The sequence below is a fragment of the Callorhinchus milii genome, unplaced genomic scaffold (assembly GCF_018977255.1).
Source record: "Callorhinchus milii isolate IMCB2004 unplaced genomic scaffold, IMCB_Cmil_1.0 Scaffold17, whole genome shotgun sequence".
In the NCBI taxonomy this organism is placed as follows: Eukaryota; Metazoa; Chordata; class Chondrichthyes; order Chimaeriformes; family Callorhinchidae; genus Callorhinchus; species Callorhinchus milii.
Window position 1 is genome coordinate 2,878,855 of NW_024704758.1, and position 204,685 is coordinate 3,083,539.

Genomic DNA, 204,685 nt, shown 5'->3' on the forward strand with positions numbered 1-204,685 from the left:
AATCCTGTAGCTTAGTGGTTAGAGCTCTTGCCTCACAAGCGAGAGCACCTGGGTTCGATTCCTGGGCAGGGCGAAAAGTTGGGCAAGTTTCCTTTCTCCACACGCCTCTGTTTACCCAGCAGTAAATAGGAACCTGGTTGTTAGTCGATTGGCGAATTGCTTTTCTGGGGGTAATATCCCTTTTTTTAAAAAAAATCCAAGACTTTGTGGAGCACTGCTGTGCGCAATTGGCTTTCGAGTTTCACCCACAAAATATACAATCAATTCACTTTACGGTATACTCTGTAAAGCACTTTGACACATCTCAAAGGCCTGATAAGGCACTATTATCAACCGAACACGATAGAGCTCAGCTTGATTATTATAGAGCTGTTCCCACTGGCAGAAGTCACTCGGTTGTGCACGTGTAATCAGTTATACAACCACTCAATGGTGAGAAAACATCAACATCCAGAGAAAGACTGGCCGTACAAACCTCATTCAGCTGCAGGATAAATCTGACCTGTAACAAGTGGAAGCCAATACTGGATTTTATATGATCGGATTAACCCGGTTCAAGTGGATCTTTGTTATGTATTTTAAAAACTTGTAATCTGAGCTGGTTTGCAGCAATCAGTGGAAAGAGCGGGGGGAGGAATTACATCCACTGGTCAATTGACGTTTGATCCAGTGGCAATATTCGGTGAGAGAATGCAGTTTCCCCCCGTATCCTGGCCACAGTTCCGCTGATAAAATTGGTCATTCACTTTGTGGCTGTCTGTGGGACATTGGTATGTGCAAAGCTGCTGCTGTGTTTCGCCCACGCAATGCACAGAGAACCCTGTGACGTGCACTTGAGATATCCTCCTGATGTGAAAGACACTAAAATCAAATGCAAGGATTATTATTGGCTTGCACTTACACACACTAAAAGCCCGGCTAGCCGGACTATTGGGGGTGGTGGCGGGGAATGGGGAGGTAGATCTGGTCTGGTGAGCCAGAACTTCTGGCTAAGTGTAACTGCATTGTCGGTACCGGATTGTAATGCTTTGAATCCCGAGAGCAGAAGATAGAGAATAGGCTGTCTTCTGTTTGCAGAATTCAAACCGAGTGACAGTCAATATTCCTGGCCAATAATTGGCTAGCAAGCAGAGTGAGGGGGCCGCGGAGTGATAGGAGACCCAGGAAAGAGTCAGCGCATTGGAAATGGAAGGGAAAATCCAGGGGAAGGAACCTGCAGCAACACACAGCGCATAAAACACGATTGGAAATCTTGAACAAAGCATATCTGTGTGTAATGGGAGGGAGTGTCTCGTGCTCTCAGGGCACCTTGACCTGCTGCACTAGTGAATGGTGGTGATACAGACAGTTACAGCGTTCTTTGCTCATGTTGTCATTCGAGGCACAGACAATGGGGTGAAACAAGCCCATGGGAGACATGACTGCTTGGAAAAGCTCATAATTTACACAGTGCCTCACCACGTCGCCTCAAACCACTTTGCCAGCAATTGCTGCCAAGCGTAGTGACTCAATCACTGACGGTTACAAGTTTTTGGGTTCGAGGAGAATGAATTTCCTCCCTGCTCGGCAGATCAACCTCAGGAAAGCAAGTTCACGTTCAAAAATATTTTTTTTAACAAAAAAAAGGAACCTAGCTGCCGATTTAAGATAGAAGCGTAGAATTTTTATAACGCAGAATAAGACCATTCAGCCCATTGTGCCCGTGTCAGCTCTCTGAAAGAGCCATCGATTTTGCACCACTCCTCTTCCCTTAACCCAAATGTTTGTCTTAAGTCCCTTGCAGGGGGAGAGTGAAATTATCGTTTTGATTAAAGTATTAAAAAGGGGATGGAGTAATGGAACTATTTATGAAGCGCTGTAGAAACCATTCCCCTCCCAACAACAACATTTTAAAGGAAACCCAACCCCCCACCCCAGCAAATGGATTCTCCTCTAGGTTGTGATCGAAAGTCAAACACAACAGTCACAGGGGCGTGTGTGTAAACAGAGTGCGTTACACAATCAGTCCTGTCAGCGCACCAGCTCTGTAAAATGCATACCAGCCAGCAACTGTTATTGTGAAAACCCATCTCAAATTTTATTGAAACAGGTGGGTTACGATTTCCGTCTCAGAGACAGCAGTTTGTCCTCTCACTTGTGTGATAACTCCCATCACACGAGTTTACCCCATCAAGCCAGGTTCCACTGACTCGCTGTCGCCGAACAGATCGATTTCAAGATCTTCTCACTTGGTTTCAAATCCCTTCATGCCCTGGCACCTCCCTACCTCTCCGATCATCTTACCCCACAACCCGCTGCCTCTGCTCGAAAGTCCCCGGTGCCCTCCGTTCCACCATTGGGAGGCCGCGCTTTCAGCCACCACGCCCCGAAACTCTGGAACACTCTTCCTCTATACCTCCACCTTTCCCCTTCCTTCCCCATCTTCAGGTCCCTCTTGAAGACCTTCCTGTTCGACCTTGCCTATGGTCACCTCCCTCTCCCCCCCCCCCCCCCCCCCTCCCAGCCATCGTCAAGCACTCTGGGATGCTACCAAGCCCAGAAGGGCGCAAGTTGTTGTTTGTGTCCAGCGTGCAGTCAGCTTGCAAACACAGCCCCTTTGCACTTGACACAGCGCCAAACACACCAAAGTGTCTCAAAAGTAATTTACGGGCTTAGGCCAAGTGCGGCGACTGTACACAAATACAGCTAATTTGCACTCAAAAACATTGTCCCACAAACAAACAACCACTCATGACCAGTTCATCCAGGAGAGTTATTGGCCCAGTCACCAGGGACGACTCTCTTCTTGTTTCGTCATTAGATCTTTTAATATCCACCTGCACAAAGAACATCAGCAGCACATGCAGAGCACTGCCCACAACCCTAATAATAAGCTTCCTGTGTGGGTTCAACTCCAAGACACTCATCAATAAACCTGCTTGCTTCAGGGCTCTGACATTTTATCAGCGATTCCTAGTGCAGAGTAGATGGAGAGAAACTTTTCACTGGCAGGTGGGTTGGTGACCAGGGGACATAGATTTAAGGTGATTGGCAAAAGAACCAGAGGGGAGATGAGGAGAAATTCTTTTTTTTTACACACACAGCATTGTTACTATCTGGAATGCAGTCCCATTTTACCACTTTTCCCCCCAACCCCCTGGAAAGATCCAGTAACCTTCGCAATACAAATTTACAAGTGCTTTTCACGTCATGAGACTGTCAAAAGGAAACAGAAACTACGGAACACAAAAGTCAATTTGCAATTCTGGTTTATTTTTGCATATAATTAAAATACTTTATAACGTTAGACATCTTTATACAACCAGGCAAATGTAACGAGTCAACCTGCTAATGTAAAAAGGTAAATTGGAATGTACATGTCATTGTTGGGTGAGGTTTCTTTCCTGTTTAAAAAACAGTATCAAACTGAATTCAGATAACAGCTTCAAATAGTGTATCTTGCCGTTTTAGCCAGCTATCTACTCTCTCCAATGATGAAATTCTGAAACAAAAAGATTGTGTATTGTAAGTCTCCGAACATTCATCTCTTTTAAAAAAAAATCGCTTTTGCATTTGTTCTTTATTTAAAATTAAAAAAAAGTTTACAAAATAAAACAGTCGCTGTACAATAAATGTTTTTTTTAAAAAAAACGTCAACGCAGGTGAAATCTGCTACAAGCCGATGTCATTGCAATACGCAGTATTCTCCGGAATGACTTAAGTGTAGTGCAAGCTGTGAGCATCCGCGATGCACAGATAGAACAGAAAAGGACAGACACGTCATGGAATAAGATAGTAAAATTCCACCCGTCTCGGCCGACATAGCATTTCAGAGCAAAATTTGATAAAATCTTAAAATAGCATTCTCAAAACTGTTTTTTCCCCCCCCCACTGTACGTTTCTTTCGAGGTGGATGTTAAAGATCCCGTGGCGCTATTTGGAAAAGAGAGGTGTTTTTCTCTCTCTCCCCCCGGTGTCCTGGCTGACAATCCCCACACCACCCCATTCCCCCCCAAGCCCCCGGTGAAAATTGAGTCATTCACATCATGGCTGTTTGTGGGACACTACTCCGTGCAAATTGGCTGCCGTGTTCTGCCAACAAAATATACAGTCAATTCGCTCCACAGTATATTCTGTGAAGCGCTTTGGGACATCTCAACGACATGATAAAGCGCTATGTATCAAACGCAAGGATTATTTTTATATAATATCCTGTGAAGATCTTTGGGACGTCCCCATGATGTGAAAGGAGTTACACCAAATGCAAAAGGTTTATCACTATAATTATTAGAATTATTAATAAGAACCCCCAAAATAATGGCTTAAGCCGAAACGGAAAAAAAATCAACAGATTCGCCCCAGTGCTGATGCTACGAAAACGGAGTAAGTCAGGTGGAATTTTAACCTCAGAACAGTCCCTTCTCCAGGAGATCAGCTGGGTGCCCTCGTTTCCTGGGACAGACCACTAACCCTGGCACAGAGAACACCTTCCTTCAAACAATAAAAGCCTCGCAAGATAAGACCTTCCTAACAGGGGTTTCAGTGAAGTTTCCAGGTCCAGCAGGAGGTTGAGGAAAAGGAACCAAGACAAAGCGAGTGTAAAACGCTGGGTGGCAAAGCCATGTTCAACACAGAAATCTGGGCTCTTGTAGGAATCTCACAGCGCGGAAACCATTCAGCCCATTGAGTCTGCACCCATTCACTTTTACAGCATTGCTGTGGTGCGATTTTATTTTAACGTCTACTTATAAAAGAAACACTTCAGCAAGAACTCATTCCTGAGCGACACGGAGGGGAAACGCACCTCTGTCCTTTACATAGAATCCCGGATTTCCGAGAGTAAATCCTAAAGGCAAGTCTGGGAAAGCTTCCTTCGACACCAGCATTTGGGGGAGGGGGTGGGGGGGTGGGAGAGAGAGAAAAAAAAATTGAGAAAATGTTCAGCGACACTTGTCGGGGAGGGCCTGGGGAGATGGAGAACAAAATCGGATTTATTCTGTGTTATTGTAGGGATCGCAGTCCCACGTGAGGAAATTGTGGCACAAGGAAAACTAACCTGGAAAAATGTTAATTGAGTTAACATTTTGCATTGACTGAAGCCCCTTGTGATAGCTTTCTAGTACAAACCTATTATTACATACATACATATTGACTACAGTATATAGAGACAGAGAGAGAGAGAGAGCGTCACGGGGAGGGAGGAAGAGAGAGAGAGAGAATGAATGAATGAAAGAAAGCGCAAGAGAGAGAGAAAGAGAAAGAGAGAAAGCCCAGAAATAAAAGTTCATGTGTTCAAAACGCTGGCGAGTTCACAGTTTAAAGAGAGCTTCGCATCAGGCATCACCGTTCCGAGTGCCAGGACAGGCCAGCGGTCACGGCGAGGCTGGTGTCAGCGTGAGATCAAACAAACACACCTCCCGGGGTCAGGCTGGACACCAGCGGATTCTGCAGGTTGCGTGGGTTACCCAGGAACTGTTTTGTTGTCGGTCGTGGAGGTGAGTCAGGGTCAGAGATGTGAATATCTACGGAGGAACAGGACAGGGACACACATACATACACATACACAACACGTACACAGACACACACACACACACACACACAGACAGACATAGGCACGCAAACACACATGCACAGTCAAACAGACGCAGGCAAACACACATACACACACACATACAAACACACACACAGACAGACACATACACACACAAACACACATACAAACACACAGACAGACAGACAGACACATACACACACAAACACACATACAACACACACACACAGACAGGCACATACACACAAACACCCAAAAACAAAACAAAAAATTGTTGAGGTTTATACAACATCATTTACAGTTATACACAGCGCCTTTCATGTCGGGAGGAAGTCACAAGGCGCTTTACACAGTTGGCCGGGCGCCCGAGCTGGGGAGGGTTAGGGAGTGTGGGGAGGGGTGGGGGACGTGGCCACCGAGGTTGCGGGCAGCGCCAGGCGCTCTCTCACCTCCGTTCCTGTGACTGGGTGGCAGCTGGTGTGCGAAGTTGCTTAATTGCTCCTCGTCCTCGGGTTTCCATTGGAACACTGCCGCTGAGGTCCCAGTCTGCTGGATAAACTGTTGTAAGTTACACTGTCTCAGCTCTTTGTTTAACTCTTCCAGCTCTTGCGTTCTGCCCTGAAAACACGAGCCTCATTCAGAAGTCGAGAACAGAACAGACACGCCAGCATCTTTAACAGTATATAAAACACTCCCAACAAATAATAGAATCCAACAACAGTAATTAATAATAATCCTTGCATTTGACATAGCGCCTTATCACGTCTCCGAGACGTCTCGAAGCACTTCATAGAATACACCGTAAAGTGAATTGACTGTGTGTTTTGTGGGCGAAACACGGCAGCCAATCGCGCACGGCAGTGTCCCCACAAACGGCAGTGGATTGAGTGATCAAATTATTTTGGATTTATAAAACCCCATTGGAAACAAACATAAGTTAAGCATTACAGAGGCTTAAGGGGCCTGAAATCCCACCTAGTTTTAGGAGAGTGGGATTAGACTGGCGGTGGTGGGAGGGGTGAAGATAGCAGCCACTTAATGGACCGCCCCAGAGCTGCAACGCTCAAGCTTTCTACAGGTGTTCTCAAAGCCCTGTTACCCACTTTATTACAAAGAATTTTTTTTTTTTCTGATGCAGATGAGACGAGTGTAACAATGTCCGATCCCAGTAACTTCCTCCTCACTGACTCCATTCATATTGCAGAAGATGTCGTCCCCAAATGTGGCATCAGATCATTATCTGCCATGAAAACGGATGACGCTCACACACACCCCAATCACACACACACCCTCACACACACACACTCACCCTCACGCACAATTTAACACCTGTACTGAACACAATGAAGTACTTCTAAATACAATTATCATCACTCTTCCACACGTTTCAGTTGTTGGTCAGGCGCTGTGTAAAAAAAATACGCATGACGGTAACAGGTACCAGTGATGAGCTGCTGTCAACAATAACAGGGAAGAAAAAAGAGAGAGGATTGCAATTAATGTGAAAGAGCGAGCTGTGCTACTTTTGACAGACAGGTGCCAGTCACATTGAATGATGAGTCTGACTCAAATGGTTTTATTCTGGAGCCAACGTTAATGGGTTTCCCCCCCCTCCCCACCCCCACGCTTTCACTGTGATTAATTTGATGGTTGCTCAGCAGGAATTTGGTTGTAATCGTTTACAGCAGCAAATGATGAATAAACAGAGGGATTGAGAAATCGTTCCTCAAGCTAACGCCCACCAGAGGCGGGCTGGGATGGGTTTGCTTCCACAGACCCCCAGACTCCCCGAGCTCAACACAGGCTCATCATCAAGCTCCACGGCATCATGTACGATACATTTCAGCGTCGCATCTCAATATGAATTGAGGGGAAATAATCAGTACAAACACTGGTCATTAAAAATCATCATCATCCTTGGATTTGATACAGTGCCTTATTGAGTCATTGAGCTGTTTCAAAGGGTTTCATGGAATGTTACTGTCAAGTGCAGTGACTGTGTATTTTGTAGGCAAATGTGGCAGCCAATATGCACACAGCAACGCCCCATAAATGGTCATGAAGTGAGGGACCGATTTTTATCCAGGGGTCATTGTCATCCAGGAGCAACTCCTTTTTCTTGTCGGGTGGGATTTTTAAGGTCTACCCGAACATGCCTTGGCCAACAATTCTCCTGAGTAAAATTGGTCCATTCGCTTCACGCCCGTCGGGTTTGTCACTACACTTTACCACAACGGTAAAAAAAAATCTGCAAAGCGCTTTGACGTTTCAACGGTGTGAAAGATCCTGAATCAGATGCAAGTATTATTATTATTAATAATATTATTACTTCTTTCCCCATTTGCATTTGTCTTTCCTTGTTATCAATTGTATAATTATCAATCATAATAATCATTGCAGTACAAGGAAAGACAATATAAGTGGGGAAAAGAAGTTTCATTTAATTGTGCAATGAGCAGCTTTACCCACGGGGTGGTGCTCGAGTCCACTCGCCACATTGACCAAAACCTGCTTTATTTTATTAATAAACAGGAGTCAAACAAAAGGGCGATTTATCAGCTGCGCACAAAGCGATCTAACATTTCGTAACAGTTTGGTGACAGCCTAGCGAAACCGTGCCACAAGCTCAGACGTCTAAAGCGTTCCCAGGAGACCCCAAATTCCACATCGCCTTAGGCTGCGATCCATTTTCGCCTTTTAAATTGTGAGTTTTTTTTCAAATCCAACCTGAAGTGAATTGAGGTTCTGCACTCCTGCGACATCATCGACATTTTTGGCAGAACTTCAGGACTTTAGATTATATCCCGTGAAGCGGGAGGAGATGTCCTTCTGTTATGTATCAAATGCAAGATGTATTTTATTGTGCATTAGTCATATAAAATCCGACTTGCGCAACTTCCCAGAAGTCATATGATAAAACTTATGCAAGTTTTTGTGTCATACTTTGTACAAGTCGTTTCAATTGTTCTGGTTCCAACTGATACGACTTACATGAGTTTTACTGTAGTAGTAAAAATCCTTACGTTTCATATAGCACATTATAACGTCTTTGAGACGCCTCAAAGCACTGCAGAGAATACACTGTAGAGTGAATTAACTCTGTATTTTGTGGGTGAAACGCGGCAGCCAATTGAGCACAAAACAGTGCAATACGATTCCACAGGACTCTGGTGTAGCGCTGGATATATAAGTAAATTTTAAAAGCCAACCTACACACTAAAGGAACCACTTTTTTGCCGTTTTTAAACAAGAAGTACAAGGGTGGATAGGACTCACCTGTGAGCTCATGACTGCTTGCTCCAGGGCCCTTTCTACCTCAATGATTGAAGCCTGTATTTGTAAGGTTTCCTGCTCCTTGGCCTCAATCTCCGCCCTTATTCTGGCTGAGGCCTCTTTTGTCCCAGTCAGACTGAGTCTGTGAGCAGCCTTGAGCCGTCTCACCGTGTCTCTCTCCTGCGTTAGCTCCCTGTCCAGGTCCTGACTCCGGCTGCTCACCTCCTGCAGCCTCTGCACGCTCTCCTTGAGGTTCTTCCTGAGTTCCCCCAAGCTTTCCTGCAGCTTGTGCTCCCGGCTCCTCTCCATCTCCAGCTCGTTCTCCCAAAACTCCCCTTCCCGGATTTCCCCCTCGTTCCCCCTCACCAGTCGTTCCAGTCGCACCAGTTCGCTCTCGAAGTCCGAGACAGTGGCTTGCTCCTGGGACGTTATCTCCCGGTCCACGGACTCGTGCTGGGCAGCGACCGAGTGCAGCATCTCCTTCTGCTGAAGAATCATCTTAAATAGTTCCTCCTTGTTCGACGCTCCCCTCGTCCTCTCCTGCGTCCCGTTCTGCTTGCGTTCCCGCCACTTGTCCCTGCCGGTGAGCTGCGTGATACCCAATGCCGTCCCTCCAGTGAACGTCAAGGATTTTTTGGGCTCCCTACGCTTCGGGGCTTGGGTCCCCCCCGGGAGGGTGGGGGTGAGGGCCACGGGGAGGTCGGGTCTCCCGAACGTCCGATCCGGACCCCTGGCCGAGCCCTCGTCTGAGGCGGGCCTCTCGGAGCGGCTGGCGCCCGTGCGGCGCAGGATGAACTGCACATCGTTGGCGTACTGCCCGCACTTGGTCAACAGCTGGAGAGGGCTCTCCCCAGCCAACAGCTGCCGCTCGGTGTCCCGCAGCCTCTGGATCAGCACATAGCGGCCGGTCTGACCTGAAAACAGAGCGAGAGTCAAACACAAGAGACCGAGAGGCATCACAACTGGGACGGGGATGTGTGAAGGGGGTTGTGGGGTGGGGGAGGGGGGTCTTTCCTTCCTCCAGCAGTCAGTCAAACTCGTCCTCGCTCTCAAAGCCTTCCACGGCCTTCAGCCTCTCTGCCCCTCGCCCTTCGGAACTCCCTCCCAGTCCGTTCACCTCGCTTTTGTCTCCTTCAAGACCCGGCTCAAGTCCTTCTTTGACCGCGCCTTCGGTCCATACTCCTACCCCCTCCCCCCCACACCCCTCCTCCTGATCCCCACCCCCAGCTCGGTTGCAAACCCTCGACTGTCCAGAGCCTTGGGACGTCCTCCCAACGTGAAAGTCGCTGCGTAAATGTGCAAGAATGAATCTGGATGCGAGCGACGTTATTATTACTACTAATAATTAATGATAATTAATAGTAATTAATACGGAGGCCTAAGGACAAGGGTTTCCACGGAACAGCTGCGTGTCTCAGGACGAAGAACAGCCGAAGCAGGGAGCACAAGGAAACGTCCGACATAAAATAATAATTAATCAGCTGTTTAGAAACACAAGAGATTGCTGCCCTCCCCGAAGATCAACTAACTCAGCACAGGCTGTGGGGGAGTGCTCTCTCTTTCTCCCTCAACCCCCACTCCTACCTCTCACCACTTCAGTCCAGTCCCATCCCAGCTGATGACAGGTAACGGCCACTCACCTATGGCCTGCGCTAACGCGATCACGACTTCCTGACAGGTGGTCTCCTCGGTGACTCCGCACACCACACGCTGGACCCCGTCCACCCACACCTTCAGCTCCATCGCAGCGGCCCCCGACCCTCAGTGGCATCGAGCGACCATCTCAGCTCAGCGGGGGAGACAACGGCCCTGAAACACAGCAACGGCACAAACCAGACTCGTGAGACACTCCCCGAGATACCAGCCCAAACCCCGTGGGGCACCGGTGTCCCACTCCTGCCCGCCCGACCACCGCGGGTCCGAGGCGAACACCTTCGACCCGCGGAGGAGGTCTCCAGGAGGTTCCACGGGCAGGAATCAGAAGCGAGACCAAAGCGGGAATTGAGACATGAGAGCACGTGCGAGACAAGCTCCCAGGCTCCGTCTCCTAAACTCTCTGACCTGTCGAATTCAGTCAAATGCAAGTTAGAACGATTTCTTTTAGAAAACAAACATTTTGGGATACAGAACACGAGTGATTTGAAACATGACATACAGTAAAGCATCGTGTGGCTCGGAAGAACCAGGCAACTTTGGGGTCTAAGCTTCCCAAAACTTTCCACTGTGTTGTAGACTAATCTATGCAGAATTAATTGCTATCAACATCTCCGTTATTGTAACATGTGACTGCCAGGACAGTAGAAGGTGAACTAGATGGACCTTGGTATTTTTTCATCCACCAATTCCTATGTACCTCACTCGAAGGGACGTAGGAACGTAGAATTTAGGCGCTCCAAAGTACCGTCCATCGTGAAGAGTGCTATAAAAATGCAAGTTGTTGTTGTTGTTATTGTTACAAATAATGCTTATAAATATTGTCAAGGTAAACCGTATCAGAGAAAAATCTAAGAGAGAAAATAGGAGCCATTTCGAGGCCGTAATCTTATCTGAGAGCTCAGCTGATGCTTATATTACTCATGACTTTGATTAGATTACACCGTGTGATCACTACCAGGGATTCCAGAGACACAGACAGGCAGACGGTGTAAATTTAGACAGGTAGACAGACATTCTGTGTCAACCAGCGACACAGGCAGGTCAGTTACACGCTGTGTAACCTGTAGACAGACAGGTAGAGAAACTGTGTAAACCAGAGACACACACAGACAGGGAGATGGTGTAAACCGGAGACAGATAGAGACATTGTGTAAACCAGACTCTGGAGTACAGTCAGAGTTACCCAACGGTGAGACCTGCCTCAGTATTTTAGGAAAAGGGCCCCAGTCTGCCCATGAGATGAGATATCAGCCTGAGCTCCCAGTGTAACACATATTAAACAACACGGTGGGTTTGTTGACTAAGACCAGGGCATTTCTCTCCTGGTCGTGGTCAACAATCCACCCTCACCCAGATAAAAGCGGTCGTTGACTACACTGTTGGTGGTGGATCTCACTGTATGATTGCCCACAAAACACAATCACTACACTTTACAGGATATTCTGTGAAGCGCTTTGAGACGTCTCGACGACGTGACAGGACCCTCCATCAAATGCAAGGATTATTATTACAACAACAATAACTTGGATTTACATAGTGCTCTCCACGCCGGACGGCGTCTCAGAGCGCATCACAGTAACAGATCCCGTGGCTGAGCCAGGGGGAGCGGGAGGAGCCGGGGGGAGGGGGAGGAAGGTGACCAAAGGCGCGGTCAAAAAGAAAGGTCTTCAGCCGAGACCTGAAAATAGGAAGAGAGGGGGCGAGACGAAGGGAGTGGGGAAGGGAGTTCCAGAGCCTCGGGGCGTAGTGGCTGAAGGCACAGCCGCCGATGGTGGAGCAGAGGATTCGGGGGACGAGGAGGAGGCCAGACCCGGTGGAGCGAAGGGAATGGGCACTGTTGTGAGGAGAGATATTATTGGTGCGTTTGCCTACAAACGGTCGTCACATTGTAAAATGCTTCGAAGACATTTCAGGCACAAGATCAAATCCAGGGATTATTATTATTATCACTAATTATTATTATTATTACGGCATTAACATTCTAGATCTTGTGCCAGACTGGCTGTGTGTTCACTGAGGCATAGCCTGAGCAACTCTGGAACTCCGGCATTATCGAGGTCTTGTGAAGTGAGTGCCCTTTACCAAACCGCTCAGGACGTTTGTGCGCGAGGAATTCTCTCTGCACTGGAATGCGGTTAAGCTGACGCCTTGCCAAGCCGCAGTCTGCAATGTGCGTCGGCCTGGCTCAGCGATAGCGCTCTCGCCTCCGAGTCAGAAGGATGAGGGGTTCAAGCCCCACTTCGGGACTTGGAATCGCATTGTCTGAGCTGACACTGCAATGCAGTGCGGTGGGGGGTGGTAATACATTGTCGGAGGTGCCGTCATTCGGATGAGATTTTAATCCTCTGCCTGTTCAGGTGGACATTAAAGATCCCCTGGTACTATTCGGGAAAAAAAAGGGAGTTTCTCTCTCTCCACCCCCCCGGTGTCCAGGCCAACAATCCCCCAAATAAAATTGGCCACTCGCTTCACTTGTTGTCGTTTCTGGGACATTGCCGTGCGCAAATTGTCCTGCCGAGTTTCGCCCACAAAATGCACAGTCGTTTGCACTTTACAGAAAGTTCTGAAGCGCTTTGAAATGTTGCGACGCGATAACGCGCCGTGCAAAATACAAGGCTTAGTTTTATTAGTTATCATTATCGTCGTTGACGATAAGCTCCGTTTATACACAATGCAAAATGACATTTGTAAAGCGGTGCTGGAAGTATTCGACTCACGTGAGATGAAGGTGAAAACTGCTTGAGCGCGCAGGTGCTGAGTTTGCTGTTACCGAGATCCCATACATTAAAGGGACTTTGAGTATCAAATCAATAGCTGCCAGCGCTGCACCTAACGATTTTTCACCAGCAATTCCCTGACTAATGCAATACTCCTTTTCAAACCAAACTACTTTAGAGAGAGTTACGAGACAGTTGTGGAACGCAGCAATACAATTTCAGATGATACGAGCTTCCTTCCCCACTGGAGATACAGAGTTACCCTTGCAGTTTCCTTCCAGTGCCAAAGCCAACGAATGTATAAACAGCGAGCTGCAGATTTTCAAGGACACGGGACACGGGCGCAGAGATTTGCGGGTTCAAGCCTCGTGTCCGGTTGTGTGCCTCATGGCACTTTGCTGGCAAAACAAAGCTCCTGCATACTCCCTCCCCCCCACCACCACACCCCCCACACAGCTCGGAGAGCTTCGAAAGGGCTCAACTTTGTTAACAACGCGTTGGTTACTGGACGACCGGACAGAGGAGAACTCAAGGCAAAGATTATCGTTAATATTCAAAGGAACAGTAGCAAACTGTACCTTAGAGCAGCGGCTGCTGTTAATGATCTATCGGACTCTGTCCGGTCACACACTTCTCTTTGCTACAATTCTACAAAACAAGGGAGTGAAATATGGACACGGGCTGAGCTGAGAGGTGATGTTCTGCGCTTGAACGGATCTCGTGAGAGATGCCTGCTCCAGTGCTCTATTATAATCATAACAACCCTTGAATTTTGGTCTCGCGCCTTATCCCGCCTCAAAGATTTACTGTGGAATGGAGTGACTGTGTGCTTGTAGGCAAAAGCGGCAGCACAATTTCACACAGCAACGTCCCCGCAAACAGCCACCCAGCAAATAAAAGTCGGTTGCTCACTCCATGGCGGGGTCGTCGCTACGCGCAAACAGGCTGCCGCGTTTCACCCACAAAATATACGGTCACCGCACTTTACAGTGTGTCCTGTGAAGCGCTTTGAGATGTTCTCCCGGCGTGAAAGGCACTGTATGAAATGCCAGATCATTATTTAATTATCGTTATCCTGCGATGTGACAGTGACTACACTCGGATGCAACTCACTGCGTTACAAGGTTGCATTACTCTCTTGGCGATTACCCTCTCCCCATCCCACCCCCCCCCCCCCCACACACACACACACACACGCACGCTTGCTTGGTTTCCCTCGCCAGAGGCAATAACCATTTTGCCTTGTTACTCATTGTTTAAAAAAAGAAATAGATTCATTTAAACACTGGTTTGAAGCTTCGTACTTTTCGCTGAACATTCCTGTTCTGCCAGTTCGTAAATTCCTCTGTTCGGAAAGCCAGCTCAGGGGGTGCAACAGTGGAATGCAGCCTAACAAGCTCTCTGCCCGTTAAGAGTGAACTACGCTGTGTTAAAGAGCAGGACTGGGCACAAGGCTGAGCTGCAGTTCATCCAAACTTCTACTGGGCTCTCTCCCCTGTCCTCTCTTTTGTGTTTGTTACTGGTTAACCTCAGCTACTCCAGAGAATCATTAACTTCCACCAGGTTTCCACACCTCTGCCAGACACGTGGGTGATTAATAATAATAATAATAATAATAATCCTTGCATTTGATATTTGGCTCTATTGTGTCTCCGAGGTGTCTCAACGCGCTTCGCAGGATATACTGCAAAGTGTATTGACTGTGTGCGTTTTCGGGCGAAACGGAGCAGTCAATTGCGCACAGCATGTGCTCACTCCACTCCCAAGTGGGGCTCAGTGTCTTAAGGAGGAAAAGATAAGGGACAAAAGGGGGTGGGGGTGGGGGTGGGAGGGATAAGAAAAAAGGGGAAATTTGCACACATTGTAATTTTTTTAAATGATCAAAATCAGAATCGCCAAGAAGACTCTCACGGGATTTTACCGTAATGTGGATTTTTGTAGGTGAAAGGGGCAGGCAACATCCCGCATAACAGCCGTGAAATACATGACCAATTTTAATCGGGGGGGGGGGGGGAATTGTTGGCCAGGTCAATGGGAGAAAGCTGCGTTTAAACTGCTCCATAAAATTGCTCTATATATTGCTATATACAGGAGACTCTTAGGCTCCTATGACCCTGGTCTAACTTGTCACTCTCACTTAAGTCATCACGCTATTAATATCCCGGCCACATTTATATATGTATTTATACACACGCCTAACCGGCCACGCCAGATAACTCGTCACTGAGCCCTTTTTCCCTCGGAGCGACGAGTTATCAGGAGTTTAATAACAACTTGTGTTTATATGGCGCCCGTCACACAGGGTAACGTCCTGGAGTGCTTTACTGTATACGTAATTGCTTTTATATATAATATAAAACAATTGGAAGCTTCACACTTTCCGTTGAACATTCCTGTTCTGCCAGTTCTTAATTCCTTCCATAAAGTCCAGCTCAGCTGGCGCGACACTGGAATGCTGCCTAGCTTGTATAAATATTATAATAATAATAATATAACTGCTATCGCTGTCACACAGCGATGGCACAGCGATGGCCCCAGGGTTGGCTGGAGAGGCTGGTTAGTGTCTGAGCGCAGCCTGGCTGACCTGCACAGCACTGAAAGCTAATCCTATCAATGTGCGGGCGACAGAGAGAGAAATAAATCCCGCCTGTTACTGCCCAGACCATAAAGTGAGAGCCAGAGGCTGACTGCGACATCCCCATCACTCACACAGCTCACACATCCCACGTGGCTTGTTACTACAAGCTTTCCCAGAGCTGGTGAGGCACTCCTGCTGTGAATTCCATTCACAGAGCACTGTTATCTGATTCACACCCAAACTAGTGGAATACCAGGCTCCAATGTACAGTGTTTCTTAAAGGCGCTTCCTTAATAATGAATCGATAATTAATAATAATAATAATAGTGGCATTTGCTACATCATCTAGAATGTGAAATCCACCATAATGGATGGTCACGCGATTGTATTTAAAAGCGTGAGTTCACACGGCACAGGTTCACAGAAAAGGGCTGTTTGGTCGAACCAACTCATGTCTGTATTTATACACCACACTAGGCCCCCAACTCCTCCTATTCTCATCTCCTATACACCTCTCTATTCCCTTCTTAATGTCCGCAACAAGGTTTCTCGGAAATACATCAATAACATCTCAAAACCGCTTTGCAAGTGCAATGTCTTGATTTTGTAGGCGAACGCGGCAGCCAATTTTCCTTTCGCACCACCAATTTTAAACGGGGTGGTTGGGGGGGGGGTGGGTGGGGGGTGGGGAGGGGGGAATTGTCGGACAGGAAACTAGGGAGAAACTCCCTTCTCTTTTGAAGTAACCACATGGGGATCTTGAACATCCACCTGACATGGGATCTCAGCAGCTCCAACAAAGTGGAATTTGAAAAAAAAGTTTTTCAAAAAAGTCTCCTCTCTTCCCCCCTCCCCCCCCCACCCCTTCCCCCCCAAAAAAATACACATTGCTAAGTGAAGAGTTTAACCAGCATGATTTGCCTTTGAAGCGATGACGAAGGTTAGTGGGGGAGAAAGAGAAAGAGACAGACAGCAGGTGAGGTTTTGTGTAAACACTGCCTCTGAGATCATCCACTGCCTGGCTGGTTCAATGAGATGCTTTGGATTCCAGAGCACAGGCAGGTCAAAGGGTCTCACACATTCAGCGAGGTCAGCACCCTGCTCCGCAGGGTTCCCTTTACAGCTCTCAGACCTCAGCTCCAGATCAGCACCACATCTCATGCACAACTCACAGCAACTACAGTAAACCTCTCACAAGTCTGATCTGTATAAATGGTGCAATGGTCTTAAGTCGTACCTCTCTCTGCCCAAGTCCCGTTCGAGAGTTATTGAGTTCAAGAGTCAATAGTTACCAATATTCTATGCCAGTTTGACATAACTCCTACTTTGCATAAGTCATATTGAATGTATGGTCCCAACTGGTATGACTTATGTGAGGTTTACTGGAGTAAACACAAAGATGCACTTCCCTCCAATAACTTTTCTTTTCTCAAACCTTGACTGCAATGCCATGGGCCCACCCCACACACACAGACAAAAAACATACACACACACAGACAAACTCAGACACACGCACACATACACAAAAACACACACGCAGAAACATACACAAACACACCCACAGACAAACACACACACACACACACACACACAGACACTTCTATTAAAGTTAGCAATTCAACCCTGAAGGGAATTCTTTAAAGTCCAGTTGAACAGGCGGATGGGACCTCGGTTTAGTGCCTTATCCGAAAGATAGCATTTTCGGCAATCAGCCCCCCCACCTCCCCCGAGCAGTGGACCTCTGACAATATGGTGTCTCTTTCCCCGCCCCAACCCCACTGCACTCTCTGACAATGCAATGCTAAGCCCAGCAATGCGATACACCTCTGACAATACAGGGCTTCTAACACTGCATTAAGCGCTTCCGAGATGCCACCCAGCACGAGGGGCGCTATATAAATGCAAATGTTGTTGTTGTTGTTGTTAGGGTGCACATTCTCGGGACATTGCAGTAAAACTGAACGCTGGCGGTATATAAATTCAACGCTACAAAAGGCTTGTTGTTTGAAATTTTTTGCAGCTTTGGGTGTTTTGATCGGGTTTGAGGGTTTGGCCGAGTCACCGAGGAGTTTAATCTTTAACTAGTGACTAACCCCCGATGATGCTCGGTGCGTCACAGAACACACCTCTATCTCCAAGCAACAAAACCTTTGGATGGTCACACAATTGTATTTAAAAGCGCGAGTTGACACGGGACAGGTTCATTCAAAAAGAAACACACCGGACCAGGAACACGCCCCTCGCTGTATATATATATGCACACACACATACACAAGGCTTTGCTCTGCTCTTGATGTCACAAAAAGGCAGCTTATGTTTCAGGTGCATGGTGTAGACTCGGGCTAAGAACCTTCAATGTCATGAGGACACCTCAAAGGATTCACCGTAAAGTACAGCGACTGTTTTCTTTGTAGAAGACCGCAGTAGCACACAGCAATGTCTCAAAGCACTTGATTTTTACTGTCACGTGTAGTGACTCTGTATTTTGTAAACGAACGCAGCGGCTAATTTGTAAACACAGCAATGTCCCACAAACAGCCATGAAAGCGAATGGTCAGTATTTATCGGGCCGGAGAGTTGGCCAGAACACAGGGAGAAGTTCCCTTCTATTTTCAAGTAACGCAGTGCTTTTTATTTTTAAAAATTGCCATTTTAATTGCCGAGAGATGGCAACTCCGGCAATGCAATGCTCCCCCAAGCACCTCACTTGAGTCAGCCCGGACTGCGAACTCAAAGTCCCCGGCTTCAGGTACACAACAACAACAACTTGGATTTATATAGCGCCCTCCCCGCCGGACGGCGTCTCAGAGCCCTTTACAGTAACGGATCCTGAGCCAGGGGGGAGGGGGAGGCAATCAGGCAAATAACGTGCCATCTCGTAGCACAGTGGTTAACCCGCTCGCTTGTTAGTCGATTGGCAGATCGCTTTCCAGTGGGGTAATAACCCCTCAAAAAAATTCATCACTCAATCCACGACTGTTTGTGGGACACTGCTGTGGGTAATTGGCTGCGGTATTTCGCCCACAAAATACATACAGTCAATCCACTTTGCAGTGTATTCTACAAAGCTCTTTGAGTCGTCTCAACGACATGATCAGGCGCTATATCAAATGTAAGGATTATTATAAATGACGGAGCCAGGGATCAGGCCGGTAATCCAAATCTGAAAGCTGTATCCTTTTCAAACAAAACAACATACCCCACCATGAACACACAAGAGTTAATAGCAACAAAGAGAGAGGAGATGGGATTTGACTGAAGCTACAGGTGTTTTAATGCCTGAATGACACTCTCAGGCTTTAAGATGAAAACCTGATAAGGTTTTATCCCTGGGAGAGATGTTGCTTTGAAGCAGCTTGTAACGAGGGGCCTCAGGGCGTTTCAGCACAGGCCAGAAGTTCCCATATCCCAGGCAGAAGCTTTATTGCCACCTGACACCAACCTTTTTTTTCAAGGGAGGGGGGGGGGTGCGGAAGTGGGGGTGGGGGGGGCAGGAGGGAAAGGGAACAAGCCACCTCACCGTGACTGCCGGCTATAGGCTATTAGTAATGAGAAGCCGCAGTGCGCAGTGCTTCCTGGCACAAGCTTTGGGTGGGGAGAAAAATAAACATTAAGTGTGAGGTTTCAGAGACAAGCGAACGAAACAACTATCAGGACCCTCACATTTGACACGGTGCCTTTCATGTCGGGAGGAAGTCTCAAAACGCTTCACAAGATTTAGTGCAGAGTGCAGTGACTGTGCATTTTTTGTAGGCGAAGGTCAAAACTGCAGGGAGAAAGAAAGAAGAGAAAGAAAGAGAACGAAGCAGATAATGCATTGAACTGAAGCTCGTTGAAAATCTGCCAACATTAAAAAGGAAAAGATCAAAGGGACAAAGTGCCTTAAGAAACAGCGTGTTTGTGGCAAATGGATGTCGACCCATTTGCCTATAGACAGGCACTGCACTTTACAGTGAAATCCCACAAAGCGCTTTGAGACAATGTGATACAACACTGACTTGCATTTAAATTTAATTTTCCCGCCCACAAAATACACAGCAAAAACACTTCACAGAATATTCTGTGAAGCGCTTTGAGATGACATGATAAGGCGCTATATCAAGGCCAAGGATTATTTATAATTAGATAGCGTCCTTCACGTTCGATAACCCCTCAGAGCTTTTTACAAAGGTAAGACAAGATAGGAAAAGCAATGATTATTACTTATCATTATTATAATAAATTATGATTTGGACACAGAGAATGCCAGGCCTGACCAGGGTTTAACATCCACCTGAGAGGTCATCAGAATAGCAGGTTCTCTTTACAAACACAGCCCTGCACCCAAGACATGCTTTCACCACCTGCCCTCTAGGCAGGAGATTCACTGAAACAGTGGATCAATTGTGGAGCAAAAGGAGAACTTTTACAGCGCAATTATAGGTTATCCAACAGCACGAGCGGTTTTCACACTCAAAACAGCGCAGCCAAGAATTAAAGTCTACCACAAACGTTCTACAGGGAGTCGGGAGGATATCGATAAACAGAGCACAGCAGAGACAGAAACTGGGCAACTGATCTCAGCCCAGCGCCCATCTGAGTCTCCCGCAGCGGGTCACTTTCCAAGCAGGTTCCCACCACGCCAGTGATCGTTCCTTTATCGGGTGATAAAGAATTTTTTCCCATTGCAAACAGGTGTGTGTCAGCCTGGCACAGTGGCAGGACTCACGCCTCTGAGTCAGAAGATTGTGAGCTCAAATCCCACGACGGGACTTGGAATCGCTAGTCCATCCCTCTGACATGATAATGCAAGGATTATTATTACTATTATTATTATTAGGTAACAGAGATCGCCAGCAGCTGTCAGTGTGAGGTACACCCACACTGAGGCAGGCACAGGAGCAACAACAACAACAACACACATGCATATAGCACCCCTTACGCACGGTAGCGTCCCAGAGTGCTTGACCAGTGGGGAGAAATTCCATCTACCTCGGTCTAGACTTATTCCCTTGGCATTTCAGAGCGTGCAGAACTTGGCAAATTCCCAGTCTTCCCTTTTAGAATGCATTAGAATATACAGCACAGAAACAGGCCACTCGGCCCAACTGGTCTATACCGGTGTTTATGCTCCACATGAACCTCCTCCTGCCCTTCCTCAACTAAGCCTTCAACCATAACCTACTATTCCTTTCTCCCTCATGTATCTCTCTAGCTTTCCCTTAAATACATCTATGCTATTTGCCTCAACAACTCCTTGTGGTAGCATGTTCCACATTCCCACTACTCTCTGCGTTAAGAAATTTCTTCTAACTTCCCTGCTTGATGTATTTGCGACTATTTTATATTGATGGGCCCCTGGTTTTGCTCTCCCCCACAAATGGAAAAGCCGTTTTGAGGCCTGTTTCGATGATCAAGTTTCTTTTTTCGAGTTGCGGTTTCAAGTTTCGTAAATTTGTCAAAAACTTTGGATGCTCTGAAAAGCTGAGAAAACGGGAGTAAATCTGGAGCCTGGATCCGTTGTTTTTTTTGGGCTTTTTTTTCGGTCAGCCGGGTATCTGACGCATGCAGAAACCCATCACCGTGCTTAAAAATATCCAAACCAAGCTAAGAATTCCGTGCGTTCCTCCTACACATAGAAATCCCAGAGATAATATTGTTGGAATGGAATGCACACTCTCTCTCTCTCTCTCTCTCCCTCGAGGCACACATCCCCTGCTTACCTAATTCCAGAAAGTATTAGTTGCAGTTTGACAAGGGCCAAGGCTTGGGGACCCCAGAGTGTGCGTTGGGGGTAACTACTGGAATCTAACCGCATGGCTTGCCATCGACATTGCTGTCCGGCAAAGCTAAATTGCTGCCCATAGTTTGGGTCAGTGAGACAATGGTTAACCTGAGGGCATCGAACAAGGTGAGCATTTATGTAATTCCTCACACGGAGTTACTGTGACTGAAACGAACCCATTGAAAACAGGACAGAGAGAGAAGAATAAAAAAATGGTGATTACCAACAAAGGAAATGGTAATCACCATTCCCTTTACTAACATGTTTGGCAAAGAGAAGGGCAGTGCTCGCAGATATGTATGAGCACTGCTCAGTGAGGTACTGTGTACGCAGGCCAGGAGCGAGACAGACTCAGAGACTCGAGGCTGTGTGTGGAGTGAGTGGGTTTCTCTATGGAGCCTTTGAGCAGATGCTACAAATGGTTGTAGTGCTTCTGGATTAGTGAAGGGTGGAGGAGTTGGGATGGGGGAGGGGGGGGTGGCGGGGAAATCTGGCATCTTTTCTTCTTTTCACTGTGATCAAATGCCCCGCTCTCCTGCACCTGAAAGTGCACACGAGTGGCCGTCAACGAGCCACAATACTAGCCCCAACTGTGACATGTGCATGCCCTACGCTGCCTTGACCCACCCACAGGTAGTCAATCTCAGGGCAAGCGTGAAGTGTGACCTCTTAGGCAGTCCCCCAGAGCAAGAGCCATTGCCTTCAAAAAAGAGAGAGAGGGGAAACGAGAGAGAGAGAGAAAAAGAGAGTAGGAAGAAGAGTATGAGAGAGTAGAACATTGTCAAGTGTTTTGGTGTTAATATAAAATAAAAGTGAATATCCAGACAGGCTATTGAACTCTGCCCGACTTAAAAGAAGCCTTAAAATAAATAAAAGCAGCTTCACCTCCCGGTCACTTCCACAAAGTCCATTATATTGAAATTGCGTGAGCCAAGACAATTCACTTCCCCTCTGAGAAATCTGAGAGCAGTTAAACCAGAGCAGAACTCACTGGACAGCATGTGGCAAAGATCCAAACCAGACAAACATCAGAGAGCAGAGAGCACAGAGGGAGCCCACGGATGCAGTGACACACCCTGACTTCTTTATATGTAAAACAGCACGCTTCTATAAAACAGAATCCCTTGCTCATTCCTATTTTGCTTAATTTGTGACTAATTTAAAGTGACGAGTGATGATGCTGTGGGGAACTGGATGTTCTATGATGTTTGGCAAGTTTAGCGTCCGTCCAACAACAAGAAATAATAATCCTTGCATTTCATAAAGTGCCTTATCACATCAGTGAGACATCTCAAAGCGCTTCACAAAATATATTGTAACGTGGGGGGACTGCATATTTTGTGGGTGAAACCCAGCAGCCAATTGCGCACAGCAGTGTCACACAAACAGAAGTGGATTGAGTAATTATTTTTTTCAAGGGATTATTATCCCTGGAAAGCAATGCTTCAATCGACTAACAATCGGGTTCTTACTTACCGCTAGGTAAACAGGGGCGTGTGGAGGAAGGAAACTTGCCTGAGGTTTCGCCCTGCCTGGGAATCAAATTCGGGACCTCTCGCTTGCAAGGCGAGCATGTTAACCACTACCTATAGGACTTCAGTCAATAATAATGACGACTTACATTTATACAGCACCTTCCACATCAGGAGGTCAACACACACACAACACACAACTTGGATTGATACAGTGCTCTTCACATAGGGTAATGTCTAATTCCTGTACTATAGTGGACACAGCATAAGAGAGAAGGGACTGGGTGGTGACCATAGGTTCGGTCGAAAGAGCTAGGTTTTCAGGTGGGCAATTTCAGGTGGGCAATTGTGGTGTCATTGCCCCCATCCCTTCAACATCATGTACACGACGACCCTCATCTTGTACGCACACCATCATATCGTGTGTGTTATGTGATCGTATCATTCATGCAATCTCCATCCCCCACCCACCCCACTCTGAAATAAATCCATCCATCTCTCCTGATGAGCTCACCCACATTGTTCAACCAAAACTATTCAATACCCGAGTACAATACTGTAGTCAGGACAACTCTAAACAAAAGTCCCGTTAAACAATGATTCCATTAGGAGAATTTAAATAAAGGGAACAACCAGGGACATGGGGTAAATGCCCTGCCCCACAGAGTCCTCAGCTATACAGATCACCTCTCTCTCACCTCAATATTCAGCCATAACCAGCCCCCCAACTCCCACCTACCCACACACCCACTCACTCACCCCAGCCCTCGTCTTCCTCTCACAACAAAGTGCGTGTGTGTCTTTCCATCTGTCTTGACATCTCATAGAGGTGCATAATATTTAACATTTGATTGGAGAAGTGAAGCCAGAGCAATACTTTAGGATACACCGAGATAGGAGAACAAGCCCACATGGGTTTCAAGTTGCAAAGGGGCAATTTCTGGAAGGGTTTCTTTGCTGAGAGGGAGATGAATGATTGAACAGGGTTACTAGGAAGAGTGATTGAGGGCAGGATATTGGGACTCGTTTCAGGTATCATGGAAGGATGGGCTGAAGGGCATTCTTCGTGCAAACTAATCTTGTGGTCTACATCAGGAAAAGACAGGGTTAAGTCTCGGATGGGACGCCAAATGCTCTTTCTGCCAACACTGGCACATGAAGAATAGGCAATTGGGGGACAGTATGGAGGGTGATCTTTGATCAGCAGTCTGGGATATGTACCCAGCACCAGTCCAACCTCAAGAAAGTTAAGGGTGACAAACAAAAATAAAGGTTAGCCCACACCATCATCACAAGAAGCAGACATGAATGCAGTTTCTCTTCAATCTCATCGATACCAAACACTGATACTAAACAGATCACAGATGCTATCTCAAACGACAGAAGGATCAGAATCACACAAGGCGAATCATCATTGAACAAGATACTTGTATCTCCTCGCTCATGCGTTAACTGGCACGTCGGTTTCCAAATATTCTGTGAAGGACTGGAATTGCTTTTGAAGTGGAGATAAAGGAAGCCTTCAGGACATGCGGTCTCCTTCCTCTAGCTGGGTGAACAGCTTCACCAGCAACGCATTCAGAATTCAGGCTAAACCAGCTATGTTTGGACACTGTGTTGAACAGAGCCAGAGTGGAAATGGTAAGTCATTTAATTGTTCAAATGGACAATTTATTGGGAGGTCAGTGACAGACAGACTAAAGTCACTTAGAAAGTTCAACAACCCATGCACTTATTACAGCGCCTTATCACGTCGTCTGCACATCTCAAAGCGCTTTATAGAAATTTACTGTCAAGTGCTGCGACTGTGTGTTTTGTGTGCAAAGACAGCAGCCAATTTGCACACAGCAACATCGCACAAACTGCCATGATGCGAGCGACCGATTTTATTTGAGGGATTGTCGGCCAGGACGCTGGGAGAAACGAAAACTCCCTTCTTATTTTCGAATAGTAAAACGCACACAGTCACCATGCTTTCCCGCGAAGCGCTTGGAGACGTCCTCCCGACGTGAAAGACGCTGTGTCAAAATGCAAGGGATCATTTCACAACCTGCTGGAAGCCAGCGATGGAATAGAGTTACAAAGAACCAGGAGCATAAAATTCTCCACCACAAACACACAAAATTCTCCACGACACCCAGATTAAATACAAGCAGCCCTGTGGATGGCAAACTGCGCCACATGGAAATGAACCGTGCAGAGCAGACTAGACCTCCCCAGGCTTCATTCCCTGTCAGAGCTGGGTTAGCTGATCTCAAATGAGAGTCCTGATAAACTACAACACCTCCCAGATTATTTATGTGTGTGTGTGGAGGGGTGGGGGGGGTGGAGAGAAAGAGGGGTTGAAGTAAGATTCTTCCCTAATGATGGACATGGGGAAGGCGGTCATGCATTCATTCTAATCTCCTGGACTGGACACCCAAAAAGAACATTTTACAGCCTATAATTCTCTGCCCACCTCCCCTCCCCTCCCCCGCCACAGCTTCCCTAGGGGAGAGCCTTCAGAGGAATTCAGCCACGACCGGAACCCTTCACTGAAGCCGCCCTCCAATCCAAGGAGCTCGCATTTACCCCAGATTGTCTGCCGTTGCCCCCAACCTTCATTTAAAAAAGAGGCCCCCACCCCCCCACACGCATACACACCACAAACTTCAAGCCAGGTCTGTACCAAAGTCACGAACAACTCAGCCACTGAAAGGCTAGCAATGCAACTCGCTGCTTCCCTTTGAAGAGGCTTTTAAAAGGACACTTGAGACTGATCGGCCATTAGTGTCTTGTCTGGTGTCCATCACAAATCACTCTGGACAAAGCGGGGGTGGGGGGGAACAGATAAAGGCAACTGACTTGGTTGCGGAGCAGGTTGGGATGGGGGTGGAGGGGGGGGGAAAAGAGTAGGTGGGGAAAGAGAAGCAATTTATCCCTTACAATGTCCTCACTTAAGTACAGAACATCCCGAACCCAACCCAGCACAAACCTCGCACAAGCGTGGCTGTGTTTTGTGAAAATAAAAAAAAACACAACACAGCGTAGGCGAACTGGAACAACAACAAATTACATTGGTATATCGCCTTCCTTTCACGTCGGGAAGACGTCCCAAGGTGCTGGATTTGGACCGGATCAACTCGCTTACATATTCTTTTGACGTTATGACAAGAGTCAGAAGTTAAGGTTAAGGTGGGGGGAAAGAGAAAGAGAGAGAGAGAGAGAGGGGGAGTTGTTAACAGATGAAATATTCTCCCACCACGACTAACAGCTGTTAATGTTATCAGCTGGACACCTCTAAAGTGTCTGCTAAAGTTACTGTTAACTTTTTTTTCACTGCTTGCTTCACTGATATATATATATATGCACATACACACACACATAAAAATACCCACGTTCCCTTTCATAGAGAGGTTCACAACAGTAAAGGCTTGTGATCAAACAGTAAGGCTGATACTCACCAGTACAAACACACCTTTGAACGTCAACTCTGTGTGTGTCTTTCTCTCTGTTGTTCTTTCCTGGCTGTTCCCAGGTTAACAATCCACTGAAATGCAAAAAACCTGGGCTTGTGTTCAACCCCCACCCAACACACACACAACACCAGTCAAAGTAAGTTCTGAATTATAATCCACTCTGTGTGTGAGAGACAGAGAGAGGAGCAAATCCCTTTTGCTGTTGCACTGCAAACTCCTTATACATGAGAAATATATATATTATATGATCAATCAGTTAAAAAGAAACACACATGCAGGAAAGCCAAGCCAGCAAGCAAGTCTGATCTCGATACTCCCTGCAGTCAGACCTCTGCTGGAATGCCCTGTGAAGTAGGTTTCACTACGTTACTCAAACGCAACTCACAGCCAACCAGTAGTTTGGCATCACCTCTTCGCTAACAGGTGAAGGCAGAGGCAGGAGGAGGAGGAGGAGGAGTGATGCAATTGACTTTGCAAAGCAAAACCTCACCTGCAGCATCTGCTCTGACCCCCCTTTAACCACCCACCCAATTTCCTAACTTCCATCAGATGAACCTGAAACTCAAAAGTTGCTCATTTTTTTTTTTTTGCATCGTTAAAATTTGAGAAACGTCTGAGTGAGAAGTGGATGTGTTTGGTGCATCGACCATTCACTTCCTGATTAAGTCATCGAGTTAGTGGATGGTGGTGTACACTGCAGTCCAGTGTGTGAAATAGACCAGAAACACTTTGAACCGCTCAAGCGGTGCACATGTACATATAACCGCCTCTCTCCCTCCTTGAGAGAGCATTGCAACTTTCCCGAGTTTGCTTACCCTCAACTATAAATATAATACACCTTCCATTTGGGGTAGTTCTTTTCCTGCCCTGCCGCGAATGGAACCCAGGTCTCTCGCTTGCGAGGCGAGTACTTTCACCACTGAGCTACAGGACTAATCCTTGTGACATTTTTTTGGGAGGGAGTATTACCCCCCTCGGAAAGCCATCCGCCAATCGACCTAACAACCAGGTTCTGACTCACTACTTGGTAAAGAGGCGCGTGGAGTAAGGAAACCTGGTCAACGTTTTGCCCTGCCCGGGAATCGAAATTGGATCCTCCTGCTTGCGAGAAAAGTGTTCTAACCAATATGCTGCTAACCCTGGTGACAGTGAACTTGATTTTCAGTCTCCTATCTAGCAATGATCTGCCCCTCCCAGATGATTATATATTCGACAGGCTCGTGAGCAACCGTCGTAAAGTTCAACCCCCAAGAAGTTTGCGAAGCGTAAGATAGGCGCCCAATGCAAAGCGAGAGATGTTTTCCAACACGATTGAATCAATGCAGTAAAATCGTCTCAAAACTGTGAGCTTCTGCACACTAGCTCCCCTCATGGGCTGATTCGATTCACGGCAGCGTTTTAGGGGCTGTGCTGGCAACGAATATGTAATGTTAAAGCAGGAAATACAGGTTATTTGCAGGCCAGGCAGATTGCACAACAGCAAATTATATTGATGTAGCACCTTTCACGTCAGGAGAATGTCCCAAGATGCTGACGCATACAACAATGTATACTTCACGTTGAAAAATAAATCCAATTATATAAGTAAGGAAATGGCTGACTATTATTTGAATGGATTAGAGCAATTGGCTTTCAATGTTAATTTGCCTGGCAATCCGGATGAGGTGTGTGGAGAATACCACACCACACCCACCCACCCGCTTCCGCCAAGCAACGGCAAACAGTTTGAGAACTGGTTCCATTTGGGGAGGATAGATTTGCAGGGCTATGGGGAGAGAGCGTTGGAGTGGGATTAATTTGGACAGCTCTTTCAAAGAGCCAGTACGTACACGATGGGCCGAATGGCCTCCTTCTGTGCTGTATAATTCTACGATACTATGATTTGACAACTAGCTGTAGTTTAGAAACTAAATGCAAGGTAACTCAAGACTCTTCCCGTACAGCGAAACTTGGCACTGCAACACGATCCGAGCTTCGAACAATGAATCTAGAATAAATATTTAAACTTTTCCATCCAGCCGCCGGTCTCTTTCTTGCCTCTCGGGAGTTTCTGCATTTGGAACATTTACTGATCAGATTGAGGTTGGATTAACCCATCCGAGCAACTCAGTGGGTTAAAAAGTCACTTCCACGCAGTCCGTAATCTCACGCAGTGGGACCCCTGGTCTAGCCTGAGGTTGCGGATCTCAACAGGTCAGCAGTAAAGGAATTAGAGTCGGCCTCAGTGCCCCAAGGCTAGAGAGGGGCAAGATATCAATCAGGGTCCTGATCTCTCCCCAGTTTCCCACCACCGCCTCCCTCCCCTCCCAGTCAAATAGCCCACCAACACTCAATGGCTGCAAGATCAAGAGATATGAATAAATAATCTTCCCGCAATCCCTAAGGCCAATATGATCTTCCTAACAACAAGCTTTAAAAGCAGGTAGCAGAGGTACAATGGCTGTCTCTGCGCTGGAAATTTCCACCGGATACAAATATGGCGGCCTCCCTTAAATGAGTTGAGGAACGCTTTAAGGAATACCACAAATTTTGCCCATTTCTGGGATTCTTCGAGAGTGAGGTTGATAGATTTTTGGTAGGTCAGGGTATCAAGGGACATGGGGAAAAAGCGCAAAATTGGAATTGACAGGATGAGTTGACGTACAGATCAGCCATGATCTAATTGAATAGCGGAACAGGCTCGAAGGGCTGAATGGCCTCCTTCTGTTCCTATGCTCCTCGGTAACAGGGCAGTATCGAGGCACTAATCAGCATGACGGGCGCTGTTGTTGCATTACCAATAAAGTCACCTCTCTAAAGCTGTTCGTGAAGTGTGCAGCGTTCTTTTGACTTTGAAAGTTACCAGCGTGAGCCGCTTTACACTACAGTGGCTACAAACACCGTTGTAGTGGGCTAGAATGACCTAATAGCAGGTAGTATTTATATTAAAGGCAAGCAGGCTGTTTACAGTAGATTAGCTGAGCTGGCAGATTGTGGCGACAGCTATTTCGTGCTGAGCGACCCAATAAAAACAACACAGTGTTAAACCAGAATGAAGTCATCGCGCTTTGGCTAAGGTTAACCCCGCGAAAGCCGAAATAACCTTCCTAACCTTTCCGGTCGGTGTAAGACATGGTCAAGGCAACGTCAGTGATGGTGGTGGGAGGCGCTATGTTAAATGCGAGAGGTATTATTATTGTTATTTCTCTCGGCAGCGCGGGATATCTTTGCAATCCTCGGAAGAGTTAATGCCCTGTTGGGATTTTGACTCGACAATTAAGAGGTGAATTTTCTCCCACTGCCTTGTACAGCCGAGAGCGGCGACTGTTGGCATGGAAACCTGTCGCTACGATTGTCTGGCGGGTTCCTTCATCCCTCTTGTTTTTGGTGGGGAAAGAAAATAATAAGGCTTTTGTGATTACAGAGAAACTAATTTAGCGGCTACCGAGGGGGGGTGGGTGGGTGGGTGCGAGGGAGCGAGGTTTAATCTGTTTGAATTCTAGCAGCTTATCAGCGCGGTCAAAAATCTTGCATTTTAGCAAAAAAACAGGTCGCTGACCTCACTAAGAAAAGAAATGCTATTTAAAGGCAGAGGCACCGCAGGTTGCGGAGACAGCTACGGGTGCATTTGCCTCTTCCTCCGGTCTGACTGGAGTGGTTTTCCTTTAATACAGATTACGGGGAATTACTGGGCATTTGCATGCAGTCCATTCAGCAGTTCATCAGGCATCTGAGGTCAGGTTTTGAGCAGCAGACGCAAGAGCTGGGCCCACTTACGACTGTACCAAACAATCGCTATGGAAACCCAATCTGACAGCAGGGGATCAAGGACTTGCAGACACTCAGTAATATTAACAATGGTACTATTCCTTGTATTTGATACAGCGCCTTATCGCGTCGTCGAGAGGTCCCAAAGCGCTTCACGGAATATACCGTAAGGTGGAGTGGCTGCGTATTTTATAGGCAATTTGCCCACGAACAACGTCCCACAAACAGACAATTTTCTTTTTATTTGGGGGTTGTCGGCCAGGAGACCGGGAGAAACTCTCTTCTCCTTTCGAGTAGTGCTGTGGGATCTTTAACGTCCACCTGAACAGGCACAGACTGCGTCCTCGGTTTAACGTCTCATTCGAAAAACCGGACGGATTCCCGATATCATTCCGCAACAACAAATTGAAGACAACAAAAAAAACAAACCAAAACAAAAACCACAGGCTGGAGCCCATTATCTACCCAGAAACGTGGCGTGAATCTCTGCGCAGAGTATAACCTCCAGAGGTTAACGACACTCCCTGGGCAGAGATAATGTCACCAGCTCCTTTCAGATCTAAAGTGAAGTGATCCAGATTTCACTCTGTTTGAGTCTCAAACAATGGTGGAGAGAGAGAGAGAGAGAGAGAGAGGCAAAACAAAAATGACAAAAGAAATCAGATTGCCCTCTGAATAGTATTCAGTGAACACTGCTACCATGCAAGCATTACTGGCACAACCTCAAAGCTTCTGCTTTGGCACCTGAGGCTTTAGGGCTTCTGCCTCAACAATGTGCATTTGGACTCAACGAGAGAACATCTTGTGTTGCATTGTTCAGGTCCATTGATTGCAACAGAAACCGTTAGCACAAGGGATACAGTAAATCAACAGGTTGCATTGTGTGGAGAGCTGGTTTGGTTGTGCTTGGGAGGGGGGGGGGTGAGCAGTTAAAGAATGCAATGGTTGTACAACACTGCCACACTCCAGACCAGTCTCCTCGTCTCAGCAGAACATTCAAAACCGCACAGTAAACTACAACAACTTGCATTTATATAGCGTCCTTCACGCGGGGCACTGTCTCGGAGCTGGCACTGAGCTGGGGGGGGAGGGAGGGGTTGTGGGGGAGGGGGTGACCATAAGCATGGTCGAAGAGGACGGTCTTCAGTTGTGATCTAAAAGAGGGGAAGGGAGGGTGCGGGCAAGGCGGAAGGATTGAGGGAGAGAGTTCCAAAGCTTCGGGGGATGGGAAAAGGGTAGGTAAATGGGATTGAAACGATCGCTCTACAGGGAACGAGCACAGACACTATGGGCCGAACGGCCTTCTTCTATGCTGTAAGTTTGCACTGTGACAGGACTTGAGCTCACAGACCAAGACCAGGCCAATGCTGGTAACTGTATTTAGAGCAGAGAGAAAACAAGTCAAATGCCTCCAGGGTGAAACGTGTTGGCAACCGATTGCAGAGGGCGGTCAGTGTGTGGAACCCACTGCCAAAAGCCATGGTTAGCGCAAAAAAAGCATCAACCTACTTAAGGGAAAACATGACGTTTACGTAAGGCAGAAAGTGTTGATCTTGTGTGAAGTATAAACACCGGCACAGACCAGTTCGGCTAAATGGCCCGCTTCCATGCTCTTAACTTTCTATGTCATTGACTGACCGAGCAGTGCTAAAATACTCTACGGGGCTGTATCAATCGTGATCATTATCGCGTCTTCACTCCCAATTAAACAATGAGTCATCAAGCTCTTCGTGGACCCATTCACAAAAGGTGTGAGTCAAGCGGAAGTCCGCTTTATAAGCTGACCGGCACCCAGGACTGAATGGATGGTGATCCACGGCTGAGGAATGCAAATACTTAGCTCGTCAGCTAACCACAAGACTTTCTGAACCCACTTCGCTGCCTTTGAGCATGTTTGCCACAACCTTACTGTCAAGTTGCACAAAACAGCACATTTCTCTTTTCCGTGCTCGGGTTAACTCTTTGCCCACAAAATACAATTCACTTTACCAGTATGTTCTGTGAAGCGCTTGGAATGTCTCGAAGACGTGACAAGGCGCTATATCAAATGCAAAGATTATTATTATTATTAACCTTTGAGAGTTGCCAAGCTCTCTAAACCAAGCGAGTTGGTTCACGAGAGCGTTCGGATCAGTCGATGTGTGCTGTTCCTGTGACCCTGTATCAACTTAAACGTTCATTGATGGCAGACCACAAACTCAATGTAAAATGAGAGAGAGAGAGAGAGAGAGAGAAAAAGAGAAAAAAATGCACACGCAGAAAACCAACTAACGACACGTTAAAGAGTATCCAAACCAGGTTAGTGAGAGTTCCACCTCAGGGTCTGAATTGGAGTGTGCACACATACTCTCTCTCTCTCTCCATTCTCTTTTCTTCATTTATAGAGACCTACAGCCCACTTTACTGTGATCATTTCAAAACGAAAACACAAGAACTAGATAATTATTTGGGGAGGACAAGTTTGCAGGGCTATAGGGAGAGAGCGGGGGAGTGGGATTGATTTGCATGGCTCTTTTCAAAGAGCTGGCACAGACACAATGCCATCCTTCTGTACTGTATAATTCTATGATTCTATGAAATAATAATAATACTTGAAAATAGGCATGGAATGCATTAGCTTCCCACAAAATACATGACTGACTTGGTCCGTTCCTTTGCTCCAGTGCAGTTATAAATGAAACAAGAGACACACTCAGTCTGCCTGAGGCTCCTTAGTGCTGCGTTGAATCTAAATAACAGGTCGTATTCAGGAACAGGGGAAAGAAAGTTCCTCCCATGCTGATAGGGTTACGTTCCTGGCGTGCTGAAAGGGTTAATGGGGGGCACACTGCCCTTCACTCGCTGGAACATTGGGCGAAAGGCGGCAGCCAGTTTGCGCACAGCAGTAGCCCACAAACAGCCATGGAGTGAGTGACCCATTTTATTTGGGGGAATCGTTGGCCAGGACACTGGGGAGAGAGAAAATTCCCTTGTGTTTTCGAAGAAAGGGTGCTGCAAGGGTTAATGAGGCCCTACTCACCACTGAAACCGGTAATAAATGGCGATTCTTATATATAAAACACACACACACACACACACGAGAACAAGGTTACAAGCAGCAGAGCAACAGGTGCTGGTCTGTTCACAAGCATTCAGCACACAGCAGGTTAACTGCTTTTGAGACACAATTACAAATGGGGGGGAGGGGGTTAGAGGGGGAGACACAGGACCTTTTCTTTGTGTGTGTGTGTGTGGTGGGCGGAGGGGGGGGGGCGGGGAGGAGAAGGAGGGGGGCACCGCAATAACATTTTCATCCCAAACCCAAGCTCCGCCAGACGTATCTGCAACTTGACCCAAATCTGCTCAGGCTCCAAAGAGCAATTCTTTCTCTCTTCACCCCCACAACAACAACACCCAGCAGCAACAACATCAACAACAACACCCAGCAGCAACAACATCAACAACAACAACACCCAGCAGCAACAACATCAACAACAACAGCACCCAGCAGCAACAACATCAACAACAACAGCACCCAGCAGCAACAACATCAACAACAACAGCACCCAGCAGCAGCAACATCAACAACAACAACACCCAGCAGTAGCAACAACCACCCAGCACCAACAAATTACATTTGTACAGCGCCTTTCATGTCAAGAGGACATCCCAAGCAACAGGCTGATGCTAATGCTCCTTTCCAGCCCCCAACCCCGTGCCCCCCCGCCCCGATTGCCCTGATCCCACGGCCCAGTGTGTGCAGTCAGTCCCCTGGGTTGAGCTCCGCACAGGCCAGGCACATTGTCACGTTCTCAAAGCCGTTTAAGGACAACTCCCTTTGGTGCTGTAACGCGTCGACACCAAGAGCCGTGGAGGGGGTGAGGGTGGCGGGGGGATGGGGGTTTGGTAACGGCCGGCCCTCGAAGGCCTGGTCTGCATCCCGTTGCCATGATTACACCCTCCCTGCTGTCACACAGCGAGGGGTTGGGCCTGGCGGTGAACACACTCACTCACGGCCGTTCACGTGACACCAGTGAATCCCAGGCAACACCCAGAGATGGGGCCAGAGGTAACCTGCACTGATTGAGCTGCGGCGTTACATGGAGCCCGACCTCCTGTGGGATTCGCTTTCAATTGTGTCGTCTGTCCCTTCAGCAGCTCTTTCTTTCATTCAAGAGCTCCCGGGGCCTGAAATTCCTCTTGTCACAAGCCTTGGGCTTTTTTGTGGACCACTGCGCTACCACGGGCACTACACATGACAGCAATTTGATAGATAGGACGCCACGTGAATGTATGGTGGCGCACACAGGTGTGTGCGTGTGTTTGTGGGTTGGCATGTATGTGTGAATGTGTGTGTGTGTGTGTCTGTGTTTCACCCGCAAAACACTTACTGGTATATCCTGTGAAGCGCTTTGAAACGTCTCAACAACGAGATAAGGCGCTATATCAAATACAAGGGTTATTATTCTTATTTGTTTGTATCGGTGTATGCGCGTGTGTGTTTCTGTTGTGCGTGGGTATGCGTGTGTGTCCGCATTGTATTTGTATGAGGTGGTGGGGAGGGGGTGTCTATGTTTGTGGCTTTGCCATTGCTCGGGTGAGTAGAAGTAAGTTACTTTCGGTTCCCTTGTTTCTTTCTGCATTGGTTGCGTTCAGCTTACCGTAACATCCTGCTCATTTTGTCCTCAAAGTGTTCATTCACAAAAACAAAAGGTCCCGATACAAGAATGAAACAGTGACAGAGGCAGGATGATAGCAGGAGGCCAGCAGCTACAAAGCAGCAGTTGCGCACAGTAAAAAGAGGACTTCTCAAAGGATTATACTGCAACAGCAATAACAACCTGCATTTATGCAGCGCTCGTCCCACAGGGTAGCATCCCAGAGTGCTCGAAATACGCTGTAACGCACAATGACGGAGTATTTTGTGGGCGAAAGCGGCAGTCAATTTTGGCTCCACAACGACCCGCAAACACGCACGAAAAGACGCATTTTATTGCGGACGCGGGGAGTGGGAGGTGGGGGAGAGGGGGAGCAGGGGAGAGGAGGAATTGCTGGCCGAGGCAGCAGGAGAAACTCTTTTGCGAATGAAATTTGTGAAACTAAAGTTTTGTTGCTCTCGGTGCAGAGCCGCAGCTCGGTCAGAAAGGGATTGATGCTGCCACAGACTGTTAAGAGCAAAGTCGCTGCTTTCACCCTTTCAATCGTGTGACAGGCCACAAAAGAATTGTTTGCATTATTTAACCTTTAAAAACGCCTTTGAATGCAGGCGGTTCCAGCATTGTCTTGGCATAACTGATGGATCCTCCTACCTCCCTCCCTCCCTCCCTCGCTCCTTCCTTCAGAAATAGAGCACATACGATGATAGAAAATTTTGGATCTAGGTTCATTTGCAAATGTATTGTTTGGGTTAAAAGAACAATCTCTGCCTCCTGCTGAACTGTGGCAGTAAACCTGTAATACAATCCCATCCCTCAGAGATCAAAGAATATAGTATCAGGAAAGGTAACTGAGATTGGGTGGGGGGGGGGGGGGGGGGGGCTGCGGAGAGGGGGGGGTGGTAGGGCATGTGTTAAAATACCACCCTTCATCTCTGAAATTAAATTTTTGAGCACACACAGTCCAGGCTGATGCTCCAGTGCGGTGCTGGGGATGTGCTCTATCATTTCAGATGACGTCTTTCGGAGATGCCCATTTGCAATTGCAAACCTATATCCTCTTGTTCCACTGTCTTGGGTGTATCCTGAAGTATGTTTCCGTCAGCTCGTTCACTTTTGCTTCCCTATTTCAAGGGGCAAGGAAGACGAGTACAGAAGTCTCCACAGTGGAGAAGAGTGAACTTGGAACAGACCTACAACCTTCTGGCCTGAACGGCTGGATCAGTGCAGTTGTTAACCTCACACACTGGGCGAGCTCTTCCTGGTCGCACTGATCAGCTGTATGAATGAACAAAGAGTTAACTGCGCTGGCGGTTTGGATGACACGGGAGGTAATGACAGAATCACACCTCACTGGGTCAGCACGAGCCCGAACCTGCTTAATGGTGGAAGTTAACGGTTGGAAGTGTAAATAGTGAACATACCAAGAGAGTTATAGCCGGGCATGCTGATGCGGTGGAGCAATCCGATCCCGGGTGGGGCAATTCAGGAAAAACTCTGTTCCTCCCAAGTTCACAAAGGATTTCATGGAAACTATCAAAATAATTCAATTTGCTTGCTGAACGAGGTAGACACGATAACAAGAATATAATAGTCCTTGCATTTTATATAGCGCCTTGTCACATGGAGCACATTATAACTTCTTCGAGATGTCTCAAAGCACTTCACAGCGTATACTGTAAAGTGAATTGACTGTATATTTTGTGGGCGAAACGCGGCAGCCAATTGCACGCAGCAGAGTCCTACATACAGTATATTCTGTGAAGTGCTTTTGAGACGTCTCGAAGATGTCTTCGAAGAAGATCGAAGGCACTATATCATATGCAAGAAATATTATTATTATTAATAATGCTGGGGGTGGGTGCTGAATTATGGAGGTGCCTTCTCTTCGGATGAGATGTTTAACCCATGTCCCACCCGTCTGCCTGTTCAGGTGGAGGCTAAAGATCTCTGTGGCACTATTCAAACAAGCAAGAAGGCAGTTTCTCCTGGTGTCCTGGCTAACGATCTTCCAGGCAAAACTTCAAGGCTGTTTGTGGGAGATTGTTGTGAGCAAATTGGCTGCCGCGTTTGCCTGCAAAATTGGCAGTGACTTCACTCTGCAATAAACTCTGTCAAGTGCTTTGAGGCATTTTGACAGCATGGTAAGGCACTACACCAAGTGTAAGGAATATTATTAACGCACAGTGATGCATTCCTATAAACATAAGAGAGGTTTGGATCAAGAAAACTTTTCAGCCCCTTTGATCTCATCCTCTTGACTGCACACTCTTACATGTCCTGGCCTCTACCACCCTTTCCTTGTAATCTATTCTAACTGTTACTACCCAGTGTCTGTCCTAAAATTGCCGTTCACAACCCCAGATCCACAACCTCTCGTCCTGTTGCATTGGCATATCCGAAGGTATTCTTCTGCATTTAATTTCCCCATCACACCATTGTCTTTCATACCTCTATAAAGGTCCCCTCCACGACATCTCTTTCCAAGAGTGAAAAGCCCTGTCTTCTCTATAATATTAATAATAATCCGTGCACTTGATATAGCGCTTTTCACGTCTTCTAGTAGTCCCAAAGCGCTTCACAGAATATACTGTAAAGTGAATTGACTGTATATTTGTGGGAGAACGCGGCAGCCAATTGTGCACAGCAATGTCCCACAAACAGTCATGGATTGAAAATGACCAATTTATTAATGTTTTGTTTTTTTGGAGGGATTATTATTCTCTCTGTCTTCTCCAGTAGCTGTTGGTAGTTCAGGATTCTAACATGGGGTTAGGGGAATGAGCCAACACTCGGGGCTCCAGAGAAGAAGAGATTTGATAGAATTACAGAGAGTGGCAACGGAGCAAAATAGCAAGTTCTCTACCTATACTTATTGAACAAACCCATTGATGTGTGTGGGATGGGGAGGGGAAGGGGAGAGGTAAAGAGCTGTAAACTAGAATAGGGTGGTATGTAAGTCTGTATACACAGTGATAGATACATTATATAGATTCACCACAAAAATAATACATTAGATTTTCCAGATCATTTTGAAGAATGTGCTCAATCACACAAATAAACTGATAATAATCTGGGGGTTACATAATAATGAGGGATTCTCGTGTCTCGCTGCAGCAACGATCTTGTAAATGCTCACTGGCACAGTCGTGTGATTTATAAACGCTCTCTTTGGTACATCAACGAATCCCAGGAAACTTAGCACCAGGGATCTTTCAGCAAGGTGGGAGGAGGGAGTGAGGGAGGGAGAGGGTGAGGGAGACCTCATAGAGGTATGATGTTGTTGGTGGGATAATAATAATAATAATCATTGCATTTGATATAGTGCCTTGTCACATCGTTGAGATCCTACGTAGAACAGAGTGCAAGGAATTGAAGAAGAATCTTGAGAGTAAACATAGCCCTAAGTAATCGATTCCTGTCACGATAACACAAACCCTTCAATTAGCTCAGCGTCTTCTTGTTGTTGCATGTGCTGTGGACGGGGTGAATTTTCTGAATTGTGCCCAATGATTGGGTGGTTGGGTGGGAGGGTGAGAGGGTGGGGGCAGGTAAACGGTTGCGATTTCTGGCACAGGGAAAGGTTACAAGGAGGGAACAGGCCAGCCATGGCACGCAAAAGGGAACACTCACCGTAACACCAACTAAACATCCCTGTGTGTACATACAAGAGAGCGGTCTTGCCCAACATTTAGTCACAGGACCGCAGCTTTCCTGATACTGAGTGCGTGATGTTGTAATCTTGCCAGGGCGAAGCCATAGGCAACTTTCCTTACACCTCTGGTTACCTAGCGGTAATTAGGAACCCGGTTGTTATTCGATTGGCAGATCGCTTTTTGGGGGTAATCATTCCTTCAAATTTTTTTAAAACACTCACTGTAATCACTCAATCCACGACTGTTTGTGGGACGCTGCTGTACGCAATTGGCTCCTGCGTTTCGCCCACAAAATACACAGTCAATTCACTTTACAGTATATTCTGTGAAGTGCTTTGAGATGTCTCGAAGACGTGATAAGGCGCTATATCAAATGTAAGGATTATTATAGGATTATTATTTTTATCTTGTTACCTGTCCGTCCATCCGCCCGCCCCAGATATAATGCCGCTCTGAACAGTTTCCAAGAAGGAAAGGTTCTGCAAATCATCTCAATAAAACTTTGTAGCGGCAAAGGATCCCTCTATCTCATTCTTCCCCCTTATCAATGTCCGACTGCTGTTATGCAGGACAATAATAATAATCCTTGCATTTGATACAGCGCCTTATCACGTCGTTGAGACGTCTCAAAGCGCTTCACAGAAGATACTGTAAAGTGGAGTGACTGTGTATTTTGTGAGCGAAAAAAGTATTTTGTGGGTGAAACGTGGCATCCAACAGCAATGTCCTACCAACAGTTGTGGATTGAGTGATCAAATTCTTTCGTTGTTTTTTGGGGGGATTATTTCCTCTGGAAAGTGATCCGCCAATCGACTAGTAACCAGGTTCCTGCTTACTGCTCGGTAAACAAAGGTGTGTGACATGCCTAAGGTTTCACCCTGCACGGGAATCAAACCCAGGTCCTCTCGTTTGCGAGGCGCTTGCGCTAACCGCTACACTACAGGACTCCTACAAATGAAAACACAGGCACCAACATTCAGGCTCAGAAATCTGTGCTAAGTTCTGGTGCATAGAGTTTTGCTCCGCTGGAAATGATCACGAAACACCAATTTGACAACATCTCATCTCTTGCTTCTCCTCCCACTTTGTAAGCCTGACTGAGCTTGGCTCGGCTGTACTTTACGATCAGATTCTTCCCCTCTTCCTCCCTCTCTCCCAACCCCCATCGCTCCCCCCCCCCCCCCCCCCCCCCTCCAATCGCTGCAGTAATGCACCACAATCTGGCTCTGCAGTGCTATGCTGTAGTGAGAGAGGTCTGTATAAATTAATGGGCACCGTGTTAAATATCGTCTGTGTACGTAACACAGACGTAGATGACTTGATCAGTGCAATAACTTGCTCATCGGCAGCTCAACAAAAGCAGGGATGCTTCCTACTCATTAACCCTGCAAGCAGCGGGAAAGCTCGCCAGACAGTGCTCTCAAAGGCAAGCCACACGGTTCTGCTGATACAGCGCCTTATCACGTCGTCGAGATGTCTCAGAGCCCTTCCCGGGATGTACTGTGAAGTGGAGCGACTGGGTAAAACTGCTTATTCTGTTCAACAATGACCTCCGTTTCGTGTCCGAGTGCATCTGACTGTGTTGGGCAAACAACTCGCGTCAGTTCAACTGCAAACCTCCCCAGCACCGCTGTTAAAACATGTTCTTTTTGCTCCCGTGTTGGTGAGAACCGGCCAAAGCTGTTGGATTTAAAAAGCTGTGGATTTGATTTTTAACCCTAAAATCCTCCGGTCAACTTTATAACCATTCGGACTGACTGAGGTGCTTCTGGTTTGCTAACTCTGGCCAACTTTTCGCTCTGTTCGTGCAGAGGCAAATCCCGCAGTGTGGATTATGGTTATTAATGATAATAATCCTTGCATTTGACACCAGAAGCCAGTCACTACACTTGACAGTAAAATCCTGAGAAGCACTTTGAAACACCTCATCCACGTAGCAAGGTCGCTATGCCAACCACAAGGAATACTATAAAGAATATGAACTCTTCGTTAATACGAGGAACCGAGTCGGTAACAATAACTGAATGACAGACAGTTGAACACAAAGTCATGGGGTTTAGCCCCACACGATCATTGAGTTGATTAAAGGTCGCCAGGGTTCACATCGTATCGGGCGTTAATGCACAATTGTTCTACTTCTGTCCGCAATCTCAATCTGCACTGCATCTTGATGATCCTATTCAGTATCAATCACCCTATATACGTCAGATCCCTCTGTATATCAACCAGCATAGTTATAGTGTCAAACTATACAGTGTTCAGTGTCAATCCATACAGCACCAATCAGACCTACATGGCACCCATCAGTCCCCCACGGTATCAAACACTCTCTATGATGTTAGTCATCTATACAGTGCCAATCGCTTGTTGATGACAATAGCAGTATTGCCAACAGTCCTGGAGTCAGCATTTGCAGATCAATTTGCCAGACTCACCTGAATGTGTAATGTAAACGCTGCGTTCAGTCTGAAATCAACCACACATTTCAGCGTCTCTGGGAAGACTGATTGCCTTCCTCGCCCCGTACTGACCGAGATGCCTCTTGTTACAGTGCTTAAAACCTGTCAAAAACCTGTCACTTGTGCTGCTGCTTTGCTCCATTATAATTCTGAGTGGCCAATGGCAAAAGGGTTCCTATCACACTGTTCCTTTCACTCCAGGAGAGAGAGAAAAAAAATCCTGCCCAGCATTATGCAACTTTACTGGGTCCTCAGTCTCCTTTCTCCTCAAGGTCACAGCGTCACAAGAATGGTTCAGGAGGAAGAAAAAAACCATTCCCACCCATTTGATCTCACCCTCCCAGAATACCCACCCACACATCCCTCCCATGTCTATTAAATTAAAGTAATCCCAGTGTACAGACCTTGACTGTCTTTCCTGGTAATCCATTCCTGCTACCGACCAACCTCTGTGCAAAAGAAATACTTCCTGGTGTTTAACCTAAAATTGGCCTTCAGAACGAACCCCTGTCCTCACAGAAAGGCTGTGGAGGGCTTTGAAAGCGAGGATGAGGATTTTGAACTCTATCCACTGGGGGATGAGGAGTCTGTGGAGCCGGGAGAGGTTGGGGGCTAATAGATTCAGTTTGAACACTACAAGTGAATTAGTTTGGCGAATGCTTCCGCTCCCCATTGGTGGTCAGTGAATCTTCCCCTCCCCAGTCAAACACTGGCAAACATTCACTGTCTGAAGCCAGAAAAACATGATGACTTGGACTATTTAAGAGCAGAACTGAAGGGTGACTGACTGGCAGCTGTGGAATTTATCCCAGTCCAGGTCAGCAGTTTTCAGGAAAGAAAATTCGGAAGAGGAAAAGGACCCAGTGTTTTATTTTGTTCAATTACTGCTGTTTTGTGTTTGGACGAAAAACAACTTGAAGCACCTTCGCTCAATTGAAGATCTAAAGATTCAGAGATCACAGGATTGTACAACTACAGCAGAATTATTGGTCTTGATAGGATCTCACATGCCTTCTATGCCCTGCCCTGCACAAAACAGCATGTTTAATGTGGGGGGGGGGGGGCATTGCTAACCTTGTGTGCAAATGCATTTAGGGCTCTGTTAAATCTTAGTTCAAAGCCTGGATTCTTTAAAGAAGCGTCTGGGAGCTGGTGTGAAATGGAATCAGACTCCTCTTGATTTACAGAAGCGGGATTCGAGGAACTTTGGGGAACAAAGTCTTTTAGAGTCACAGAGAGAAAGACTTTTAATGACTCACACACACTCACTCACATTTCGAGGATTTCAGTAACTTTCTCCCTCTCACACACACACACACACACACACACTAAAACACATTCTTCCTCTCTCTCTCACACATACTCTCCCTCTCTCTCAAACTGACTCACTCATTTGATATATAATAATTTCAGTAACTCTTTCACTCAAGCAGTCTCACTCACACTCCCTCTCTCTCCCACGCAGTCTTCCTCACTTGCACACACAGACTCTCTCACACACGAGGTAAACAATCCCTCTAGTAATTTATCATTTTGAAATTTTCGAGTACAAAAACCAAAGCCGATGCCGCAGCATTTACCCTATAAAGCGGCTCATTCTGCACTCTTTACTGTATCTACAGCACAACTCATTCTCACATTGCGAATCCCATGGAACTGATTTAAACAAGATCTGGTTAGAGTGTGTTAGCCTAACAGCCCTTGCTCACTCTATAGGAGACCAGGAACAAATCGAAAGGCAAAAATAGCAGCTTCTCTACCCCCCGCCCCCCAAAAAAAGAGTTGGATGGTGTCTGCAGACATCTGAAATCTCTCTGAAATCTCTCACAAACGCATATACACATTCTCTCTCTCATTATAATAAATAGAGTGCAATCGCCAAGCACTGAGATAACAAGTTTCTCCTTTGGGGACAAGCCAATAAATAACATTCAGTCTACAGGTGGATGGATGCAAAGCACATACAATAACAAACAAAATCCCTGCCTTAATGTTTCACCCACAAAATCTACAGTCAATTCACTTTACAGTGTATCCTGTGAAGCGCTTTGAGACGTTTCGATGATGTGATAAGGCACTACATCAAATGCAAGGATTATTATTATACTTAAACATTGTTAATAATAATAATAACAATATTATTATATTAACGTGTTGTACTGAGCCACACACACAGCTCAGAATTGTACTGGGCATTGCAATCCAGTCAAAGGCACAGCTCTCCTGCACAGATAGAAAGAGAGAGACAGACCGCAACTGCTTAAACCTGGGAAACTTGAACTAACAAGCGCTTTCTTTTTTCCCCCAAAAGGGATGAAAACCGCATCTTTTTTGCGGTGGTACTCGGTTTCTGACAACTGAAGAGAATTGTGTGTGGCAAAGTTTAAATAGCCAGATAACGAGCGAGAGAGAGAGAGAGAGAGCGAGACTCACCTTGTGAATCCTTCCAACCAGCCTCACTCAGCAGACAGGCTGTAAAGCTTCTCGGCTTCCCATGCGTTGAGTGGCTGTGTGTGGAGTAGCTGCAGTGCCTTGTGCTGAACAGAACAGAGGAGAGATGCAATAATCCTTACTTAAAGGCGGCTTACCACTTACTTACAGCCGACAAAAAAAACTTCCCCTTCCCCACCCCCCCTTCCTTTTGTTCTTGCCTCACTCCCTCCCTCCCTCACACGCACCTTTCGTGAGCCGTACTGATTTGCTGTAGTTTTTTGTGTGCGGGTGTCTGACCCCCCCAAGCAAACCCATCAGCCTCTGAACCAAACCGCTTTGTGGAGTGTTCCACATACTATGTGTGTGTGTATGTTGGTGTCAGATTGCCTGGTAGGGAGTGCACACTCTCCCACCCCAACCCCTGTTGCTTTAGGGAGCTTCTCTCTTGTGTTGTCCTGACCAACAACAACCCCCCCTCCACCCCCCCCCCAATAAAATTGGTCGCGCACTCTGTCTCCATTTGTGTGACGTTCATGTGTGCAAATTGGCTGCCGCGTTTCACCCACAAAATCCACTTTACAGTGTACCCTATGAAGTGCTTTGAGACGTCTCGGTGAAGTGATAATGCACTATGTCAAATGCAAGGATTTTTTATTGTTACCTAATCCTGGGACGTCCTCCTGACGTGAAAGGCGCTTTATAAATGGAATCTTGTTGTTGTTGTTGTTGTTGTTGTTGGAGAGTTTAGGTGCAGTTTACCTATAAAGGCTATAATAGCAATCCTTGCATTTGATACAAAGCAAAAAAGAAAGCAAAAACGACACCTTTTTCACACCATAAAGCATTTCCAGAACTCCCTGGTTAATCGCTTGGTTCTTATCCAGAGGATATTATAAAGTAATGATAATAATAATAATCCTTGCATTGGATACAGAGCTTTTCACATCCTCTAGACGTCTCAAAGCGCTTCACAGAATATGCCGTAAAGTGAATTGCCTGTATTTTTGTGGGCAGCCAATTGCGCAGAGCAGTGTCCCACAAACAGTCGTGGTTTGAGCGACTAAATTATTATTGGTGTTTCTTTTCTTGAGGGATTGTTATCAGGCGAGTGGAGTAAGGAAACTTGCCCAGGGTTTTGCCGTGCCGGGAATCAAACCCGGGTCTCTCGCTTGCGAGGCGAGTGCTCTAACCGCTGAGCTACAGGAACTCCACATACTTGTTGTGTTGAGAGGCACTCCCAGTATCCCCTAGACAACAGACAACAGAAAGCAACCAACGCAGCCAGGCAGGCTTGAAAGCAGACACATTTGCATTGAAAAGTACTGAGGGCAGCGATCACCAACTTGCCCTGTGACACAACGATTCACATTAAGTGGGGGAAAAAGCAGAGGTACGTGACCCCAACGCTTTCGTGCAAACGCCCCCCCAAATGTTGCCTTTCGCGTCCAAAAAGTCGTTGATGTTTTATCCCTCACCCCCGCCTTGCCCCCTCCTTCCCCTCTTTTAGATCACAACTCAAATCCTTCCTCTTCGATCGTGCTTTCGGTCACATCCTCCCTCCGCCTGACTCGACATCAGGCTCCGCCACGGTTAAGCGCTCCGAGACACTGCCCCTCGTGAACGACGCTATATAAATGTAAGTTGTTGTTCTTGACGAGAGAGGGAAGCGAAGAGAGAAATAGAGAGGGAGAGAGCGAGAGAGCGAGGCAGCAAAGTTCTTGACACCTTTGCAAAATCTCAAGGTTTTGCAACTATAACAAAAAGGCACTTTGTTTTTTTTCCCTAAAAAAATATAATACAAGGGGTTGGTTTATTCAGCGATAACGCTGGAATCTGCCCTCTCCTTCCTCCCACCCCAGCATTCGGAAAGGAATGAAAGAACACTCTATACTTTCTGTGCTGCTGATATTAAAAAAAAGTTATTCTAACTTGCTTACAATGGATGTTACTTGTGTCGCTTTGTATTGTTGTGCGTGTTATGTGTGTGTGTGTGTTGGTGTGCGTGCTATGTGTGTGTTGTTGTGTGTGGGTGTGCGTGCTGTGTCTGTGTGTGGTGTGTGTTATGTGTGGGTGTGGTGTGCGTGTTGTGTGTTGGTGTGGGTGTTATGCGCGTGTTATGTGTGGTGTGCGTGTTGGTTGTGTGTTAGTGTGCATGTTATGTGTGTGTGTGGTGTACGCGTTATGTGTGTGTGGTGTGCGTGTTATGTGTGTGTGTGGTGTGCGTGTTATGTGTGTGTGTTGTGCGTGTTATGTGTGTATGTGGTGTGCGTGTTACGTGTGTGTGTGGTGTGCATGCTATATGTGGTGTGCATGTTATGTGTGTGGTGTGCGTGTTATGTGCGTGGTGCATGTGTTATGTGTGTGTGATGGAGGGAGAGTATTGTTCTCCAGTAAGAATGCTAAAATGCTGATTTATTCATCTTACGAAATGAAATAAAATTGCTCATTCACTTCAGGGCTGTTTGTAGGACATTTGTTGGGTGCAATTTGGCTGCAGCATTAACCCTCAAAATACACAGTCACTACCTTTTAAAGTATAATCCTGCAAAGGGCTTTGAGATGTCTACACAGGTATATCCAAATGGCTTCCATGTTTCGCCCACAAAATACACAGTCAATCCCCTTTACAGTACGTCCTGTGAAGCGCTTTGAGACGTCACAATTACATGGTTAAGCGCTATATCAAATGCAAGGATTGCTGTTATATCTTTGAGATGTTTCAATGCTATAGGCATCTTATCAATTGCGAGGATCATCACTAATATTAACATAAATTAGGGAAAAAATGCCTATTTCTGGCTCGATGAATAAATGCAATGCTCAGTGCTGCAGCAAGCCGGGATTTGCAGTGAGCTGAGATCCAGTCAGTGTTAGGGGGTGAGAACGACAATTAGCATTCCAGATCAGACGCGCAGACAGAAACCAATCCAAAGATCAGCCTGGGATAAAGCTTCTGATTTATGAACAGCCGAGGACAGCGACGGGCTCTGTGCAGATGCCCTCCCTGGTCAAAGAGCCTGCCCGGAAACTCAGCGTTCAAACTGACACAGAAAGGAAGGGTTACATATGGTCCCAGCATTGATACCTCCCAAAGCAACCACACAAACCACTGCCAAAACCAACTCATTACAGACCACGAAAGGTCAATCACTTAAACTGCAAAGTAATCTTCTGTAATTATATACAACACAAAATTACACTTGTATAGCGCCTTTCACGTCAGGATATCACTGTGTACACAATTACATCCACACACACACACAGTGAAACACATGTACACACGTCCTGACAGACGCATACACACCAACACACACACACTCACACAGACGCACATTAACACAGACGCACAATCACTCACACTCACATGTGGAATCAGTTAAAGGCAAAGATCTCAATGCCACATCATTAGTATGAGGAAGCTGTGAAGAGAGTACCAATCACTTTTCTCTTAATGCTGTGGGCTATGTTTTCTGCTCAACATTGGTGACAAAAAAAATGTCTCCCTGTGCGTGAAATAGCACTTAATCCTCGGTATTGCTTACAGCATCGTGGAACAATGTTACAACCCCCGCCCCGCCATCACCAGTCTAACAATCAGCACAGAATAAATGGAATATCATTCCAGGTAATGGCTTGATCTGGCTGTTGTTTTATTCACTAGGAAGATCTAAATATAGTTTGCTTGTCCTTGCACGTATCCTGTCATTAATTACCCCACATATATTACAATATACACAGTAGGAAAGGAGTTGTTTGTGTTGCTTTTGATTAAATAATTCAAGGGAAAGAATAAAAAAAGAAAACAGGGAGAAAAGGGCAGGCTATAGGGTCTGGAGGTTTGACATTCATGTCAATGACTCACCTCATCATTCATGCCTCTCCTCTCCCTTTGCTCTGTAAAGCGCCCCGGAGAACACTTTACAGGGAGTGAGGAGGTGACCGTAAGCCCAGTCGAAGAGGAAGGTCCTCAAGCGTGGCCTGAAAATGGGGAAGGAGGGGGCAAGGCAGAGAAGGGATAGAGGTCGCTGAGGGAGGAGTGGGTCCAGGACGGAGGGGGTTGTGAGGGGAGAGGGAGAGAAAGGAAGGTGGATAGGTGTGGTCTCTAACCTGCAGCACTGTTGATAGCAATCACACAATAACATATAATAAGACAAAGCACTTAGGGCTAAGGCAGAAGACAAGAGAGTTCTGCCCTGTATCTCTCTCACCTTCTAGTGATATCTCAGCATTCTTCAGCTGTCGATGTTACTTCGGGGCCAGATTAAGTGGGACAAAATATGTGATTGACCCTTCCCTTTTAAGGTGGGGGGTAGGTGGTGGTGGTGAAGGGTGGTTATGGGGGGGAGGAGAGGAAGCGGAGCTGGGAAGAAAAACAAAACCGTTCGAAAAACACCGGATTGATTCACAGGGATTTTAATTTTTAAAAAAATAAAATTTTAAATAAAAAAAATAGTCAATCCACTTTACAGTACATTTCTGCGAAGCGCTTTGAGACGTCTCACCACGTGACAAGGCGCTGTATCAAATGCAAAGATTATTATGTGTTATACTATTTGCGCATCCCTTTGCCCCTGATAACACTGAGCCCATCTCCAAGTCGAGGCAGATCAAAGGCTTTAAAAGCGGTCTCAGAGGGCAGTCAGTGCAACAGGTTGTATAGCTCTTCTGCTAATCACAGAGACAACGTCTTATCCACACCTGCAATGCAATCTGTAAATTACCTCTGCGACGGGAAAAAAATTCCCCTGGCTCTTTTTTCCAAGCTTTTTGTTTGATACAGAAAAAATAAAAGCAAAGAGGCTTTGCACTGGAAAAGCACTCGGGCCACTGATACTTATATAGCCTGTGAAGCCTCTCCACATCAGCCTACCCCCCCCCCAAACGCACACACACACACGCACACATACACACCAACCCCTCAGCTCAGCATCCAGAATCCCAGATTTAAGAAGCTCCAGTGTCAACAGTTAGAATGATAATCCGCACATTTGATACATCAAGTCATTGAAAAGTCTCAAAGTGCTTCACAGAATACGCTGTAAAGTGGATTGACACCAAGCGGCAATGCGCATCGTAACATCTCTTAGGAATCACTGCGATTGCCAAGAATGTGGCTGAGTTGCACCTCTGCGGCAACAACAAGATTACATTTGTATAGCGCCTTTCACGTCGGGAGGACATCCCAAGGCGCTGGACACACAGAGTTACGGACCCGAGCTGAGGGTCGGGGTGGGGGAGGGTGGAGGGCAGGGGGGGAAGCGGGGAGATTGAAAGCACAGTGGAAGAGGAGGGTCTTGAGGTGGGTCTTGAAGGTGGCGAGGGAGGGGGCGAGACGGAGGGACTGCGGGATGGAGTTCCAGAGAGTGGGTGCAGAGTGGCGGAAGGCCCGCCTGCCGATAGTGGGGCAAGCGAGGCGGGGGACGTGAAGCAGGCCAGAGCCCGCTGAGCGGATGGAGCGGACAGGGTGGCATTCTTTGATTGATGCAGGTGGAAGCCTTGCTTGTGTAAGGTGATTGTGTGGATGGTCTGTGCTGTTCCCTGGTGGGGGGAGGAGAGGATAAATTTAAAGCAACCGTGGCCCACAATGATTCAAATTAGGATTATGTAAATGGTATGAATCAAAGTCCTGTTGTTGACCTCCCCACTCGCCAGCTCACTAGCTCAGTCCCTCAAGAAAGTTTGATTCCTCTTTTGATGATGGGGACTTGTTGCAAGATCCAACACTGAGTTCACATAACAGAAACTGGAGATGAAACAAGACCACCTTCCTCACCTTCCCACCACCTCCCCACCCCCATTCCCGATACTATACTTACAGGTGGTGACAATGTAAAAAAAAGGTTTAAGGTTTTACCAGCATTAGTCAGTGGATAATGAGTCATTTGTTTCTCATTTGTTTCCTTGACAAGTCCTTAAGCACAGGACTTGTGAAGGAAACAAATGAGAAGAGTTACTGTGTGCTGATAGAGAGGGATTGGTGATTATCCTGTTTGTACAACGGATCTATCAGTGCAAAGCCGTAATGTGTGTCAATGTGTCTCTTCCTCTCCACCCCTCCTGAAGTTGTTGATTGGCCTGCACTAGGATATAATAAATAATCCTTACACTCGATATATAAATGTATATTATATTTGTATTGATGTATTGTTTGCCTGGCACGTCGGGATGTATGCCTGAAAGCATTTAACAGGATAGACTGTAATGTGGAATCAGTGGCTGTACGTGTTTGTAGGGGAACGCAGATCCAATTTGGGCACAGCAATGTTCCGCAAATGGCCAATTTTATCTGGGGGGAGGGATTGTCAGGCGGGACACAGGGAGAGAGATTAAGGACATGGAATTTTCTCTCCCAATGTTGACAGGGTGGGACAGTTGGTTTAACGTCTCACCCGATGATCAGGTTTTGGGACAGGCGATTGTTCCTGAAAATATCTTCTTGGTTTGATCTGCAGTTTGCCAGATGCAACACCCAGAGGATCAAGCCAGAGCTGAGAGAGAGACGTATGGAGATGCTCTCCAGCTTTACCTGACAAACAGCAACAAATTTCAAACTGCAGGAACTGCAGACAACATTAATCTCCTCGCCTCGGAATACCAAGCCAGGTGAGATCAATACTCTTTTCAGGCGTTTCACATATAAAATAGATTCCCAGGAGCGTCAGGAATAGCCTGCTCTCAAGAAACATTCTAAGAATAATAATGATCCTTGCATTTGATATAGCGCCGTATCACGTCTTCGAGGTGTCTCAAAGCGCTTCACAGAATATACTGTGAAGTGAATCGACCGTATGTTTTGTGGGCAAAATGTTGCCTGATGCCCGGCTATGTTGGTCTATTTGCAATTCCAGGATCTCCTCACTGAACAATGACATCCAGCAGAAGGGAGCAGAGATCCACACACTACAATCACTCCTGTCTCAGAAAGACTTTGAGCTCTTGTGTGCACTTCGCTCCGCGGCCAAACCCTCCATCCAGTTGTCCTTCACGAGGCGAGAGGTGGAGGAAGCCAAGAGCAGCTTGAAGGAGCTGCAAATCCGGTGAGTCCCATTATGTCCTACTGTTTTCTTGGGCTGAGACATCAGGTGGTTTAACAGCGAGCATAGAGCCAGTGGGAAATTAACAAGCGTTGATCTCCGATAGGCATGATCTCAGTGAATGCCTGAAGCAGAAAAATTGTGCCAGGAAATTTAGCGATATCTCATAGCCTGGTACGATAACCAAATTCCAATCAGACCTTTATATTTGGTCAACGGGATGTCTGACACATGCGGAAACCCATCAGCACTGCACTTAAGGATGGTGATGAGTTTCTGCGTGTGTCAAGACACCAGGCTGACTGAAAAGAATAAGCCTCATGCCTTCTCCTTACTCCCTCACACACCCTTTTATTCCCTCATGTGTATAACGCGGCGTCCTCTTAAATCATCTATACTGCTTCGACCATTGTTTCCAGCAGTGAGTTTGAAACCTAATGAGTCAAGTAAGCAGCTCGTGCCTCAGACAAACGTTCGACACCCCTGAGCTCTGTGGAGTTGGGAGCAATTACTCCGCATACAGCATTGTCCTTGTTCACTATCAGATCCATTAAGAATGATTCACAGATGTTAGGCTTGCCGGGGGCTGAACTAGCAGCGAATGATAACAGGTCGGCTGATGCAAAGGACACAAATATTTGGGTAATGTAATGCAAATTCAAGATGGATCTGGATAAGGGACCCACGCAGGTTGTCATTAAACATGTCCGACTGTGACTGAGGTCAGATCCCAGAGCAGATAACGCTCGCGAATTCTCTACAACAGGGTGAGAACAGAGGCATTTCACGTTGGTTTCATTGTTACATAGAGCTTGTGGGACGCTGTGGTGCACGATTGGCTGCTGCGTTTCGCCCACAAAATATACCGTCAATCCATTTTACAACATATTCTGTAAAGCGCTTTGAGAAGTATCAATGACGTGATAAGGTTCTGTATCAAATTATTATTGTTATATATTATATGTTCACCCCAATTCCAGCTCTATCTGAACGCACGCTACATTCCCAGTCACACTAAGACACAGGCTCACAGCCACAGTAATAAATAACAAGAAGCCTTACATGTGGTACAGCACCTTTCACGTCAGAAGGACGTCTCAAAGCGCTTTGCAGGATACACTGTAAAGCGCAGGGACCTTGTGAGTGAAGGCGCAAACAATTTTCACACAGCGATGTTCAGTAAACAACCTCAAAGTGAGTGATTGGGTTTAAATACTCAGAACTGCTTTCTTTATCTGCATTTCAAGCAGGTGCTTTGCCTGAAGGCAATAGCCTCTGATGTGGTCTCCAAGACATAAAAAATATAATTACCCGCCATAAAATAACATGTTCTCAATAAAACTACTGTCGAAAGTAATTTTGTCCTCTCGTTCCTCCCAGTGCCCTGCCCTCCTCCTCCGAAGGTTGAAAATGCTCTCGATTTCCGCAGATTTTTTTTGCCGCCCTCCGTACATCACAATGCCTTGCGAAATCCTAAGCCACAAGTTTCGATGCACTACTTTATCTGGAGGACTGCAGGTGAAGCTCCCTTCTCTTTTCAAAGAGTGCCCTGCAATCTCCAACATCCGCTATTCGAAAAGAGAAAGAAATTTCTCTCTCCTGGTGTCCCGACCGACAATCCCCACAGAAAAAATTGGTCATTCACTCCGTAGCTGTTTTTGGAACATTGCTGTGCGCACACTGGCTGCCACATTTCGCCCATAAAAAATACACAGTCGATCCACTTCAAGGTATATCCTGTGAAGCGCTTTGAGACATCTCGACGACGTGATGAGGTGCTATGTCAAATGCAAGAATTAATATCGTTATTATCATTACGTGGCCAGGTACACATCCGGTTGTGTTATGATAAAAATAATCCTTGGCTAAATATAGCCCCTTATCACGTCTCAAAAGTAATAATAATAATCCTTGCATTTGATATAGCACTTTTCACGTCGGGAGGACGTCCCAAAGCGCTTCACAGAATAGACTGTAAAGTGAATTGACTGTATATTTGTGGGCGAACGCAGCAGCCAATTGCGCACAGCAGGTTCAGAACAAAAGAACAATAATATAATAATAATCCTTGCATTTGATATAGCGCCTTATTGCGTCTTCGAGACGTCTCAAAGCGCTTTGCAGAAGATACGGCAAAGTGAATTGACTGTATAGTTTGTGGGCGAAAAGCAATGAAATGAAAGTGAGTATCAGTCACTGATTGCCCTTCCTTTTGGATCTGCTGTTGAAGTTTGCCAATGTGGAACCGTAATCACTTATGTTTCTGTGCCCTTCCGGGACCTTTGCTCTTGGGGGAAAGGTGTCAAGAAGTCGAGGCTCAGAAACTCGACCTCTGTCAGGAAATCCGGAAGCTAAACCGTCAGCTCGAGACACAGAGCAAACTGCACATCCAGGTAAAGCCACCACTGCATTCAATTCAATTCAAATTCCAGGTCCTTGCCCTCCCGTTTAAATATACCCCTTCACCCCACACCAGCCTCACCCCCATCCCTGATCCTCCTGCAACCCTATTGCTCCAGCGAACATCAGCCCCTTCGCCTAACTACGTCCCCTTCGCGTACCTCACCATCAGTGGACAAGCGACCAGCCATTCTGCCCCCACTCTCTGGAACTCCCGCCACCAACCATTAAACCTTTAAACCTTTCTTTTCAACAACGTTTTTGGTTACCTTTCCTTCCCCTCCTCTCCTCACATACTGCACCCACCCCCAACTTGGGCTCCAGTCATCTCTGTGAAGCATTTTGAAGAGTTACGGATTTAAGGGTTCGAACCTGGGGCTTTCCAGCTGTGAATGGCTCAGCTGCTCGCTCACTGGGCCAGAACTCCAACAACTAAGATTCAAGAGGTTTCATGGCGGTTTATGGGACACAATAAATCCTGTGAAGCGCTCAGAGATGTCTCAACAACGCGATATCGCTCCGCACCTACAAATCCGCCTAAAGACCTTTTTTTTGATTGTGCTTACGGTCACCTCCCCACCTCCCTCTGGCTCGTTGTCAGACTCCGCCACTGTGAAGCGCTCCGGGACTCTATCCCTTGTGAAGGGCGCTGTATAAATGCAAGTTGTTGTTGTTGTTGTATCAAATGCAAGGCTTATTGTGATTTTTTAAAAAAATACAATCCGTAACTTTGGCACATTCCCCAATGTTAAGTTTCTTTTATTCTTTGTCTTCTCTTCAGACTCTACAGACCAGCAGCGACCACATTGGAAGACTAGAGGGGGCAATCGTACAGCTGGAGGCAGAGACGATAAGGACAGGCTTCGGGGAAGCTGCTCTGAAGGAGATAGTGGAGGATGTGAGGGTGATCACTGAGTTAGAACTCAGACGATTTCAGGAGAACCTGGTCCAGATCCAGGAACAAAAGGCAAGTCCAAAAGTTTTCTGATTTTCCAAAGCAACTCTGTTTTCCTCTTAAACATCACAACCAAGTTCTTACCATGAAACAGCGGAATCGAGACGGATAAAAGCACTTTCTATCACTAACCTGACTATGATCAGCCAAGCTCAGTCGATAGCGCTCTTGCTCTGAGTCACAAGGTTATAGGTTCAAGCCCCACGTCATGAATTTGAACTTGGAGTCTAGCCTGGGTGGATGTTACAGACCCCATAGCGCTCTTTGAAAAGAGAAGGAAATTTCTCCCGCTGTCCTGGCCAACAACCCTCTCACCCCAATAAAATTGGTTGCTCACTTCATGTTGGTTTATGGGACACTATGTGCCCAAATTGCACAGTGAATCCTGTGAACCCTTTGGGTTGTCTCAACCACGCGATATGGCAAGGATTATTAGAAGAGACCTGAAGATGGGGAAGAACAGGGCAAGGCGGAGGGATTGAGGAAGATTGTTCCAAAGCTTTGGGGCGTAGTGGCTGAAAGTACAGCCGCCGATGGTGGAACGGATAAGCAGGAAGCCGGAGCCAGTTGAGCGGGGGCAATGGGTAGTGGGTTGGTAGGTCGGAGAGGTAGGGAAGTGCCAGGGCATGAAGGGATAGCCTAGCAGGTAGGATTTGCTTCAACACAATGTATCTAAACATTCACATCTGATGCTGACCTGTGTGTGTTGTTCCACTAACAGTGTAGGAGGCTTAGATATTGAGTGAGTGTGAGTGATGGGAGAGGGAGAAAGACAGAGGTGCGATCAGACACAGAGTTCTGCTCCAATAGACTGAAATTTATTCACTGAGCTGAATAATAACAGGCCCTGAGCCAGGCTTTCAGTAAGTGATGTAGTGACAAATCTCTATCTTAATCAGCTGGTGGCTTTGAAGGCACAGATGAGCAGTGATCGAATCCTTTGGGAACGTGAGCAGACTGAGAACTTCCACCTTCAGCAGCACATAGAGAGTCTGATGAGCCAGGACACCTCAATGCGAAGCAAGGTCCGTGTCAACGAAGTTAAGCATCTTTCGAAGCCTGTGTCTCAGTCGGACTGTGACCGACCAGTTTGCTCACTGGGCTTCAGGTCCTGTTACATAAGGACAATAATTAATTGCAGCCTGAATCAGTATTAATGAGGGCCGTGGAGTTACACAGAGGATTGAGCCACTGAGGAGAGCTTGGGGAACTTGCCAGCAAAGCACTTTTCATTCCAACTCTTTTCTCATTCCGATTCAGTACAATGCGACACCACATTTCAAGCTTTTCTCTCTATTTTCCTATCTCTCAACAACAGCACTGTGCAGGTCATGGACTAAGTCAGACAATGCAGGGTCTGAATACAAGGCAAATTAGAAGAATAAGGTCGCAAGTTCACAAGAGAGGTTTAGATGAAGAAAGCCTTTTGCCCATTTGATCTCATCCTTCCGGAATATTCCAATGACAGCACCAAATTGCTTCCCAAACGATTCCAATGTTCACTTACAAAATACAGTCACTACACTTTACACTAAACCCTTGAAGTGCTTTGAAATTTCCTCACGGCATGAAAAGCACTTTATCAAATGTGAGGATTATTATTCGATGTAATATTTTAAATCCTTTTGGAAAAATTCTTATGGAATAACAGCCATTGTTTATTATACTTTAGAAATGTAATATGCCTTTTGTACTTTGACTTGTAAAAGAATTACAGTCTACAATAACCTGCTCCAATCGCATTCTGGAGATGTCCTGATTGTCAAATGATATTTTTTATTTCATCAACAACAACAACATAATTACATTTGTAAAGCTTCTTTCATGTTGGGAGGACGTCCTAAAAGTAGCTTCGCAGAAGGTTTCTGTAGGAGATGGATTGGTGGAGTGTGGGGGGTTGGGTTGGGGTCCAAAAATGTCCACTCTTCGCAAAGTCCACACCCATTAAATCCCACCTTCTAAACCCTACCCCTTGACTCTCTGACTCTCTGCATCAAGTCGAGTCAGATAACATTAAACATCGTTCCCCCTCCACCCACCCACCCCCTCCACCCCACCACACACACACACACACACAAGACATAATGGAACGATCAACGGCAATATTGTTTATACAAAAACGGGTTAATTCTAAAGTAGACATTGTGAAAGTACCAACTACCTGCAATTTTCAGTGAATTTCAGACAAGCATTTAGGTCCTCCTAACCTATGATATTACTGTCTTGCAATTCACCGTAAGAAGAGAAAGGGAGAGACAAACAGAGACAGAGACAGAGCGAGAGAGAGGTGCAGAGCTAGGAGCCAGCCAATAAGTTATTCAACCTCACATTGGTGTCAAACTAACAAAAGGGGTTTTGTTTAGGAAACTGACAAGCCTGACTTTGCCAACATTCCCAGGTTTCATGCTTTCAGACACCTTTGAAACCGAAGACGTTCCCCTTTCTAGTCACCTCTCCTGGAAGCCACAACCCTTGCAGGCACTTGGGCGTGATATCAACAGAGATGAAATGACATTGTTGGAAACAATTTACGGTTGTTAACATTTTTTTCTGAGAAACAGTCTGCCGGCAGAAAATAATCATCCCAGGTATTCAACCCAGCAGTAAGAACATTGCTGACACTTGGCGCAGTCACTCACCTTGAGTTATTCAGCTGAGAGCAAAAATTAGCATCAACAAGTTGCGATCTGTGGTATGGTTTACTTAGCTGTGAATTTCTCCTGTAGAGCACGAACCAAAGCACTTGTGTGATGATTGGCACCATAAAGGCAACACTGGAATCAGGTTCACATGACTTCTGGGTGGGGAACATCAGAGATAGTAACAGTGTACAAATCCACCAATTGTGAGCATGAGCAGGGGAGCAAATACTGTGCATGGCAAATGATCAAATGCAAACTATTCATTATCACGTGTGATTGACGTTTGGTCAACCGGTGTCTGACACATGCGGAAACCCATCATCATTGTAAGATTGATGAGTTTCTGTATGTGTCAGACACCTGACTGACCAACAAAAAGCCCCTGAGATAATAACAACATCAACAGCAACAATAAATTACATTTATTTAGCGCCTTCTATGTTGGGAGGACATCCCAAGGTGCTGGATAATGAGGAGTTTACATCCGAGCTGCACGTTGAGATGAGAGAGGGGTGAAGGGAGAAGATGACCGAAGGCACGGTCAAAAAGGAAGATACATTTATATAGTGTTCTTCGAGTAGGACAACATCTGGAGGCACTTTACAATGATGGGAGTCAGATGCCAAGCAGGGGAGAGGAGAGAGGAAAAGGTGGAGGTGATCATAGCTGTGATCGAAGAGGTACATTTTAAGACAGGATGGAATGAGAGGGGAGAGACGAAGAGTAGAGGGTAGAGGCGTGGCAGTTGAAAGCTTGGCCGCCGATGGTATGGAGAAAGCAAAGACACGTAGCAAATATGAACTGGCTGAGCAGGAAAGCAGAGAGTCGAGTGGGGGAGGTAGGAGACGAGAAACAAGTGAGGGTGAGAACTTTGAAATCAATCCGCTGGGAGACAGGGGGTCAGTGGACCCTGGCGAGGACTGGGGTGACGGGCATGACAATAACACATATCGCCTTTCCCCCACTATTTTGTACCGCTTTAAAACTGTTAACACTATTCCAAGGGAGAAGGGACTTTTGGGTTGGTGTCTCATCAACAGTCCTCCAGATAAACCGTGCCATTTGCTGTGGGAATTTGCTATGCATCAATCGCCTACTGTGTTTGCCTGTTTAATACACATTCGCTGCACTTGACAGCAATTCCCTGTGAAGTGCTTTGAGGAGAGGTTTCCACATTATAGTCTCTGTGTATGATAATGAGAGACTTGCTTTATTCTAAACTGTTGGGAAACATTCATTGCTATAAAGAATTAAGCGGCCATTTAAAGTTCCCATTTATTTTTGGAGACAGACGCTGAACAATATCACTGAGGCACTGTGTATGCAATGTAACCTGATTTGCCTTTCAATAACTTGTGGCAAGCACGCAAGCTAAATAACCTTACCTTTATTTGCTTAAAACAGGCCTGGACCAACCTGTCAGACAGGCTTCTCTGCTTCCAACAGGAAGACACGAGTTTCAAATAATCCAGCATTATCTGCAAAGTGTGCGACGAGCGTGTGAAAATCAGGTTGGAGACGAAGCTGCCAATTAGAAAGCTTATTCAGACCGAGAAATATCTTGGTGGATAAAAAGGGAGAGGAAATTGCAGTATAAATTCAAAGAGCGTTTCTTGAAAGTTGTTAAATTGCAGACAAAACCAGGTTTAACCCAAACCCATTCTTATTAGGCTCGGCGTCAGGCACTGTCAAGTGCTCCGAGCTGCGGCCCTGCAAGTAAAGCTCTATATAAATGCATGTTGTTGTTGTTATTACTCAGAAACACATTTGGGCACCAACGTAAACTAGCACTTAAGGGGAACGGAACTGGGTCAAGATTTACTCCGCATTTGGAGCATTCAGAGTTTATCAAATTGTTCAATTCAGTCCTCAACTCTGAAGCTGTTTTTTTCCCCCCAGAAGTTCCTAAGGTGCTTACATGAAGGCAGCTTCAAAATTAAGACCGGATTTAAGAATTTGCTGAAATTCTGGACACCCTGAAAAATGCCACATTTAAGATAAACGGAGTAAATCTGGACCCTGGTGGAATTTCTGCACCTGAATCATTTATTATTATTTTCCTGTTTTAGCTCAGGTCAGAGGAGCAACTCCGTGAGATGTTAATGGAAACCTTTTATCAGGAACACCAGGACAATGAACGTGGCTTAAAGGCATTGGACGAACAATTCCAGGTAGGTCTTGGCAGCTCAGAGGCTGAAATGACCCTGAAGGTTCTTTTTTCCCTTCTCTTTCGGGTTCCTAAATGCAACCGTTCTGACTATCGATTCCTGGCCTTTTTTGACGGAAAAAGAAACAGCCCAAGATTTGCTATTTGCCGGCCGTGAATTTCACGAGGTGATATTATACCAACAGGAAAACAAACAGCTTCCAGGCGAAGACTGAATTCTCCCTCTATTCTGGGCCGCCTTAGCTTTTAAGACAAAGCGTTCCTTATCCGGGGCTGAGAACGGGTGGAATCTGGGGTCCTCCAAATTTTAAGGATGTCAATGTCAGATCAATGGTGGACAAGGCAGTGCGTGTCTGCGCTCACTCTCTGGAACTACATCCTGGAGCCCCTTCGCCTCACCCCCTCCCTCGCCTCCTTCAAGCCCCTTCCACTTCGACTGTGCCTTTGGTCATCTTCCTAACACACACCCCCTACCCCCCCAGCCTTTGCCCTCCACCCCTCTCGACTCCAGCCTGCAGCTCGGGTGCAAACCCTTGACTGTCCAGCGCCTTGGGACATCCTCCCGACGTGAAAGACGCTGTATAAATACAACTTGTTGTTGTTAGATGGCTGTTATCCCTGTGCTTAGACCCTGCAGGTGGAGGTACTTGAGAAAATGCAGGAAACCGAAGCGTTGAGCTCAGTGCTACCTTCCCTGAAGGAGAAGATGGATGCATTGAAAGTGCAGCTGGACAACGCGGAGACCAGGTAATCAATAGATAATAGTCCTCGCCTACGAACATTGAAACGTCTCGCAGAGCTTTGCAGGGAATTGCCGTTAAGTATAGTCACTGTGTTATGCGCTTTGTTGACTAAAGTGGGAGACAAACTGCGCACAGCAACGTCCAACATAAGCAGCCTTAAAGCCCGACTCAAGACCTCCCTCTTCGACCGTGCCTTCGGTCACCCTCCTACCCCTTACCCTCCCTACAGTCCACCCCCTCCTGTGTCCTCCCGACGTGAAAGGCGCTATACAAATGTAATTTCTCACTGAGTCACTGCGCCTCACAGTAAAGAATCAAACTCTTTGGAGACACGATAAGGTGCAATTTCAAACGCAAATGCAAGATTATGTACTCTGGTGAAATTGCATTTCCTGCATCAGCGAGTCACTGAAATGGCATCGCTTCGAGCCATTGTGTGTTGGCCACCTGAAAAGTAGGTCACGCAAGCTATTTATTTAGCAATTAATTGGAAGACCTACAACTACATTTAGCAGCTTGCTCATGTAGGAAGTGAGGGTTTCAGTTCAGTAGAGAGAGGGAAAGAGAGAGAGAGGAGAGAGAGAGAGAGAGAGGAGAGAGAGAGAGAAGAAACAGAAATGGAATTTCCCCCTCAATTATATCACAATGAGACTTTGCGCTGTGACAGGAATGAGTCATTAACGCACGGTGAATTCACGAACTGCTTAATGAAGAGACAAAGGGGCTGTCGGATACTGTTAAGCGAGGGATACGATTCTGCGCTATTAACGGCTTGTAAAAAAAAAATCTCCTTTTGTAAACGCTTTGCCATCCTGTTTACGTGAATCAAGGTTACGTAAGGAGTGGACTGCCTCGGGCTGGAGGAGCTCGGTGAAGGAGCCACCTCGGCTATGGGGACCCCCAAACCCGAGCGCAAACCACCCTGCTCGCGCGGCACGGGAGGAGGGCGAGGAGGAGGTCGGCGTGGGTAAGGTCGCCGAGCAGCTTGACATTCGATCGGTCGGACCTGTGGTCTCAGCAGCTGTCGGGGTGACCTCTGAGCGAGATGGGAAAATTGTCCAGGGTAAAGACCAGAAAAATGGGATTAACACGCCTCCCTCCCCAACCTTCTGGAGCTCCATCCAGGAATCCCTCCACCTTGTCCCCCTCCCTTGCCTCCTTCAAGGCCCATCTCAAGACTTTTCCCTTTGAACGTGCTTTGGGCCACCCTCTCACCTCCGCCTACCCTCTACCTCTCTTGTTTCCTACCACCCCCCCACCCCGCCCCCAGCTCGGGAGCAAACCCTTAAACCGTCGAACGCCTTGTGATGTCCTTCCCAAATAAAATTGGTCATTCTTTTCATGGTTGTTGTGGAATAATGCTGTCCACAAATTGGCTGCTGTCCTCCAACCCCCCCCCCCCCCCCCCCACAAGCGCTGTGGGACACCTTCCTGACGTGAAAGACATTAATACCAAATGTAAGGATTTTTTTTACTGTAACTTCATATTCATTAGCAAATGGGCTTTGTGGCCTAAATTCTGTTGTGCGCAATTGGCTGCCGCGTTTCGCCTACAAAATGTACAGTCAATTCGCTTTAGAGTATAATCTGTGAAGCACTTTGAGTCGTCTCGAAGATGTGATAAGGCGCTGTATCAAATGCAATGATTGTTATTATTATTATTCCCAGCTAAGAAGGGAGACCTTTTCAACCAGTCAGTCAGGGTTGGATTCAGCATGCCACCTGGATCCCATGAATGAGATTCATTCCCTGAAGTGTTAATACAACATCGATTAAGTCTTAGTCATTTGATGTTAAACTTTTGGCTGTTTAACCAGATCCCCCAATGTCTTTGGCTGAAGGCTCGGCCTCCGGGAGGACTTCAAGTGAAGAAACATCCGACAAACCAGGGGAGCAAACCTTCCCGACAAGAGGCTATCGAGTGTGTAGCTTTGTCCAACCTGAGACTGAGAGCGAAGCCTCGATCGGGTAGGAACCAGGGCCACAAGAGCTCGAGAACTCGAGAAAGAGAAAGAGTGAGAGAGAGAGAGTCCAACAGGGAGGAATTCCACCTGGGTCTAGATTTACTCAACTTAACATTCTGATTTGGGGCAAGGAGGCGGCATCGAGGCAGGGAATCTGATCACTCGATCCAGACTTTTTATGGGACGCTACTGTGCTCGATTGGCTGCTGCGTTTCGCCCATAAAAGACACGTTCAATTCCACTTTACAGTATATCCTGTGAAGCGCTTTGAGATGTTCCGATGACATGATAAGGTGCTGTGTCTAATGCAAGGATTATTATTATTCTCGTTGCTGAAGGGGATCGATGTTGTCAGGGAAGCTTAAGGGGAGCGCAGCAGGCCTGTGCTAGCCGAGAGACGGAGGTGGGGGGGAGTGGGGGGGAAAATAGGATACAGCTGGTCAGAGAGGTAGGGAAGTGCTAGGGAGTGAAGGGATTTGTATGTGAGCGTAATGACCTTGAAAGTCGGCCCGAGACAGGTAGGCAAAGCGATGTGAAGCGGTTCTGGTGGAGAGTTCAAGTGGAGAAGGGGGCGTGGGAGGGAGGGAGGGGGATTTCGTGTCTCAAAGCACGGCTACTGATGGGGGGAGTGAAGGGAGCGAAGAGCGAGCATTAGATGATTCCAGAGGAGCCGAGAGAAAGGGCATCGATACGATCACCTCCGATCCTGTCCCCCAACCAAAAACGCACCCAGACATTTGCCCTCTGAAGGAGTTAATCGACACAACAACCGAGTTGCTTTGCCTGGAAAACGCAGCAAATAAATGATGGATTCCCTGAGCTTGCGATTTCGCGTCTTGTCTCAATTTACCGAGCCCGGCACAAATGCAGGCGGCTGCAACTGCTCTTCAGATTACAGACGGTTTATGCTGTTTGTGTGCGTAACCGTGGAGACGGGGCACTTGTCATTCCTGTTCAAAATACTGCGGTACTCGTAACAACACTTGCAGCGATTCAAGATTTTTTTATAAGTGTTCGAGAGATAAGCAGAAGCTTCAAGTGGTCATGGTGGGGGGGGGTGGTCTCGAGAGCAAGTTGGGCTAATATAATAATAAATAATGATCCTTGCATTTGATATAGCGCCTCATCACGTCTTCGAGACGTCTCAAAACGCTGTTAGCTCTTACCCGACACGCATTTTAGCCTCCATTCAGCAGCAGTGGATCCTGCAAGATTATCAAAGATTATTAAAGACAGGATAAGGATTTTACACTCTCCAAGGATTAAAACTGCCTTCTTCTCCGACCGTGCTTACGGTCACCTCCCTCCCTCCTCCTGGCTCGGTGTCGTGCTCTGAGACGCTGCCCCACCTGAGGGGCGCTACATAAATGCAAGTTGTTGCTGTTGCTGACCAAAATTTAGCCGGGGAGGGATGGAGAAGTGGGGTATACCAGCAGGTCAGAGAGGGAGGGAGGTACGAGGGAGTGAAAGCGTCTGTATGTGAGGGTGAAGGCCTTGAAAGTCGGTCCCATATAAAAAAAAAGGCTCATTACATGCACTTTTCTTCTGTCTCTCGCCTCAGCCCTGTCACCAGCGTCCAGATAGTGGAGGTCAACACCATGGGCCATTTTGTCCGTCTCTTCAACACCTCTCACGATAAGGAGGTGATCCTCAGCGGCCACTTTATACAGCAGAGTGTCAACAGCCACCCCATCGCTCTGTATCGTTTCCCAACTCCCACATTGCTGCCAGCACAACAGTACCTTACGGTAAATCTGAGCCCAGCACAACAGTACATTGTGGTATGTTTAATAGGACACCATTGGTTTAATCCCTTGGATGAGACGTTAATCCGAGGTCCTGTCTGCCTGTTCTGGTGGGAGTTAAAAGATTCCCCACGGCGCTTTTCGAAAACAGAAGGGAGTTTCTCTCCCCAGTGTCCTGGCCGACAAATCCTCCCAATAAAATCGGTCACTCGCTCTGGCTGTTTGTGGGACATTGCTGTGCGCAAATTGTGCTGCAGCATTTTGCCCACAAAATACGTAGTCAAACCACGTATTGCGGTGGATTTGGACATCCTGATCGGCAATCCTGTAGCACTGGTTATGATTTAATTGGGTGACCTTCTCCCTCACCCCACCCCAACCGGAGTTAAGTGCTCCGAGACACTGTCCCGGGTGAAAGGCGCTATATAAATGCAAGTTGTTGTTGTTATCACAGACTCACTGTTTGCAGAGATGACTGTTCTGCCTCGTGTCAGCACTCATTGCCTTCAGCAAACAATGAGTGGCCGCTGATTCCCGCTCAGGATCCTCCTGCCTTGTGACGCTCCCAATTCTCGCCAACGCTAAGTATTAATGTTACTTTTTCTTTCCTTTCTGTGTGTGTGGAAATCAAACCAGGTCTGGGCAGCAGCAGCTAAAGTTTCACACAGTCCACCTTCGGACTTCTTGTGGAGAGAACTGGAGAAGTTCAGAACAGGCCCAGACTGTACCACAACTCTTTGTAAACCAAATGGACAGGTAAATGAAAATAATAATAATAATCCTTGCATTTGATATAGCGTCTTGTCGTGTCTTCTAGACGTCCCAAAGCGCTCAAAATGGAATGGGATGGCGAGTGGGATAGCTGACTGAATGCCAGCTGGACTGGACTGGACTACTGGACTGCAAGCCTAACCAGGGAAATGTCATACACTGGATACAATGCAATTTATAATAATACTAATCCCGTCTGTCCAAGGACAAGGTGTTAACATTGTGGGCAATTGGTTGCCGTGTTTCACCCACAAAAATACAGTCAGTTCACTTTAAGGTATATTCTGTGAAGTGCTTTGAGATGTCTAGAAGATGTGATAGGGCGCTGTAGCAAATCCAAGTATTATTATTATGAGACATAAGGCATCCAGTTCAAACTGAGCTGTATCTGAGGTGCAGGTGCCAATGGGGATTGCTTTAGAGAGCCCTCTGTTGGACTCTTATTGAATAGGTCTGGGAGGTGGTGACTGACTGGCAAGTTACATACAGGTTCTGTTCCTGCTGAATTGAACACTCACGAACCAACACATCTCTTAGTCCTGCACGTGTACAAGCAACAGCGGGTTACCTACTGCAACCTTACCATCCCATCCGCTCCGTGCGCTCAGAAAACACCCCGCCCTACTATTGACGGGCAAGCCATTATGCCCCCTGCCCTTCAGTACTCCATCCCAGACTCCCTCCCGCCCCCTCTCCTCCCTGTCTACAAAACCTGCTTTAAGACCCGATTCCTCAACTGTGCTTTTGCCCACCCCTGTTAGCTGTGCGAAGGGCTCCGAGACATCTTACTGACACAAAACACGCTCGTATAAATGTGAGTTGCCATTGCCTGCCTATTCTCTTGACTTGGCAGCAATGCCTGGCAGAGAACTAACTCAACATTTACAAAACACCCAGGCTGGGGTGTGTGTGTGTGTGAGTTTGTGTGAAACCCTTGCCCAGCAGTTTATCTCTTTGTGCGATAAATTCCCATCAGGTCGCTGTCTGGCACACACCCCGCCACACATTCTCCGCCGCTGCCAACTCCTTTGACGACAGGGATGATGCTTCAGAGGAGGAGTGGGTCGGTCTGCCCCTGGCCGACCAACAGATACCTCGAGAGCGTTACTCCCGGAGCCAGGAGGTGAACAAAAGCGGTTTGACTCCCGCTCTGGAGAACACAGGCTCAGCTGCAACTTCAATCAACCTTAAGCTGGGCAAAGCCCTCTTACTGAAAAGGTACGGGTCAAGGCTTTGCTTACGGGGCGGTGGGCCACTCTGGTATTTTTCATTTAACAGTGGCCTTATATGTGAAAGCATCACACAATTCAACGGGTAACTTGGCAGGTTTATAAACCGTGGGGTTTTACGAATCTTTTTGCTAATATAGTTTGCGGAACACACACCGTGCGGTCAAATCTTTTTTTAAATAAACTTTTTAAACAAACGATATTCAACTTTGGTTTCTTGATCGTGCATTGTGTGAATATTCTTGGAATGGGTGTGTGCATAGTTGGAGTTTCCCTGGCTCATGTGTGTCGTAGTCAATTGGTAGGTGGGGTGGGGGGGAAAGAGAGAGAGAGAGGAAGAAATGGGGGATCTTCCACTCACGGTTCTTTAAAAGTTTATTGTATGTGGCTGTTGGGCAGGGGAACGAGTTGGGTGTTTAGTGGCCGGTGGCATAATGCAACTTAGTTCAACCCTGAGGCAGTTCAGTGATGATCAGCAAAACACTGCAAGAAAAGCCAACGCATTTGTTATTTCTAATTCTTTAGGGGGAAAAGTGCACCTACTTTGCTTTCATCAAAAGGTAAACGTCTTCAGACCAAAGCTTCCAATTGGACTGAACGCAGCACCTTGCGATGTCACAGCGCGGCAGTGATGGACTGTGGCTCCCTTCTTTATTCCAGCCTCAGGTCTGTGACATCTGATTCTCTCCCAGGTAAGGTGTTCTTTACAAAATACTTGCAGTCTCGAGAGACACGTGGGCCAAATATGTTTGCTGAGGTTGGCTGCGTTGGGTGGAATGGAGAGGAGACTGTGATTAGATTAGGCAGCTCTTATGGAGGAAGACAGCAGCAACAACAACAAACTACATTTGTGCAGGGCCTTTCACGTCAAGAGGACATCCCAAGGCGTCTGGACAGTCAGGGATCCACACCCGAGCAACACAGAGTTGATAGTTTAGATGGGCTGTTTTTATGCTGTAACATGCTATAGGGCCCAAATTTAGGTATTTCTTAATAATAGTAATCCTTGCATTTAATATAGCGCCCTTTCACGTAGTTGTGACGTCTCAAAGTGCTTCACAGCATATATGAGCGCTCTAAAACATGACCATGCGTGGAAGGGGCTACATAAGTGCAAGTTATTGTTGTAAAGTGAATTGATTGTATATTTTGTGGGCAAAAATTAATTAATTAAAATTTGAGAATTCCTAATAGGATTCCTTAATGTGGAATATGAGATGCGCAAATGAAGGGCTCCTTCAAGAGCTGAGATCCCTGCTATAGGCCGTCGGGAATTCTAAAGGGATGATGCTGAGTGGCTCTGAGTCTTCCAGATTAAGATGAGACTTTTAAAGGGAGTATTTCCTGTGGATGCAGTTATTAAATCTCACATTTGCTGCTTAGGTTTGAAGAGTTCGGATGTTTACTCTCCGCACTCCACAATTCAGACTTTAAGCCGATTCAGCACTTTGGAGGGACCGACTAGAAACGTAAGGCGCTAAAAACACAAACCAGCGTTTTTCAGTCCTTTACCCCCTTCCGGACTAGTGGAGGCAAAAACAGCAAATCCGTTTTCACTGATCGTATCAACGCAAGATCAGAAAAAGATGTTCGCCTGAAAAAAGGCTCTTTGGCCCATTTGATCTGAGCCTTGCAGATAACCCTTCCTGCCATCTTCCAAACACAGCATCAAACTGCGTCTTCTAAAGTCCCTGCACCCTGCGTAGCTCTGCACACACTTACTTGATCTGTGCAACAACAACAAATTGCATTTGTACAGCGTCTTTCAAGTCAGGAGGACGTCCAAAGGCGCTGGACACTCAGGGATCCGCACCCGAGCTGGTGTTTGGGATCAGGAGGGTTGGAGGGCGGGGATGGAAGGGGTAGGAGGGTGATCGAAGACACCGTCGAAGAGGAGGGTCTTCAGAAGGAGGCAAGGGAAGGAGCGAGGTGGAGGGACTGTGGGATGGAGTTCCAGTGCGCACACTTACTTGATCTGTGCACACATTTACGTAGCCTGGGCACACATAAACTTAATCTGTATATATGCTCACTGTCTGAGCATATGTACACACACTGACTAGTGATCTGTACACATCTTTCAGGCCAGGTTGGAGGCAGATTGTTCACGGACTGCGAGGAGCGCGCAGACAAAGCACCGATTCCGCCCGGCCAGTGACGTGCCCGCCTCCACTTGCGTTCGCATTGCCTGGCGATGAGGAAGCCGCTGCAGGATACCTCGTGGGGCACAGACACTGACCCATTGCTTCCATTACCTTGTTTTACTTCTTAGTTCTCTCCCTTGACGATTCTCTCCAGTGTGAAGTGATGACATGCTCTGTGTTGCTGATCACTCTGCCCTCTGAGACCCTACCCTTGTGTGAAGGGCGCTAGATAAATGCAAGCTGTTGTTGACCACTGTGTTCCGATGGTCTGGGAGTATAACCTATTAATATTTCAGCACAGCTTCCGAGGATCTTATTCTGGAACCCAAACTGTGCACAGTTGATCAAACTGAGTGTTATCCTAGACTTCTGAACAGCATCAGAGGAACACAGTAATCAAAACTGTGATGTGCCGAGTTAAATGTTAATTTGGACTTGACATGGGCTGATCCATATCTGTGGGACTTTTTAATGGTGTTATTTCTCGACTCATTTAGTTTGGTCAGTTAGTTGACACTGTTGAGCGTACATTTAGATTTTCCTTACTATCGTAGTGCTCTCCTGTTAATATTAGTACTGGATTNAAAAAAATATAGAAGATGAATGAGCAATAACCCAAGCAGTTCAATGACATCAGAAACCAAAGTTTAAATGTCTGTAATAGACACCAAACTTCAGCAATAAATTCTAGCCTTCAAATCGCAACCTTCTAAGACTCGCCTTTTTCAACCCAAGTTGTTTAGGAATTATGTTGGGGAATTATTTGGGGTTTTCTCTCGTACACTATCAATAGTTATTTTCCCTCTGCTTTTGATATCGTTGGTCGTCAACCCATTCATCAGCAGCGAAATCGAGAGTAGCCCTGTGGTCGCACCACTCCCAAGCTGTTGAATGATTCAATGCTGCCAATCTCCTCCATCGGTCAGTGTTGCATTGACCCAGTGCTGACGCTTCAGCCAATGCTGGCAACCTGCTGGCTACTGTGACAGAATGTCGCATGTCCCACTGTTTCGGATCACCATTCTCTGCTCCGGCAAGAATCAAACCAAGCAGCAGATTCCACGATTCCCGTACCACACTGACAGAATAAGGGAGTGCAGCAAAATACAAGGTTTCCAACAAAAAACACACTCTTTTGTATCGTGACATTAACCTGGTTACAGTGTATAGCCTGAGATACTGTGGGAATCCGAAGGACATTTCAACAATCCAAACAATGTACACTGGACGTCAAGGAGAGAGTACTCAAATATTGGCCACGAAGAAATTCTATCGAATGTTCTGGTTCTTTTTAGGAAACCAGGGCTAGGAACACTTAAAATATTTAATAAAAGCAACTAACACCCCTCATTTCAAATCCAATGTTGTTTGGAGCAAAAACTAACTAAAGGTAATCGTCGATTGAATTAACTATCCTTTGACCTGTAGCTCATGCACAAGAGGAAAAACAAAGGAAATACTTTTAATATAATTTTTTTTATACAATCACGTTCATCTCCACTGCAATTAAATAATCCCCTTAATAGCAAACAGGCCTCTTAAATTCTATAAAATAATAAATCCACAGCAGATGGTACTTTAAAATGGTATTTTAATTATCGACAATCAAAGAATGCATAGTAGAAAATAAATACACAATTTATAATACATTTTCTACATTCAAACCTTTTATGGATGTGCTGTACAGCAAAACCAAGCAACAAGTTACCAATATATACACCGCGATCATCAAATATACACATCCTTTTATTTACAGTAAGATTCGCAAGCCTTAAATATTTAGAAGGATAAAGAATGCATTCGAACCCTTATCCAATGTAAATTTTTAATTATAGATTAAATTAACAGATTAAATCAGGTACAATTCAATAGTGAGATGTGAACAGGAAGCAAATCCAGTGGACTCGGGACTATCCATCGGATAAATTTCAGACAAGAAATTTAGTTCAAACATTTTCTTATCACCAAGTTCCGTTTCCCGCTCCCTCACAAAGACGTTCAGTTCACTGTCTAGAGGGTATGGTTCCCTGAGTGTCAATGGGTCTCTCGTATCTATGTGGCCAGTATCTGTGCGTGAGCCTCGAGTGCTGCTAACAATGTGGGGTAGCAGCCCGTATGCACACATATTCAACTGTCGGGGAAGGGGGGGCACAACCTAGCCCAATCCTGCCCAATTGCACACTCTCTCCAGTGGGAATAGTTACTCAGTGATCAGTAGCAGAAATCCTGGCTAATTACGTGTCCTGTGGAACCCAGACACTAGGGTCAGTTTGCTCCTAATGCTTGTCTGCCTGAGAGCAGCTACGTCAACACACACCAGGGATTTGCTGCAGTCTACAGCTACTTGCCCAAACATTTTTTTGTGTGTTAGCTACTGAACCCTTATTCTGTCTCCTAATCACTTAGCTCCAAAATTGGATGTAATATTTTATTATTAGTTAATCCCTGTAAACAATTGGGGACACCTCACGTTAAAACGCATGTAAAATAATCAGCGGAAAGCAGGTGTCGGAGTCAAGCAAACTTTTAGGAGAAATAATTCTGCTGAATGTCAACAGGAAAAAATGCAAGGGCTAAAACGTCCTCTACGAGTAGTGCAGTTGGGTTTTTTTTAAATTCGTAAAAAACATTCTTTTCTGTCCTATTGAGGAGTAACATGGCTGAAGAAGGAACTTTGAGACACGTTTTACACATACAAATTAGATCTTGCAACTAATCTATATCAGCGATATTGCCCAATATTTGATATTTGTGGGTGCCCAAATGACCATCATTTGCACTTTAACATTGAAATCAACCTTAAGAGTGTTAAGGTTGTAAGGAAGTTGTGGGTGTGAATGTGTGTGTGCGTACGTGTGTGCGCCAAAATGTGTGTGGGAGGAGGCGATTCAAAAGGTCTATTCCGTGCAGTGACACACTAAAAGCACTACATTTTTTAAGTGGTCATGAGACCATTCAGTAGGACATGAGCAATCAAGTAGTTCTTGTGCTTGTATTAAAAGCTTGACTTGCACGCACTCTAGTTATTTGACTCTCCAATTTGGTGCAGTAATTAGTGAAACATGGTTACTCGAAAATGTCAGCGTTCCTGGTGCTGTTCAACCAGCCATTAAATATTCCTGGGAAAATAAATTCAGTGTTAGGGCAGTGTGCAGCAGGTTTGGTGATGTGAGGCCACAGATCCTGACAAACAGCCTACTCTGACGCTTGGTCCCATCAGCTCGTTGTCTTGCTCCCTCTGCTGGGCAGAAGCAAAGGTCTATTTGGCAATCGTTGCAGTGCAGGCTTTGTGGTCAGAGGATGGAGAGGGCTCAGTGGCAGAGGCTTCTCAGATGTTTTTGAGGAAGATCGGATGACTGGCTGATGATTATCAATAAGCTTTTGAGGACTCTCGTCATCTGTGGATCTGCCAATAAAAATATCAATAGTAAGAAAGTTTGAATTTGATACAGTGCCCCATCACAATGATTTGCTCTGAAAAACATTGGCTGTTGCTATTTAAGACAAGCAGCAGCTAATCTGCACCAGCAATGTCTCACAAACGACGAGATGAATGATTTTTCCTTTCTGGTGAATTTAGATTAAGGAGGAATTTGACCAGGATATCAACAAATCTCTCGACCCTTCTTTATGTCTGAGCGCCTTGCGACATCCTCCCAACGTGAAAGTTGTCGCATGAATGTAAATTTGTGTTGTTGTAATTTGTTCTGTCATTGGGTCTTTAAGATCCAGGAAGATGGGGATTTAATATCTTCCCCAAATCTAATTTAAGATCATCTATTTTTCGAATGGAATAACAATTGGAAATGGCGTTAACAAAACAGTGACATTTTAAAATCGATTAAAAAAATATAAATACTACAAATAATAATCCTTGCATTTGATATAGCGCCTTATCACGTCTTCGAGACGTCTCAAAGCGCTTCACAGATTATGCTGTAAAGTGAATTGACTGTATATTTTGTGGCGTGTGGATTAAGAAAATTTGCCCAACATTTCGCCCTGGCTGGAAATTGAACGCAGGTCCTCTCGTGTGCGAGACAAGTGCTCGAAACACTAAACTACAGGGCTCCACAATATCATTTATGTATCATGAGTACCTGGTGCTTCTTCGTCCTAAGACTGGTCTCAGATACTGAGTGTATGAGTGCGTGTTTTTCCGTTCTTCCACTCTAGTTTTTGGATCAAGTCCATCAGAGGGTGTAACTGGCCCCTCTTCACCCAGGACAGCAAACTCTTCATCAGTCCGTACAACGCTGGGCTCTGTTCTCGCAATGCTGTACGGCTGCACTTGTTCTAGCTGCACAGGCCTTCTCAAACGTCTGACCCTGAAATCAAGCACTTTCTGTGATCTTGTAGGCAAATCGTGAAGGGATGGAGGGCTAGGAGACGGTGGTTGACTTAAGGCTGTAGTCAGCAAATTGTCTGCGGTAGAAGACAAATCTGAAACGAGAACACATTTACTGTTTAAACCTGACTGCACAACCAGTCAGCCGTAAACAGTGGTTTGACTGAAAGCCAGCAGAAATCTGGTTCGAAAGTTTGAAGTAATGTCCACAAAAAGACGAGAAGAAGCTACAGAAGCAAACTTGTGTTCAGCAGCGTCTTATCCCATTGAACCATTTCAAAGCATTTCACAGGTATTTACTATCAAGTGGAGCGACTGAGCTTATAGGCAAGCATGACAGTTGTTTGCCCCAAACAAAGCACCACAAATAGTCATGGGACAAACAACCAATTTAACAGTAGGACTGTTAGCCAGGACGCCAGTTTAAACTGCCAACTGTTTTCCATTGAAGCATTTTGTGGGAAAATGAATAAAAATCACTCCAACTCACTTGGGGGAGGCGAAGGGTATAAAAATGAAGGACACAGAAGTTCTGGGGAAAGCCTCTCATTCGTCTCAGGGCAGAATTTCACTGCCTCCTCCCCCAAGCAGCCATCACTCAACTCCTCCTCATCACTGTGGTCAATCGTCAATATTTGTGGTTCACGATCCTTCCAAATCGCTTCAAGACGCCTTTAGAACAATATGTTAACATAGATCTTAACATGTAAATGGTCACACCTTTGGTATAAACAGTTTTACTAGGTCTGCAGGAGGCAAGACAATTTTAGGGCCAAAGTCCTGTAGACTTGGAGATGTGTTAAGACATTTGTTATTCAGATGCACGTACACACACATGAGCTCCCGTGCGCACACACACACATACACCCACACACACAGTGTCCGCCTTCATGACACTTGTCCTCTCCCTCCTCCACTGAGAAGTTGACCTTGCAAGCCAGGAAACGGGAATCCAAAGAATCCGTAAATATGGGATATCCTTTGCAACGTAAATATGGGATATCCTTTGCAACGTCTCCCAGGACCAACAGCGCAGGCCCTCCCATGAAACTATCCTTATAATCTCCTTACCCCTGACGTGCATATTATTCAAGCCTTTTGTCTTAAATTCACTCTTAGTTCAGAAGCCGGTTCTTTTTAATAAATGTGAAAAATCGGCATCAATTTAAGACTTTTGCACAATTGCTCCCCGGCTTAAATTTCAACAACAACCAACAACTTAAATTTGTACAGCGCCTTTCACGTCGGGAAGACGTTCCAAGGTGCTGAACAATCACGGATTTGGACCCGAGCTGGGGCTTGGGATCAGGAGGGGTGGAGCGGAGGGAGGATGGGAGTAGGAGAGTGATCAACGGCGTGCTAGAACAGGAGGGTCTTGAGATGTGCTTTCGAGGAGGCAAGAGAGGGAGCAGGGTGGAGGGACTGAGGGACTGAGTTCCAAAGGGTGGGAGCAGAGAAGCTGAAGGCCTGACCGCTGGTGGTAGGGCTGGTTGGATGAGGGAATGGACAGGTCGAGGCCAAAATAATCTTACAGCCTAAGACTGGGTGGAAATTCAGGCCTCCAGTTTGTAAAGTCTGTTGTGCTTCCACTCTGTTTGCTTCGCTAACCTGGCAGCACTTACTTGCCGTGGTCATTCCTCCAGGCCTTGAGTTCGGAGAAAATATCTTCACGGCTTTTGCTGTCCTTTTCTAACAAGTCAAAGGTGGATTCAGGACCGTGGAAATATTGGCGGACAAAGCTCCCTGCTGTTGCATACGTTGCCTAACAATAAAATTACCCAAAAAGATATCTAAATTTAAGCATTTGAAAGATATTTTTCAAGCACCAAATTGTATTCAATGGCTTTCTTTTGGTGTCCGTTCTGTATTACAGGCATACTGCAAAACATTACTGTACTTAATCTTTGTCCAAATTCACTGCACCTTTAAACTCCAACAGATATAGAATCGATAGATGTTGAAAGCAATTATGTGGTGAATCATTTATAAGAATTTTTTTAGTACGCAGTACGTTCACGAAGGGTCCCACTCCATTATTTAGTGAATAGTGTGAAAGCAAGCCCTTATCCACCTGCATGTGTGTGTGTTTGATGAGAGAGTGTGAGACAGATTGTCAGCAAGTGAACATTTCTAATGCACACTGATAAATTGGTGTAACTTTAATAATTGTGGTTTGAAGCGTCAGGCTATTGTGAAAAAAGGTGAATTTTGTATTCCAGCATTAATAATATTAATCCTAGGATTTGGTAAAGCGCCTTTTACGTCGGGAGCACATCCCAAAGCACTCCATATCTCCCGCTCGACCCACCCTACCATTGGTGACTGGGCTTTCAGCCTCTCTGCCCTCACCCTCTGGAACTCCCTTTGCCTCACTTCCTCCCTTACCTCCTTCAAGGCCGGTCTCAAGACCCTTCTCTTCGATTGTGCCTTTGGTTGCCCTCCTACCTCTCTGCCTTCCCTCACCCCTACACAAGCCCTACCCCATGCTCGGGTCCCAACCCCTGACTGTTCAGCGTATTGGGACGTCCTCCCGTCGTGAAAGGTGCTCTATAAATATAATTTTGTTGTTGTTGTTCATAGGTTTTACTATGAAGTGGAGTGACTGTGTATTGGTAGGCGAATGCGGCAGCCACAATTGCGCACAGCGATGTCCCACAAACAGCCATGAAACGTATGGGAAATTTTAATTTCAAAACAGCAGCCTCTGTCCATCCCTTTCCCAATCTCTTCCACTGCACATTTCTCTCCTCAACGATCACTAAAAATAGCAATCTGTTCTGCGAAATCTTTATAACAGGAAATCCCATCGGAAAGGTTTAGAGAAAAAGATCACTATTTTTAGTCATCAGCATATGCTTCCCTTTGGTCTCTCTGCTCCTGTTTTCCTTGTCTGTAGTTTTGTATGAATCCCCAATTCTTTTCTTTATCTTTCAGGTCTCTTCTTGCTACATTGCTATAGGAGTCTGTGTTGCCATTTCCTAACCTCCTTATTCATTCCTGCTCGAGTATTTTTCCCCTTCCTGCCTGTCCGCCCTTCACATCCAACACATGGTAAAGGAAGAAGTCTAAAATAAACAGGTCAAACAGCAGCACGAAGGACACGGAAAATAGTATCAATTAACACCGCAGAAGAGAGCGGGAGGGGAGAAATGAGCAGAGTTAAGAGACGTTACAAAATGTAAGACAAGATGAAACAATAAAACCAGCAAACTAACTGGAGAAATTATGTTTTTGAATTATTCCAGCGCATTTTTTAAAAATAGCTCTTGTACATTTTCTAGGTTCCCCTGAATGCCATCCATTCCTCAGCTCAATATTTAGGCTGGACACAAACTTACTCCCAGATCTTTGTTGCTTTAGCATACACCACAGCTAACATTATATTTGGGCTATTTGCCTGATTTGATGTGGGGGCCGGCCGAGAGGGGATTGGGGCGAACAATGACCGATTGCACAGTCAAAGAGGAACATTTTGAGACGTGCCTTGAACGAGGGCAGAGCGGGAGGCGAGCGAGAGGTACAACTTACGTCTAGTTTCTTCCTCCGTGCCTGAAGAGCTTTAACAGGATTTCCACAAATAATGCTGCCCACACCTTGGATGAAACGGAGAAATGATTGAGGTGATGGGCTGGAAATTATAGACATACTTGGATATTTCATTTGAAAGTGTAAATGCAACAGTTAATCTACAAAGAAGAATCTTAAAAGGTACTATAAAAATGCCACTTGTTAAGAAATTGACATAGAATATATCACATAATACTCCAACTACTAATAATCCTTGCATTTGGTATAGCGCCACTCACACTGGGAGGACATCCCAAAGTGCTTCACAGGATTTACCGCAAAGTGGAGTGACTGTGTATTTGTGGATGAATGTGGCAGCCAATTTACACACAGCAAAGCCCCATAAATAGCCATGAAGTGAATGAGCAATTTTATTTGGGGGATTTGTTGCCCAGGACACTGGGAGAAACTCTCTTTTCTTTTTGAATAGTGCCAAGGGTTATTTAATGTCCACCTGAATAGGCAGACGGTGCCTTGTGTTTCAACACCTCATCCGAAGAACAGCACCTCCGACAATGCAATGGAGTGATCTTAGCTTAAGCAAGTTCACGTTCCCGATGTGTATTGAAAGCTGTGAAAGAAATCCAGCAAGGTATTTCAGACGGGTTAGGGGTGCAGAGAACAGGGTCTTGTGTTTACCATGAGTTAAGTCACTTGCATCATCTTGAACAAGAAAATCACTGGATCCTGAGTAGCAGGCCTCAGCAGACCCTGGACAGGCAGTCATGTGTCTCCTTGCGCTGTGAGGTCTCTGGGGAGTCGAAGGCCTTTGCATTAAATATCTTCTAGATCCATGAATGTGGTGACCAGAGCTAGGCCTACCCTGGGATGAAACATGATAATGACCTAAAGGTTTAAAACCAAAACAAGATTATTTTTTCTATGTCAACAACAACAACTCGCATTTATATAGCGCCCTTCGTGTGGGGTAACGTCCCGGAGAGCTTGTCGTGTCTCCATGCTTGACAAACATTGCTTAGCGTTCAGAGCGTTCAAAACAAACACTAAATCATTTTGAAAAGCAGGTAAATTCCCTTCTGGGACAGAACTCTGCACAGAACATTATGTTCACACAAGATCACAAGGGAGATGATGGAAGCCCTTTAAGCTCACGTGTCCTTTATAAAGACACTCAGAAGTAGAGAAACTCTGTTAGATGCAGTATATGATTGCACACAAATTTATTTTTGCTTGGAAAGCATCCATTGTAGAATAATACAATCGCAACGTGTTCACCTGCTAGNTTTTTTCATTGTGCACAACTAGAAGCGAGTTGATGGGCACAACCCCAGAACTTTTATATTCCCTCTCCGTCTTAGAAGTGCGTGTTAGAGTGTTGGAAAGGTGATTTTTAATAATCAGTTGGAAGTGAGTTCACAGACCTAGGTTTTCAAGATCTCTGAGATCATCAGCTGTGATGCAATCTTTAATGGCCTCCTTCACAATTAGCCAATCCTGACCGACTGGACTGTTGGCTTGAATGCAGGTCTCGTTTGCAGGAAAATCGTCCAAGTACTTTAAGTGCGGGATTAGGCATTTAACTACCTCCCTATAGTTGTAATTTGAATCCTGAAACAAACAAAGTTGACAACAGCATTCGACATGATTAAGGGTGCACTGGCTAGGTACTTAATCTTAAAAGTTTGATCTCACCCAAAAAAAATTTAAATGCAATGCAAAATGTCAGTTAGCTTGTGGTCAAAACTCACGACTAGTTTAAATAGTAAAATTTGAGGCATAATAAAATAATAATAATCCTTACATTTGATACAGTGCCTTATCATGTCTTCGAGACGTCTCAAAGTGTGTCACAGAATTCAATGTAAAGTGAATTGACCGTATACTTTGCAGGCGAAATGCAGCAGTCAATCGCACGCAGCAGTGTCCCACAAACAGTCATGGACTGAGTGACCAATTTATTATTATATTATTTTGAAAGGATTATTACCCCCGGAAAAGCGATCCGCTAACCGACTAACAACAACAACTGGATGAAGGCCACTGAGTCACCGAGTCTAAACTGGTCCTCCCTCCTCCATAAGAGCCTTAATACTCCTACAATCTCTCAAACCCTTTTATACTATTCCTCTACAAACGCTTCTCAGGTTCTCTTTTAAATATTGTTATGGTCTTAGCTTCAATGGTCAATTGCAGCGAAACATTCCATGTTCTAATAACGATTTCACAAATACTAATTGGGGATAGAGCACCTGTCCTTTAAAGTTTATACACTGAACGCTATTATCTCTGAAAGAAAGGAATTTCAGCTCTAGTTCCAAAAATCGGATTCCCAACTATCTGAATTGATTTTAGTGCACTGCATTTCAAACACTCCTTTGAATCTTCACTGAATTCAATACACAAACTGCCAATAAAAATAAGCCTCCTCTCTGGTCTAGTTCGCGAATAAACTGGAATTTACTTTTTCACAGCTGCTCTGCTCCACTCTAGGGTCACATTCACCATGCGCCAGATTGTGAGCAAGATATCAAACCCTTTTATCTAAAATGTACTGTGAAGTCCCATTGAGAACATCGCAACATTTATTGTGAATCTGTTGTTAATCATCTTTACCAACACTAAACATGCCATACATACAACAAGCTCTAACTAATTATTACTCTAATAACAGAAACGTGAATGAGTTCATATGTAGGATAGTCAGTGCTTGGTGGTGAACAGTTGCAAGAAAACCTACACAATTGTTCTTAAAATTAGTTTAAATTTGTTCACAGCACTCATGTTAAAATCTGCGTTAGTCTGTTACACAAGTGGTAGAACACTTGCTTCCTGACCAGATGGTGGCAGGTTTGAGATATTGAGCTGCTGGTTGCTTGGATTTGTCTACTTTAGTTAAGATTTCTATTCAAATGGTTTCTAGACTGCTATGGGAAACTTTTAAAAAAATTAAGAAACCTCAGCAAAGGACAAAGGGCCACAATACAGGGCTGAAAAGAGCAGGGGAGAAAATAAATTACTTATTGTAGTGCTTGACTCTAAACTGATTCAGGACTCCATAACTATTCCAAAGTCTGCCAAATCTCTATCATTCGTGTTGACTGCAGTGGAGAGGAACCAATGTCTTTTTGGAACCATTTTCCCAAGGTCATCCGTGCAGCCAGACTCCAGTCTGAATCGTTTTACAATCAAAATTGTACTCCGATTTTCATGAGGCTAATGCTATGGTTTAAAACTGAAAAACAATCTGCTCCCAGACTGATGACCATATATGTCAAAATATATCTATAAAGGATGAGTAATTGTGGTGAAGAAAGATCAAAATCACTCTATTGCAGGTTTCAGTAATTTTATTCTGCGAAAAGCTTCGAGGAAGCAACATCCATCAAATAAATGCTGGAGATTGCTACAATTTGTACTAGATTGTATTATTTTTTTTCCCCAAAGAGCTCTGCCAGGAATTTCACTTACCTCGGTGAAACAATGTTTAAGTATAACAATAAGACATGCATTTGATATAGTGCCTTATCATGTCATCGAGATGTCTCAAAGCGCTTCACAGAATATACTGTAAAGTGAATTGACTGTATATTTTGTGGGCGAAACACGGCAGCCAATTGTGCACAGCTGTGTCCCACAAACAGTCGTGGACTGAGTGACCAAATTACTTATTTTTTTTGGAGAGATTATCCCGGTAAAAAATTCCACCAATCGTTAACAAGCAGGTTCCTACATACTGCTAGGTAAACAGGAGTGTGGAGTAAGGAAACCTGCCCAACGTTTCGCCCTGCCCGGGAATCGAACCCAGGTCCTCTCGCTTGCATGTTGAGTGCTCTAACCAATAAGCTACAGGCCTCCACAAAAAGGGACTTAACAGTGTTAAAAAATACGTTAAATTGGCTACCCATTGTTATTTAGTGTGGCAACCAAGGAGTTGGTCTTGGTAGTTCTCTGCATCAGGGCATTTCCAGTAATCAGGACATGAGAGACTGAAATGAGAACTGCAGTGTGTCTGAAAGAAATTGCAAAGCGTCACGAAAAGCCACTGGAACCCTCAAGCAAAAAACATTTTAACTAAGAAAAACTTTCCCCTCAAAATCCTCAACGACAAACTCCTTACACAGCTACCCAACAGCAGCGTTGGGTAGATGTGCAAATACTGATCGAGTGGTTGAAAGCTTCTCAGAGTTGATGCAAGGTGTTGGCTTGGTAGCCACATTAATTATTCCATCAAGATGTAACCAGAGAGTACTGAGCACCAGGACACGCTGCAATATAACTGTTGCCACTGGCAGAAAAACAACCTGAGTTTCTTTATCAGGACATTTCCAGTAATCAAGGCCATGAGAAACTGAAATGAGAACTGCAGTGGGTCCGAAAGAAATTGCAAAGCATCAGGAAAAGCCACGGAAACCCTCAAGCAAATTTTTTTTAATTAAGAGAAACTTTCCCCCCAAAATCCTCAATGACAAACTCCTTGCACATCGACCCAACCACAGTGGTCATCCACCCTAGAAAATGTTTTTATTTTTGCAGTTGTTGGTATGCTAGTTGTCACTGGAAATATACATTGATCACTTCTGGTCTATTCTTTACAGCAGCTGGTGTGGAATGTCCACAGGATATTGCTTGTTATGGAGTATTTCCTCTGGCAGCCCCATCGGGAAGAAATATCCTGCATCCTTTTTGGGGTGTGACAAAGGTTTTATTCAAGTATCTTAAACGCAGCAATTCAAATAAATGCTGAAGTCACAGACTTGAAGCACTGCATCTTCCCTGTGGACCGCAGTAAGCAGGCGAAATGGGATCAATAAAATGTTGCTTCCAGCAATTGCTCGTAAATCAAAGAACCAACCTCAACCTCTCGGTCTATTTTCCCTTTTAATTTACAATGTTCCCATGTTCTATGGTGATGAGTGATCCCAAACAAACAAGAGACACCCCAAACATTTGAACATTGAAGGAAATCTAGTTTCCATTTATCCAGGAATCCTGATTGGAATATCATAACAATCCATTGCGTTGTGGCAATTCGGAATGGCAGAATTCTGATAGAGTGGTTGAAAGCTTCTCAGGGTTGATGGATTGGAGTTCAAAGATGTATTAGATACTTAAAACAGCCATTTAGCTTCTTTGCAAAGGCCATCAGTAATTTCAGTGTGATAATGATTAACCAAAGACTGATTAAATATATGTCAGCGACTCAATGATATATAGTAGTTGTATGAATGGACACAATTGAATAACAAAGTCCATCTATTATAACACTGGGTTCATATTACAAAACATCACATCCAATTGCCACAGCAATGTACAATAAATTACACAAGGACTTTAAAAGTATGATGCCTCTCTTTCGAGTGGCAGGTGACAGCTGCTTGTGGGATGTTATTTGTGTGAATCAGTTACCATTTTCCTTTGTTTCCTGCACAACACATGCATTTAATTTCTGATCAATGTCATTTGTGAATTACAATGAGAAGTATCTTTTATGTGAAAAGTATTAAAGAAGCATGGGTTATTGCCAACAAGCCCAGGAAGGGTGAAGCCAAAGAATTGCTGGTCTGATGAGCAACCAGCAATATTGGTGAACATATCCTAAAACCAAAATAAGGATGTCCCAAAGCACTTCACGTGATAATAATTCTTGCATTTGATATAGCTCCTTATGTCTTCGAAACGGGTATACTGTAAAGTGCAGTGACTATTGTGTTTTGTGGGTGAACATCAGGAAAAAAGATCTGTCTTGAAGATTGTTATTGACAGTTTCTGACAGCTGCAATCTGAAGAGTATTCTTCCCCTTTGGATGCCAAAGGATCAAACAAAATGCATGCCCACAAGGTAAACCTGGCCCTGCTTCACAATCAGGAATTAAAGAAGGTTAAAGGTAGGAAGAGATGCACATTGTATAAGGATACAAATGGCTTTCCCTTTAGACTGTCAGGAAATGGATTTATGTCTTTGTCGTTTCACCAACAAAATATACAACCAATTCACTTTACAGTATATTTTGTGAAGTGCTTTGAGATGTCTCGAAGACGTGATAAGGCGCTATATCAAATGCAAGGATTATTATTATTATTATTACACTGGAAGGTAACCAAGATTTTTAATATAACATAGCCCGAATGGACAAATGTGCCTCTGGTTCTCAGCACATGGACATTTTAAAAGGACATGTCGCTCTAAATTAGGGCACTCAGCAAATTAACCTGAACTGGTTTTGTTTTGATCTGTGATTGAGTTTTGCCATTTGGCCTGTGAAACAATGTGGCAAGAGGGCTTGTTTTTTCCTGAATCTTTGCTTTGACTATATCACTAATGGTAGCTTCTGTAGGTTCACAAGTCGCTCAGTAGCAATAACTTGAGCAATTAACGCTGCCCTGCAAACAGGAAATCTAATCCAGAATCCAGGCATGAAATCTGCATTTAAACTTAGTGGCAGTCACCAGTCAGCTGGACATAATAAAATGAATATGAAGACTATTTTATTTGTGTTTAAACAATTGACCAAGAATAACAACAACAAATTACATTTGTATAGCGCCTTTCACATCGGGAGGCATGCCAAGGTGCAGGACCTTCAAGGATTTGGGATCAGGAGGGGTGGAGGGCAGAGAGGGTGGGGGTAGGAGGGTGACCGAAGGAGCGGTCGAAGAGGACGGGCCTTGAAGGAAGCAAAGGAAGGGGTGAGGTGTTCTCCCTATTATTTGCTAAATGGATTTTAAGCACCCTGAATGTTAAGTAATGTAGAGAAATTTGCTTTTGAAAGTACCTGTCGGTTTTTACATTATCCATTTTTGGTAGCTCTGATTTCTTTATCAATGTTTCACTAACAAGCACACCCACTGTTAGCAACTATGAAACCCATATCAGTAGCAGAGAATATAGATTTCCATAGACCATTCTGGTTTGCAGCTATCCTGGAACCAACAAGGAAACCACTCACTCAGTGTTATCGTATTTGGGATTATAATGAGACGGGTTTCACTTTAACCCCTTGCCCTCAGCCGTCTCCACTGTGCAGTCAATCACCCCAAGCTAATTGCCTTTCCTTTTCTATACAACAAAAACTCGACAGAATGGATTCATTGCTTTTGAAGCCTTCTTTAAAAAGCATCCAGCGATTGCTAAGCAACAGCTTGACATTGTGTGTTAATGTCTAATAAAAATAGAATGCCTGCATCAAGTTATTCTGTCTGTAATAGCCGTGCAAGTTGCGATACAATAGTTGTAGAATGTATACCAAGCTTTCAGTGCATATAATTCTGCTTTCAAAGTGCAATATACAACAATGAACTTACGTAGTAGCACCTTTCATGTAAACACTGTCATGAAGCGCGTTAAATGGATTGTGTGGGACAAAGAACAAGGTGGAAAGAAAGAATGGGGTGGAGGGGGGAAACTGACAGAATAAGTAGGTTTTTATAAAGGTTTTTAAAGCCCTGTTGTGAGTGGGGGCAGAGGGATTTAGGGAGGGAGCTCCAGAGACCAGAGGTAAAGTGGCTGAAACCAATTCCCTTGTTATACGCTTCTGTGATTCATGTGACAATATTGTGCAGTGAGATCATCACATTGGCCTCTCACTCATAATGTGATTTTAGCTGTACTTTTAACAGTCATTAGTATGGTTTCATTTTATTGAGACCATAGTATAGATTACAAAAATTATACGTGACAGATGGAGCATCAAGGGTGTAATGTAATCTTGCGCTTCGCTCTCCTGGCTCACAGTGTCATTTGAATCATCAGAGCAGCAGGCTATAACTATAACTCACTCACCATCTATAATTCTACAGGTAATCAGTTTAGGAGCTGCTACCATAGGCATAGCTTTATACTGTTTACGAGTGCTTCTCTCAGCACTAACAATGTTCACAATTATTGGAACTATTGTGATTTCACTACTGAATTAGGTTTTAAACTTGTGAATGAAAAAATGTTGAAATGTGTAATTAGAAACACTCGTACACACATTCCTGGAAGTCTTTGGAGTTTGAATTTCAGTCGAGATTCCGATTTGGGATTCTCCAGAGAGCCATTAGGCCAAATCTCAGCAAGGTTGGGGAGCACAAAGGCGAAAGCTTCCTGCACTACTCAGGAAGACCTAATGCAGGAACTCCCTCAGCAAGGCATTGATGGCATTGAAGACGACATCTCCAGACTGGAGTGTCCGGGTCTCCTAAATAGATTGGATTGGGTTAGATGAAGAACATCTTGCAAATATACAATCAATTCACTTTACAGTATATTCTGTGAAGCTCTTTGAGACGTCTAGAAGACATGATATGGCGCTATATCAAATGCATGGTAGTGTCTCAGAGAGCTTAACATTAATAAATCTGGTGAAAAAAATAAAATAACACTGGTCGCAAATTAATACAAAGGTAGAACTTGAATTTGCTAATTTGGTTAAAATATATTCTTTTATCAATTTGTCAGTTATTGTTTCTATATCTTCTAAAAAAAGTGACTGTACTAGTAAATACCTAGTTGCTGAAACCCAGATACTCAGAGACACTATTCAAAATGCATTTACCATAGACTTGCTCTGCTGACGATTAAAACAGATGGAAATTGTTCCCTTGCCAACTGCAACAGCTTGGGAACATGACATCAGCAGCATCGCTACAATCACATTTATTTCCATACAACAAGAATCACTGCAACTGTCCAAGCATGGTTGATAGACTATTAGCACAATTTGTTACTGAAATTGAAGTACGTTTGACATCTAGGCAGATCCAGCACTCAGCAGTTACAAAGAGACATCTGGAAGTGCAGTGATGTTGTAATCTGCATATGAACCATGCTTTTTGCATGATTTNAAAAAAAGCCTCTCAACAAATCTGTGCTTTTCCCCATTAGCTAGGTGTGCACTCAATACCAGTGTTGCTAACTCAAATATTTTTTATTACTTTGACACCTACACAGTAATTTCTGATTTGATCCTTTTTTGCCATGGCAAAAAAGTGACAGTACTCCAGTTATCAGAACAATGGTTCATCATGATGCATAACATCTAAAGGGAGAAGTAATTGATAGCCATCCCCTTGTGAACAATAAAACCCTTTCTCCTCTTGTTATACCTGGTAACAAAAGCTAAGGATCTCAACATATTGGTCAGCTGAGTGACCCAGAAAAGATGATCCAGGAAAGGTACTCTCAATGCTCACTTAAATAAATCAGCATTTTATAATAATAATCCTTGCATTTGATATAGTGCCTTATCATGGCTTCGAGACGTCTCAAAGTGCTTCAAATATACACTGAGCACCTCAAGCCTTGTGCATAATTCCAAATAACTTCTAGTTAAATCAGGATAAAATGAAGAATTACTCCCAACAGAGTTATCTCTCATGAAGAACTGTAACTGGTCCTCTCTTTTTAAAAAAAAACTATGATGGACAATGCATTGCTCTGTTAGAGGCTGACATTCAATCAGCTATATGCTAAGCACTGTTGAACTAAGTGACTTCATAGCTAAGTACTATATGAGGTCACACAATCTGCAGGAAGTGTAAGTACAGTCATAAAGAGATTAAATTGTAAGATCATGCACCCACATACATTACAATAATGGGATCCCTTTGAAGGAAGTTTACCAGAGCTCTAATTGTTGTTAGAAATCAAATTTTACTAGCATTGCTTCATAGTGGAAAAATGCCACAAAAAAAAGCTAAAACATTTAAACTGGATTTAATTCTATTCATTTCCATTCTTAATTCTATGTTGAAAAATGGATAAACTCATAATAATTTAAAACAATAATTTAATCGGAGGCCAGATTGCCAGATGTTAAACATACAAAAGGCACTGCTAACAGAGTCTGTGAGTCTATAAAGCTTATATAGCTCATTTTTTAACTCTTCTATAAAGATGGCTCCTATGAAGACAAGTGCGTATATACGATAGAACAAAAATAATTATCCTTTCCAGAAACAAAATTGAAAGGAAAAAGATGGAGCAGGATTGCAGCTTGTTTCAAGAGAAGACATAACAGTGCACAATGCAGGTGCAGCAACACATTAATTATGTGTGGATGTGTGGAATATGTTAATAAAATCAGTGAGGCCTCTTCAATGGGTTTGAATTGAGTATTACACTGCCTGTTTGGAGAAGGCCTTTCATGGTTGCAGCTGAATTCTATTCTGGAGTTACCGTCTTTCAATGAGCTGCATTGTCCACTTTGTTTTCGTCACCGCAATGAAGAGGTGCACCTCCTGCCTCAAACCACGCCAGCCCTGGTGCACGTTCAAAACAATCTCCGGTGCAAGAGCATTACATTAGCTTTTACATTCTAGAGTCTGCAAACTTAGTACTATTTAAGGAGTATTTAAATTCAGCAATTTGAAATATTTTGGATAAATAATAATGATGATGCAAAAAAAAAAAACACACCCTAAAATACATTTGATTTAGATAACTGCCCATTTTCTTGGCTGGGGATGGAACAACTGAAGTGCTTTAATTTTTTTTATGTTTATCAAATAAAGTTAGATTAAATCAGATAGTGTGTTGACAGCATGGAAAATGAAGCCAGAATTATTAGGTGTTTTTTTTAATTTACCTCTGGTGCCTCTGCGCTTGGTTTCAAGCAAATGGGATTACCCTCCAACGTAATTGTGTTCAGTTGGCTGCATAGAGCCAGGTAATGGATCTGCATGATGTCATCAATATTGTTTCCTTCCAAATCCAGCACTTCCAAGTGGTCCAGCATGCTCACATGGCTGATGTCTGTAATGTTGTTATACGCCAAGTACAATTCCTACAAAACATGGGAACAAATGACAATCAGGGAACAAAACACTTAATACGATAGTATTCTTTAAAAGAACAAAAGAAAAGAAAAATAAGCACGCCTATGGCATGTTCAAGTGTCCAACTTGTAATCCCCAGCATCACAATACATTGCTAATGCACTGACCAAATTACCCTGCCCAACTATGGTATTTCTCTGTGACACTGCAACAAAAATATAAGAAGTTTCCAACTAGACTGATTTAACACTAGACGAACATTTAACAATGGTTAGTTAATTCCACTGATGGAGTAGCACATGTTTGTTTATTCAACTTTTAAACCCGTCAATCATGAACTCAGAATTTCATAAGCTACTGATGCTATTGGATAATTGCAAATAGTGACCTTCAAAGAGGAGAATGAAGGAATCCCGTCCAGGTCTGGAAGTCCACATTGAGCCATCCAGAGCACCTGAAGTTTAGTTAACGATGTTCCAATGTCTCTAAACATTTATTGAAGAAACAAAGAATTAATTAGTTGACTGAAATAATCCTTGCATTTGATATTTGCCTTTCATATTGGGAGGACGTCTCAAAGCACATCACAGGATTGACTGTAAAGTACAGTAACTGTATTTTGAGGGAAAACATGGCTGCCAATTTTGCGCAGGGTCCCACAAATGGCTCTTCAAGTGAGACAATGTCAAATCAGTTTTGAACCCAGAGAACAAGGAAGTTTAACATTGTCGACGAGATTTGGGGGTCATCAGAAATAGAGATAAGACATGTTGAAAGAACTTTGTGGGAAACTGGACAGGTAGTCTCTTCTTGTCTGAAAATGTTACTGTGCTACAATTGTATAGTTTGTTTTTGAGGCGAAATATTCCAACTTCTGAGTGTCTGGAAAATCTAGTTCCTAGAATAGATTTCCCTAGTGTCAAACTCTCTGAGACTGGCTTTATTTCAGAGAAGCTTGCTGCACTGTTTTACTCATGAACATCCAACACAACTGTCAATCTACCATTTCTTAAATAAAGTACAGTATAAAAATCCTAGATGACAAGAGATGTTCAGATAAAGAAGACTCTTCAGGCCTTTTGATTGAATGGAAGAGCAATTCAGGTAAGTTTAACGGGAACAGTTGTTTGAACTAGGATGGGTGTCACGAAAATGTAATTATGGTTGAAAATTAAGATGAATAAGAGTAGGTTTCTCCTGGTTATTAACAACAGTATTTAACTAATTCTAACATTCCAGCAAGAAAAAAAGAATAAAGGGAGTTCCAAGCCCCAAATATTTTCTTAAAATAAAAAACATGTAATGTTGTCTGTAATTGCAATTGGAAAATATTTTATATTTTGCTATAAATTATACCTGCAAAAGCATGGCTTCCACATAGATTATCTCAATGCTCCTGGGAGATTTCTAATAAGGATTTGAAAAAGCAAACATAAAAGGGGTTGCTTCAAAAGTGCACATCATCTACTTGTGGAAAGGTCTTGTGTAATAAAACCACATGAAAGGGTGCTGCAATCTGCAGGAACCTGCTGACTTCAATTAATTATGCATGACATTACATGAACATGAACAATAACAACAACTTGCACTTATATAGTGTCCTCCACTCAGGGTAGCAACTCAGGGCCTTAACAGTAGCGGAGCCTGACTCCGAGCCGGGGGGTGACCGTAAGCACGGTCGAAAAGGGTTTTCAGGCGGGATTTGAAAAAGGGAAGAGGGGGTAAGATGGAGGGATTGAGGCAGAGTGTTCCAGAGCTTCGGGGCGTAGTGGCTGAAAACACGACCCTCAATGGCAGAGCAGATTGTGCAAGGGACAAGCTAGAGGCCGGTGCCAGTCGAGCGGAGGCGCCGGGTGGTGGATTGGGGAGTGAGGAGGTCGGAGAGGTCGGGAGGTGCCAGGGAGTGAATGGATTTAAACACGAGAGTGAGGATCTTGAAGTCGATCCGTTCGGTGATGGGGAGCCAGTGGAGCCTGGGCCAGAACTGGTGAGACGGGTGTACGGAGTCAAGTCTGGGTAAGTCTGCGGGTAGCAGAGTTCTGAATGAGCTGAATCTTTTTCAATAGTGGAGCAGGTTTAAGTCCCAAGAGCTATATCTCACTCAGTCTGGTTTACCCCAGTCAAGCACGGTTTGCAGATTCTCAGCAATTCCCCACTAGGTGGAGCAATGCTGTATTTGATTGTAAGGAAGTTCCATCTCCACTACAGGGGCGGGGAGCTGGAAGCAAATGGATATGACACAACTCCCCACTTGAACGTAAACAAAGCCCAGATTATTCCCCCTCCCAGCTGCAGAACGTACACTGGCCACTTTCTGCCAAGTCTGAAACCGGACAGGGGTGCGTACTCCAGGACCAGGGGGTGGGATTATGGCTTGGGAATTGAGATCTGCTTTCCTAATGATTAACCCTGGCCAAAAACTCCCTTGATGGCCTCATGCATTGAGGCAGTACCCAGTGCACACCAGACTATACTAGGGAATTATCCATTCTGTGCTGAGTTAGCTATTTAGCAAGTAAGGAGGCACTAAGGGTGCTAGAAAATAGCCTCAATGCCTTAAATTAACAAACATGTGTGTATGTGTGCCTGTGAGTGTGTGGGAGGAGTGGGGTGAGCCCTTGCTCAAAGGTGTTGTCATTGTGTGCGCGGACGTATATGCGTGTGGATGTTAGGATTCAGCTATGATGAAGTGTACCAACACGCACTAACATTGTTCACACATAGTAATGGCTATTTGAGCAATGGTACCTGTGGAACCACACCTGAGTGGAAGAGAAAAAAAATTGGAAGAGAAAACCTTGAAAGAATAAAAAAATTCACATCATATGACACAGAAATACTTGAAGAGATTTATTTTTAACAGACTATTGTGTCAGTATGGTAGAACCCCACCCTGCCCAGCATCAAACAGAGCAGAAAAATATCTAGCGATGCTTGAATGGTTTGTCAAGAAGTATAATTTAAGAAACAACAATTTTTCTTTGACCCCTTCTCTCTTTGAAACCACAATTATACAAACTGGATAAAGCATTGTTCCATTCATAATTACTCAACTGATGGTTCAAAAGTCCAAGGAAGCCAGTTGGAAAGAATTTCTACAAAATTAATTAGTCAAACCAAAGAAAAACGGTTTTAGCAGAAATTATTTAGTCACCAGATGGATAACTTCTAGACATCAAGGTCTTCCCGTTCAGGCAACTGGGCCTCAGAGAGGTAACAGTCTGGGCCACATGTGAAGCAAAGCGTTTCAAATGTGACACAGAACTACTGTAGACAAAGAGCAGATTGAGGCAACAATGTACAAGTCACAATGATTAAATCTTTTCGTATTATTCCTTCCCTCCCCCGAATACTATGCTATATCATTTGAATTGATCACAATGAATCATCCGAGAAGTGGCATGACAGTATTGATGGCGAAATCTGCAACTCTGGCATCTGAGCACAGTACAGATATCATATCAGGCACTGGGAAAATTCCATTCTATATAGATCAGCTTTTATTTATGAGTTTCAGCCCAAAAAAATCTTTGTTGGTTGGTTGGAGAACTATTGTTGCACTGATTATAGGGCTAGTAACGACTAAGCTTCAAAATAAATGTACCAAATATATAGCATATGTAGCCTGTACACAATAAAAGGACACTCCTTAGGCTGAAGATTATAACTACCCTGATAGTGTTGTATCTCTAATTTACATAGAATGCAATTGGAATGGCAACGTGTGAGTTAGGCAAATGTAAAGATGGAATGCATATGCTGTGTTTTACGTTAATAGGAATATCAAGCCAAATAAACTGGCAGAAAAAACAGTAGAGTAAAACCTTCAGCAATCAGGATAAAAGTGCCCTGTGGCTTAGTTCAGATGGCACAATGGAGGAGGAAGGCTAAGGTAAATACAGCTTAATTTTAATTTTGCACAAAGTAGATACCTACCTTACAGATACAATAAAGCTGTTGTTCAGTTTTAGCTCAATCAAATTTGGCAAATAAATACCTATAAGTGAAAAAGATTTTCACATTTACTCATTTGGTTGTTATAAACAATGAGGAAAGTATCTTCAGAAACAATCACAAGCTTAAAATGGCAGAGACCCATGGCATTCTTTGAATGCCAGCAAAACTTGGTCACGACTTAATACACTAAACTACTTCTAATATCTTCTGAAGTTCATTAAATCAGTCACAGTTTCATATGTGCAAGCCACAGAATAGTAACACAAACAATGCATTCAAAAGAGCTTGGGATCAATTTCCTTATGAATGCTGATCTCATAACTCAATACTCCAAACTATGCAATTGCTGGCAAGTTTTCACACGCTACTTGTCAAGGTATTGCAGAGTAAAATGCAGTTCAAACAAAAAGACATAAAGGACTTATTTCTGCACAAAACTGCCCTCAAGTTACATCTTTGCTGAAACCACATATCCTCCCCAAAAATCCCTAAAAAGATCAGAAATAATGTTAAAGTTACTGCCACTTCAATCACAATAGCTGCAGGGACCAAACAGAATGGATCTCTGCTTTAATTATCGGGAAATTAACAAGGTATTACTTTAATAAAAAACTTTAGTATCATTATTCTCTTGGTGAACTTGCCTCCACTTGTAACTATTTTGCCCCAACCATTTTAGGTATGTTATGACTGTACTTATTAAAATCAAGCAAGCCTTATTTTAATCTTAGATTTCCCCTTGATTTTACAATCCATCTCCCATTCAGAAATCAAAACCATTTTGGACAGACTTCTGGTCACCCATGAGTTCCAAGAGCTGAGCCAGGAATTGGTGGGAATAAATTATAAATTTCTTCTCAATATCATTCGGTTATTGCTTTTGCATTTAGATGTACAATATAGAAAGCTGCTTTTGCTACAATTTAATGGACAGTAATTCTTTTTTTTGCGCTCAGGCATTTCAATGTGATAATGAGCTGATTTAAATGTAATTGAAGAGGGATTTATATTGCTATTTAGAGAATTCAATTGAGGTGTAAAGGATAGACCAGTATAGTTTTTAACTAAAAAAAACTTTACAGCAATAATCTCTTCCAGCCCTGTACATTCTTTTGGTTCCTGCCAGCTCTCTGGTGCCTCACTCAAATGTCCATTTTTCAGCTTAGACAATATGTTGGCCAGTTATTCAGATGTGAGGCTGTCACAGCTGAGCCACACCCAACACCCATACAGAAAAGCAGATTTGAAAGCCCCAGCTGTTCACCTCCTGAACAATGGCGATGCTGTGGCCAATTTGAATACTTCACCATTGCCCTGGCTGTGACCTGCTAACTCTATACAGGGCAGGCACCAAACCTAAACTGTTTAATGCGACGACTACAACAACAACTTATATTTATCTAGCTCCTTTCACGTTGGGAGGACGTTCCAAGGCGCTGCACAGTGAAGGGTTTGCACCTTAGCTGGGAGTTGGAGCCACGAGGGGTGGAGGGTAAGGATTGAACAAGACATCATGGTTCCATACGGCTCAGTGGGATGGACAACGTATCCATGGACATGTTGACAATGCCTGAGGTGAGGAGGAGGGCTTCGGTCTTGTCGACATTCAACTGGAGTTGCAAGTAGCATACTTGAGATTACAGATATATCCTCCACAATTAGGATTCAATATTCTAAGCATATAAATGAACCCTCATGATAAATATACATATAGATTAAGATTGCCAATTAATTTGGAGCTGTATTAAGATACTTTGTTTTCCCTAATTTGGAGATTTGGACAATCTTGGTAGGGCCAACATTTACTGCCCATCGTCTGTTGTTCAGAGGTAATGGTGGACTCTCTCTCAGCCTTTGAACACTTTTCTGACCTTTTTTTTGCCTTCCCCTAACCTCATTTTAAATTAATAAAATTATGCTTTCAAAACATCAGCTTCACTGGATATTCAAATATGTATTACTTTACTGCAGTGATATACGATTTTTTAAAAAAGCCACAGCATTGGGAGGTGTAAAGAAAGGTGACCGATTTCTGACCTTATGGGTTTTACATAAGCCAACTTTAAGCAACTGTCAAAATGATAAACAGATCGAGTTTGAAAATGGCAGCACTGTACTACCTCAGATGAACACAAGCTATAAAAAAAGAGTTTTTTTAGCCTGCAATGTTTAGGAAGACCAAATATTTATAATTATTAAACCGTTTTGGCATCGTTAAATATACCCTTCAATGCCAAAAATATATATAATTTGCATTCAGCACATGTTAATATTACATTGAAAACTAATACGTAACCCTACAATTTTCTTTGTAGCTTTTGAATTACATAGATTTTCTTTTTCAAAGTGACTGTCCAATGTCCAATTGCAAAAGAAACTTTGAGAATGGTCCTTCTGTAGTATTTTTGGAAAACACTTGCAAAAATTATTTCTCTCCCTGTCCCTTGCCCCAGTTTGCTGCAACTTACACACCAGATCCCAGCCTCCCCAATAATAATTCTTGCATTTGATATAACAGTGCCTTATCACATTGTTGAGCAATCCGCAGAATATACTGTGACTATATATTGCGTGGGCGAAAAGCATACCTACGTAGCTGAGATGATGGCTTCCAGACAAGGCTCACTGCTGTCAGCCCATGTCCTTCCACTACTTCTCACAGTATCTGTACTCTGAATCTCAAATGCTGAAAGCTGTGTGCTACCTTTCTCCTTCCTTCAAAAAACTCTCCTTTTTTTAACCTGTGACCTGTACTGTGACCTTGTGCCAATGTATCATTAAAGATATATCAAAAGGAACAAATAAGAACATAAAAATGTAAAGAACCAGAGAAATGGGCCTTGAACCCACAACCTTCTGACTCAGAGGTGAAAGTAAAACCAATTAAGCAGTTAAAATAGACCAATGAGCAAAAAGATTATATAAATTGAAATGTTCTACTGATAAAGCGTAACATGAAATAGATTTAAATAGCACCATATGATGAAGAGGTTTCTCACCAAAGTTTCCCAGGCTGCTATCCTGTGTATCCACACGCATCTCCAGAACCTTCACCTCTTGGAGATCATCTGTCTCTGTCAGTGCTTGCTGTGAAGAGAAAGATTGATAATGCCAAGTTGCCAGATGGAACACAATGCAGCAATGGCGCTGTCCAAAAAAACATTATTTGCAAACTAAATCCCCAATTAACCTAGTTACCGGAGGACAAAATTGTTAGGCATTATAAGCACAAAATAAGCACCCCAAATCATCACATGTAATTTGAATTCATCTGCAAATTATGCTTTGTCAACACAAAAATGTTAATTCAATCAAATCCAATTACATTTGCCTTAGTGAGTTACACGTGGATGAAAATTTGAGCTAATATTCCAATCTGTAAACTAAGGTTAGGAATCTTGAAAATAAATATAAACAAGAAATGTAGGAAAATGCACAGCAAGTCTAAAAGCATCTCCAAGGGCGGGACAGGTCAATGTTGTTGATGCCTCTCAACAGAATGGTGGAAGTAGGTCTAGTTAAGGACCCACTGGCATTTCCAATTTTTATTTCATCCTTCCAGAATTTTGTTTCATCTTCATTAATTACATTTTCTAGTACAATTGTCTGTAGGTGTTGTAGTGTGCACACACAACTGATGTCACTTGACTTTATAGGGTAACAAAACCTTATTGCGACAAGATCAGATAGCACTGAGGAATCCACTTTGAAATGTCATATGTTGAGATCCCATTAATCCTGGTAATTTGTCAAATCAAAGTCTATGAAACTGGACGATAACATTAGTGCCCAGATTTCATTTCAGTTAGAACAATCATTAAGAGAACTGTTTGTACGGGTGATCAAAAAGTTGTGATAGCTACCCTGTTATCTTAAAAAAACATAATTTCTTTAAGACTTATTAGACATTGTAATGGTATTATGACTTTTTGGTCACCCTGTATATGCATTAATGGTTTTGATTTTAACACCCTAAAGGTGACATGTGACCAAACTAAATAAAAATTAATTTATTTTAACGGAATGGTCACTTGTAGTATTTTCAGGTTTACTCCTTGTTCTCCACCGGCTTGATCAATCTTGAGTTGGGCTGCAGTGAATTGTTAGGCTAGACCCTTTTGGGTAAGAGTGGGAAAAAATTTACCTGGATTTCCAATTCCTGATCACTGGTTATGACTCCTCTGTTTTTAGTGCACTTATGAAGAAAAGATCAGCTCACTCTACAATTAAATAGCTCACTTATGTTCACCATTCTGGCACAGACTTGAGGAAAGAGTATGTGAAAGTCCAACACATTTCATAGAAACAGAACTTGTGTAAAATTTAGAATACAATTTACATTTATATAGTGCCTTTCACATAAGCAGGACATCTTTTAAATTTACTTCAAAAGAAGGATAGCACATTTAATTAAAAAGTCTAATTTCAAACTGAACATATTCTCTGTGGAAGATTTGAAATGATCAATGGAACAGCAATGATATTATTCTATAAAAACAGAAGGTTGAACCTATTCTGTGCCTTCCTTACAACCGCTCTACTCCTTTGGGAATTTAATGGTCTCACACTGTAAATGTCTAGCTACAAATATGTTGACATTTGTGAATTGAAGCAAATTAATGCCAACTTGCTTTGCTCCACTTCATACTATTTGGATACAAGCTCCCAGTCCAGAATGACATAACATATAGGAGCAGGAGTAGGCCATTCGGCCCTTCGAGCCTGCCCCGCCATTCAATCATGGCTGATCTTCTAATCTAACTCCAGCTAATAACCTGACCCTGCCTTATCCCCATATCCCTTAATCCCTTTTGCAATAAGAAATCTATCTATCTCAGTCTTGAATATGTTCAAGGACTGACCTGCTGTAGATATACAGGAAAGACATTGTGCCTCACTGACTAGCTGCCCAGAATATGCTGGTCACAAGGACCTGTTGGGAATTTTGTAACAGAAAGTATGGATTCACTCCATCACTCAGTTTGCATTCAAGTTGCTATCAAATCACATGAATTTAATGCGTTTTGATTTGCAACGAAATGCAGATTATGGCCAGTGGTCATCAAACACAGCTTTACTCTTGAGTGCTTTGGATATATCCCAGTGCAGAAACGTTTTCATACAAGTTTATGTTCTGCAGAAGTGAACATGATTTTAAAGAAAATAATTAGGGCCAGTGTTCTCATCTATTCTTATTACCAGAACTTGGCAGTGAGAGGAAAGGCCAAAATTATATTATTATTAATAAAATAAAACACACTCCAGCTGCTCGCCTGCTTCGCTATGCCTTGCTCAAACTGCACAGCATCAATCAGGCTTCAGTATGATCAAAACACAAATCGCCCTGGAACCCTGCTGCTGGATAATAATAATAATGGGTGCTTTTGATATAGCGTCTTATCATGTATTCAAGACGTCTCAAAGCGCTTCACAGAATATACTGTAAAGTGAATTGACTCTATATTTTGTGGGTGAAACATGGCAGCCAATTGCACACAGCAGTATGCCACAAACAGTCATGGATTGAGTGACCAATTTATTATTTTTTTAAGCATTTATTACTGCTGGAAAAGTGATCTGCCAATTGACTAACAACCAGGTTCCTACTTACTGCTGGGTAAACAGAGGCATATGGAGTAAGGAAACTTGCCCAACATTTTCCCCTGCCGAGAATCGAACCCAGGCCTCTCGCTTGCGAGGAAAATGTTCTAACCACTGAAAACAGGACTCTGAAGCCTTGAGACCACCTTGAGGTGGTGCTTTCAGTAACGCATCAATTGACAACGCTGCATTAATAAACAGCGGGTGTGAATCAATTGAGCTCCACTCCAAAATAGTCCCTTAGTTGTTCTTGCATGAAATAAGGGACCATTTAAAATATATATATATTTTGGAGCTGGTTGTAAATTCAGTTTTCTCAATAACATTATAATATAGCACTTGATATATTTCTATTCCAATGTTTAAAAACACTATACTACTGTCTCTCATACACTTGAATCAATTTCCTGGCCAAATAATTATCCAATCCCCTTTTGAATTTGTTGTCACAATCTGGCTCCACCACCTCCCTGGGCTGTCCATTCATCACTCTGTGTAAATCTGAACTCTGTTCATATCCACTTTTCTGAGTTCGAGTCTATGATCTCTTTCTGTGGACTTTGTGACCATGGTTAGGGTTAGTGTTACTGTAGACCTGTTCAGAACTCATTCCACTCTAAAATATCAATTTTAAGGTTATTTAATAACGATTTCAAACCTTCTTTTATGTAACATTTTTACAAAATGCTACTTAAGATTAACATATTGGGTTTTTCTGGCACTTACAGCTGTCTGTGGGCAGGACTACACAAACACCATTTCCGAAGGCTGAAAGTCCCTAAAGAACATTTTAAAACTGATTCTGCCTTGCCAAACTGAAGAATGTGCAGACTTGCAGTTTTTTATTATTACTAACGGTTGTGCATTGGTGTAAAGTGACAAATTGTTCTTTCGGTTGTGCAAGTAGGAAAAAAAACTACATCAAACAATGGAAGGATATCCTCAAATACCTACACAGAAATACTGACAAGTGTCAAAATGGTGCTTCTGCTCATGCGCCAAATAGAAAATTGAGATGCGTTTTAAGAAAAATGTTTCAGAGCAAAAGTGTGAGGTGAAAAGTTAAGTGGCCAATTTTCACTGAAAATAAAAGCAATTGGTTTCCTTTAAGTTTCTAGGTAGGAAAGGATTTTTAAAAAAACCTTTTCAGTCTTCCCAAATCAAACAACTAGCCCCAACTTGAAACGGCCACAAATTCCTCAAGGCTGAAACAGATCATTGGATAAGGTGCGAGATAGCATGGGAAAGTGGCTTTCTACTGTAGATCAGCATAAGGTTAACATATTTGCCACAGGTTGAGCAATTGCTCACAACAATTATTAGTTTGCATCACTGTTTCTCTTAGAAGATCTCCTTTTAAATGTTACAGATGAATAAATTGTGATAGTACTGACTGCATCAAAGAGAACTCAAATTTGTACTTGGTAAAAGATCTTCCTGCATCATCCCTTCACCAAGAATGTACTTGTACATGATTTGCACGCTATATTGTCTAACATGAGATGAGCAAGTCACATCTGACATCATACTGTGCCTTTCAGACAAATTACAATTCTAGACATCCCAATTGCAAACACTCCAAAAGACTGACAACGCATGCGTGTGTCTGTTGTGGGACAGGGAATAAATACATTGTTCCTGATCTAAAATTGTAGATTTTCTAACAAAGGAAATGTGCGGCTACTTTTATAAATAAATAGTCTCACCAATCTCGATGGAGAAAGGTATTCTTCAACAAGCATATCTTTTTCTTTTTCCTCTTTAACAACTGGACTGGGGTTTAGCAAAGCGGATTCCCCAAAATCCAACACCCTGACTGTGCCTGGGCGCATAATGTAGGCTGGGTCTTGATGAAGCTCCATTGGTACCCTGAAAACAGTGAACAATCATTGAAAATTTAGATTATAAAAACAGACTACCACTATAATTTTAGTACAGGTTCTCACGTCAATGGTCAACTTTTGCATTCCAAATAATAATAGTCCTTGCATTGATACAGCACCTTATCACATCTTCAAGACTCTCAAAGCGCTTCACAGAATATACTGTAAAGTGAAAATTTTGTGGACGAAACATAACAGCCAATTAATTGCACACAGCAGTGTCTCATAAACAGTGGTGAATTGAGTGACCAAATTATTATTATTATATTTTGAAGGGATTATTACGCCCAGAAAGCGATCCGCCAATCAACTAACTGACTAACAATCAACTAAATGACAAATGACAGGTGAGAGAAGTTACTTTGTAGCTGGAAGTGAAAAGCAAAAATAACTCACATTTGCAAATGACATGCCCATTTTTATCTTGATGGATAAAATTTCTAACATTTTATCATTACTTTTCTCTTATATCTTATTTTTTTCTGGCTTCTGGCAGCTTTCTGATCCCACAGAATAGTCCCAAAGTGAATTTCCTGGATTAAATTCTTCTGGGTTAAATTTAAATAACAACACAATTTTGCAATTAACCCTACTAACCAGGGTTGAGGAATTCAAAAATAATAACCTTTATGTTGAATATAGCACCTTCTCACATCGTCAAAACATTTCACAGGATTTGCTGTAAAGAGCAGTGTGCATATTTATAGGCGAACACCCACACATTTCAGTGAATATCCAGTACACTAGGTAAGATGGCAAACCATGCCAGATGACCTGGAAGCTTATAATGAGATACTCCACCCAGATGCCCATGTTATAATAGTGTTGTCCTGTATTGGAACTCTCAGAAGTTGGTCTGAACAAATTTTAGCCATGGTGATTGGCATCAAGATACCCAGCTGACAAAAAACAATTTGCTCCTGCATTCTGGAAAAGGAGCTAATGTAGTACATAATGTATTTTTATGAAGCCAATGCACTTATAGTCCTTCAAAACAACATGAATAATACAGATTTGTGTGCCAGCACAACTGAAGGACAGCAGATGATAACCGTAAATCTGAACCTGCTGAAGTTTGCTTTTTCAATGATACAAAGCTCAAGAGTAAACGCAGGTCAATTCCCATGAACAGCTGTATATATAAAGCATAATCAGAACTGTTATCAGGCATTCAAAACAAAAGCCAAATTAGACTAAAATGTTGGCTTAGCCACTCTATAACATACATTTTTCTGTAATGTCTCATCAGCATAATGTACAGTACAATGAAATAAATACGTTTTATTGCATGAATGCCTTGGCTTTTTGGTGGCTTAATACATTCCTTTTTGTTTCAATTTAGTGTGTAAAGTTTGTGCTCAATAACGTTTTGGCACTCGCTCAATACTGCAGAAATAAAGAATTTAGAATATCAGAAAATATGATAAATAATCCTTGCATTACGCCTTTTCACGTCATCAAAATGTTTCAAAGCTTGTCACACAATTTTATTATAAAATGTAGTGATTGTGTATTTGTATGTAAATATTACGTTCTTCAACCCAGTTAAGTTTCCACATGCTTTAGAGAAACCTGACACCTAAAACTCTTAATCATTCTTAAAACATAGTACTGTATTTGGTCCCTTGCTCCACTTTTGCTTATTGTAACCGGAATTCATCTGATTAATAACTCTCCTCACAAAGAGAGGAAGCTTAGGTCTATGAGTTTCCTACTTATTGCTTTTAAACAGATGCATTAATTTCCACTGAACGTTCAGTGTTGATGAAGAGTGTCTTTCCCGGAATTTTAGAAAGAACCTCCATTAGCCAAATGATACCATCACTTGACCAGTGAGGCAATATAAATATGACTACAAACTTTGTTTTAAATTGGAATCTGATCTCATTCCAGATTCCATTTGTAAGACCCTGCGGTGGCGAGTTTTAGTTGCACAGACTGTCTGGAGTCTGTACAGCAATGAGAAATAATTAAATCTGTGTGGACTGCAACAACTATTCTTATCCGCCATGACTCAAATCTCCCTTACCTCCCCACACCCTCCTTCCTCATCACACGCCAGCAAATGAACAGGTATCATAGTTTTATCATTTTAAATGTACGAAGTGAAATGAAGGACGCAAACAATTGGATAGCATGACCAGTTGCTGACACAAAATAAATTATTGCAGTCACACCAACAATAGATTGATTTACCAATACAACAGAACCTGATAATATAAATCATAAAAGGCAGTGATGCAAGTTGCTGACGTTTATGAAAAGCCTGCGAGTACAAAGTTCAGAGGCGTTTGCAAAAAGTCTATACTGACAATGGCATTTACTTTTTCCACACACGAGTGTTACTTCCATGGTCTCTGTCATTGTATTAGTCATCAAATTTACCAAACTAGAGGACAACCTTGGCATCCAGTTCAATCCTCAGCTTTCCTTCCTCCCTCACATTTGGTCCCTGCTTTTCTTCTCCTCTGCGACATTGCCTGTCTCTGACCCCATTTTGCACCAATGGTGCAAAACCCTTATTCACACCTTCCACCGAAACTTTTCTAATGCACTCTTCACTGGTCTCCCTCGCTCTAACATCCATAAGCTCCAGATAATCAAAACCTCTTCTCCCCACATCCTCACCTGCACCAAATTCCACACCTATCATTTCAGTCCTTGCCAGCTGGGTCCGTCACCCCCACCTATAAATGTCACCTTTACCAAGCACCCCCATTTCTATGATCTTCTTCTACACCACTCCTCTGCATCTTCTGCTCAGCTAACTCAGGCTTGCTGCATGTCCCTCACACCCTCCAGGCCACAACTGATAGCCAAGCCTTCAGCTATTATGCCCCTAATCTCTGGAAGTCCCTCCTTCTCCCCCTATCTTTAACTCCCACCATAAAACCTGCCTCTTCATCTGGGCCTATGACCAATTCGCCTTTTTTTAAAAAGTATTTTTTCAATGTATTTTCCAAATATAACACTGAAACACAAAAAGAGGTTCGAAAAATATGCAGTTCTCACTAGAATGAATATTTTGGGATGGTTTTATTCAGTTTGGGGACTGCTTTTAATGTCACTATCACTACAATAAAATTAATGTGCAAAAATGAATGTAGATTTAACTTAAAGGATTTACAATCATGGGAGTTATTACTTAATACTTGAATTTTATTTTAAAGGCATTCTTTGGGAATTTTCCAGACAGTGTATATTATTATACCAAAAACTACTGATAAATAATATAAAGGTTTAATTTTATCTGTACACTAGATAGGGAAATCCACATGGCCACATCCACTGAATATATAAAATAGTGGTATGTGTTTGCAAAACGCTGAAATGAGACATTTATCAATACCTCAGGCCTTTGTCACCACTTGGGAACGCTGCTCACCATAAATAGGTCAGAAACTATTAACCAGATTTCATGTCAGCAGTTACCATAGTTCATTTCTGTTATTAATAAGAAGTCTTGCATTTGATGGATATGGGGAGAAATGGAGATAGAAAGGAAATAAGGAACCCCATAATAATATCTGCATTTGATATAGCACCTTGTCACGTCTTCGAGAACTCTCAAAGCACTTCACGGAATATACTGTAAAGAAGTAATTGTACATTTTGTAGGCAAAACACGGCAGCCAATTGCACACCGCTGTGTCCCACAAACAGTTGTGGACTGAGTGACCAAATTATTATTATTTTTTTGAAGGATTACACCCAGAAAAGCAGTCCATCAATCGACTGACAACCAGATTCCTACTTACTGCTAGGTAAACAGAGGCGTGTGGAGAAAGGAAACTTGTCCAACATTTCGCCCTGCCCGGGAATCGAACCCAGGTCCTCTCGTTCGCGAGGCGAGCGCTCTAACCACTTAAGCTACCGGACTACCGCGTTAAAGGGGAATGAGGCGCGCACGTAACATAGCTCAGCAACAGAGCTTTCCCGATTGATTTTCTTTTTTTAAAAAAAAATCATTTTCTCGCTCACCAGGAAAAAAAAAGTTTTAGCTTTTCCGCTCCTGTGCAAAAAAACCCCCCCCACACAAGCAGCGACTTGCTTCATTCACCTTTTTTAAAAGCTGAACTGTTGGCGTTTTAACTCACAAAAAAAATAAGGACAAAGAGAAGAAGAGAACACTGACAAATGCTTGTACCAGGGGCCCAGGCCAAACAGCCACCTGTGCATTTCGCTGCCCAAAACTTGCCCCTGACAACGGGGACGCCGGCGGCAGACGGGCCTCGTAAACCCACCTCGATTAACAATACACCGCGTCCCGCTTCGGCTCGGGCGTATCTCTGGGGAGAGGGTACGTGGGCTGGTGTGAGCGACGGTCATTTGACCTCGCAGACCGGCCGAGGCCTCACGGCTGCCCTCACGGCATCTCCCTCGTTAGCAACGGCGCGCGAGAGCCAGAGGGTTGGGCGTGTGGGGGAGGGGTGTGTGGGAGAAGGACGTCTGCGGCTGCGCGCGCGCGCCTTGCACCTTGGGACTTGTAGTTCCCTCCCGTGTATTCCGCCCGCCGCGAGGAAAGGCTCGCACTACAAACTCCCGGCGGGCAGTGCGAGCGCCCGCCACGCCCGTTTCAAAATAAGGCGAATGCGCATGCGCCATCCAACCAACCAGCCACCCTTCCCCTCCCTCCCTCTCCTGACTGAGCTGCTAAAAAAAGCGCACACACACACACACACACCACATAGGTGCTCGGCTTGAATGACTTCTCATTAAAACTACACAAAAGGAAGAATCTCAACGTTACACATATTGATCCTTGCCCGCGATCAGGTGGGTTCGTACTCGTAGTCGTTCGTGTATTTTTTTTAAAATTAGCTAACCGTTTCTCCCGCCGCCTCCTCCTCCCCCCCCCGCGTGCGCGCGCGCTCGCTCGCCCGCTCCCCCCCCCCCCCCCCATCCCTCTACCGGCACATTCAAGAGAGGGAGCGCTTGCTTGTTGATGGACAGATCGGCCGACCCAATGGGAGGGGAGGGGGCGGCCCTTGGCAAGGAGTGGGCGGGTCTCGCCCCGCGGATTGTCCAATGAGCGGAGGGGCGGCAAGCCGGTCAGGTCGATGCTCCAGTCGGTGCTGTTGGGGGGGGCGGTCCGCAGCGGCTTTGTACATTGTCCTCGCGCGTCGTCGTCGAGCGGCAGCAGCAGCGGCGGCAGAAGGAGAGTCCGCGAGCGCCTGAATGCCGACGCTTCGGGTTTCGCGTGAAGTTTTAAAGGACTGTTGTGCGGCGGCGGCGGCGGCGGGAAAGGAGGTCTCTCTGAGGGAAAAAGAGATCGCCGTTGACTTTTTTTTGTGTGATATATATATGTAGATGTATATAATATCATACATAACAACATAATTTGCCACACGCAGACAGAACGGTGAAGAGCACACGGAAGGAAACGGATTTGGACGTCGACCTCTCGAGGAGTCGTCGATTTTTTTTTACCTCATTCGATCATTTTTTTTTGGAGGAGGAGGAGGAGGAGAGGGGTGGGAGCTGCTGCTGGTGGTGCTGGTGGTGGGGAGGGGTTTCCCAAAACCGTCGCTATGTTTTATTTCGCGATTTGCGACTGATTTGACTGACTGCCCGACCACCTCCTTAACTGCTGCTGCGGCTTTTTTTTTCTCTCTCCACCACCGCCATCTCCCTCCTCCTCCTCCTCCCTCCCCTCTCCCCTCCCCTCCCCGTTTCTTCTTATTACACAGTTTGTGGTAAGTGAAGAGAGAGAAAGAAAAAGAGAGAAAGAGAGAGAAGCGTTGGTTGGGTAACGCCCCGGCAGCTGAAAATAAAACCATTTTACTTTTTGTGTGTGTGTGTGTGTGTGTATGTTTGGTCGCGGAAGTAGCATTCGTTTACTAGAAAAAAGCAGATCTATTATATATATATATATGTATGTGTGTGTGTGTGTATATATATGTATTATATCTCAAAAACGTGTTCTTGTTTAAAATTCCAGGACAACTTTTTTGATCAGCAGTTTGGGATCCTGTGTGAATTAATATATATATATATATAGACACACACACATACATTTATATATATATATATTTATATTTAATAGATCTGCTTTTTTTCTAGTCAAGGAATGCTACTTCCGCGACCGAACACACACATACACACACACACACACAAAAGTAAAATGTTTTTGTTTGTGATGTATGTGATTGTTAACTGAAGGGTTTGTGCCTTGAGAGGTTGGGGGGGGGGAATGTCCTTCTGCAATTTGTTTTTTTTTAAAAAAGATGTGATCAAACGTGTGTATACTAAGGGTTGGGGGTTAGGGTTAGGGGTGGGGGGGGGGAGGAATTGTTGGCAGTGTTTAGCAAATGGGTCAATTTTGTTGGGAGAAAATGTAATAAGCACACTGATTTGAAGGAGAGAGTGCGAGGGGTGAAATCGGTTTAATATAACATTGTTTTTTTAAAAAAAATTCATTTAATTTCATTTCATTTAAAAAAAACCCGGTGACATAATTGAACGGGTCCTTACCGGAGCTGAGGAAGGAGTGAGAGACTGTAGATGACGAATTGTCATCAAACAGCGAGTGACATCTTTTGCGGAGCTCTGTGTGTGAGTGTGTGTGTGTGTGTGTGTTGGGGAGGGGGACGCTCCCACTCCTGCACTTGCTCGTCCACCAGAAAATCGCAGGAAGAGTTTGCATGGACTTATTATCACTGTTGTGGTTGTCGTCGTTTATTCTCTTGTAATCCTTTTTAATGACACGCTGCCGTTGCTTCGGTGGTGCGTTGACTTGTTTGGGTGGAGGATCCACTTTGGTTTTGAACCTAGATTGTTTTTTTTTGAACCAAGATTGATTGTTAAGGTTGTTTTTTTTTAAAAAACACTGTTTTTTTTAAAAAAAACTGTTTTTTTTTGTTGTTTGATTGAAGTACAAACGGATCACCTGCAATTGACCCGTTCGGCTAGATATCGGGGGCGTTGCTCAACTGAATTTATTACCATCACGATCACTGTTTTAATTCATCTGCAGCAAAGACTTGGAAATAAGATTTGGTTTCAATCGAGTTGTAACGGGCAGAGGAACCAAGTCAGTCAGTGAATGGTGTGTGGATTTCCAAGCGATATATTTCATTTCAGTGCATTTTCGACCCTTGCAATTAGAAAGAAAGCAAAGAGTCATCGGATTGTTGACCTTTGGTATAGTTTGCAAATGTGTTCAAACAAAACATTTTTTAAAAAATTAAAACAATTCGAGCCAACACTGGATTAAAACGCGGATCTCTCTCTCTTATTTGTTTCGCCATTGTCGCCGAGGCTTTTATTTTTAATGCTGGAGAAATGGGGGTGGGAAAAACTCAAACAAGAAATGCTTGGAACCTTCGAAGTGTTCACCAGATCCAATGTTGGTAAAGCTGTGAGTTAGATTTATTAACCTAACCAGCACCAAAGATGGATCAAACTTGGGAGAGGAGCTCACAACAATTCTTTTGTACATACTGGGAGGGAGGGGTGAGGAGTGGACAATGAATGGTTCAGTGATGGGCAGCTGTCAGTTTTAGGGTGGGATCAGGCTCAGCCGATGGATGCACAGTAGTGGTGTGTGATTGGTTATTGTCAGATGGGTGTGGCAGGTGGGAGTGAGACAGAGTAACAGAGGGCAACAACAACTTCCATTTTTATAGCGCCCCCATGAAGCACTTATCTTGTGGTGGATGGGGGGGAAGGGGAGAGAGGCTTTGCCCAGTGGGATGGGTGGTAAGCTACTGGTGCATGCATCCCCTGGAGCATCAGTCACACTGCAGAGATTCACTCTGGCTTAATAGCGTTTTGCTCCACTTTCTTTGCAAGCTCAATGGATCACATTCTACATACTGTATATTTTCTCAACTTTGAAGATTTTGGTGGAGATTATTGGGTGTTTTGCAAGGATGTGATCAGGCTCTGTATCAAATGCAATGATTATTATTAGTATTCCATGCATTTAGTGTAATTTAATGACTGTGGGGCACTGTGTGCAATTGGCTGCTGCATTTTGCTCACAAATATACAATCAATTCACTTTACAGTATAGTCTGAAGCGCTTTGAGAGATCTAGAAGGAGTAAAAAGCGCTATATCAAATGCAAGGATTATTATATTATAATGCCTTTCGCATCAGAAGGATGCCCCTTTAAAATTTCTTGGGATTACTGTAAAATGTAGTGACTGTATTTTATAGATAAAGACAACAGTCGGTTTGCATGCCACAATGCCCTCCAGGTGGCTCTTTGGTTGCTCCAGAGAAATGACCCAAATTGAAGACTGAAATGATTCAAGGACTATAAATAAATATCTATGCACAAGTTATGTGGGTTTATATGGACGGACAATATCAAAATAATATTCCCTGTGGTGCTCCAAGGCATCCTCCATGAAGGGCTCAAAATAAATCCACGGTTGATAACATCAAAGAATTTCCAACTAGAACTTCACCTCATAACAAACATCTAGATCGACCGATATCATAAAATCAATGAAGAAATTTGCCTTTGGTAAAGATGTAGTTATGCAGTCTCAGGAAGTTGCATCACTTTATGTGACAATGCAGTTTCTTTTGGGTATTTTACACACAAGTCTTTCTTCTATAGCGTTGCTTAATGGTCAACTTGCCATGCCTCGTTTTAAATGGGGCTCAAGAAGCTCTTTTCATTCATGGAGCAGCCATCAAGAAGCAGACTTCTGTCACCAGATTCTGAAAAATTTGACCAGAAATGCTATTGGATGTTTACAGCGTGTGTATAACTCTTAAAGGCTGAGCACTAAACTGTTCTGATTGTGTTAATAATACTTGCATTTGATATAGCGCCTTATCACATTGAGACGTTTCCAAGCGCTTCACATAATATACTGTAAAGTGAGTGACTGCCTTTTGTGAGCGAAAACCCTTGCCTTTGGGAGTTTCTTATATAATAATTATTATATATTATTTCTTGTCTTAATATATCAATCAGCTGCTGAAATGACCAAACTGACCTTTGCTGAAATTTGTTGCAAAGGTCAAAATTGCTCTCCTCCCTTTATTGATCAGATTTATCCTAGTTCATGATGAGAATGGCATTATTGACTTCACGTAAATGGGGCCACAGTGATCTGGAGTGAAATCCATGTGTCTCGGAAATGTGCTTGGCATGTAATCCAGCAGAATAAAGGCACTTGAAGTGTTAGATACAGAAGAACCATATAGAGTAGGTTGGAGGTGTGTGTGTAATGGTACATAAGGGTAATTTTAACCATTGAGCTTGATGCAGTGTGATAGGCAGAATGAAAGTGTGAATGTGAGGTTACCAGAATGGCAGGACTGTTCGATTGTTGCCTGTGGTTGGCCATCGCTGGCCTTTTTAAAAAAAAACTAAAAATGTATTTGTGTACCATAAATGCACATGTTGCTTATTTTCTGAAGACCACATGTAGGAATCTTCTTGGTTGTGGGTACACACTGAGTGTGTTGGTGTTAGGATGCAGTGAGAGGGGCTCATTGGTTTGGGACGTCCTGCCAATGTGAAAGGCACTATACGGATGTAATTTGTTGTTGTTGGTTCTTAGCTGAACATATGAGTTCTCAGCCCAGAAGATCAATATTAGATACGAGTTCTGCTAGACGTAGGGACCTCAGTTATCTAGCTGGTTTATGGGGAAACAGAATTTGGCTGGCTGGTTCAAAGTTCAGATGGTTATAGATTTGCCTATTTACTGTTTAAATACTTGTATGCTAATCACAATTTGGAGTGCTGAGGGCTTCATGGATATTTGCTTGTTATCTGCAGGGTTGATGACTATCATGACACTAAGAGTATGGATGTCGGCAAAGTCAAATGTGCCCACAGTTTGTCATGTTTGCAGCCCTTTGAGGATTAGCTAACACTGGAGTATTACAGGAGAGTACAATTACTTGGTACTTACCAGCTCCAACCTACTATCCCCCTACCTACCTGCCCGTACCCTCCGTTCCTCTGGCTCCGGTCTGCTCCACGTCCCCCGCCCCAACCGCCCTACCATCGGTGGTCGGGCCTTCAGCCTCTCAGCCCCAGGCTCTGGAACTCCATCCCCCAGTGCCTTCGCCACCTCCTCCCTTTCCTCCTTCAAGGCCGGTCTCAAAACCTTTCTCTTTGACCGAGCCTTCAGCTCCCCTCTCGACTCTCTTTCCCCCTCCTCGCTCCCTCCCCTCACCCTGACCATTTCCCCCCTCCTCGCTCCCTCCCTTCCCTCCCTCACCCTGACCATTTCCCCCCTCCTCGCTCCCTCCCTTCCCTCCCCTCACCCTGACCATTTCCCCCCTGCTCGGGTCATGACCCAACTGTGCAGCGCCTTGGGACGTCCTCCTGACGTGAAAGGCGCTTTATAAATGGAATCTTGTTGTTGTTGTTGTTGTTGTCCAGGACACTGGGAGAAACTCACTTCTCCTTTGGACAAGTGTAATGAACAGACAGGCAAAGCCTCGTTAAGTGTCACCTGAAGGAAGGGCACTACTGACACGGAAGTGATGTCAGCTGTAATGATAGTGAGCTATGAGGTGGTCATTTTTTAGTTTGGGAAGTTGTCCAGTTTGTATCAGAAGCTAGAAGTGTACTGCATTTGCAACCATAGGCCACATTATAGACACTTGCACTGTAGTCAAGCTCTTTATAATGGGTACTCTCAGTATTACAACTACAGCAACTTGCATTTTTATAGCGCCCTCTACGCTAGATAGTCTTGGAGTGCTTGGATCTATAAATTGTAATCTCAATAAAGTGTACTCTACAAAAGTATTGCTTTTATAAGATCAACAACTCAACATAATGTACAACATTTTAAATACTGTATTCCTTTAAAGCCTATCTGAACACCCGTGGTGCTTGGCATTTTGAAAGTTAAGCCAAGTCCATAATCCCTACAGAATTAGTGTATTCCATCTTCAGACTTCCTAAATGAAGGGCTTTTTACACATGAATGTTGTATGTGGATTTGTTTCTTTCTCATACGGATAGTGCTACAGGTTTTCAGCTGTCAGCTTTGAGACGATGACAGCCCAAAGACAGCAGCACTCTCCATGTTGCCAGCAATCATTACTGTATTAGTAGTAACCTTTAATTGATGTGTGTCAGGGCAATTAGCTACATGGATCTAGACATCATTTACAGACCTCCAGATAGTAATGATGTAGTGAGGGATGTATAAATACAGAGATCAGGGAAGCATGCGGCAAAAGTAATATGGTTATAATGGGAGATTTTAATTTTCACATAGACTGGGGGAAGCATAATACCTCAAGTATGGCAAGGCAATGGATTTCTAGAACGTATTCAGGACAGTTTTCTGAAACAACCTTTATTTAAAGAGGGAGGGAGAAATCAAGAAACTACAGACCTGTAATCGTAACTTCAGTTGTGGAGAAGTTACTGGAATCTCATCATGGACAGAGTGACTGAGCACTTGGTCAAATGTGAGTTAATATGCATGGATTTGTAAAGGGTAGGTCATGTCTGATGAATCTGCTAGAATTTTTTGAGGAGGTCACTAACATGCTGGATAAGAGAGTGTCTATGGACTTCCAGAAGGCATTTGATAAGGTTCCACACGAGGTTATTAGCAACAATAAAAGCACATGAAATCTGATGTGGCTTGGTAATAGGTTGGGAAGCAGAAACAGTGTAGGGATAGGGGGAAATGTTCTCTGATTGGCAGTAACATGTGGTGTTCCCTAGTGATCTGTACTGGGGCATCAGCTTTTCACCATTATATTTATATATTAAATGACTTGGATGAAGGAATACAGTTTTATATCCAAATTTGCAGATGACACAAAGTTAGGAGGCACAGTAAATTGTATAGATGAGAGTGGGAAATTGCAAAGGGACTTAGACAGATTAAGTGAATGGGCAAAACTATGGCAGTTGGAATTCAATGTGGGAAAGTGTGAGGTCATCCACTATGGATCTAAAATAGCAAAACAGAATATTTTATAATTGGTGAGAAACTAAATCGCGAAGGATCAAAGGGATTTGGGTGTCCACGTACACAAATCACTAAAAATAAGCTCACAGATACAAAAAATTATCAAAAAGACTAATGGGATATTGGCGTTGATCTCAAGTGGGCTGGAATATAAAGAGGAAATAATGCTTCAACTATATGTAGCCTTGGACAGACCCCATCTGGAGTGCTGCATTTAGTTTTGGGAACCGCACCTCAGGAAGGATACATTGGTTCAGGGGTTTCAGCGCAGATTCACCAGAATGATATCAAGTGTTAAATTATGAGGACAGTTTGCATAAACTTGGTCTCTATCCCTTGAATTTAGATGGTTGAGGGGTGATCTGATGAAGGTTTTTATAATAATAAAGGTGTTTGATAGGGTAGATACAGNAAAACTACTTCCTCTAATAATAATCCTTGCATTTGACATAGCGCCTTATCTCCGCCTTGGGACGTCCTCCTGACGTGAAAGGCGCTTTATAAATGGAATCTTGTTGTTGTTGTTATCACATCTCCAAGACGTATCAAAACTCTTCACAGAATATACTGTAAAGTGAATGAACAGTGTTTTGTGGGCATAATCTTAAAATCAGAGCTAGCCATTTAAGAGTGAAATCAGGAAGCAGTTTTTCCACCCAAAGGGTAGTCCAAATACTCAAAAAGTTTGGATGCTGGATCCATTCAGATTTTTAAGACTGAGGTGGATAGATATTTGTTAGGTAAGGGTATCAAGGGTTATGGGGTAAGGGCGGGTAATTGGAGTTGAGGTACAGATCATCCATGATCTTATAGAATGGCTCAAGGGGCTGAATTGCCTACTCCCATTTCTGTGCTCTTCCCTGAGAAGTCCTTAAAAGTACCAACCTCCTGCTGCTTTTGTCAGCACAATGCAACCGGTCAGCTGGTTCTCACATAGAGTGGTTGAAACCGAATCCATTTGGGCTCTTAATATGAAATTAAGACTAATATTGAAAAGGAAACTGTATGGGGGGAGGGGAATGGACAGGGGAGCGAGACTAAATGGAAAGCTCTTTCAGAGAACTGCCACAGGCATGATAGGCAGAATGGCCTCCTTCTGTGCTGTAAAATTCTGTGATTCTAATCATGCATGTGGCAGGACTGTCCAAAGCATTAGTGAGATTCCAGATCCTTATCCTGTGGGACCGCCTTCCCTTATGAGAACATTGATTTGTTCTGGGACGAACCAGATGAGCTACCAGCAATGCCTCCCTCATAATTGTGTGGTCCTGCCTGCCCTTGCCTGCTCAGGGACAGTGATACCCATAGTCTCTAACCTTCCCCTCCCAAATCAGGTGCTCACTCACAGAGATGCACACAACTCTAGCACCATGGAAACCACCATCCAAAATAGATTTTATGATCAACCTCGATTCTTACAATAACCCAGTGACAAAGCTTCTATAATGGATCTCCCCCTCTTTAATGTGACAGACTTCCAAAAACAAACAAAAAAAAAAGGTTTCAAAGACCTGGAGCAAAGCTTTCACAGAAAGAGGAGCTCTCCAATAACAGAAAGCATAGGCAAGCTATGATTCACATGTTCCAATACTACTCAAACGCACAAGTCCTACAATGCCTGCAAATAAATCCTGCACTGAATATGAAGCAACAAGGAGGGGTGTTTAAATGGCAATTGGGTTGGGACTTATGCACACTGCTTGATAATATTTTTGCCTACAAAATCAGTCACTTCACTTGACAATAATTAACTTTTAGATTCTTTGGCCACAATGAGGTGCTATAAAATTGCAGGTCCTTTGGAGGGAGTATTTGTGCCAGCTTTGATGAACAATGTGTTTTGGATTCTGTTGACAGTAAATACCATGGTCTTGAGATGGGAATAGCTAGACTATTTGGGTTTAGAAAAAGAATTCCAAATCAAATTTATCTTGCTCAATATACAAGGGGCTGCAAATGGTATTATATGATTGGATTGTCCACCGTTGAGATTCAGAGGCCAGCCTTTGATTGTCAGGACTAAGCAATGCTCTCTTGCTGAGAAATCTCCTAAATACCAATCCTTAATTTTACAACAGAGTGGAACAATGATGGTGCAACATCCTCGCTGACCTATCTACTTACTGTGGATGGGGCCAGTGTGCAGGAGCCTGTCTTAGCTTTATTTTAGCATTGAGAACCTAATGGGAGCCAAATGTGGGCACGGCTGTGATGCGAGCTGGAAAATTAGTGAAATTCATCAATCTGAGCTCTTGGTAACAACAGTGGAAGGTAATTGCTCTGGCAGATAGATCTTACTCAATACAACTGGAGCAGTGCCAGATCCAATAAAATTTGTTTAGCAGACAGAGGCACTTCATCTTTACCATGGGAAGTCCAGAACCACGATGGTAGCTCACGGCCCCTTAAATTTGCAGCAAATCTCGAGATATTTGTGACAAAACCTGCAGTGATTTTTTTTCCATTGTGGGGAAAGGTACTGAAAGATTTGTCTTGTCCCTTCTTCAACCTTACTAACATCTGGCCAAGAAAGATTTATAATAATACTTATATTTGATATTTTATATCAAAAGGATATGTCGAAATGGTTCACAGAAGTCACCATAAATTGCTAAGATTGTGCATTTCGTAGGCGATCGTTGCAGCTAATTCATATAGAATTATGTCCCACAATCAGCAGGTTGCCAGAAAGGGTGGTTGAGGCTATTATAGTGGGACTTTTTAAAAAAAAAACTTTATGGGATGGTGGGGATTTTGGAAGGATGAGAGCAAATGGGCCGAAGAGCCTTCTTCATCCGAATCGATCTTCTGGGTATCCTGCAATATCATTTAATCATTAACAGAAAACAAGCTGCATCACAGAACCCAGCCTCGTCTCTTTGTACCTTTGATCTCTTTTTGGCTTGGTCCACTTACAGCCCCCCCGCCCAGTTCCACCTGTGGGGTGGATGTTTGAAAAAGTTGGAATTGCTTCCTTGATTGCCATATCTGTTGAGCTGCAACCTCGTACAATCAGATCAGCTTGTTTCCAGAGATTGTAAACTCTCGACTTCTATCGATAGCTGTGAAGTGTATAATTGAGTTAATTCAGAAACCGGGCACTCTTGCCACCCACACAACCAGCCTAATCCACTCATTGATCCCTTATGTGCTTGAGCTTCGCCGATGCACATCTCCTCAGAATCCAGAGGCGTGGAATTCTCACTGTCTTGGCCTCAACTGTTACAATTTTAAGATCATGCAGAAATTTTAGAAAAACATTAAATGCCTCGTTAATGCAGGAGTCCTGAAATTTTTTTTAAAAAATTCAAATTTAAAGTTTTACGCAAATTCTGACATTACATTTTAATGCCAAATTTGTACAGTTCAATGTCAGCAAGACTGAGGCCCTCTTGATTGGCTCGTGTCAGCACCTCCGTACCTCAGGCACTATCAGCATCCACGGATGCACACCCCACCTCACCCAGGGCTCTTGTTCGACCCTCAACTGTCCTTTCTCCACATACGTGCCATGACCCATTCTTCCTGCCCCGCCTGCACAACATTGCTCGACTTTGCCGCTGCCTCACCCCTCAGGCCACTGAAACCCTCATACATGCCTTCATTACATCTAGGCTCGACTATGCCAACTCCATGCTCGTCATCCTTCCCAAGTCTTCCCTCTTCAGAATCTGCAGATCATCCAGAACCCTGCATCTTGTGTCCTCTCCCACACTCGCCTGGCTCCACTGGCTTCCCATCCCTCAGAGGATTGAGTTCAAAATCCTCGACCTCACCTTCAAGGCCCTCCATGGCCTTGCCCCCTCCATGTTGCTCCATGTCCCCCACCTGGCCCACACCACCGTCAGTGATTGGGCCTTCAGCCTCTCTGCCCCCACCCTCTGGAACTCTATCCCACATTCCCTTCGCCTCACTCCCTCCCTGGCCACCTTCAAGGCACGCCTCAAGACCCTCCTCTTCGACTGTGCCTTCGGCCATCCTCTCTGCCTTCCACTCTCCATTATCCCACCCCACGCTCACCCCCAGGGTCCTAATCTCTGACAGTTCAGTGCCTTGGGATGTCCTGACATGAAAGGTGCTTTACAAATGTAATATTGTATTGTAATATGCATTGAAATTCCTCCAGAGGCTAATATACATATATTTAATAAGAGGATGTTGTAAATCTGAAATGAAATTTGGAAATTGCAAGGCAGATTAAATCGACATCAGAGAGAGAATCGGAAAACAAGTTTCAGACTTGATCCTTCATGAGAACTTATGAAAATGGGCTTATTGTCCTCATTAATGGGTGCAATTTTTGAGTTTAATTTGTTAATGTCAACCATAATGGTTACTGAAGGATGTGGAGTTGAGAGTGGATACTCCCAGTGGGGGAGCATACAATCCTAATACAATTGCTGTGAGGCTGCCTCTCTCTGTCAATGTGTTATATTTAATATATTTGGCTACGGTTCATTAATACTGCTGCTTTCCTGACTGGATCTGAAAGTCTTTGATGAGACTGGAGAATTTGGGGTTGAGTTTTTTTTAAAAACTTGGGTATATTTTGGCTATTGAACTGTAGAGCTGGAGTATTTGTGTCCTGTTAATTTGTTTCTTTTATTATCCAGCAATTTTTTGAGCATAGGGCTGGGTGGGGCAAACCTTTTGAATTGGGCTGAGCAATGGGATGACCTAGAAAAAGGTAGGGATTGATCTCATGAAGGGGTGAAATTTGCAGAATTGTGTAACTCAAATCTTTGTGATAATCAGCGATTCCTCTTGATTTAGCTTTTTTTAAAAAAAAATCCTATTTTTCACTCTTTCTTTATCTGTTAATGTTTTTATCTTATGACGTTATCCCTTTGACTTAATTTTTAAATGGGGGTGGGGGGGTGAGAGAAGAGGAAGGGGCTTTTTTTTAAACCTACCTGGTCATTTATTTAGCTCATTGTCCCTTCTCACGAGAATGTCTTGCCAACCATTAGAAATATTGCCAGCTTTCTGTTAAAATCTCCCATCAGAAGGCAAGCTTTCAGCCATTCTGTCCCCTGCTCTCTGAAACTCCATCATCCCGCCTACTGACTCGTTCCCTCCTTTCCCTCATTCATGGTCTGTCTCAAAACATACCTCTTTCAGTCATCTTTCCCACTGCCAACCCCAGCTCGGGTGACCAGCCAGCATTGTCAAATGCTTTGAGAAGTCCTCCAGACGTAAAAGGTGCTATATAAATACAATGTAAATTGTATTGATTCCAAATAATTTTGCAGAGAAGAATAGAACAAAGATTGTATTGGAGGGAATTTTTTTTTACAAACCCCAGATGAACTGTAGAAACGCCATTAAAAGCGAGTAGTGAAGCTCTGATTTACACTCTGCCATGGTGTAAGGTGATGGTCCTTTTGAACTGGTCGGAAAACGAGACGGGGCAGAGAATTGCTGAAGAGCATTGGTTCCCAAGAGCAATACCTTGCATGTGTGTGCTGGGGGGGAGAAGAGTGCGTTAGGCTCGAAAGATGTCTTGCCAGTGTTTCTTGTCTTTTGAGGTTAACCAGAGCAATGGAGCAGATGGTGTCCGTTCGTTTTTTTTTCCGCTGATTTGCCCTCGTGCTTTGTGCAGTTGCTGAGAGAGGCCCTGGCCAGCGTGCTGGCTGTTAGCAGATGTTGTCGTGGCTCTGGGGAGAATGTAGCTCACTCTGACAGGAACTGTCACATACTGGCAAGCTATGAAAGAACGCAGCCGTGTGCCTGCTTTTCCTGGAAGTCCAAATCATTGCTCGAGTTAAACAAAAAGCTCTTCCCAACATTGTGTTCTTCTTTCAAAGAGATTTGACAATGTTCTGTGAACTCACATAACCATTGAGTATCATTTTTTAGATTTGGGTTGGTGGGGGAGTGGGGTAAGATTTAATAATATGCTCACAGCAATATCTCACAACGGCCATGAAGTGAATGACCAATTTTTATATTGTGGATTGGTGGCCAGTACACCAGTACATCATCCAAAGGATGGCACCTCTAACAATGCAGAGCAACTTCATAATAATCCTTGCATTTGATATAACGCCCTATCACGTCTTCGAGACATCTCAAAGCGCTTCAGCATTGGAATGTCAGCCAAGACTACATGAGTTCAAAGTCCTGAAGTGGGACTTGAACCAATGACCTTCTGACTGAGGCGAGAATGCTATTAACTGAGCCAGGCTGACATCCGAGAACTTTGCATAAGGGCATGACTCTTGTGTAATAATCGTCTCTATTTCGTTTCTTCAAGAGGTGACAGACTGAAGGGATCCTGAGGATGACCGAGTACAAGCTGGTGGTGGTCGGGGCTGGAGGCGTAGGAAAGAGCGCTCTAACTATTCAGCTGATTCAGAACCACTTTGTGGACGAATACGATCCTACAATAGAAGTAAGTGCACCGAGAGGAAAAGAGGCCAAAAGTGCAATGCCACTGGATTTGGGGGCGAGTCATGAAAGGAATCTTCCCTTACATATAGATGTAAGACCTGAGTAAGACCGGGTTAATAATTATGTTTTTCAAGGCCATTTACATTTTATGGCCCTGCTCGGACTTTCCTTTTATCTTGTAAAGTCTTTCCATTACTTTCTGCTCAACCTGTACCCCCTTTCAAATTGGATAAAGCTTGGCAATTTTAAATCAACGTATTTCTCAAACTTAATTTAAATCCTTTTTTATTCTGATCTCCAGAGAAGATCTAAAGCAAGCACATTTTTGGAACCANTTTTTTTTAAACTTTACTGAGACTTCACGAGAAAGTGTTTGGCCTTCATCCATTATCAAACATTGATGCCTTTGGTAAGAACATTCTGTCCCACTTGTATCCATGTTGGATTAGTGCCTGACCCACAACATAGTAAATGTTTAATTCCCAGATGGAAATTGGTCAACGGATCACAGTGTGAAGTTCAGATTCTGAAGTCTGGTTTTGTAATGAAAAATGTGTTTGCGGGATGAAAAGGAAATCTGTGGATGTTGAAAATGACAAGATGACAAGTGATGTTCTGGGAAAGGGGGGGGGGGAAATTGCCCGGAATGAAGAATCTCCCATCAAGATGTATTTTTTTGCCAACTAGGATGATGAAAAGGTACAAAGCAAAGGTCTTCTGTGGGGAAAAATGGAATTGAAAGATGTGATGAAGTGGCGGAGAGAGTGTGATGGGCTGAATGAATGGTCTTCTCCTGTTACTATGTAATAGTATAATTTTTTTATTAGTTTGACGTGCTTCTTTTATCCCTTTCTTGCCCCACCCCTACCCTTCGACACAGGCTTCAAAATCTGCCAGCTTCGTATATTTTAAGCACAGTACTAATGTGTACAAGAGATGCCAGTTTACAAGCAGCTTGTTGTGTTGTATCATACAAAGCTAGAACCAATCTTGTGAGAGACCTACTGTATTACCTTATAGAGAAAAGCACAGCATAGGATTGTGTGTGTGTGCATGTACTGTTCTGCCAATTTTTCTAAAAGCTATATATTTGTAAAGCTAACTCTTAATCTACCGGCAACAGCTTTTGTTTAAATAAAATTGGTCATTCTCCTCAAAAATTGCTTTGGGACCTCACTGTAGCCAAAATTGGCATTTTCCTATATATTTTTGAAAAAGTCACTACACTTGGCAGTAATTGGAGAAAACATTTCTCTTGACATATTCTCATATCAAGGTTCTCAAGATTATGAGTGGCAGTAAAAATAAAAATGATTTTGTTCAGTTATTTTAAGGAAAAAAGAAAATCGGGGATAACAGAAAGGTAAAGACTAAAAAGACATGACATTGCTCGTAAGCCAAAAACAAAAGCCACACCGCTGGCAGCTGGGAATAGGTTAATGAACGAAGCAAGATTGGGGATCAGGAACCTCACAGATCGCCACTTCTGATTGTTCTCATTTGTCTTCTTTATTAATTGCAGGATTCCTATAGAAAGCAGGTAGTTATTGACGGAGAGACGTGTTTGTTAGACATTCTGGATACAGCGGGTCAAGAGGAGTACAGTGCGATGAGAGACCAGTACATGAGGACTGGCGAGGGCTTTCTGTGTGTCTTTGCAATTAACAATACAAAATCCTTTGAAGATATTCATCAGTACAGGTTGGTATTGGTGCAGGGTTCGTTAAATTGAGGAGAGAATGCAGCATTATGGAGGATCAGTAAAAGTGACTTATTTCTCCCTCCACTAAGTCATTAGAAAAATTAGCCTTGGTGTTAGTAACTGCCCCGCGCTCACTGAATCACTCTGAGTGAGGTGGGGGCAGGGTATGATTCAGCCTTTGGTCAATTCTCAGGCTGGTAGTGGAAATAGTTGTCTTCTCTTGTAAATATCATCTCACCGCTATTCCCTGAGGTCCAGTCTTTCACGATCTCTTATAGTGTGTCTGTGTGTCTCTGTGTGTGTGTGGTGCGCGCGCGCGCGCGGCGTGTGTCTGTGCGTGGGTGGGTGGGGGCTGGAGGAAGGGCAAATTGATAAGATTTGTGGAGTCCTGTAGCTCAGTGGTTAGAGCACTCGCTTTGCAAGCCAGACACCTGGGTTCAATTCCAGGCAGGGCGAAACCTTGGGCAAGTTTCCTTACTCCACACAGAGCCTAATAATAATCCCTCCAAAACCAAAAACAATAATAAATTGGTCATTTTCAATCTACGACTGTTTGTGGGACATTGCTGTGCGCAATTGGCTGCCGCGTTCGCCCACAAATATACAGTCAATTCACTTTACAGTATATTCTGTGAAGCGCTTTGGGACGTCCTCCCGACGTGAAAAGCGCTATATCAAATGCAAGGATTATTAAGATATTTGCGCATGACCACGGAAATTCGATGTGATCTAAATTGCGGCAAGACTGAACCATTGCTTAGAGAGAGAGTAGAGGCAGCTCAAGGGCATGATAAAGAGCAGAGAGCAGTAGAAAACCGGAAGCCGTTTAAGAGCGAGGCTGAGTTTGACAATTTGACTGTATCTGCACTTGAAACGTGAAAAGGATCCTCTTCCCACCTCCACAGGAATTATTTTCTTAAAATCTTGTATTTTTTTGCACACAAAATATACAATCAACAATCAATTCACTTTACAGTCAATTCACTTTACCGTGAAGCGCTTTGAGACGTCTCGAAGACCTGATAAGGTGCTATATCAAATGCAAGGATTATTATTATATTTGATGGGAATGGAAGACTCCTAAAATGCTACTCAGATTTGTTGGCAAGGAAGCTGAATCTGGATTGCGCTCATCTTGGAGTGAATCAGTCCCCCCACCCCCACATCTACTAAAATTTTACCCTAAACTAAGCTAAATCAACTGATTAGAATCCGACAGGAGAAAGACGTTTAATAATAAACCTTGCATTTGATGATATTTCAAAGCGCCTCACAGGACCGTTCAACCCAGATCCAGTCTGTTCCTCTTCAGTGGTCGTTAAAAGATCCCAGCCGGCAATTCCCCCAGATAAAAATTGTTCATTCACTTCATGGCTGTGTTTGTGGGACATCGCTGTACACACATGTGCTGCCAATTTAGCTTACAAATACACAATCACTACACTTGTAAATCCTGTGAAGCTCTTTAAGACATCACTGACCGATAATGTGCTGTATCAATTGCAAGGATTAATATGTACTGTAAATTGGAGTGACTGTCTTTTGTGGGTGAAATTTGTTTACCCCCTTGGATTCCTAAACAAAACTCGAGTCTGCTTTGAAGGTGTTGACCGTGTCCATGACTTAAATCAGACACTTGAAGGCATCCTTAGAAAGGTACCGTGTGCTTTGTTGTATAATCCCACCCGGGATGCTACACAGTTTGGACAAACATAGACAAGGGAAAGCGAGCATAATTTTAGCAAGATGTGATTGAAAACTAATGCAGATTTCATCTGTTCTTTGAACGTTTCCACTTTGTTGCTACTGTGGGAACATAAATTTAAGGGGACATCATCGACAGTGGCTAATGGTGTTAAATATCGGCTGCCTTTGGTGCTAATCAATAACTGAAGCTTACTTGCGGCTCCCTGTGTCTTTGCAGAGAACAGATAAAAAGGGTAAAGGATTCAGATGACGTCCCTATGGTGTTGGTGGGAAACAAATGTGACCTCCCAGCACGCACCGTGGAGGCACGACAGGCACAGGACCTGGCCCGGAGCTACGGGATTCCTTACATTGAAACCTCAGCCAAAACGAGACAGGTACGGTCACCAGAAGAACACTGAATGAAGTTCAATTGTGCTCTGGGACGCTACCCTGCCTGAGGGGCACTATATAAATGCAGGTTGTTGTTGTTGTATGTGTGCACACGTTTCCTTATCCCCCTTTCCATTTTTCACTCTCAGGCGTCTAGCCCAAATATTACACCCAGGGCATTCTTGTGAGGCTGTTCTCATTTGGACTTTAAGGTCAGCTCCCTGCCCTATAGCTCAGTGAGTTTATGTCCATGTAACTGAGCCATACACGGGGAAGGTTAGCAACAAATTGTCCCTCTGCCATTTCATTCATCGATGCTTCGTGTTGTGAGGATACAGCAGACATTCTGTGCTCTATAGAATCACTGACAGAATAGCAGGATATACAGAGTTTAGCCAAATGTTCTGTTCCAACCCCGCCTGCCTTCATCTTGGAGAAAACAGCAGTGCTCACGGTTCATGATCCCCAGTTTTGCTTAATTTGCCACCTGGGAGGTCAGGATTTCATTTTTTTGAACAGGAAACAATCCCATATGCAGCTGGCAAGTGGATTGCTTCCATCCCAGGACCAGCCCTATTGGAGGCGGCTTGGAAATTATCCAAGACCCACCCTGCAGCTGGTGGGAGGGAGGGAGGGAGCGGGGATATGTCTCCGAGTCTGCGACTGTTCCACATGTTCCAATGTCCCATACATTCTGAACTGCAAAACCAGGCACTGCTGTGTAACACAGTAAAGTTGGATAATATTCGACCAACTTCCCAGAATTAGGATAAGAATTAAAATAAGCTATGCATTTTTATGTCCACCCTTTCACGTCGGGAGGATGTGTTCCTTAATGTTTCACCGTATATACTATAATGTGTAGTGACTGTGTGTTTTGTAGGCCCTGTGAGCTGTTCCTGGCTCAGTCAGTAACATTTGCCTCTGTATCAGAAGGTGTCATTCGTGAGTCAGCCATTAGGTGGTGTGAGAGGCACTGCGGTCTGTCGCTCCACGACTGTTTGCGGCTGCTGTGTTTCACCCACAAAATATACAGTCACTACACTGTACAGTATATTCTGTGAAGTGCTTTTAGACGTCTCGAAGACGTGATAAGGCGCTGTATCAAATGTAAGGATTATTATTAAGCGGGTTTGTGTTGCAGGGAGTGGAGGATGCCTTTTATACCTTGGTTCGTGAGATCAGCCAACACAAAGTGAGGAAGTCGAACCCTCCCGACGACAGCGGCCGAGACTGTAGCAACTGCAAGTGTGTAATATTGTGACCTGCGTAAGTGAGTCTTCATTTACCTTTGGGTGTGCGGGAGGGAGGGACACTGTCCTGTACGGCCAGGTGCTCAGAAAGGGAAACCGTACACCCCACACTTCGCGGCTGGTATGGAGTTGATAACCAGGTGGATTTCCGCACAATTGTTAGGAAGATGAGCTATTAGGAAGCGATGGAGAAACTGAGTGTGAAATGCATCCCCCTCTCCTTCTCCCCTCCCTATGTCTCAATGAATCTAGCCCTTCAGTCGCTGAGCTATGCAGACTGGGAATGTCCCAGGGCAGAATTGGCCTTGCTTTCAGCTTCATAATCAGCTCCAGCAAGGACTAGAGCATCTTCCCTTACATTTTCCTCCTCTTTAGCTCCACATTTCACCGCTTTTGGTCAATTTAACATAGTGGCCACTAGGTGGCGCTTGGCACCTGAAGTTAACTTGGTTGTCTAAGGGCATCTGTGCGTGTGAGGAAACTGTTTATAGAAGTTTTTAACACTGGTCCAATGAAAAGCGTCTGCTATTTTTAAATTCTATTTTAAAAAAATAGTTGCTGCGTTCATATAGGAAGGGGAGCTGACTCCTTTCAGGAGAAGTGAGAAAAAATGGCATGTGCAAGCACACTCACACACACTCACACACAATACAGTAGTAATAATTCTTGCATTTGGTGTTGTCGTGCCTATAATCATAATATCTCGAAACGACTCGCAGTAATCACTGCTAAGTGTAGTGACAGTGTATTTGTAGGCAAGCGTGGTAGTCAGTTTGATCTCACAATACTGAATTGGCGAGGCTCCAGCCTTCTGTAGCTGAACTGCAAACCTAAGAGCTCTGCATGGCACCAGTGTGCTTACATTGGCCCTGCTCATCACTTGCTCTGAGAACTTTCTCTGAGGGGAAGTCTAACTCCGCAGAAGGCCATCGTCCACTTAAAATTAATTAATTTGGTCTTTCACCTCAGGGCTGTTTGTGAGATCTTGTGCATGGTTTGCATGTGTCAACAGATGCCCAGTCATCACTATTGACAGCAGAAACTTGCAAAGCACTGCTGACATGTTAACACGTTTTGATGTTAATACAATACAACGCAATTTACATGTACACACAGCCTTTCACGTTCACAATGCCTGATGGGCAATTGAGCTGTGAGTGGGAGCTGAGAGATGTGGGGGAATGGGAAAAGAGGAGAGAACAAGCAGGTCGGAGAGAATCTGGGCTGGAGTTCTAGAGAGTAGGACAACAAACTAATAGGTGCCAAACCAAATGTTAATATCGCCCGACTCCGCCACTCCCTCAGCCCTCAGGTCACTGAAACTCTTGTTCATGCCTTCATCACCTCCAGGCTTGACTATGCAAACTTCCTGCTTGTCAGCCTTCCCAACTCCTCCCTCCACAGGCTGCAGATAATCCAGAACTCTGCAGCCCGTGTCCTCTCCCGCACCAAACTCTGTGACCCCATCACCCCCACTCTCGCCCGACTCCATTGGCTTCTTATCCTTCAGAGGATCCAGTTCAAGATCCTGGTCTTCGACTACAAAGCCCTCGATGACCTCGCCCCACCCTGCCTCTGAGGCCTCCTAACTCCCTCCGCTCAGCTGGCTCCTGCCGGCTCCACGTCCCCGATCCACCCGCCCCATCATTAGTAGGAGAGCCTTCAGCCACTTTACCCCCAGCCTCTGACATTCCATCCCTCAATCACTCCGCTTCGCTCCCTCCTTAGCCTCCTTCAAGTGCTGCTTCAAAACCCTCCTCTTCAACCGTGCCATCGGTCAGCCCCCTTCCCCTCCCCTCCCTTCTCCCTCCCTGACTCCAGCTCGGGTCTGAAATGCTGTACACTGTCCAGCACCTTGGGACGTCCTCCCGATGTGACAAGCGCGATACAAATGTAATCTTGTTGTTGTTAATTCTGAAATGCATGATTAGTACATTTAATGTATCTTCTTCTTTTCAGCTGCTACTGCGACCCATGATTTTTGTCAGCACGAGGGCGTCTGCGGGAAGTCACAGGTCTCTTTGAAGATTGATACACCGTGCTGGTGCAAGAAGACTGGGGGAATGGGTGGGCATGGGAGGGGGAGAAAAAACAGCCCGCAAGAGAAAAGGATGGAAAGCCTTGGGGGGGTGGGTGGTGGGGGGAGGGGGGGAGGAGGTAAAAGAGAGAAAGATGCATAAGGAAAAAAAATTCTATAGAAATATATCCACTCTCTGCAAAAAAACGCTCTTACCCGGGAGCCTTTCATGTGGCTGCTTTCTCGCACCCAACAGTTCAATTGTACAGAGCCGTAGCCTTATTTTAAATCGCACTAAATTATTATCCTTCCCTCGTGATCGTGTTTAATTGCTCTTCACCCCAGTTTGTCGCGACCTCTTTTGTTTTATACTTCGAAAGGGCTGTTGGGGAACCATGTTTCTCTCTTTCTCTCTCTCTCTCTCTCTCTCTCTCGCGTGTGCGTGCAGCCCTTTATTGTTGTACATAGATCATTGACTGTAAAGTGACTGGATCTTGGATTTTTGTTTTATACTTTGAGCCAGTGCAATTAATTTTTTTTACACACACAAAAAAAACACAATGTTGCAGGGCTTTTTTTTTCAGTACTGGAATTCCTCACTCTGGAAAAGAAATGTAAACTGTTTTTCCTCTGTCCTAATGAGAAATGTGAAAAAAATATATATGAGTTTCCTTTTTGTACATAGACTGAAGTAGTTAGGTCTAAATTGTGTAATTTTTCCTTTTTTTTAAACTCAATTTTTTTTCTTCCGACGCAGGAAATTTATACTGTGTGTGTGTGTTTACGCGCGTGTGTGCACGCACGTGAGGTGTGTGCGCACTCGTATGTTTTTGTGAGAGGAGTGCAGGAAAAAGGGTTTTACTGGTAACAAATTGAGTATTAGCATGATTTTTTTTCCCCAAAAAAATCAAGGATGTGCTAACCTAAATGTGAATGGAGTGCAACACGTATCTCTAATCCTGGGATCAGCCAGCATTGGTCTGAGCTGTATATTTCCTGGATTGCACAGAGTGTCAGGAGCAGTGTTTGAGGCAGAATCCAGATAATCTTTAAAATGGAACTAGATCGACGTCTTTGAAAAGGAGGAAACTACTGTACAGGCGAATGGGGAAAAGGCAGCCAACTTCTGCACACCAATATGGAGGAGCATACCATTATATCACAACAGAACTCCTACAGTACTATAATTGTTAACCCAAAACCCAAGCGCTTGAATTTGATGTAGCTCACAGAATTTTGATGTAAAACGTAGTGACTGATCTTTGTAGACAAAAATAGTAGCCAATTTGCACACAGCAATGTCCCACAAACAGCCATCAAGCTAATGATAACTTTTATCTTAATCTGGAGAAATTGTTGGCTCAGACATCAGGGGAAACTCCCTTTTCAAATGGTGCCACGGGATCTATATTGTCCCCCGCTGGAGTGTCAGCCTAGAGACGATTTGGGCTGCTCCAACACTGTCGCAGAAGTCTCCCATTGCAGACCAGACACAGAGCCTGTGGAGGTAACAGATAATTAAAGAGATTGCCATGAGGCAACCTCCATTCTGTGCATCAGTGAAATGTATGAAGCCCACAGATAATGCATTACTGTACGTGTGATCGGGAAATAAAGATGAGAGTAGAGGGAGAAAAAGTAGCAGTTGCCAGGGTGGTGGTGTGGGCAGTGTGTGTTTAGGGTGGGGTTAAATTTAGAAGATGAAATGTAGGGGTAAGGTCAGGATGACTTCAGCTAATTATGGATTACACGTGACTGAAGGAGAATGTCCCAGAGTGTTTCATGGGATTTACTGTGAAATGGAGTGATTGAGTAATTATAAGTGAATGTGGCAGCCCAATTGCGCACAGCAATGTCCCGCAAACGGCCATGAAACAAATGAACGATTTTATTTGGTGGATTGTTAGCTAGGACATTGGAAGAAATTCCCTTCTCTTTTCGAACAATGTGTAACGTCCACCCAAACAGGCAGATGGGACCTTGTTTTTTTTAAAAGTGAAAGCATGAAAAGCTCCAAACCACAGCTGTTTGCAGATTTCAGGTGCAATTAAATGTATGGCCCAAAGAATTATGCCTCCTTCCTAATCCTGCCCAGCATTGTCATCTTAGATTGAGTCAACTTGTTTGACTGCCTTTTAACCAGTCATATTACTGCACTTTACTCATTATTTTCTGAATTTGTGCTGCAATGTTCAGTCCAGATCTTCACCGTAATCTCATTAGCTCAGTAAATAATAAGACGTAGGAGTAGGCCATTTGGCCCCTTGAACCTCCCCGCCATTTAATAAGATTATGGCTGATCTTCTAACCTAATTCCATTTACCCGCCCTATTCCCATATCCCTTAATCCCTCTATCCTTTAGAAATCTATCAACCTCAGTCTTGAATATGTTCAAGGACTGAGCATCCACAGCCTTCTGGGGTAGATCATTTCACAAATTCACTACCCTTTGAGTGAAGAAATGTTTCCTCAACTCAGTTCGAAAAGACTGACCCTTAATCTTGACACTATGACCCTAATTTTAGATTCTCCAACCAGGGGAAACAGTCTCACGGCATCTACCCTGTCAAGACCCTTAAGAATCTTATAGGTTTCTATAACATCACCTCTTATTTCTTCTATATTCTAGAGAATATAAACCTAGTTTACACAACCTATCCTCATAGGTGAACCCTCTCATCCCAGGCATCTTGTTGAATGCCTTCTGGAAATCCAAATACACCACATCTATTGGATTCCCCCCATCTAACCTGTTAGTTACATCCTCAAAAAACTCTCTTAAGATTTGTTAAAAATTATTTCCCTTTTGTAAAGCCATGTTGACTCTGCCTAATCATGTTATGATTTTCTAAGTAATATAATCAGAAGCATTGGCGCGCAGCCAGGTCTGAGCAGGACTCAACATTAGGGGCTCAGCCACATGGGACAATTATCCCTTAGTTGTTTGAGATCTCAGGTGAAATTTAATTTACGACAATTATGCTCCCTTACGGTGCCACGCTAACCAGCTCTGCAGTGCGGGTCTGAAGTTCGCCGCAATGGAGAAGCCATCCCTGATATCGATAGTTAATTAAACATCAGTGGAGAGGACTGTGCGACAGCCCTTTTGCAAAGAGTCCCACAAAAAGCCATGAGGTGAATGACCAATTTTACCTGGAGGCCATGACACAGAGGATAGGATTCTCACAGCAATAGCATCACGAGAAGAACAGAGGGACGGGACCTCGGGTTTAGATGTCTCATCCCAAGTTCGACACCTCAAAACAATGTAGTTCCCCCAGTGTTGTGGCCTAGTCTAACAACAAAAACAAAATTACATTAGGCTAACGTGCAGTATTAATCTCCACCGCAACTCGTCTCCCACTCCCGCACTCAATTCCATTTAAAGCGAACGTTTGCTTTAGTGTAGCTCAGTGTCCTATCTTTAGATCGATGATACAATAGTGACTGGAGGCCTCTGTGGTCACTTCATGTAGGTCACATTCGTGACTTTCCTGCCATTGAAATAATGCAGCCAATGACACAGTCGAGTGGACATATAATCTGCTCGTCTGTTACTTTGTGGCCAGAGCATCAATTTATGTCTCTGCAAATGTCTAGCCTTAAACAAAAAACAATGCATTTTTAGAGTGTAGCAGAGAAGCAGCTAAATATCTGCCATGTTTCTGTGACCCATTTTGAGTTGCTGAATATGGGCCAGGATTCCAGGAGGAACTCCCTTTTCAGATCATGCCAAATATCCACCTGGACAGACAGATCGCGTGACATCAGTTTAACGTCTCATGCAAAGGATGGCACACCCAACAAAACAATGTTCTCCCTGCACTGCACTGCCAGGCAAAACTCTGAGCTCTACAGATCTCCAAACCGGAGTCCCTCTGACTGGCCTCCCACACTGAAAGGTGTATAAATACTGTTTGTATTGTAAAATACACACAAACTTCTGACTCGGAGGCCACGGTGCAAGCAATCGAGCCAGGCTGACGGGGAGGGAGGGATGTTAACCTTAAGGAACTAAACAAGGTCAGACCACAGGAGAAAAGAGGAATCTTGTGAAAGGCTCTAAATAATTGGGAGTTTGTAATGTTTCTTTTGATCGATTCTCAAAAGCCACGTCAGATACTCCACTGCTCGTGCCCCTCTATAAAAAAAATCCATCCCACCAAAAAGAATCAAAATCACACAAAGAATGATAAACTCCTCTGTTTATAGCTACGGAGCTTGAGTTAATGGGATCCCATAGCGTAGCAGTTAAAGCACTCGCTTATGAGCGAGAGGACCTGGGTTCGATTCCCAGCTAGGGCTAACCTTTAGGCAAGTTTCTTTATTCCACACACCTTTGTTTACCCAGCAATAAGGAATCAGATTGGCAGAACATTTTTCAGGGATAATCCCACACAAAAAAAATTGGTGACTCAAATCCACGACTGTGGGACTCTGCTATGTGTAATTGGCTGCTGCGTTTTGCCAACAAAATGTACATTTAATCCACTTTATAATATATCCTGTGAAGCGCTTTGAGACATCTCAATGATATGATAAGGCGCAAGAGCAAATGCAAGGATTATTACTACTATTAATCCTGCTTCAGTCTAGATCAGAGAGTTAGTTGTTAGTCGATTGGCAAATTGCTTCCCAGGTGTAATATTCCTTCCCAAAAAAATGTGGTCACTCAATCCAGGACTGTGGAATATGCTGTGCGCAATTGGCTGCTGCGTTTTGCCTACAAAATACACAGTCAACCACTTTACAATACATTCTGTGAAGGCTTTGAGGCATCTCGATGACATGATAAGGCGCTATATTAAATGCAAGGATTATTCTTATCAGAAGCATGGTTTCCACATGTGTTAGACACCCGGCTGACCAAAAGAAACAGCACACATCGCAATTAGGGTTAACCCAATTAGGTTCTGAGTTACAGAGAGCCTTGATAACCAATAAACCATGTTGCTTCGACACAGAATTGAATCCAGTGACTGTGAACATGAGATGAACCACGGCATGTGTTGCATGCAGAATGCATGACTCGGACCATTTGCGTGCAATAAAAAAAGTTATGAAGATAGGAAATCAGCTGGTGCACATCACTGACATGCTCCGCGTGTCCACGTCCTAAAGATAACGGCAAGTTCACTTGTATTTTGGGCCAACCTTTTTGGTTGGCCAACCAAATAAATGTTCTTTATTTAATATTTCTTGATTTATGGCTCTCCGGTGGGCATTGTCGCTGGGTAGTTGAAATGCTCCGGGACGCTACCCCGAGTGAATGCAAGTTGTTATTGGAAACAAGACGTTGATTGCCTGGACCGATGCAAATGTTTTTTTGGCCATTTCTTGACGCACCCACCCACCCCTCCCACCCACATGCCAATTTTGGCCCATGGGTCATTGGGTTGGACACCACTAATCCAGGGGTTGCAATCCCACTGCTCTTTCTGAATCCTGGGATTTTAATGCCCTCTAGGCCTCAGATCCAATTAGGGTTAAATCTTGCATCGGAAATACAAAAAGGAACTTCCAAGATTGTAGGCTATGCACAGTTATCTCTCCAAGAAATAGTTGCCGACTCACCTCCCTCCCTGCCTATCTCAGCAACACTGTCTGTCTACAAGGGACTGACAGAGTCAGTGAGCGAGGGCGTCAGCGGTTAGCAGATTAATTGACAAGGAGAGGAAGTGGCACATACAGAAAGACTGAAATAAGCCAATAGATACTGAGAGAGAGAAAAAGAGAGATAAAAGGGGACTGAAAGAGTTGGTGGATAAACAGAGGGGGAGAGAGGTACAGACAGAAACAGCAGCCAATTGCGCACAGCAGTGTCCCACAAACAGTCGTGGATTGAGTGACCAAATTACTATTTTTAAAAACAAATTTTGTTGGAAGGTATTATTACCCCAAGGAAAGCGATCTGCCAATCAGCTAACAACCGGGTTCCTACTCACTGCGAGGTAAACAGAGGCATGTGGAGGAAGGAAACTTTCCCAACTTTTCACCTTGGCCGGGAATCAAACACAAGTTGAGTTTACCAGGTGAGTGCTGTAACCATTAAACCACAGGCATGTCTGGGGCCCGCAACTTAATGTCTCACTTGAAGGCATAAATACCAGTAGTTTAAACCAGAAAGATCCTGATTTAAACCAAGGATTGCACAACAATAGAACTTGCAGGCAGAATACCATCAATCACCGGAGTGTTGAGAAACTGACCCCCGCTGTAGGGAAATTGAGCTGGGTCAGATGTTAACAAAAAAAATTAAAAATTGATATAAACAGATAGCTGCATTGAAATGCATACACAAGCAAAGAAATATAGCTGGAAAAATAAGGCTGTGCAAGCACACAATAATAATAATGATAATAATAATAATCCTTGTGTTTGAATTGTTGAGACCCCTCAAAGCGCTCAGTACGGGATTTTACTGTAAAGTGGTGTGACCGTTTGTGTTTTGAATCTAGGATCAGTTTTTTTGGGGTCAGGCATGTGTATATAAATGCAAGCTGTTGTTGAGAATTCCATGCATCCCACATACACACGGACATTTGAGAGATAGCTTGTTGGAATGGAATGTGCACACTCTCCCTGGAGGGACGCTTCCGGCCGACCTAATTCTGGAAAGTAGGATAATAAAATAATAATCCTTGCATTTGATAGAGCACCGTGTCGTGTAATCAAGGCGTCTCAAATCGCTTCACAGGATATACAACAACTTGGATTTACAGAGCGCCCTCCACGCCGGACGGAGTCTCAGAACGCTTATACTGTACCGTATATACTGTAAAGTGAGTTAACTGAATACTTTGTGGGAGAAAAGCGGCAGCCAATTTCACACAGCAGTGTCCCACACACAGTCGTGGATTGAGTGACCACTTTTTTTTCTTTTTGAAGGGATTATTACAGGGGGGAGAGGGGGTGCGTGAGGTGAGGGAGGAGACGGGACAGCACTTTCTCCACCACACTCCCCAAGTATCAGGCGCAGATCGGCAAGAGCCAAGGCTTGGGGACCCCAGACTGTGTGTTGGGGGTAACTGCTGGAGTCTAACCAGCTAAAATCGCAATAGCTTATCATTGATGAGATCAATTTGCATTGGGAGGGGAACACAGACCAGGATAACCCTGAGAAAAGACCCCCAAGTTTCTATTATGTGTCACCCAGCAAAGCCCTGCAGTCAGCACCTAAAACTCTTGTCCTGTCTTGTCACCAGAGAGAAATGTTGCCCACAAGCAGAAATGCTTAAAATGTTTCTCTGCTGTATAATGGCTGGGAAGCTTTACTGTTAGGCGCTGTTAATGGACGCACTTACTCTCTAATTGCAGCTGAGGACATATTGGTTCAGTTAAGGTGGGGGTGGGGGAAGGGTGAATCGATCGCTTTTTTTATGTGTGTGTTTTGTTTTTCTTGCTGGTTTTCCACTTCTCAATACATTTCCGCATTGTGGGCAGTGCTGAATAACGACTCTGGTATTCAGTGGCTGGCCAGTTATTGGGTAATGTCTGAGACTCAGGCAGAATAATATTTCCTTCCTTCCCTCCCACTCCTTTACGTTTCATCCGATTTAAATCAAGTGAGACAGAGAGAGTGTTCAGTGCAAAGTAACGCCAGCAGCCCAGCATCCCCACCTTTTTATAACTTTTTATTTTGATCCCAGTAGATTTCGAACCTCATAGGAAACGAGTATTTCAAGTTTTTTTTAAAAAAAGGTGTGTGTGTATATATATATATAAGCAACCCACTATCGCTGCTTTGCACATATATATATGTACACACACAAAATATAAAGTACTCTGAGTGACTGTGCACAGTTTCTTTTGTGTATAAAGACAGACGACAACCATTTCAGGAAGTACTGTACTGCGACAGCTAAGGACCACGCCTGTTTATTTGAAGGTATTATTTCTGTGTTATTTTGTTTGCAGATGTGCCTTTCAATGCCTTTCCCACCCCCACCCCCCCACCCCCGTTCAGATCATACTCGGTACTGCCTGACTAACTGACTTGTTGATGATGTCCGTATATTTTTCATTAAAAAAAAACGGTTCCGGTTATGAAACAGTTTGACTGACTGATGGTGTTCACTGTGGGGAATCATTGCAGCTGGGGTTAGGAACTAAGAAAACATTTTGGAGTTTGCCTGAGTTAAACTTGCCTAAACTCGTCCGATCATATCATTTCCTTCAGAAAAGTCAGGGATCCAGAGAGGAGGGTGACCATGCCCGCTGTGCCCAATTCGCTGCTGTGTTTTGCCCACGAAATATACAGTCAATTCACTTTACACTATATCCTGTGAAGAGATTGGAGACATCTTAACGACATCTCCAGGGGAAAAAAATATATTTTTAAAATATATATATATATATTGAATAATTATCAAAATATTTGAATTTTCACCCCCTAAACGCCTCTTCTCTCCCTCTCACCACCCATTAGCCATTTACTATCAGAGGTGAAATAGATAATACTGTAATAATAATCCTTACATTTGATACAACGTGTTTTTTCACATTGGGAGGACACCTCAAAGAGCTTCACGGGACTCATTGTAAAATATAAGGCCTGTCAATTTACTAGGCAAATGTGGCAGCCAATTTACTCTCAGCACAAGTCCCACAACCAGCTGGGAAGTGGCTGTTTGTGAAACATGAACATCAATTTTACTTTGAAGGGACTTTTGGCCTGAACATTGGGAGAAACTCCCTCATCTTTTCAAACAGCAATATGGGGATCTTTGATGTCCGCTTGACGGAATAGGGATAGACGGAACACAGTCGTTTTTTTAACGTCATCCAAAGTTCACCTAGTTGGAGAGTGGTCATATTACAAGGAGAAATGTAAGCCCCGTTTGGCAGACAGTGGTTTAGGGAAGTTACTCATGTGATTTAATTCCATCATATGTGCCAGGGGGAATGATACTGTAACTCTGAGCGGTTGATTTTAGGCCTTATCCCTTTGTGACGTTGGATGCATGAGATGGTTGGCAAGTCACAGAGGTCTGCAATAACACTGCTACTAATAATAACCCTGAAAGTAACCCCTCTCTGCCCCCATCCTCTGGAATTCCATCCCACAGTCCCTCCACCTCACCCCCTCACTTGCCTCCTTCAAGACCCTCCTCTTGAATCGTGCATTCAGTCACCCTCCTAACACTCCCCTCCCTGCCCTCCACCCCTCCTGATCCCAACCACCAGCTCAGGTATAGATCCCTGACTGTCCAGCACCTTGGGAAGTCCTTGTGACATGGAAGGCGCTGTACAGATGTAATTTGTTTTTATTACAGTAGATATAGCTCCTTAATCATGTCTTGTTGTAAACTTGGCGACAGAGTTCATGTTCATGGCGAAACCGGGGTGCGTTTAATGCCAACTGTTTGGTACGTTTGCAAAGGGGAAAACTGGACAAATATTATTTTCCTGAGGAGTTTTGAAATATTTGTGATTGAATTTTAGTCTTTGTATGTTTTTAATAATGTTCCATTAACCCTTTAACTTCTGGTCAGTTTCAGGACAAGTAATTTTAGTTCAAGTTACGTTACCGGTTACACAGTGTGATATCACATGGATTATAGGCCAGTCAGCCCAACTAGTTGGTGCCAGTGTTTATACTCCGCACCCCCCACCGTCCTCCCCAATGTAAAAGAATGAGCACACTCTCAGCTTACCTAATTCCAGAAAGTATTAGGTGCAGGCTGGCAAGACCCAAGGTTTAGGGACCCCAGAGTGTGCATTGGGATAACCGCTGGAGTCTAACTGGCTAAAACCACGTAGCTTGCCATTGCTATCGCTGTCTGGCAAGCTTTCCCGCTGCTTGTCCAGCTAGGACCACCCTACCCAATAGGACGTTGGCTTGCAAGGTTTACAGGAGCTCAGTGGGATGACTCCCTGCCCCCAGTGACTGGTTGGCCCTTCCAGGTCCTGTTGATGAGCCAGGCTGGGCTGTGCTGTCATCAGCAGTGCTCTTGAATATTGCAGACCTGTCTGGCTCAGGAACCGGACTACTGAGACCGCCACAGAGGGCTGGCTGGATTCCGGTATTCCGTTGCCAAACATGTCACCTTGGAGCCAGTTCAACTCCAAGGAGAACCCACTAAATAACAAGAAATGGCTTGCAGGGTTAATAGAAGCTGAGTGGGAGGATTCCCTCCCCTCAGTTATCTGGTTATCTGAATGTCTCCTGGTGACAAAGATAGGGTCAGCTGTTTTTGGTCTCTGACCTTTGGGGCCCCTAGGGTTGACTCCCATACAAACATATCATCCCGTTTACACACCACTGTCTCGCTCTCTGTCTGGCTGCCGAACAAATAAAAAAAGCAGCAGTATGTTCTTAAAATAGCCGAGCTACTGGGGAATAAATACAAGCTCCATTCTCGGGCTGCCACACTCACAATCAAGGTCTATCCATCCAAGCTTGGCTGCCTTTTGGGGTGAGCGCATTTTGACGATGGCTTTCCCAACGCCTCCAGGTAAGGGCACCCCAAGGTTGCTCTCTTTCTGGGGCGGAAAAAGATACATGTCTTTGGTTAGAATCATGATTTGTACTTTGAGTTCTCACGATTACGACCTTCTGGGGGAATTCTTTTCATTGGAAGGAAGAGAGTTGACTCAAGAGCGCAGGAAGGCAGAGACAGGTTCGAAGACTGGATCAATGTTATCATTGCCTGGCTATAAGTCAGAGAGAAACTTTCTCCTTCCTCCTATCCTCAAACACACTCTCTCTGCCCTTCCTCTCTTCCTCACACTCTCTATCTCTCCTTCCACCCCTCTTCTTTCCCCCCTCTCTCTCACTCTCTCTCTCTCGCCTTCCTCCCCTCCTCTCTCTTTTCTTTTCCTCTCTCTCTGCTTCCTCCCCTCCGGTCTCTTCTGTCCTCTCCTTCATCCCCTCCTCACACTCCCGTTCCTCCCATCTCTCTCCTTCCTCCTCTACTCTCTCTTTCCTTTTCTCTCTCCTCCCCTCATCCCATCTCTTTCCCCCCTTTCCCTGCCGCAAATGACCTTCTCTGGGATAACCTGCTCACTGTCACCGTTCCGGTTGTTGTGTTGTGTTGTTTCCTCTGGAGCTGTGAGCTGTTTATTTGACTTGGAGAGACTTTGCATTTAACACACGCTGTTTTATTATTAAAACAGCCAGGGAGGAGTGGGGTGGGTGTGGGGGGATAGAGAAGCTCACCTGGAGAGGTAAGGGAGGGGATTTAAAGGGTTTGGGGAGAGTAGCAAAGATAAGTTGGTGAAATTGATGCGGGAACATCCTTAAGTTAAAACAAGACTTAAATAACAGCTTAATTTGTGACATTGAAGAGCTTGGGAGGATATTCTTTTCCCCAGAGGGATTTTGGACAGTTAGTTTTCGGTCCATCATTTGAGTCGTTTTTTTTAAAAAAAAAGGTTGTCTTTTAAACAACATTTTTAAAAAAAAAAAAAATTTTTTAAAAAAGTTTTGCATTTCAACTGAAACCCAACAAAACCAGCCAGACGCAGGCTTGTGCCAACAAGGTTTAGGCGAGGCGACCTGCATTTCTGTTTTCTGTGTGTTGATGAGAGTCTCTGTCTTTGGGTATATGGGGTTTGTGTGTGGGTGGGGGTGAGGGGTTTGTGTGTGTGTGTGCGTGTGTGTGTGTGTGGGGTGGGGGTGAGGGGATTGTGTGGGTGGGTGGGTGGGGGGGGGATAGATTTGTTCCTCTGCTGTTGTGGTCTGTGTCCCCTTTCACCTCTGGGCACACTTGGCAGTGTGCTTTGCGCAATGCAGGAGAGAGGGCGTTTCCAATCTGATCTGAATATTCCTGTGAGCTAAAGTGTTCAGATCTGAACAGGCAAGACAGGGAATAGCCATCACCCTCCACCCCCCCACCCCCACCAACACACACACACACATCCACTTCCTCGTGTGTGGATTTCACTGAAATCAATCAAACCACAACTTTGGAGCAAAAGAACGTATGATCACATTGAGAAATTTGTATTTCATGTTTCTGTGCAAACTCCTCTCTTTCTCTCTCTCTTCTCCCCCCCTCCCCACCCTCCCCACCACCACCTTCCTCAATTTACTTTCTGAAAGTAAGATTAATAAAACAAAACTTAGAGGGATTAAGTGGATAAATCGCTCTCAATTTACTTGCTGAAAGTGATCTGTGCAGATCGATAACTCGCCCAGACCCTGCACTTGTATGGGAATCTTTCTTTTCTCTCTCTCTCTCTCTGTCTCTGTTTATCTGTTTATAGCAGCACAGCCTTGGCACGCACATTGGATTGCAACCCAGTGGCAGAACTTGCTTCAAGAACAATACCTTTAGAATAGACAATTTACTGCTGAAGTTTATTTAAAATGGAATAATCCCATCCACTGGTTTCTGACACACCCACACTACACCCCAAAACTTTGGAACTCTCCCTCAATCACTCCACCTTGCCCCCTCCTTCCCCATTTTCAGATCATACCTGAAGAAGACCTTCCTCTTCGACCGTGCTTATGGTCTCCTCCTCCAGGTTCGGCGACAGGCTCCGCCAATGTTAAGCGATCCGAGACGCTACCCCGCATGAAGAGAGCTGTGTAAATCCAAGTTGTTGTTGTTGATGATGGGAGCACAGTTGATTCCAAGTGACAAATTCTCTCTCTTGTTTTCCTAGCTGAGATGCACAGACAATTCCCAAAGCTCACGCTGACCGAGATAGATGAGCAAGTCCGGGTGATTGCGGAGAAGGTCTTTGCCTCCGCGATGCAGGAGGAGGACATCAAGGATGCCGTGTCCTTGTTCGACGTGCCCGATGACTGTCCGATCAGCAAGAAGGAGGCCAAGGAGAGGGAGCTGCAGAAGGGGATCACAGAGCAGCAGTCTGAGGCCACCGCAAAGAGGTCTGTGCTGGAGATGTACAGAGGAGAGAATGTCAGTCAGATTCTTGTAACCCGCTGAACCAGCCCCTGTCCTCGTCCTCGCTTTGCGACCCTTCAGGTGTTGGATGGTAAAGTCATTGGTCACATTCCCCTGTTAGAGAGTTTCTTTCACATGCCCTCTGGCCAGAGTGACAGAGGTCACAGAGTGGGTGTGAATCCAGAAACTGTGGTCCACAGGATCCGGACTTCCGAAGAAATCCTTCAGGCCATGTGCGAGCATAGTCCATGAACACCATTGGAGCAGTTGGGAGGGGCGGAAGCATGGGGGAGGAGGGAGCTTGGGAGAGGAGGGAGATTGGGAGAGGAGGGAGCTTGGGAGGGGAGGGAGCTTGCGAGGGGCGGGAACTCGTGAGGGGCAGGTTCTTGGGAGGGGAGATCCTTATTTTAACGTAGGAGTTGTCCCAAGGGTCTGATTGTGTTCCTGTGTTTTTTTTTGCTCTAAGGAAGAGGAGTATGAGGATGATCCGATCCCAATCTTTGTTCTTGCAAATCCCAGCAGCGGATGGAACACTCCCAGTCGTTACCCCGGTCTCATCTCCGCAGTTACCCAATGCTGCATCCTCTCTGTTAGTTGACATACAACTGCCCTACGATGTGCCTGAATTTCAGAGAGTGACTATCACAGGAGACTACTGCTCGGGGGTAAATAAGCTGACGATTATCTTCGCACTTGATACAGCGCCCACAATGTTGAAATTTTCAAAGTGCATTGCAGTTATTAATAATAATCCTTGCATTTGATACAGCGCCTCATCACGTCATTGAGACGTCTCAAAGCGCTTCGCAGAATATATTGTAAAATAGATTGACTGTGTATTTTGTAGGTGAAACGCGGCAGCCATTTGCACACAGCAGTGTCCGACAAACAGTCACGGATTGAGTGACCAAAGTTGTTTTTTTTTGGGTTGGATTATTAGCCCCAGAAAGACTAACAGTAGGTCCCTACGCTCGGTCCAAAAGAGGCATGTGGAGTAAGCCTGCCTTAGGCTTCGACCAACCTGGGTCCTCTCACTTGCGAGGCGAGTACTCCAACCACTTGCTGGGGAACTCCACAAAGTGTAGACAAAATGCAATTGCCAATTTGCACACAGCAAGTCTACAAACATCCTACAACCTTTCCTTTATCCATCTTTAAAATCCCACCTGAAAACCTGCCTCTGTTGTCCCATGGTCATCTTCCCTCTCCCCCCTGCTCCATTGCTCGGGGTCCAACCCCGAGAGGTTATCCTATGTGAAGGTCACTTTATAAATTCAAGTTGTTGCTGTTGAAGCTCTTTGAGGCGTCCTCCCGACGGGAAAAGCGCTTTGTTGAAAACTGCTGTGTGCAATCGGCTGCCGCGTTTTGCCCACAAAATATACGTTGTAAAGTCAATCCGCTTCATGATATATTCTGTGAAGCTCTCTGAGATGTCTAAAGACAATGGTGAGGCACTATACCAAATGCAAGAATTATTATTGATTGTAACAATAATTACATTGAAGTGTTATTACATTCACGGCCCCTCCTATCTTGCCTAATTCAAGGCCCATCTCGAGACGCCTAATAGTAATCTCTCCAAAAAAACAAAATAATAATAAATTGATCATTTTCAATCTACAACTGTTTGTGGGACGCTGCTGTGCGCAATTGGCTGCCGCTTTCGCCCACAAACATACAGTCAATTCACTTTACAGTATATTCTGTGAAGCGCTTTGGGACGTCTAGAAGACGTGAAAAGCGCTATATCAAATGCAAGGATTATTATTATTATAAGATCTTCCTCTTTGACCGCGCCTCAGGTCACACTCCTATCTCCACCCTCCCTGCTTTCTGCCCAACCTGATCCCAACCGCCTGCTCGGGTTCACAACCTTCGCAGTCCAGCACTGTGTGATGTCCTTCTGCCCTCTTGCTCGGGTCCCGACCCCTGACTGTCCAGCACCTTGGGACCTCCTCCCAATGTGAAAGGTGCTCTATAAATGTCATTTGTTGTTGTTGTTGTTGTAATTATTTGTTGTTGTTCTGAACTCGTTTCAATCTCCGCTTTGTCCCAGATCACAGTGGAGGATTATGAACATTCGGCCAAGGGGCTCATCAAAGCCCTGTTTATCCGGGAGAAGTACATGCGCCTCGCCTACCAAAGCTTCCCCAGGACCACAGCCCAGTTCCTGCGCATACTTGAGAACGAAAAATGGACAGATGAAAATGAGGTGCTGCCAGGTAAACTGGCTCAGGAGTTTCCAGCTGGCGAATGGGTTGGAGGAGCGGAGTCTACCATTCAGGCCACAACATGGAGGGTCAAGCTCTCCGTGCTGGGCTAGCTCATCTCAGCCAGCGAATTAGATGGCGGAGGGGGGGGGCAAGACGGTTCTCCTCGCACACACTAGGCCAAGGAGGGTGACACGCAGAGGGTTTTAGCGGGCTCTGTCGTGTTGTGGACATCTGCTCCGTTCAGGCAGACGTTAAAAATCCCACAACACAATTCGAGGGAAAGGGAATTCCTCTCTCAGGTGTCCTGGCCAACATTCCTCTCCCAGATAAAAATGGTTGCTCTCTTCATGGCTGTTTACGGGAGGCGCATTGCCCTGCGCAAGTTGGCTTCCGCTTTGGCCTACAAAACACAGTCACTCCACTTTGCAGTAAATCCTGTGAAGCGCTTTGAGCCAGGCTCGTGGCATGAAAGGATTATTTTTGAAGAAAAGATATCATTAGCTGTTCAAACTTTTGCTTGCAGGGTTAACAGGAGCCGAGTGAGGGGAATCCCGAACCCCCAATAGACCTTGTGATGCTTAAGCGCTTTGGGACGTCCTCCCGACGTGAAAAGAGCTATATCAAATGCAAGGATTATTATTATTATTATATTATAGAGTGGGTTTGAGAAAAGTGCATTCCCTTATGTACTGAGGACGTGTTCTGAATGTCACTTCCTTTGGCCTGCTGGTGGTAGATTTCACAGTAAAGTGGATGTGGTCTTAATATTTGCACACAGCAAGGCTACGCTCTCCTTTATCTTTCACAAATGCGATGCACGTACTGTGGCTGAAATACTGGGCGGAATAGATAAACTGCACCCGTAGCATCGCAGCTTCATAAAGTCCACTGAGTAATGCCACATCTCAGTCGCACCACTTTACAGTAAAATCCTGTGACGCGCTTTATAATATAATATTATATTTATAATATAATAATAATCCTTGCATTCAATATAGCGCTTTAACATGCCATTGGGAGGTCTCAAAGCGCTTCACAGGATTTAAAGTGAATTGACTGTGTATTTTGTGGGCTTTGAAACATCTCGACCGCGTGATAAGGTGCTGTATCAAATATAAGGTTTATCATTACCGTAGTTAAATGGCACGAGGAATTCAATTCATTACGTTTTGCCATCATGGTATGCTGTGCCAACTATGAAGAGGAAAGTTCCTTTATCTGTTGCACCTAACTTTTTTTTTTCTTCTGTGTTTTCTGTGCGTGTGTGTGTGTGTGTTTAATGCTGAGCAGATATCTGCCCACCTCCTAGAAATGGAGAGGATCCTTACAGCTTCAGTGACATTCCAGAGAACACAGAATGGGTGGCCAAGTTGAAGGACGGAGTCATCTTCGTCTACGACAACAAGGAGAAGCTGGAGAAGGACATACCGAAGAGCCTTCCCTACCCCGACCTGGAGACCTTCACCCTGGACTTCAGTCACATCCTTGCCCTCATCGCTGATGGTCCCACGTATGTGGTGATGATGGGGCGCTGAGGAACCATGGGTCACTGAGAATGCGCTGTGAATCATGGAGTCACAGTTTGGGAGCGCCGTGTTCGGAGTGCGGTGTTCCAATCCCGATGCTAAGTGTACAATTTGCCAAAGGCCTAACGGGTAACATGGTCTTAGCGGCAGTGCTCCCATTGGCAAGCTGTGCAGTTCGGGTTTTAGCTGGTTAAACTCCAGAAGATCACCCCCACCCCACCCCCACCTAAAGCTCAAGTGTTGGCTCTAACCAACCTATCTGCATCTGCCACCGCAGGCCAGGATATTGGGAAAGCTCCCTCTTTTCACGGAGAGTCACGGGGATCTTTGACATCCACTTGACCAGGCAAGACGGGACCTCGGTTCAACAACATTTCCGTTGTGAAGGACGTCACGTAGCGCTTCTAAGTCACGTTCTAAGTCTCAGCAAAGGGGAGGGGCGGTGCGGGGAGGGAAGAGGGGAGGAGAGGTAGAGAAAGAAAGGAAATGTACTTGATGAGCAGATGTTCTTGACTTACCAACCTCGGTGACCACATTGCCACCTTGCTCCCCAGGAAGACATACTGCCACCGGAGACTGAACTTTCTGACGTCTAAGTTCACCCTGCACGAAATGCTGAACGAGATGGCAGAGCTGAAGGAGCTGAAGAGTGTGCGGCACCGAGACTTCTATAACGTTAGAAAAGTAAGTGATGAGAAGGAGTGGGGGCTGGGCATGTGGGTGGGTGGGGGGGTGGGGGTGGCGTGGGGCGGGTGGTTGGGGAGTGTCAGCATTTTTTTCAGCCCCCCCTGGAAAGTATATTCCGATGCTTTGCATGTTCTGGGGTGTTGCTTACCCCCACTCCTCTCTCCCCCCCCCCGCCTCCCCCTCCCTCACTCCCACCTGGGCCTTGGCTCTTGCCAACATGCAGCTAATACTCTTCGGAAATAGATAAGGAGGATGCTTCCCTCAAGGGGGAGAGAGTACGCATTCCAATTCCAAACACAAGGAGATCGCCATGCGTAGGTGGCCTACGTATATGGAATTCCCACGGGGATAATAATCCTTGCATTTGATCACGTTGTTGATCATCGCGTATTTTGTGGGTGAAACGCGGCAGCCAATTGCGCAGAGCGGCGTCCCCACCAACAGTCGTGGATTGAGTGACAACAATTTTACTATTTTTTTTAAGTCATTATCGCCCCCAGAAAAGCGCTTCTGTAAAGCGAACTGACTATTATATTGCGAGCGAACGTACATACACGATGCGTTTCTGAACGTGTCAGACCAAAGACCGCAGGAACGAAAGCTCCAGCGCTTTCAGCCGTAAGATCGCGGTGTTGGAATCGTGGCTCGGTGCGGTTGAGGTCCCCGGTGTTCGTCACTAGCCACGTGTTCCTCGGCGGCCGAGAACTCTCTAAAGGCCTCTGTTTAAGTGCAGGTGGACACCCACATTCACGCCGCCGCCTGCATGAGTCAGAAGCACTTGCTGCGGTTTATTAAGCAAACCAGCAAAGATGAACCTGACCGCATTGTCCATGAGAAAAGAGGCGAGAAGATAACACTGAGAGAACTGTTCGCCAATCTCAAAATGGATCCTTACGACCTAACCGTGGACTCGCTGGATGTGCATGCGGTGAGATGATTTCCTGTTGGTTGATAATGTCACGCTTGTAAATAATAATAATAGAATAATAATAATGATCCTTGGCATTTGCTATGGTGATTTATCACGTCTTCGAGACGGCTCAATGCGCTTCACAGAATATACTGTAAAGTGAACTGACCGTGTATTTTGTGGGTGAAATGCGGCAGCCAATTGCGCACAGCAGCGTCCCACAAACAGCCGTGGGTTGAGTGACAACAATTTTACTTTTTTTTTAAGTGACTAAGCAATTCGCCAATTGACTTAACAACCGGGTTCCTACTTACTGCTGGGTAAACAGAGCTGTGTAGAGTAAAGAAACTTGCTCAACGTTTCGCCCTGTCGGGAATCGAACCCAGATCCTCTCGCTTGGGAGGCGAGTCTTCTAACCATTAAGCTACAGGACTCCGCAAATCACTTTTTATATTAACTTAAACTTGTTTTTTTTTAAAAAAAGTTATTTCAGATTCACCCGAGGGCTCCTCACAACTAGTGTGAAGTTCATCTCGAAGAGGCCGCTCTGAGATTCAGAGAGAGTCTGCAGGGCTCAGACTCTATGAATCCTTTTCGAATGTCTCAAACTAGTCCTCTGTCTTCCCTCGACAAAGACGCCACAAATCGCGTTACACAGCTTATTCTAATGTATGATAATAATAATAAATTATAAAAATAATAATCATATTGATCTACAAATTGAATGTGGACACATGTGCCAGTACAACACAAACATAATTCCTATAGTCATTGGTACAAGTGGGACTGTTAATAAGACTATTCAGAAACGGGTTGACAAAATACACGGTGAACAAACTATCAACGTCCTGTAAACAGCAGCTATTTTAGGAAGTTACATTCTAAGAAAAGTAACATCCACTCATGTGTAACATGGCAGTGTTATTGGTCTGGCTGATCATCACTGAAAACCACTTTGAATTCAATCTACGGTGATTTAAACTGTAATAACATAATGATAATCCTCGCGTTTGATGCACCTCCTTTCACGTCACGTGTATATTTTACAGGCGAATGGAGCAGCTGATTTGCGCACAGCAATGTCCCACAAACAGCCATGATGTGAATGACCAATTCTATCTGGGGGATTCTTCTCCAGGACACCGAGAGGGAGAAACTCCCTTCTCTTTACCAGGAGTCACGCAGATGGGCTTATAAAATATATAAAGATATATGTTTTATATATGTTTATATGTGACAGGGTCGCTGATCGAGCAGCACTAACGCGGGTTTTATTATTATTATTATTAATTCATTAAATATTTACACCTTTCCTTTCCAGGGTCGTCAGACATTCCACCGATTTGATAAATTCAACTCTAAATACAATCCGGTCGGGGCGAGTGAACTGAGGGACCTTTACTTGAAAACTGATAATTACATGAATGGGGAGTACTTTGCTCGTATCATCAAGGTAAGATGTGTTGAAAAGTGTATCCGACCACAGAGCAGTTATTGCAGTGGATCAATATTCACCGAACAATTTGCACAACAACTTGCATTTATATAGCACCCCTTATGCAGGATGGAGCCCTACATTGCTTGAGAACCAACCATAAAACATACAAACTGCACCATCACCATCTGGTGGAGTCCTGTAGCTCAGGGGTTAGAGCACTCGCCACGCAAGAGAGAGACCTGGGCTCGATTCCTGGGCAGGGCGAAATGTTGGGCAAGTTTCCTTACTCCACACACCTCTGTTTAACCAGCAGTAAGTAGGAACCCTGCTGTTAGTCCATTGTTGGATCGCTTTTCCGGGGATAATAATCCCCCCGAAAAAAAAATTGGGTTCCATGATGTGAATGACCAATTTGAAAGGTTGGGCTGTAATGGCTTAATGATGCTTTGGCTATAAAGTCAATGGGTTGCCTATACTTGGGTACAGTGACCATTGTACCAGCTACTCCCTGTACACAACTGGGTGCGTTTAGCTCTTCATTCACTACCGTGTGCTCAAGGCTTCTTCTTACAGCATGTTTCTGCTTTTTGTGAACAGGAGGTTGCTCACGAACTGGAAGAAAGCAAGTACCAGCATGCAGAACCCCGCTTGTCCATCTACGGAAGGTCACCCAACGAATGGACCAATTTGGCCAAGTGGTTTATTGACCAGAAGGTGTACTCGCCAAACCTTCGCTGGATCATTCAGGTTCCTCGGATTTAGTAAGTTCTGGGGCTTTGCGTAAGATCAGTGAAGTAACTAGCACTTAACCAGCTCACTTGATTAGTGGACCAACAACAACAACTTGCATTTATGGAGAACCTTTGCACCTTTCACCGAGAATAATGTCTCAGAACACTTTACAGTGGTGGGGACAGGTGCCAAGCCGAGGCGGGGGGAGAGGGGGGTGGGGAGGAGAGGAAGAGAGAGGAAGGAAGGAAGGAAGGGAGGAAGGGGAAGTGTCAACTGGGCTCAGTTCGTAGCACTCTCGCCTCAGAGGCAGAAGGTAATGGGTTCAGTTTAGGCTGACACTGCAATGCCTTGCTGGGGGAAGCAATGCATTATCAGAGGTGTAGACCTTCCATTGAGATGTTAAACCAAGGTCCCATCTGCCCGTTCAGGAGGACGTTAAAGATGTCATTTAGAAATACCGTAAATTAGACCCCCTCATAACATATATGTATTTATATATTTTTTTAAACGTCTGCAAGTAGACTATGAAATTAAAGGAACATCAAACATGTAAAATAGACACTTGGTTGGCAGAAGTGGAACATGTGCAGAATTGTACCGTGCGATCCATCTCACCTGACATTTGGTTGATTCCAGCGATATATTTCGATCGAAAAATATCCTACCCAACTTTGGCAAAATGCTGGAGAATATCTTCATGCCTCTGTTCGAAGCGACCATTAACCCCAAGAAAAACAAGGAGCTTCACCTTTTCCTGAAATATGTACGTACTCCCAAGTTATCCATCCTCTCATTTTGTTGTTGTTGATATTGTTTAGTATTCTCAAGCCTAATATATATCCCAAAAATACTGCTTTATTATGAATTGCCCTGACATTAGGTGGCTCCGTGTTTTATATTCTTATTAGCTTTAAAGCACTTATTTCAGTTGGTAAAGAAAGTATTTCACAATGGCCAGGGATGCCACAGGAGAAGGGAGCAATCAGTTGTCCAAAGACGGTATATTTGTCTCCTCGGACCCCAGCGTGGTATTTGGGTGAATTGGGGGGCTGTTAGTAACAGTGTCACGTTGGCTTTTTCAGGTCACTGGCTTCGACAGCGTTGATGACGAATCCAAGCACACCCCTCACATGTTCTCATTAAAGAGCCCGAGACCTGGAATGTGGACAAATGAGCAGAATCCCCCTTACAGCTGTTACTTGTACTACATGTACTCAAATATCATGGTGCTCAACAACTTGAGAAAGTAAGTATTCCCTGAAATCTTAGAGCTTTAATCAGCCCACAAAATACCCTAGTTGCGCCTTTCATTGGGGCGATTCTAAGGATCCCTGCTGATTTGGAAAGAGTTGAGAATGACAGGGACATCCGTAGGGTCAATTGCAGGGGAGAAATATTGTCGCTCCCATTGTCGCTTGCGTTGCAAACACTCAAGTGTTTGATAGCGGTAAAAATATTTTATTGTCCGATTCTCTTTCAGGGAGCGAGGTTTGAGCACTTTCGTATTCCGCCCTCATTGTGGGGAGGCTGGATCCATCACACACTTGGTCTCAGCGTTTCTCACGGCTGACAACATTTCACATGGACTCAATCTGAAAAAGGTACCTGCCCACCCGTTAACAGCACAGAGCCAGGGCGGGCCCCAGCACTGTGAGAAACACAGCGTGATTCATTAAGACTCCAGTGTGGCCCTCTCCACACATTCAACACATCATAAATTTCTTCCTGTCCTTAGCATGAAGACCGTTGTCTTCAAATTTCACACTTGGTGGAATTTTGGGAAACGGACTTCAATTCAGTCTCGATTGGAACCCGATTGGCTGGCGTGTCAATAACAATACAGGTGTTCAGGACTGTCAATTTGATGGGTCAGACAGGGATCGAGTTGGGGGTAAATAGGAAATGTGTAAATAAAAGCAACACTGTTATAAGGTGCACTGTATGAGCATGAGTTCCCTTATTGCATTGGGTTTACTGTGCTGGTCACACTCAGAGAAAACATTTCTGAACTATATCACTCCCATTGTTTGCAGAGTCCGGTGCTTCAGTACCTCTACTACCTTGTTCAGCTCCCCATCGCCATGTCTCCACTCAGCAACAACAGTCTTTTCTTAGAGTACTCCAAGAGCCCACTGCCAGAGTTCCTGCACAAAGGCCTCAAAGTCTCTCTTTCTACAGATGATCCCATGCAGTTCCATTATACAAAGGTAAGTGCCTTCCATAATAATAATACTTACATTTAACAGAGAGCCTCATCTTGTCGTTGATAGCACTTCACAGAATGTACTGTAAAGTAAATTAACTGTATATTTTGTGGGCAAAACGCAGCAGTCAATTGCACACAGCTTAAACAGACCCATAAACAATCATGGATTGAGTGACCAAATTATTATTATGTTCTTTTGGAGGGATTATTACCCTCGGAAAACGATTCGCCAATTGACCAATAACTGGGTTCCTACTTACTGCTGGGCAAACAGGCATGTAGAGTAAGGTAACTTGCCAAAGGTTGTGCCCTGCCCAGGAATCAATGCCGAGTCCTGTCACTTGCAAGGCGAATGCTCTAACCGCTAAGCTGCAGGACTCCTCGACTTCTCATTTTCCTCTAAACATGCTGTTATTGAAAGTTGCTCTTAAAACTCCTTTTTCTGCTTCGCAGACTTAAAATGCGAGCAGGTGAGTACACATATGCAATCAGAGGCCTGTCGGTTGATTTTACCTTTGAAGTTAAGAGTAGGCTTGAAATACTGTTCCCATATCTTGGGAAACTCTTCCATCTGACCAATCCCAGAGTTGCAAAAGAATAACAATCTTTCAATAACACCAACAAATTGGATTGATAGTTCATGGCATATGGATAATGGGGTAATGTATTGCTTTTATTTTGGGATTCAGGAAGCATTGATGGAAGAGTACGCGATTGCTGCTCAAGTCTGGAAATTCAGCACCTGTGACCTATGTGAGATAGCGCGAAACAGCGTGCTGCAGAGTGGGCTGTCCCATATGGTAAGGACACATGAAGAAAACATTAGAGTGTGTTACTGTGACAGATACAGCACAGACATATCCTGCACGCCACAAACGAAACTCTAGCTGTACTTAGTCATTCCCTAGCTAGGTTTGCTAGTTCCTAATGCTACAACAACAAAATTACATTTGTAGAGCGCCTTTCACGCAGGGTAGCGTCCCGGAGCGCTTCACGGTTGCATTCTGACAATCAGCCAGGGGGAGAGGGAGGGGGGAGGTGACCGTAAGCACGATCAAAAAGGTCTTTAGGTGGATTTGAAGTTGGGGAGGGAGGGGGGGTAATAAAGGGATTGAGGGAGAGTTCCAGAGCATAATATCCAAGTCTAAGTGTAGTATCCTTGAGCTGTCTTTCCTCCAGTGCAAATGTTCCAGTTTCTGCAGCTTCTTCTCACAGCTCATGATTTGCTTTCAATTTGCCTTCAAAGGAAAAGCAGCACTTCCTGGGAACGAATTACTTAAAGGAAGGGCCTGAGGGGAATGATATCCGAAGGACAAATGTGGCACAAATCCGGATGGCCTATCGGTATGAGACGCTGTGCACTGAGCTTTCCTTGTTAATTGATGCAATGAAATCAACTGAGATCTGCGCGGCACAAGATTAAAATCGATTACTGATCAAAGGAGTGACAGGAGTATGGAATGGATTAGATTTTGGCAGTCTAACCCAAGTGATCTCTCAATAATGCTATTGATAGTGCACTTGGTTCTTAACTAGTTCACCTCAGTTCTTGTCTCATTATGTACCAAATATTTTAATGCATGCATTTCAAAATATCATGTATGCTATTGAATTACTCGATTGAAATTTACCTATTTTTAAAAAATAAAATGATATCAGAGGATGCAATTTGTCAATATATAGTATATAGCAGTCTATAAAGTGTGCAATACATCAGTTGTAAATTAATCCATACAGATTATCTTTCCAGAGTAAAGTATGCATTCATTTCTTCCCATATTTACTGAAATACTAATTCAGTCAGAGGATAGTTAAGAGTTGACTTAAGGTGTTCTGAGCACTTTGGTATTGGGGAGGTGGATTATCTTTGAATGTTATGTTCATTTTTATAATTTTACAAATAAAGGCTCATTGAATTGCATCCAGTATCCATTCATATAACTCACAAGAATACCAATCAAGGGAAATTTAAACTAGAAAACAAAGACATCAGCCTAAATGCCATTTACAGTGAATTTTGTTGATACCTGAATTTGTAGACTTGTGCAAGTGAAGCCCTTTGCTTATTCAGTGTTACTTTAAGGAAATGAACAATCATGAGACTGCATGGGACAACATGTTTTATTGTACTAAATCTAATAGTCAACCCCACCCCCACATGACCAAATAAACAAACAAGTGTTTCCAGAGTTTTAAATTAGAGAAGTTATTATTTTAGTGTAAACAAAAAGCAGCGGGTTAATAATTCGTAGTAGTCAACCTAGCTCATTGGTATGTAATTAAAGAATTAAAGTGCGCAGGCTACATCTCACTTTCAAATCCTGGGTATCAAACAAGCAAGTCTGTGCTAAGATCATATTAAGATCAAACAGTTCCATGAACTTCAACTTCTTCCAATCCCCAACAGAACCAGAGAGCAGACAATAGTAAGCCAGACTATTTTGCAAGCAAGAAACTAACTCACGAGTCATGACTTAATACCTCAAAACGGTTCAAGATTTGTTTTAGGCCGATATTAATTTGAGTTTTTCACTATTCAGTGTAAACCTGATTTGTATTCGTGTAATGTAACAGTGTTTGAACTATGAAGTATGTCAATCATGTGCTATTTCACAGAAGCACTCTCCAATCTCAAAATATTTCATGAAAGATCTTGTTTAACAAAAAGGTTCTATCCATGTTGTCACAAAATGAATAGCAGCGAATGGCCTTCCTCTTAACAGGCCTTCTGTTAAAAAACAGCACAAGCTATTTTTTGTGAAGAAAGGGGAGCAGACGACTCCTACAGTAGAAGGTAAATAAAATAGGATGCTTCAATGGAAATGGGGAGGGGGGGAGGGACAAGAGAGAAAGAACAAAACACATTCACTCACATAATATAATAATCCTTGCATTTGATACAGCGCCTTATCTCGTTGTTGAGATGTCTCAAAGCACTTCACAGCCTGTGATTTCAGGGCAATTGGCAGGTTATCATCTACAACTAAATTAAGGTGTATTAAAGTTGCCCATGTGTGCAGGGCAAAAGGCAATACAAACTCAGTATTCGCTTCATCAAAGCAAAACTCCCAATACAAATCATTAAATTCCAATGTTCTTGTTGCCAACACAAAGCTGAATGTCTGTAAGCTACGACCATTATTAAACCTCAAAGTTTCTTGAGTTCCAATCCAAAACAGGCAGGTTAGGTTCTAAGAGATCAATACTGTTTATATTTTGGCCTCATTATAGTAAACCACCAGTTTATTCCTCAATCATGAGTTTGTAAAATCTAAATATAATCTTATAACCCATTCACAAAGCAAAATCCCTAATCTAGTCTTAACAATTTACATTACATTTTGTTCACTCCTTAGCAAGCATGAAAAAACATAATCAAAAAATATTTAAATCTAGAGCGAATCAAAAATCAATTGAAAATGCCAGTTTGGTACTCACAGCTTCCATGCATTGAACTACAGTGAACTCTACAGACATAAAGTGCATGAATATCAAGTTATAACTTTTAGCCTTTAAAAGTCAAACAGTGCTACAATTGAGCTTTTCCCCGATGTGAAGTGGTATGAGCAGATTTCCATAGAGGACTTGCTGGATATACAAAATAATGCAGTGATTGTTATGAAATGTATTGCAGACATTGATGTATAATGTAAAGATGTACCAAAAACAAACAATTCCTGCACGGATTTGTCCACTTTAACCAATATAGACAAAAACACAACTGAGAACTTCAGATATGTTTGGCAGTCTACCTCAATACACGATCAAACGGGCAGTAAAACCGAAAGATGCTATTCAGCCATTATGGCCTCAATGCTGGTAAAACTTGTTAAAAAGCACATTTTCTTTGACAAGGAGCCGAACGAAGGAGCCTTCTTCAGTTACACAAGGTTTAACCCTCATTAGTCTTAGGGCTTGTGAGGCTGCCCGGCCTCATCTGCTAGATTAAGAATGTAACTTGCTATGTCCTCTTCAGTAGGTGCTTCAGATACGACCCAAGAATCCCCGGCTTCAGTCACTTGCAGTCGGCAAATTGGACAATTCCTGTTGCGATCACTCCTGTTATAAAATTGAATAGCGTATGAAACTCCCCCAATCAATATGAAATTTCCCACTCAACAGTTTTTAAAAAAAACACAAAGCTACACCCAACTTAATCAGCCTAGCATATAATGTCCCTAAGTAGGGGAGATCTTAAAATATAAATTCAATTATTTTCACAGCTCACAGCAATATATTTCAATATATATTTTATCTTCTATGGTGGAATACGGCAGGAATAAAACCTTTTGTTCTCATATGAGATGTCCACAGTAGTTTAACCTCAAAATGTTAAAAAGATTACATTTATTAAGAGAAAATAAAACGCTAAGTAAAGATGTACAGAGAAGGCTAAAGGGTATTTTCGTGTGAACGAAAATAAATCTTGAGGCTTTTAATATTCACAGGACACACCACTTAAGCAACACCAACTTTTCATATCCACTATTTCCAGAAACCCAGATTATATTTTATCAGGTGTTTTTTTTATTTTTGCCTACAAGGCTGGAATGTGAAAAACCAACAGGCTTACCATTTATCAATGCATTTCTGACAGAAGCTGTGAGCGCAGGGCAAAATAAGGTCAGCGCGACCATCCATGCAAATGCAACATTCTTCTTCATCGGTCATCTGCTTGATCCTGCAGAATGCACAAAACAATGTTGGCACAGTATCTGATGAATAAAGGAACTTCATACAATCACATCTTTCACCTCCAAATTATTCCTTCTGCAATGCTCCATTCTTTACTTGAGGTGAGACTACCAGCTTCCATGGTTCTGCCAAAAGAACCTTTTTTTAATCTGGCCATCTTTGATCTACTTGATGTAAATATTAATACTTTCTTAATGAATAATCTTTATTTGTTAGGAATGCAATAATACTTAAAGCTTTAAGCAGACTTGCAACAACTTGTTGCTCACCTGGCGAAATTTCTCCCACTTAAAATTTGAACTATTCAGGAAAGTAGTTGCCACTGAATATTGCCCAAAATGATATATTGCCCAAAATGATATGAAAACATTTTAGCAAAAGTAGAAAAATATGCACCGTTAACTGCAGATATAAATATGTTTAACGTTAATACGTAAAAAGCTTAGAGAATTATTATATTACTTTATTATTGGTACTATAGTATTATTGCTATTATATTGATTCAAAATAGATTTTTCTTCAAAACTTCTTTATTTGGTGCATTAGCATTATGTTGTTTAAGATCAGAAAACCCAAAAAAGATAATTTATTGGGCTCGTATGGATTTATTTACATATCCATATCCTCTCTATAAGCAACATGGTTAAGGAGTGGACAGTCTTATATGAAGAATTTGGCACCATCGTGTGGTCTTTATAGACCAAAGCAGACAAGAATAAGCTTCAGTCCTCCTGGTACTGTAGCACCGAAGCTTGTTCACATATACACACAATGTTTTTTAAATGCACCAACCTTGTTGTTGGTTAAAGCAATAGTAAATAATATTACTTTTATAATATCAGAATGATTATGTAACAGCATCTACTGCGGATCTTGTGAAATATATTGTATTACAGAGCATTGAATTGTATAGAATATAAACCATTTTGAGGCTACAAAAGCATTCCGGTATTCTAATTAAATTAAATTGAGCCTGTGCCAAGATGTGGCTTTTGGCAAAGTTAATACAGATTAAGTTACAATATTGCAAATACAAGTTTAATACACTACTTTAGCCAACTCAAAATATTTACTCACTTGCCGAGCCACAGACTGGCATGAGAGGAAGATACTGAAGAAACACCTGCAGTTGTTCCATCAGACATGCTGCTGTCTTGAGTCAGAACTCCACTTGCCTGAACAGTGATCTCCCGATATAGCTGGGTGAACTGATAGAGATTTAAAATTCTGGAGGCATCGATATTTCCAGTCGTCTTGTTTATCTGTTAAAATTATGATAAGTGTACAATTAAAAGCAGCAGAAGCAATGCACAACTGAGTAAAATACACACAGTGTCCCATAAACAGCCAAAGAAACATGCCACTTGTTTCATACCTTTGAGCAAACAACCCGAACAATAATTTTCCAAAGGGCTGAGGAATCAGAGCCAGGCTGTACTTCGAACAATAAGCACTTCTCTTGGCCAGCAGCTAACCTTTCTGTGCTAAGGTGGGTGGAAAATAAAACATTAGTGTCTCACTTCTAAACTGGTTCTTAAAATCTAAATATTCAAAGTTGATTTGGAGCTTGTAAGATAGACTTGAGCCACCTTCCCACAATTACATTTTAAAACCACCACCGTTTTGAAGCCATATGAAACAAAAAGCAATTTATAACACAAAAGGAATTAAACTTACATTTCATTAAGTTCTGCTACTCTGGCAAGAAATTCCTCATACGTCAAGAAGCCACTTTCTCGTACCAAAGCTGCGTGTTTCATCACTTTATCTGGCAATTTATTTAAGACAGTCGGAGTTTGGTTCGAAATATGTTGACCCATCATTCAATGGCAGCTTAGTTGCTGCTAGGGCTAATGGAAGGCTCTAAGTTTTAGTCATTTGTCGATCACCTGTTTTTAAAAAGATATGATGTGAAAAAATTCTATCAACCTCCCTCACAAAATATACTGCGAGCTGTTTGTTTTTAAAAGCAAATGAAATAACATTACTTACCACCCTGAAACAATTATGTTTTGCTTAAGTATTATGCTACAATACAGTGTAGCTTACCGTAGTAACATCCTTCAATACTAGCATTCAATTTTACAACATAAAACAACAAATTACATTTGCATAGCGCCTTTCACGTTGGTCCTGTTCAGTTATCCAGAATGTTTGGTTTCAGTGGGTCTATTTTTGTTCAGAATGCTGTATAAACAATAGGGATGGGGTGAAACCTTATGCAAGTTTGCTTACTCCGGATGCCTCTGTTTATAAGGCACTAAGTAAGAACCAGGTTGTTAATCGATTGGTAAATGACTTTCCAGGAGTAATAAACCCTTCAATAAATAAATTAAAATGACTCAATCCACAAATGTTTGTGGGACACACTGTGCGTGGATTTGCTGCATTTCGTCCACAAAATATACAATTAATTCACTTTACAGTATATTCTGTGAAGCACATTGAAATGTCTCAATGACGTGAACGCAAGGAGTATTATTATTATTACTAAAAATTACTAAATCAGAGCAGAAACCTTTGGACAATCGCATCATTTCCTCATCTTCTCTTACCTATTACTGGTGTCACACACAATCTAGTTACCGAAAGGCATTTAATTGCATAGTTTCCTGCACAGGATGTCACAAAGCAGATTAGAACCATTTGAACCCCAATCAGATTGCAGCATTAAAATCACTCATATGGCATATTTTTAATTTTACATTGAATGTTATGGGTTGGATTTAATTTTGGATCACCCTTTTGTGCCAAACGTAGAAGCTATTTAATAATCTAGAGTCATTGCGCTCTGTGTTACTGACTGAGAAGCACAACATTCAAACCTTAAACTCTGCAATAATCAGTTTGGCTTAACTGATAGCATATTTGCCTCTAGGTCAAAAGGTAGTTCTGCTCCCCACCTCTGTGAGACATCCTGCCAATGTGAAAAGCACTTTATCAAATGCAAGAATTGTTATTATTTTGACTCAACGGTGTTAGTTAAAAAGGATATGTGCTTTTTATGACGTGTGATATGTCAAACTGAAAGGATTCAGGGGGTTGGCAAACAAAAAGCTGTTTCAGTTCTTCCCTGCTTGGAACAAAAAAATATTGAGTTAACAATATAGGGCCATTCCAACTGACCAGAAAATGAAAAGCAGACGGGTCACTCTGAAGAGCCACAGAGTAAACCAGTCTCACCGCCAGCTGCCTCTTCTGTTATTGCCATGGAACAAAATGAGCTCAATGTAAATACGGGATGCAATCACATTGGATGCTCTGTGCACGAGTCGAAAGTTTCATACTTGTTTTACAAGCTGTTAAGTAAAGTTGCTGATTTTCTAGATACTGCTCCCAGTCTCCGCTAGTTAATAGCCAACAGACAAACAAACTACAGTAGGTCACTCACTGTTCATGTGTGCATGGACCCTTTCTTACACCAGCTCAAAAAGCACGAACCTAAACCTTGTCACGATTTAGGGCCGATTCACGCCCAAATGGGCGTGTTCTTGTTAATAATAATAATAATAATCCTTGCATTTGATATAGCGCTTTTCACGTCTTCCAGACGTCTCAAAGCGCTTCACAGAATAGACTGTAAAGCGAATTGACTGTATATTTGTGGGCGAAACGCGGCAGCCAATTGCGCACAGCGGCGTCCCCCGCAAACAGTCGTGGATTGGATAGAAAATGACCAGTTTATTATGTTCAGGGTTTTTTCGGGGGGGGGGGGGGGGGTTACCATCGGATTGTTATTGCGGAGTAAGGAAACGTGCCCGAGGTTTCTCCCTGCCCGGGGAATCGAACCCTGGTCCCTCGCTTGCAAAGCGAGCGCTCTCACCCCTGAGCAAGCTTAGCTTTATTTTAAAAAAAGAAAATGCTGAATTTAAACGGGCAAAAGGTCTCCAAACCCCCCCCCCGCCCCCCACACAAGATTTTTCTTAACACACACACACACACACACACACACACAGAGTCTCTGAGTGACTGCCACCGGTCACCCCACAGGCGGCGGTGATTGGGCTACTTTTGGGCTCGTGTTTTGATGGACTTTGGGCTACAAACGTTATGTGCCGTTTCCGGCAAACCCTCTGCGGGGGCTATGGTCCGGGAAGGAGACAACTGCGCGACTGTGTGTGGGAGGCTGTGTGGGGATGGGGGCATCTCGCGAAGTAGGGGTGTGTGTCAGGGGAGCCTGGCCCGGGGGAGGGGGGGGCTCAGCAGGGCCCTGTCACAAGAGTCCGGGGAACGCCTCACCAGGCCCGCCCTCGCCTCCATCACTTCTTTGTCGCGAAAAATCCTCCCTCACTCCCTCCACACGCACACACAGAGTGAGTGAGTGAGTGAGCGGTGCCCCCTCCTCCCTGTCTCTCTCACCTGGGCGCCGCTCTCATTCCTCGCCACGGGCCCGCCCGCCCTCGCGCCGAGACGCTGAGACGTCCACCAACCGCCGCAGCGCGAGACTTCCCGCGCGCGCAGGCGCACACCACACCACCCCCCGCCCCCGCCTGAACGCTCGCTGAGCGCATGCGCAGGCGTTACCGGCCGCTCACCCCGTCGTGACGTCGCAGCTCGCGGGTCCTCACGCTCGGCGAAGGTGGTGTCGACCACAGAGAGAGGGGGAGCGTGAGAGAGGAGAGAGAGGAGAGGGAGTGTGAGAGGGGGAGGGAGGGAGTGTGAGAGGGGGAGGGAGGGAGTGTGAGAGAAGAGGGAGTGAGAGAGGAGAGACAGAGAGGGAGAGAGTGTGAGAGAGGAGAGACAGAGAGGGAGAGAATGTGAGAGAGGAGAGACAGAGAGTGAGAGAGGGTGAGTGTGAGAGAGGAGGGACAGAGAGAGAGGGGGGAGTGAGAGAGACAGAGAGGGAGAGTGAGAGAGGGAGTGTGAGAGAGGAGAGACAGAGGGAGAGAGGAAGTGTGAGAGGAGAGACAGAGGGGGAGTGGGAGTGTGAGACAGGGAGGAGAGACAGAGAGGGACTGTGAGAGAGGAGAGACAGAGAGGGGGTGTGAGAGAGGAGAGAGAGTGTGTTAGAGAAAAGAAACAGAGACCGAGAGAGGAGAGGAAGTGTGAGAGGTCGTGAGTGTGAAAGGAGAGTGAAAGAGAGGGAGTGGGAGTGGGAGAGGGGGATATCAGAGAGAGTGTGAGAGGAGAGAGAGAGAGAGAGGAAAGAAGACAGAGAAAGAGAGTGGGAACTGGAAAGAAGAAGAAAAAAGAATCAAGTTGTTCCCGTGTTCTGGAAGGTCATCCTAGAAGTGAGAGAGAAGGAAATAAAAGGAAGAGAGAGAAGTTGAGGGAGAGACAAGGAGATGAGAGAGAGAAGATAAGCTCAGAGAGGGGGGATGAGGTGAGGAAGGAAGAAAGGATGACAAAGAGGGAGAATCGGGTGAAGTAGGGGAGAGGATGAGAGAAAAGAAAGGGGGATGGCTCTGCTTTGGCAGCATATTGCCACTGAGAACAAAGATTGTTACCTCTTTGTAAAACTGGCTAATTTTTCTTGATCATGTATTTAAGGGAAGTGTGAATTATGCTGTAAGCCGCTGTCAAAACGTGCTGGAAATGTTCTTGTAAAGTCACAATCTGCGAGTCTTACATCACGAGGCGGTAGCTGGCAATCACCATATGATGACTTTACAAAATGTGTAAATAATAACAATCCTTGCATTTGATATAGCGCTTTTCACATCTTCTCGACATCTCAAAGCGCTTCACAGAATATACTGTAAAGTGAATTGACTGTATATTTGTGGGCGAAACGCGGCAGCCAATTGCGCACAGCAGTGTCCCACCAACAGTTGTCCCACCAATTTCTTATTTTTTTTGTTTTGGAGGGATTATTAGGCGTGTGGAGTAAGGAAACTTGCTCAAGGTTTCGCCCTGCCTGGAATTGAACCCAGGTGTCTCGCTTGCAAGTCGATTGCTCTAACCACTGAGCTACAGGACTCCACATATATTGCAAGTGCACCAAAATCCTTGTCTAAAAATGGTACATGGTTGTCAGTACATTTCAGACTTGCTGAAGGTCCTTGCTTATGGGTATCAAATGTTCAGTATGTCCCCCAGATAGGAATCCAGAACAAGGGGGCATAATCTTAAAATTAGAGCTAGACCAGTAAAAAGTGAAAGCAGGAAGCCTTTCACAGAAGGGGTTATGGAAATCTGGAATTCTCCCTAAAAGGCTGTGGATACTGGAATTTTCAAGACTTAGGTGAATAGATGTTTGTTATTTAACAACAACTTAGATTTATATAGCGCCCTCCACGCCGGATGGCGTCTCAGAGCACTTTGCTTCTGAGTGCTTCGCAATTTAAGAATTGCAAAGGACAGGGAGAAAAAGGCAGGTAAATGGAATTGAGGTACAGATCTAGTAGAGTGGTGGAAGAGGCTTGAGGGGCCGAATGGCCTACTGTTCTTTTATCTGTTTGTCGTCAGTAACCCCCACCCCCCAACCGGAAATCCTGGATTGGAATAGAGTTTAACCTGCAGGAAAATGGGTCACAAAATGGTCTGAATAGCTGGGGCAGGAATGGGGACCTTTATGATAACTATATTCAGGCTCTTGCTATCAGCGATTCTGTAGCTGCTCAGTGGATGCACAGAAAACCCACCTCTTGCTTGACCTAATGGAAGTGTTCAGCATTTCAAAGGGAGTTGATAAAACACTAATAAAGGCTTGAAAAAACTTGTGACATCATTTGAAAGTCTTGCCAAAAAATGATAAGCATTACTGAACCCACTAACACAGCTTTATTTTCACCTGTGGGGCTGTCAAGTGTAAATCACTTTGTTGGTGTTTTCTTGGTGACAATACTGTCCAGGGAAGTGGCTGAAAGGAATTACTGCTGGCAGTGTGGTGAATTGTATGTATTTGATGTATATCTTAAATTGTTCAATACTGTACATGAAAAAAGGAAATAGTCAATTAAATTAAAAAATAAACACCCACTTAATTGTCTTTAGAGATACTCCAAATCGATTGCATATTTTACTTGAAAAGTCGGGTTGCAAATTATAGTGCAAGTGCAAATCACAGCTCAATGTCACTTATGTCACTCTGGATAGTTTCTTGTTGATGTATTTCTGTTAGTCCAAATTAAGCGATGGAGAAATCTTATTTGTGATCAGTGTTATACTGTGTTCTTTGAGAACTAGAGGATTCTTGTGGAAACGTCAAAGTGATATTTCATATTGCCGATTGCGAGGACTTATTATTGTGTCCAAACAGTTTGTGAAAATGAAACTCATTTGGAGATTACTTGTAAAATTGTAAGTGATTATAGACATAAGAGTGTATAAGGAAGGATACACTGTCAAATCACATAGGTTTGGCCTTGTATATGCACTTGTACTAAGTATCTAATCCAAGTTGAGATAACTGGACCTTTGAACTGTTTGCTTCTTCTAAAAAAGAAAGGCTTTATTGAAGTAGCACTCTTAGCATACAAGATAACTGCTAAACTAAATGTAACTATATGTGTATGAAGATAACAAACAACAACAACAAGATTCCATTTATAGAGCGCCTTTCACGTCGGGAGGACGAACAAAGCCACAAAGTTCTTTCTATTTTATAATACCTATTACAAATGTTTTTTTTACACACAAGCTTGGTTGAATATCTAGGAGACCATCTCAACACAAAGTTCTTTCTATTCTGTAATACCTATTACAAATAATAATGTTTTTTTTACACACAAGCTTGGTTGAATATCTAGGAGACCATCTCAACGTTTGGTTATTTGGAGAGCCTGTGGATTTGGTTGATTGGTGTTTCATTTCAACTAATCGTTCCCATTGTCTACCAAGTTATGGTTCCACTCTTCAATCTCTACGATTTCTTTTGGTGGTACAGCTTCAAAATCAAAGGTGTTCCACCTTTTCCTAGAAGTCAAAGATCTCAGTGTCAATCAAGTACTTTGGGAGACCTCTTGAGTACATTCTGCATTGAGTACATTTTGCCCTAAGGTTTTTTTTTGGCCCTTGGAAGTTTTGTTTCATTGAAAGTTGATATCAGAGTCATGGATAGAAAACCTACTGCAGAATCTGACCAGCTTTACAACCATAGACATTTAAGGGACAGAAGGATTCGGTCCATCACACCAGTCCTCTCTAAAGCTATCCATTTAGTCCCATTCCCTTGCCTTTTCCCACAATCTTTTGCATTTCTCCTTTTCAGATATTCATCTAATTCCACCTTAATGGTGAATATGGATTCTGCATCAACCTCAATTCAATTCCAGACAGGATATTCGACTTCCAAACAACCCTCTGTGCTTAAAATACATCTCTTAAACTCTGCCGAGTCAAAGTCAAAGTTAAAAACAACATTCTCTTCGTCTGCAACATCGTCATTATGCAATGTTTCTTAATATATTTGCTCTTGGGGGATGAGTTGTAAGGGCATCTGCTGTTTTTGGTACCTAAGAAACAGATATATTTGGTTCTGTCTGATGACAGCTGCCTTTGTACCTGACTTCTGCATCCCCAAGCATAGGCACTAGGGGCCGCACTGGTTAAAGGCAAGGCAACAGTGGAACTGCAGTCATTGATCCAAGCTATTATTCCTTTCCAGAGTGACAAAAGAAGCAGTCTTGTAAAAAGACAGCAAGCCCAAGCCTTGGCTCTTGCCAACCTGTGCCTATACCATCTGGATAAGGCAAGACTTACATCCCTAAGGGTAAAGGGCAGCAATGGGTGGGGGGAGGTGTTGCCTGGGGTGACACAGGTTTCAGTGAGGGCCAGGATGTCGATATTTTCAGCAGTGATGGGGTTATTGATGGTCAGAGCCTTGTTTCAGAGGGAGCAGACATTTTGAAGGCCAGTGTGGAGGGGACAGTTGCCAGGGGAATTTGTGAGACGGGAGGGCGTGATGGACTGATTGGCAGGGAGGTTGGGAACGAAGACAAGGAAGAAGAGGTTGGCCCCTGGGGTCTGGGTTTGGTGGGGTTTTTTATAATAATAATAATCCTTGCATTTTGTATAGCGCTTTCACATCTTTGAGACGTCTCAAAGCGCTTCACAGAATATACTGTAAAGTGAATTAACTATATTTGTGGGTGATAGTGGGGAATTGGGCAGTCAGTGTGGCTGCTGCTGGACAGCCAACGCTGAGTGCCATGGTGAGCCTGGCGAAGGATTCCCTAGTTGGAGCAGAGGGAAGCTGTGGGCTGGTCAAGTGGAGATAGAAGGTGAGAGACAGGCAGAGCGGGAGAGTTGCAGGAATGAGGGCATTTTGGGGGAAGGACAATTTGAGTCGGGGGCGGCAGCCAAGATGCGCATGCCAAGACTTGAGGCAGGCAGTTTGTGGGGTAAGGTCAGCACAGTTGCATGGAGACTGGGGGGGGAGGCTAGAGTTGGCGCAAATTGGAGAGAGGGAGCAGGGCTCTCATTGGGTTATCCGCCAGGTTGCCCAACCTAGGAGATAACACTGAGCAGCCCGCAGGGAAAAGAGAGGAGGGGGAGGAGATACAATAAACTATACTATAAGCTATACTATCAGATTCTTGTTTCAATCATAATGTGATTTTTTTATACTAGGATGTGAGATGTTGTCACCTACCACACATCACAACCATGATTTCCAGACTTCCATCATAATAAAACCAAAATATTACATTTTAAGTTCTTTCAAGTGCATTTTGCCAGGCTCCTAGGCAGCATTTAGCACTGTTAAATCATACTTTAAGAAAACTGGCAGGGACCTTTTGGGCCAAATGGCCCATTTCCAAGCTGTTGACTAACATTCTATGAGAGCTCTTACCTTGTCAAATGGCAAACGATGATGACCACAGTGACTATTATCAAAATGGCAGCTAACACCGTCAGAACTATTACCACTAGAAACACACAAAGAGAATAAAGGTTAGACAAGGTTAAGTGAACCAGGTGCTCATGTGAACTGGTTCTTTCGTATGTGATGTTAGAGCAAGATGCATATAGACAGTGGTACAGTAGTGTAAAACACGGAGGAAATAACTTACATTTTTACAATGCATTATCATGTTGAAGCACTTCAAGATACATTTTTGTTATGACTGTTAAGTATAGTAAATCTTGCATTTTGAAGTACCTTACTGCATCATCAAGGCACTTTACAAGATTGCATTGCGAGGTATAGGTGAACGTAGCAGCCAATTTGCACACAGTATGACGAATTTCTATCTGGGAGAAATTCTCTTTTCGAGTAGTGCCTAACATCCACCTGGACAGGCAGATGGGACATCAGTTTAACGTCGCATCCGACAATTCAGCGATCTATCAACACTGCAATGGAGTGTCAGCCTGGACCGTGAGCACCATCAAGGTCTCTACAGGGAGTCCTGTGGCTCAGTGGTTTAGAGCACTCGCCTCACAAGCGAGAGACCTGGGATTGATTCCTGGCAGGGCAAAACCTTGGGCAAGTTTCCTTACTCCACACACCTGATAATAATCCCTCAAGAAAATAAATAATAAATTGGTCACTTCATTCCACGACTATTTGAGGGACACTGCTGTGTGCAATTGGTTGCCGTGTTTCGCCCACAAATATACAATCAATTCACTTTACAGTATATTCTGTGAAGTGCATTGTGATGTCTAGAAGAAGTGAAAGCGCTATATCAAATGGAAGGATTATTATTATAAACAGTCAGTTTTATTAGTGTTATGGGATCTTTAATGCTCGTCTGAAGAACAGGCAGAGGGCACTTTGGTTTGATGATATATCTGAAGGATGATGCCTCCAGCAATGTTCCAGGCTGTACTGAGGGGAGTAGGGGAGAGAATAACAATAGGGGCATTAAACAGACAACTTCAATATATCAAATGATTAAAATATATCAAGGATTCTATAGATTCCTTGTTTTGTTTTGAGTCTCACCCAAACGGTTGGTCTTGTTGTTCATCACTGCTAAGAATAATTCTGTGGTTGAGATGAGGGATGTTGTAGTTGAGATGAGGGGCTTTGTTGCCGAGGTACTGGGGTTTGCACTGGAAATTGGCAGCTCGGTATTTGCTCCTGGAAGTCCATGTGTTTCAGTCTCTAGTTGAGGGGAAGTTTCAGAGGGCTTAACCGATACGGTCTCCGCATGTGTGAGATCCAGGAGAGTTGGCGACGCTGTTTCGATCATACTGATTCCTGTGGCTGTGATTTGCAGTAGTGGCTCACAAGCATTCACCTTATGGGCATCTTAAGAAGGTTGAAACAAACAAATAGTCAGGTCACAGGTTTGCTGTCAATCAATGACCAGACAAGCTTATCAAACGCACAGTCGCTTCAGGGAAAATCAATTAGAAGAGTTCAGACACTAAACTGAACGTTAAAACTCTAATAGTTTCAGATACACCAAGAATTGGTGTATCTGAAACTATTAGAGTTTTATCTGACCACAACCCACAACTTTTTGACTCAGAAGCGAGAGTATTGCCAATTTAGCCAGACTAATATTAATAGATGCAATCTAGTTAAAGACTCAATAAAGTTGGGATAGGAACTGAATTCTTGATTCTGTGTTCTGTGTTTTTGGGGTCAAATTTTGTTCCAATAAAAAAGGTGAAGCAGACCAATACAGAGAAATAGATTTTTTCCCTTTTGAGTAGGAAACAGACCTAGCATATGATTTACAAATACTGAATGCTGTCAGAACCAAAGTCACGCTGACTTTAGGAATTCCAGTCCAATGGGATCTCCTTCCTGCTCTCTCTCTGCTTGTATTTGTTATACGACTTGCAGAGGCTTACTCATGACAGAATGCGGTATCAAGCGATGTGGTAAATGGCGCATGTCCCTTGGAAAAAGTGTTTATTACTCAAAGGTTAATCAGTGAAGTTGTTTCTCTGCTATCTTTCACGAACGCACACCGATAAAGGAATGTATAACTGCCATAGAAACATTTTTTTCCCCCGTCAACATTTTAGCAGATTTATTTTAAACATTTTGTCCTGAAAGTACATTTAGTGGAATGTGATCTATCTCCATCTTCTTGTTAAACCTTTCTTGAATACCTCACTGTTTATTTCTCCTCCTTGCTGTTATAACCATAAATAGAGCAGAAATGCTACGATCCTAGATATTTTGGAAGACAGATTCTTTCTGTAGGACTGCTTTTAGTTAAAAATGTTCCATTTCCTCCTGGCCAATTTTTTCTCCTCTACTTTCCTTGCCCAACTGACGTTCTTTGTGTAAATATGTCTTGATAGTGACTGTGACTAGGTCATTCTACAATAGGGGGCATCAAGTCCAAGACAGATCCTAACACTAACTGTAAATCCAGAGCAATACTTTAGGATGCACCAAGACAAGGGAACAAGTGGATACAGTTGCAAAGGGACAAATTCAGAACAGATACCAAGGGAGTATTTCTTTAACTAGAGAGTAATTAATGACTTGATTATCCTTTGAGGAAAGGGTTTTTGAGACCAGGACTTATTTGAAAAACAGCGTGATGCTGTGATGGAAGGATAGTTGGGTAGGTTGGTGTTCTGGAAGGATGAGATCTGACGGGTCCAAAAGACGTTCTTTATCTGGGTTAATCTTGTCATCTCTTGGAAAATAGCTCCATGGAGGGAATAACCAAAAAAAAGGAGGAAGTGGGAGGAGAAAGGGAAGTGTCTGGTTTCATGCAGTACAATAATGCCATCCATCTAAAATTCTTTTGTGAGCAGTACAACCAGGTCAGAGGAAAAAACAAATTGTTTAGAGCAGAGGAATGTGCTGAGCTCAGTTCTTTGCTGTTGGAAACCAACGAATGCCAGCCATTACTCTACTCCACCCCCCACCCCCTTGTAACCCAAGTAAGAACGTTTTTAAAAAATAATAATAATAATCCTTGCATTTGATATAGCGCTTTTCACATCTTCTAGACGTCCCAAAGCGCTTCACAGTAAAGTGAATTGACTGTATATTTGTGGGCGAACGCGGCAGCCAATTGCGCACAGCAATGTCCCACAAACAGTCATGGATTGAAAATGACCAATTTATTATTGTTTTGGGTTTCACCAAATTCTCTTCCCCAAAAGGCTGTGGTTGCTGGATCCATTCAAATTTTCAAGACTGAGGTGGATAGATTTTTGTTAGGTCAGGGTATCAAGCTAATGTTCTTTTGCCTCTCTTCCTCTCTTGTCTCCTTCAAGGCCGGTCTCAAGACCCTCCTCTTCGATCGTGCCTTAGGTCGCCCTCCCACCTCTCTGCCTTCCCTCAGCCCTACCCCACGCTCCCCCATGCTCGGGCCTTGACCCATGACTGTCCAGCGCCTTGGGACGTCCTCCCGACATGAAAGGCACTCTATAAATGTAATTTTGTTGTATATAGGGCAAAGGCAGGTAATTGGGGTTGATGTACAGATCAGCCATAATCTAATAGAATGGTGGAACAGGCGCGAGGGTCTGAATGGCCTATTCCTTTTCCTATGTTCCCCCATATCTAATCAGGTGCCTTCCCACCCCCACCACCGTGGAACAACTTGCATTATAGATTTTGTTTATCCACAAAGGCGGAATTGATTGGGATGTTTAAAGGGAGATGGAACTGAAAAGCTGAAGCTAATCCATTCCAACCGCCCTCCTGTTGTTCATACGGTTCAAAGACCCCATTTTATACAACGTTGACTGCGGAAGGAAGACCGTTGGAAACACGTTGGGTTTGTGAAATCCTTTGTATCCTGCTGTTAATGGGAAACTTCCTGTTGGCCACTTGATATGTTCTTCCTGTCACTTCATCCAGTTCCATATAAAAGATTCATTGCTACAATTTCTAAGAGGTTTCAGACAGGCAAAATAATTTCTTATAATAATAGAGCTTTTATTTTCGGAATTGCTGTGGCTGTTAATACAACTGGGATTTCTAAAGGGTCAAGAGGCCAATCATATCACATTCAACTGTATGGATATAAATAGCAAACAAAAATTGGGACATTTATCAGGTCCTGTGATACTACTTGAAAAATGAAGGGAATTTCTCCTGGTGTCATGGCCAACAAGCCCCCACATAAAATCAAATCACTTTATAATTTATAGTATAGAATTTACTACATATAGTATATCATTTTTATTGGAAAGTCCTGTAGCTCAATGTGGAGTCCTGTAGCTCAGTGGTTAGAGCACTCGCTTTGCAAGTGAGAGACCTGAGTTCAATTCCAGGCAGAGGGCGAAACCTTGGGCAAGTTTCCTTACTCCACACAGAGCCTAATAATAATCCCTCCAAAAACCAAAACAATAATAAATTGGTCATTTCAATCTACGACTGTTTGTGGGACATTGCTGTGCACAATTGGCTGCCGCGTTCGCCCACAAATATACAGTCAATTCACTTTACAGTGTGTTCTGTGAAGCGCTTTGGGACGTCCTCCCGACGTGAAAAGCGCTATATCAAATGCAAGGATTATTATTATTATTATCATTAATAATATATAAATTCACTTCTTGGCTAATTGTGGGACATTGCTGTGGCAAATTGGCTGCCATGTTCACCTACAAAATAGTTACTACACTTTCTGGTATATCCGCGAAGCACTTTGGGACATTCACCTGATGTAAAAGGTGCTGTATCAAATGTAAGGATTATTACTATTTGTTAAAGTTGGCCGGAGATTTATGTGCTGAAGCAGCTTTTTTTTAAAAACTTCCTTCACTTTTTTTTCTTTTTATTTTGTGGGGAGCTATTTTACTGAGCAGGTCTTGCAATCCGAGGCCTAAATAATAATAATCCTTGTATTTGATATAGCACCTTATCACGTCTTCAAGATGCCTCAAAGCGTTTCACAGAATATACTGTAAAATGAATTGATGGGTATTTTGTGGGCGAAACGCAGCAGCCAATTGTGCACAGGAGTGCCCCACAAATAGTCATGGATTGAGTGACCAAATTATTATTTAATTTTTTTAAGGTATTATTACCCTCAGAAAAATGATTCACCAAACAACTAACAACCGCGTCCCTACTTATTGCTAGGTAAACAGATGCGTGTGGAGTAAGGAAACTTAATAATAATAATATTACGTTTCTTGCCTAATGAAACTTGCCTAAGGTTTAACCCTGCCCAGGAATCGAACCTGGGTCTTCTTGCTTGGGAGGCGAGTGCTCTAACCAATACGCTACCAATGGTACACGGATTTGCTTAAAGTTGCATCTGCCATATCCATTCACTCTTTTTCAGCCTTGTCATTAAAACTTTACAAATTCCCCTCGTTGTTTGAACAAGTAAATTTCAGTTACCTTTGATACTGATGCAAAAGCCATCATACAGACGGTTGATATCCATCATTTTTATCACTCCTGTTTGGTTATTTCCACAATTTATCATTGGAGTGACTCTTGATATTACGGGGTATCCATCATCCACCCAACCGAATCTGGAGTTGGAAAAAAACAAAGGAACAAGACTTCTTATTAATTAAAACTGCATGTGTCAGACACCTGACTAATGACAACAAAATGAAATAGGAAAATGTCTCAAAGTGCTTTACTGAGACGGAGTGAGAATCTAAGGAGGGCGGGAAATCAAAAGTTTGGATGTAATGAAAGAAATGGGGTTTTAGGTGGATTTGAAAGTAGACAGGGTGAACGTGAAGAGATTTACGAAGAGAATTCCAGAGAGCAGGTGTAAAGCTGTTACGCCCCATGACGGGTGCTATATAAATGCAAGTTGTTGTAAGGCTAGGAATATGTATGAGTTGAGCACAAGTTTCATTTCCAGAAGCTGTGATAGATGGATGGCATTTATGTTTATTTATTTATTGGTCAGCCGGGTATCTGAAACATGCGGAAACCCATGTGGAGGGGAAAATGATCGAAAGCGCTGTCAGAGTTGGGTCTTGAGAAGGACCTTGAACGAGGGGAGGGAGGGAGCAAGTCGGAGGGAATCGAGATTCCTAATTGCACTTTCTAATCTCATCCAGAACATTAGGGTCTTGTGGGCCTAACTTTCACAAGAGAACACAAGAGAGATATTGGTTGAGGAAGTCTACTGATGACTTGCTTGTTTCAGTGCAACACTACCATCCGGTTTGTTATGAAATAAGATACATTAATATTATCTTTCCATTTCCTCTGTGTGCAAGTTGCTCACTTGTGCAGCACCATCATTGTCAGCAACCAACAAGCACCACGCGCTTTGCAAGGCTGGTTTGCCTATGTTTATTCATTGCTATTAGTGTGAGGTGCTAGAATAACCAAGATCTGGTTAGAAGCACCGTTAAAATCGAGACCGGCATATTAACCTGTCCGAACCTGACATTTACAAGCTTCAAGTTATAAAATAAGAGTTTATATCTTTACATGATTCTGATCCACAACTAAACAAGTTCTGGAATGTCCCAATTTCTTGGTATCGGGCGAACTTTGTCATAATATTTACGTAGCGCCTAATGGGATAAAATTTATGGACTTTATGTTGCTCAGAACACATTATCAATCGCCCCAAGCTTTACCCCTATTATATTTATTTTAAACATTTTATGAGCTTCATACGCAGACATAAAAAAATGTAAATACCAGAACATAGAGATGTTAAAATAAATCATATAAGTTGTGCCGGGTAATAAAACGACAATTATGATCTGAATGTGAGATATAAACCATTGCCTATAATTTATTTTCTAACCCGTTCTCCCTTTCAATCTATTTACTATACCTGATGAAGGCTCTAACTTGTGATAGAATACTGATACTCTCCCTATCTTGGCCATGTTGCAATTCTTCATGTGTGAGCAGACTATCAATGTTGAGTCTCATCTTGTCCTCGCTGCATAGAGATCTCGAGCAGAAAACCTGGTTGATTTTCCCCTAATTAATCCTGTTGATTAAACTCTGAGCAAAGAAATACTTGCTGATGTCTATCCTAAACTTGTTCTTTGTATCCCTGAACCTGGGACTCTCTTGTCCTGCTGCCTCAGTGTAGCTGAAAGTACTGTTCTGGCTTTACTTTCGGGTTTCGCTCACAAGATACACAATGAATTTACTTACAGTATATTCTGTGAAGCACTTTGTACTTCTCGAAGGCATGATAAGGCCCTATATCAAATGCAAGGATTATTATTATCCCAACCCAGCATCTTTTATACCTCCATAAGGTCCCCTCTGAGATGTTTGTTTTTGAATTTGAATTTGAATCATTAAACAAGTTCTTTGCTACTGTCTTCACCTTAGAAGACACTGAAAACCTACCAAGAATAGAGGGGAACCAAGAAGACAATGTTAGCGAGCAACTTGGAAGAATTAATATTAGTAAAGAAATGGTTTTAGGTAAATTATCAGTTCTTAAAACTGATAAATCTCCTGGACCTGATGGCCTGCATCCTAAGGTTTTAAAAGAGTTGGCTCCTGAGATAGTGGATGGCTTATCTTTGATCATCCAAAATTCTCTGGATTCTGGAACGGTTCCCATTGATTGGAAGATTGCAAACGTAACACCACAATTTAAGAAGGGTGGGAGAGAAAAGATGGGGAACGAGAGACCAGTTAGTCTGACATCAGTGGTAGGGAAAATTCTTCAGTCCTTAATTAAAGATGTCGTTATGGGATTCCTGGAAGACCATAACAAGATTAGACAGAGTCAACGTGGCTTTACAAAAGGGAAGGTATGCCTAACTAATCTTTTAGAGTTTTTTGAAGATGTATCTAGCAGGTTAGATAGGGGCGAACCAGTAGATGTAGTATACTTAGATTTTAAAAAGGCATTTGACAAAGTACCACACAAAAGGCTATTGCACAAGGTTAAGGCCACGGGATTAATGGGAACATATTAGCATGGATTGAAGAGTGGGTAACAGGTAGAAAACAAAGAGTAGGGATAAACGGGTCATTCTCGAATTGGCAGGATGTGACTAGTGGGGTGCCACAAGGATCAGTGCTTGGGCCTCAGCTATTTACAATTTACATCAATGATCTAGACGAGGACATTGAATGTAACGTATCTAAATTTGCGGATGACACTAAACTAGGTGGGAGAGTAAGCTCTGAGGATGATGCAAAAAGATTGCAACGGGATATAGATAGGCTCGGGGAGTGGCCGAGTAGGTGGCAGATGGAATTTAATGTGGGCAAGTGTGAAGTTATTCGCCAAGGTAGAAAAAATAGAAAAACAGATTATTTTCTAGAGGGGGAGAGATTAGATAGTGTTAGTGTTCAGAGGGATTTGGGGGTCCTTGTACACCAGTCTCAAAAAGTTAGTTTGCAGGTGCAGCAGCAACTAAGAAGGCGAACGGCATGTTAGCGTTCATTGCAAAAGGTTTAGAGTACAAGAGTAGGGAAGTCTTGCTGCAACTGTATAGGGCCTTAGTGAGACCGCACCTACAGTATTGTGTGCAGTTTTGGTCTCCATATTTAAAAAAGGACATACTTGCCCTAGAGGGGGTGCAGCGTAGATTCACTCGGTTAGTTCCTGGGATGAGGGGACTGACCTATGAGGATAGGCTGAATAAACTAGGGCTATATTCTCTAGAGTACAGAAGAATTAGGGGAGATCTTATTGAAACATATAAGATTCTTAAAGGACTGATAAAGTAGACACTGACGGTCTGTTTCCCCTGGTAGGAGAATCTATAACCAGGGGTCACAGTCTTAAAATTAAGGGTCAGCCTTTCAGAACAGAGTTGAGGAAACATTTCTTCACTCAGAGGGTAGTGAATTTATGGAATTCGCTACTGTAGACGCTCAGTCCTTGAACATCTTCAAGGCTGAGACTGATAGATTTTTAAAAAATAGAGGGATTAGGGGATTTGGGAATAGAGCAGGTAATTAGAGTTAGGTCTGAAGATCAGCCATGATCTTATCAAATGGCGGGGCAGGCTCGAGGGGCCGAATGGCCTACTCCTGCTCCTAATTCTTATGAATCCAAAGATCTCTAGCTTTTTGCCCGAAACTGAAGTGGTGCGAATGAGATTGGAGAAGGAGCATTACCTACCTGCAAACCTGAAATCCAGCCAGATTGGCAGCCTCAACCTGAGCTTGTGTTGCCAATTTCACCCCGAGTGATCGGCAGTTGGCGTGAGCTGCCTCCAGCGACATATTGTATCTGTTATTGATACCGATATGGAACACACCCAAAATCCGACAGCTGCCATCAAGAAGATCTGTGACAGAAAGAAAGCATGCTGTTTACGCCAGAAAAAAATGCAAAGCAACAAAATATACTGGCAGAGTTGCGGACACTTCTGTACGCAATTGACTGCCGATGTTTCGCCCCACAAAATATACAGTCAATCCACTTTACAGTATGTTCTGTGAAATACTTTGAGACTTCTCAATGACATGACAAGGCGCTATGTCAAAATCTTTGATAATAATAACAATATTCTTGGATTTGGGCTTAAATTAAATCTGGTTGACGGGCTGAAGCTTAAGCAGATGGTCCTGTATTTATGGTGTGATGGGGTAAAAGTCAGATAGCTTTTTTTAAAAAGCCAGCACAGGCACGATGGGCTGAATGGCCTCTTTCTGTGCTGTAAGATTTTATGATTCTAAGTCATCAAAGACACAAGGGCATTTTTGGAAAAAAATCTTTGAACTTTTCCCCCGCCCCATCCCCCAAAAATATGGCTTGTGATCTAAGAACGTATGAGTGGTGCAGACTGACTAAACAGCACAGGAAGAAGAGGGTGGAGCAGTATGTTTGATGGTGAGCCCCTTGTATGTCATTACCATTCTCTTCTCTTCAGTGCTGGCTGACATTAACAAGCTCTAGATCGTAAAGTAAAGTTTATATCATTACATGGTTCTCATCAGCCACAATTAAACTAGTTCTGCAATATCAGTTGTCTAGGCATTGGTTGTACCTTGCCTTAATTCAAGACAAGTCTGTAACTGTCAACGTGAATGTGTGTGCTAAAGAAACAAGACAAGATAGTTCAGCCGACACAAATCATTAGTTTCCTCAGACGGTGTGCAACCTAGCTCGACTATACACTCTCTCCCACTGATTTAATGGGAACTTGGATGATCATTTCTTTTACACTGTCAACATGTTTGCAGGAGGCATCACTCGTTGCTTCTAAATCTACTTTGACTCTTCCTTGCAGGTTCCACACTCTTTCTTTGATCAGTCGTAGGGTTCTATAAACTACCACTGAGCACTTTTGCAATGCAGAATGTCAGGCTAACTGGTCTATAGATAGCGGGTGCACATCTCACTTCTGTTTGGAATTTTCTAACAATGTTTTCTCTCTGTCAGGCTTTCACGACAGCTCCTGACGCTTGAAAATATTACAGAATCTTTAACATCCTCTTGTTTAATCTATCCTCCAGTTGAGACGTTAAACTGAGGTCCCGCCTGCTCAGGTGGACGTTAAAGATCTTGGGGCACAAGTCGAAAAGAGAAGAGAGTTTCTCACTCCCAGAGTCCTGGTTGATAATCCTCCGGATTAAATTGGTCATTCACTTCAAGGCTGTTAGTGTGACATTGCTGTGCGCAAATTGGTTGCCACAATTACCTACAAATACAGGCACTAAACTTTACAATAAGACTACTTTGTCGTAGAAATATTTATTTGGACACTCTTGTTGCTGACTGCAACACCAACATTCTACCATATTGAGCCCTCCCTCACCCCAATCCTGCCCCCCATGCTCGGGTCCTGATCTCCAACTGTTCAGTGCCTTGGGATATCTTCCTGACATGAAAAGCGCTTTGCAAATGTAATTTTGTTGTTGTTGTTTTATGTCTTCTACCTTTTCACGACCTTCTCTTCCTGTGCTACACAGTGCTACTGCTCAGCCCTCGCTGGTTATTTTGTACCTTGTATTTATTAAAACATTCCTGCTTTATCGCTCAACATTGGCTTCTGAAAACACAAGTTATCTTCAAATTTGATTTCTCAATCTGCTGAGCTGTTTGAACTGTTTAAAACCATTAGGGCACAAATTAGTTACAAACATACCTTCATCAGTCTGAACCAACAACAGCAAACTCCAGCTCAAAAGAATTGATGGGAGAATCCTATGCTTTTCCATGTCTGCAGACGTCTAGGCAGTTCCCAAGTAATACAGTATTATGGGAAGACAACTGGTTTCCAGCTATTGTTACAGTAAGAGTGTAAGACTGCGCACCCTATTGCAGTCTCACTGGCTGATAAAGAATAGGAAACAGGAAGTGAAAAGCAGCGAATCAAATCATTTTGTACCCATTTCAGAGGTTGCTATCATCAGTAGATCTTGCCAATGTTGCACCCAAGGTAAATGTGTTGTTTCCTTCGAACACTTTGAGCAAACTTGTTATTAAAGAGAGGAACGTAGAGGCTCCAAACTCAACTGCAGGCTGCCAGGTTTTGCCCACAAAATATACAACCAATTCACTTTACAGTATATTCTGTGAAGCGCTTTGAGACTTCTCGAAGACATGATAAGACGCTATATCAAATACAAGGATTATTATTATTAAGACCAACGCAGTAATCAACAAGCAGCAAAGGGAGAGTGTCGAAACAATGGGATGCAGAAATAATCAGGTGCAGAAATATTGGGGTCTAAATGAGGCAACTAGCAGTTTGCAAGACTGAGATTAGATGCCAGGCACACTTTGTTGGAAGCACAGCACATGATCGGGGATGTGCTTTGGCCAGAAAAACTTTCTGCTTCAACTCAAAGATCTGTCTCCCCCCAGAAAGTGTTTCTACTCACAACCTTCTGACTCAGAGCTGAGAGTACTACCAACTGAGCCAGGTTGGCAGCTTGAAAGTGGATGGAAAGTTTATTCTAGTGGGAGAGCCAGTGGATCGATTTCTGCTGTAAATAACCTTGATAACCCAGCAACTGTAGCATTTAGCAAAAGAAAACCCATTGATTGTTGACAACTGAGGCATTGTGGTTGTGCCTTTCAGACCACAGCAAACCACCTATGAGCAAAACCGTGAAGTAATGTCAAACCATGCGTTAAAAACAGTTTTTTTAAAAAAACTTACCATTTTGCTGTTAGATTTCTGTGAGGTTGAGATCAAGAGATAGGAAACCACATGATGCGGGCAAGCCTTCAACTGCTCTCATAAACTCCATCCCAGAGTTCCTTCCGACTTGCTCCCTCTGTCACCTCGCTCGTTCAAGGTGCATCGTACCTCAGTGACCACACTTTTAGTCACCTTTTCCCTCCCCCCTCCATCTCCCACCCCCAGACTCAAGTGCCCAGCCAATACTGTTAAGCGCTTCGAGACGTCCTCCCGTTGTGAAAGAAGCTGTAGAACAACAACAAATCACATTTGTACAGCGCCTTTCACATCAAGAGGACATCCCAAGGTGCTGGACAGTCAGTGATTTGACCCGAGCTGGGGGTTGAAATCAGGAGGGATGGAGGGCAGGGTGGGTAGGGGTAGGAGGGTGGCCAAAGGCGCGGCCGAAGAGGATGGTCTTGAGACGGGATTTGAAGGAGGCAAGGGAGCGAGCGAGGCGAAAGGACTGGGATGGAATTCCAAAGGGCAGTGGCAGATAATGCACATTTGTAATTGCATTGTATACTTACTTATAAGAGACAGGGTAACCACAAGTAATCAACAGTTTTATTTGAACAAAATCAAGTAGGTGGGCACTATACAGTACAATATTTAGCCTTTAAAAGTTGAAAACCTTTACACGATATAAAAGACAAATATTACGACACAAAAGAAAATGGAACGTTTATTTTCGAAAAGCTATCAATACTATCAGTGCTTTGGGAGGAGGGAGGGACGGAGGAAAATAAACTACAGTGATCAAATAATACTGACGAGAAAATATTGCACTTTAAAACAGACATATATAGAGTGTAATAACTGGTTTCTTTCAAAAAGGTGTCCACTATCAAACTAACAAGCCAGCGTTCAGTCACGCACTTTTTTTCACTGTGGGGCAAAGGGCATCACTTCAAAACAAAAAGATTAATTCGATTGAGTTTTCGATCGTGGAAAGCCACGGTGAGAAATGGTCTAACTTGTCCTGTGCAAAAGGCACCTTTGTCACGACTGTTCCCTGGTTTCAAACCCAAGGAAAGAGGTACCGAAGCCAAGGTCTCCCCCTTGGATTTACCAAAAAGCTCAAGCAACTTCACGCCTCCTTGGTACTTTTACCAACCTCGGCTGAACTTACACTCTTAGATCGAGATGAGCTTCAGTATCCAGCTACGTAAATTAAGTGTCCATTCCAGATGTGCTGCTGATCTGGCCAAAACCACGACAGGCTGAACAAGCGCATGTTTCCTGGTTTACCTATTGCAGACTTAAAAGGGTGGGGGTAAATTTCTACCGTTCTATTGATCTGAACCAGGTTGGTAAGGGTGGAGAGGATGATAAGAGGAGAGGAGGTGAGGGCCTGTGTCAACAATTTGTCAGATTGGATCAGTTAAGGATATAAGAATTTGCCAGGTAAATGCCCAAGGTGCATGCAGTTTGCCTTCCACCATCCTGGCAGTCGTTTGTGCATGTAATTTCCCAAGCTATATACCGTATTTTCTTACATTATTTCCTGACGGAAATTTTATCTAATTTTTTTGAGTTAACAAAATTTGAAGTCTTCGAGTAAGTAGCCTGGTGACCACACCATACTAGCTCTAACCGCAACTCTAAAGATCACTGATCATCATAGAAAGCCACCACCTATCACCATGGAAACAGCTTGCAGTTAGACAACATCAACATGCAGTGTGCTGGCGGTTTGTGTTTTGTGCGAGGATTGACGGGGCCTCAGAACAAAAATCTTTGGCCAGTAGGAGATAGTTTATCGCGACATCACAAGAGCGGTTCAAGATGAAGAAGGCCCTTCGGCCCATCTGATCTCATCCTTCCTGAATACCCACCCCACCATCCTCTCATCGCAGGGACAAGCTGTCTATTTTTTAAATGACCTAACAGATGCCACTGAACCATACACACAAGACTGCAGGGAGATACAATAAAACTTGCGCAAGTCTTTTATCTTTACAAAACCCATAAGCCGTACATTCACCCATAAACCCGAGGCCCATTCAGTTTCCTATTAAAACCACTCCCCTTACCCTCTATTACTCGAGCTTACCGGAGGTCTTGAATCCCCTCGACACATATGCACTTACCGGCCGGCTGCATTGAATCGCGGGAAACATAGTCTTTGTTCGTTGACACATGTGCAGAAGAACTTCATTTCCTGCGATTCAAACGTTAGCCAGTAAGTGCGGTGAGGTGTCAAGACGCATTGAATCATGCGAAATGTAGTCTTAGCCGTCCACTGCATGCGCTCTCACCAGCTGCATTATATTACTCATGGTCATGGGCAGTGTAGCTCAGTGTGGTACAACAGACGGCCCACGGGCCACATCCGGCCCACTAGTTGATTTTATCACACTGGATGCAGTCTGTGGATCTTTCTCAAATAGGGAATCTGGCCTGCGGTAGCCAAAAAGTTGGACCACTCTGGTTTAGATTATTGATCAAATCTGATTTTCTACGATTTCTACAGTTTGGCAGGAACTCGGACATCGCATTAAAGTCGTATTAAATATTATGGTCCTGACTGATACGACTGATGTGAGTTTTACTGTATTTAGAAAGTTGACGTGTGGACGCTTAATGATCTCCCTTTTGTAAGACACACGATCACAGCAGTAGGTTATGTTAGGGCCGACTGGCTCGAGGTAGCTTTACCCATATTAGAGCAGCACAATTAGCATAGGATGGGTGTGAGTCCATCTTATCTGGAGACTGACGACAGTGTAACACAAGCAGCTCGGATAAGAAGAGAAATGGGATGTATCCCAGTCTCGAGTTTGAGACCATTATTTGCCTCAAAATGTAAAATTGGGCAGAATTCTTTGAAAAATCCATAAATTCAGTCTTAATTTAGAAACCAGTTCTTTGTAGTCTGTTTACATGGGTGGGGGGAGGGGGGAACGGCTCCCGAATTAAGACCAATTGAAGGTTTTTTTCAAAAAAGCTCTGCGCCACCCTAAAATCTAGGGCCACATGGGCTGAAATTCCGTTCTTTGGTTTTGTCTCTCGCTGGAGGGATCACTCCCATTCTAATCACTAATTCCCAGAGCGAGTGGAATTTTGGCGCAATTCGTCTTACGGTCAATAACGCCAGCAATTCGGGGTCCCTACAGAATGCAATGGGAAATGATCCCTCATGTGACACTGCCTTGGACGTGAGCCCCAGGTCAATCTGCGAAGGAGAGAACCCTGAAAGGACACAAGGAAAACTCTTAGCCAGGTGAGCCTAACCGTTCCAAAGGTGGCAAGCCACTTGCGGTGCAACCGGTGAAACTTACAAACTGCTTCTGAGATCCCAAAGTGAAAGCAGTCAAGAGCTGTGCTTGGGAAGGTTACAATCTCTTTGTCCTGACAGCAATGCTTAATAAATAACTGAGAGGCTCGTAAATACTATATATATATATATATATAAATATACACATATAACTGCTAAACCTTTATAAATCACTGGTTGAGTCTCAGCTGGAGTATTGTGTCCAATTCTGGTCACCACACTTTAGGAAGGATATCAAGGCCTCGGAGAGGGTTTCAAGAACAACAAAATTACATTATAAAGCCCCTTTTATGTAGGATGTCCCAAGGCGCTGGGGACGTCATGAAAGGCACTATACAAATGTAATTTGTTGCTGTTGTAGAGGGAATTTACCAGAATGATACCAGGAATGAGAGACTTTAGTTATGTGGAGGGACTAGAGAAGCTGGGTTTGTTCTTCTTAGAGCAGAGATAGTTAAGGGGAGATTTAACAGAGGTGTTCAAAACTATGAGGGGTTTGGTAGAATAGATAGGAGAAACTGTTTCCACTGGCAGGTGGGTCGGTAACCAGGGGACATAGATTTAAGATAATTGGCAAAAGAAGCAGAGGGGAGAGGAGAATTTTTTTTTTTTTTTTTTTTTACAGAGAGTCGTTACGGTCTGGAACGCACTGCCTGAAAAGCTGGTGGAAACAGATTCAGTAACAACTTTCGAAAGGGAATTGAATAGGTACTTGAAAAGGAAAAAATTGCAAGGATATGGGGAAAGAGTGGGGGAGTGGGACTGATTGGGTAGCTTTTCCAAAGAGCCGGCACTGGCACGATGGGCCGAATGGTATCCTTCTGTGCTGTAATATTCTATGATTCTCTCTCTCTCTCTGTATATATATATACACACACACACACACTCAATGGCAAGGGGAATTAAACAAGGGGCTTCTTTTCTGTTGGCTCTGAAATGGCCCAAATTGATGGCAACGATCAATGGATCTGGAAGCACTTCAGAACATTATTCCACATGAAAGGCGCTGAAAAGTGCAAGTCATGTTTTTTTCATTTTGTCGGAACTGAAAAGAGGAAGTTGGTAAGATGGAAAGTTTCCTTTCCTGTGCGATCGAAGCACACGGTTGTGTTTGTGACAACTTCTGGTATCCAAGCAACCAAAATAATTCTAGCTCTAAGCTGTCAAAATCTGATATAATGATTCATGTCCTTTGACGTTGGGGTGGGTTTTTTTGCGTTCCCTATTTGCATTCTATATGTCGTCCCAACAAAATCTGTAACGGGGGGGGTTGAAGGAGAACAGCAGGCGAGCGGAGGAGGGGGCTGGGTGGGTGGTGTGTGTTTAGTTTGGTAAACAGTTGAAAGCTGTGATAATGCAGTAACGCAAGAATGTGGTTTGTTCCATCGTTGGCAGTTCGGGGGTTAAAGTCGAACATTTATGAGGTTAAAAGGCGGTGGTGGCGGTCGTTGGGGGAGGGGGGGGCGGGGAGGATGGAATTCAATTGGAAATTAAACGCTGACCGGATTATATCATCCACTTGCAGACTGACAGCAACGTTCTTAAAAGATGCCGTTCCAAGCATTTGGAGGCCAGGAATAATTACTTTTTACAACTCCGGTTTCAGCACAAACTAACATAGGAATGGCCATATTCGGGCGGGACCTGTGGTACACCTGAGCGATCAGCACCCCACTCCTTGCTGACAGTCACCTCCTCCCTCCCGCCGGCTCAGGGTCAGGCTCCACCACTGTTAAGCGCTACGAGACATTTCTCCCAGTGAAGGGCGCTGTATAAATGCAAGTTGTTGTTGTTGGCAATGCCAACGCGCCCTTTCTCAGCTCCTTGCCGGCTCCAGTGGTCTCTCTCTCTGGCGTAAACAGCCAAGAGGTAAAATGTCCCCATTTTCTCCGCACACCAGTGAACAGATTCCTTCGGAAATCCTGTGGCGTTGCTATCGCTCAATTCTTCCATGACGGTTTTGGCTTCCGTTTTGCCTGAACGATATGTCAACAGCGTTTCAGGCCTCCCCCTCATCCCACCTTCCCCCTCGTTGCCCCCCTCACCCTCTTCCCAATCCCAGAGCAATGGACAGTCCCGCTCACACAGGTGCACGGTTCTTATGCCGGGTTCCCGAGTAAGGCCACAAGTACTGCTGCACGGCTGAGCACGTGCTCTTGCCGTTGGGCGGGTTCGTCGTGTCGTCGCAGGGATAACGGAGAGACGTGACGATGCTGATCACAACAGCCAAGAGGACCACCACCATGGCCAGAATCCACACCACATTCCGATGCTTCAAGCACTTCGGGCACAGTCTGTCGATCAGGTCCGAGACTTCACCCAACTTGCTACGAGAGAGAAAGAGCGAGGGCAAGAGTTTGTTATTCACATTCCGCTCAAGAGATATAGGCACCCTTTTGCCATAAGGACAGAGTTTGTTGGGCGGCGGAAGTGTAATGCTTCTTAATGGAATTCCGCAATAAGGAATCCCGTTCCGATTCCCAATCCACCTCCCCCGCAGAGGATTGCGTCCCTTGCTCACGTTTGACCACCCATTCTCCCTCCCCCACCCTTCCTTTTTCCTCTCATTTCTTCGCCTTGTAACATCGTAATGAAAACATGGATAAAATTAAGTTGCAGTTAGACTGAGGCCAGATTTGCCATTAGCTGCTTTTTTTTATTCACAGGAAGTGAAAGCACAATAATTGTCCATCGGATTGTGACTCAGTCAGTGTCACCATGCCATCAACAAGCAAACACAAATCATCTCCTTAAATCCTTAAAATGAATCATCTTCTTCCTCAAGTCTCTAGTTACTCCGCAATAAAGCCCTGAAACTATAGACTAGTCAAACTGCCTCCAATGCCTCTGGTTTCCTTTAGAAAGCAGAAGTGCAACAAAGAGTCAGTGGAAAATCAACAGTAAATGTCAAAAACTCACCGTTTGTGGAACGTTGCTGTGGGCTGCCACATTTGCTAACAAAACACACAGTCACTGCCCTTTACAGTGTATTATCCTGTGTGGCATCCTCCTGACTCCGTACCAATGTAAGAATTATTATTATTATTAAGGATTATTAGCACTTGTTGAGAATCTAGAATTTACTTGCATTTTTGCGTTTATTTCACGTAGGGAGGATGTTCCAAAGTAGTGGACAATTGACTGATGACTGCTGTGTGATCAAATATCAGCTCAGAATGAGTTATCCCCATCTAAAGCGTTGCAAGTTTCTCGGTAAACAGATGAATAAGAAACTAAAATATCTGACACAAGTTGAAAGATTTTTTTTAAAGAAGCCCGAACTCTATACCTAACTAAGTTAACTAAATAATGCAGTACTTGTTTTTGAAACAGGGTCATCAAATCTTCTCAAAAAAGCTTCATAGGAATTCATTGCAAAATGCAGTGACTGCATTTTGTAGGTGAAATTCATAGCAATTTCCCCCAAACAGCTGTGCAACAGGTCCCACTGCAAGGAATCTTAGGGCAACAACTTTTTTTTATTTAGATAGTTTCACAATTGGAGCCTATTTAATCTCAGATTAAAATGCAGTGTGAATTTAAATGGAAATCTCTCACCTGCTGAAACCTATTCTATGAATTCTGACAGGAATTATCTGTACAAAATCAGCACACTATCTGGAGCTGAAGGTGATAGCAGATACAAATGCAGACACTGTTTAATTTGCTCTCAAACCACAAGACAAGACAATCTTGCACATTGGACAGCAAATTCAACAATTAGCATTGCTTTGCAGAGCTGACTGTTGTCACTGAGGTCTTGCCAAGTGCAACAACAACAACAAATTTCATTCATACAACGCCCTTCACATTGGGAGGATGTCCCAAGGCTCTGGTCAGTCAGGCATTTGGACCTGAGCAGGGGGCTGGGATCAGAAGAGGTGGAGGACCGGGTGGGTAGGGATAAGAGTGTGGCCAAAGGCTTGGTTGAAAAGGAGGGTCTTGGGACATGCGTTGAAGGAGGTAAGGGAGGGAGCGAGGCGCGGGGACTGTGAAATGGAGATGGAATTGGGATTGGGGACATGGGGCAAGCCGGAGCCTGCTGAGTGGAGGGAGCGGACAGGTTGATATGGTGCAAGTCACAGAGGTAGGAAGGAGCAAGGCCAAGGTAGGCTTTTGAAGGCGTGGACGAGGATTTGAAGGGGAAAATGAGGCAAAGCAGAGGGAGTGAGGGAGAGTGCACTGTGCGTACACTGAATGGCACAGTCCCTCGGCTCAGGGTAACTAACGGGAGGTTAAGGAAGGACCCACCTGCTCTTTCTTTCCTCTTTGAGGCTGGGCTCCGGGATCTCGTCCGCACTCACTTCCTCGCCCTTCCCCTCCTCATCCTCCTCTTCCTCCGGCAACTCTTTCAGCTCCTTCTTCATCTGGGCCTTCAAGCCTTCTTGGTAACTTTGAAACAATTGAAAAAAAGCAAGTTCAGTTTTGAACAGTTTGTTCTGAATTCCATGGAGGCCTCAGGGCTGTTTGCCTCGCGCTATCCCTCGTCTCCCCACTTCACCATTGGCAGCCGTGCTTTCATCCTCTGATCCCCCGACCCTCTGAAACCACCTGCCTCAATCCCTCCGCTTTGCCTCCTCTTTTGTGCGTCTTCACATTGCACCTGAAGAGTCTCCTCTTCGACTGTGCTTGCAATCACCTCCCCTTTCTTCCAGCTCGGCCTCAAACTACGCGATCGTTAAGGGCTCTGAGACTCTACGGTGAGTAAAAGCTGCTATACAAATGCAAGTTGTTGCTTAAGTGTTGGACTGGAGAGTCAATGGATTCTAACCCCTTCCCAGTCACTTAACAGCACGAAGAATTGGCCCATCACTTCATGGCTGTTTGTAGGGACATTGCTGTATGTGACTGCCGCGTTGGGTCTACGAAGTACACAGTTACTACGCTTCCCAGGCATTCCGTCAAGCGCTCTGGCAGGGGTGGAATACCGAGAGGTTTTATTGTGGACATGTTGAGGGAAAAGAGTCAGTCATTTACAGGGAGGAGGAAGAGAGAAGCGCACTATCTTCAGGAAAAGAACCTCAGTGTGATAACGGGGCATGTAATGGGACTTCACGTGACATTCAAAAAATCTGATCAGGTCCAAAGAAGAGCCACCCCCCTTTCCACAGCCACACACCCCCCCCCCACATTCCCCCCTCCACGAGCAACTGACTGTGCTTTAAGCATCTTCCTGTTTACTGTCAGAAGGTACACAGGCTAAAAAATGCATGGAAAAATTCCAATTTTATTGTTGTTACTAAATAATAATCCTTGCCGCTAATACAGCACCTTTCACATCAGGAGCAGCAACATCCCCGCAAACAACAAAAAACAAATTGCATTTATACAGCGCCTTTCGCACTGGGAGGACAGTCAAGGGTTTGCACCTGAGCTGGGGCGAAAAAGTGTGAAGCGGCCATGAAATTAGTTTCACAGACTTTTCCCACAAACTCGGTATTACTTATCCACGACCTCAACTGTTCTGAGCCAGTGGTTTTGTGCCATACCTCCGGCCTAGGACTCTCAACCAGCTTCGTAAATCTGGATGAGACATCTGCTTGTTCAAGTGGACGTTAGAGATCCCCTGACGCTATTCAAAATAGGAATGGGAGTTTCTCTCTCTCGGTCCTGGCCAACAATCCCTCAGATAAAATCGGTCACTGACTCCATGGCTGCTTGTGGGACGTTGCTGTGTGCAAACTGGCAACCGCGATCTTGCATAACACTTTAAGGTGTCGCAACGTTACAAAGATAAGCGTTATCAACTTGTTAATGTAGTTTAACAAGAAGCTCAAATTCAGCATGGCGTTAGCTGCTTGCTAAGAGAGGTCAGAGCCCAATGATTGGGTTGCGAGGAGTGGGGTGGGGGGTTGGAAGGGAAAGGGAAGTGGTGCCTGTTTACAGAATAGTGAGTCAAGTGAGAATAGTCTTGTGTGCGTTTGGAGGATGGGTGCGTATCCATTCTGTAGGGACATCCTTCAATTCTGTGCAGTGATTCTTTCTCTCACCCTTTATTGTAGGCTTCCTCTTCAATCTTGGCCTTTGTCTCGGGCTTGCTTATCTCATCCCGCTCGCCCTGGCCTTGAGCAGGAGTGTGGCTGCCGCTGGTTCCTGCTCCGTTCTGCTTCCCACTTCAAGTTTGTGGAAGAAAAAGATTTCAGAGAAGTTAAAAATAGCACTCTCGCCTCGCAAGCGAGAGAACCTGGGCTCATTTCCCAGGCAGGGCAGAATCGTAGGCAAGTTTCCTTACTCCACACTCCTCTGTTTACCCAACAGCAAGTAGGAACCCGGATGTTATTCGATTAGCGGATTGCTAAGTTCAACGATTTGCCTCATTTTGGGTGCTCTTGAAATGCCATATTAAACATAGTAAACAAACACCCAAGTGAAATGTCTACCCCCATTATTATTATAATAGTAGTAATGATCCTTGCATTGGATAACACCTTATCACATCGTCGAGACGTCTCAAAGCGCTTCATAGAATATACTGTAAAGTGAATTGACTCTATATTTTGTGGGCGAAACGTCGTGGATTGAGTGACCAAATTATTTTTATGTATTTTTAAGGAATTATTATCCCCGGAAATATTCTAAGAACCGAAAGTAGGGGATTACCAATAGAAGGAAACAGCTCAATCTCTCTCTTGGCTTTTTGTTTTCAAGATGATCTTAAAAAACATGGTCTCGTGGTTCTGAATATTTCCTTAAATAAGGCTTAATGTTGTACGTGCTGGAAAGCACCTTATTGGAACTGTTCTGAGGGGGAAGGGATGGGTAGTTTGTATAATAATAATAATCCTTCCATCTGGTATAGCGACTTGCACGTAAAATAATAATAAATAATCCTTGCATTTGATATAGCGCTTTTCACGTCGGGAGGACGTCCCAAAGCGCTTCACAGAACACACTGTAAAATGAATTGACTGTATATTTGTGGGCGAACACGGCAGCCAATTGCGCACAGCAATGTCCCACAAACAGTCGTAGATTGAAAATGACCAATTTATTATTGTTTTGTTTTGGAGAGATTATTATTAGGCTCTGTGTGGAGTAAGGAAACTTGCCCAAGGTTTCGCCATCTGCCTGGAATTGAACTCAGGTCTCTTACTTGCAAAGCAAGCGCTCTAACCACAGAGCTACAGGACGCCACAGTTGTGCACACTTCACAGGATTTACTGTGAACCACAGAGACTCTGTATTTTTGGGCGAATGGAAATAAAAGACCATCAATAAGCTTCGAAAGTGTTTACGTAAAGGGGGTCTTACTTCTCCACCAGAGGGGTGAGTGGGGGGCCACACTGCACCCCTATCCGGCTGACGGGAATGCTGGGATTGTTGGGGCTGATGGGGCTGCTGGGATTGCTGGGACCGGTGCTGCTGGGGGTGCTGGTGGTTGTACTGGTGGCCGCTGGGCTAGTTGTCTCTGGCTGGAAGGAAAAACACACAATGAATGAATCACACCCAAACACACACAGGCAGGCTTGAGCCGAGGGCAGCGGAGCTCACGCACACCCTGTGACGGTCTCCTGATGTTTTCCGATTCCTGAGATCGCAGTGATAACAAGAGGCCACATCTACCTCGCTGAGGCAGACCAGCCTCTGTGGGGGGAAGGTTTCCTTCCCAACTTGGCTCCCATCAACCCTGCAAGCCAAAGGTCTAATGGGTGGGCTGGTCATAGCTGGACAAGCAGCACAGAAAGCTTGGTAAACGGTGCTCTCAATGGCAAACTGTGCAGTTTTAGCTGGTTAGACTGCAGCAGTTACCCCAACCCACACTCCCAAGCCTTTGCTCTTGCCTACCAGCACCTAATATGCTCTGGAATTAGAGTGGGTCCCTCCAGGGAGAGATTGTTACTCTTTTTTTTGCCTCCTCCCATTTCCCAACATCAGTTTCCTCATCTCCGTTCCCAAAAACATTGACTCCTGCTGCTCCCCCTGTAGCAGTTCACCCCTAGGGGGCAATCTTCTCCAGTGAGTGTGGTGGGGGGGGGGTTGGGAACTGACTTACCATGGTTAGTGTGGCTGGGGGGCCTGAGGTGCTGGGAGGATGGCTGGGGAAATTGATGAATTTTGGGACCACAGCCACGCTGACCCTTCGTCGAGGCACCGTCTGTCAAGGAGATAACACGTTGTGAACATCCACAGAGCACGCAATAAACACACAACAACAAATTACCCTTGTATAGAGCTCTTCACATCGGAAAGACGTCTCAGGGTGTCTCCTGGACAATCAGGAGTTTTGGACCTGAGCTGGGAGTTGGGTTCAGAAGGGGAGGAGGGCGGGGGGGGGGGGGGTGGGCGGGGGGTGGGTTGGGGTGGGAGCGTGGCCGAAGGAACAGTCGAAGAGGAAGGTCTTCAGATGGGACTTGAAGGAGGCAAGAGAGGGGGGTGAGGTGGAGGGATTGCGGCATAGAGTTCCAGAGTGTGGGGGTAGAGATGCTGAATGCCCGACCGCCAATAGTGGGAACTGAGGTGTGGGCGACCTGAAGCAGGCTGGTGTCCGCTGAGCAGAGGGAGCGGACAGGCTGATATGGGGTTATGAGATTGGAGGGGTAAGGGGGAGAAAGACCATGGAGGGCCTTGAAGGTAAGAACAAGGGTTTTATATTCGATTCTCTGAGGAATGGGGAGTCAGTGAAGCCGGGCAAGAACGGAAGTGATGGGTTCTTGGAGCCTGATGTGGGAGAGGACACGAGCTGCAGAGTTCCGAATAATCTGCAGCTTGTGGAGGGAAGAATAAATAACACAGCACACAATGAACACACAGAGGACAATAAACACACAGCGCATGCAATAAATACAGTAAATCCACAGAGCACGTAATGAACACACAGAGCGTATCATAAACCCACAATACTTCAGGCTGAAGCTGAAACAGTTTCTTTAACTGAACGCTGATAAAGCCTGCTCTTACCTTTCCCAGAGTCAGGGACATGGAACGTGCTGTCCTCGGGATGCCGTCATCTGAGAACAAATCAATGGGCCTCAATCACACCTTTCTCAGGTAATGAAACTAGTGTTAACAGCAACTGTGCCTCTATAACCTCTTGATCTCCCTCCATCCCCTTCGTCTTGCTATTCCCCCCCCCATCATCACCTCTATCTAATAATAATATAATAATTCTTGCATTTAATAATCCTTCCTTTCACATTGGTAAGAAGACTCAAAGCACTTCACAGGATTTTGCTGTACAGTGTGTAACGAGTGTGCATTTCGCACACAAAATATCTGTCTTTAAATCCCATACATGCCTTTAATCATCTTCTCCCCCCCCACCTCCCTCAACCCAATGTCCATCACCGTCTCTGTGAAGTTCTCTGAGACGCTATCCAAGGTGAAGGACGCCGTATAAAATGCAAGTTGTTGCTATTGTTGTTGTTGTTGATCAGCGCTTGGGGGTATTTTGCACGGTGTTAATCTGGTTAATCTGCCACCTCCTGGTGTCAAAGAAACATTACATCCCATGGCTGAACGGTGATGGTCTTTCACCCCCTCTTCAGGAAACGCGCGCGCGTGTGTGTGTGTGTGAACTACAACAACAACAACTTGCACTTATATAGTGCCCTTCACGCGGGGTGGTGTCCCGGAGCGCTTGAACCCCCGTAGTACATTGGGGGACTACGTAAAATTGTCATTCCACAGCTGGACACAGTGCTGTTACACGTTCAATTTGAAATCAGCTGTTAAATTTTAAATCACCTCTCTCTCTCTCTCCCTCTCTCTCCTCCCCACTTCCCCCAACACAGCCCCTCGACCATCTCCCAACTGCCTTCGCGATCGGTAAAGTGAGCCGGGTCAGCACAGACCTACCGCCGTTCTCTCCGTACGAGCCGTAGGTGCGGTTCGAGTTCTGATTGGCCAGCTTTTTGTATTCGGTTAACTCGGCGTGATCCTTCTCGTACGTCCTCTTGAGGTTCTCCACGTACTGCATCATCACCTCCGTGGCCTTGGACATGCGTTTCTCCTGCAAACGATAATCCACCAGTAACAATTTTTACACCTGGTACAGTGGCTCTCGTGTCGGGAGTGGGGGGTGGGGGGGTTGGGGGAGGACACCTCGAAGCGTTCTGCAGGATTTTTACCAAAAAAGTGGAATGACTGTGTGTTTTGAGGGCGAACACGGCAGCCAATTTGGGCCCAGCAACGTCCCACAAACAGCCGCGAACCGAAAATGACCTATTTTATTTGGGGGACTGTTGGCCAGGGGCACTGGGGGAGAGAAACTTGCTTCTGATTTTGAATAGCGCCGTTGGATCGTTAACGCTCACCTGACCGGGCAGACAGGACCTCGGTTTAACACCTCACCCGAAGGACGGAACCTCTGACAATGCAGCACTCCACCGGTACCCAATACCTAAACCCAAAGCAAGGCTTGAACCCACGACTTTCAGTCCCAGGGGTAAGAGTGTTTCCGACTGAGCCTGGCTGATTGGCGGATTGCCAACCGAGCGTCACAAGCCGGGCAGCGCTGAGCTCGATCCTCACTCAGTAAAATCTCAGTGCGGAATGATTCTCACCTGTCGGACCGCCCCGACCATTTCAGCTCGGCTAGAGAGCCTTTCTGCCAAGCGGTGGAGCACAGAGATCGTCTCCAGCAGCCGCTGGTAAGCGTCCCGGTGATCAGGGCGTTGCCAGAGAGTGGTGGAAGACTGAAAATATATAGAAAAAAAAGAAAAAAAGGAATTTAGCAATAAGAATTATAATCCTTGCATTTTCTTTTGTCAGACAAATGTCTGACACGTGTGGGAACCCATCGCCATGCTTAAGAGTATCCAAACCAAACAGAGAATTCCATACATCCCACCAACATGTGGAAATTCTAGAGATAGATTTTTGGAATCTATATAATCCTTGTTTGATATAAGGACACCAACATCTGAGAATAAAACAAGGGGCGTCAATCACCTTTCTCAGGTAAAAGGAACTGGTGTTCGCATCAACTGTACCTTTATAAACCTCTTGATCTCACTCCCCTTATTCCATTCCATTCATCTCGCCCCCCTCCCAACCCCTGCCCCCCCACCCCATCTAACACAACGACAACTTGCATTTATATTGCACCCCTCATGCAGGGTAGCGCTTTGAAGCACTTAACAGTGTCGGAGCCTAAGACCAAGCCGGGGGGAGGGGGGAGGCAGGAGGTGATCGTAAGCATGATTGAAGAAGAAGGTCTTCAGTCATGATCTAAAAGAAAGGAAGGAGGGGGCAAGGCGGAGGGATTGGGGGAGAGAGATCCAAAGTTTCGGGGTGCAGTGGATTAAAGCACGGCGACCGCTGGTGGAGCGGATGGGATGAGCGGAGGGGCGGGTAGTGGAGTGGGGAGAAACCAGGTCGTAAAGGTAGGGACGTGCTGGGTAATTAAGCAATAATAATAATAATATAATCCTCGCATTTAATGTTGCATTTAATAATCCTTAACGTTGGGAAAATGTCTCAAAGCGTGTGTCCCACAGGCTCCGTGAGCTCCTCTGTAGCTCTCACCTTCAGCTCAGCAGAGAAGTTCTCCAGTTCCTTCTCGGTATTGTCCTCAGTCAGGTTCCTCTCCCTCTCCGCCAGGTGAAGCCGAGCCTCCAGTGTGTAGCTGTCGTTCTTGAACGCCAGCGACAACTGAATGAACGTGTTCTGTGGAGAAACACAAACAAAACGACACCGGGAGTGTGTCAACAGAACCGGCCGTGAGTGGGTAACAACAACAACAACTTGCACTTATATAGCGCCCTTCATAGGGGGTAGCGTCCCTGTAGGGCAAGAGTCACTGTTAAAATCAGGCCCCAATTAATTCCCTCTCCATCATGACTATCTGCTGACTCCTCCAGGACCCCTCCCTCTATTTTCCCACAAGTATCTGAGCTCAAAGCTATCAGTCGCACGAGCTGATGTTGGGGGATTCCCTTAAGGCGCTGAAACTGGACCTTTACTCCGCAAAGGAGGGACCACACGAGAGCTGAATTCGATGACGGAAGGTCATTGACCCGAAATGTTAACTCGCTTTCCTCTCTCCATAGATGCTGCCTGACCTGCTGAGTGTTCCCAGCGACTTCTGTTTGTGTTATAGCTGAATTAAGTACGCTTCTCAGCTCAGAACTGGAGCTCGTTCAAGTGTTGTTGTGGGATCGTAAAGCGCTCTGGTGTCAGATGCCCTGCCAGGCCTGACTGAGGCTGGGAATGTGTGCTCTGACCAGCAGCCAAACATGCACACATCACCACTGTCCCTCATGAGACATCAAGGCTTTTGATGCAGCCTCGAGGTATTTAGTCTTGTGTCGTCGCCTACATTTCTGATGTGGATTGTTTTTTTTCTTACACCCCCAGTGCAGTGCAGAGAGCAAACCTAATAATAATAATAATAATAATCCTTGCATTTGATGTAGCACCTCATCGCGTGCCACTGAGATGTCTGAAAGCACTTCACAGGATATACTGTAAAGTGGAGTGACTGTATATTTTGTGAGCAAAACGCAGCAGCAAACTGCGCAGAGCAGCGTCCCACCAACAGTCGTGGATTGAGTGACCACATTTTTTTTGAATGTATAATTATCCCCAGAAAACGTACGTATCCGCCGCTCAACTAACAACCGGGTTCCTACCTACTGCTGGATAAACAGAGGCGTGCGGAGTAAGGAAATTTGCCCGGGAAGCAAAGCCAGGTCCTCTTGCTTCTGCGGCTAATCACTACACTACAGGACTCCAAGAGAATAGAGTAAAGGGAGCAAATTCACAATGCGCAACAGAGAGCAAATGGACAAGACAGCACAGAGAGCAGATTTGCAGTACAGAGAAAGTACGATGATTGAATTGGAACCAAACGACACTCACCTCGACCTCTTTCTCTGTGAGAGGAGGTACGCTGCAAAACACAAGCAGAGACAAACCGTGACAACCTGTTCCTGTAACACCGACATACGGCGCAGAATCAGGCGCTTTGTACATTCTAACAACGATTCTCTCCCTTTCCAACTTTCGCAACTTACATTCCCACAAGAGGGAATTGTTTTATACTAAAAAAAGACCAATTTCACACAACCATTTTCCCTCACCCCTTCCACACTTGTCGTTTTTATTTTATTTTATTCTATTTGGTTTACTCCCTCCACACTTTCAAAGCTCGCCTTAAGGCTCACCTCTTCGACCGTGCTTATTGGACAATGTTCTCCCCCCCCACCCCCCGCCCCCACCTCCAGCTCAGTCCAGCTGTGTGAGGCGCTTTGAGACGTCCCCTCGACATGATGGGTGCTGTGTAAATCTGAATGTACTGCATTGTAATTGGACTGTGTCCTGATAGGAGTTACAAATAAATGGTGTGTTGGTCACACTTCCATGTCCCATCTCCAACAGTCTACTCTTCCAACGTTCACCATAATGAGCTGGAACATGAAGAAAGCCCAGTCAGCCTTTCCGACAGGCTGGGTGACTGGGTTCTACTGAAAGTGGAGAGGAGGATAGAGGAGAGGAGGACAGAGGAGGATAGAGGAGGAGGATAGAGGAGAACAGAGAACAGCAGAGAAGAGCAGAGGAGAGGAGTGGAGAGGGGACGTCAGGAGAACATCAGAACTTAATAATTACACACATAAATACCAAGGCTCGAAACTGTGGCCTTTTCCACTCACAGGCCCTTCCAGCTGAAAGGTTATGGGAAATGGAGAGCCGGCAGAGTGAACAGCTGGAATTCCTTACCCTCCAGGCAGGGTTCTGTGAACCTTCAGCTTCCGCAGCAGGGAGTCAGGGATATTAGGCATGATGTCCGAGCCACCTTTGCTCTCCTTATCGGCCGCTGTACAGGGGGTAGGGGATGGACCTTCAAAACACAGACCGTTTCAGCGTTTTTTTTTAATACCAGAAAATGTTACGAAACCAGCAAAAAATAAAGCCAACGACTTGCATTCATATAGTACACAAACAAAAACAGAGATCGCTGGGAACAGGCACCATTACGGAGAAAGGAAAGTGGGTTAATGTTTCAGGTCCACGACCCTTCGTCAGAACTGGGGGATGTTGGGAGGGAGAGGTTTTAAGGACTAACAGAGAGGGGAGGCGGGGCAAGAAAGACAAAAAAGAAAATGGGGTGGAGAACAGGGGATGATGGCTTATAGAGGTGTTAATGATGCATTTATATAGTGCCTTTCACATGGGATAGAGTCTAAGAACAATAATAATAATCCTTGGATTGGATACAGCACCTTTCACATCGGGAGCACGTCTCAAAGCGCTTCGCAGGATTCACTCTAAAGTGGATTAGTTGTATAACTTTTTAGGCAAATGGAAAGGCTCAAAGTGCTGGACAGTCACCCGAGCGTGGGCTTGGGATCAGGAGGAGTTGAGGGCAGGGTGGGTTGGGAGTAAGAGGATGACCGAAAGCGCGGTGGAAGAGGAGAGTCTTGAAATGGGATTGAAGGAGGCAAGGGAGCAAGCAAGGCAGAGGGGCTCTGGGATGGAGTTCCAAAGGGTGCTGGCAGAGAGGCTGAAGGCCAGACCGCCGATGGTGGGGTGGGCAGGGCAGGAGACGGAGACGGAGCAGGGCTGAGCGATATGAAAACTGTAATCAGGCTTCACATCCTCTCACCTTTCTCTTGTTCAGCCGACTCGCTGAGATCCGGCAATCTTAATCCAGACAGGTTCTGGTTCCGCATCTGTTTGTTCTCCTGGTTGAAGTGAAGCACAGCCTTTTACGGATCTTAATCACACAGTGGATAAAGCACAAAGAGCAAGCAGTGACTGAACCAAACCAGTCAGTCAATTGTAACAGCGATTGGATTACTCTGGCCAAAACTCCAGCTGTAAAGCCCTCTCCCTCCGCCTTCATTTGAAAGAAGAAAAGAATCACTAAAGTTACTGTAAATGCATGTGTATACATTGGACTAATGTCAAAGCAGCATGGAACATAAGCTGCAACTCAATCAACAAATGCATGCCGTTTACTCACTGGTTATTGGGAACCATATTTTAGGGCTATAATTTCTTTGCAAGCTGTTTTAGGTGCGACTTTATGGTTAGCTGGATATCCGACACATGGCAAAAACCATCACCCTGCTTTGGAGTCTCCAAGTCTCAAAGCCAATCCACCAGGTGATCGTCATCTGTGTGGTTTCTTTGTTGGTCTGATGTGGAGCACCAACTCAGAGGGATGCATCCTCCTTCCTTAGCGTCCTTCAAGTCCCGCCTCAAGACCCTGCTCTTCGACCATGCCATCGGCCACCCCCCTTCCCCTCCCCTCCCTTCCCCCCCCCAACCCCAGCTCAGGTCTGAAATGCTGTACTCTGTCCAGCGCCTTGGGATGTCCTCCCGACGTGAAAGGCGCTATACAAATGTAATTTTGTTGTTGTTGTTATCTAATCTCTGAGAATATTGGGCGCAAGTTGGCAAGAGCCCAAGGCTTTGTGAACCCCAGAGTGTGAGTTGCAAAGTGGCGGTGGGGGAGGGAGTGGGGGGATGGGGGGGAACGCAGCTGGAGCTTAACCCATGAAAGCCGGTCAGCTTACCATTGGGAACAGTGGCAAGCATTTCAGTTGCCTTGGCTGGCTAAAACCAATTAACTCGCCAAAGCCTGAATAACACTGAGAGCAGTGGGTTTACTTAATGGAATGTCCCATTCATATAGCGCCCTTTGCGGGGAGGGGTAACGTCTCGGAGTGCTTAACGATTGTGTAGTTTGTCGCTGAGCTGGAAAGAGAGAGGAGGAGGAGGTGACCTCGGAAATAGTTGTAGAAGAAGGTCTTCAATTACGGTGTAAAGACAGACAAAGAGTGGGGGGGGGGGGGTGAGGCGGAAGGATTGAGGCAGAGAATTCTATAAACAGTGACCAAAGTCGATCCTTAAGTTCTAAGCCATGCTGCATTTTGTTGTGTTCCCCTTCCCCGGATGCAGAGCGATTTTCGTATCGATCCGGTCCATCGTTCCTAACGGATTCTATGGTTAACGCAGTGAAATAATCCGATTGCAGGTTTCCATGCAAAACCGAACACAAGCATGCTCCAACACAACTACAGTGCCCTACAGATTCTTGGCGTGATTTCCACCAGACGCTCACTGGTCGGAGAAAAATAAAAAGCAACCAAGCGTGAACATTCGAAGCCGCGGTGTTAAAAGCGTGCCCCTCGAAACTCTACTCCTCTGTGCGACTCTGGGAAACAGAGCGGGGACATCTTGCTTATTACTGTGCCCCGTGTCCATCCCCCCCAACACGCACACCCTCCACCCCGTCCTCTTCGTTCTCTGCAAGGCTGACACCGAATGGTGCAATCCAGGTATATGTGACCGTGGTCAGGCTTGCTCACGTGCCAACAGCCTTGCCTGCCCACTCGTGTGGATCAACAAAAAAAAACTCATGCTTGTTTCTGCCCAGTGACTGCTCTTTGCTTTGTGGTTCCGTGCGTGTGCCAAGCCTTAAACGTGCGTGAAGGCCGCCCGGCCCCCGATGTTCGGTGACGACCGGCTCACGGCCACGACGTGGCATCTCCTTCCTGCTCAGCCTCTCACGAGACGCCTCACGTACCTCTCGCAGCTTGGCCAGTTTGTGCAGCTTCCCGTGGGGCTGCGAGGGGGTTTCCCTGCAGGCGGGGGGCACGGGGCGGCCTCCCGCAGACCCCTCGCCGAACGCAAACGCATCCTTGGTCTTCTCGGATGGCGAGTGGGGGTCGGCGTCGAGCTCCATGCACTCCCAAGACACAGCCCGCAGGAGAGGAGGCTGCGAGCTGAACGACTTGATCTCGGCATTGCAGGGGGTCTTGGAGCGAGAGGAGGCCTGAGGGGCTTGGGGCAGTTTGCACTCCACCACCACTGCCTTCTGCTTGGCAGGACTGCTCGAAGGTAAGTCCGCTGCCAAGTTGGCATCCTTGCCAAGGTTTGTTCTGAGTCGGTCGCTGGTCTTTTTCAATGGTTTGGGATCGCTGTGGGCAGGGGGTACGAGCCAGGGAATCTCCCTGTGATCGAGGGGAACTAGCTTTGTTGGAGGGGAAAGCTTCGCAGCTGGAGGCACCTCCCTGGCTTCGTGCACGTCTCTGGCCGGGGAGAGTTTCCTGATGTGCTTCTGGTAAATGGTTCAAAAGAAAAAAGTCGTTCAAGGAGCATACGGCTCATCAAAACTCACAGAGGAAGGACAACAAGAGCAAGAAGAAAAAAACAACCCACTAACTTAGCTGAAAATTTAGCCTTTCATCTTCCTTTCTGCCAAGGAACCTCCAAACGCTGTCAGTGAGTAGCATCTCACCTCAAGGTACTGCTCCACCAACACTTGCTCATCATCACTCCGACTAGCAATGTTCTGGCCGACAAAACCTCCTGAAGACGGCGTCACTTCGGAGTGAGTGCCGTAAATTCCGCAAGAGCTAATCCGGGAAATCGATTTACCCTGAACTCGGGAGGACAGCACGACCGTTGGAAATTGATCCAACTTCACAGGACTCAAAGGAATTTACGATGGCGACAAAACTAACAACTTGGATCTAGGCAGTGTTCTTCAAGCAGAAATACTGTCTCAGAGTGCTGAATAGTGATGGAGTTGAGAGCCTAGCGAGAGAGAAGGGTGAGGTGACCACATTCGTGATCAGAGAAGTAGGAGGGGGAGGGAATGTCATCTCCTGGCACCACCAGGGAACCAGATTACTAAGGAACCTGGTGCATGTGTGTCCGTGAGTGGGTGAAGCTCACTGCTCAATCAGTGGAAGTGGAAGGCGGAGATGATTCAACAACAGGAGGAGACACAGTCAAAGTAGCAACAGGAGTCAATGGGAGCAATTAGCACAAAGCTCTCCAAGTCACCGACTTCACACAGCATCAAAAACGTTCAGGAAATCATCAGTCAAAGCGGATTTCACAAGATCGCAAGATTGGTTTGGGCGAGCGAGACCTCTTTGGCTTGTCTGATCTCATCTCTCCAGCACATCTGACCTACCATCCCCCCATCACAGCCATTTAACTGCTTTTTTAAAAAAAAATGAGTCCCAGTGTCCTGGACGCAACTTGGCAACCTGTTCCAATCGTTAGTTACTCGAGACTCGCTCTGTTTATGTAGGGTTTCAAAGGGTCCAGAATTGTAGCAAATTGTTGAAATCGGTCTTTAACTTTGAGGTTGATTTTTTTTTCTTTGTGGACTCTCGAAAGAAAATTTACACAAAACCGGCTTAAGAATTCTGGACACTCTGAGAGGCCACATAAATGGGAAGTACCTCTAGAGCCAGGGGGGAATTTCTCCCTGGTAGTGGGACCTGCTGGGATCACATTCCAACGCTGAACCCGATTCTCGCTTGCTCGCCTCGTCTGTCTTTGTGTTGGAGTTTCACTCTTCTTCTCTCTTTGAAACGCAGCTATTTCAACTCCACAGGCTTCCCACCATCAAAGAGCCACAGTGTACCTGCCAAAGCTCCTATCAGATCCACACTCGTCATCTAAAAATATTCTCTCTACTCTCTACAGAATGAACTGAACTGAGCTGAAGCAATTCTGTGGATTTGCTGTTATTCAGCAAGTGGGCACGCACTGTTTCACCCACCGCCCCAAAACTAATGACCCTCTGGCCCTTCGCACGCACGGCGGGATTCCGCATGGGGCCAGGTGTGAGCACGAGGAGGCTTTACCTTCATGTCTTGGTCTCTGTTGGGCGACAGCAGTGGTTTCTCTCCCACCTGCCCCGAAGGCAACGACACCCCTGTCCCGTTCACTGCCGATGCCTCAGAACCTAAATATAATAATAATAATCCTTGCATTTGATATAATGCCTTATCATGTCTTCATGACGTCTCAAAGCACTTCACAGAATATGCTGTAAGTAAATTGACTGTATATTTTGTGGGCGAAACGCGGCAGCCAATTGCGCACAGCAGCGTCCCACAAACAGTCGTGGATTGAGTGACCAAATTATTATTATTAAGGGATTATTACCCCCGGAAAAGCAATCCGTCAACTGACTTACAACTAGGTTCCTACTTACTGCTAGATATACAGTCAGGAAATTTACCCAACGTTTTGCCCTGTCGGGAATTGAACGCACATCTTGCGAGAGGAGTGCTCGAAACACTAAGCTACAGGACTCCTCTTATTTACCAATAACCTGCGTTACTAAAGGCAGAACCGTTGAAAGCAGTGCGCCAGGACGACAACTCAACACAATTGCCATTTAGATAGCGCCTCTCAAGTTGGGAGGATGTCTCAGAGTGCTTGGGTGAATCACTTCATTTATGTCCTTTAAATCCACGGCCTTGTAGCACATTCTGAGGCCACGACCCTGGAAGCTTTTACCAGTATCTAAACGAGTAGTTAAGCCGCTTGTGCAGCGAATATCCATCAGAATCCCGACAGCGTGATGAGTTCCTTGGTTAGATAATGGGGTCTGCGCCCTGATATCGAGGGAGAACGTCACCTTCTATCTCTGAAACTTGTCGGATCGACACGACTGAACTAGTTTCCCCCGCGAGTTACTGAAGTCTCACTCACACCACCACCACAACAACTTGTATTTGTATAGCGCCCTTCACGCAAGCGTAGCGTCCCAGAGTTCTTGACACCCACAAGGGGGTGCAGATGTTGTTGCTCACGTACTGGTCTGGGCCTGTGCTGCCACAGAATTGCTCTGCGAAGTGTCCAAGGATGTTCTCGGGCTCAGCGACGGGGTGAGTGCTGTAACAAGCCAAAGGAAACGGGGACGTGGGGCTCAATTTGCAGGAATCTTATATGCATGCCCTTCATTATTCAAGAAACAGCATACTTTCATAATAATAATAATCCTTGCATTTAATGTAGAGCCTTATCATAGGGTCATCAATTGCGCACTTTTATTAAAATAGCTTTGAGATTGCCTCCTGCTTTGGAGATTGCGCTGTTTCCTTAAACAGACGCGTCAATGAACACATTTTTCCCTGGCGGACTCTGGATTTGCACGTCACGGCACCGGCTTCACGAGCCGACGAAACACAGTGGAGTCTGCGCGGAGGCAAACGGTGACAATGCGTCACTTCCCCCCCCCCCCACTCCAATACACTACGTGAGCTCAAGATACCTTGAGCCCTGACTCTGCGGGGGTTTGAACCCATGCAGCCCTCCTGGCTCAGAGATGAGAGGGTTTTGCCGACACCGAGCCAGGCTGACGATCAATCCTCCCTCCGCCCTACCTGTCGGTGACTCGGAATTCCCGGTTCTGGACCGGCGGCTCCTGCGGGTCAGGAACCTCTCGCTGACCTTCTTGGCCTCCTCCAGCAGCTCAGTGTTTTTCTTTTTGTCCTCGTCCGACAGATCCACATCTGGGAGCTCGTCGTTTAACAGATCATACACGTGGCCATCGCCGTCTGCTGCCAAGGAAAAACCCACATCAACAACAACAAGTTACATTTGCACGGCGCCTTTCAAGTCGGGAGGACGTCCCGAGGCGCTGGACAGTCAAAGGTTTGCACCCGCTCTGGGGGTTGGGATCAAGAGGAGTGGAGGGCAAGGGGTGGGGGGGGAGAGTGGCCGAAGGCACCATCAAAGGGGAAGGTCTTGAGATGGGCCTTGAAGGAGACAAGGGTCAGGGGTGGGGTTGGAGGGCGAGTCGGAGGGGCTCTGGGCATGGAGTTCCAATGGGTGCGACCATCAAGATGGGCCAGCAGGGAGGGGACATAGAGCAGGGCAGTGCCCGCAGAGCGGAGGGCATTTGATACGCCGCCTTAGCATGTCGACGAGATATCTCAAAGTGCTTCACGCTTGTAAAGTGGCGTGACTGTGTATTTTGTGGGCAGACTTTGCACGCAGTGATGTCCCACAGCGAATGGCCAATTTATTTAATTTAGGGGATTGTCGGGCATGAGTACCTCGAGGGAGAAACTGCCTTCTCTTAATTTGATGCCGTTCTCTTACCGACAGAAGTCAGGGAACTTGCTGAGGACAGAGATGCCCTGGAGTTCCGGCTGGACCTGCTCTGAACAGGGCTGTGTGATCTGCAGAGAACAGTGAGACAGGACAGAACTTACACTTCCAGTAAAAACACAACAATATAATTATAATAGTAATAATAATAAGCCTTGCCTTTGATACAGCGCCTTATCACGTCATTGAGACATCTCAAAGCGCTTCACAGAATATATTGTAAAGTGGTTTGGCTGCGTATTTTATGGGCAAAGAGTGGCAGCCAATTGCGCACAGCTGTGTCCCACAAACAGCCGGGGATTGAGTGTCCACATTTTTTTTCTAAGAGATTATTATAGAGTTTGCAAAATCAGACAGTTACTTGAGTACATTGAGCACTTTCACGCATCAGATACAAAGGCAGCTTGAAGCTCTCTCTGAACCCATCCTACGATTAACACCCACCACTATGCATTAATCACCCTCATTCTCTATTTGACGGAGGCTGCAAAGTAGGTTTAGATCGAATCTGTTGATGTGGCATTTTTAGCTCATCCAGAATTTGCACTTAACTGGAGCACTTAATTTTCGAGTCTTTTTTTGTGTGTCGATAAGAACTGCAGAAAACCAACTTCAAAGCTAAGGCCGAATACGACAATTTGCCAAATTCGTGTCATTCTGAAACACTACGTAAATAGTACCCGGATGGAATCTCTCCCCTGAGGTGAATGTGCCCTTTCTCTCATCGACTCATGCCCCCAGGAACAGATCTGGAAACTGCATCAAATTCATTCACTCAGGCCTCTCTCTTGCAGTTGACAGGGAAAGAGAAAGGCCGTTTGAACCTCAACTCAGATCTTCACTGCAAAAGGGTATCTGCTTCTTTTTACTGCACAATAATTCATCCCTTTGCAAAAAAAAACACAGCAATAAAAGCATCGGATGATACAAAACTATTGCATAATTGAGAAGCCGATCTGAACATTAATTCCTTATCGTGGATTTAACTGGTTCACCTCCCACTCATCGCTCTGATGAGATAATTGCTGGATTTCAAATCAAACAGGAATATTTTATTTTATGGCACTTTAAAGAGCTTTCCTCTTTGAGCGGAGAGAAGCTTTTAAGACTCTCTCTTCGCTCTGGAAGCAACCGATCAATGTCTTGTAAAACTGCATGTGCGAGATAAAGCAATAAATCTGAGAGGGACGTCCTTTCTGAAGCCGAAACGCTCCATACAAACATGGGAGACGTATGTTGACTAGTTTTGGGGCCAGACAGAAATGCACCGTCACTTGCAATCTGTTGGTGTGGTAACTGAGTGACAACTTCCTGATTATGCCAGGGAGATAAGATAGTATCTATGCCAGAGGAAGTGGTTCAAGAGTTCTTTGCATTCGATACAACCTCTAAATGTCAAAATGTCCACCGTGTCGTTTAATAAGACGCTGTCTCCAGCAGCTAAAACAAAACAGAATCTGAGAGCCTCTGCCTATAGGGAATTTGCAAATCACATGAGGATTTGTGTTGTGTATTGAACTGACAGAGATTTAGAAAGAGGGCACTAGACGTGCAACTTCAGGATACGGAATGAACGAGGAGAACAGGTTGCCGGGAAGGGTGGCTGAGGCAAGGGCAACAACAACAGCAACAATGACGCCGCATTTACATGGCACTGTTCACATCAGAAGGATGTCCCAAGGCACTGGGCAGTTAAGCACAATTAAAAAAAAATCTCGATGCTGTGATGGGAAGTCAGTTGGGCAGGTGTTGAATAATAAAAAATAATAATCCTTGCATTTGATATAGCGTCTTACCATGTCGGTGAGAGGTGATAAGGCGCTATATCAAATCAAAGACGTCACAAAGCGCTTCACAGAAAATATTATAAAGTGGATTGACTGTACACCTTGTGGATGAAACGTGGCAGCTGATTGCGCACAGCTCTGTCAATCGTTCTGTGTTCTGGAGGTTCTGAAGGGCTTTCTTTATACGGCCCAAACTTGGACATCTTCTACGCATTCCATTTTCACTTTAAGCATAGGTGGCACTTACCTTAGCAGTGTGGATGGATCAAACTCTGGGATCGTAGTGATGGCGGCCTCTGGGAGAATGATTGTGGGTGTACTGCTTGTTCTGGCTTCAACTGCTGTAATCTGCAAGTACATCATGTTTCATGTGCAAACAGAACAGAATGGAAAAGGTGCATCGTCTCACTCTTTCCCCCCCAACCAACCCCCTCCCCACCCCCAACTCACACACACACACACACCCCACGTCTCTTTCGAAGTTGAGTTTGGCAATTTGAAGTGGAACAAACTGGCACTTTAACATACTTATGAGTAACAAAACAACACTGACTTTCTTTCATCTGTTTACGTCCTCGAATTCCACTCAGCGGACTCTGGCCTGTTCCATGTCTCGCCACCCTACCCACCCCTCCCTCGGCCTTCGGTGTTTCTGTCCTCCTCTTCCACTGTGCCTTCGGTCACCCTTCTACCCATATCCTACCTGCCCTCCACCCCTCCTGATCCCGACCCCCAGCTCGGGTGCAAATCCTTGACTGTCCACCGACTTGGAAGCCTCTATACAAATGTAATAATAATAATCCTTGCATTTGATATAGCGCTTTTCACGTCGGGAGGACGTAAAATAATGTAAAATAAAATAATGTGTTGTTCTTGTTGTGGGTAGGGGAGCAAGGCTTGTGATGCCTCCAGTAGAAGCCAAAGTCCATCCATCACCATGCAACAGGAGGATATTGTCTGCCAGAGAGGATCTGTTTCTGCTACTTTGTCCTCCTCCTGCTCCACCATCGCTCCCTCCAGCCCCTTCCCTTCCCCCCCAAACCTCCCAAGCTGAGATGGACGCTTTCCTATCGCAGAGAAATCAGCCTGGAGGCTCCCGCTGGGGGTTAGAAACAGCTCACTCACTGTGATTGAACTACGCTCACGACTGAAATTCAAGCTTTAACACCGAAACTTTCTCCTCAAGCCCAGAGAGAGAGGGAGAGAGAGACAGAGAGAGAGATGAAGAGAGAACGACAGTGAGAGAGAGGAAGTGAGCGAGAGAAAGATAACGAGGGAGCGAGAAAGAAAACCTCCACCACGGCAATAACAGTAAACAAGCGGAGTTGAAACCTCGGGATGTCCGCTTGGAAGTTTCCCAAGTTTTCCAACAAATCTGGCAACACCACTCCTCCTGCAAACCTCCGCCAACCTGACCACTCCCCCCACCCCCACCCAGATGTTAGGAGAAAGCACGGGAAGCTCCATCGGTGTTTTACCCCAGTCAGGGAGCCCTGCGCACTCGTTCCTCGACCCTCTCCGCCCTCCTCCTCCTCGGGCAAGGTCGGCATCGCAGGGGGTGTGACGCAGTGCTGAGACCGGGCACGGCAGCCACCAAGCGGTCTGAAGGGGCCGATCTGCAGCAACGGCAAACTAGTCAACAAGGATCGAAGCGATGGGGTCAGGGTCGACTCTTCTTCCTCCGGGAACTGCAGGGGAAGGAGAAAGGAGGCAGGCATCTATCAGGTCAGAGCTCGTAACAATACGTACAGCACTCGAACTCCGACCACGCGGCAAAAATCGGTCGTGCGTTTCATGGCGGTTTGTGGGACACTGTTGTGCGTAACTGGCTGCTGCGTTTCACCCACGAAATACGGTCAATCCATTTTACGGTTTATCCGTGAAGCGCTTCGAGACCTGTCAACGACGTGATGAAGCGCCGCCTCAAATGCGAAATGCAAGGCAACTGAGGATGAATTCTGCGCGGCTCGAGGGAAACACGCATCTTGGGATGTTCTGTGCCTGTTCTGGTGCGAACGCCGTCAAACTAGCACCAGAGCAGAAGTGCGGAGGGATGGAAAAACGGCAATTATCTCATCAGGTCCCGGTTCAGATCCTCATAGGCCCACAGATAACACTGCGCTTAACGGCAGGTACCATAAAGCTCTTTCGAGGAATTTGGGTAATGTGGGCATTATAATAATAATCCTTACAACAGTTGCCTTTGATATTATGCCTTTCACGTCAGAAAAACGTCTCAAAGTCTTCAAGGGATTTATTGCAAGGTGCGGTGAGTGTATTTTGTGGGGAGAATGCGGCAGCCGATTTGCATGTGGCAATGACCCCTAACAGCTACAAGGCTAATCTGCTGTGTGTCCCTTAACCCCTCTGAACTACCGTCTTCAGCTGCTACACTCCTAACCTCTGGTGCAACCTCCCTCAATACCCTCCGCTTTGCCTTCTCTTAATCTAGCTTTAAACCCTAACTGAAGACCTATCTCTTCGACCACGTCTAAGGTCACCTCCTCCCTTTCTCCTTCACCTGCCGTCCAACCCTGCCCTGGCACGATGGACATCATCTGAATGCAAGCTGCTGCGTTGCTCTGAGCTGTCATCTGGGAACTGAATTCAGCAGAGCAAAATGAAACAGGTTGCTTCCCAACTCTTACAGAATTCAGCACAGCACAGTAAAAACACACACACACACGTAATAATAATAATAATCCTTGCATTAGATATAATGCTTTATCACGTCGTTGAGACGTCTCACAGCGCTTCACAGAATATACTGTAAAGTGAAGTGACTGTGGATTTTGTGGACAAAATGCGGCAGCCAATTGCGCACAGCAGCGTCCCACAAACAGTCACGAGTGGAGTGACCAATTTATTATTATTATTTATACACACACACAAACTCCAGGAAGTGATCATCCCTCAGGGACGTTTTCCATACATGGATAAAGCGTTTTAAAAGTTCCGGTTCCAAAGCTCCTGCTGCCATCTTATGGAGCCACGCTCTGGGAGCAGGAAAGCGAGGCAATTGCCGACTTACTTCGTCCGACGCTAGAGGGTCTGCGGGTTGTGCGTTGCTGGCCACGGGCTCGTGTCCCTCTGATCCCCGTTGCTCGGGCTGCGACTGAGAGCTGCTTGCGGCCGAGTGATTTCTTCGATCAAACCAACGAGCAAAATTCAAATAAAAACGAAAATGAGCAACTCGGTAAAGAGTCGTCGTGCAAGTTCCAAATGGAGACAAAAAGTGACTCATCTCAGATCGTTAAGGATCCCATTTTTGGGGGGTTTCAGCCGGGTGTCTGACACAAAACCTAAGAGTATCCAAACCAAACTGTGGTCCTCACCTGCTAATCCCCCCTCCCCCCCCCCCCCCCAACCCACCCTCCCACCCCTCCCATCCTCCACAAACAGATAAATCGGACACTCTTTTCATGGCTGTTTGTCTTGCTGTGCAAACACTGGCTGCTTACAAAAACATAGTCACTCACTAGACACGGATTGCAGTTCTTTGAGACCTTTTCAATGATTTTGTCACAAGATCAAATGGACGGATAATTTAGTTTCACCCACAAAATGTATACAGTCAATGCACTTTACAGTGTATTCTGTGAAGCGCTTTGAGATGTCTCGACGACGTGATGAGGCGCTCTATCAAACGCGAGGATTATTATTATTACTATTATAAATTCGATTGCTATTGCTCGCTTTGTGACAAAAGACTTTCAGCTATTGTTTAAAAAAAAGTCTCTATTTAACCTTTCTCTCTACTTTTCTGGGCTCCTCTCGCACCTCCCCGCCCCACCCCCCCCCCCCTTTCTCTCGCTGTTCCTCCTCCACAAGGGAGGAAAGGGAAGAAAGCCCCCCCCCCACCCCCGAACCCTGTTGAATACTCCTCTTAGCCAGCCACCAGGAGGCATGAGAGAGCTGCAGAAAGTGACTGCCTTCTCATATCCTTTTCTTTCCAGCCTATCTCTATTTTTCCTCTTCGACCGTGCCTTTGGTCATCTTTCCATCCCCCACCACCGCGCACCCCCCCCCCTCCCGCCAACCATCACCCCATTGCCCTCCACCCCTCTTAATTCCAGTCCGCAGCTTGGGGGCAAACCCTTGACCTTCCAGTTCCTTGGTCCTCCCGAAGTGGAAAACACTGTGTAAATGCAATGTGTTGTTTCTACTTTTGTAACCAAGCAGAGAGACCATTTGGTGACCAATTGCAAAATCAGTGTGTGGTACCACCTCGATTAATAATTAGCACATCACAGGTCATATTTCCCCCTACCCCGCTCACCCTCGCACCCCCCATCCCCTTCGCATTTCATTTTCCAGCAGGGTCACGTCTGACGTTCGCCTACAAAATACATAGTCACTACACTTTGCGATAAACCTTGACCACCCCCCCCATGCTTTGAGATGTCCTCTCGGCGTGAAGGGCGTTCTATCAAACGCAAGCTTTGTTGCTGTTTACGTTGCTGAAAGGTGTCGCAGTTTCCACTCACCTGTTTGGGATCTGTGTCTGATTCTCTTCAGAATGAGATTCTGCTTCAGTCACCGCGCAGCCCAGTGACAAGGGTCTCAAATCCCTTTGGCCTCCCAACGGCTGATGAGTCCCAGAAGGTTCAAGAGTAAAGGCATCTGGTAAGGGATAGCGCGAGAAACGTTAAACCTGTGGACTGCTCACTCGAGGGCAACACGATCAAGACTTAAAGCGAGAGGTTTATGCATGTCATTCCTTTGCCATTAAAGATGTCAAAGATGCTGCAGTGCTACTCAAAAAGAGAAGGGAAGTTCCTTGATGTTCTGACCAACAACTGCCCTCCCACAGCCCACCTCACTGTGCACAATCGTCTGCCGAGTTTTGCCCACAAAATACACAATCAATTCACTTAACAGTAAATCCTGTGAAGTGCTTTGAGACATCTTGAAGACGTGATAAGGCGCTATATCAAATGTAAGGATTATTATTATTATTATTATTAAGCTGCTATATTAACTACAATACTCATTATTGCCTTTGGTTACCTAGAAGTAGAGCCTGTTGTGTTGAGTGGCCATGGTCCGATGACTGGCCACCCTGGACCTCTAGCGCTGCCCCAAGGCTCTCCTGGGTCGAAGGCTGGACATCAGTCTCTGGTTTCTGGATCCGAAGAGGAAAAACAATGGATTAGGATTGTTTGGGATAGCCATTCGGCCTGGGGAGCCTCCTGCGCCTGTGGAACTTGTCAAACGAAGGCACGTATCCTAAAACAACGGCTAGAATTTCACTCCTTAACTGGATATCAACCTCCATTTGGATGGGAGTCATTTAAATAGGATGATTTAAAAAAAAAATAGGCACACCTGGATGTACGACTGGTACGGCTGTTTGGTTCAATAGCCAGAGGTATTTTGCAGAGCTAACATCTCTCTAATATCACCACCACTTCCGACAACCTCACTCTCCCTACAACACATCCCTTCTTCCCCACAAATCTGTTAGACAACTGTCAAAGCTTGCTGAATCACTTGGATGAGAATCTCAATGGAGAACAGTTGTTTAAGGCTCCCAGTCGAGGATGCTGTGCTTTGGGCTTATGCACCTATATTAAGCTTATCTCCTTCCCTGCTTTCACATGGGTGGAATTCATAGCCGTGCACTCCGCCCTAGTCTCGGTCGGTTTGATCAAACGCTTACAGTTCACCTCCTTGAGCCACTGGAGCCTGAAACAAACATTCCCCGGACATGAGTAGTTCACCAGTGATTCCAAAGTGATGTGCCAATAAGGCACTTACGAACAATAAAATGTCACTTTGACGAATGCGCAAGAGATGTGCCAGGGTATTAAGCAGGATTCAAATTACCGCACTGTTAAGCCAGGATACGTAAGACGTGATTTGCTTAAGACGTTGCTGGCACGGATTAACCGCCCTTGTGTAACGACATTCACTTCACTTCATATCCATTGTGTTTTGTAAAGCACTGCACGACATTTATCATTAGTGCGGTCAGCTGAGTCCAACAGGTCAACGAGCGAGTGAGAAGTGGAGCTCAAAAAGTGGCGCATAGCACAGTGTCCCACCAACAATCGTGGATTGAATGGCCAAATTATAATTTGTTTTTGAAGGGGTTATTACCCTCTGTAAAGTGATCCGCCAATTGACTAACAACCGGATATCTACTTACTGCTAGGTGAACAGAGGCAGGTGGAGTAAGGAAATTTGCCTAAAGTTTCTCCCTGCCGGGGTATTGAACCGCTAAGCTACAGGACTCCACGCTCAACATCACTTCCTGCCCATTGCATACATGCACCCAGAAGTCAGCCATTTTTTAACATGTGTAACCGGCTACTCAGTCTCGGGATCCAGGTGTACGCATGGATCCACAGTAGACCTGTTCGTTAAGGGAGGCAACGCTAGAGAGAAGGGAACGGTAGCGGGTTTCCTCTGTGTTATTATTACGACTGAGTGCAGTCACTTGTTGATTTCTAAGCAATTAACAATCGTCCAAAGCGTTTTATGGGAGGTGTGGTCGAGGGAAACGCAATGACCAATTTTATCCAGGGGATTGTTGGCTAGGATACCGGGAGAAATTTCCTTCTCTTTTTGAGTAGTGCCAAGAGGGACTTTAACTGGGTTAGATTAGGAGATAATACAATGTGGTTTTGATGTCAACGCAGTAAGGATGCAGGGAGCAGAAAGTGTGCGCGGGTGGGCGGACAAAGAAAAATGTAGAATCGAGAGACGGGAGGGAACACGTTGACACACTCCACTGTTGCCATGATCCTGGGCTGAGTGCTGCCATAAATAAGGGAATGTAAACACTTTCTGAAGAGTTAGAAGTCAGCCAAGGACAATTAAAGCGGATTTCAGACTCAAACAAAAATCTCCCTATCTTCCCAGGGCAGAACGCCATTCATTCTCAAATACTGCACTGCCTGTTGAGTCATTCCATTTTGCAACGAGCATTTCCGTCATATATTTAGCGTGGCAAAGAAGTGGGTGGAATTCCACTTGGCTAGAGGTTTGTATTCGGGAGTTTATATATATGGACTCCTCAAGACTTCTGGTACATGTTATATGTTGTTTTAAATATCCTC

General features: G+C 44.6%; 8 protein-coding genes and 1 long non-coding RNA gene across 17 annotated transcripts; 4 read left to right on the forward strand and 5 right to left on the reverse strand.

Moving 5' to 3' along the window:
- Positions 1–3,231: 3,231 nt before the first annotated feature.
- Positions 3,232–43,493, reverse strand: LOC103189082 (ras association domain-containing protein 8). 4 transcript variants are annotated; one of them, XM_007909347.2, is made up of 7 exons: positions 27,264–27,624; positions 26,434–26,519; positions 10,444–10,612; positions 8,807–9,717; positions 5,980–6,148; positions 5,394–5,501; positions 3,232–3,481 (listed from the first exon to the last, which is right to left on the reverse strand). In XM_007909347.2, the coding sequence occupies exons 3-7, from the start codon at positions 10,544–10,546 to the stop codon at positions 3,459–3,461; spliced, it is 1,314 nt and encodes a 437-aa protein (XP_007907538.2). In that variant the 5' UTR covers positions 10,547–10,612; positions 26,434–26,519; positions 27,264–27,624; the 3' UTR covers positions 3,232–3,458. The 4 variants fall into 4 exon arrangements, with proteins under 4 accessions (XP_007907538.2, XP_007907540.2, XP_007907541.2 ...); XM_007909349.2 differs by lacking the exons at positions 26,434–26,519; positions 27,264–27,624 and adding an exon at positions 43,378–43,493; XM_007909350.2 differs by lacking the exon at positions 27,264–27,624 and having other exon boundaries at positions 5,980–6,076; positions 26,434–26,589.
- Positions 43,494–44,653: 1,160 nt separating this feature from the next.
- LOC103189081 lies at positions 44,654–50,291 on the forward strand. Its single transcript, XR_489036.1, has 3 exons — positions 44,654–44,767; positions 49,830–49,980; positions 50,226–50,291. It is a non-coding gene; the product is annotated as an uncharacterized LOC103189081 (long non-coding RNA).
- Positions 50,292–52,648: 2,357 nt separating this feature from the next.
- On the forward strand, positions 52,649–67,754 carry LOC103189091 (lamin-B1). Its single transcript, XM_042341557.1, has 14 exons — positions 52,649–52,804; positions 53,593–53,778; positions 54,666–54,843; positions 57,813–57,919; positions 58,478–58,579; positions 59,204–59,322; positions 60,149–60,381; positions 61,136–61,286; positions 62,844–63,030; positions 63,664–63,783; positions 64,775–65,016; positions 65,553–65,719; positions 66,411–66,496; positions 67,112–67,754. Exons 1-14 carry the CDS (start codon positions 52,649–52,651, stop codon positions 67,223–67,225), a joined length of 2,148 nt encoding a protein of 715 aa, XP_042197491.1. The 3' UTR covers positions 67,226–67,754.
- A 1,105-nt stretch (positions 67,755–68,859) lies between these two features.
- On the reverse strand, positions 68,860–102,096 carry lrrc56 (leucine rich repeat containing 56). 2 transcript variants are annotated; one of them, XM_007909343.2, is made up of 13 exons: positions 102,073–102,096; positions 97,070–97,232; positions 92,762–92,849; positions 89,742–89,802; positions 86,194–86,290; positions 85,616–85,813; positions 76,469–76,655; positions 75,726–75,932; positions 75,048–75,112; positions 73,142–73,281; positions 72,010–72,191; positions 71,272–71,614; positions 68,860–70,577 (listed from the first exon to the last, which is right to left on the reverse strand). In XM_007909343.2, exons 2-13 carry the CDS (start codon positions 97,223–97,225, stop codon positions 70,388–70,390), a joined length of 1,914 nt encoding a protein of 637 aa, XP_007907534.1. In that variant the 5' UTR covers positions 97,226–97,232; positions 102,073–102,096; the 3' UTR covers positions 68,860–70,387. The 2 variants fall into 2 exon arrangements, with proteins under 2 accessions (XP_007907534.1, XP_042197556.1); XM_042341622.1 differs by lacking the exons at positions 89,742–89,802; positions 97,070–97,232; positions 102,073–102,096 and having other exon boundaries at positions 92,762–92,805.
- On the forward strand, positions 101,908–123,105 carry LOC103189080 (GTPase HRas). 2 transcript variants are annotated; one of them, XM_007909345.2, is made up of 6 exons: positions 101,908–102,022; positions 115,421–115,558; positions 117,080–117,258; positions 119,184–119,343; positions 120,483–120,607; positions 122,551–123,105. In XM_007909345.2, the coding sequence occupies exons 2-5, from the start codon at positions 115,448–115,450 to the stop codon at positions 120,600–120,602; spliced, it is 570 nt and encodes a 189-aa protein (XP_007907536.1). In that variant the 5' UTR covers positions 101,908–102,022; positions 115,421–115,447; the 3' UTR covers positions 120,603–120,607; positions 122,551–123,105. The 2 variants fall into 2 exon arrangements, with proteins under 2 accessions (XP_007907536.1, XP_042197557.1); XM_042341623.1 differs by lacking the exon at positions 101,908–102,022 and adding an exon at positions 102,717–102,942.
- A 5,505-nt stretch (positions 123,106–128,610) lies between these two features.
- Positions 128,611–147,099, forward strand: ampd3a (adenosine monophosphate deaminase 3a). Of its 4 annotated transcripts, none has more exons than XM_007909342.2 (15): positions 128,611–128,641; positions 135,225–135,450; positions 135,933–136,131; positions 137,523–137,688; positions 138,970–139,189; positions 139,760–139,889; positions 140,626–140,820; positions 142,124–142,255; positions 142,838–143,001; positions 143,609–143,735; positions 144,055–144,218; positions 144,453–144,573; positions 145,006–145,179; positions 145,868–145,978; positions 146,425–147,099. In XM_007909342.2, exons 2-15 carry the CDS (start codon positions 135,230–135,232, stop codon positions 146,599–146,601), a joined length of 2,301 nt encoding a protein of 766 aa, XP_007907533.1. In that variant the 5' UTR covers positions 128,611–128,641; positions 135,225–135,229; the 3' UTR covers positions 146,602–147,099. The 4 variants fall into 4 exon arrangements, with proteins under 4 accessions (XP_007907533.1, XP_007907532.1, XP_007907531.1 ...); XM_007909341.2 differs by lacking the exon at positions 128,611–128,641 and adding an exon at positions 130,351–130,497; XM_007909340.2 differs by lacking the exon at positions 128,611–128,641 and adding an exon at positions 132,958–133,066.
- A 182-nt stretch (positions 147,100–147,281) lies between these two features.
- Positions 147,282–154,356, reverse strand: rnf141 (ring finger protein 141). The gene is made up of 6 exons (XM_007909339.2): positions 154,233–154,356; positions 151,551–151,762; positions 151,249–151,357; positions 150,951–151,135; positions 149,752–149,859; positions 147,282–149,237 (listed from the first exon to the last, which is right to left on the reverse strand). The coding sequence occupies exons 2-6, from the start codon at positions 151,694–151,696 to the stop codon at positions 149,087–149,089; spliced, it is 699 nt and encodes a 232-aa protein (XP_007907530.1). The 5' UTR covers positions 151,697–151,762; positions 154,233–154,356; the 3' UTR covers positions 147,282–149,086.
- Positions 154,357–157,245: 2,889 nt separating this feature from the next.
- On the reverse strand, positions 157,246–170,899 carry lyve1a (lymphatic vessel endothelial hyaluronic receptor 1a). The gene is made up of 6 exons (XM_007909338.1): positions 170,700–170,899; positions 168,728–168,896; positions 165,040–165,176; positions 160,708–161,016; positions 159,610–159,685; positions 157,246–157,730 (listed from the first exon to the last, which is right to left on the reverse strand). Exons 1-6 carry the CDS (start codon positions 170,770–170,772, stop codon positions 157,631–157,633), a joined length of 864 nt encoding a protein of 287 aa, XP_007907529.1. The 5' UTR covers positions 170,773–170,899; the 3' UTR covers positions 157,246–157,630.
- A 5,907-nt stretch (positions 170,900–176,806) lies between these two features.
- Positions 176,807–202,218, reverse strand: mrvi1 (murine retrovirus integration site 1 homolog). Its single transcript, XM_042341599.1, has 21 exons — positions 202,109–202,218; positions 200,653–200,764; positions 199,100–199,309; positions 197,869–197,969; positions 195,826–195,905; positions 195,105–195,281; positions 194,536–194,613; positions 193,575–193,675; positions 191,495–192,028; positions 189,566–189,644; positions 188,680–188,800; positions 187,822–187,852; positions 186,487–186,627; positions 185,523–185,654; positions 184,816–184,969; positions 183,919–183,968; positions 183,014–183,115; positions 182,272–182,432; positions 181,011–181,133; positions 179,272–179,412; positions 176,807–177,347 (listed from the first exon to the last, which is right to left on the reverse strand). The coding sequence occupies exons 3-21, from the start codon at positions 199,169–199,171 to the stop codon at positions 177,101–177,103; spliced, it is 2,625 nt and encodes an 874-aa protein (XP_042197533.1). The 5' UTR covers positions 199,172–199,309; positions 200,653–200,764; positions 202,109–202,218; the 3' UTR covers positions 176,807–177,100.
- Positions 202,219–204,685: the final 2,467 nt, after the last annotated feature.

Excerpts from the sequence above, each read along its gene's own strand:
- LOC103189082 (XM_007909349.2), bottom strand. The coding sequence starts at position 10,546 with ATGGAGCTGAAGGTGTGGGTGGACGGGGTCCAGCGTGTGGTGTGCGGA. Across the intron at positions 9,718-10,443 it reads CGCGTTAGCGCAGGCCATAG|GTCAGACCGGCCGCTATGTG; the intron begins GTGAGTGGCCGT and ends CTCTGTTTTCAG. Across the intron at positions 3,482-5,393 it reads GTCCAGCCTGACCCCGGGAG|AATTTCATCATTGGAGAGAG; the intron begins GTGTGTTTGTTT and ends TTTTTGTTTCAG.
- LOC103189091 (XM_042341557.1), top strand. The coding sequence starts at position 52,649 with ATGTGGAACCGTAATCACTTATGTTTCTGTGCCCTTCCGGGACCTTTG. Across the intron at positions 59,323-60,148 it reads CTGGACAACGCGGAGACCAG|GTTACGTAAGGAGTGGACTG; the intron begins GTAATCAATAGA and ends ACGTGAATCAAG. Across the intron at positions 65,017-65,552 it reads AAAGCCCTCTTACTGAAAAG|GGGGAAAAGTGCACCTACTT; the intron begins GTACGGGTCAAG and ends CTAATTCTTTAG.
- lrrc56 (XM_007909343.2), bottom strand. The coding sequence starts at position 97,225 with ATGGAGCTTCATCAAGACCCAGCCTACATTATGCGCCCAGGCACAGTC. Across the intron at positions 92,850-97,069 it reads ACCTTTCTCCATCGAGATTG|CAAGCACTGACAGAGACAGA; the intron begins GTGAGACTATTT and ends TTCTCTTCACAG. Across the intron at positions 73,282-75,047 it reads CACGGAGGAAGAAACTAGAC|GCAACGTATGCAACAGCAGG; the intron begins GTAAGTTGTACC and ends TTTTATTGTTAG.
- LOC103189080 (XM_007909345.2), top strand. The coding sequence starts at position 115,448 with ATGACCGAGTACAAGCTGGTGGTGGTCGGGGCTGGAGGCGTAGGAAAG. Across the intron at positions 115,559-117,079 it reads AATACGATCCTACAATAGAA|GATTCCTATAGAAAGCAGGT; the intron begins GTAAGTGCACCG and ends TATTAATTGCAG. Across the intron at positions 117,259-119,183 it reads GAAGATATTCATCAGTACAG|AGAACAGATAAAAAGGGTAA; the intron begins GTTGGTATTGGT and ends GTGTCTTTGCAG.
- ampd3a (XM_007909340.2), top strand. The coding sequence starts at position 133,045 with ATGGCTTTCCCAACGCCTCCAG. Across the intron at positions 137,689-138,969 it reads TGAAAATGAGGTGCTGCCAG|ATATCTGCCCACCTCCTAGA; the intron begins GTAAACTGGCTC and ends AATGCTGAGCAG. Across the intron at positions 142,256-142,837 it reads ACTTTGCTCGTATCATCAAG|GAGGTTGCTCACGAACTGGA; the intron begins GTAAGATGTGTT and ends TTTTGTGAACAG.
- rnf141 (XM_007909339.2), bottom strand. The coding sequence starts at position 151,696 with ATGATGGGTCAACATATTTCGAACCAAACTCCGACTGTCTTAAATAAA. Across the intron at positions 149,860-150,950 it reads GCCAGTCTGTGGCTCGGCAA|GATCAAGCAGATGACCGATG; the intron begins GTGAGTAAATAT and ends TGCATTCTGCAG. Across the intron at positions 149,238-149,751 it reads CAGAAATGCATTGATAAATG|GAGTGATCGCAACAGGAATT; the intron begins GTAAGCCTGTTG and ends ATTTTATAACAG.
- lyve1a (XM_007909338.1), bottom strand. The coding sequence starts at position 170,772 with ATGGAAAAGCATAGGATTCTCCCATCAATTCTTTTGAGCTGGAGTTTG. Across the intron at positions 168,897-170,699 it reads GTTGGTTCAGACTGATGAAG|ATCTTCTTGATGGCAGCTGT; the intron begins GTATGTTTGTAA and ends TTTCTGTCACAG. Across the intron at positions 161,017-165,039 it reads CTTTTGCATCAGTATCAAAG|ATGCCCATAAGGTGAATGCT; the intron begins GTAACTGAAATT and ends AACCTTCTTAAG.
- mrvi1 (XM_042341599.1), bottom strand. The coding sequence starts at position 199,171 with ATGCCGACCTTGCCCGAGGAGGAGGAGGGCGGAGAGGGTCGAGGAACG. Across the intron at positions 197,970-199,099 it reads CGCAGGGCTCCCTGACTGGG|ATTACAGCAGTTGAAGCCAG; the intron begins GTAAAACACCGA and ends ATGTACTTGCAG. Across the intron at positions 194,614-195,104 it reads GAATTCCGAGTCACCGACAG|CACTCACCCCGTCGCTGAGC; the intron begins GTAGGGCGGAGG and ends GGCTTGTTACAG.